The following is a 267,716-nucleotide window of genomic DNA, read 5'->3' as shown; positions in this document are numbered from 1 at the left end:
ATCGCCATCCATGTATGTCGATAGACCTTTTCAATACTAACTATATTAAACCTCTAATACACAAATTATCAAAGGAGAAAAAACAAATTCTCCTCCTTGGCGACTTTAACATTAATCTTTTGAAATGTGATGAAGAACCAGTCAACTCCTTCCTGGACATTCTAGGTTCAAACCTCCTACTTCCTCATATTCTTGTGCCGACCAGGGTTACTGATCACTCTAAAACTCTGATTGACAATATTTTTTCTGGACCTGCTACCTCCATGACAATCTCAGAAAATCTTTGCTATACAATTTCTGATCATCTGCCTCAGTTTTGTCTCTTTCCTGAACTTAATTACAACAAAATTAAGGATTTTGGTCCATATCTAAAACAAAATTGGTCCAAATTTGATAAGGACAACTTTATCAAAGACTACACTGCAATCGACTGGAATGCTCTATTTGACAGGTTTGACCTAGATCCTGACAAATGCTTTAATGTGTTCAATGATAAAATGAAAGTGCTTGTAGATCGGCATGTGCCCACTGTTAGGCTCACCAAACGTGAGATAAAATCTAAGCTCAAACCCTGGATTACACCCGGAATAATTAAATCAATGTCTAAGAGAGACTTCTACCAGCGAAAATCTCTCAAATCAAAATCCCAAACCGTTGCTGACCACTTTGGCAACCTTTATGCGACCTATCGAAACCAAATTGTAAATCTCTGTAAGCAAAGCAAAACCAATTATTACACAAGATACTTTCAAAGATATTCAAAAAACATGAAAAAAGTTTGGTCTGGGGTACGTGATATCATTTCAACGAAGGACCAAAAAAATTCTAAAATCTCTATTTCAATTGATGGTCAGGTCCACTCTAGCCCTGACAAAGTTGCTAATCACTTCAACAATTTCTTTACGTCCATTGCTGATAATATCAGAGAAAAAATTCCTCCATCTTTTCAAAACTTTTCCAATTTCCTTAAACACAGAAACCAAAACTCCATATTTCTTAGGCCTACATCTTCTGACGAGGTTGCTAAGATAATTGGGTCCTTTTCTTCCTCTAAGTCATCTGGACCAAACAGTATTCCAATAAAAATCCTAAAATTACTTCAAGATAAAATCTCTAAACCTCTCTCTGTTTAATAAATCAATCCTACACAACTGGAATTTTTCCCAATGTACTAAAAATTTCTAAAGTAATTCCAGTCTTCAAAAATAAAGGATCTCCACTAGAAGTATCAAATTATCGCCCTATTTCTCTCTTGTCCAATATCGAAAAATAAAAAAAATATATGAGAAAATTATCTATTCTCGAGTTATTGAATTTTTCAACCAATTTAACCAAATTTATGCACGACAATTTGGCTTTCGAAAAGGTCACTCAACCTCCCACACCCTGATGAACATTCTAGAGCGAGTTCGAAATCATCTTGACTCTGGTGGGTTTGCATGTGGTGTATTTGTCGATCTACAAAAAGCTTTCGATACCGTTGATCACGAAATTCTTCTCTCAAAATTAGATCACTATGGAATCAGAGGATCTACTAAAGTCTGGTTTAGTTCATACCTGTCCGATAGATCCCAGTTTGTTTCAATTTCAGGAATAAAATCAAACTTAAAACCTATTAAACATGGTGTCCCCCAGGGTTCTGTTCTCGGACCCCTGCTTTTTCTTATATATATCAATGATCTCCATCATTGCATTAGAACTTCTGAGACCTATCATTTTGCTGATGACACACACCTCCTTAATCTTTCCCAAACCGTTTGGTCTCTCTGTGGTAGAGTAAACTCTGACCTCAGAGTTCTCGTCAGCTGGCTCAATGCAAACAAAATATCTCTAAATGCCAGCAAGACAGAATATATTATCTTCAGGTCGAACAGGCGTCCCCTTGACACTATTCCAAGGATTGAAATCTCAGGTCAACGCCTCACTCCAAGCAAAACCATAAAATACCTAGGTGTCCATCTGGACGAACATCTCTCTTGGAAACAACATGTTGCCGTTGTTGCCACTAAACTACGTCGAGCTAATGGAGCTATCTCCAAACTTCGCTACTACCTTCCTCTTCCAAATCTTATCAATGTATACCATGCTATCTTCTCTTCTCACATTTGCTATGCTTGTCAAACATGGGGTCTTTGTGATAATACTGTGACACATAGAATCCAGGTCCTGCAAAATACAGCAATCAGGCTTATGACTTTCCAAGAACCCAGAGCATTGGTTACCGTAACTTACTCTGAACTCAAAATCCTAAAATTCTTCGATCTTGTTGAAACTCTTAACATCATGTTTATATATCGCTATCTCAACAGATATCTGCCTTCCGATTGCCTTTCCACTTTCTTCATTTCCTTAATCCCTCATGACATTGAGACTAGAGCTAACCATATCAGCCTTCTCTTCATCAAAAACGTTAACACAACAACCTTTGGCCTTCACTCGCTTACACGGCTAGCTTCACGACAGTGGAATAAATTACAAGAGCATCACGATGACAAAAATCTCCAAATCCTTGAACCACTAGACTTAGTATCACATGTCCGAAAATTCTACCTTAATAAATACGCCCCTCAACCACCCCCTCATCAGGAACAGTAATTGCACACAGAATGCTTCTTAGATGTATATATTTTTCACTAAAAAAACTAAAAATGTAAATATTTAACATAAGTATATTTAAAAAACATACGACTAACATTAGATTTTATTTAGATTAGATTTTACAAAACTTTTATTTTATTTTAATAGTTTTCATTTCTTTATTAGGTTTCTATATCTATATATTTATTTGCATAAATTCATTAGAATTACTTTCGCAAATAGGTTGCACCATTTGTAATTAGGTTTCTAAACTTGGTGTCCCTTCCTTCGGGTAAATATATGGGGGACCAATATATGTTTTAAATTGAAATTGAATTGAATAAAGTGTATTAGAATCGAATAAAAATGGGCCCCATTCGAAATGGGCCATTCCAGAAAAAAAAAATTACCCCCTAATGGATGACATCAATTTTTGAAATAAATTTTGGCACGGAATTCCAGGCAAACTTTAAAGAGAAAGTATCGGAATTCCATGAATTTTACTTAAAATTTTGCATTAAAGTATTGGAATTTCATGATTTTTTTAGGTTACAGTAACGGAATTCCACTGTTTTGATAGGTATTTTGTAAATTTGTTACGGAAATTCCGGACTTTCTTGAAAGCAATTTGCTACGGAAATTCCATGTCGTCCATTGGGGGGTAACAAATAAAAACTGGAATGGCCCAATGGGGGATGAATAGAGTACAAAAATCCTTAGTCTAAAAAGTTGAATCACACTCGAGACTCAAGTTAACTTAATCAGCATCAAGACTAGCTATCTAACGAAATAAAAAGAAGGAAGAAAAATATGATAAAAACATAAAAAAGAACCGAAAATACCGAAAAACTCTGGTCCATGTATATTCGCCATGCGTTTGTCGCTTCTACGTCTACCATATTTATTTTATTTTGATGACGCAATATATGAGAATCTCGATTGCGCCACAACATAGTGTACCACAAATTTCACGCGCGAAAAAAATAGTAGCATGTGCTATGTTTTTTTTGTGACATGACAGGTGGGCAGAATGCGTGAAAGTGTCAGATTTAACCAATTTCGCCAGTTACCGCGATTCAGATTTTTTTTAATGAAATCGAAAATCAAATAGGGTCCCTATCTGTTCACAAAAAAAAAAACAATCATTAGTCAAGATAATAAACAAGAAGCGTTTTATAACAAATTCCTTGAGGTAAAGCTAGTCTTCAATTGTATTATCCGATCCATACACTGATTGTATTTGGTCGAATCAACGCTAGAAAACTACTCTCTATAATGTTATTTTTTCTCACAAACACTACATATACATTCGATCAAAAAATTCCGAGTAAAAAAAGAATAATTTGACAAAGATGTAATACGGTCGTCTAAATATCGGGGTAAGTTATTGCTGAATTTCTGAATATGCACAATCAAAATCTTCTCGCACAGCATTCTATGCACACAAACAGTGTCTTCTTTGTTTCGTATTTCTGACAGTTTGATGTAACGATGGCAACGAAAAGTCAATAGGAAGAAAACGCCTCTCTACCGTTACCTGTATATTATTTCGTTTTAATGTATCTTTTTGAAAAGGAATTTAATTAAAACCAACAGTCTCCTTTGGATTATAAATCACATTTCATTTCTTAAAAAAGGGAAGTCATGTAGAGATTTTGGTTGCACACTTTTCCCTTACTTTACTACTTTTTCTTTCTTAAGCTATGTATTTGAATATTTACCAGCTGACACACAACGTTGTTTCAACGTTCATCTAGCATTATATGGACGTTGTGAACGTTAAATAAACGTTAAAAGAACGTTGTGTGTCAGCTGGGTTACCACTCACAGAGTTGTTTAAAAATTCATGTAGACGATAGCTCGCCTTGTCTTGATACGAAAACGATTATTAAAGAATTCTGATTTTGTTTTAGATTTGATCGCACTAAATATTGCCACAACATCATCGATCTCGAATTTTTAAATGCATATGACGCACACGGTGATGTTTTACTATACTTTTATACTTTTATGCAGACATTACTATTTAGAGTTGGACAGGCTAGAGTAGAGAATTGTGAACATCGAGAGAGAATCTCCTAACTAAATTTGAAGAGAAATTTCTAAAGAATTTTCGAATTAGAAAGGTTCAGATATGGGTAGTTTGACTGTACAAAAAGAATTTCACAAAGTAGAATGGTGGTAATATAGTCGCTTTATGCAGTTTTTTCATCTTTTTTTTATTTCCGTGAAGATTTTTACGATTTTTGGCCTAATTTCAATTTCTCTATCGAAAGATTTCTTTCATATGAACCTAAAAAATGTTTTTACTTTGCTTTTTTTAACAGGATAACAAATATAATCAAAATATTTTTGAATGAAATAATCATATTTAAACACAACAACATATACAAATAAACGTCGAACGATGAGCATTCGGATCATAATGATGAAAAAAGTAAGCGAAGCTTCTCGTCTATATCATGGTGGATTACATTACTAGTCTAACAGGCTTCCTTGTCTTAGCTTGTCACTTACCAATTATCATCTTTATCGTAATGTCCGAAATACTTCGAGCCCGTAGATCTCATCAGTTGTTGATAAACTTGAGCGTGGGTCACGTTCTTACGGGGCTTAGTAACGCCGTTGGTCCATGGACAAACCTTCCGTGGGGAACTTTTTCATTTGCTGGTTACACATACGCAAATATATCTTTAGTGATGTTGACCATTGATCGTTGTATATTAATTAGTTGGCCATTTCGTTACCAAACTTTAAAACTTTGGGTTCATGTCACGTTCATGGGACTAAGTCCGATTGTGTACATTACCATAGTGTCATTTCGGTTATCACAGCTATCGAAGGGAAATGCGGGAGCTGTCGTAAACGATCCGGTCGCAATGTTATCGTTTATTATCGGGATTGGTTTCTTTATGGTCTTTTTGTTATTACCAAATGTGGTAATCTTTAGGACGCTTCAAAAACAAAAACGCGCCATTCATCGGACAACCAGAACTGTACTGAATACGCATGCGCAAGATAATAACAATAACCAATCAGATCGTTTATCGTATAACCAAACACACAAGAAAAACTTATTTGCGTTCTACATGTGTTTTGGGTGTGTCATAACGTATATTCTTCTATGGACGCCTGCATTGACGATCAAAGTCATCGAATTCATAATAAGAACACCTGTCGACAGACTTTATTTTGATGGTGCAATGGCGTTCGCTTGTTTGAACCCTGTACTGGACGCTTTTATTTTGATTCGTTTTAACCGAGAACTTCGTAGAGTATTTGTAAAGAAGTTTCCTTGTCTACGTCCAAAAGTGAAGAGTAGTGGTGTTAGCGAAGCACCCACTTCGAGACATGTACCCACATTGAACCAATCTATGTTTTCAGTCACAGGTTTATGATTTTTACATTACCTAAAATTTGTAAAAAAATATTTTCATAGTGTAAATTAATACAATACATAGTGTAAATCGTGCAATACATTTTGGTGATACTTCTACATATATCGAAGATATCTCGAAAACGTGATCGAAATACAGTTTACTTGTTTGAGCTTTATAATTAATGCAAATACAAACTAAACGTCAGAAATAGTTTTTAATGAAGCCAATATTCTTTAAGGTAAAAAGAAAAACTACTTGGAACACGTGAATAATTTAACTTAGTAATCATTTCAATTTTAGTTTAATATTAATCCGAAGAGTCTCTTTTCCTGATCAAATTGATAATATCATACATTTCTAATCTAGACTAAATTAATAATAATTTTCTCAGAAAACTACCCTCTAAGGTCCCCTGGACACTGAAATTTCTGTTTTGACCTCTTATGCAAATAATTGTTCAAAGATGTTCCTTTTTAGAATATACGTTTATGTTATAGGAACATCCAAAATCTTTGAAGCCTTCGAATGTTCTTAACTTTTTGAGTTTAAAGCCTAAAAATGTTCTTAACATGTTCTTATTTTCACCATTTTTGAGTGTTTATGTCCATTTTCCAAAGAAATTGGGTGTTTTCTAGTCTGCAAAGCCTTGAAATGTTATTAACATTTTTGCCATCAAAGCTTTGTGTTCTTATATAGTTTATTCTTATAAAAAACGTGTATATATAACGGAGGTGAGCCTCTTATGCTGGCAAAGCAGAATTAACAAAAGATCTTCTTCAAATTTTGTGGTTATTCAGCGCACGACTTGGGGAAAGTCGTTCTTTCTTTTAGGTAGGAGATACGTTAAAAATGTCCTTTAAGCAACAAAACAATATTGTGATAAGTATTATAAAACATTCGAAGGCTACGCTTCAATCATAATGCTATATGGACCGGATCTTATGCAGCTTGGAGAAACTAAAGGATCATCTTATCACAAACAGATAAAGAGGCCCTTCTTACAAAAAGCTTTTTTGGTTGGAAACATCTCTGAAAAAAGCTACTAAAAAGGCTTTACAAAAGAATGTCTTAGGTTTCATAAATGTTCATAAAAGAGAATAAATTACAACACTGAACTACAATTACGAATAACAAAATAAAATATCTTAGGCAGTGTGGTATGTGATATGTGATAAATAATAAAATCTCGTATATAGGTAAATTCATTAATCTTTGAAATTCAAAATTGCAACTAAATTCATAATCGGTAAGACGCCAAGACAAAGTCACGTATGTTCCAAATAATTGATTTTTATCATCCTGTCAACTAGAATTAATAATATAATTAAGACAGCTCATAGAAAAACTTTGTCGTGACGGCTCAAATCATCTAAAATTAAATACTAAAAAAAATCTGAAAACCAAATATCTGGCAACTACACTAGAAATACTGAGTCGCTTCAATTTTCCTTTCCCAGGTAAAACAACATAAGTCCAGAAGCCTACCATTATAATTTCTCCATGAGTTTATGATCCACAACCCAAGCATAGAAAGTCATATGACTTATGCATATACCTTATTATGACGTAACGATGTCAAAAGCCAGTAATGTAAGCCAGAACGTGAGCTATATTCAAAATTTGAATGCTGAAATGTCGTCAATTTTGAAATTTCATCCTTTTACTCTGCCTTCTGTCTTGCTTCGACGTCGAGTTCAGCAAGAGCATCAAATCCACCAACTAGCTGAATGATATTGATGGCATTCTTAGTGAAAGAGATTGGGAAGCAGGCCATGGCTATCACGTGCACAACACCATATGTTCCAAATACTGAAAAAAAGGAAATTAGGATCGAGGTTAATAGTTTTTTATAAGAATAAATTATATAAGAGTATGAGGCTTTAATGATGGCCATAATAACATAAAACACCCAATTTCTTAGGAAGTTGCACAAAAATCAAAAACACTTGTAGGATCAAGAGGCTTCGAAAGTTTTGGAGTTTCTTACAAAAAAGGCATGCATGTAATTAATTCATTTATTGTCTTAATTCATTATAGTCTTTCGAACGTTAAGAGTCTTTGATCTTGCCGTAAATGTTGGCTCAAAAGTTTGATGGCAAAAAAAACTACATCCAACACGTGTTTTTCTTCTTTTTTGAAATTTTTTTTTGAAAATATTACGTTGACACAAACCGGTCCAACATTTCATTTAACAGTTGAAAAATGGTATGTTGGATGAAAGAAAGGTAGTGCCTCAGTCATGCAAACCCTTCCAATTCTCTTAGAAAACCTACCGTAACCTTTTGTAGTGCTGACATGCCTTGTCTAATTCCGTCATAGTAACTATCTGGTCTGCAAAGTAGTTAGAGTAATTTTTAAACAGCTTACTCAGAAGGTTTTATCTATAAACATTAAAAGACCACATAGTTGCTATGACAAATTAGAAAAGGTATGTCGGCATTACAAGAGGTTGTGGTAGTCGTCAGAAAAGAGAAAAACAATAAAACGTCACATACCTATAGGGCCAGTGGTGAAATGCATGACGTATAGCATGGCAAAGAAAAGTTCGTTACCAGCACACATTGTGAATAGCACCGGCTGAACGAAAAATAACGAAAAACACAAGTTATTTATAAGAAAAGTGCAGTAGTGGTGAGTTTGACATTAGGATGTTAAGTGTGGTAGCCTTTTATATCACAATCAAGAGATGTTGAAAAAAAACTTTAAATTACCAGCACTCACTTTTACTTCAAATAACCTAGCTAAAGGTATTGAGCTATCGAAGTCGAATTTAAACTTACTCTTGAAGTATAATAAAGTCGAAGAAACCAGTTTCCACTTTCTTTGACTGCCTTATGTGATTGACCGAGTGATAAGTTGCTAAAAAACGGTAAGTAAAAAGAAAAAAAGCTAGAACAGTTAATTTAAAATAATGTCAACTTAAACCTTGAAATAAAAGTTTTTCAATATACCACAGGGTATATTCATTTAATGTAATGTCATGAAGACTGGTCTAGGGAAGAAATTTTTGCGGAGCAATTTCCGCAGAATTTAATTTTGTTGTTTTTTGACAAATCTGCGAAATTGAATTCCGCGAAACACAAATTATTCTCAGGATTTAAAAAATCACCTATAAAATTGGTCTTTTTTGGGCAATATCTAAGGCCCTTTTGTAAACAAAAAATTCCTAAAATTTTTTTTTGCGAAAATTTCTTCCTCAAGATAATTCTTTTAAAAAGATTGTTGTTAGAACTGTGATGTAAACGACTAGTAACCTATTATAATAGATCTTATCAAAGAAAATATGCTTTTTACTCTTTTACCTGTACACTTGGACCCAATGGCTTGCAATATCAAGCACAGTGACAAAAATGAAGAAAAATTGATATTTTGGATAAAATGATGCCAACACAATCAGCAAGCCCATGGTTGAGCATCTAAAAATACATATAAAGGCAATATAAAAAATGCACTTCATTCGTCTCATTTAGTAGGTCTTGATATATTTTTCAATTTAAAGTAAGAATAAAATTAGTAGAAATTATTTATTTACGTTTTATCTTTAAAAGGTTACATATTCGACCAAGCTACAAGAGAAACAACAAGAGTAACAAGTCATTAAGAAACAAATCATTAATGGGAAGATACCTGTCAGTGACCATGTCTAAAACAGCCCCGAACTTTGTACCTGTTGATAAAAATAAAGTTAATAAAGATTAAATTTTTGAAAAGTGCAAAATTTTCTCAAATAATTTCCAATGGAAAGTAAATCGTTTGGATCAAGAATTAGAACAGTGAGTCTTGACAAGCATTTATTTAATATCTTTCAAAATTTATCTTTAAAAGGGTAGAGAGTTTGACACATACATTGATTCAAAGCTCTTGCAGCATGTCCATCAAAAGCATCAAGAAATTGACTCAAAAGATACGTTATTGTAGCAGTCCACACATCTGTTGCCATGTAATAGAATGACACAAACATCAAAATGATTCTGGCGTAACCTGTGAAAAAAAGACAAATTAGGTAATTTTTTTTCTCATTATTTTTAAAAATTTAGCAAATTCTCTCTAGTTCCAAGGCTCGAAATAACGATTTCAAGTGGGTCGGACAACATGTCCGATCAGGGTTGCTTTAGCTTGAAAATTATGATTTTTTGGTCGGCCAAGGACCTATTTGGGTCGGACAATTTTCGATATTGGACCGCTATTTCAAGCGCTGTAGGGACCAATCATCCATTCAGGACATACATGCGAACTCTGCCAATTTTTACCCCTCTCACTAATTTCCACACAAACTGAAAGAGACCCAACACCCATGCAAATAGATAAGTTTTTTTAAAGCACTGTTCAGTCATTTTTCTTCACTCCAGTATACAACATTTGAAGACTATTCATTCTCTATAGAGTAGAGGAAAGTAAAGGATGTTTGTATAGGAGTGTTTACAGAAAAGGTATTGCAGCACATCAAAAACTAAATACCATCCCTAGCCTAGGAAATTGGTCCGCTCCTTTAAAGGGTTTACTAGCGGGGCTGCTGATCCACTATATAAATATCAGATAAGCACCACTTATAATTTTGTGTACATATTCTAATAAAACTTACCAATGAGATTGGGGACAAATAAATATACATTCTCTGTCATCTTTGCTGATCAACTTCTTCAAATACAGGAAGGTTTGAATTTAATTATGTTTTTATAAAATCTCTTTTTTCTAGTTACTGTTTCTGAGGGAAATAAGGAGTTTATGAATACCATTATTATATTGATGCCATTATAAACAGTTAAGAAAGAATTGTGTTTCGTTTTGATATGAATAAGTTCTTAAATATGTTCTCTTAACACCCCTTGATAGCTGGCAATTAGGCTAGGCTAGACAAATCTATATTTTTCTTTCACACTCCAACAATACAATGCTTACTTAGTTGACACATAAACACATTGACATAAATATTCCCTATGTAAGGTTTATATGGAAATCTGCAACAAAAATGAAAGTGGTTTTTTTACTGAGTGCTTTCTGTAATTTGCTCAATGTAAAAGTCTTTTTTAAATTTTAACCAATAATGAGGTTGACATATTATGATAAAGGTAACCACTAGCCCTAATTTTTGGCGCCAATAGTTTTTCAGCCTCTTGTATGATACCATATATGTTTCACTACTACTGTAGCTTCATATCAACATGGGATGTGGAAAATTTGAAAAATGCTAAAATGTCAATTTACTGTTGAAACACACTAACATTATTATAAATTAAAAAAAAAATTCTTACCATGAAGTAGCCAACTATTCCAGATTGGGACCCTTCTGAGTGGGACTAAAGTAAAACTATCCCTCAAAAGTCAAAATATTCTAAAGTTGCCTTCTCCTAAGTGCTTCAGTAAATCACTCCATCAGAAAGTCTTTCTTAAATTTCATCCAATGAGATTGCGGTAAATGATAAATTTTAACAACTTTTGGTGGTGATGGCTTTTCATTACTTTGGATGAGCGGTCTAAATTGTCACCCTCAGTTGAGTACACAGTGGCATTTTTGATTCCAGCTACTCAGCATATAAAAACACAAATGAGCCAACATCACTGCAACGGGGAAATAACTAATGAACTTTCACTGTTAGTGTGCCCTTTTTAATTTTTTTGTTTAACTCCAAAATTGCTGCCGATTGGAGAAGAAGAGAGCACCTTGTAGGAAAGTTGAAAATGGTACCAAAATTTATATAAAAAATAGATTGCTCAGTACTGATCTGACCATATAGACCTTTTGCTAGTGAGGATACCATAACAAGTTATAATTAGTGGCAAAAACATTAATTTTAACATAATGACAATAGCCTGATAGTGATCAACTTCTCATTAGCGCTTAATGTTTTATCTATATTTACCCTATTTTATTGTACACTCATAATTTTTTTAATATATTGGGACAGCGGGTCGCTCTCTAATTCTCCAATCTCGTTCGGCCATTTTGAAAGATAACAAAAAAATCAAAAAAGGTGCGCTAACAGTGAAATTTCATTCTCATGGTCTTTTGCAGAAATCTTGGCTCATTTGTGTTGTTAAAATTCTAAGTTCATGGAAACAAAAATGTAGCTGTATACTATTCAACTGGTTTTTTAAGGCTTTTCTCCTTGATCTTTGTCATAGGTTTCTTTTGATTGCTTGGGCAACCGTCAAAAAATTGTTCTGTTTCAGTAGCAACAGGTGTTAAAATGCATATGGGCGTGCAAAAAGATTCAGCAGTTAATATCGCACCAGGAAGTCAATTTATTTTTGCAGGGGCAGGTGACATGAACAGATCAATTTTTTGATGATCCCCAGAGTGAATGAGAAAAAAGCTATTTGTTAAAAGAATGTGTCAATCGAACGAGTTTGAACGAAAATCCTGATTGAACTATTCAAATGTAATAGAACGCTATCAAATAATTGCGATTTGATTGTTGAACACAATCTAATCTCAATCGAACAGCTGATTTCTGGGTAATATTCGATTATGTTTGGAATTGCGTTCAAATTATGTTCCATTGAGATTCGATTATGTTCGATTACAGTAATTCATTCAATCGAAATTGACACCGTCTGGAATTTACCGTGAAGTCGGTTAACTAGCATCAAATGCCTGACCAACCAAAGCAGCAAAATTTCAAAACAAAATTTTCCAGGGGGATCAGCAGGGCCTTGAATTTCCAAGTGGTTTTAGTTCATTTTTCAGATTGTCCAAGGGGGTTATAAAAGGTTTCCAGGGGGTTCTATCCTCCTAAACTGACATCAATAGTCATTTTCCTGGCCCTTTTTCACAAAATTTCACTTTCCAGGGCTGTTGACCCCTAATTTCCAGGGGATAGCTTATTACCCAAAATTTCCATGTGGGTTAGCCAGGCTGGAAATGGTGCACAGTATGTCGATTATATTCGGGGTGATGCAGTAATTATTTTTGGCGTATTGGCGTAAGATATCTGGCGTAAGTCAAAGCTTTTCAAGACGAGAGGAGCACCGCAAATCTAAGTGCCCTAATTTCTTTATGCCAGATTATTAAGCTCCAACTCTCCCTCGACCGCCATATACCGTGAGTGGTCCTAAATCTGACAGCCCTGCCTAAATCCGACGTGGTCTTTCAAAGATACTAACTAAAAAAAACCTTTTACTGTGACGCAACAAAAATACCAAACTAAACTGAGAAATTTGATACAGTAAACCAGTTGAACCAAATAATTAACAATAATTGCTTCTTATACAAAACATAATTTTTTATTGCAATATGCATAAATGACTATATAAGGTAATTGTTTAATTTCATTATTGACATTTTGACATTGTTAGATGTTTTGAATTTGTTTTGAGAATTCTTGAAATAGTTTATCGTTCAACTTGTAGGGAGTGTTTGTAAACATAGAATTTTTTTTCATAACCGTTATTTGGGGGGTTGAAATTAGGCAGGGCTGTCGGATTTAGGACCACTCACGGTAATGACGTGGAGTGTATATAGAATATAAAGCTTATTTAGAGCAATTTTTAGGCATGAGAAAATCAAATATTCCAGGGTTTTCGGTTTTTGGCATAGATACCAATTTAAAATAGCAAACAATTCAGCATGGACTTTGCATCGTTTCCACACTGGGAGGTTAGTGAAAAATTTTTTTTTTGGAATAGCCCATTTTACCACCCACAGATTTTGTAAATCAGGTTTGTATAGCCATGTCTTTATTTGAGGGCTATGCATGTCAGCCTCCACTGGATGCAAGTTACCTGGCTTTGTTCACATTACATCCTACTGTAAACCTTTTCTATGTTTAGCTGTCTCTGGTCTGTCTTCTATCTGTCTATCTAGGCGCAGAGCAACACAGAATATTTCTCTTTCTTTACTTATTGAATCATTCCAATAGTCTTCACACAGAACACATAACCAGTACCAGTCAGGGCCTTTCCGGATAATTAAAAATTCGAACTTTCCCGTGGGTGCGATTGGGCGTTGTTCGTATTTCTGAATTTCACGATAAAAAGAACTATTTACAAATTATTTTCTTTAACAGGCGTTGAATTGACATTGACATATTTAATGATGTCATAATCAATGTTGTGCATATTTTGTCAGCGCTGTGCATATTTTGTGAACATCCTTTTCATTGGATAAATACCACGAAAATATACAAGAGAAGTAAACATAAATTTATCGCCCGCGAGTACGGTTTAGCTAAGCGCACCTCTCTTATTCATTATCTAAGAATCGGAACGGCAAAGATTACCGCGCGGGCTGATAGCAGACAAAGGTTATTTGAAGATATTTTCAGTTATAAGGCAAGACCAATTTAATTTGTTGTTCTACGGGCAGATCATTAGAAAAATATGGGTCAGTCGGTTGGTGGGTAAAATAAGAATAAGTTTTTCATTTATCAGGGTTTGTAAGGTACCGAAAATATTTTCCATAAAATATCTGGATCAAAAATTCACTTTTTTTATCTTCGATCCAGATCAAAATAAAATTTTAGTGTATAAAATGCTTGATTTTCTAAATTTTTCTTGTTCAATTAACTTTCAGCTTTATTCGAATTTAATTCTTACAAATAACTGGAAATACAATATTATTATTTTTTGATTTTAGCAAAAATAGGGTCGGCCGGGCCTGTAGAACAACATATAAATTGGTCTCGCCTAATCCAAGGTAGAACAAACTAAACATAGAAAGGGGGGATTTTTTAGTGCTCTATGCGATGATCGGTATTTTTTTTGAATTCTATGTTTAGATTTTTCTACCCAGCCCCGTTGCTAAGACCTTTGCTTGAAGTCGAAAGTGAAACCAAAATAATTTGGCGCACACTGCCGTTTGCGTAATATCAATAAAGTGAAAGGAGGTCCTGACTAACCAGTACTGGCATAGCACAGATTGAAAAATACTCTGAGTCCAGGTAGGGAGTGAAGAACTGCAATATTGGATTGCCCACTCTTGATCGATACCGTGAGATTGGGTAACTTGCATCAGTGGAGGCTAACATACATAGCCCTCAAATGAAAGACTTGGCTGGTCATTACCAGACTATCTCAATCAAACGGAATTGACGATTGAACCAGTCAATCCAAATCGAACGCAATCGACTGATTGGAATTCGATTGTTGAACGCAATCGAATCTCAATCGAACGTCAAAATTCTGGGTAATATTCGATTGGTTCGATTGTTGTTCAACTGCATTTTTTTTTTAGTTTTAGTTTTTATTGAATATTTATACAGGATTACGCAAACAGTTACAAGTATCTGATATTACCTTTGGTCCTGTTATAAATCTAAAATAATAAATAAATTATAAGTTAAATAAAAGGCATGCTGGCATAGTTTACGAACGTATTGAATTTGGCTATGAAAAAGCACTTGAAAATTAATTATTTGAATGAGGAGTTAAATTCGCTATGAAAGTAGAAATTACGATGTTAGATCTCGTTTTGATTGAGAGGTGTACGTACTTTCCAATGTTGGAAAGGCATGAGTAAATGATAGTAAGGAAAAACACGAGGCATAACACAGTATGAAAAATAACTGAGGCAAACATAAAATAGAACTAATAGAGAATATATTAAACTAAATATGAAAGGTTATACCCGCAGAAAAACCACGCTGTGATCGATAGATACTTCAAAAGGTTATCTTAAAATTAATGTAAACAAGACTAAGACGTAGTGTTGTGGTGTCGTAAACAAATTGATACAGAATATTAGGGATATAGTTAAATGTAACAACGAGAGTGAAAACCAAAGCCTCACTAGATCCAAAAATAAATTATCCAGAAAAGAGATAGTGTAGTGGCAAGTTAAAGGCTAAGCAGAGGCACTATACTTAAATAAAATTGAAAGTATGAGACTTTATTTTGTTTTTAAAAATATTAAAGTCATTTACGGTTCTCAATTCCACTGGTAGCGTATTGTACAACATTCCTCCCATAAAGAAGAATCCACGTCGGGCAACTTCTTAACGAATTTTGGGCAGACGAATAAAAGCATTTTGGTTTTGTGTATTGACACCGTGGTTATTTTGTTCGAAATGATTAGCCAGCAACACACTTGCTTTACCCAGCATACATTTCTTCACAAGGCAACATGCTTGACGCTTCATGACATTCGATGTCAGCTCGATAATATGGCGATCTATTTGCCGTTTGTTAATGATCCTTCTAGCCCTGCGATCGATACTGTCAAGGCGGTCGATGCTAGATCTGTTGAGGTTTAGGTTGGTGGATGACCCGTAAAGGATGATAGTTTGTACCATAGCGCGAAATATTTGGTAGGCTGCGAATGAAGTTACGTTCGATCGAATTAAAGTCAGTAGCTTTAAACGTGAAGTTGATATCTTAATTGTTTTTTCAAAATGTTCGGATAGTCGAAGCTCTGGGTCGATCAAAATTCCCAGATATTTGTAGCTGGTAGCGTTGTTAATGGGTGTTTCACCGTAGAGTAAATTCAGTTTGGGAGAATCGTGCAATTTCTTAGCGGTGGAAAACAACATCCCCTCAGTCTTTCCTTTTTTCAGGTTAACGATAAGTTCGTTCTCGGTCATGAAGCGTTGGACGTTGTTGAGTTCGGCGTTTAGGATGTCGTTGACTTCTTTGGAGCTTTTCGATGCAGTGTAGATGACTGTGTCGTCTGCAAACATGATCGTTTTGCAATTCTCAAGACAGTCAGGAAAGTCATTGAAAAATATAAGAAATAAAAGTGGGCCAAGAATGCTTCCCTGGGGGACGCCACAGGTGACCGGTTGCGGTTGGGACATGGCTTTATCATTTATCTATTTATTTATTTATTTTATTTATTTATTAAAGGATTTACAGTCCAGGCACACTAGGGCCTCTAAACCGGTCTATCTACATAATGATTACAAAAGTGATCTTGAATCGTAACGTAACGGGTGCTTTATCCATGCCTGAGTCAGTTCTTCTTTAAATGCTTTGATTGACTTAGCATTAACAACATTTTTTGGGAGCTGGTTCCACGCCGATATGCATCTATAATAAAATGATTTTGTTTGCACACCCCTTAATCCATCATCTGAGAAATTAGGGATCAATTCGTAATCATGTTTACGATGGGGACGAGTTCGGCGAGAAAACTTTTTGACGATGGTATTTTTGTCATAGAAGTGAAGGTGTTTGTATATTTGAACCATGTCGCCAAATTGTCTCCTAAATTCAAGAGATGGTAAGTCCAGTTTTCGCAGGCGCTGCTCGTATGTTAAATTTCGTAGACGACGTACCATTCTTGTTGCACGCCTTTGAACCCCTTCAAGTAGGTTGACGTGCTTACGCAATCTAGGTGACCATACAGATTGAGCATATTCCAAGTGAGGTCGAACAAAGGTGGTATACAGTGTGTAAAGTGTCCTGGGACATAATTCCTCAAAGCCTCTTCTGATCACACCGAGAATTGAGTTTGCTTTCTTGACCTGTTTCGATATGTGCTCTTCAAAGGTAATATCGGAGTCGATCAGCACACCTAGATCCTTTTCAAGGGAAACGTGTTCAAGTTGGTTTCCATCTAACGAGTATGGGTGTGCATGGATGATGTTCTCGAATTTCCCGAGAGTTAGTACATGGCATTTATCTGGATGGAATTTTAAAAGCCATTTTCTCGACCAATTTTCCAGTTCATTGATGTCCTGTTGGATTGTCAAAGAATCCTCGATTGAGTTGATCTCTTTGACTATCTTCGTATCATCGGCAAATAGGAAAATAGATGAGATGACGTTGTCCGGGAGGTCATTGATATAGATAACAAAGAGAAGTAGTCCAAGGACACTTCCTTGAGGAATACCACTTACAACGGAGTTTGTACTTGATCGAGCTTGATCGACCTTTACGAGTTGCTTTCTGTCTGTCAAGAAAGACTCTATCCATCGTAGACAGTTACTTGATATTCCATATCCTTCAAGTTTCTTCAGCAAGCGACGGTAGGGAACAGTATCGAAGGCTTTAGCAAAATCGAAATATATCGTATCAACTACTTTACCATTAGCAATGCTTTCGCAGCACTTATCCAAGTAGTTCAGGAGTTGAGTAACTGTTGATCGGTGACTGATGAAGCCGTATTGTTTATTTGACAATAGTTTTTGATCTTGTAGATGATTCATGATATGCCTCCTTAGAAATGATTCCATCAATTTACAAACAACTGATGTCAGGCTGACTGGTCTATAGTTTATTGCTAGATTTTGAGCACCCTTGTTCTTGTAAATTGGCGAAACGTAAGCCATCTTCCATTCTTTCGGTATGATTCCACACGACAAGGTTTTATTCATTATGATCGCCAAAGGCTCGGCTACGTGGTCGACCAATTCTACCAACATTTTGGGATGAATTTCATCTGGACCAAAGGATTTGTTGGTGTCAATCAGTTTTATCTGTTTCTTCATCATCTCCTCGGTGACGAATAGATCACTAATCTTCTTATCTGTTCGTGCAGGGAAGTCTGGTAATTCACCCTCTGGCTCATCAATAAAGACACTACAAAACTGCTTTTGCAAGATGTTTGCCTTCTCGTGGTCGTCATGTTTAAGAGACGATTTATCGTCAGGGTTCTGAAGAAGTGGCGAAACTCCACTTGTTGATTTGAGTTTACTTCTTACGTGAGACCAAAAGATCTTTTCTCTTTGGATTTGTCACAGATACTCTTCTCATATGCCCGATGTGCCTTCACCAGCATTCGATTTACTCTATTCCTTGCAAGTACATAGTTGGCGCGGTGACGATCTCGGTAGAGAGGAGAAGATCTTAACCACCTTCTATTCAGCAATTTCTTTCTCTTGATTTCATCTCGCAGGTCCTTTTTTATAGGGATTTTGCCTTTATTCTTCCAAAAGCTGTTACCTACTTCTTTCAGTGGTACAAACCTATTTCTGAGGTCGAGTATAGCTTCTTTGAAAGTTTTCCAAAGATCATCCACTGATGTTTCCACAGATGCTTTCTTGAAACTTTGTTTCCAGTCTCTTAAGCTAAGATCGTTATTCATCGATTGGAAATTGGCCGACGCAAAGATATATCTTGTCTGTACACTTTTGGGGTGAGCGTAACAAGCAAATTTGAACGCTAACGAACTATGATCACTTTTACCAAGTGGACTTAAGTAATCTAGATTCACTATTTGATTTTCTTCCCCTGTCAATATCAGGTCGATTAGAGATGGGTCATCTGTTCTACGACATCGAGTTGGCTCGTCAACGTGTTGATGAAGATATGCATCTCTCAAAGCATCTAGAAACTTTTCTTCTTTACTATCTTCTATGTGTGGGGTTGTCCAATTTTCCCAATTTATCGTTGGGAAGTTGAAGTCTCCTAGCAAACATTTGTGGGAATACTTGTTGTTCAGTGCAATAGATTTGATCAGACAATTCAGGTTGCTGTTATTTTCGTTTGATGATGTAGAACTGCTTGGACTTCGGTAGATGCACGCGACAACAAGCAAATCTTTTCCAGATAATTGTACTTCAATCATGCATACTTCGTTGAAAGTGATTGGAGGTTTGACATCGGCTACTAAATGTTTTATCGAGGTGTGAACAAGTATGACAACGCCACGCCCTTGATCTGTGTCTAAGTTAACTTGACTAGCAATTTTATAATCATCGAATTCGTATTCATGTAATTCCCTCAACGTACCTACTTTTGTCTTCGCTTCGCAGATAGCGACAATGTGAGGCTTTTCCTCATTGGCCATGGACTGTAATTCCTTAATTTTAAATGAAGTCAACTGATCGGGATTTGTATACAGAACTTTCATATCTTTGATTAATTTTTCTTTTTGAGCAAAGTTGGCTCCTGTTGGTCGATGATATTTGTCTCCGTTAGGTTGTTCGAGAAGGAGACATTCTTCATTGTTGGTGACTGGTTGGGGGTTCACGGTTTTCTGAGTGGTATCTTCTTGACAGTGAAGCCATTTTTTGAATCACCCCGGACGCGATATATTTCTGTTGCTGGTTTTTCGGTTTCATTAAGTTCTTTAGCTTCAATAGACAGTAGGCGCAATTTCTTACGCATTTCAGGTGTAAGATCTTCAGTAACGCTCACTCCAGAAAACTTTTCATTCCCTTTCAGAGCTGGTAAATTACCAATCAGATTGAATTTCTCGTCTTCGTTCAAGAGGCAGATCAGAATGGGACGCTTCTTATCGTTCGAGGTCTTACCCAAACGGGCAATACGCTTAATGGTAACGTTTGAATGGGTTGTTTTAATGAGATCCTCAACCCAGCTCCTGTCCGTGTTGGCATCTTGTTCTGGTACTCCATGAACAATAATGTTTGAAGCACGCTTCTGTTTGTTCGTTTCCTCGGCTTCTTCTTCCCGCAGAGCTTCTTTAATCACCTCTTTGATCGAAGTATTGGGCTCATCCTGTGAAGGGTCTTTCACCACATCAGCATACGACTGCTTTACCTCAGCCATCTGGTTTTCAACACTCAAGAGTGTCGCTTTGATTTCATCAATAATTGACGCCTTCATGGTTGCACCAAGTTCGGTGATTTTCTCATGGATTTTATCGTTCATTTCTTCGACAGTACATCTCTCGATTGACTTGTCTTTGAGTTTTGCATTACGGGACTTTAGTGTCATACGAAATCATACGAAACAAATTGTTGGCGATTGAAAAGGTAGTCTTGAAACCAGTTCAGCTCAGTCGTCCTGATCCCGTAGGCCGGTAGTTTTTTCAGTAGCGAACCGTGGCTGATTGTGTCGAACGCCTTGGATAAATCGAGGAACAGGGCGCCAGCAACATTTCCTTTGTCTACTTGCTTTCGAATATCGTCGATGAAGAGGTTAGCAGCCATTTCCGTGGAGGAGTGCTTTCTATAACCGAATTGGAAATCAGTGAGTAGATTATTCTCTTCCAGGTATTCAGTAAGCTGCATCTGGACAATTTTCTCTGCTATTTTCGAAATGACTGGTAGTATCGAGATTGGACGATAATTTTTGACAGACGATATTTTTCCGGATTTGAATAAGGGTGTCACTTTGGCTTCCTTCCACTCGGTCGGAAATGCTGAGGTGGATAACGAAAGATTGATTATATGTGCGAGTGGTTTGGAGATGGATGGAGCTGCATCTTTCAGCAGGTTAGATGGAAGTTGGTCGATGCTGGTAGCCTTCTTTCGTTTGAGTCCTTGAAGAAGTTTACATATCAGGTCTTCTCCAACCATTTATTCTCCAATTCGATTGTTGTTCGACTGCGTTCGATTGCCGTTTAATTGTCTTTCGACTGCGTTTGATTGCTCTATGCAGTATAGGCCTAACTCTTCATACTAAAATTACGGGAAACCCATGTCTGGACTTTGTACCCTATGCTGCACGCAAGCACTTAAACCAAAGGCCCGCAAAGGGGGGACAAAAATCAGTTTTTTGAAATTTGCAAAAAAATGCCACATAGAAGATCTTTCAAATTCAGTATGTGAATAGAGCAGTAAAAAATACAACTTTTCTATTTTTCCTTTTTTTTGCAAAAGTTCTAGGAATGAAAATAAAGGGATTAGAATAATTGAATTTTTTTTATAAGAACAAACTATATAAGAACATAAGGCTTCGAGGCCCAAAAATTTAAGAACATTCTAAGAACATACTAAGGCTTTGGATACTTAAAAACATGCAATTTCTTAAGAAATTACATCAAAATGCTCAAAAAATGCTGAAAATAAGAACATTTTAAGAACATTTTTAGGCTTCAAATCCAAAAAACTAAGAACATCCGAAGGCTTTGAAAATTTTTGACGTTCTTATAAAAAAAAAACGTGTACTATCCATTGATGATCCACGGCACTATTGTAAAGCTAGAATCGCTTCGCGTACTCTTCGCTTGAGAAAATGATTGACAGATTAAAGTTTTTCACCTGCGGGGGAGCTCGCAAGCGTTCTGTGAGCATTTCTCGGCTCAATCCTTGGACCGCGCTAGAAATGGTAGACTGAGCTGTAATAGATCATTTCGATGGAAGTTTTTGGAATGTTTACAAGGCTCTTGACAGAAAATTGTTTGTTTTATTGTCAATGATGACAGTGCCGTTATTAATTTTGTTAGATCTGACAAATTGATGTTTGTAAGTGCACTTTACAGTATAGACCTAACTCTTCACACAAAAATTACGGGAAACGCATGTTTGGACTTTGTACCCTATGCTGCACTCAAGCACTTAAGCCAAAGTCCCGCAAAGGCAGGACAAAAATCAGTTTTTTGAAGTTTGCAAAAAACGCCACATAGAAGTTCTTTCAAATTCAGTATGTGAATAGAGCAGTAAAAAATACAACTTTTCTATTTTTCCTTTTTTTTGCAAAAGTTCTAGATATGAAAATAAAGGGATAATGATAATTGAATACTATCCATTGATGACCCGCGGCACTATCGTTAAAGCTAGAATCGCTTCGCGTACTCTTCGCTTGAGAAAATGATTGACAGATTGAAGTTTTTCATCCGGTTGTGCGCGCGCCGCGCGGGAGCTCGGACGCTCTGCAAGAGTTTTCGGTTCAATCCTCGGACCGCGCTAAAAATGGTAGACTGAGCTGTGATAGATCATTTCGATGGAAGTTGTTGGAATGTTTACAAGGCTCTTGATAGAAAATGGTTTGTTTTATTATCAATGATGACAGTGCGGTTATTAATTTTGTTAGATCTGACAAATTGATGTTTGTAAGTGCACTTTATAGTTTTGATTCCCATTGAAGAATCATATTCTGGTTTTTATGTTATTAGATGCTGTTTTGGAGCTTTAGGTCTACACTGCTTTATAGTTATGATTCCCATTGAAGAATCATATTCTGGTTTTCATGTTATTAGATGCTGTTTTAGAGCTTTAGAGCTAGCCTGCTATGCTCTAAAGAAGGCCGATTTTCCATCGTAAATCAACAAAGAAGAGTGTTTGATGCCCTCTGATGTCCCTAAAACACACTTTCGTCATACGTTCTCAACGGTATGGAAAGCATACGATTCGCCACGTGACGCAATTTGTCCTTCCGTCCTCATGATAACACTTGCTTTTCTTATCCCGCCCTTACTCGCTTCAGGCCGAATCCTTAGGTCACGGTTCCAGACCTGCCAACTTGAGATGTTCATTTTGCGTGAGATAAAAATTTCCAAGCAAAATCCAAAATCTTAGCCCGATTTTTCCGATTTTCTGACATCGGATAACGGGAAATTTTTTCCAAAAAATTGGAAATCTGGGAGAAATTTTCCGAAAATCCGAAAAACGGGGAAATTTTTTCCGAAAATCAGAAAATCTGGGAAATTTTTTTCTGAAAATAAGAAAAATCTGGGAAACTTTTTTCAAAAAATCGGAAAAAGGAGGAAATTTCTTTCAAATATCAAAAATGCGTGAGAAATCAAACTTTTGAAAAATTGAGTGAGACAGTGTTGGAATTCGTGAGTCTCACGTCCAATGCGTGAGAGTTGGCACCTCTGCTGGTCTGCGGTTCAAAACCACATGTTTTCCTGTGCAAAAAAAAGAAGTCCTTCGATGTTAGCGAAGCAAAAGAACGGGAACCATGAGCCAGCAACCACCAGCACCGCGCAATATCGAATATCAAATATCAATCGAATCTGAAAATTGCGGTAACACCAGACGGTGTCAATCGAACGAATCGAACGCTGAATCAATTGAACGCAATTGAACGCAATCGAATAATTGCAATTCGATTGTCGAACGCAATCGAATCGCAATCGAATATTACCCAGGATTTACTGTTCGATTGCTTCGATTACCTTCGATTGTATTCAATTACATTCGATTGATTCAATTGTATTAGATTTTATTCGCTTTAGCCTTTAGTATGGTACTTAAGCGCTCGGCCGCCCACGCTAAAAAGCTCTAACAGAGTGATCCAATTTAATTTAATCGCAATCAAACGAAATCGAAGATTAATCCAATGTAATTAACAATCAATCGAACCAATCTAACCTTACTCGAACGCAATCGAACACAATTGAATATTACCCAGGAATCGGCAGTTCGATTGACATTCGATTACGTTCGACAATCGAATCGCAATTATTCGATCGCGTTGCCGTTGGACGACAATCGAATCGCAATTATTCGATCGCGTTCGATTATGTTCGATTGGTTCGATTGCAATTTTTGTTCGAAGTTGTTCGATTTCATTTGAGGGCTATGCATGTTTAACCTCCACTTATGCAAGTTACCCAATCTCACGGTCACGGTGTATGATAAAAAACGATGTCTGTCATGTCTCACTTTTGATCAATAGACCTTTTTTTAAAGAGGCAACCCTGTTGAATAATTATGTAGTCCAGCATAAAAACAATGATACAGCCATGCATAATTACTGTTTCATGCATATTATAATAATTATGCTTGGCTATATCATTGTTTTTTTTGCTGGACTACATAATTATTCAACAGGGTGGCCTCATTAAAAAAAGGTCTATATCTGTCTCTGCAAACTAAAACAACAGGCCACAAAGACAAATGTATAAGTAAACTGTCAAATGCATACCCTTTTAAGAAAAAAATTGTCGAAGAAGCTTGTCGTATTCTGACCTGCTTAAAACAGGATAGTGTTGAGTGGGCCCACTGACAGACTGACTGGGTTTAATGACGACTCCCCATTTTTTCTTTTCAGTCGTTCTTTTACACCTTCAATGAGCTATTTAGAACCATGATTTCTACCAATCGAGGTCAAAAGTTGTTCAGTCGTTTTTAGTTTCCCTCTCCGAAATACCGCGGGATGAATGAACCCTTTGATTGGCTCATGATTTTAAATAGCGCATTTAAAGACCGTCCATAATACGTTTTTTATAAGAACAAACTCATTTCCAGTCCCTTACCTTGTTTATTTTCAATTCTTGTGGATAAAAAGGAGATTTTGACCCAGGCGATCATAGGAAAATATCATCAAATCACACGCGTGTGAAATTCAATAATAATCACAAATTGTGAAATTGTTATTTCTATTTGTATTTCCCAAGCGAATCATACACGCGTGTGATTTTGCAAACTTTCACACAAGTGGGAAATACCCGGGGGGGGGGTACTAGGGTTGGTGAATGAGGGGTATGTGCGGACGGGACCTCCGAAAACCGACCCTTAGAGAGACCAAATTTTAGTGAAAAAGTGACCCTTAGAGAGACTTTTTCGAAAAATTTTCTCTTATTTTCAAAAATTTCCTACCCTTGTGAGACTTTTTTGTAATTTTTTCTCTCAAAATCAAAATGTTTTTCTAAAATTCGTGATTTTTCCCACCCTTAGAGAGACTACTTTGAAATTTCCTGATTTTTGTAACCCTTAGAGAGACTTTGAAAGGTGAAAAACCCGACCCTTACCGTCCGCACATACCCAGCACCTATTTTTGCCTAAGTACCCCCCCCCCCCCCGGGGGGGGGATACTAAAAAGTCAAACGTATTTTTTGAACTGTGAAATTGGATATCACATGTGTGAAATCAAGTATCCAAAAAAATTTAGATTAACCACACACACGTGTGTTTTGCTATTTGGTATTTCACAAATGTGAAATCGAGTATCTTAAAAGGTTTTGGTCGAAGTCGAAAGCACACGCGTGTGTTTTGCTATTTCCCAAATGTGAAATCAAATATCCCAAAAGATTTTGGTCAAACGTACACGCGTGTGTTATGCTATTTCCAAAATGTGAAATTAAGCATCTCAAAAAATTAGGTCAAACGTACACGCGTGTGTTTTTCTATTTACCAAAAAGATTCTTCTTTTCCCCTGGTAGTTTCCATATTTTGAAAATTGTAAACTTAATGTTAATAAAATTCGTGCAACCACGGACGACACGAGCCACGGAAATCTTTTGACTTTTCCCAATCGGGATCGGGTACCAAGTACCCCTTTAGCTTTAGGCTTTATAAATACAATTTCTTTCGTGGTTAGTAAGTCTGCGACCGCAGTCGGAGGCGACCCGAAGGATCCTCTTTCGATAGCTATCTACCCGAAGGTAGGGGATGGCCACTCTTTCTCCCTGGATTTCTACACTTACCCTTGATCCTTCTCTTAGTTGCTGAGCATCAAGCAGAGAGGCATGAAGTACAATTTTGGGAATCTTTGGTATGACCCGGCTGGGGGTTGAACCCACAACCTTGCGAACCGTAGCCGGATGCTCTACCACTGTACTACGGTCGCTTTCGTGGTTAAATAGTCCGGAGTATACTCCTGCCCTACAATCAAGATCTAAATTGTTTTCAGGAATAAAAGTCGATTGTGTTACAGTATATTTGAATAAAGTTCATAAAAAGTAAATGGTGTCGTTTTTTTTAATTTCGTCAAAAAGACCCCCTAAAATAGTCAAAAAATAGCTCATCGTTCCAGGGTTCCAGTTCCAGTCATTCCCATCTCTTGTTGAGATTATCACTATCAGCTACTTAGTCAATAAATTTTACAATCTCAAACCAAGCTAAAAAGAAGGGCCTTGCAACTTACGTAACAGTACACGCTTTTTATAAGAACAAACTATAAGAACTTCTGTTTCTTTTGGCCGAACTATTAATTAGAAACAAGTTAATCACATTTTAAGGCTTTCGGCTCTAAAACACCCAATTTCTTAGGAAAATGCACTCCGTGGAGAGATACTTGGGTTTAAAGTTTCGCTGACTCAGCTAAAAAATGTCATTTCATTGATCTGAACGCCCACACGAGAAAAAAAGAAATATGCAGACCTGAAAACAACAACCATAATAATTACGATATTAAATTTTAATTGACTGATGTAGTCGATCGAAAGAAATATTGTCGAATCACTGTGAGAGGGCATTCATTTCTTTGCAAAAACATGCACGCGTAAGCAAAAAGAGACAATAATGCTTTATCATGCTATGCAATAAGCGTGTATTTTTAATCTCGAGATGGAATTTATTAATTATTCAGCTATATCGAAACGTCACAGCAGGAAAGAGACGAGTTATAAAAGGCGAAAAAGGGTTCTCTTTCATCAATCAGATTCAAATTACAATTAAGTATAGAAGTGTATAGAATTCATCGCATAGCATTATATTTTGTTATAGAGGGTAGAGAAACTGTTTCTTACTTAGTGTGGAGGCGAAACGTTTATTTAGAAGAGAGAGAAAGAGAAAAAAGAGGTGTGTTGTGTTTTGCTCTTTCTATATCAAATCTATCTTGGAAAGATAGTTTTGAAAAAGTGACGAGTTCAATATTACTTACAGTAACAGCAACAACATTTTTTCATTAGATAAATATTTAGCTTTGAGGAAAGGGTTATGGAAACGTGAAAAGTTTGAAATTCCGAAATTGATATTTAGAGAATTTGCAGTACTAAACAGAGAGGAAAGAACCTTCAAAAACACAACAGAAAGGATAAAATAGATATTTTTATGATATTTCATCTTATCTTTTAGAATTTCAGTAAACTAGAAAACAAACTTCATCAAAATGGTTCAAGAAGTCAAGACAATGGCTGAATACCAGCAAATCCTTGCTGACAACAAATATGTTTGTGTGGATTACTTTGCAACTTGGTGCGGACCATGTCGTATGATCGCCCCTAAGATCCAGGTTAGCGAGTATACCCTATCGGTGTTTGTTAACTTTCAATAGAGACTTTCCGCAGTCACAACGAGAACGGCAACGGCAACGGCAAAACTTGTGAAATAACATATAGGTTAGACTAGCAAACTAGTCTGTAAATTAATCATGTCAGAGGGCGGGAATATAAAGGCGGCGGGCGTTTGCTAGAATAGGAGCTGCGTAGGAGAGCGAGCAAAAGTTGGTGAGAGGCTGCTGATTTACAGACTAGAACATTCTGCCACGGCTTCATTTTTGAGGTTTTGAGAACGGAGGAGTGCTTTCCTAAATTTTGGAGGGAGAAAAGCCGACAGACCACTTTGTTTTGAATTTTGGGTGGTAAAAGGATGAGCCACTTTTCAAGTTTTGAAACTTTTACATCTTAGTTGTTTTTGTTATTCATACATTCTTAGAAAGGTTTGAAAGGTAAGTATTTGCAATTTAGCTTCAGTTTTCTACAATCATCAAAAGTGTACAAGGATTATTCAGTTTTCCCTATGCAGGTTGGTGGCTTTTTGCTAGCCTCTTTCATTCAAGGTAAGAAATATTTTTTCTATTTTGGTTCCACCTAAATACTTTTTGCTTTTTTATTTTAGTACTTACAGACTACTTGTTAAGGAACTTGATTACTCTAGCAGTCTAGTCTCATTGTGGCTAAGTGAACCTCTCCAACACCCTTTTTTATGAATACAACAGTAACACTAACCAGGCAAGAACTCTTCTCAAAAGTACCCAGCAATATAACCTTTTTGAAAAAATTTTGACACTATTTTTAGAATAATAACATATCATAATAATCAATAATTCTGACACTTTTAATATCTCACGATAACCTAAAACAGGTTTTCAAGCCGTACCAAAAATTTTAGTCAACATAATATGCAGTTGACTAAAGTTTTTGGTACGGTTTGAAAACCATTTTTAGGTTATCGTGAGAATAAACAGCGTTTCCTGGTTAGTTTAAAGAAACTCTCAATGTCATTTTGTCATTACTCCCAGGCTGCTGTCTGACAGCCCAACCCTCATCGACAGACTCACTGGCTACAAAAAACAACCTGTCCTGACTGTCAGCATGTAACGTACCAGCCAAGCACAGGAAAATTACACGTACGCATAGAAAATTAAATAGATAGACCTTTTGCTAGTTTAAAATGTCATGTTGAAATAATTAAGTATTTATTCAGTCTGTCATGAAAAATGTAACATCGACATGCACAAATTTAATTTGTGAAAAATTGAAATTTGCAGAATTTAGTGCTGTGATAAGATAGCTCTGATGGAAAATCCAGAATTTATATGGTGACAGAAAAGTTTTTGGGTACATCTATTCATAATTTTAGAAAAATGCAGAATTTATATTGTGAGAAGAGAATTATGTATGAACAAGTGGATTGTCAATCAACTGGGTTGTCGATCATTTTGGTACCCATTTGTTTAACAACCCACTTGTTCGACATCCAATTTGACAAGAAATAGTTGAACAAGTGAGCTGTGGAAATAAAATTAACTACACACTTGAAGATTTATGACTAAATTTTTTTAGAGTTTTCTTGCCACACTAATCTGGCAATTTAAAAATATGTAAATGTTTTTTTTAAGTGATAGTACAGCAGTACATTTGAAAATTTTTGTTGCCAAACTGAGAACTCTTAATTTTCTCCATAAATTCTGCTAAATTTCCCTCTACGTAAGTTATAAGTTTTGGAAAAATTACTAGAATTGAGTAAAACATAAGCATGGTGAAAAAATTTAATCATTTTCAAATCTTGTAAGAAGACTTTTAATATTTCATTATTTGAAAGAAAATGTTTTTTTGGAGAAATTTGTTGTTTGTCAGTGCTGCTTTACCATAACTTTATTTCTACTCAAAACTGTAATTTTATCATAGGGATAACAAAGGGATAACCAGGTAGATATTCACAAAAGTTTGTTGAACGTTTTGTTGCACTTCCAATATGTACGACATTGTGTCAGTGTCGTGTAGTAGTCTCTGGTAGTCCAACAACCATATATTTCTGATAAAGAACCTTTGACTTGTGAGTCCTGGGAAATTAAAAAAGTCTTATGTTTGAATGTCAGTAAATTAAATTGTTAGGGTACTGTACCTGGGTTATTCCTTTGATTACCACATGTAAACCTAGGAAAAAGAAAGCTAAAATGAAAAAAAACCTCACAGTTTGCAATCTGAATACTCCATTCCTAAAATGAATGAGTTATGAATAGGAAAAGATAACAAATCAACAAGTTCTGATAACTGATGTTACAAGATTTTCCTCTTGCCTCTCAAATCAAAACAAAAAACAACAAAAAATGAGCCAACGAATTTTGCATATGCAGAGAACCATGAAGAAAAGCCACATATATATACACAAAGAAGAGACTCATCAAATAAGAAACACGAAACAAAACATCTATTTTTAAATAAAAATTTCCACTAGAAGTCACCCATTTTTCTTCCAATCACTCACTCCTCAAAAATCAAAACAACACGATCTGCGACTTTGACGGAAGTTTTCATTTCTCATTTCACGAATTTCTCAAAGTTCATTCATTTCTACAACGCCGAAATCTGGCGTTGTAAGATTGGGGCTTCAGCTTAGCCGTTTTTTCCTTCCTGGGGTTTCGCTCCAGTCGGGCTTTCAGCCCTTGCCGCCGAAAGAATTTCTTCCTACGCTTACCTAACTCCTACGCTCACTTTTCCCGCATGATACCGTTCCAGCCCGACTGGCGTGCCAGTCTACATATAGGTGTGAAAAAATAGAGAAGTTGCCGTTGTGGCTCATTTTTGATTCCGCAATTATTTTTCACAACGACAACGTCTATCATTTTTTTAAAGTAACAAAAAACGCAAAATCCTGCAGAAAATCGCTTTTCTATTTCAATCCAAACTAAAAATACTGTAATGATCAGAATTATTTTGTAATGTTATTAGTAACGAAATTAACAAACTGAACAAATTTAAAACCAGGATTTCAAAAATTCATTACTTGAAACTTACACATCTAGCACAAGAAAAAAGCTAAAAAATGATAAAAAGTTTAAAGATTCTGAAAAATAATTTTCAAAATTGTCTTACTTTTTGCTTGATATTGATTTTTATGTTAGAAATTTCACGTTGTCTGACAACGCCAAAATGAGTGATTTGCCGTCGGGCACGAGAAGAGACAGGGTCTGAAGAGACAACGAGAAATTGGGGTTTACTCAGAGTTTTGACAAGTTTTGACAGCTCAAAGGTGTGAATTTGATGTTTTCACGTTCTCGTTGTCGTACTCGTTGTGATTGCGGAAAGTGCCTAATATGCACAACACAGTAACACCCCCTTCTCATAGACCCGGTAGGATTTTTTTCTGCCAGTGGGCAGAAATAACAAAAAATAACAGACTGAAACTCAGTGGGATTGATATTTTTTTATGGTTGGGGATTTAGTTCTTTTGTTTTCAAGAAAATCCAGTAGGGATGGGAAAGATTGCACAACATTTTGCAGGGAGGATTTGATTATTTGCAATGGGGACAAAAATTGGAGTACAATTTTCCACCAGAGACGATATTTTGGCCAATTTTTCCAGTGGGTCTGTGAGAAGGGGGTGTGCAGTAGATTGTGGCGTATTGACGAAAGTTTTCTTTTATCAATCAAAGCAACATTTCACTTCAACGAGCTTTTAATCAGACCCGATCGTGGGATTTTGAGGCTAGTCTTTGATTGAAAATTCACAAAACTCTAATCTGTTTTATTTAAATCTGATTTTTCAATATCGATGTATAATCGAGATTAATCAAAAATATGATTACTCATCCAGACTCCAATTTGTCCATTGAAGAACATTTAGGGGGCTATGAAAAAGTACAAAAATAACAAAACTGAGAATAAATTTCCATTTTTATAGGAATTCGAGGGAAAGTATGGCAACGTGAAATTCATTAAAGTTGATGTAGACCAAGCAACTGACATTGCAGAAAAGGAAGGAATCAGCGCTATGCCAACATTCAAATTTTTCACCAATGGAGAAAGAAGTGGCGAAGTTATTGGAGCTTCAGAAGCCAAAATCAAGGAAGAATTAGAAAAATGTAAATAGGTTTCATTGTAAATCGTACGGTATTTTTATGATAAGCGTTAGTCAAGATTTCGTTTTTCCCATCTATCACAAACATTTAAACAAATTTGCAAATGCTCCTTCTCTTTTGAAAATAAAATCCTTTAATCTTTTAAATATTATGGAAAGAGTTGTATATTGATAGACAATAATTAAGTCTTTGTTGTCCCCAGTGAGCTGTAGCTAATACTATTTCAACAAATATTATATGCAACAATTTGTGGCTAAGCTAGTTATATAAATTATAATTATCTTGTAAATCTTATTTATTATCTGTTTAGGAAATTAAATTTCAAAAAATAATAAAAACTTTGTCTTTGTAACTTTCAAAAATTTAATTCGTCAATGAGAAAACAGTGATAAAAAAAGCGATATTTTAAACAAGAGCTTAATTTTATGAGACATTAGGGAAGCATGGTATTACATACAAATCAACATTCTTAACTACTCACACTTGCTAGCTAATTTATGTAATTTTCGGACTTATTGACCAAAATAATAGGGTAAACATTACCATTCTCTCAGCCATATCAGAAATTAAAATATAGGAAATCTGCCTTGTTCTAAAATAAAGTTTTTCATAAAAAAGCTTCTTAAAATATATACCTCTTAATAGCAATCACAAAAAAAAGGAATTCCATACGTCTATCAACCCTTGGCGGCGCGGCTGACTTTTAATGGGTTTGGTAGAAGTGTTTAATAAGGATTTCATTACAACGACATTAGGTGTAAATGGGTTGAGAGTTTTTAATAATGCGAAAGTCAAATTACTTTGCTAACGTCACTTTGGAACAAACAGCCACGTTAACAAAATTTGTTGTTCCAAAAATCCTTCTCAGAACTTTGTACCTGAACTTTCTTAAACAGTTTCGATAATTTGGTATTTAGTGAACATTTTGAAAGAAAAATCGCATCTACTTTATCAAAATTAATTATTCTTATAATACCTAAAATATCAGTGCTCCCAAAATAAATATTATACTGTTGAATTTAAAAAAAGTTATTGAATAAATTGACAAACACGACAATATGATAGATCCCTCATTGACGCATATCTGGGCAAATTTAACCGAAAAAAAGTATAACAGAAAACCTACTTTCAGAAAAAAGATTTTAGGATGCAGTGCAATTCATTTTTATATCTCAAAATTCTGACAAAAGGGTACTTTGTAAAATATGTCAAAAACATCTTATTGCTTTATTTTAAAAAACCTTATTAAGTTAATTAAATCAATTATTGAAAATAGAGACGTTGCAGCATGCTTTATGCATTGCAAACATTCTAACTAACCATAAAAACTAAAACATGAAAAACTAATCAATAGACCAGTTCCCAGTATCTAGTCTCTTATGAACTTCCTTCAAATAGTCATCACGTATAGCATTGAAAGACATAATATTTGGTGGTTCTCTCATCACCCAGTATTCAGCAAACTCCAAAAACATTTCACAGAAAAACTCTTGAAAGTCCTCCAGTGTGTATTCCTCGGCAGCTAAATTGTAAGCATAACCCTTAAGCTTGCCATTCTTCATGAAATCATATGCGGTACCAGTAAAATTGATAGCAACAATGGCAAAGAAGAATCCATAATTAGGGTGATTTGAAAGTCCATAAATCTTCATGCCAACGTCCTTTTTATTTTCCAACAAATACAACATATTTTTCAAAGATAATATACCCATACCACGAAAATCAGTCGCAGGATTTTTGCCCTGGAATCCAATCTCAGTCCAACGTTTAGTATAGCGCTCCTTGAGGTCGTCACCCTCCTTTAAGAGGGTCCACAAACGATACAACATCTCTTCGTGTGATGTGTTTTCTTCATCATATTTCGTTAATTTCAACTCCTCAACATCACCAAATAATTTATTGTAGCTAACTATTTTTCGCAAAAATTTGGGCATAGTGTTCAAGAAAGCAATACCTTCTTCGGGAATGATTCGCTTGATACGTAAAATAGTCTGCATTGCCTCCTTAACTTTCATTGCATCAGAAACTAAGATTTTACGGATATTTTCATTCTTTGAATGGTATAAAGCATACTCAATCTCCTGACATTGTCTAAAATCATACTTTCCAGTGTCACAGATTCTCTCTAGTTCACATTTGCCAGTGATACTATGTAGTAGGAATTTAGATAAACTTCGAGTGGCTGGTCCAAACTTTGTGAATAGGTTGAGAAATGAAACAAACCAATCCATCAACATTGCTTTTGATTTTGACTGCCACCAAGAAATTCAAGGTTCTAGAAAAAAAAACAGTTAAAGAAATCTTTTCAGAAAACCTGAGTTTCCACCCCTTTCGCTGGATTTCAATGGGTCCCCTAAGGGGAGGGATTCAGTTTTTCATTCCTTCCAAAGTACACAAGGGTTGATAAGAGAGATTTTCCACAGTAAGGATGAAAAAGTAAAATAACAAAGTTTTTTGAGCAAAATTCAGGAAAAATCTTATAATTGCAGAGCGTAGTTTGATTTAAATTGTGAAAGTTGAGGTTTGGTCACAGCATGGAGGTATAAAATGTATCAAAAGAAATTCTAAGCTCGCCCGATGAAATAAGACTTTTTAGTAGAACTCAAGTTTGCTTTGAACATTCTAATAACCAGTATTAGTCCGGCGGCGATCCAGGATTACCCTTACAATTAGTAAATATGGGTTTTTATTTTATTTTTCAATCATATGGTCCCTTGGGACCCCAAAACCAGTTTTTGCCAAGCTGGCAAAGTCGGGGAAAATTTTTTATGGGGGCTTGAAGGGGGTAGGGTCATTTTAGCCTGGGGGTCCTTAGAAAGTCGATTTTTGAAGTTCTCATTTAGCTAAAACTGATTGTGCCATCAGATAGAGCTTGAAGAGCAGATCTCCAAAATGGGGTTATTTGTCTCATTTGGCGGACTTAGTCCCCCGGAATTGGCTGATACGTCTTCAGAAATGCAATATTTTATGCTGACGTCAGCATTTTTGAGAGAATTTCCAGCGAAAGATACCCCTTTTAACAGATGCGTCTTGAAGAGTACTATCGATTAGAGGGGTCATTTATAGGGTTTCCTAGGCTAGATCATGAGATATTTGAGTTTGAAATTTTGCTGACTCAGCGTTTTTCAACGTTTTTGGCCCTTTTCTGCTGAGTCAGCAAAATTTCAAACTCTAATATCTCATTACCTAGCCTAGGAAACCCTATAAATGACCCCTTTAATCGATAGTACTCTTCGAGACGCATCTTTTAAAAGTGGTATCTTTCGCTGGAAATTCTCTCAAAAATGCTGACGTCAGCATAAAATATTGCATTTTTGAAGACGTATCAGCCAATTCCGGGGGACTAAGTCCGCCAAATGAGACAAATGACCCCATTTTGGAGATCTACTCTTCAAGCTCTATCTGATGGTACAATCAGTTTTAGCTAAATGAGAACTTCAAAAATCGACTTTCTAAGGACCCCCAGGCTAAAATGACCCTACCCCCTTCAAGCCCCCATAAAAAAATTTCCCCACCTTTGCCAGCTTGGCAAAAACCGGTTTTGGGGTCCCAAGGGACCATATAATGAGAAAATAAAATAAAAACCCATATTTACTACTTGTAAGGGTTGATGCAAAAAAGCCCTTTTCACCGCCTGACTATATTGAAGATTCTAGCCTTTTAATATACGAAAATTAGATAAAACTTCGTCCACGAAATAAGTTTATGTTCCATTTCGTTATCCGTTCAATTTTGTTTTGAAAAGATATTTCCTCAAGCCAGAAAATGAAATGTTCTTTATAAGGACACACAATTTCAGACTCAATTTGTAGACATAAAGTCGCTGGAGAATTTTGGAGGAAAGTATCAAGCAATAGAGTTCACCTTAAAGAAAACATTGATCGAAAAATCTTATTATTTGACGAGGGATTGCCAAGTTTACAGGCCTTTTTTAGTCCAAATATTTTCTTGGTTGCCAAAACAGTCTATGCGATTGGCTTTGGTAAAAGCTGGTGTAAATAAGGTTTATTTTTGACAAAAATCAAAAGAATTACATTGATCCATAAAGTGTGAGATCTGTAGATTCAATATTGAAAAGTTAAATAACAACTTTTGAATAGCAGTTTCTTAAAACTAAACTAACAAAATTAGTATCGTGTTAAAATGCTGTTTTGCTTTGGCAAAATTGATAAAGAGCATTTTGCAGTGGCAAAAGAATGCTGAGGCAAAATAATTGAATTGCCGGGACTGCAAGAATAGCAAGAATTTTTGTTAAGTCTAAAACTGCCTGAATTAGCCTTTATGAGTCTAAAATTCTTCAACAACCCCCTCTAGAAAAAACTTATAAGAAAATAAAATCCTAGAAAATATTTTTAAAACCCCTAGACCCTTTTACTACTGTAGCCCCTTTCACTATTGTACCCCCTCAACCTTGAAAAATCAGTGTCCAGTTTAACTGTAGCATTCTAGGACAACGAATTACACTCCGATTGCTTGTCTTATATTGACCTCACATTGACAAGTAATCCCTGTGAGAAAATGTATACTCTTAGGTTCCAAATAAACGCCCCCCCTGCTTGTTAATTCATCAAAAAAATTTCCAACCCCACCCGGACCTTATTAGTTTTTAAGAATTTTTTCAGCTTTCAAAGAGGTCCCTCATTCTGCTCTAAATAGCTTGATTTCAGCCTATATTTACCTTATATTTGGGTTTTCGTAATTACAATTTCCAACCCCCCAGCAATTACCCCTCCCCATGTTTATTAAAATGGAAAATGCAACAAAAACGATAGTGTCTCTTCTAATGATAACTTTGCAGTACTCCTACAACCTTGTCGATGCCTCGGATAATACGGGGCAAATGAATGTCTGGGTAACAAAACATATTTTTCTATCCCTGGACAAACAACCACCGGATGAAGGGCACAGCGTGGCCGGATAAGTGATAAGTGGTCATGACTTAACGGGCGGACAATGTCCAGTTGCCTAATTGTGAGTATTCAATCACTTTCTTAACAACCCTTCAAAGACTTGATAACCGTTCGATAACTTTGATTGTTATTGATTACTTTCGATAACTTTGACAACTTTGATAACCAATTGATTACTTCGATAACCAATTACTATATTATATTATTAAGAAAGACCAAAGAAATTGAACTAAAACCTAAGCACAAAAAAAAGCCCCGCCATAAAGATTGACCTTCTTATTTCCCAGCCATTTTCCCTGCCATTTTGTGTGCCTTCGCCCAAGTTTTCCTCAAGTAACTCTAATTGTGTATTCTGATTGGTTGGTCGGAGAAAACGAAAGTGGTTTTTGTGCGTGAATCAATTTTGAAAATGTTGCAGAAATGTTCGGCACTTTACCAATTTGCCGTCTAGCCCAAGTCCACAGTGTTATATACCGCTGGAAAGCTAAGATCACGGGTAAAAACCGGAACGCTTTAGCATACATAGAAAAAAGTTTGAAGGGTTCAAAGTTCACGGAAAAATGAAACATTTGGTTTGACGTCAACAAAATGTGCGTGACTTCTGGAGTCGCTACCGGAGCGCCGGGAGGGTCCTTATTTTGATGCGCTGCTACTACTGGAAACATATTTGATAAAATTGAAGGCTGGAAAGTACTCAATACAATCAAAGGTATTCAATAAGATCGAAGGTAATCAAAATAATTGAACAAATCGAAAAATGCCATAATCTGGATGGAGTCAAGTGAGTATTTGATCACTGATAAAATCAATAGGCATAGTGCGGAAAGGGGTCTGGTCCCCCCTTCTTAAATGATCCCCCTTCTTGGCATCCCCCCAACCTTTAAAAATACCTATCTCCCAAGGATTTCGGGCTAAATTTTTTATGGTAAAAAGGGAAGGGAAACAGTAAAGAAAAATTAAGTCTGGCAAATATATACTACTTTTTAGATTTTTCGAAAACTTTATTTTCGATGTCTCAGTCCTCTAATTCACTTTAAAAGTCATCTAAGAAATCTCTTATGTACCTCCTTATTTTACCTTGAATATTAACCAGTCTCATAAATCCTTGCAATCATTAGCACGAGGTTTCGGCGCCCGCGATTCGTTGCAATTGCACAGGGTGTTGAAAACGAAAGTGACGTAAGATTTTACTGAAAACAACCGATATTCAAGTGTATTTACAAGACCATGAAAGTATTTAAAGATTACCATCCATATCAATTATTTACCTAAAATACATTTAATTAATTACACACTGAAATTACTAAAAACATGTTGAATTTTACCTAAATAAAATGCAGTTTTATTAGTAAAACGGGGTGAATGGGATATATACCCCGGGTAAATCGTATAATTTGTTTAATCGCCTCTTATTCTGTCCATTCTGTTTTCAGATCCCGTTCGCCGATTGATCAAGCTATCGGAAAAATATGCATAGCGTCAGCCTGGGTTTAGGTCCCAGGTAAAAATTAGGTCCCCCCCTGGGTTTTAGTTCCCCCCCAAACATTTTCGAATTTTTTGTTAGCCCCCAGGACATTCGACTCTAGACACTTTCAAAAAATTTATCCAGTAAAAAAATGTTTTCCAATAGACCTTTTCGCCTTTCCGTCCGCCATGTTGAATTGTATGCAAAATTACAGGAACGAAAATGCCGTGGTTGGATTTAGTTGGAATGTATGCAAAACATATGCAAGTTTACACAAAGATTAAAAAGGCAACAAAAGCATCTTATAAATAAATATTATAATTATTAGAACAATAAAAGATGGAATTTCTTAATCCAAAAGGAAATATTTACAGAACAACAAAAGCCTTTTAGGAATTTGTTCTTAAAGACATTGCATATTCTGTTTTCATGCTATTAAAAAATTCCAAGAAGACTGAGTACACACATCAAACTTTCAAAACAAGCAAACTGAAAGCAGTAATTATGACGTCACACTTTATCAATGTTTTGATTTGATCATTTGGCGGCTCTATTCCCAGGAGAGTAATTTGCCGTCAGCCGAATAAGGATTGTTTTTTACCTTCGCGGGTGATTTTTCAGTTTGAGTTTCTGTCTAATGTTATGGTCTTTTGAAGTGCTTGTTCTAAGAGATGAGTGAATATAATTGTTTTTAGTTTCCAAGAGAAGCAAATTTAATCTTTCTTCTACAGGATTACACTTTAATATAATGCCAATTATGCATGCAAGTTTTTATTTAATACTTTCTTTTTGCATATGTTTTGCATACTTTCTAAGGGAATTTCACCACGGCAATTCGGCCACCATAATTTTTGCATACAATTCAATATGGCGGAAGGAAAGGCGAAAAGGTCTATGTAAATTGCGTTAAGTTCTATGTTTAAGATAAAATATTTTGCACACTTTCTATAAAAATATTGCGGCGCAGGCGAAAATTTTTCAGATTCATGAGCTTCAACTTGAGTAATTGAAGCCAACTGTTAAGCTGAATCACTTTAGCCCCCGTGTTAAGTGATGAGATTTTAGCTCTCCCCAAGTACATAAGTCCCCCCCAAAAAAGTGGTGTACTTCCAGCCCCCTCCTTTTTTGGGAAAAATTTAGGGTGTAACCCCCCCCAACCAACCAGCAGGGGGGGCTGACGCTATGATATGGCTTCGAAGATTTGGAACATGTTCTTCGGAAATTGAAGAAAAAAACCTTCTGATTTTCGATTTTTGAAATGCCGAATAAGAATTAATGAAGTGCGTGATTGAAAATTCCTTTGGCATTGTGTTCTACGAAAGCAAGTTGTATACAAACTTTGATTCACTGAACGAAAAACAATGTCTATTCTTCGTATTTCCATTCTAAAGTTGGGGCGGAAATTTGTTTTCGGATTCAGAATATAGAATAGAGGTAATTATTATTACAACTCACGCGTATATACACGTTTTTGATCTAATTGACATCTTGAATTTGAAATTATAGTCATATTGTTAGACGTTTTGTTTCAAGAGTTCTTGCATTACCAATAGTTTATTGTTTAACTTGGAGAGGGAATGTTTGTAGACATAGAGTTTTTTTTTCATCACAGTACAGATTTGGGGTGTCGGAATTAGGCAGGGTTGTCGGATTTAGGACCATTCACGGTACTGATATTGAATGATAAAAAGTAAAAGACATTTTGGCGACAAGCTTGTTCTGTTCGCGTCATAAAACATCTTCAAATCCAGTCGGTCGGTCGGTCGGTAGTAAATTTTGTCGGGTTTTTTAAATCTAGGAAATCCCGAAGAATCAAGTCAGCAATCAACGAAATCTCTTGCCGCCATCTTTGATTTGCCAAATTAAATGTGCGCGCATGTGTGAACCTTAAAAGCGGACCTTATTTTCGGCTCTCGGGGGTATTGGCCCTACCAGGGGGGGGGTCAGGGTCCAGGATACCAACCCAGGGCCCAAAAACCTGACTTTTCGAGATTTGAAAGTAGTAGACACCACCACCCCCTAAATTGGTATCAATACCAACTTGAAAATCCCGATTTTCTAAAAAAGGGGGGACCCACCCCCCTAAATTGGTATCGATACGAGCTTGAAAGTCCCGGTTTTTCTGAAAAAGGGGGACCCCCCCTAAATTTACAATCAGTAAAAATGCAAGAAGTTATATGCATAAGATACTGCATACAAGGGACGCTAAACAGAATCTGTGGATGTTTTATTCAAAGAACATTCCTCTTATTAATCACTTATATTATGTCAGGGGCCGCGGCACTGGGGGGCCACCCGGCCTTGTCCCGACCACATTATTTCAAAGTAAAAAGAAAATTTACTAATCAAGCCAAATTTTGTTTAATAACGTTAAAACAGACCTGTTTTAGGCGATCTAGAAGGGCTAAAACTCAAAAATGGTGGGGCTTCCTTCATCAGTATATCATGGCCCTATCACTTTCAAAGTGGAGCCGCGGTCCCTGTATGTACCACACTTTAGACGCCTGAAGATGAAAAGAAGTTTTTCTCATTCTAACACAACGTAAATTAAGTTTCGTGAACTAAATTGGCAAAATGTATCAAATTCATAAAACAAGACTAGATAAAAATTTCATTGTATTAGGCACGCCTAGCCCTTTGAGTGCCAGGGTCCTTTTTTCTAAGTTTTTTTTAAAAAATCGCTAGTTCAAACTTTAAGGGCTTATATCTCCTGATCTAGAAGGAATTAGAAGCTCGTATATAGCTCGTTGGATAGCTTAGAGTCTCTTCTTTGTTTTGGGCGCCTTCGGCGCCGCCCGATTTAGGAAGGGCGTGGTGGGCGGCGGCCAAGGGGGGGGTAGGTTAGGGAATTAAAGCAGTCAGGCCCGCTGCGCGGACCTGACTGAACTGATGAAAAGGTGCCCAGTGGTAAAATTTCAAATCAATTCACTAGAAGACAGAATAAAGTAAAACAGGGCCAAATTTGGAGGTTCTTGGATCACTCGTTGACCAAAAATAGTCAAAAAACGGTCAGAATCTCAAAAAAGTGAATTTTTGTCAATTTTTTGCATTTTTTTGACTTTTTTGCTTAAAATTTCGCTGGAAAGACTCACTTTTGAATTTTTTTTTGCTTGACCATAAAGGACAATCTAATTCCTACGAGTTCGACCAAAAATAACGATTTCTAACTCAAACTGGGCATTACAGGAGGGCTTCGCCCTCCTATATAGCCCATGTCGTATATATACGACATCGGCACTTAAAGGGCTAGAGTCTTTGTAACATGAACGCCCAGGGGGGGGGGTACTTAGGCAAAAATGGATGATGGGTATGTGCGGACGGTAAGGGTCGGTTTTTACACTTTTCAAAGTCTCTCTAAGGGTAAGAAAAATCAAAAAGTTTTAAATTAGTCTCTCTAAGGGTTGGTTTTCGGAGCTCCCGTCCGCACATACCCCTCATTCGTCAACCCTAGTACCCCCCCCCGGATGAACGTTATGTACAGAAAAGTTCTAAGATCTGCTAAGACTTGATTCAGTTTGTTCAACTCTAGTTTTGAATGAATTTTGGTTTATTGAAAGGATTGAGAGCAGCAAAAGTTGAATAAATTTAAAAAAATTAATAAAAGGGGGACCCACCCCTTCATTTTGGTATCGATACCAACTTAAAGATTCCCTAATTTTCAAAAAAAGGGGGACCCACCCCCTCATTTTGGTATCGATACCAACTTGACTTTTTGAAATTTGAAAAAAAAATTTGACACCACCCCCCGGCCCTGGGTTTGGTATCTGGATCCTGACCCCCCCCCCTGGCCCTACCGCGTTGCCGAATTTCGACTTGAAAATTTCAATAAGGGTACATGAAAAAACTCAAACGGGACTCAATGTGGGTTAAGTAAATAAAAACTTGTAGCGAATGATGATTCAAAGAAGTGCTTAGCTATCAAAAACTTTTTCCGACATTTTTCCGACTTGTCCAACTCGGGATTTATGTTTTGAAGGTGAGTCGGTCGGGCGACGCGAACGGAACATATTTTAGATAGCCGCCTCTGATCTGATGAAGAAACTTGTCAATATCACTATCCTTTATATATCCCTGGAACAAGCTATATCCACCATCTTTGATCGTAGTTTTTTGAGAGTTGGTACCCGAGAAAAAGCCATTTGTAGTGTTTGTTGAAACTTTTTGCCTAACGTCAAACCGCGCTGCTACATCATACCAGCCATTAGTGTACAGCGAAATTAGATCTAGCGATCTCTCCGCGGGTACCAATTTAAAAAAAGCTCTGATCATAACATTTTGCTTGGCCGGCTTTGAGTAGCTTGGTCCAGGGCGGGATATATAAAATAAAGGTCAGTGCCCCCAGAGTAACCTGAGATCAGATTGTGAATGTTTTCTGCACACCACGCTGAAGCTCTAAAGGGATGTGTGAAAACAAACAATCTGACGAATATGCAATCTCGAAATCGTAAGGACCGCGTTCGTCTAAAAGGACTGGGAATGACAACAAAGTTGCGCGATCGTGTTTATGAATAGGGCGCCGTATCAGTTTTTATTTTTCCGGCGCACAACAAGATTCTTGTTGTAGAATTTTCCACGGGAGGACTATTTTCCTCAGATGTATAATTTTCAAGCGCCTTTAGAGGTTTACCGTGCGCGTAAGAAAATTATGAACATCTGTTATCAGGTTACCCCAGAGTGGTCAATATACTAACATATACTACTCCTGATTCAGTGTTTGTTTTGATAAAATGGAATAAATCTCACTTACGTAGCAAGCTTGAGCTGGAGGTGAAGGTTAATCGGATTCTTTGGAAATATAATTGACGACAGTCAACACTCAACAGAGGTTTCAACAGTCATTAACAGACATTCGTCAGTTTGTCATTGGTCATACTAGCCGTATTGTATAAGGGTTGCGAAGCGATTCAGACTCCACCTCAATTCGCAAGTTGCTAGCAAAATACGAGACACTCTAAAAATCCCCCTAATTAATAAAGCCGCATAGAGACAGGGTCGTAAGGGCCTTAATGCCCCAAACACACCACATAATCCACGGCGGCACAACACCCGCCGCCGCCCGCCGCGCATCGCTCTTTTTTTCCTTCTAGTTATTATAGTGTAAATGGTGCCTTACTTAAATCGAACGGTATTCGTCGAACGATCGAACATTTTTATTCGAATCACGAATCGTCTGTCGAAATCATCAAAACATAAAAATAAAACAACAACAAAAATGTACAAAGATGGCTTGTTGATTCTTGGGCAGTTTTGATTTATTTCTTGACAAATTCGACAAATTTGATTACCTCCGTATTTCTTTATCATAGAATATCCACTTGGTTTTGCAAGGTAAGTTTCGTTTACTAAAAGAGCACTCCAAACGCCCGCGCGACTTGCAAAAACCTCTCATTGATTGACCTTATTTGATACTTGATACTTGCTTGCTGTAAAAGTCAAGGGATGATGAAGATCCTTTCTGTCACCGTTCAAACTAATTTTGTTTCCATTTAACAGCAAAATAAACATTTAAAACCGAAGAACCACTGCTTAGATTGCTTAGATGCGTGCCGCCCGCGCGTCAATTTGATCAACTTCAGATTCTAAGTCCGTGTTTCGGCTTCCGGTAATTTTGTTACTGTTCACTGCTAGGGTACACCATTTTAAAACGTTATTTTTCGCAGTCTTAGCTACCAAACCGAGAAAGTTTTCGTGGCTTCAACCCAAACCATTCAAGGTCATTTTGATAAAATCATCGGTTTGAAGATGTGATTTATATAACAAATTTTACAGCAAATTTTCGCTTGGGATAGAAGTTAAAGGTACGTGCACAATGTAGCAAAACTGCTTCGCTCATAAATTCGCTTCGCAAAAAGGGAAAATTGCCAACAATCACTACTTACGCTACCATTTTGTTGTTGTCATTTCCAATATTTTCCGGAATCGAAATTTATCCGGAAAGAACCCGGTTTTTTAATTGGCGTTTGTCTTTCCGCCCACCTAAAGTTTACGCGCGAAAAACTTTTAAACATGGCTGCAAGTTTTTAAAAGTTTCAGAGAAGTTTATAACAGTTTAAATTGGATTAACTTTTTATTTGAAGGGTAAGATTTTGAAATGTTAACTGGAGTAAATCTCAATCAAATATGGTAGTGTAATCTCCTTGCCTAAGCTGGACATTGTATTTATTAAGGAAGATCGAAATTAGAGTTTTTCAGCGAAAAAAATGCATAGTCCCAGGCGGTGTCAACCGAACCCTATCGAACCGATTTTCGTTATCGAACCATCGAACAAAATCGAACGATAGCTGTTCGATTACCAAACCCGATCGAACAGCTATCGAACTTTACGAAAATTTCTTGATAAGTTCGATTTAGTTCGATGAGTTTTCTTTGTTCGATGAAGTTCGATTGATGTTTGATGAGTTTGATTTAAGTTCGATGTGGTTTGATGGTTGTGTCGGATTGATTCTACTTTTCTTTACCTTTCAGAAAATTACGAGGTTGTTTAATCAAGACACAATGCTTCTTTCTTTAAAGAAAGTAATAAAGATTAAAATGTTTTCTTTTTACAAATTAGACGACCAAAGAGCTTGTAAAAGCTCCAGCTTGTCCCATCCGATGGGATAGATATAAGGATGGCCTGCAAGAATGGCCCGTGGGCGGCCGCCAATACGCCTTTGGAATATAAATAAAAAATTGGGTGGCAAGGTATACTGTAAATCGATTTTATCGAACCAAACGAACTTCACTGATCTTAATCAAACTGATCGAACCTCAATCGTATTCATCGAACTGCGATCGAACTATAATCGTATAATCGAACAGTCATCGAACTTTACGAAAGTTTTCCCGGTTCGATAGGTGTTCGATTGGGTTCGGTAATCGAACAGCTATCGTTCGATAGGGTTCGATTAAGTTCGATTAGTTCGATAATCGAACAGTTCGATTGACACCGCCTGGATAGTCAGAAAGTTTTTCATCTTCACATGCAGGCTAGCTCTAAAGCTCTAAAACAGCTAATTTTTAAAGACAGGTAAGAAGGCATATTGATGTAACTGAATAGGCTCTGCGATGGAGTGCAAGGCTGAAAGCCACATGAATATGGTTCATCCATAAAAGGAAGTTCATTCTATGGTGGCCTATCTTGAAGTAAGGTGGTTGAACAAAATGTTTTTGGCATATTGATGTAACTGCCTGTTTTGCGCCCACGATAGAATGGTTTAAATACGGGGGGTATTCCGAATGATAAACTATGTCGTTCTGTAAGTGTTTATTTTCTGAGAGATACAAATAGTGTATTGAATATTATTAACTTATTGTTTTATTTAAGTAATTTTGAGTTCAAATTTAAATATAAAGTTAAATAAAAAACAAATGATAGCAGTTCTGTTTTTTCCTCAAACCCCCAGGAAACATTTTTTTTTGCCGACTTAGCTATTTTTTTACAAATCTCAGAAAAGAACTCCCATAGAAATTCCGATACCTAACCAGATTGGTTAATTTCAGAGCAGCTAGTACAAAACGCAGGGTCAGGTTACATGGTTCAGGGCCAGGGTTCAGGTTTCAGGACCGGGGTTCAGGTTTCAGGGTCAGGGTTCAGGTTTCAGGGCCAGGGTTCAAGTTTCAGGGTTTACGTTAAAACTGTCTACAATGAAGACTGGCTTTTTCAAATTACTGACCTTGCTCTTTACTCCTCTTTTTCGTGTGCAGAGCAGAGATGTGGAGATCAAGCAAAAAAGAGAGGGATGAATGTAACGCATTCACACCTGACTTTTTCTATCTTAACAAGGAACTTCTATTAAAAGATAGAAGTTATAGAAGTTTCTTGATCTTAATAAAAGTGTTTAAAATAAGTGTTTCGCTTGAATAATAAAATCAACGTTGTTGCGAACGACGGACGATAAATTCTTTATAAGAAGAACACAAATTCGACGAATATTTTATCAACGGAGAGAAATTTAATTTAGAAAAAATTATCGTTGTCTATCCCAGCCAATTTCATTATACCAATATCTTAAACCACGGATAAGGGTCTATTTTATGTGTGATTCTTTTCTTGCTATGAAAGAAAAGTTACTGAAGTTACTTTTGAAATCTCGGAGAATTCTTGTTGGTTCTGGTTCTGGTCTTACTCTTACAAAAAATGATAAAACTATTATAATTTTCTTTTTCGTCATTATTCTGTCCGCAAATACATTCTTAAATAATAGTAATTGTTTTTAGTCAATGTTTTAATCTATACCCTTAATTGTTTATTCAACAAATTTTATAATATTTTCTACGTCATTCTTATAAAAAAGCGTGCATTATACCAAACTGGTGGTTGGGATAACTGTTCTATTTCCCATTCAAAAGAATTGCACAAAAAAGTATTGTTCACCTCAAAAGCGTTTGAAAAGCAAATCAATATAAATTATGATACGAACTCACACTTAGCATGCGATGGTCTACAGAATATATCCCACAGAGAATTCTGGTCTGTATTGTAGACAATTTTAACCTGAACCCTGAACCCTGAACCCTGGCCCTGAAACCTGAACCCTGACCCTGAAACCTGAACCCTGGCCCTGAACCCTGTAACCTGACCCTGCGTTTCGTACTAGCGGATTTCAGAGCGGCTTCAAGAAAGTCATAATGGCAGATAATTTTAAAAGTTTCTGAGGAAATGTGTGTAATTTATCGATGCTGATGGCTTGTTGATTCTTTAAAGAAAAAAGATAACAGGTATAGCTTTTTCTAATCCTGGAATATTGAGATTCCAGCTACACTGATGATAATTAACTTAAACATTTAAAAGGCCACAATCAGAAATAACTTGTGTTTGCATGGCTTTTAGGCAAAAAGAGTCGGCCGTTTGGTAGGTCGGCAAAAACAACGTCAGAAAAATGTCATTTTCAAACAATGAGTCAGGCAGAAATCAAATCTATCGGGTCAGTCGATGGCCTACCTCTTATCTTACTGTAGCCTACCTTATGGCCCACCTTAAAACTCTAAAAAATGATTCAATTGTGTTATCATTCTGAAAATATGAAAACAAAATATAAGGCTGGACTAAAATAAACAAACAAAATAAAGTTTGGAGTCTTTATACACCTGACAACTAGATTTTGCGTGCTTTGATTGCAAGCATAAATTAATCGACATTAGGAAAAGAGGACCATACTATGATGAAAGCACCCAACCTTGTCAGGTCATGGATATTAAAGCATCGACTGGCAGCCAGGATAGTGCTTGGATGGGGGCCACCTAGGTGGTTTCGCCAAGCACAGTGAGAATTTTTTCTCAGTCAAGAACCACTGCAACCCTCTGTTAGGGCACACCTTTGGCTACAACCCCCAGAATACTCTACAGGGTCCAATTGAGCTCGTCGGCAAGCCATTAACACCCAAGAGAAATTTTCCAGCCGGTTGCCTAAAGCTCCACGCACTATGAGTATGTAGTCCAGAGTTCGAATATGGTCCGGGTCAAAACCTTTTCACCAAGTTTTGATATTTTATGTTTTTCAGGGTGTAGAATCCAAAAAAAGTGGTCTGAGGAAGGTCTAAGCAGTCGTCTAAATTGATTTTTTTTGGTGGGCTATAAAGTAGGCCATATGGTTGGGCCACAGAGGTAGGCCAGGTTTTCAACTGACCTACAAATACTTGTCCACAGGGTAACTTTTAAAATATGATTCTCAGGTTGAAAACATAGTATTTTGAGTCATGATTATTTATTAAATCATTGTTTATTTAAAGGTTTTGGTGTTTTGCAAGTATTTCTTTTTTAATCATGAAGTTTCATCTTTGGCTTGGTATTTTTTCGTATGTTTTATTTTGAATTTGGTCATTGTTATTGCCATTTTTTCATCTTTCATTGTTCTATTGAGTGTAATAATTCTTTATAAGATGGCTTTATAGTGTGTAAAGTTGCCTATTTTTTTTAAGTAAGTGAAATATATAATTTTGGAACAAACTATTGTTTTAAAAATGTTGTCCATAGCTTTCAAATTTCAATACTAATTCTCACAGTTTCTCACCAAAATAAATGTTAAATTGAATTCACTTTTAGGACAATAAAATAATAATATATTTGATAACACAAAAGACAATGCCTGTAAAAGAAGAACCAAAGAATCTGCCATGGTAACTTTTGGACCTACCCCGGTGGGGTGAAGGTCCTATAAATTCACCTCTGTCCGTTCGTCCGTTCGTCTGTCCGTTCGTTACCAGCTTTTCTCGAGATTGAATCATAGGAATCATTTGATTTTTGGTACAAAGGTGCAAAACAGTGGTGGCCAAAATGTGACGGAGCCCGATTTTCGAAAAAAAAATTTTTGGGCAAATTTGGGCCAAAAAACGGCTAAAAAACGGGTTTTTTGGACTTTGTGAAAAATTGGATCATTAAATTTTTTTGATTTTTTGCATGAAAGAAGGGTACCATCATAGGTAAAAGATGGCTCAAGCAGATTTTTGCAAAAAATTTATTTGGCTTAAAAAACGCATGTTTATCTATAAGAATCACTATTAATAAGCATACATCAATGTTCTTAGTCAAATTACTCAATTTCTTTATGAGATAGAAGTTTTTTTTGCTCATGAGGGCTTACTTTTGAAGAATATGTGTGTTTAGACATGAAAATTTGGATTGCTTGTCGTGTTTTTATAGGAAAACTGGCCAAATTTGATATTTTTTTATAAGCACATTATATTAGGTATTAGCTTTTCTCGAGATTGGCTCTTTCATTCTTAATGATTTTTTGCACAAAGATGCATAACTATAAACCCTTGAATGTGACTGAGCCCGATTTTCGAAAAAAAATGTTTTTGGGCAAATTTGGGCCAAAAAACGGCTAAAAAAAGGGGTTTTTGGACTTTGTGAAATATTGGATCGTTGTTTTTTTTCTGATTTTTTGCATGAAAGTAGGTAAAAGATGGGTCAAGCAGATTTTTGTAAAAAAACCTTTCAGCTCAAAAAACGCATCTTTATCTATAAGAATCACTATTAATAAGCATACATCAATGTTCTTAGCCAAATTACTCAATTTTTTGATGAGATAGATGTCTTTTTATGCTCACGAAGTCTTGAATATGAAAGAATATTTCAAGAGCATGAAATTTTGGTTTCTAAACGTTTTTTTATAAGAAACAAAGGACTAATTTTAATAAATCGTCACTATTTTTGTTCTGAATGATTGTTTAACGTTCATGCTCACGTAGATAACAATTATATATGTGTTAAATGCATAACCAGGTAGGTCCATAAAAGTATCACTTGTTTATATTATAATTATAAATTTTTGTATTTCCTTGTATTTCTCTAACTCTGTGGTTAGACAGGGGCGCTGTAAATATACATAAGACTATCTTGCTCAAATAATCGCCCTATTTGATAAAACACATCCCCTCTTGAAGTAGCTGTAAGGACGTATAATATGAAGGGAAACTTACAGATACAATAACTGATTTTGACCCGTTTCTACATATCACTTTTTACTGCATACATCTTGATAGCGTGTCATATGGAAAAATTAATTATGTATCGCTCTTTATTTAGGGTTGAAAAGTATCGTCCAAAATCTTTGGAGGATTTGATCTCACACAAAGACATTATCTCTACAAGTAAGTTCCATTAAAGTCCTACTCGAGGGGAGGAGCCAAAATCTATATATTAATACGCTTAAACGTGTGTGTTTACAACGTTTTGTAAAAAGTTTTCGAAAATCAAACAGTACTCTACAAAGACTCCTCTTCATGGCGTTCAACCATCATCTTTTTACACCTTAAGCAGATTTCCTACCACTAGACTAACTTTGAGACCCCAAGATACTCTTTTCTATTCACCAAGTTTGGAGTTTGATGGGTTAAAATCAACCTTCTTCCCAATTTTTTTTTGTCATTTTAGAGAATGCTTTTATTCAGATACTCTTTAAAACTTTCTGTTTATAATAGCGGCTCCCTATCACTTTCAAAACTTTTCAAAGTCTTTCAAAGTCACCCTCGAATGTTCAACCACGATGGCCAGCCACGATGGCTAAGAAGATCTAAAATATACTTTTGCTAAGCCATTTATTTAATTGTGGTTAAAAATTGCAATGCAATGTTATCTTTTTTCTCCTTTATTTCCTAATATCAAAATTAAATCATCAATCGGCGGTTATCTTTCTTCCGTTAGAATTTTATAGATGTGTAGTGATTCACTGGATTGGGACACGCAGCGTGCGACGCTGCGCCTACGGCTAGTTTCACTTTAATGAAAAAATTTTCAATGTCATTTTTCATAAAATTATTAAAAGCGATAAATGATCAATTTCAACCTTCATTTTGCAAGACTTTAAAATAATCATGAAAAACTAAAAAACTATTTACACTTGTTTTGTTTTCAGTATTGATTTAGTCATGTTTCATTTTATGTTTTCATCTCAGTTCAACGTTTTGTAAAGGAGGACAAACTACCTCACCTCTTGTTTTATGGGCCACCTGGAACTGGTAAAACTTCCACCATATTGGCTGTTGCTAGGCAACTATATAAACCAAGTGAATTCAATTCGATGGTCTTGGAGGTAAGAACAAGCTTGAGAGTTAGACAATTATTTTGATGACATTTAAAAGCTATTCTTATGCTCTATCTAAAAGTATCCATTATGTTATGTTCTTTTATTTTTTCTGTTCAGTTAAATGCTTCAGACGACCGTGGTATTGGCATTGTCCGAGAACAAATATTGGGATTTTCCAGCACTAGAACTATCTTCAAGTAAATGCTTTATTTTTGCCTTTCACTTTAAAATGATCTCTTGCGATTATCGAAAGTAGATGCGTCAATATGTTGGTTTGTCTCATGTGTAAAAGATCATTCCCTAGTAGGCGTATTAATTTTCATTCTTCAACATATTAAAGTATAAAAGTTTTCATTTTGTCAGTTACTCATACCCAATTTTTCATATCGACACTGACTGATTGTTTGAACTCAGAAATATTTTTATTTTTTTATCACTGACGATATAAATGGTTCCCATTTTTTAGGTCGAAATTTAAATTAGTGATCTTAGATGAAGCCGATGCAATGACAAATGATGCTCAAAATGCACTTCGTAGAAGTTAGTCATTTTTCTTCCTATTGAAATCTATCAACATTTTAAATATTACAAGGCTTTCTATGCAGATGTTAATATTTCTTTATGACAATTTCAGTAATCATTTCCCAGTTTAAATCGTGCCATCCCTCTGCGTAAAGCTTCTCTTTCCTGTTATAATCTTTTTTTTTGGAAGAATGATGTTTGTCTTCATATTTCAGTGTTAAAAATTCTTCTGTCTCAGCGAAGTATATAAAGAGCCTTTTCTACATAATTCACTAAATTCAAGAATGTATGCCAATTTATTTTATAAAATTTATTTTCGTCTCAAACCAATAACAGTGCTTTGACCACTGAGATTTTCAAAAGGTATTTTCAACTTCATACAACCATTAATTTTATATACTAATTAATAAAATCTTTGCATCTTTCTAGTTATGGAAAAGTACACAGAGAATACAAGGTTTTGTTTGATTTGTAATTATCTGACGGGCATCATCCCTGCTATCCAATCACGTTGCACGCGCTTCCGATTCGGCCCGCTCGATATGGAACAGATGTCTTCACGGTTGAAACATGTCATCCAAGAAGAAAAGTATGTTAATAAAAGATTCAATATTTTACCATTTCTACCAAAAATTCTTCCGTTTTAGACAGGTTTTTGTCTCAGCGACAAATATATAAAGAAGCTTTTATTTTATGTAATTTTATTGAGAAGAAATACATCGTTTCTTTTATCTTTATATAAGGGGGCTTTTCTGTGTCGAAATTCTGCATGATTCTACAAAGTTTCAAGAATTGTGTGCTATTTTTTGTTGTGTAGAGGCATCAGACAAAAAAGCCTTGCTTGTACCACTCTTTTACACGGATGACCAAATAATTCAGGACTTTCGATTGTTTTCTTTGCGTCCACAGCCAGCCGACTCGGTTATCTATTAACTGAGCAGAGGGGATGGAGATTCGTGGCGCTGGTGAACCTTGTTCGACATCTTACTATACTAAATGAGTTTATGAAAAATGTCTGTAACGCTAGCCCAGTAACATATGTTAAGGTTTCTAAAATTTGAACGCCGCGGCTGGAAAACCTATCCACCTTCGATACAAAAAGTCTCGCGCTGAGTTTGACAAGCGTAGAAAACTCGGATTAGAGAAGACTCTACACTGCTAATTGTAAACGAAAAAAGTTCTGACGTCAATTTCATGAAAAAGTACCTCGACGTCACAAAGTTTCAAATAAAAAGGTGTGGCATTTTTGTTGCACGATTTCGAATTATTTTATATCAACACACGCAACAAAATCCAACATTGTTGTTTGATGATTAAACTTCGTCTAACATTATTTAAAAGGTTTCAATGTTGGTTGCATTGCATATGCGCCGGTCTTAAGCTGTCCGCATGTGAAGCTAACAAACGGGTAAACCTTCAGTGCTCAATCGCAAAGCGCGAGCCTCTCCTTCACAACTAAGGCTTTTTCTTTCCTAGAAGCAACCCTCTCACCACCTCAGACACCTTTGGGGGTCTGCAACGACGGGTACCCTCGATAATTTTGACAGGGTCACTATGGCATTTCATTGAACACAAACTTCCGTTATCTTAAAAAGACATATCATCGATTCTTACAGACACAAAATTTTGACTAATGTAGAAAGTTTAGAAGTATAGTTTTTATTATTGTATTCGGCATTTTAAGCAGGAATTAACCCAAATTATAGTATTTTAAAGGCTTTTGATGTGCAAGCAAAACCGTTAACCGGCGTTTGCGACGACGGGAACCGTCTAGTTACTCCTAAATTATTTCATTAGTCCAGAAAAGTTACAGAACATCCTACAAGATTTACATTTTTATCTATATATTTTAATAATCTAATAGCTTATAATTTATTCAAAAGTCCTAGGTTTTTAATGAGTACAATATCGTTGTTCACATGACTAAAGGTTCAACCTCAAAATTAGTACCTTACAAAATTAAGTTTTACTATGGTGGTCGTTTTTTAGATTGAGATTGCCTCTTTTTCATGTAGAGGAATAGTCTATGTTTTCATTATGACAAAAAGGCCAATCTCAAAGGCAGAACAGAATTGCAAGATTTTTGACAGAATTTTCCAAGACACTTATTTTGAGATTGAGCCTTTAGTCATGTGGACGACAATATATGTATTTTGAAACAACCAACAAAATATCAAGAAATGTAAAGAAAATTGTTTCATGAGATGTGAATTTTATTTCAATTTTCATACACCGAGTTCTTCTTTCATTTCTACAGTGTTGAATGTACAGAAGATGGTATGAAAGCAGTTGTTCGATTGGCCAAAGGCGACATGAGAAGGTCTCTCAACGTTTTACAGGTATCAGTACGAAAATCCACTTGCATTGAGATTTTCTAAATCGTTTATTCCTAGGGTTAGTATTTGAAAAGTGAAAAACACTCCTTTAAACCCCATGGAAGTTTTTATCCAATTACCCCCTGAAAATGTCCGTGTCCCCCCGGTTGAGGATATCGGATATCTAGGGGGTTAACTATTTTTGTTGAAAAGTGGATATCCAGGGGGTTAAATACTTCCAAAAATCAATATCCTCAACAGTGGGGTTAAAGTTTTTTCTGGAAAAGCCGAATGTTAATCAACCCCCTGTATGGATATAAAATGGAATGGCCCAATTGTAACAGTATCATAATTCTACAAAAAAATTTGTATGGTGTGTTTCGTGTTTACGTGTTTCAAATTTGAATTTTTGTCACTTTCAATTTCAAACAGTCTGATCTGATTTTTAGAGTACACATGTTGGTTACAAGTTGGTCAATGAAGATAATGTCTACACGTGCACTGGCAATCCTTTGCGATCAGAAATTCAATCCATCATCGATTGGACATTAAATGAATCGTATACAGATGCTTACAAAAGTAAGGACGATCGGAGAGACCAATTGAGGCCCCCTCTGCCTTGCTCTCTCTGAAAGCCAGCAACCTCCATCAGTCCTCCGAAGCCTAGCCTGTTAAAGTCTGTCTCAATATTTTGCTAGAAATTGAATGAAATGGTGGTTTTGCGCTTGCTGAAAAGTTAATAAGAAGTGAAAAATTATAAAATAGAAGAGATTCAAGAAAATTTGAAAATGAAGAAGAAAAAAAATTGTAGAATTCTCCCGAATATATTTTCAACAAACACAAAATCGCTATTTAATTCAAATTCTATCAAAAGGTATAGCCATTTTTGTCTCCGCTGCAGATTACATTGAGATAGACCATCGTCTGGATATTGCCTTTTGAAACCCTTACTTTCATTTTTTATATAATGGAAGGAATAATTGAATAGTTGTAAAGGATTACCTACATGGTTCATGAATACCAAATCCTAATTTTTTAATCTGTAAGGGTTTCCTGATGGATGTCAGAGAATATTATCTGACACTATCAGTAAGCATAAAAAAGTTGATGATGCGCAGGGAATAAGAATTGCGTAATTTCCAGACGTTTTTTGTCTTCAATTTATGTTTCTAATAGTTTTTTTTCCTTAATAAATTTATGCTAAAAGTGTGACCTTATTTCTCTTGTTTCTTCACCTTCAGAAATTTCGGAGTTAAAAATCAGAAAAGGTTTGGCACTTCAGGACATTCTCACCGAAGTTCATTTGTTGGTTCATAGAGGTAATATTACATGTTGTCTCCCCCGTACGCCCCTACTCTCAGGTGCTTAATAAACGCCCCCCCTGCTTGGTAATTTTTTTCGATTTTTATTAGACACCTGAGAGTAAGTAACATATATCATATTCCTTTATATACTAGATAGGCTAACCACTTTACTCACAGATTTCCCGTGAAAATATGTACTGTAAAATTTAAGTTGACTAGACCGCCACGTTGTTTTCCAATTTACCTGAGATTTTCGAAAACTTTTTAATCACGCTGTTGACGACCAGAATTGAAAAAAAGACACGCTTCATTATATAAAGGAAGCCCTGTCAAGTCAAGTAGTTAGAGATCAATGAACTAAGTCATGATTGGAGTCAACCCTTGATGTGGAATCCAGAGATATTCCAGCAATCTAGGACTTTCAGACCATGTTTCGATAAATTATGCTGAATTATTTTATTATGATGTAAATTAGTTATCATATGGTGAAGGGATAACTGTTACGGGGTGATAATTGGTTTGTGCGAACGAACGTAATACGGAAGAAACAAACGTGACGTCTGGTGCCTCCGATGGCTCGACCAACACGCCCTAAGTATTGCGACTACACAAAGGAAAAAATCAACCTTTCATGCAGCTAAACGTTGCAAGCCATTACGTCAAAACTTGATTGATGATCCGGGTACAATCACAGATTCCTTACTCGAAACTAAAGTGGAGTTTCTACGTTCTCTGGTGAAGTAAACTAGCGTTCCAGCTAGCTGTTCGTCTTAATTGAAAAAATTGGCCATAAAGAACTATGATTTACTTTGGTCTACTTTTAGCAAAGATGACGTGGTTGTATCGAAAGTTGATACAAGATATTTGTAGAAATGTTCACTTTTCTAGTTTGAAGCGTATGATAATATAATACTTACTGAAACTATCTTCCATTTCAGTTGATTTCCCTTCCAATGTGCGAATGATGATCGTCGACAAACTCGCAGAAATCGAGTAAGTGTACTGTTATTTTTTTACAGTTGACGCTCTCTTATTCGACTTTGAAGGGGAATTGGGTTTTTGTCGAAAAATGGAGCATGATGTGAAATAGAATATCGGCGTTTATGAGAGTCTCTTTTTGACGGTGACCTTCAAAATTGTATAATGGAGCGTGTTGAATAAGAGAGCGTCGATTTAGAGAGCGTCGATTTAGAGAGCGTCAACTGTTTATTTAATAAGTCTCTTTTTCCAAAGGATACTCCTTGCTTCGAATTTTCAGTTTTTTCTGAATACCTTACCCTAAAATATATTAATTTTGGTCTTTCAATTTAACAAATGAGCTCATCCCGCAAATAGCAGGAAATTAGCCTGGTGAAGATGCTTTTGAATATATATGAAACATCGAATTACGGACGCTTCTAAGAAAAAGTTTCACTGTTTTTTAATGACTACCATTCTCCTCTCCTTCTTTCTTAGGTTCCGTTTAGCTGCTGGCACATCGGAAAAGATTCAACTGGGAGCTTTTGTATCGGCTTTCCAATGCGCTCGTGACCCTATCGTGGCAGAGGCAGAGTAACAATGGATCATACTGGTATCGAATTTCAGTTTTGTTTGTCGCTTTTGCTACGAAACTTGCAACCAGGGGGCTTTCTTGCTTGTATAAAAGACTAATAGTAGAATCGAGGCTACTACAATATTGGTTATCCGTATGACCTTTTTACCCCATATTACGTATTAAAAATGAGAGACATTTTTTAAAGGTTCACAATTCGCAGAATTCGTACATTTACGGTATAAGGATTGAAACATCGGTGTTATTTTCTAAAATGGATATTTGAGCTCAGCTGAATCTATTATTTTCACATGGACGGTAAAAAACAACCTTGCTTTTGGATTGGACTGGATTCGATCTAAATACATAAAATGATACAACTATGCCATTTTTTCTTGATTTGTCGAATTCTCTTTGTATATACATCATGCTATAAAGTCATATTAAGTCAGTCAAAAGATATGTAATTAAAACAAATATAAAAAACTTTAAACATAAATAAAAAGAACCGTTTTAAATATCAATTTACAAATTTTCAATTTTCTCGTCATATTAAATAGTGTCTTCCTCCGCCTTTAGTAATTCTTCCATATAAGGGTATTTGGTTCAAATTTAAAAGAACGTCGCATGCTTTAAGAATGTTTTGAATCATGTCTGTGATCCCAGGGCGTTCATACCATGACTTCTCATATGATTTTGAAGTCATTTGTCAAAAAGGTTGAACTATGATAATAGTGCCTTCTAAACAAAGTCATTCGAAATCTCCACTTGGAACGGAGAGAATTATGTATAAATTTTCTGCATCTCGCGGGATCCATTGTATTAACTGAGTGTTATTTTATCTGTTCAAGCGTTGTCATCTCTCTTTCGGTTCATCGTCAATTTTACGTCACCAATGTCACGTTAGCGTCAAGATTTTTTGCTGTGCCACCATTTGTACTAAACATTTAAAAGCTTCCTGAAGTCCGTCATTTTCCAATGCGGACACGTTGAAATGCGGAAAGCTTCCTAAAACATGATGTTCTGAATCGTGTATACCTAACGTATTACTGAAATCCAAATCGTCTTTATTACCAACCACAACAATAGGCGGAATACAACATTTCCGTAGTTTTTGTATATCGGACACAAGTTCTACTAATTTCATATAACTCTGTCTATTCTCTTTAGAATACACTAACAAATATCCATCAGATTCTAATAAAAGTTCTTTATATCCATTCACCGTACCGTCCCACCGTGTCCCTTTTGGAACTGATATTTCAATATTGTATTGTTTAACATGGTTTGCCGTCTCGCTTTGTATAAATACACCGCTGTTGTAAATCTCATTCTTCTTGCTGTATCGTAAAGCACTTAAATCATAATCTACACCGGCGTATGTTGCACAAATGGTTGATTTTCCAACACTGCTCGGTCCTAAAACCACAATTCTTTGATGTCCTTGAGGTTCGATTATTGATGGCCCTGCACTGCTACCACGCTTTCGACTTAACCGGGGACTGGGACTGAGAAATAATGAATCGCTTCTTTCACGGATTTTGTCGATAAGTCTTTCAGAGAAGACATGCCTAAAAATAAATGAAAAGAAAAAGGGTTAAAATCTTCATAGACTAAGAACTTCAGATACAATTTTCTTGTTGTCTGGTTTTTACGCCCACTAACATATAACGGCTAAATGATCTTCCCCTTTGGAACCTTGAAATTTAGAACTCGAACAACTATCCTTATGATTGCTTCAATTTCTTGTTTTCATCTTTCATCTTACCTTAATAGTTTCTTTGTAAATCCCATTTCTCTTTGCCCTCGTCTTTATAATGTTCACATGTATTCGTTTATTAACTTTCATCAGAATTTGTTTCCCTTTTTATACTGACATGTGGAAAGGTATCAATCTTATACATGAGTAGGGGATTAAGTAAAACAATGTGATTTCAAAAAACTTTTTCTCCTTGGTCTTGCAACAATAAATCCTTATGCAAATATACTTTAAGTTGAATTTTTCCAATTTTTGATGAAAGGTCTTTTATAAGAAACCATGTACGTGATGTGAAATATATGGTCGATTGGTTCTCACAGAATAGTCTTGAAAGTCCAAATTTTGAGTAGCTGCCTACTTGGAGAGTTGAATTCGTGTTTTTGGAACGGTTTATTTATTTTTCATTTAGAGGAAGCAACTAAGCTGCAATGTTTTTATTTCAATGAAGATTTTTCCTAACAAAAAGAGACGTGTCAGGCATATTCATTGTATTGTCCTTTTTTGGCATATGAAGTGATATCTAAGGGTGATTTAAATTGAAGAAATAACTTTCTGAACTTAATTTGTTATTGTTAGGGATTAATTTTGAAAAGGCACTTTGTACTTAAATCAATTTATTTTCGCGTACTGTGCATGAAATTGATCGCCATCATTGACCTGGTATGCCTTTTTTGCATCATTTAAATTTGACAGAGTTTTTGCTATGCTATGCATTTGAGTTGCCAAATATCGCTAAGTCTCGTGGTGCACGAACGAGTTTTTCTAGTTTTCAGTGATGATAAAAGAATGTGGATTTTCGTTCTAGAATGGTAGTTTGAATAGAGATATAGTAAGAGCAATGAGTAAGACACTGCCACCGCAAGTACAGTCATTTCTGGCTATTTTGGTATCGTTATTGATCAAGCCGTTCTTTATTTAGAGTGAAGCTGGTGGTCCCTTCAATTTAGAAATTCTTAAAAATTAATGTCCCTGTTATTCTCATCTTTCAACTAATTAAAATCTTTCCTCTTAATCGAAGAATATATTTTGGTCCCTTTGAAGTTTGTTTGAATGAGATTCAACTGAGTAACATCTAGAACGTACACTCGTTTAAATCTCTGAACTTTTCTGATTACTAGCCTTCGAATTTTCGTGATCAGGGCCTTGATACGTGCTCATGGTTCAACAATGAACTTAGCGATGATTCAACAAGCTTATTCAACTTTGAAAACATCATGAGCTGACCAACAATTAAAATTGTGTAACACATCATTCATGTTTCATTTTCGTGTTAAAAATAGTTTAAAGATTAAAATTCATTTCCGCTTTTAAGTAGTTTTTTCTGTTCACGAAGAAGGTCAGAACAGTATGTTCTGTATATAGGTGTGTGTTTAAAACCTAAACCATGGAAACAGAAAAAACAGATCCCATAAACAAATTTATTAAGGCTTAATTTTTCTGAGCCGACCTTACATTGTTTATGTTTTTTTCCATCCAGGGCTGAGTATTAACTTCACCTATTGTCGGTAAAAATGATACCAGATACAGTGGTATGAGACTATACTTAATGTGCTCTAAAAGATCTATTACTTTCATTCTTACTGAGAAACCTTAGGTATTCTGTGTATCCAGTCAAAAATGACAGTGAATGACATTAATGAAGTTATTGGACCAAAGTGGTTTTTACACCATTATGTATTCAGACATCTGTTGTAAAGCATAGTGGTTTGATTAAATGAAAAAAGTTAATTTGTCTTACTTTTTGTTTGACGGGGGTGAATCTTTGGTTTTTACCATCTCCATTCAATTTGTTTCAACCAACTCAAATTGACGTAGACCAGAACATAAACAAACAAACAGATTTTCTTTATTATCTTTGCTGACTGAAAGAAAAGCAAACAATTAAAAATTCAGTTTGTGACCTCAGTTGAAAATTTAATTTGTCCAATGGTTGGAATGTACTTTGACCCCTTCGACCTTGTCCTTATTATCACTGGTTTTTTTTTGCTTGCTATTTCTCACTGATATATAATCTTATGAATTGGGCTAAGAACACAGTAAAATCCTGGCTCTTACAATCAGTCACACACTAGTATTAATTTGTACTATTATTGGACAACTTCCAACCCAAGATTGTTGTAGCGTCTGTCTGTCCGTCTGTCTGTCTTTCTTTGCACTGGTCTGTCTTTCGGAGCACCGCATTTTCAATATAATAAACGTCTATCTGTTAAACCTTAAACTTTTCAATACATTAGCTATCAAAGGCTGCTGACCTAAAAGTATGTGAACCATTTTGTAACCAAAGCACTATTATACTAGATCGTTTTATTAGACGAACATCTATATCACTTTTCCCACACAAAATGACCTCGCATGTCAAGGTCTTCGTTTCAATAAGTCAATAATTATTATAATCATGGTAATTTCATATCTTCCCAGCTGGCACACAACGTCGTTTCAACGTTTTTTTTTAATATTCACAACTTCCATATAACATTAGGTCAACATTGAAACAACGTTGTGTGTCAGCTGGGTTGGTACCTCGCCATACTTCTGTAAATGATCTGTAAATCATCGAGTCTATCATTATCAGTTGCTAATGAGCCAGATTGAAATGCAAGATTATTCGTTCACACTAACTCTTTTATGGTGATTTCAGTAATTTAGTTAATTCATGATGGTGATTTAAGCATGACGGAAGTGGATTGGTTCTGTTCTTTATAAGAAATCTACAGATAGGCCGTTTTCAATAATCTGAAATTGTTCTTTATTAATTTGTTTGATGTGCTTTAGATTCTAATCGAGACATTTGAGAAAAGCTACATTCTTAAGAAGATAAGATTGTGCTTCAGGAAGTACTGAGCCTTCACTATTTCTTTGATTGTCTTCGTTTTTCTTTACTTTCGTTTTTATTCAATTCAGTTCTTACTATTTAAATGCTTTGCCACAAACATTACGGTATTGGTCAGAATTGCTTCATATCGACATTTTTAAGAGGTGAGTTACACACTTTGCTTTTGACCATACATCTTGTTACCATGGTGACACGCATACCAATGAGGTCATACATAGTTGAACCAATGTAGATTGAAGATGATAGACTGAGAAAAGATTACTTTCGACTTAGAACACCATGCCTATAAACTGAAATTTTGTAAATTTTGTTAAAAGTTGCTAGTGATTAGTACATCAAAGTGAAAGTTCCTTTTCCAATTATGATTTAACAAAATTTTAAAAACAACTCTGTTTTTGATAGTAACAATTTCCTTCCTGTTGGAATCGCCATAAAATATTGTGCACTTCCGAAGTACAATTTCCACATTCTGGTTATTAACAACCTGTTCATACTTTTGTTCTCGAGAATATTCTCTCGAAATATATTTTCTATCTATTTCTCTAACTCTAGTATCTAAAATGAATTCTAGATCATACCGAAGTCCTAACTACATGTTTTTTTTATAAGCATAACGCTTATAAGCATATGAAGGCTCAGATTGGCAGAATTTCTAAACATAACATAAGCATAATATATGTCAGCCCGAAATATTTTTCCAGTTGTCATTTTTATCTGTTTAAAAAGGTTTGGTAGAGGTCAAGGAAAAAAAATCTTTCCATGGTTTCCTACATTCCACTGCTCACAAAATCGGAACAAATTTCTACAAAATTTCTAAAATTTCACTAAAAGCTTGGCTCGAGGTAAATCATAAGCATGATTCATAAGCATATAATAAGCATAATCTATGCCTAGATGCTTTGAGAACTTAAGCATACACGAGCCTGACCAAGGGGCATACACTTGCTTATAAAAAAAAAACATGTAGTAGCGTTGACTTTTATTAGTCTTGTTGTTACCTTTTTGTCACCATGAAATAAACTATTACATACAGTAGACTTTCGCTTATTCGAACTTCTATTATGCGAATCTTTCTATGATTTGAACTTATTCCTAGTCCCCTTCAAGGAGAAACGCCTAAATGGTCAAATTGCTTTCTTTAATTCGAATCTCTTTGTAATTCGAACAAATAAGTTTTCCTTTTCGAGTTCGAGTTAGCAAGAGTCAACTTTAAAGTAAATACAATTCTGAAAATCACCAATGATGTTAAGGGTTACCATCACCTTTGAAGACTGAGTATAGAGGGTAATGAAAATCTGTGTCCACAAAAGAAAAACCAATTAGAATCTCGCACTAAGATGATTAGAGTGGAAATAATGGACATTTTTAATCTAACAAGATGTAGGCTTAATTTAAGCATTCATCTTCGTCGAGATTCATCAGAGATTTTTTCCTGTTTGCATTTAAGAACGAAACCTTGTTAAGGCCACAATATTTCAATTATGGTATTCTTAAAACTTGTTATTTTGTCAACCTTGTTAATGTAAATGGTTTCCAATTTTTTAAATCGAAATTCTTTATACCACTATATCCCTTCTCTAATACATCATGCTAAGTTCCATAAATCGAAAACCAAACGCAAATCTACTCACGCCTATACTTTAAGTATCGTTGCTGACCAAAATAATTCAAAACATACAACACAGTGAGGCAGATTAGCATTGCAAACATATACCATAGATCTTTAGAGGCATGTTTATGCACAACCTGACCACTTTTCATGGCCCCCGGCGTGCAAATCGAATCGAGGGGGCCAAAAAAATATGTCGCCCACCATGGTTGGGCGAAGAAGAAAATTTTCGACTTTTTACCCTTATTTCACCCCTCTAAACGGTATATATAAGATTTTTTAAAGAAAAAAAAAAAATACTTTGCAAAATATTGGGGGGGGCCATGGCCCCGGGGGCCATGCTTTTATGTACCATGTGATAGATTCTACTTGTTTTGGCATGTTAGATGCTTCTAACTGTGCTATTCTAGATCTTTGCAAATTTGTTTTGGCAAAGCTTCCAACCACATCAAGCTGTGCAATATTCCCTTTATACCTACTTTAAGGCATGACGTCATCAATAAGCGAAAACGAAAGTCTTAATTAACATCACCCCTGTGATAAAAACACCGAAAGGATGAATTTGCGTCTTTCTTAACTAATTGATCTCGAAAAGCTGATTAGGATTGAAATTGATCTTACATCTTTGCAAATCAATGCTGTTTTCTAAATCGAAATTTTAGACTTTTATTGAGATACAGTATGGTTGAAATCACAAAAATCTTCACTGTCTAGAAGTGTTTAGGATCTCGGTATCTGTACGATTAGCTAAATCTTTAATTTTTACGTAACTTTATTTTTCGAGATTCTCCAAAATTTCAATTTTGTAAAATAAGATCCCCTTTTCTAACTAAACCTCACAGGTAACTAATCATCGCAGGTATCTACCCTATACTGCCCCTCCCCCTGGTAAGCAATTTTTGCAGTATTTCAAATACATCGATCGTAAAACATTACAACAGATTTCAACACAAACCATTCAATCGCACTCTTTCAAGATCTCGTTCATACAAAACACATTTTGAACCGCCTAAATACTAAACTTCTGTTTTTGAAGCTCTCTCGTATCAATAACAACATCGAATTGACATATTAAACAAATAAATCCACGTGACGTTGCTTATAGCGGTTTCAAATGGCTGTCACACACTCACTCGATCCAGATTTCTCAGCTCTGGGTAAACAAAACGACGCTGAAATAACAAATGTTTAGCTTCCAACAGACTGAATTCGTAGCTTTGTTTGCTTCTATCAATTCTTGGGCTCTAATCTAACCTCTTGCTTTGAACAAAGACAAATATAAATTCCATGATGGTGATATTCTTAGCATATTGTTATTTTTATTTGGCTATTTTTATGATAGATTCTTATTATTAAGTGTATTCTTATAAAAAAAGCGTGTATATACAGTATAAAATACTAGTGGAATCCCTTGTATCCGTTACAGCACTTGTGCGAAAAGTTTACTTTTGGATTTGATTTTCCTCTCTCACCTTTTGTTACTAGAACCGACGACTTGTTTTTAGATGATCCAATTTGCTATTTAAAGTAAAGTACGATGGATTTTGAGTCACTAATCAACTCGTGTTTGACGTCACTGGTAGAATCTTGTGTCTCGTAGTGTAAACACGTAAAGTCAATAGATTAGGCCCATGAATAGAAAAATCCATATTTGTCAATGTTAAGTTCGATGCTAGTTTTAATAGATTGTATAGTCCTTCTTAAATTCTTTTTAAGTGCATTCAAAAAGTTTTGATGTGCCATTGTTATCATGGTCGGGGAACGCGGGGAATTTAGTGAAATATGGCGAAAGCAAAGTTTCACTCTTTGCCTCCATGTCATTATTGTTCTCCTCTTTTCCTCATTTGCCACTACTATCATATTCACACCTTTAATATCCAGCTGCTTCGGATTCTTTCCTTGTATCAGAGGCTGCATTCAATATACCGTCAGACCCACGATATATAGCCTGCACAACACTTCTCCCAACAGCTTTTTCATATAAATGTCCCATACTTTGAAGTGCTTCTATGAGGTCTAGAGGCACTGGTCTTTTTTTGTATTGATAGAATCTATTGACATTTAAATCCTTATGGAAGAGACGGTAGCCATCCACAGCTTCACCAAGTTCAACACCGAAGAAGATGCTTTTCCATATCACCTGAAACATAGATAGTATAAGAAAATATATCTATGTCACACTAGTTACTTTTCGCCTCAAGCCCGAAAATAATGCAAGTGATGACTTAGACGACGCTATCGTCCGTTTAAAGGTCAGTAAACATGGGAATGAGTTCGGGCGTCAGGGCGGTTTACGGGAAAAAAGTGGCGGTAGAGTTTTGGACCAAAACACAAAACACTGTAAACATCTCCGCCACTGCTTACTCCACCCGAATTTATCACGCCTCTCCTAAACTATTCCCTTTTTTAGTGATCTTGAGTAGACGATAGGATCGTCTAGTGATGACTTAACTAAAAAGACAGTTTGATTCTAGACTATTGAAATATAGCCGCCTATGATGCTGCAGCTATCTCTCGCCTTACGCTTTCTATGTTTTCCTAGCATAGTGATTTTTTATCACGGCTTTTTCTTATCTAGTACCAGATGTGGAAATTTGCTACAACACGCTTTGCTCTGAAGGTCAGACAAATTTTAAGTTAAATCCTTAATCCGCTCCTCTAGAGCTTTAGCGTGGGCGGCCGCCAATACGCCGTAGGAATATCAGATTAGGCTACACGTTTTTTTTAAGAAACACACTTTTAAGAAACATGAGGCTCAGAATGCCTAAAAACTAAGAAACATCTGAGAAACATGCTGAGGCTGAGAATGAGCAAACAACATTTTTCAATTTGTTTTTTTATCATATATAGCTCAAAAGAATCATATCAACGAGCGGATTTCGAAAAGTGCTTGGTCAAAAATTTGCATTGAGCCAATCTCAAGATATCGGTCAAAAATTGATTTTGACGTTATAAAATACATCGAAAAACACGTCATTATTGAAAAACAGCGATAACTTCAATTTTATTATTGCAATCAACACCAAATTTTGACTTGAGTTGTAAATTAATGATTCTGAAATATTTGTTCAAAAATTTTCAGAAAATTTGAATGACGTCATTTGGTGTCGGGAAAAATAAAAACACGGCAAAAAATGCTGACGTCATCATAAATTTTCAAATTTTTTTTCATGAAATATTTTAGAATCGTTAATTTACATCTCCAGTCAAAATTTTGCTTTGATTGTAGTAAGTTAATCGGAATTATCGCCTTTTTTCAATAATGACGTCATTTAAATTGTATTTTTGACGTGTTTTTTTCGATGTATTTTATAACGTCAAAATCAGTTTTGGCCGATATCTTGAGATTGGCTTGATGTAAATGTAAATTTTGACCCAGCACTTTTCGAAATCCTCTCGTTGATACGATTCTTTTGAGCTATATATGAAAGTTAATGAATAATGGGAAGCTGTGTGCGTCATGCAAAATATATTTGGGACATGCCTTGTTTCACCTGAGCGGTTTATTAAGAAACATTGAGGCTGCTTGGTTTAACAAGTTTCTAATAAAAAAAACGCGTAGTTCTAGTCTGACTCTTGAATACCAACTTGGTCAGAATTATGGCATCGTACCTGAGCTATAGCCATTGGTATCCTAGGTCCTCCTGATGCTCCGATCACCAAGGCAATATCACCATTTTTGCGCGTTATTATCACTGGTGACATAGAGGACGCTGGTCTTTTATGGGGCGCCATTTTGTTCCATTTTGAAGGCGGTTTCCTGTAAATATTTGAAGCATCGGAAAAATCGTTCATCCCGTTGTTCCAAATGATTCCGGTTGATTTTGATCGTATGAGTGATCCGAAGCTTAAAAACAAAAAGTATATTTGGTGTCGAGTGAAAACTCTTCCTATGAATCGAGGAAACAAAAACTCTATGTAACTCTAATATGCATAATTTGGCTGCCTCTGTAATCTGGAAAAGTTTTTGTGGTTCCCTTGAAGTAACCTTAAGAAACTTGTCCCCTGTAACTCTAACATACTTGTTACGTCTCCATAATTTGAAAATTTTCTGTCCCCCCTCCATCAAGAAATACATTTTCTGCCTCTGTAGCAGAATCTCTTCAAAACTGGAGTTTGTCTTACTAGAAGTTGATGGAGTTCGTTCCAGACACTGCTTCGCCATCCTCTGCCATAACGCACGTATGTGATGTACTTCCCTCTTTATCTTTATATGAATCATCTCCATAATATTCCGGAGGGTGTGTTTGTTGCATACTGATCCACCTGGCTCTGAACTCTTCACTTATAGTTTTGTTGGTCACGTAGTCTGAAAACTGGAGAAAAATGGACAGTTGAGTAGGAATTAAACTATTTCAGTTGAGTAGGAATTAAACTTTTTCTTGTCCTCACTTTTTTGGAGCAGATTCATCTCGTTAGGCTGATGAAAAGTTCTTGACGATTTATTCTTGTTTTTGGTCAGTATTGTCGTTGTAAAAACTTGAAGAATTAAGAACTTCTTTTTTACCTTTTCAAGCCAGGATGGATCACTCGAGAAATCGGCGTCAAAATTGTAAGCGCGATTCCCAAGTGCAAATTTGAATGCTTCCAGTAAGATGTGATAAAATTGTGTTGCATTTTGGGTGTTACTCAGACTCATTCCAGTGAAGTTATATCCTGAAGTCAAAATATGCAAACGTGTTAAAAGTATAAGGTTAAGTAAAGTTCTACCCAGCATTAAATCCGTCCCCGTTATTAAAAGTTTTTCCACGAAACTCATTAACATTGGAATGGAAGTACTAATTAGAAGTGTAGAAACCTTCCTCCATCGAATTTCTATACCATCAGTAAAAGTTTTTCAAAAGAATCCAATATAAATTGAATGTTAATAACCTGATAAAATATTTGCAACATGTGATAAAAATCCGCCCTCAAAGGGTGGACCGATGGTGGACAATGTCAAATCACTTGTTATCTCAGTCTGCAAAATCTTCCTTTTCTTGACTGTATAATTCGTCAGGTCTTTTTTTGTTATGATTCCTGTGCGCAAAAATGAATTGTAAATCGATTGAAATGGCTTCGAAAAGCTGACTGTTTTTTAATTATGTCATATGAATCTAAGGGTTGAGTCGGAGAGGGTGTCCTATCCTAGCTGGCACACAACATTGTTTCAACGTCCATATAAAGTTCATAACGTCCATATAACGTTATATGAACGTTAGAACAACGTTGCGTGCCAGCTGGGACTCCTGATGGATTTTGTAAAGCCTTATCAAGTTCTTTAAAAGCAATATTGGTGAAAGTTTTCAGAATCTATTCATAGGATCATTATATAGAAGATTCCTGTAACTAATATCAGATGGGGCCAAAATGAACGATGGGGGTTTCGGGTCTTCTCCAAACCCCCATCGTTCATTTTGGCCCCATCTGATATTAGTTACAGGAATCTTCTATATAATGATCCTATGAATAGATTCTGAAAACTTTCACCAATATAATTTCATTTTCACAAACTTTACCTCCTTTTTCTTGGATCTCTTTTGCAATTTTTTGAGCACCTTCTTCGCCATACAAAAGACTAATGTTTGTTCTTTGTATTTCTTTCAATGTTTGGACAATCAAGGTTGTATTTATAATCGACCCTTTGTCTAACCACCTGTGATTCTCATCTTGTAAGAAAGACCTGCGTGTGAAAATCAAAGTTGATATTAGAGGGTGTCGGCAGAGAAAAACGGTATTTGGTATCAATAAAAGTTATTTATATCTACCGAGATCTATCAATAGTAAGTAGTTAAGCCTGGCGAATCTGACAAAATAACTTCTAATGGTGAATTTTTAGCACAATGAAAATATGTCCATTTTGACTAGATTGACTGAATGAAATATTGTAAAGCCATTTAAGAGGGGTTCATTGTTATTGGAGAAGCGGAATCGGCCCTTTTTTCGAATGAAGTGGCGGAATTTGAGGAAATTTAGACGAAATTTCGGAATTGGCAAAAAATATTCAAAATTCTCGGAATTTTCGACTGAAATCTTTAATTTCAAAACAAAGGCATTTTCGTTGGCGGAATTTCGGTTCTTTTTTGGACGGTTCGACGTAAATTGGGGAAAAATTGTTGGAATTGCGGAAGCCCCATTTAAGAGGCTTTTGTAAGAGTTTTACTTACACTAAATTATCATCGTTATAAGACGTTCTTGATTGATACTTAACCACTTTTACAGAATTTATCATTTGCTCATCGATCTGTATTTCGTTTCGCTCTGCAAAGTCTATGATTGGTTGAATTAGTCGTTGCCATGGTAACCGACCATGATCCTTCCACATTTCCCACAATCCTTTGAGTTGGCTTGGTACAAGTATTACCAAAGGTCCTAATGAACAAAAATCAGAGGCGAAAACCCACAAATTAATCGTACAAGTTTAGGTTACCTCATACAAAATTTGCTGATGTGTGCAATGTTCAGCCAATCAGAACTTCACATGGCGTTTTTTCGCGACTTTTTTACATGAATCTGCTAATAGAAAATCGGATTGCCAAAAATCCAATCCAATGTCTTACCGTATCTTGAAGACTTATTGATATTCTCTTTAAAAATCTCTGGTAGTTTAGCATCAAACACTCCAGCAGGTGCACTGCCCGTATAATCATATGAATAATACGCCCTCTTCTGGCGGGAGTAAACAAGAGCAACGCCACCACCGCCCAAGCCAGAATACATAGGATGATATACACCTAAACAGAACACTGTTGCAATATAGCTGTCTACAGCACTTCCGTTTTCTTGAAGGATTTTTGAACCAATTGTAGAGCAAGTAGTTACATCAGCAGCGACGGCGCCATGTTGAAATATCTTCGCCGGTCTCTGAGCATCGACATTCGCAATAAGCACAACCATTAAGTAAAACACACACATTTCAACTTTAAATTTTGGTGTGTTTTTCTTTAAGCATAATCATTATTACCCTGATCACTGATCCAGTTTATTCTCAAAAAGTCTTACGAACCTTAATTATCTTAAATGCTAGAATATTCAGAGGAAATCTAATTTGAAACGAGCTATAATATTTCAAGCAATATGTAATATCGTAAATATAATACAGAAAATAACTGCAATTCATTCTCAATGTGAGCTTGCATTACCATAACAACCATTGAGTAAGAATAGGAATCATGCTATTATATCAGAGATAATCATCAGCCACACCATAGTGTCTTGCGTTTCAGTTATCTTTATATTATATGATTGCCACTGGCCACAGCTGCCACGCTTTCCACAAGAAATTTAGCCATGTGCATTCGTAGTGATATCTATAAAGTGATTGCCACAGCTGCCACGCCTGCTACAAGAAAATCAGCAATACCATGACCATAGTGTTTCCCTGTGATCTTTATATTACACGTCAGCCAAATTTTAGGTGTTCTGATAAAAAAAACGTGTATATGATTGCCACAGCTGGCATGCCTACCACAAGAAAATCAGCCATTTCAAAGTATCAAATATACAACAATGATTACCACGCTTGCTACGAGACATTTAGTCGTGTGCAATCACTGTGAAATCTATTCAGCGCTCGCCACAGTTGCCATGCTTAACAAGAGAAATTTATACCTCTGTAGGGGCTGTCCACATAGTACGTACGGGGTCTTGTCAAGTGTACGTACGCAGAGAAAAATCTTTCATAGTCCTTTTTTCCTTGTTTTTTTTGTCGAATTTTACGCTTGTTATTTACCGTGAAATGCACAGGTCGAAATCATATATCGACGCTGTGCCGACCAATCCAGATTCTATTCAGGGCGCAATCAACGCAGAGAAAATTAACCATGACGACCATCCAAGATCTTGGATGAAGTTCAAAGTTGATATTTTTATTCCCGTCGTTCGGAACAAGAACGACAGTTTCAGAACACACATACATCGCGACTTAGCCCATATTTGTCATCAGCCACAGAATAGCTCGAGGGGTAGTGCTTACTTACTTACCTAAAACAATTCCAAAGTTCCCTTAACAATCAAACGAAAATATCTCCTCTGAAAATAATAGACGAGGGGAGACGAGCCAAGCTGGCTAAAAAAGATTTTGCAAGGAGTCTTTCGTTGATAAAGCGCCAGCTTGGTTTTGTCTGTTTTTTAAAGTGGCTGTACTGCAGTACTATCCAAATTTTTGTCATCTTGACACGTTTGATTGTTTAAATGCCACCTGCATTATGGTGATATTTAAGTTGCATATTAGGTTTGTTTACACCTGTAAAAAAGTTTCTACTGCACTTGCTCCAAAACATTCCAAAAGTTTCCTAAACAATTCAAAGAAAACATTTCCGCTGAAAATTAAAATTTCCGAATAATTTTAGAGACGAACCAAGCTGTCGGGCAATAAAAAGACTTTGCAAAAACTATTTTGTTGATAAAACGCCAGTTTCGTCTTTATCAAAGTGGCTGTACCGCAACAATAATATGTTAAAGGAACTTTTGGATTGTTTTAGGTACATAAATAGTTTAGTCTGTTAGACCAAAATATCATAACAATACTTCAGTTTGTGAAAAAAGCATGAAACTTGGCACAGACATGCACAATTGTATTCTGAACAAAAAAGACAGAGACACGTCTGAAAACCACGTGACTGCTGACGTCAGCACTTTTTTGCTGACGTCATTAAAATTTTTTTGAAGGTATCCAAACCATCAAGTATTATATACCAGCGGAAAGGAAATTAAATTCTGAAAAACTTTTTTGCTTACAGTTTTTGCTGAAAAGGAAGTCAATAAAAGTTAGAAGCCTTCGAAGTTGACTTGTGACGTCATCAAAAATTTTCAAAAAATTTATAGTTACTAACTACAAAGTATTATATACGGTTGGAAAGGAAATTTCATCCTGAACAACTTTTTTCCTTATAGTTTTTTATGAAAATAAAGCCAATAAAAGCTATTCAGTGTGTTTTGTAACATGGTTACAATCGCAAAAATTTAGGGTACAAAACTGACGTCTAAAGGCGAAAGAGGATGCTTTTAAATGCATCTTTACTTGCTTTATTGTTGCTAAAATGTTAGAAAAACATTGCATTGCTGTAGAACAGAACAGATTAAAAGACATTGCATTGCCTCAAAAAGTGTTTGTTGTTGTTTGGAAGGAACCAATTTGCACACGTGAAGTATTATAGTATTGGAATGTAATCTTGCTAGCAGCTACGTATTAATTATTTAGCGTTAACTTTTAAATTTCTGCTATTCATTTAGCTTTTTGAAATGGTAGAAAATAATGCAGAAGGTATGAAATATCAAAATGAGCCAATTTGAGCTAGTGGAGCCAAAAGTCGATTTGGATGTTCCTGAAATAGCGCACCGCGCTGAATCTAAAAATAGATTTTATTTTTGATATAATCATCACTCTAGATGTGTTTGTACGAGTTCCAATCCCATCAACCTTTGCGTTAATCTCTTTTGCACGTTAATTGCATCATTTGACAAAAAAATATATAACAACTTGCACGTATCTTTAATTGAGACGCATTGAATTGTGGGATTACAACTTGTACAAACGTCAAAAATAAGTTAGAAGTAGTAATTATGACGTATGCGTTGCGGAACGTTATTGATTGGAAGCTTTGTGTGATTTGTCAAAAAGTTCAAAAGGAAGAAGTGGTTAACCCAGTAAAAAAAAGAGGTTTGTTTTTTTGCTGTTTAGGCACCAGTAAACTCTATTTACTTTGTCAGTAGATTTTCAACAGATTTTGATGTTTAGCAATAACGAGTGCAAGTTTTGATCCCACATTGATTTGTTTTTATAATAGGGTTGAGCACTGCAAGCCAAATAACGTTAAGAGTAACTTCTTAAATGCTAGGATTAACCGTGGGAGAACAGTAGTTTGAATGTTTTTGAATTGCATTCCTATAGCTATTTATACATTCTGCTTTGATAGGGTTCTACAGAAAGAAAAAATTACTTTTACTTTATCACTTAGTTTGAAAGAGAACAATAGTTTGCCTCGTAATATCGAAATAATTGATCTCAAAAGAAGCAGTCATACAATAGTCTCTACAATAAACAGAAGGAACGTAAAAGAAAAAAACACGATTATCACGACGGATCAACCAGTTTACGCATTGTGGAAGCAGGTGCAGTGAATGTACAACGACAGATACAGTGATGTCATCTGGATGATGGGTCCTCTGCATATCGAAATGATCTACACAGTACAACTGGATTGAGAGCTCAGGGTGGGTAGAAGCACTGAAAAAGGCAAACGTGTCCACACCACAATCAGTGCCATAATATATTGGCACTTTTGGCTAACCCTTTAACCGCCGTTCGTATTTTTTAAGGTTCGACCTATTTGCCACGGGAAAGAAAGAAGGTTCGACGTATTTGCCAGATGTCGGCATATGCCGACATGGGCAAAAAGTAGCAATTTTGACTTCATTTTCTGAATAATATATGAAGTATCAGCCAAGGACTATAATTTTGAGTTGAACATTGTTGAATACAGTTGACGCTCTCTTATTCGATTTTCAAGGGGAATCGAGTTTCCATCGAATAAAGGAGTGTATCGAAAAGTAGAGCGTCGTTTATGAGTGTTTCTTGTTGACGGTGGGTGACTATCAATTTTATCGAATAATGGAGCGTATCGAATAATAGAACGTTGAATAAGAGAGCGTCAACTGTAGTTATTTTTCAACATAAAAAAGCTTTTAACTATTATCTTTTTTCATTTCAAACCATCTAATACAAAATCTTTGTAGAAGTGTTAAATTTTGCGGCAAAGGAATGGAAAGTGCCCATGTCGGCAAATCCCGACATCGGCATATCCCGACATCGGCAAAGAAATCGAAAATACTCATGTATCGGCAGTTAAAGGGCTAATTTACCATTTTTTGAAAATTGAAGTTCGAGCGAGAATGTCAATTTTTATGCCTTCAACTTTATTTCATCGATTATTCGATCTGGGAGGGATTTATTGGTTTCTAGGCTATATTTCAAGCCCTACTGGATCATTTTTGAACTTTTGGATCCTCAGATCCTAAGTTCCTAAGTGTTAAGTCTAGTGTTAAAACTCTACCCTTCGAACCTACTTTAGAGCACTTACAAATCGATTGTGGTTTCAAAACACCCCAGTGAATTTCCCTTTTGTGCCAAGTATTTTGTCACTGATTGCAGATCGTATCGAAAGTTTCCTATCCGGATCTAAAGTGAAAAGAACTCGGTACGCACATCAAGTATCACATGCTGCCTGCTTGGGTGAGACTTGCAAGAAAGGCATTTGATCAACAAACTACAACTTCTGATTTTGAAAGTTGGAAAGCATCTTGCTTGTCAGAAAATGCTAACGCCCGTTTTTGGTTTGGCCTGATCGATATGCAAGCTCTGTTATTCGATTAGCCTACGCGATGCGGACTTCACTTCATTCCTAAACAGTCTGAAACGTATATGTCAATGGATGTTTTTGATGGGTCATACGCATTATTCCCGTCGGCTTCCAGTCTTCATCAATAATTTGAAAAAACTTGACACCTCGACGCGAAGCAAATTCGAAAAGGGATTTCAAAATATTTTCATGACGTCAGCAAAAAAGTGCTGACGTCAGCAGTCACGTGGTTTTCAGACGTGTCTCTGTCAATTTTTTTGTTCAGAATACAATTGTGCATGTCTGTGCCAAGTTTCATGCTTTTTTCACAAACTGAAGTATTATTATGATACGCCACTGGACTAAAATCAAGTCAGAGAAATAATTTTGATTTATTTATTTCTCTAATCTTTATTTGAAAAACACAGTTACAGCGGTTTGGTTTGTATTCAAAGCCCACGCCATCAACATACATTAACACGTACTGACTCCAAAAGTGTGCTCATTTCAACTCTTTGACTTCGCAACAAAATGTTACTGGGCTTTCTGCCCTTAGCGATAATTAAGCTCTTGTTGGATTGTCGTACCAACATCTATTATTCTTGATAAGGATGTGTCTGATCACTCTGTTGCTAACGTTGATTGTGAACCCGGCTTAGCTGACATTCAAAAGTACAGCCAGAAGTAAACTGTTACGGTGACAAAATTTGTCTGAATTACAGAATATCCTTGGTTTTTCGGCTCTTGTTCCCAAATTTGCATAATTTATGTTCGCCAATAGAAGTGCTGAAGTCACGCGCGAAAAATCAGCTGATAAAAATGGCAGCCCTTATTGCAGCCCTTACGTTACATAAAAATCACACGAGTTTTAAAAAGGAGAGACAAGTTATGATGTTATTTGGACAGGAATTAGACCAGAAGGAACAACTCAGCAAAGTTTTTACCCTTCTGTTTTCTCCAATTGTCAGTTGAATTGCTTGATAAAGCCTATATCAAAACAACGAGAAGTATTACACAATTTAACGTTAAAAAAGAAAACAAGAAGTGGGTGTTCTATTGCACAACTTAAAAGTGTCTTACAAAATCTACTCACGAAACAAAGAACTGTCATGCTTACACTTTCTTATGTATACTTTTGCACCAAAATGTTTAGAGCAGTATTGTCTGTCATTTAGCTGATTTGTTGTTTGAATACTTACTTGTTGTTACTTGTGTTACTTAATGTTTTTGTACTGCCAAAGTATAGAGTATACAAAAAGGTAGGGTGGAACTGGAAGGGATGCCAATCTGGAAAGTAAGGCATATACACCGGATATCTCCGGCGCAGACTTTGGATTTCATAGGCTTACACAAAGGCTTCGCCAAGAAATCTCTGGCGTAAATATTCTCTTCTTTCCAGACTGGAAGGCAGTCAGGCACATCCTGGCAAATGAACGGGGTGAGCATTTGCATGGGGTATTCGTCACCCAGTGTAAATGAGATAGGACGTCTCAGGCTAAAAGCGTGAAAATGAATAAAAATGAACTTCAAACTGAAAAAGGGAAAAAAGGAAGAAAACTGGGAACTTTATTTTTTCGTTAAAAGTTTCTTCAATCTTCGAAGACAAAATTGACCCATGGAAAAAAAAATTCATCTATGCAGTTCTTTGAAATGAAGTAAAATATTTCCAACCCGGTTCAATTAAACATTAAACTGGGTATTCGGCGCTATTACATCACTTTCATTTTCAACCCCGTTCATTTGCCAATGGTCGCAAGTGAAAAATACCCCGTTCATTTGCCAGGATGTGCCTGACTGGAAGGGATGCCTTTTTCTTTATTTACACACAGGGGCAGGGGGGGGGGTGGTTCTAGGGAAATATGGGTTACAGGAATGCTCCGCTGGTCAGGGTACCTTTTTTAACCTCCACGAGTCCCAGAGGTAGGGTCGCAAAAACACCAAAATAGAAAAATCAGTCCCTCGTAGGGTGCCTATTTTTGGAAAATTTGGGGAAAAAGTAGAAATTTTTGGAATTTCAGTCCCATTCAGGGTCACTTTTTTCGCAAATTTCGAGTCCCACGCAGGGTCCATTTTTCGAACCTCAGCGGAGCACCCCTGTCGGTTGACAAGGGTGTAGTACCCCCGGGCAATGAAAGCAACTAGAATTTAGATCTACTAACGTGAGACTAGACCAGATCGTGATTGTTTTCTACCCACCACGCTAAAGCTCTAGGGTGAAAACAAAATAATCTGACGATTATGCTATATCTCAAAATTATAAGGACTGCACACGCTCATATAAAAGGACTGGGATGACAAAATATTTTCGTAATTGTGCTTATGCTAAAGTGCAAATAATTTAGCACATGTAAATGGGTATGGTGTTTGAAGTTCAGCAAAATTTATGGGAAATTTGTCTATCCTACGGTGTGCAGATATAGGTTAGTGTCTTCTCCCCCGTAGATCTTTTTCTTGGGAAGTTGTTCTTCAAACAGTATAGACTTAACCCGTATATATCAAAATTACTGGATTTGGAGTGTGGGCTGATTTTGCTTTGTTTTCAGTGGTTTCAGTTTCGATTTCAAGCCAATATCTTACCGTGAAATCAGGTAACTTGCATTAGCGGAGGCTAACATGCATAGCCCTCGAATAAATGACCTGTCTAGTCATTAAAATACAAACTTAAATCAAAACAAAGGCCTAATTTAACTTGAGTCCCGCTCGGGACTGTCCCGATCTAGAACGACGTGGTAAAGAAGTCGAAATCGATGAAAAAAAAATTTGATCGATGGTTTGATTTATACTATATACTTTTACTTGAGTCCCGATTTTGCGTACGAACATATTGTATTCGGGACTCAAGTAAAAGTATATATAATACGTATTTAATATCTGAGTCACTGAAAAGATGGATATGGCGGCTTGAATTTGAAAATCAGGGAAGTGTGGGGCAGATCTTTATTTATACGGGCTAATTATAGCTTGTCTTGAAAATGTCCGTTTCGGGACGGTCCCGAATCCGTCTATATAAAGGTTTGATTCGGGATGGTCCCGAATTGGTTTACGAAAAGGTTGAATTCGGGACTCAAGTAAAAGTATATATAGTAACGAGAAACGTTTAGTCCCGATTTACCTTACGAACATATTGTATTCGGGACTCAAGTAAAAGTATAATTAATACGTATTTAATATCTGAGTCACTGAAAAGATGGATATGGCGGCTTGAATTTGAAAATCAGGGAAGTGTGGGGCAGATCTTTATTTATACGGGCTAATTATAGCTTGTCTTGAAAATGTAAATTTCGGGACGGTCCCGTAAATTTCGGGGCGGTCCCGAATTGGTCTACGAAAAGGTTGGATTCGGGACGGTCCCGAATTGGTCTACGAAAAGGTTGAATTCGGGACTCAAGTAAAAGTATATATAGCAACGAGAAACTTTTAGTCCCGATTTACTTTACGAACATATTGGATTCGGGACTAAATTAAAACTATATATGGCAACGAGAAATTTTTAGTCCCGATTTTCCTTATTTCAAAATTTCTAAAGAAGGCGAAATACTATATTAGAACAAAAAATCCAAACAGTGTATTCCGCCTTCTTTAAAATACACTTTCGAATGTTTCTAAAGAAGGCGGAATACACTACTTTGAACTTTCTGCCATAACATAGTATTCCGCCTTCTTTAAAAAAATACTCCTTCGAATGTTTCTAAAGAAGGCAGAATACACTACTTTGGACTTACTGCCCTAACATAGTATTCCGCCTTCTTTAAAAAAATACGTTTACGAAAGTTTCTAAAGAAGGCGGAATACACTACTATACTATGAACTTACTGCTCTAACATAGCATTCCGCCTTCTTTAAAAAAACCCTTTCGAATGTTTCTAAAGAAGGCGGAATACACTACTATGGACTTTCTGCCATAACATAGTATTCCGCCTTCTTTAAAAAAATACTCCTTCGAATGTTTCTAAAGAAGGCAGAATACACTACTTTGGACTTACTGCCCTAACATAGTATTCCGCCTTCTTTAAAAAAATACGTTTTCGAATGTTTCTAAAGAAGGCGGAATACACTACTATGGACTTACTGCCCTAACATAGTATTCCGCCTTCTTTAAAAAAATACGTTTTCGAATATTTCTGAGGAAGGCGGAATACACTATGTATTTACTCTCCCATCTAGTACTCTGTCTTCCTTGAAAAATACGTTAATCAGCGGGGGGACGGCTATTAGGTACCCGAGAGTATTACAAACACGGACAATCATTTCCAAAAATTTAAATCGGTATAGTACTTTTCCGGGGATCAGTGTACCTTTACGGCCAAATGACCTTTTAGAGTTTCACCCCTGCATCTCAGCTTTTGAGATTTGCTTCTCACATTCTCAGATCTAAAACTCTGCTTCACAAATATGAATCTTACTGCCTCAAAGACTTGAAACTCCGCATCTCAGATCTGTATATCTGCTTCTTACCTTAGCTTTATTGATAATATCCTTCTCAGAGCTCAAATTTTAAATTCGGAGATATGTTAATAGGGCTTAAAACTAGCAAAATTGTATCAAAGCGGCTATGATTAAAAAAAAATCATGCCTGAAAATGTCTAAAAATGAAGATAATTGTGCAAAATTAAAAATTGCCAAAGTATCTACGAAGGAGAGTGTCTGAGATTTTGAGAAGCAGAGAAGAGAAGTTGAGAATTTGATTTGGCCGCAAAAGCACACTGATTTCCGGGCGTGTTACAATGACGTTGAAATCGGGTTCCGGCAAATTAGATTGGACTTATTTTAAACGCATAATAACGGAGAGAAGAGGAAGAGAATCGATTCCAAAGAAAACCAAAAAAGGTAGACATGAATGATTTATGGTTAAGTACAAATTCGACGAAAATCCCTTGTCTGAAAAGTCGAATCCCACTCGGGACTCAAGTCCAATTAGGCCAAAACAAATATGGTAGAGTAGAGCTGCGAGTGGAGCTGCGTAGTTTATTTGTTTTGAAATTTTGCTGCTTTGATTGGTCAGTTATTTGATGGCTACCGCCAACTGGTCTAACTTGGGACTATCTGACAAATCATGGGATGGCAATTCGGCCAACATTTCACCAAACCTCCAAAGTCATTGATTTGAGTCAATGCGAACGGGAAATTATAAAATATACAAATTCGCTTTTGCATCGAGTAAGCTTTTTAATCGATTAAACTTTTAAGATTAAACCAATAAAAAATGAAACTTTTCCATGTTTCACCTTTTTGCACCAACTCTTCAAAGTGAAAATATTCAAGATTTGAAGTTCTTCTTAAATTATTCAATGATTTTTTATGGCACTTTGTTGACAATCTAACTCTCGTATTGAGTATTGAATTCTCACTTTCTTCAGAAAATTGAAGATGAGAAAAAAACCTAAGCCTTAGAAGGGTGAGATCTTATAGTCGTCCGTTAAATGCAAGGCACTGAGAGGCCACAGGTGTCAAAAAAGGGCTGTGTGAATGAGGCAATCTCATATATCGATATTTGATAAACAGTTTGCGAAAGAGCGCAAGAAAGCAATCAGTAGAAGAGACCACTTTCGATTTTGTTGCAGATTTATAAACTTCTCACAGGACAGGGATTACATCAACATACATGTTAATATGTTGTGTCAACTTGTCAGCTTTGTATTTTTGCAAAGGAAAAGATAAACTGGTAAGAGTAGACTGTCAAATTAGTTTTCAGGGTTGTCTTGCTTCAAAAATTTTCATCTTTGGCTCAAAATTTAGGTAATTTTTTCCTAGTTTTTGAAAATGCTGATCTCATTCAAAAGCGCAGTTTATTTTTTCATGAATCCTTTTAAAAGTTTTGCGGCACATTTTTTTGCTTGTGAGTCAAGGAAACAATATAGCGCTTTTGCAGCATTTATCTTTAATACTCATTTCAGCACCGCAGAGGGGGGGGCTAGTGTGACTATCTTTTTTTAATTAAATATCCTCTTGTATATAATAAAATTCCCCTCATAAATTTTAATGTTTTATTATATTAAAGGAAGAAATTTTGGCGGAAAGAAAATTTGGCGGATTTGGCAGATTTGGCCAGAATCCGCCAAATTAAGTTCCCCCCAAAATTTCTTTTTTCCGCCATCCGCCAAATTAAATTCCCGCCAAATTAAACATTTTGAAAATATGATCTCGTTTAAGGTGGTTTCGCATTTTTTTTGCTGTTTTTACGCCATTTTAAGGATAAATTTTTCAGCAAACGCCAAATTCCCGCCAAATTTAGTATTTTCGTGCATCCGCCAAATTAAATTCCCTCTAAAAAACTTTTTTGGCCATCCGCCAAATTAAATTCCCGCCAAAATTTCTTCCTTTAAGGTATCTATTGTAATTACAGAATCCTTATTTAGTTATGTTTCTTATTCCATATTCGCGACAATAGGCTTTGTAAACCTTCTATGAATTATCAAATAGAAATAGAAATAGCTAACTGTAATGGCTTTTAGTTGCAAAGTTTCAAAATTCCAAATATGGGATGTAAGCAAAAAATGGAGTTGGGATTTTAGGTTGCCTAACTTTCAACATTAATTTGTTGGGAAATTGCAAAAAACATATCCAATAATTTTACTTTTTTTTAATCGGTTATCAATTATTTTCCACATGTTATTGCTTGTATTTTGTGCATTTGTGACTTGAGCATAATTCTAATGAATTTTTGAAAATGCGGGGCACACAGAGGATGCAGGCATACAACAGCGAGACAGAAGGTTGATTGCATATATGTGACATGTGTCCTTTAATATGCGGGACATCTGGTAACTATGTAATGGGGTAGAATAGACCTTTACTAGTCACAATGTCATGTTCGATAATCTAAAACTTTAGTATAACTCATGATGACTCGTCTTTTGAAGAACTAATTATTCCAGTATAAATTCTTTTTATGATAACGTATAATTTGATTTGTCTTTTACAACAAAGCTGTTACCTAGGTACAAGATAATTTATCCCGTTTGTACTGGCTGAGGGAAAGTAATGTATGCTGAAGTAATTTGTTATTCAATAGACTGTCACATTCTTCCAAATAACTATGGATGTAAGGGAACTTTGGTATTGCTAATGTTTCCTTAGTATTCATTGATACATGGTGTTATTGCGACTTATGCTGGAGCTTTTAATTATCCAACATGACATCGCATGGTGCTAAAGGTCGATAGAACTTTCGCTAATCATGATGTTATCTGTCACATGATTTTAATTAATTGATTATTTCTTTTTACCATTCAAAAAAATGGTTCTAATGTAATCAGCTCTCTTTTAAGGTCATGCACATTAACAAATTCTGTATTCTTTTCATAGAAGCTACTGAGTGGTTTAACTCAAAGACACTATAGAAATTTGAAATACAATTTTTCGAAAAAAAAACTAAAGTTAAACACAATGTCAACTGATACCAATGGACATGCTACAATAAGTAAGACTGCTTTTTCAAATTGAATAGGTTTCTAAGATTGAAATTTATTCAAACCGTTTTGGCATAGATTATGAGGATTTAACTTTATGAGAAAATTTGTTTGCTTTTTTTCGGACACCCTGTTTACATAAAGTGATTGTGTCTAGTTGGCTCAACGTCTCAACACCAGATTGATTGAGTTTGTTTTTGAGTTCATTAAAAATCGAATTTCATTTTAAATTTTTAGATGAGGTTTCCAACCTATCCATCAAAGGACTGGGTGATATTCAACTCAAAACACCTCACATGACATCATCAACAGCTTCCAAGACAGGTACCAATTCAGACCTCTACATTCTTAATCATAATAAAAGCAAAACAAGATTGATTGTGGCATGAAGTGAAAATCAAAACGGACCTTTTTTTATAAGCAAGTGTCTACCTCTTATTATGCTTAGTATTCTATCGTTCTTGAAAAATAGAGCCATTGTTTGGGTACCAAAAGCTGAGTTATTCTACTAATTTCGCTTATTTGAAATTTAAAAAATGAGAAAGTTTAAGCTCAACACTACAAAATAGGCAAGTTGTACCATCATCATTATGAAATGTTCAAAGTAAATTTCTCGCTCACTTCAGAAGCATTCATAAACTTTTCAGTTTGATATCTAATAAAGGATGGCTACAATAATTATTTATTATTTTTTTAACTTTTACTCCAGGATCATTCAAGGTGAAAGCCGGTATGGCACAGATGGCGAAAGGAGGGATTGTCATGGATGTCACCAATGCTGCTGAAGCTAGAGTTGCTGAAGAAGCTGGTGTAAGTATCTAATATGAAAATAGTAAAATAGTGAAAGATAGGTGGTGTATTCTGAAGGTGATCAGTGTTTTTAAATGGTTGTCACTAAAATTACTGTCGAGCCCGCAACTTTTCCTTGTCTCAACAAAAATTATTCTTTGGGGGATTTTATTAAACTTGCTTTGGAATCTTTTCTACTACAGGCCTACTGCAGACTACTGAGATTGAATGCTGGGGTGGATTTTATGAATTTTAGCATGTCTGAAGGAGAAATTTTCTAATAATGAACTTGCAACAAATTTCTGCACACCACGGGCTTATGATTTAATTGACTTTAGTTTTGATTTCTATAGGCATGCGCAGTAATGGCATTGGAAAGAGTGCCAGCGGATATCCGACGTGACGGTGGAGTGGCAAGGATGTCAGATCCAAAGGTTTGACGCTTTGTTATGATTACCGTGATTCCTGGAAATGTAAATCAATGACTCTCTAATTCTTTCTTGATCTTCAAGGGACCGAAATTTTCTTTGATTTTGAGAACGATTCAAATTATGGAAGTTCGAATTAGCAAGAGTTCACAATATAGCCATCGTTCAATCTTTTCCATTTCTAACCTTTCAGCAATTTGAACTCTCAACAAGAAAGTCGTATAAAATACTATCCTTGATTCAGATTTGGATCTTTCTCTAATGTGAAGATAGATTTTTGGACCTACCCCGGTGGGGTGGAGGTCCTTTAAATTAACCCGTGTTCGTTAGTTAGTTAGTTAGTTAGTTCGTTCGTTAGTTACCAACTTTTCTCGAGATTGGCTCATTCAATTTTTCTGATTTTTTGCACAAAGGTGCATTACTATGAACCCTCAAATGTGACGGAGCCCGATTTTCGAAAAAAAAATTTTTCCGGCCGGTAGAACCGGAAATGTCCCGAAAAAAGCGGTTTTTTGAGATTTTCTCGAGATTTTATCATTAGTTTTTTGCGATTTTTTGCACATAGATGCACATTAGTACTGCCGAACAGGTGTCGAAAACCGTTTGCCGAAAAAAAATTTTTTCGTTCTGTAGAACCGGAAATAATGTGCCGGAAATCGTCGTTTTTTCCACATTTCCGTCACATTTTTTCAACTTATTTAATTGTTTCTTTACAGAAAAATGTTCTTTATGATGATGCCCAAAACTTAGCATTGTTTGATTTCCAAAAAAATCATCCTTTGAATCCTGAACTCCTTAAAAATCGCCGGAACAGGCGAAAACCGGCGTAAAACGGTTTTCCTTCATTTTTTCAACTTATACTCGACAGATTTTCATGATTTTTTGCACAATGATGTAAAATGGCAATGCCCAAAATGTGACAGAGCCCAATTTTCGAAAAAGAAATTTTTCCGGCCGCTAGAACCGGAAATGTCCCGAAAAAAGCGGTTTTTTGAGATTTTCTCGAGATTTTCTCGAGATTTTCTCATTAGTTTTTTGCGATTCTTTGCACATAGATGCACATTAGTACTTCCGAAAAGGTGTCGAAAATCGTTTGCCGAAAAAATTTTTTTCCCGGTCTGTAGAACCGGAAATGTGCCGGAAATCGTCGTTTTTTCACATTTCCGTCACATTTTTTCAACTTATTTAATTGTTTCTTTACAGAAAAATGTTTTTTATGATGATGCCCAAAACTTAGCATTGTTTGATTTCCAAAAAAATCATCCTTTGAATCCGGAACTCCTTAAAAATCGCCGGAACAGGCGAAAACCGGCGTAAAACGGTTTTCCTTCATTTTTTCAACTTATACTCGACAGATTTTCATGATTTTTTGCACAATGATGTAAAATGGCAATGCCCAAAATGTGACAGAGCCCAATTTTCGAAAAAGAAATTTTTCCGGCCGCTAGAACCGGAAATGTCCCGAAAAAAGCGGTTTTTTGAGATTTTCTCGAGATTTTCTCATTAGTTTTTTGCGATTCTTTGCACATAGATGCAAATTAGTACTTCCGAAAAGGTGTCGAAAATCGTTTGCCGAAAAAATTTTTTTTCCGGTCTGTAGAACCGGAAATGTGCCGGAAATCGTCGTTTTTTCACATTTCCGTCACATTTTTTCAACTTATTTAATTGTTTCTTTACAGAAAAATGTTTTTTATGATGATGCCCAAAACTTAGCATTGTTTGATTTCCAAAAAAATCATCCTTTGAATCCGGAACTCCTTAAAAATCGCCGGAACAGGCGAAAACCGGCGTAAAACGGTTTTCCTTCATTTTTTCAACTTATACTCGACAGATTTTCATGATTTTTTGCACAATGATGTAAAATGGCAATGCCCAAAATGTGACAGAGCCCAATTTTCGAAAAAGAAATTTTTCCGGCCGCTAGAACCGGAAATGTCCCGAAAAAAGCGGTTTTTTGAGATTTTCTCGAGATTTTCTCATTAGTTTTTTGCGATTTTTTGCACATAGATGCACATTAGTACTTCCGAAAAGGTGTCGAAAACCGTTTGCCGAAAAAAAATTTTTTCCGGTCTGTAGAACCGGAAATAATGTGCCGGAAATCGTCGTTTTTTCACATTTCCGTCACATTTTTTCAACTTATTTAATTGTTTCTTTACAGAAAAATGTTTTTTATGATGATGCCCAAAACTTAGCATCGTTTGATTTCCAAATCATCCTTTGAATCCGGAACTCCTTAAAAATCGCCGGAACAGCCGAAAACCGGCGTAAAACGGTTTTCCTTCATTTTTTCAACTTATACTCGACAGATTTTCATGATTTTTTGCACAATGAATAATGATGTAAAATGGCAATGCCCAAAATGTGACAGAGCCCAATTTTCGAAAAAGAAATTTTTCCGGCCGCTAGAACCGGAAATGTCCCGAAAAAAGCGGTTTTTTGAGATTTTCTCGAGATGAATGATTGATTAAAGTGTCGATATTATTTTTCTTTCGCCGTTAAACATCGATGCGTTTCTTAATTGCTTTCTCCGTTCCAATAGATATATAAATCGAAATTTAAAATTATACATTACTTCCATTAAATTCTAATTATTCGTTTTATAAATAGGTAGGTCCATTAAAGTATTACTTGTTGTAATTCATTTTATTGACGATCGAATAAGAAAGTAACAGTGGTAATGAATTTCTTTGTTTAAAAACAAGCATTTTTGAACGTACCCTATCTTCACCTTCCCAAAAAAGCTAGATGTTAATGACATATCATTCTTTTTCCAGATGATAAAAGAGATCATTGAAGCAGTCACCATTCCAGTTATGGCCAAATGTCGAATCGGTCACTTCGCCGAAGCACAAATCTTGGAAACACTCGGCGTTGATATGATCGATGAATCTGAAGGTAGCTTTAATAATTTAAGGAAAAAGATTAGTTGATACTCATTTTTAAAATTGTCATTTTTAAATCAGTATCAAGGCAAAGACCAATTTAAGTCAAAGTTGGCAACGAACATCATTTTCGTTCATAAGTTCTAAATTCAGAATGATGTACTTATGTTACAAAACCTGGTTATTTTGCTGGCTGCATGCAAAATTGCTTAAGAAATCTTCCCAAATTAGGAGAAGTGGAGCCAAAATTTAATATTTCTTTTAAAAAAGCGTGTATTACATAAGGTAAGCTGAATGCTTTTTTGTTTTATTTGTCGTCTAGTTTATACTTAAACAAATTGTACTAAATATTATATTTTCCCAGTATTAACGCCAGCTGACGAAACGCATCACGTGGACAAAGAACCCTTCAAAATTCCTTTCGTATGTGGTGCACGTGATTTAAGTGAAGCCTTGAGGAGAATCAGTGAAGGTGCTGCCATGATCAGAACTAAAGGAGAAGCTGGCACTGGTATGAACCTTTTTCGGGACAGTTTTTTTTAGGATACTCGAAATTTATTGATATTCATAGCTAATAATCGTTTTCCAATTTCCTCGTATTCGATGTCTGTTCATATAAACTCTGTACTGGAAGACAAGCACTGATCAATTTCTGTTGGGCATCGGTTTGTCTCAAGAAATGTCAGTGAAAAAATCATGGTCATTATAAAAAACCCCGGTCTAGCAATGTATTGTTTTAGCTTTTTGTTCAATGTTCTTTTGTTACAAACAAAAGACAAGTTGCGATTTGCATACTTTTATCACGTTACCAAAATCTCCTCTTGGGATTGGTCTATTTTCTAATCACATGATCAAAAAGTTAGCAAAATAAATCGATTTTGGTACGTAAGAGACAAAAGCCTTTCAGACCAGTGTTTTTATAATGACTATGAAAAAAATCAACATATCAAGTTGGGGGGTTACACCCTCCAAAAAGCCCAAAAAGATGGGGGCTAAAGATGTTTCAATAGACGATATCGCGTTTAGATAAATGCAATGCTTTCTGCTTTCTCGGGGACTCTCAAAGGAATTATAATGTCGATTATATAATGATCTGGAATAGATTATAATTCCCATGAGGGTCCCCGAGAAACCAGAATGCATTGCATTTATCTAAACGCGATATCGTCTATTATTTGGGAGCCCTAATGTACTGGGGCGAGCTAAAATCTCATCACTTAACATGGGGGCTGAATAATTCATCTTAATGGTTGGCTTCAATTACTCGAATTAAAACTCTTGAAGCTGAAAGCTGAAAGATTTTCGCCTGCGGCCCAAATTTTTTTTTATAAAATGAGCAAAATATTTTTATCTTAGCCTTTAAACTGCAACATAATTTACATTGAATAACCCTTTTTTGTGGAAGAAACCCTAGCCCCAGGCTGACGCTATGATCAAGCTTTGACAATCTAAATTTAGGTGACGTAGCTGAAGCAGTCCGCCACGCTCGAACCATTCGTTCGCAGATCCGAAGAGCACAAGGGATGGATAAATGCGAACTGCACACCTATGCTAAAGAACTCCGTGTACCTTTCGACTTACTCCAGAAAACTGTAGAGATGGGACGGTTACCTGTCGTCAACTTTGCTGCTGGAGGACTTGGTAAGATAACCACAAAAGGTTTACGTTTTTTAGTAAGCTTCAAAGCCTTTGAATTGTAGAATGATAAATTTCAATACTTGTATATTTAAGTAGAAAGTGTTTTTGGACATCGCAGTACTTTGGAAGGCAAGTTATAGCAATACGCTAATAAGTATTTCGCTTCATCAAAGCTTTTATCTACCGGGAGCGCCACAAAAAAGTTTCTCTCTTTGAAACTGATTTTCTCGAAATCGATTTTAAAAGGATCATTCCTATTTCAGTGGAAAGAAGAAAGATAAAATTAAATTTTGATGGGTCATTTATTAAATTTGGTTCATTAGATCAAAAGTTATGCTCAGTTGAATAAAAAAGTTACTTTCAGAAAGTGCCCAAAAACGTTAAAAATCGACCTTGAATTCCTAGCCTATTACAAACTTTTTTCTACGCAATGACAGAAAATGGAAGAAAAATCCCGGTTTTTGGCGAGGTACTCGCTATTGAATTCCTTGAGTTTTTGATTGATAAAAACTCTAAGACGTCTGTCATCTTTTAACCTTCAAAATGTTCGACTTGGCTGTTGAATGAGCTAATAAATTAAATCTGTTGATCTGCTTCGAGACTTATTGGGCCTACTTAGCCCTCACCAAAAGCTTGCTCAACCTTGTAACTATATGTAATATTTTATTCTCCCAGCCACACCAGCGGATGTTTCACTTCTCATGCAATTGGGTGTCGATGGTGTTTTCGTTGGGTCCGGAATCTTCAAGAGTGCTGAACCAGAGAAGCGTGCTAAAGCAATGGCCGCTGCAGTAACCTACTACAACCAACCGGCTAAAATAGCAGAACTGAGTGAAGACCTGGGACCAGCCATGTCTGGGCCCACACATAGAGAATTGAAACACCATAAGACGGACACTAACCCTGGATTCAAAGCTGTATCGGTGGTCGAATAAACTTATTTAATATTAAATTTCAATTTATTTTTTAGGAAGGAAGGATATAATCCTTGGATTAATATTGTGTGGATTTTTTTTTATGAATACTTAATTGATTTTTTTGTTAATAATACTGTACTTTTTTTAAATACTTCAATATGAGCGAACTTGAAAATATGATACTGTAATGGAAATGATATAATACATAAAAAAGATAATAGAAGATATAGCATTGAATTTACAAAAGTCTCGATTTTTTCGTAGTTTAACCGGTCAAGGAATCAAAAGATATTAACGAAAAGAATCTTCGAAGATATTAAAAAATGGATATTAGTAGAAAAAATAGAAGAAAAATATTTACAATTTTTAGTCAGCACACTGCATTTTCTATTCGGAAAGTATGATAATTTTCTGTTTTGTTTAGATCTGATAAACAATTGTGAAAATGTGATAGCCAAGGTTTGATCTTGTCTAGCTTCCAACCCACTTTGTTGAACTTGAAAAGTCCTTTAAAACCGTTTTGGTTTGATATTTCGACCCGTTTAACATCTTGTATGGCTCCTTATGCGGCGGAAACAGTTTTGAGTTTGATGTCTTTGGTTTCTTGACTTGGTGGTTCGACAGATAACACGAATCTGTAGAAAAGGCCGGAGAAAACACCTCCAACTAACGGTCCAATCCAATACAGCTGAGATTGAAAGGAAACAATAATGACATTTTGAACTCTAAATTTTGTTGCTACCTTAAAGGAACTAATTTTGGCGAATTTCGCGAATGTAGACAAATTTCGCCAAAATTAGTTCCCACCAAAATTAAAAATTAAAAACTTTTAGGATTTTTGCTGCTCGTCAAAATTAGTTCCCTTACAGTAGGTAATTTAATTCTATCGAAGTTAAGTTCGAATGGTTTCTGAGAACAGACAAATGAAATTTGATCAATAAACAATTCCTTTACAACAATAACTTACCCAGTGCGATTCATGGAAAGTAGCAGTGATAACTGAAGGTCCAAGAGCACGTGCTGGATTGATGCCTGATCCTGTCATTGGTACCTGTCGGAAAAGAAACAAACCAAATTTGAGAATATTTTGCTCTATTAAGAATAAAGCACGAAAGAATCGACTATACATCTTTTCGACTGTATTCGCGTAGTTGGTCAGGCGCGTGCCACTTTATTATTAAATTATCGCGCCCTAAATTCGATCAAATCCTTTTTTACACTTTTTTCTATTGTCTATAGGTGCGAAAAAAAGACTGGGACAGCTTAAGGGTGGTAAAATGGACAAGAAAAATGCCCGCACGGTAATTGGCGGCTACGGTCGAAAAGGTGTAATAGATTAGCCCGGGGGGGGGTTACTAGGGCAAAATGGGTTACGGGGATGCTCCGCTGGTCAGGGTAACTTTTCTAACCTCCATGAGTCCCAGGTAGGGTCGCAAAAACACCAAAATAGAAAAATCAGTCCCTCGTAGGGTGCCTATTGTTGGAAAATTTGGGGAAAAAGTAGAACATTTGAGAAAATTTTGGAATTTTAGTCCCATTCAGGGTCACTTTTTCGCAAATTTCGAGTCCCACGTAGGGTCCATTTTTCGAACCTCAGCGGAGCACCCCAGTCGGTCGATAAGGGTAGTACCCCCCCCCCCCCCGGGTAGATTAGGTAGTATCGTTTCTTTGTTCTCTATACACGTTGGTTAGAAGGCTTACTTTTTGATAAAAAAATAAGTAACTGTTATATTTTCAACGTAGGGTGGGATGTGCTGGAAGCAAAAATATTTAATCGATGACACAAGAAATCCAATTCATAGCAATTATATCATTATTTATGCAAAACTCATCATGTTAAAACTTTGAAAAACTCATCATGTTAAAACTTTGAAATATATTCAGTAGCATGCTCCACCATAAGATGTTTTCCTCTAATTTTGTATCGATTGGAAGACTCCTTGGAGTTTAACCCTGCCAAAGTCTTGTCGGATTCGTTTTTTATCAGGTGGTCGAGTCCAAAAAGCGCTGTTGCTGTTGTTTTGTTTTTACAAAACACTTTCAATTAGCAGTTCGCATCATGGTGTTATTGAGATCAAGATACATTGAACCAATTATAGACCAGGAAGCTATCCCATCACTTCACAAATTAGCTGAATCATCACGGAGTAATTAGAAGCGGTATGTACTCATTAAGTCGTTAATTACTCTTTCGAAAAATCATTATTTTTATCCTCATTTTCAGAGAAGTTGTTACAATTTCTTTTCAGGAACCTTCATTTAGGAAGGAAGATTGAGTTTTTCAGGAAAGAATCTTTGCAGTTTTTTTCTTCCGCTGTTAAAACTTTATTAGCAGTAATCAAAAACTCATTTAGTATAGTAAGATATATTTTTAATTATAAAATTTTCAATTTGACTCAAGCTTTATTGAAATATTTGCCGGGTGTATCTAAGCAAAAAAACGGTGGTTGGGTGCTGGCTGTGCTGACGCATGGATCAGTTTTTCACCTTCCAAAGTGTCTTGAAGGTTTCAAACAAAAATCTTCAAAATAACCCTCTAAAAGACTTTAGAAAAAAGCTGCTTTAGGCTAAAATTTCGTCTTATCCCCTAATAAAGCTTAAAATAGCCCTATTTCAGATTAATTTTGCTCAGAAATGAAGCTATTGAAAGTATGAATCGTGATATTTTGAAATGACTTTTTATTTGAAAATTAGAGCCCTGCACCCCTCCAACCCATGGCGTGGGCCCTACAAATTATGTACTTAAAAACAATTGAGTACAATTTAATTATACAGTCACCGGTCACCCTTTCTTCAAAAAATACAGGTCCAACATATTTAACTTTAACTTTTTTTTAACGAGCCTCTTAAACTTTAAGCTAGGCATTCGTAAGCATAAAGTTGAATATTAAAATGGTTCACTAAGTAGGACTAATCGTTCAATGTTAATTATTTTCGTGATCTAAAACAACTCCTATCCGAGATTCTCATCCCCTGCTCCTATTCACTCGACACAATTTTCCGTTTGAATTCTCTAGGCTTAAAGATTTGGCACTTTTATGAAAGCTTTCAGAGTTACTGATGGGTGAAGAATCAGCATTCTTAGGTTCAGTTGCTAAATCCCATGATGGTGTTACTCTTAGCATTAGGATTAAATTTTTTTTGAAATCAGAATATCATATCCTAGGATCACAACTAGATGGATTGGCGTGGATCGCGCCAGTGAAAGATATCTATCTAATTGAGCAAGCAAAGTTTGTACTTTATGTTTTTTAGTCTATGTGAGCTTGGAAAATGTTCACATCCTTGTTGGTTACGAAGTATTTTGAGGATATATTTTATATCTCAATTCAGGTATTGCACCAGTCAACAGGGTTTTTCAACTGAATGCTGAGTATTTTCCCTAAGTCAGTCGCCTTCATTGAACTGTAAAAATGCACGATCCCTTGGCATCAAAAGGTCCTCAAAATAAAACTTACCCCAAGCAAATGAGAGACAGTCACTGACATTCCAATAGCGAATGCATTTGAGAATCCAAAATCTTTTCGTCCATGATCGGTTGAGGTGGAAGAGAAGACGGTCAAACACAACAAAACAGTCAGTAACATCTCAACGAAGAACGCCTGTGCTTGAGTGACACCTGGTGAAGGTTGGAGGGCACCCAATGCACCATGCTGCTCTTCAGGGATGAGCCCGTATGTGATAGCTGAACCAACGATAGCTAAGAAATCAAAGGAGAAACTTTGTTTATCAAATGGTATGAAAAATTGAAATAAAAATTTCCCAGTTTGTGTAAAAAAAAGGACATTATCGTCATCTGGGAAAACTTTCGGCAGCGTTGAAGATATTGCGTCATCGTTGAGTTTTAAGTTGAAGGCTAGAGGGTCAACCTTTTCCAAGCATGAAAAAGTAGAATTCAATCCGCTTTTCATAGAAAATCTAGGAGATTTACGCCGCCTTTTGGATTACGGATTGAATCTAGCATACTTTCTTTTTGTATGAAAACCATGTGGTCTGAGCACAGTTACGTAGGAAATAAGTGCCTTCAAATCCTACACATGAAATTCGACTCTAGCATTCAGCTATACGTTATTAGGTCACAACATTGTTTTCAATTTTCTACTATTTTGCTTATAAATCACGTGATACCTCTATAGAAGACCTTTTTTGAAGGGACTTACCCTTAAAGGAACAAATTTTGGCGGAAAGAAAATTTGGCGGATTTGGCGGATTTGACTGAAATCCGCCAAATTAAGTTCCCGCCAAAATTTCTTTTTTCCACCATCCATCAAATCAAATTCCCGCCAAATTAAACATTTTGAAAATATGATCTCTTTTAAGGCGTTTTTGCTATTTTTTCGCTGTTTTGACGCCATCTTAAGGTAAAAATTTTAAGCGACCGCCAAATTAAATTCCCGCCAAATTTAGTTTTTTCGTCCATCCGCCAAATTAAATTCCCTCTGAAAAAACTTTTTTGGCCATCCGCCAAATTAAATTCTCGCCAAAATTTCTTCCTTTAAGGTAGTATTTTTCTTACATCATTCAAACTTTGGTATTTTACAGACCGGTTCAATCTCAAAGTTTTAATAATTTAATCAATCTCACCTCCTATCAGTTGGATTATGAAATAAAAGCAAGTTCTTGCGAAGGTAATTGCTCCTTTAGCAAACAGTGCAACAGTAACAGCTGGATTTAAATGGGCGCCACAGACAGGTCCGAAAATCTGCGCCAGAATCGACACTGACATACCGATAGCGAGGGAAATAACGATAATTTTCTCGGTTTGGAATCCCGCCGACAATGTTGCAACGGTCGTAACATTCATAACGAAAAGTGCAGTTGCGAAAAACTCGGCGAATACGGCTTTCCAGAAAAATGGATCTCGAATTTCTTCCATTGATGAAGGCATGGTTGTGTCTTTGTCTTTGTTGCTCTCTTGGTGTTGCCTGTAAATATAGATTGAAGCGATTTGGTTTGAATTCTAACGTTGAAATCTTCAAAGTATTCCCAAAAAACGTCGCGTTGTAGCCTCCTTGCAAAATCTTGAGATTCTTTATGGTTAATGCTATACTGCTTACAAACGCCCAACTGAAGAACTAAGACTTTTTCACCTCAATTTATAATGCGAAGGGAAAACACACTTAAAGAATTTATTTAGCCTGGATCTCTTTTTAATCGGTTAGGAAACTCATTAAATGTGTAAAACAATTAAAGGCTAGCGACAGGTATAAAGCATAGTCATTTGCTGATACAAGTTCCTTAACAATTTCCTTTTTTTTTAGAATCAAGATTTTTGATTGGCTGACTGGATAGATTGATCGACTCTGATTGGCTGAAAAGACAGCATGGCATCATGACCTTACTCTTTTGTAACTGTAGGAAAGACAAAGGAATTATGATGAATATTGAAAACGAAAAATTTGGAAATCACATGACTTTAAACATTTTTTTCTTATAAGAAAAAAAGTTTACTTAAGAAAAGATTGAAGTGGAAAATTTCAACACCCAAAGATTGAAGATTGGAAAATGATAATCACCTCAGAATATAAAAAGCGCTACTATATTTTATTTGGAATATTTGTGAAAATTTTAGGTTTTGATGTTTAACTATGTATGGTGTATTCAAGTCAATATTCTTATAAACTTATATTGTACTATGTATTTTGTCCTATGTCATAATCTAGATTTCCACATAGTTGTGTTGTATCGGATTTCAAAATCTGATGGCAACAACGAGTAATCTTCGTTTATGACGTCATACTCGTTGCTGAACGAATATTTGTCGCCAGTCGTCGGCAAATGCGGATGTCGTTTTGCGTAGTTGAAAACTCGTTGATGAGATAAACAAAATAATTTAGAGTCATTGGGCAGGATTCACTTAAGGGTGTTACGGATTAGAAATAGTGCTTCAAATGTTGTTTCTGGACAAATAAGCAATTATAATCATTCGATATTAAATCGGTAAAACCTGTATAAAACTATGAAGGGACTATGAGATTTGAGTTCTTTAATTCTTGGTTCCTATCAAATTCATTGATGATCCAAAGGTTTCATTGTTTCGAGATAAATAGTTTAAAAAATGCAATCTAGCTTACAATTTTGGCCTCGATTGTAAGTGCTCAATCGAGGATCATAACGGGATAATTAAATACAGTAAAAAGCACTTCACATTCAAAACCTGTTATATATTCCTTGCACATACATGTCAAGTCTTTTGGCACAGAAGGTTGCAATTTCAACCCAATTTAGACGAATAAATCGAGAGTGATTTACGTGGTTTGAATTTAGCATGGCCTTGATCGGAAACTTCCTCTTTATGTTTCATATCAAGGAAAAAGGTAATTCTACTATTTTTAAACGGAAAGATCTCCAACAACTAGTTGAAAAGAAAACCTCATTCGGTTAACTGCGTGTCATAAGTTCAATACAAAAATGTATACTACATTGGAAGTGATATTAACGCGTACATAAAATTTGTAAGCTTGAAATTGAAAAATTACAAATTAAAATTGTCGTTGACGAATTTTATATCTTTTGATACGCCCATAATAGCTTATAAAGAGCTCTATAATAATGATTTATTGCTTGCGTAGGTTAATTGGTTAATTATTTTTGCTTACGGTGCTTGATGGGTGCACGATATCATCAACGCCATCTCTACATTGCGATTATTCGTCCTTGCAGCTGGGAATCCTCAATTCTTTCAGAATGATGAGGTTCCATTAGTTTTCTTATATTTCGTTACTGGGAATACGTCAAACCACTTTAACTTTAAGCCATTCTGTAGGAGAGCATTGATGCATATCGGTAATCCATTGTACATCGATTCTTGTTTGGTTCGCGATTCGCAACCGATTTCAACATATAATATGCCGATGAAAATTCAAGGCCCCGTTTTACTGTTTTTCACTTAGACGAACGACCTTTTAAACCAGAGGACGTAGTTTTCGATATGACATAAAATGATACAGTCAAGCTCTGAATTATCTTTTCAACGATACATTATTTGTTAGGACTGAAGCATTGGTTGAATATGGCACGAGCCATACATTAAAAAATATTAAGAAAAATTATTCAGCTGAAACTCCTTGCCAGATAATGTTTTCAATCAAAGGTAGAACAGATAACCATAAATTTATTTCGAAGAAAATTCTTTTCAATGAGAAGTTTAAAGTATTTGATCGCTTTTATAAGTTTCATAATTTTTCAGTACGTAGCAGTTTTTTCAAATGAAAAATATGAAAAAGAAGGCTAAAGTGAATTCAATTGAATCAGTACTTGATAAAATATTTTCAAATATTTCAATTCAGTTTGGTTGGATTATATAATTGCCAAGTGTCATTTTCATGAAAATTTAAACTTATTACAAAGATTATTTTTTATCCTGGGGAAAGGGTATGTAGGAATTCCCTCGAAAGGCTCTAAATATCATAGTCTGAGGTCCCATATGTTCTGTCCATCCCAAGGAAAAATATCTATATTTTACATTTCTGTCGTTTTTGGTAAGATACGATTCCACTACCTACACTAGCACTCCGGTTATTTGAAAAATGAGCTTCAGAAGTTAACACAATATTTTGCGTCCCTTAAGAAAAAAACCCGTCCTAATCTAATACCGGTCTCGAGACATATTGCGGAAATTTTCCGGAAAAGTCAATGGAATCTTAGTCCGGAAAGTGGGATCTTACCCATAGCGACGGTATCATAAAGAAAGTTCACGAAAGAAAGTATAGGGCTCTACTGTACTCTAGTGATGCAATTTTGTACTATATTTATAAAATTTCAAAATTTCAAAAATAATTGTAAAGTATGACTTAACATCACTTAGATATATTTTAGCATGGTCACCTTTCAAAAATTTCACAATACTTTTTGTGATATTTATAACCAGTAGCAGATCTAAGGAAGTTTTAAAAATCGCGATGGAGAGTATTTGTTTCCATAGATGGAATATTCCTAAAATATTATCCTCTCCGCACCGGTGTATTGTTTTAATGATAACAATTAAAGCAAATTAGAATTACTTTTTAATTGACAAAACCCGCTAAATACTACTAAACTGGGGTGTTGTCTTTCGCAAAATAATGCAAATTCATTTTGTAATGGGTTACACGTTTTTTTATAAGAACATCCAAAATTTTTGAAGAGATGTTCTTAACTTTTTGAGTTTTAAGCCTAAAAATGTTCTTGATGTTCTTATTTTCGCCATTTTTGAGTATTTTTGTCCATTTTCCTAAGAAATTCAGTGTTTCAGAGTCAACAAAGCCTTTAAATGTTCTTAACCATGTTCTTAACATTTTGGCCATCGAAGCCTTATGTTCTTATATAGTTTATTCTTATAAAACACGTGTATCACTTAAGATACGGTAAGTGAACATTTCACAAAGGCCGAATTTTGGCAAACGGAAACTAATAAACTCGCAGCCCTCATGTGGTGTTTTTCGATTGATCACATTACATTCTTCATAAGGACAATTTTTTAAAAATAAGAATACATCGAGGTTCAAAATTGCTTGAAAATGGTTGAGGTTAAGTTTTGAGCGAGTTAAGGGCTAAATTAATGAAAACCTAAAATAAATTACGCTACTCTAAGAAAAGTCTCAGAATAGTCTTGTCAACATTACAGATTCTTATAAAAAGCGAATGTATTTTGCTGCTGACTTTTGATTTATTGTTTTGGAAAATTTGCGAGGAATAACAATTACGCCCTTGATTTGTTTCATTGCTTTGTCATGCATTCTTACAATGCATCTTTTAGAAACGAATTCCAGGCTCGGATACAGAGGGAGGCTATAACCAATGGAGGAGAGTGCACTTTATTATCGTATTACCTTATATGGAAACTAACTACTCTCCATGAATAATATAGCCTACCTCCTGTATTCGACCCTGAATTCACTTGATCGTGCATTGCGTGAATTAACAACACGAATTGTCGGGAAAAATATCGATCCAACCAAAACCTGCAGATTATTTCAGAACAATCTCGAAAAATTGACAAATAAAGTAATATAGTACTAATTTTTTTTGATCAAGCCGATAACGGAATAAATGGGGTCATGCCGAGAAAATGTCTACCACGATTGGAGATTGAAGGAAACTATTCCTCTGGAATAACCGAATGACATTTTCAAAACTAAATCTGAAATCTGAGTTAATCTCCCTCCATTTCAATCTTCTATTTTTCAAGGAGGTCAAGCACAGTGGAGGATCTTTAGCCCAAATTTGCACTAACTCTACGAAAGTTTCTTTGTATACTGTAAGTGCTCAATCTTGAGACTCTAATTTTTGAACACACTCAAGGTTGTTTTAAACCGAGCACACCCCCTGAAACGGTCGCAACTGGACCATCCAGTATTAAAGCACTAAGAACTTTTACTTACAGTACTCTAACAGAAGATATTTTCTGTTTTCTAACAAGCATGTCTGTATTTCGATATTCAACTTTTCAAGTTTCTTCAATCCTCTTCATTTTAAGTCTTAGCAGATTAAGCATTTCGTAGAAGAGTAATTTGAAGAAAATATTTTTAAAACTGTAAAAAATAGTACGAATAAAAAATTTTCTGATTGTTAAAAATCAATTTTCGAAAGAAAAAAACCAGCTTGAAGCCTACGAGAAATGACTTTATCCTTGACTTTACTTATTACTCTTATTGTGATAATTTCTATTGGTTGTTCTAGAGTAGAATTTAAAATTTACAAAGCTTTCCATTAAAATTTCATGACGAAGACCGCATTTTTTTCCAATGTATAGACGGTTAGAGACCGGGGGGGGGGGGGTACTGGGGTTGGTGAATGAGGGGTATGTGCGGACGGGATCTCCGAAAACCGACCCTTACCGTCCGCACATACCCAGCACCTATTTTTGCCTAAGTACCCCCCCCCCCCGGGGGTTAGAGACATAACAACAGAGCGAAACAAAATATCTTGTCACTCAGGTAACATTAGAGAAATTTAAAATTTGAGAAAATTACATTTGCTGATGATGCTTCGTCATGTTTAAAAGTCACTGACTGAGTAATTACATAGTAAAATTACAAGCAACTTTCCTGTTCAATTAAAGGTTTTGTTTTCAAATAAGAGTGATATCGTTTGCTTACTCATCAATTTTAATTCACAAGCTTTTTCACAGAGGATTAACACGTATGTGGAGCAAGATTGGTCAGAAAGAGGAAAAGAAAAACATTTTTTCGCTTATATCGGCGTAATATCACCATTTTTTGAGTATTTTTGTCCATTTTCCTAAGAAATTGAGTGTTCTAGGGTCTACAAAGCCTTAAAATGTTCTTAACTTGTTCTAATAATTTGGCGATCGAAGCCTTATGTTCTTATATACAGTAGTTTGGTGTTATAAAAAAAACGCGTATAGCCAAAGTTGATATATCACTGATTGAGTTGTTTTCCTGGGCCATCTATTGTATGAAGGCTTAGTTAAGAAAAAGTGAGAATAAAACTTACAAATTTTCAGTGGTCGAGACCTTCCGATTCTTATTAGCCATTTCTGTCCACGACTTCTTGGTTTTGAGATTGAAGAGAAAAATGAATCCTTGCAAAACCTCAACGTGAATGTTTGCTTCTCTTGAATCCTTTAATGTTACTTTTATAAGGATTCTAACTTTGTAACTTTCCCTCTAAAGATTATTGAGATTCTGGATATTTAATATCAAGAAGTACGGAAGACAGATAAAGAAGAAAAAGGGAAAGTTATTATTTTCTCACACTTCGGGCCCTGGATATTCGATACAGAATAGGTGATTGTTTTTTCACTTGTCTTACTTGGGTCAAAGTAGAAAAAATGATACGGTCCACTCACTTTGGATTCCATTTCCCGAACGAACCAAGATGTCACTCGACACTTACCGACAGAAAAAGACAAGAACTCCAGGTAGTTGTGGGAAAATCACTTAATCAACCCCGACACTTAAGTCATAAAATTTTAGCTTTTAAAATACACATTGTGGGCAATGGACTTGAAATACATTTTTCGTTATGTTTTTCGTTTGATATAAAAACATTGACAATTTCTGGGTATTTTTTTCAAGGAAACTTACACTCCTGCTCTCCCGAAGTTTATTTCAATCACTCACAAGTGAAGCTTCTATATCTCTCAGTCAGTTCCTTGGTCATCAAAGGCTAAACTTGTCCAGCCCAACACCCGTACAAGATCTATTTGATATTCATAGCATCTATATAACATTAAATAGACGTGAAAACAACTCAATGTGCTTGCTGGATAAGCCATAGTCCTAGTTCTAAAAACTCCCTTGTTAATTACTACTAAACCCTAATCCCAGTCAGCGACTTGTGCATCCTTGATACCTTGATACGCCCGCGATACCCACCAATTTTGTTTGTTAACTTGATACCATTACCATATAACCATAAGCTGGAATTATCTAAAACAGTGAACTAAGCCTTATTCGTGATCTTTTATCGATGTTTTTTAGAGTTAAAAGATTTATATTATTAAGGCCACAAAACCTACAATAAAAGTAAAAATTTCATTGGAAATAACTGATGGGGTTAAGATGTACATATGATGGTGAGAAACTAAAACTAAACTCGATCGCACGATTCAAGTATCGACATGTTATAAGGGCCTATCAGATTTTGGGTCTTTGAAATTTGATATGCAGAGTGATATTTATGAAAGGTTTCAAATATTGTATTACACATCACGAAAAGAGTAGATGGAATTATTTAAATTCATGCCGATCATCCCGTCTATTTTTAGGATAAAGTTCAGTTTACTCTAATATTAGCCCGGGGCCACTTATAGCTTTTTGATAGACTTGATAGACTAGATGGCGCCTGATGTTACTTGGGCGATCCATTTTTTGGCTATGGAAAAAACAAACAGAAAACCATGACTAATAGACCATTTTTTTTTTCAAATCTTGGAGATATTGTCATGTTTTCATTTTAGTTTAACTTTGATGGGTTTTTGAATATATTTTATTTATATTTCATTGCCCAGATGAAAGTTAAATTAACGATGATTTTGGAAGTATAATATGCTTTTGTAAAATTGAGAAAGTCCAATATATCTTTTGAACTAAAAGAGATTAGAAGCTAACCCAAAGCACATTTCTTACAAGGGAGCTTTTCTTGCAGCCTTTGCCGTGTTACACCGACCCGGGGGACCTCCTCTCTCTTAGAAAAGGCGACCCAAAAACTACCCAATGGGAAAAGTACCTTGAAATTTCATCCCGATCTCCTAACCCAAACGTACTCTTATACCCATATCCCCTCTGAGAAGAACAGGGGTGTTATGTATGGTAGTAACAAGCTAACGGGAAAATTACCAGGATTTCAAAATCAATATCTGTTTGTTGGCTCGCATGACATGACATTAGGTCATTACAAGTTTTAATCCTATTTGTATATTGAAGAGATACCACACATTACGAGAAAAACAAACAAGTTTGAACTTGTAACATGAATCAAATCAAAATATACATTTGGTTTTTTTTTACTATAGCCAGTAGACAGTTTTGACTCTGTCATATGTAATTTTTTTGTTTGTGTCATATGACAGCATGTATAGAAAATTTAGCTTTTTACATTTTGTTGGTAGTAAAAGGGGTAGTAATTTCATATAAGTTGTTTTGATGAAGATAAACTGGAGCCTATTTTTTATATAGAGAAAGTTCCCATTTTTTTAAGACTTTTAAGACAGCAGTATAAACCGTGATTCCATTACTGGCAGATAGATGTTATATCTTTTTCTTTCTCTTAGATGCCATATAAAAAGTTTTTCCTTGTTTGTTATTTGGTCCAATCGTTCACGCTGATAGGTAGTGAGCCGAGAAAGCGTTTCTTTCATCATCACCACGTAAAGTCAACTGACGGCTATGAAAATGAACTAGAACGACTTTACAATGCAAATGATAAGTTACATACTGAAGACCAAGATGATAACATTTTGAGAGAACTTGAGCACGAAATACGCGTTGAAGAGCGCGAGTTACGCCACAACAAACTATATTTACGGTATCGCTTTAACCATTTAAGAGATTCTAGCCATCATTTACGACAGCACAGAATAAAAGAACGACGAAGAGATCCAGTTGTAGATGGAGGAGGCACTCCAACCGATTGCAGATACGAAATTGAAACTTACTACAAAGTTTTCGTGTATCTTGGGCAAGAGTACAAACAAAAAATGACGCGATTGGTACAGACGTGCACTATTGTGTAGTAACGTACAAAATGGATTTTATTTCACATCCTTCTTGGAGGGAAGCAAAATTAGATTGTTTGGAGTGTTGGTAGAAAAGCGCCATTCAGCTTGTCCATTATATGAGCTGTTTTACCATGGTACTTTTTACAGAAAAAATAGACATTCAATTGTACTGGATATATCACACGGCTTTTATTCAAGGGCAGGTCACTTTAAAATTTCACCTTTGCCGGTTATTATTGTGTTGGCAAGATTCAAGAAGTAGAGCTGGTGGATTTCGATTCACAAATTTCAAATCTGATAAGAATTTAACGATGAATGAAACTGAAATTATAACTTTTTTTATTCTTTTTCTTTATATAAGATTTCAATATAGTCTATCTACGAGGTGATCTTCCAACCTTAATATTTATTATGACCCTTAGTGTCAAATGGCCCACCAACCCTTTTTTTGCTAAGTACTTCTACTACAATCGATTTTTTGGCCATGTCTGCTTCTGGCTGACACTTTGTATTCTAATGATTACTGGTACATTTTTCTTTATAAGAGCATCCACAGTTTTCGAAACCTTCGAATGTTTTTAACTTTTTGAGTTTCAAACCTAGAAATGATCTCAAATGTTCTTAAATTGACCATATTATGGGGTAATTTCCTAAGAAATTGGGTGTTTTAGAGTCCAAAAATTCCTTAAAATGTTCTGTTCTTGATATTTTGGCCTTCAAAGCCAAATGTTCTAACAGAGTTTGTTCTTATAAAAAACGGGTACAATATCGTCGAGTTCAGTGAAGTTGAAAAATTGCTTTGATTTTTACGTCAGAAAGTCGAAATGTTTTAGAAGTTGAAGGCTCCCAGGGAGGTATAAAAATGACATAATGTATTAGGTTCCGAAATGTGTGTATTTGTCGTTGAAATGAGTAAAATATAGTAAACTTGAAATGTTATGAAATTTGCTGAAATCTGTGAAATGAAGTAAACGTGAAAAGTTGTTTGTTTTGGCTGCGATGTTGGGGATGTACCGTGCAATAAAAGGTCTAACTTAAGCGTCTAAGACCACGAGGATGACGGCCTGTCGAAGGACTGTGATGACAGCCTTTACTCCTAACCTTATACCACCAGGGACGGTAGTCTGACCTTAGCCCTGTCCTTGGAGAACAGGGGTTCGCATTGTGTAAAAAGTGTTGTATATATATGTATGTATGTAGATACTATGTGATACATCCCAAAAAAGCGGGTCAAGCTGGAGTTTTTACAAGGTTTTCGATGATTCGGTTGATGGTTGAATCTTGAGACAAAGGATTTTATTGCTTTTTCTAAAGAACGCGTCATCTCTATTATTTCAAATGACCAATTAGTGAAGTATTTTATAAAAACTCCAGCTCATCCCAAAAAAGCTGGTCCTGGACTAAAATGACTTTTTTTGGGAAAAAACTAGCTGGGACAAGCTGCGTCGCCACCAATCATCCTGAAATGAGAGAGACAAAAAGGCAAGCAGAAACTGGTACCCTGAGTATCAGAGGTTGAGAATATTTCAACCTCTGAAGACCAATAATAGAAATTTTATCGCACATGTGTCAATCTAATCACTGTAGAAAAAATCAAAGATGAAGAGCAAATATTACCATATTAATGTCTAGCAGACTGTATCAGTATGCAGTTTACTATTTACGAATTCCCCAGAAACCTCCAAGTGTAATTGAAATGAGTTTCTTTCAAAAGAATTTTTTTACATGATCCCCAAATGTATAACAGTAATTACTAAACTTTTTTAAAATGGGGAAATGTCACTTTAATTGAATCGAAATAATAGACAGACTTTATGTTATGATTCTCTATCACTGACTCTTTTTAAAAAGTATTGATGACATTTTTGAGTTGTGTTTTCAACAACGGGAATAAAAATATCAACTTTGAACTTCATCCAAGATCTTGGATGGTCGTCATGGTTACTTTTCTCTGCGTTGATTGCGCGCCGAATAGAATCTGGATTGGTCGGTACAGCGTCGATATATGATTTCGACCTGTGCTTTTCACGGTAGAAACTGGCGCATGCTAAGTACCATATCCTTCCCTAATTCCATGTGTGGAAGGGAAATTGAGAAAGACGAGAAACACAATGCTAACAGGCTAGATGCTGAATGGACCTACCTGATGATGAAAGTAAGATAGCAATGCGAGAGGAGAAAAATGAAAAAAATCAGTCAGAAAATATAGCGTTTAGCGAAAATGCATAACGCAATAAATTCATCATTGATTGATGATGGGGGAGAGGGAAGGGTTGTAGGGAAAAAATAAATAGAAAGTTCTGGTCCCAAAAATCAGTTTTATTGACAATTGAATCATTCTTGATGGTGATCATCGTTATCAATAATGTTTTTGTGTGAAAAACATAGAAATATAAGGAAAGAATCCAATGAAAATCAGCAAAAACGGCAATTTCTGGCATTTCAACCGGAAAAAAATTTTTTCTCAAAAATCGAACTCGCCCATGTTTTGAGCATTGCGAATACGCATCTTTCTGCAAAAAATCAGAAAAAAATAAGGATAAAATCTCGACAAAATGCCAAAAAAAACAGTTTTCCGGCAATTTCCGGCATTTCTGGCCGGAAAATTTTTTTTTTCGAAAATCGGACTCCGTCACATTTTAGGTATTGTCATTTTGCATCATTGTGCCAAAAAAACAGAAAAAAGTAATGAGCCAATCCCGAGAGTAGCTGGTAAAAGATGAACGAACGAACGAACGGACGAACATGGGTTAATTTAAACGACTTTCACCGGGGTACCCGGAGGTAGGTTCAAAAAAGACTGAACGTGGTTTCGGTCCCGTATAAATAGTGATACTGGGATTTGAGCAATGGCTTCTAGAGAACGTAGCATCAGGGTGGAATTATAGTATTGTGGGCGTTATTTTGTCTTCCTTAAAATCAAGGAACTTCAGTAAAACATAACTGTTAAATAAAATGTTTAATAAAACTGTTTTATTAAAGTTCCTTGTTAAAATTAACCTGATCTAAACAAGTTAGCTCCAATTTATCCAGTCTATCAAAAAGACTGAAGTGGTCTACAGGCTACTATATCCGACAAAAGTGATTACGAAACAATTAAGGTTTTATGTCATTATGGAAATTAACAAAAACAAAAGAACATTGAATGATGATTGATTTTGACAACAGTTTGTGAGTGTTTAGTATGAGATTCTTTTGAACTGGATATCTGTTTTGTTTTGTTTTAAAATCAAGGCAAAATCTTGCTGCTTTTCTCGGCTTCGTGTATACGATGCATGATATTCATTACGTTATGTTTTCTATGAAACACTCCCGTATAGCCAATTCGAAACAATTCAAATTTTTCTCTTAAATTTGCCCGAGCTGGCGAAACCGAGGTATTTTGGTAGAAAACATTACGTCATGAATGTCATGAATAGGTTGAAGGTTCGTTACTCGAATCTTCAGCATTGTATCATCATTATGATCGTAAAATCATATCGGGTCAGTAAATTGTCGGGTTAGTAGTAGTTAGTAGTTAGCTCCTTTGGTGTGTTGAGTTTTGGAAAGTCATCTATCATAAAAGTGCAGTACACGATTTGTAACTTTGAATGTTTGATTAATTTATCATATACTTTAAATTGAGTATAAGCCTTAAATAAATCTGAAACTGAAAAACAGAAGAAAATGTTCAAGGTTTGCAAGCCCAGGGAAAAGATATGGGCCCTTTAGAATGAAAAGCTCAGCCCATTAGTAGAATTTCGAGTTACAGGGAAACGAGCTATAGAGAGGTTCAAGATACGGAAAGTCTATTGTGTTTGCCAGTTGATTCTGCTGATTCAAGCAATCATTGTAATCTCTCCTAAAATAAAGTTATCTCCGTCTTTTCAGCTCTTGTTTCTCATTACATACCCGTTTATTAAGTCAGGGATATGTTATCTTTAAAGCCATAATGTCAGAAAGCTTTTTAATCTGTAATATTAAATAGATTAAAGAGCATTATGTAAAAAATGGCATACAGGATAGTTATTATAAAAGCTCTCTCTCTTTTCTACATTTTTCTACATTCTCTACTCTCTGTATTGGTATAAATCAGGAAAATGCAATCGAAGGCAGCGTGGTTGAGAAAAATGAGCATGTTTTTTTTCCTTGAATGATTGATTTGATCTTTTTAACTTTTTTGATATTATTTTCTACATACCTCAGCTCTATCACCTCCATAACTCAAACATTGTCATTGTATTACGGAAAAGCTTTTGTACAGTGGAAGTCTCTATAACTCGAACCCACACGGGAACACGAATTGGTTCGAGTAAACTTCGAGATATGGCATTTTTAACTAAAGGTGTACTTTTTCGAGTAAAGGAGGTTTTCGAGTTATGGAGATTCGAGTTAAAGATACTTCACTGTATATAGACAAGAGTGATATCACTTGGCATTTGCGTAGCCATTAAAACCTGTCTTGTGTGTATAACCAACAGTTTCGATAATTTTATTTCGAAGGTATCGTTTAAGACTTCCCCTTCTCACAGACCTGGTATGGTTTTTCAGCCAGTGGGGATGAAAATAACGGACTGACACTTGATGTGGATTGATATTCCCATAATTTTTTATGGCTGGGGATTTCAATTCTTTTGTTTTCAAGTCAGAAGATTCAGTTGGGATGGAAAAATAGTAAATATTTTGCAGTTAGGATTGATTTATTTCATTATTTCTAGTGGGGACAAAGTGGGCGGATAATTTTCTACTGGAGAAAATAATTTGGCTAGTTTTCCAGTGAGAAGGGGTCCCAGTGGGTCTGTGAGAAAGGGGGTGTTTTAAGGCTCAAGCTGGATAATAAGCCTGGCAATGAGGCAAGTGTTGCTTATGATTTGATAATATAAAGTGGCGTATTAACAGTAAGTAAATAGTAATTCACCCTGAGTGATAGCCGAAGACATATATACATAATACATCTATCAATACAACACTTCCCTTACCAAAAACAATAGTTCACGTTTACTAGGGTTGAGGTCATTACATTTCCGGGGGGGGGGGCAGCTGGGCAAAAGGACCGACGGGTATGTTCAGGTCCTAAGGGTACCTTTTCCAATATGTTTAAAATGCACTGTAAGGGTCGGAAAAACTAGACATGCACTGTAAGGGTAAAAATTTCAGAAATTTTTTGAAAAATCTAGATATTTTGACCAAAAATGCTAGAATTTGACCATTTTTTGCACGAAAGGTATAAAAAATTTGGGGGAAGATGCACTCTAAGGGTATGATTTTCACTGATTTTTGCTACACTGTAAGGGTGCAATTTTAAAAGCCAATTTTTGGCCCGCATATACCGTCAGTCCGCAAACCCAGTGCCCCCCAGGTTACATTGGCAGATTCAGATGTTTACACCCCCTTCTCATAGACCCGGTGGAATCTTTTTAAGCCAGTGGGGGTAAAAAGAACGGACCAAATTAGATGGGGATTGATATTCCCATGTTTTTATGGCTGGGGATTTAAATTCCATTCTTATCTAGCCAGAAAATTCAGTGGGGGTTGAAAAAATGGCACAATATTTTGCTATGAGGATTTGTTTATCTGGTTATTTTCAACGGGAAATTAGAGTATAATTTTCCACCAGGGACGATATTTTTCAATTCTTCCAGTGGAATGGGTTCCCAGTGAGTCTGTGAGGAGGGAGTGTATGTTTGAGGACATTCACATTCCTTGGTAGAGTCAAGAGCGATTCGCCTAAAAATTTTAAAATCGATAGATACTAATAAATAAATAATTATTTCATTTTTTTTCAGGATGTTTAGTTACCTGTTCATAGAATACTGTTTATTGCACTTTTTCTGTTTTGCTGAGTCAGCATTTCAAAATTTGGATGAGCTACTCGAGAGGAGAGAAAGACGATATCGTGCTGAGGAAGCACTCTTAGACCATAATCTGGAAGAAGGTTTACTAGATGCAAATGAATATTTTCGACAGCTCAAAAACGGATTACAAGACGAAAACACCAGTTTACGAGAAAAAAAGATTGATTTACGAGACCCAAAGAATAATATACAAGATTCGAAGATTAAGTTTCAAGAAACAAAGTCATATTTACGAGATTTTATCCCATTTTTACGTGACCCAAGAAGCAACTTACGAGACACGAATAAAGCTTATATACACGATTCAACAGAAAATGAAAGTGAGACCGTTACGAATTGCCATTATGTAGTTGAACCTTATTACGAGAGACACCGATATCGTGGTTATGGATGGGTAGTCAAACGAACAAGAAATATTCGCCATTGTACAGTGAATGAATGAATGAATGAATGAATACATAATGGTTTTTTCTCTGAAACATAAACGCCTAACAGGATAGGATTGAGATAAGAACACTACCTCTAAAAAACAGGCTGGTTGCGTGTGGCAACGAGGGTTTGCACAAAGGATGTGACTATAAGGGTTTAGAAAAGTTGGTGAAAATATATAGGGTTAATGGTTTGGGACGCAAAAAACGTTTATCCACTAATCCTGATACATCTTCGCTAAAAAAGTGCTTTTTACTTTGTTGTTTGTAATCTGCGTTGCTATTAGCTACGGCTCCTGCGCTTTCATTAGTCGTATCATTTTCATATTATTTTACTATATATTTATATCAATTTTAATACTAATTTTCAATTTTTATAGAAAATTTCAATTTCCTGTAGGAAAGTATAGATGTTGAGATAATTTGCTATAAATTAGGAACTTCACATTAGTTTAGTGTCCAAATTTCACCATGTTAAACTGAGCACCCAGCTGGCACACAACGTTGTTCTAACGTTTATCTAACGTTCACAACGTCCATATAACGTTAGATGAACGTTGAAACAACGTTGTGTGTCAGCTGGAAAGAGATTGGAAACAATACTAATTGAGTCAAGAACAAATGGAATTAAAAAGAAAATCGAAAATACGGATTTTCAAGATGAAAGTTACATTGTTATTAACAATGCTGGATAAAAATTGTTTTTGGGAAAAACTCTCGATTATAGACCATAAGACCATTAGAACTACTTCAAAAAGAGGGTTCAAATTTTGTAGAAATTCACCCTTAAATTTTCATAAATGAGTATTATGAGTTACATATGGGTTACTCAAGAAGTACGCCATAAATAAAAGTTTAGTTTAAATTTTTGCATTTCCACGAGATTATCGTGTTTTTTTTACAATTACCAAAATTTTCTTACAGTTAAATGAAGAAGAAACTCTTCCAAACCGAAGATTTTAGTGCTTTTCACAACAAAAAACTGAGCTGAAACTTGAAAAAGAAAACAAGAAACTAAAAAAAAGCAAGAGAGAAAATTAAAGAACACAAAATCCCGCGGAAATAAAATCATTTAATCGCACGGTAAGGGGTAATGCAATGAGAGGGTTCAAACAAAAAAGTAAATACAAAAGGATACGTTATTTCTATAAGAACATTCAAGATTTATGCCTAAAAATGTTCTTAACGTGTTCTTATTTTCGCCATTTTGTGAGCAACTTTTCCATTTTTCTAAGAAATCGGATGTTTTAGAGTTAACAAAGCTTTAAAATGTTCTTTAAAGTTGTTCTTAGCATTTTGGCAATCGACGCCTTATTTTCTTATATAGTTTGTTCTTATAAAAAATGTGTAAGAAAAATCCGGGTAAATCATACTATGTTTTTTTTCAAGGAGAATTCAATCGAATTTTTTTGTGTTGTGTGTACGTATAACTGAGCTATTCCGTTATTTTGAAAAAAAGAACGGGATAAGGTTTGATTTAAGTGTAGAGAAAACCTTTTAATGTCTCCCAGCGCTCCGATATTTTTTGGATCAATATGTATTATAGTTTTTTTGATTTTTTCTTCTTTTCGAATATTGAAATTTGCAGATTTGAAATCAGCGAGGGTTCAAATTAGACTTGATTTGATTTAGACGTAAACTGCTACTGATTTTCAAGACATCTCAAGAGCTTTCAAAAGTGAGTTTGTTTTCTGTTATCAAATTATGATTTTCCTAACGACCCCTAGAGACTACTCATCAGAATTTTATGCTCTTTTTAACGTTATTTGCAAGAACTCCAGAAACCATTGGCCAGATGGTTGAGAAACATTAGGAAAATTTGTTCTCGACACACTGCATTTTTAGACTGCCTCTAAAAGAAACCAAGCGAATAGCGCTCCTGCATACTTTATAATTATTTTAACTAAAATTTGGGAGTCTCGATCAATGAAGTATAAGCCCGAAGGGCTAGAAGTCAATCTCCTTGGTAGGATTTGAAGCCAACAAATCCTACCAAAGTTGCGCGGCCTTGAGCGGCTCGCCTGGTTTTTACACAAATGACAGATTGAAACTAAAATTTACCGCTAAATTTCGAAAAAAATATCAATTGTAAACAAAGGAATTGCAAGATTCAATCTGTCGTCAAAAATGCGGCGCATTTTTTAAGGCTTCACTTTTTCTTGCCTGAACTCTAGCCCTTTGGGCTTTAAACTCAATGGTCTCAATCCTATAGTTCATTTCAAAATGATTGGAAAAACGTGAAAGCTATTACATACCTTTTCTTTTGATATTGTAAGTCCCGGGGGGGGGGGGGGGGGGGGGGGGGGGGGGGGGGGGGGGGGGGGGGGGGGGGGGGGGGGGGGGGGCAGTGGGTTTACCAACTGACGATATGTGCGGCGAAAAAATTGGCTTTTAGAATCGCACCCTTACAGTGCAGAAAAAAATCGGTGAAATTCATACCCTTACAGTGCATTTTTTCAAATTTTAAACTCTTTTAGAGCAAAAAAAATCAACATTTTGGAGCAAAAATTTGCAATTTTTCCCAGATTTGCTGAAATTTCCACCCTTACAGTGCATTTATCAAAAGTCCACCCTTACAGTGCATTTCTGATATTTTGAAAAACATACCCTTAACCGCCGCACATACCCGTCGGTCAATTTGCCTGACTGCCCCCCGGGTTATAAGTTCAATTAACTCAAAGGAGGATGGGATTGCAAGTCGTACAAAGGAATGAATTTGTGCAAATTCGTTACATACTATTTTCAGATTCCCAACAAAACTTCATGTCATTTGAGGGACATTTCATTCTGCACTTCAATAGATTTTTTATAAGGCTATCTGACGGAAGTTTGATTGATTGCATGATTGGGGCTTTTTTCTAGCGTGATGGCGTAGTTGCAAATCTTTTTAACGTGATGGCGTTATCAAGACTTTGGCGTGGAAAACATTACGCGTTATGGCGTGATTTGGGTAGACTAGTAAACCACGTCATTGTATTTCGCTGCATTTAAAGGTTGAAAAGCGCTCACTACGTTCGCTGAATACAAACCCCTCTCCCGCTGCAATTTATTTTTTATAAGAACTCTTTATAAGCCCTATTCCTGCGTTCCAGTGTCCAAGGAAAGGCAGACGTTTACTACTCTATATGGGCTCTTTTTCACTTTTTTTTTGTGACGAACAGGTTTCAGCGATTTTCTTTTTCTTGACGAGAGAAAAGAATTGGGGTGATGACGTGACGAGGGGTGTGCCGCTGAGAGGGAGGTATTTCACAAACATTGTCAGTTTGTATAAGCGAGTGTACCCTTTTCGCACATTTCAGACCCGCTTTTCCTTTTACTTGAATCGTGAAATTAGTTCCACGGTTTGCGGCGTATTTGAATCGATCACTTGTATACGAAGAAGACTTACTTTAATAATCAATCACTAAAACGGCTCTTTCTTGCTAGGTTAGGGTTTTTTAGAGTTAATTCTAGCCGATGAGATCAGATGTTAGAATGTTGGTATAAAACTCTCATTAAACTCGGTTAGTTTATTCTCCATCAATAAACGTCCTGCAGATTAATGAAAAAAATATTTATAGAAAAAGAAGAAAAAATTTATGTTGATTTAGTTTAATAGCCTCTCCTTCTCATTAGGACCCTCTTGGTGGTATAAACGATTTTTAAGGATAAGAAATTTTTATTTGACCCCTTACCAGTATGAATTGATGTAAATATATAAAAATATTAAGTGTTTTCAGAGATTATTAAAAAGTAACTTAAAACTGATCCCCTTTTTCAATGAATGAATGAAGGAAGGTTTTGAAGGGAGTTTAAATGAAGCAACAAATGCAATGAAGAATATGGAGAGTCAATATTTTGATGACAATTTTCTTTCACCGAAGTTATACACACATCTTGGTACTCTTTTTTTTTGTAAATCCGATCAATCGCGATAGTCGGCTTCGATTTCCCGATCTTTCTGGTTTGATTTCCCGATTTCTTTTGCGTTTGCACTCGCACTCGCACTCGCACTCGCACTTACTACTCTTCTAAGCTTTATGTTAGATATATTAAGAAAGACTGACCCATGACAATTACCGGAGTTTGCAGCAGTCATGCATTACGGCTGTTTTATTTCATTTATTCGGTATTTTTTGTTTATGAGGGGAGAGGGGACTCTTCAAAAAAAAACATTCAATTTGACCGGTTGGAACCAAATATAAATTGACATTTTTAATGAAAATATCTATGGCCTCGTTGACAACTGATGAAATAATTGTTTTTTGATAATACCGACGCCAGCATGACAGGACAAAGTTGCACTCTGGGATAATTATCACTCGGAAAGTTGCCCCTCCCCCGAGACGATTGCCCCGCGGACAGTTATCCCGGGACAATTACCCCCTAGGATAACTGTCCCCGAAACTCAGCTCACCGACACCGTTATATTTTCCGTTCACCGATAAACGCACGAATTTAAATTTTTTACTGATAAGACGAGAAAAACAATTCCTAAACCGACAATAAGGCCGAAACCGACTACCACTTTTCCATACGCCCATTTCACCAAGTGTTGGAGGGCGGACAACTTTAAGTGTCAAAGGTCTATAGGGGAACATATTGGTACCAGAAAATTTCTCGATTTTCACAAATTTCAGCCCTTTTCGCGAAAGTAAATGTCTTTGAAAAGGGAAATCCGTGAAAGATTATTGTTAGCGAAAATTTCTTGACAAAATAGAAAATCTGTAAAACTTCTAATTTAAATCAAAATGAACAAAACCAATTCAATTTTCAAAAATTTTTATAAATAATTTAAAGTCGAATCTCGCTAATTCAAACTAGAGCGGGGGAATCTTACTTGTTCGGATAACAGAGAGATTCGGATTATAGAAAGTATTTTAAGAGGGTTTCTCCTTGACAGGAACTGAAAACAAGTTCGAACTATAGAAAGATTAGAATAAGCGAGAGTTCACTGTATTCTGCAAAGCCCCATTTATTGTAAAGACTCAAAATAAGCCGAGAAAGATCTTCAAGTGACACAGTACCAAACAGGGCCACTACCAACTAGAAAGGCGCCTCAAAATCGTCATCATTTCCATCCTAAATTTTGAAAATACTTAAGACTATTCAGCCTCAAAACCATGTTTTAGGCTGTTAACAACAGTTTCATTACCAGATCACTGATACAGGGGTGGCAAGGAAGTTCTGACATAATCCTGTCTTGTGACTGTTCTATGATACTTTGAGGTATGGCGGATTGACAAGTTTTTTCTCCATTTACATTTGATATCCTCCCGACACGCTGAAGCTCTGAAAATTTTCAATAATTTGATGACGAAATTTCACCTGACAGCGTCAGATAATACCCCACGGGGAATGCTGATACACCAATGGACAAATCCCAGTTGGCACACAACGTTGTTTCAACGTTCATCTAACGTTGTGAATATTAGATGGCCGTTGAAACAACGTTGTGTGCCACCATTGGACAACTATTATCCTTCTCTCCGTTTAACACAAATACTCAGAGCTTTAGCGTGAGCCGGATCGCCTTCGGATAATATATTCGACGATGTTCAAGCGCTTATAAATCGGCGTTTAATATCGCACTTTTTCAAATCTCTAGTCATTGAAGATTAAAAGTTAGGTCATTTTACATAGAGTCATTCCAGAGCTGATATTTAGTCTAGGATTATAATTGACTATTCTTCTATTGTGCAATTTGGGCTCAAAAATATCCCTTAATTTATTATTTTACTAAGAAAACCATGGAGTATTATTTTATAAAAATTGAAATTGAAATAATATGAAAGAAAAAGATTTCTAATATTTTATATGTGATGTTTTAAACGGAATATTTCATTCAAAATATTTTTAAAGCAAAGAAAGTGTGGTTTTATTTCTTGATATTTCTCCTTCTCCTTTCGAATGGTGTACACGCTTTTTTATAAGAACAATTTAGAAAAAACACGACTCTCAATTTTCGCTAAAACTTAAAAACAATCGTAGTCTTTGATTTGAGAAACGACTATAAAAATGCTGAAATCATGCCCCTTTTACGCTAATAGGGACTAATACTAATACTAGGCATACGAAAAAAGAGAGCATTTAGGTCTGAGAATCACGAGAGAAAAAGAAAAGATCAGCAGAGCCTCCAAAATTTACTAGTTCTTATAAAAAATTGTAAACCCTGAAGGAAACTCTGGTACAGACTCCCTTCCCAATCTTCTATAAGAATAAACAAGAAACTCCCGTTCAGAATTTAGATTGAAAATACGTTGGAAGTCTAATTCAAAGTGGTTCAAATTTATGTTCCCTTAATTCTGAAGGATATAAAAGAGAGAAAAAATATCCCTTCACTTTCAGAATTTTTTGTTGATAATTAAACCTAGTCCCCTCATAGTACCTTCATTTAAGGATTTTATACTCCATTCTAAACATAAAGGAAAATTATCCCTTCTAATTCAATATTTTACAAATACATATTATTATTCGCAATAAAAGGGGTTTACAATCGTCCATAGTTTGGAAGAAATGATTTTGCTTTTATTTTATGGAAGAACATTTTTTTCAGTTCTTCTTTTTTGTCAGGGGCACAGTAGTAGAAAGAGAAAGTTTGATTTTTAATCCCTTAAATCTGTTTGGGACCCTCAAACTGTGTGTGTACAGTACGTTAATTCTTTTTTGATTCAAGCTCAATGAAAAGAAAATAATGAAAAATCATATTTTTTGAATCAAATTTTTTCTCCCTATATTATGTAAATGATATTTTCCTCCATTGTTCTTTATTTTGAAAATAATTTTTTTTTTGTTTTTTAGGGGAAGAGGCGAAAATGTCAATCTCAATTGGGGGAGCAGTTTCTAGTTTCAATAAAAGGAACATGTCGGCTCCGTCTCTCTTCCCACAAGATCCGCGGAGCGCGTTATCGCGAGAATGCTTGGAGCGCATTGCTCGTGTCAACAACGCAACGGCAGCTTCGTCAAATACGTCACCAAGTCATCGTGTCAAGTTCGCCGCGCAAGCACAAAATGATAACAGTAACATCATTACTATAAATGTATCAGGTAGACGTTACCAAACTTACCTAACAACATTGCAACGTTTCCCGTCCAGCTTACTGGGTGATCCGATGAAGAGGAAAAACTTTTACAACCAAGAAAACAAAGAATACTTCTTCGATCGAAACCGCAAAGCATTCAGTGGTGTCTTACACTATTATCAAACACACGGAGACGAGATTGAATGCCCGACTGGAGTGTCAGAAAAAACCTTCGCACAAGAACTCTTATTTTTCGAACTTTTTGATCAAAAGACGAATGATGTTGATAGTATTATGAGCAGTACTGAATTTCTTGTACCAAAGAATGTAACATTAGCAAAAATCTGGATCTTATTCGAAAAACCGAATTCATCACCGAGTGCAAGAATTTTAGCTGTTTTTTCAATATCAATCATTCTACTCTCAATAACGGTCTTTTGTTTAGAAACTGTACCCGCATTGAATCCAGACCATCAAGAAGGAAAACACATGTCATCGACCTGGTATTTACTAAATGTCGTTTGTAACGCCTGGTTTACACTTGAATTTGTGATTCGTTTCGTAGCAGCCCCAAACAAATTAGACTTCATGAAATCAGCTGTTAATCTCATAGACTTGATTTCCATCCTACCTTTCTATATAAGCGAACTTATTGGTCATGCATCAGATAACTCACTCGCCGTTCTGCGAGTTATTCGAGTTATTCGAGTTATACGAATCTTCAAATTAACTCGCCATTCACGAGGACTTCATATATTAGCAAACACCATCAAAGCTAGTTTTCAAGAACTGATTATGTTGGTGTTGTTTCTTGCCATAGCTATTATCCTTTTTGCTAGTGCAGTATACTTTGCTGAGTCTGCAGGTGGTCACCCTGACAACAAGTTTCGAAGTATACCTCACAGTTTTTGGTGGGCTGTTATTACCATGACTACCGTTGGTAAGTAGCCTATTTTCAAACATATTGAATGCTACAGGAGGCCGACAAAAGAATCTCTAGAGCTTAAGTTTTCCGTAAATTTAATACACTTTTTGTCGATTAGGCTCGTCATCACTTTATTAGCAACTTCCTATAGCCTTTATCTCAACTCTCCATAAAACGAACGAGTTCGCGTATTCTCTGAGCAGTCGAGTTAAGGGGAGGTTGTAAAATGGAGCTTGCATCGAATGATTTAATTTGAAACTCTGATTTGAAGCTCATCTTTCATATTTGAATCTGACATCCAAGCGATGTATTTCATCCCAAGGGCTGGTACAAGGTACAAGCAACATAATGTTTTAGACCTCGATAAATTTCCTGAAGTGACTAAAAGGAAGTTTGAATTTTTGAGAATAAGTATTTCGGTATCAGATAGGGAAAGTTTCAATATTTTGAAAGGATAAAACATTCTGAAAATGCACTAATACGGGATTTTACCGGGGGATTCTTTACCTATCTCGTTTTGCTTTTTGCTGTCAGTGAAGTGAATAAATTCTGATAAAATCAACGCTTCTTTCAGGTTATGGTGATTTAACGCCGAAGACATTGATTGGACAAATGGTTGGTACATTATGTGCGATATCCGGTGTCTTGGTTATTGCGTTGCCTGTACCAGTTATCGTTGGTAACTTCGAAAGATATTATAAACAGGTAAGTCACCCTGGTTTACACGACCATGAATAGAGTATCACATTTTGACAGATCCAACTTGATACTTTCTCCACTGAAAATCACCCGGTGGGTACAATTTATCCAAACACTCGCCCACGTTGGTAACTTCGAGAGATATTATACTCTGATACTCTAGTAAGTTACCCTGTTTTACACGAAGACCAAGAGGAAAAATCTAAGGCTCGATTTGGCATAAGAAACATTATAGTCCGTATATAGAACCCCGGTCTGGAAGCCTTTTGTTTCTTTCCATTGTTTGCTACTTGAACTTGCGTTGAGGAATTAGTTTGTTTTGCTCACTTTTTGATCAATCTTAAACAGGTTCCAAAAGGAGTACTTGGTAACGTGATTAAAAACTGAGCAAATCGATTTTTATCGTTTGATATTAACAAAGGAAAAATCTAACAAAAAATTAAAACAATAAACTTCCAGACCAGGGTATTTTATACGTACTATGGAGACGTATCACATGTTTGACAGATCCAACTTGATTCTCTCTCTACTGGAAATCACCCGGTGGAAAAGATACCTACACTCTCTTCCCCTTCAGTAAACTCCATGGTAATCACATCCCAATAGAAAAGTATTGAGGACAAAATCATCCCAAGTAATAACAAATTTTATATCCCTAACTGGCATTTGATAGCCATTATAATCCCGGTGTGAAAAAAGTTCCCATGTAAAAAAGAGACAGGGGTATTCCATAGAAAGCAAAGCGGTCTGAGTATTTAAACTGTAATGGTGATAAGACAATCTGCGAGCGATTTTCGGGCCCGGGGCACTCGTTTTCAAAAACGACCATACTTGCGGCCCAAAATTAGGCCTTTAAAATCGGAACCTTATAGTGCAGAGAAAGTTTAGGCAAAAAATCGGCCCTGACAGTGCATTTTCTTGAAAATTTTTTAACATTTTCAGACAAAATATAGGGTCAAATTCTCCAAATTTTACACCCTTAGTATGCAGTTTTCTCATTTTAGCTGATTTCGGCCCTTACAGTGCACTTTGGGAACCTTGGAAAATATACCCTATGGCAGGTCATTTACCTTGAGTGTCCCCTCTCCCGGGTTTTCGTGATCTATTTAGCGGACAACCCCATCAGTGTTTCGATAAGGAGTATAATAAGTGCTGGAAGTTTCCTCAAATATGGAAGAATGTTTTTCTAAGTGCAAAGGCAAATCGCAGCATAAAATCTTCAAGTTTTTGATCTTGTGGTAATCTACTTAACAGATTGTGAATTTTTGTATAGGTTCATGTTTTTCAACTTTTTCTGATTCATCAATTTGATGAATTTCGCTTTCTAATAATGAGGAATCTTGTTCAATCCATTTAGTGAGAATATACTAAATGAATATAAAAGGAAGAAAATAGCATAACCCCCGTCGCGGATATCTAGATTCATAAGGTTTGCTTGGATTTTCATAGCTCAGACAGGGGGTTATTTATAAAAGTTAATGTGGGTTAATAATTTATAAAGCCTTTTTTGAGCTTGTGTACTTTTATTAATTTTCGCAGTTTTACTGAAAAATTGAAAAAAATAGAGAATGAAATAAAATATTCTATCAAAACTGAGGTATTGCAAATTTAAAAACCACAATTTTCTAAAAACAAAAACATTTAAGAATATCTTTCAATCACACTCTCCAATTTCCAATGAACTTCCCATATTTCGGATTTCGTGATTAATTTATTTTTTTGTGCGGTTTTCCTTTGCTTCTTTAAAAATATTTATTTTTAAATTATTGGTTCCAAAACTCTCACTCTGATATTCTTCTATTTTGAAGTCTAAAACTTTGAATGACTTTAAATCTTTTGAGAAAAATAATATTTATCGCTGTATGAATTTCCGATAAGATTCAAATATAAGAAATAATCCTAAAAAGAGTAAAAACCTCTCACTAAGAAAATAAATCAACATTTGACATTATCCCCATATCGCTCCAGTTAAGAGAGGGAGAAAGTATTAACTTTGTTTGTTATTGATAAATTTGAAACAATGCGCCTCCCCCGAGGAAAAATTATTCAAAAGTTCCGTTAGGAATGAATGGCCCATGTTGAGGATACGATGCGATATTTTTTTTCTCGAAGGAGCCGAGTGATTAGTTTGATTCCTTCCGTTACTTTCCCCGAACTTTGATGAAATTTCTCATCTTGAATATAACACTATAGCAATTGACAAAAGTAAAGAATTCAATCCAACCGAAATTCAGCTTTCTTTGAGCTAAGTAGGTCCCTTATCCTTTGAAATCATTTTCCCTTCCCTACCAATATTTTATTTTGTAATAATCTTAAAATTATAAACATTCCGATTGTCCGCTAATCTCCGAGTTTGGAGCTCCCCTACGGTCTATTCCCTTTGCGGGGCATCGTATATCCCGATTTGTATTTTTCTGGAACGTTTTATAATTTTATTGTCTAAATCTATTGTTTTCACTCTTAAGGAGCGAAGTCGTCATGCACGTGAAACAGAAGTTATCAGGAAAGAAAAAGAAGAAGAGACATTTGCGGACATGCGCAGATCCATCCAAATGATGACTCATACGTCAATCATCCTTGCAGGGGGCGTCAAAAGACATTGTCCGAATGGTACTGAACAACAACAAAACAATACACCGAATAATGACAATAACAATAACGATAGAAAATCCAATCTAATTTATCCGCACAGTCCTAACAAACGAAAAACATTCAAAGAAAGAATTCAAGACAAGTTAGCGTTCACATTTCAACGCCCATACAGTGATATTGAACAATATTCAGACGGGTGTGTGACAACGCCCGATGATGAATACCGCCACAGTTTAGTTGGGGTGGTCGATGATTCTGGTGATATGAACAGATTAAAATCAAACGGAAACGTATCAATGCGGACTTTACCTGATATCAACATAGACTCACCGCCCTCAAGTACACACCCTTCAGAGTATACGCCCGGTACTTTAGAAAGCCGCCCATCATCAGCTTTAGGTTATAGTGAGGGTTTTTCAACCGGAAATCGGATAACTAAAGCGAACAAGGGAGAAGCAATTTGGTTTGGAGCTGGAGGGCAAAATGAAGGACCTAATAAAGAATCTTCAATTTGATGACCATCAGAAGAATATTACTTTTTCCGTGGTGAAAACAAAATCGATCGTAGATTGAGAAAGAAAGCGTTTGGTTCAAATGAAGTACTATTTCACTAAATGGCCCTTTTTCAAAGATGTATAATTTCTAGTCTGCGTCTTATAGTGGAGTTGGCAAAATTTGAGATTGAGTTGCACGTTGGAATGAGCTTTGAAACGAAGAGTAGAACTTCTTAACGGACAGCATGGTGAAACGATGCAATCGAATAAAAACTCTGTGTCGGAATTTCGAATTATTCCCTCATCGGTTATTGTTTTGCGTTAAAGTCAAAGTCTGCTGAATTCGATTATAACACAACATTTTGGAATAGATTCGCAACATATATTTTGCAAAAGCACCTGCACTGTATAATGAAAGTGTCTATTCTGTGTGAATCCTAATTATACATCCTCCTTTAAGGAGGTCATCGACCCATATAATATCAGTCTGTCTTTTTTCTGGTCAAATTTTCATTGTTTGGTTAAAACTCAAATATAACCTATTCACAACAACTTCCCAAAGTTTCAGGTCATTAAAAGAAGAAGAAGGTTAAAAATTTTAGTTATAAAGATGCTTACCTAGACAGAAATTGGTCTCCGCCCGTTTGCGCCCGTATTTCCGCCCAGAGATAAAACAGCTATAATTCTGCTTCTAGCGCTTCAAGCTGCTTGAAATTTTTTACGGGACGTCTTAAAGTCGCAAAGATTCTTTATGCTAAGGTCAAAAGTCGCTTACGCGTACCGCGATCGAGTTATAAACATTGTAAATATTCACCGCCCTTGAAATCATTTGAGAGGTGGGTTGACTGAGAGTAACCTCTATGCTTTATGTGTTTCTATGTGTTTATTTCCTGTTTTGAGTGGCATTTTAAAGCTCATTTTTACTTAAAAGAGGTCTTTAATACTCCAAGGAACCATGCTTCTCAATATTATATGAGATTTATTCTGAATTGAGTTCATAATAACCTCCAAAGATAAGCACAAGGTACGTAAATAATTTTCTTTGTTTTTTGTATTTTCATCACCATCATTCTTATGAGATTCTTTTAAACACCCATTTATAGTGAGTAAGCATGTATGAGATATGTTTGCATATGTATTTGAAGTTTGATGAGGATGATTTGCTACGATTTTGGATCATTTTGGTTCATTTCGGTTCATTTCGGTTCATTTCGAAAAACTGTTTAAAAGTGAAAGTGAAAGTACAAAATTATATGTGGACGTAGCTTACACAAAACACTGGGAATTTCAAGGCATCATTTGGACAAATACAGTTGACTTTTTGGTCTTTTTCTCTTGGATAGATTCAAATCATTATTGAAGTGAAGAAAGCAAAAATTTTTGCTCCTTGTACCCTTTTTAAACTGTTTTGCGGCAATTTCTTGCGCAACTGCAGGCTATTTGAGGATGCACCTCAGATTGCTTAAATCGGCGGCCAAAATGTCCCAGTTGAGTCAGTTTAACCAATTATTCTATTGAAATGATTTAAAGTATTTGTAAATCAACTAAATTAGCAAAAGAAAACTACGTATAAAGCTATTTTCCTTATTGGAACAGTGATTTCTAACTTTACCGCATGTTTTCTCAAAATGTCGAATTTGGTGAAAATTGGCGGTTGCGACATTTTTTCTCAAGATAGGTTTGGAGTTAAAAGTTGAAACTTGGCAGGATTGCTCCTTGGATGAAAGTCTATGAAATGGATGAAAATTGTTTTTCCCTTAGCAACCGTTGCCATGGTAACTAGGGAAAACATGATTTTCTAGTTTCCATAGCAACCGTTGCTATGCAGAAAAAATGTTTTCATTCATTTCATAGAGTTTCATCCAAGTAACAATCCTGCCAAGTTTCAACTTCTAATTCTAAAGCTAACTTGAGAAAAAATGTCGCAAAGTTTCTATTTTTCCGGGTTGCCGGGGCCGTAGCCCCTAGCAACAGGGTGCCATTTTGAAAAAAATTGTCGGAATTTTTTATTTACAGTATATACTATCAATTTGTACCAAAAAAACTTTAAATAACTTTGCAGAACAGTGTTTTTCAAAAAAGGGTCTCTAAGGGTCGATGACCTCCTTAAAAAGATATCGATTCTATTTGATATTTCCTACTTCCACTTAGCTCTGTCTAGCAAGAGGAAGTATTTAACCCAGGTGGCACACAACGTTGTTTTAACGTTCAAGTAACATTATTTGGACGTTATGAATGTCGTATGGACGTTGTTTTGACGTTGTGTGCCGGCGGGGAAAAGGTTTTTCTTTTGTTGAAACGTTACAATCCAGGCTCTTAGTTTGCTCACAAAAGCTCGTACCTCACACGTACACAGATATCTTTTATAAAACACTAGATAGAGAAACTTCATCCCTTGCTGAAGCAAAATAATGCACTTTATCAGTAGTAGACCGTAGTTCGGTGCCGGCAATTTTATCACCTGGTGTGCTTTTTCATAAAGATGATATATTTTTTTACTTCAACTGCCGTTGCTTGGATCATGAAGGTATAAAGAAACAGGGTTGGGTTTACATCTGTAGGGGAGAATCGATTAACACTCCTTTTGTCGATAACAATTCAGAGCGTAAACAAAACAAAATCTCAAAGTCACTTTTACAAATTCTTTTATAAACCCTATAAACATAATCGATCTTCCCCCTCGTTATTGCCATTGTTACACGAGGTAGGTTTGGGGTACCTCTTAAGACAAAAGACGCAACGAGGAGAAAATCCATTACGTTTTGAAAAGAAATCGTGTAAACGATTTTTCCAATTAATTACAAATGAGTAAAAAATTGATTTCGATGACGATGATGACAACTACGCAAATGACTTTTTTGATCAAGCTTTACTATGCAGCATGAACTTGTATGGTGGCCTAACCTGCCTAACCACTCTTGGTTAAGGAGAAAACTCTCAAGTTAGTTGAGAACTGCCCCACCTATGGGAAAATGGGTATGTAGTCGTTGCGCAACACATACTATATTAGCAATTTGAAAAGACAATGGATTTCTCATACAGCTCCAGGGTCCGGGATCAATTGGTAGTCCCTAACAGGGATAAGCCTTTGATTACCGGTCAAGCCCCTGCTTTTCTCGATCATTCTTCTCTCTCAGTAGTGTGTGCCTATAGCCCCCACAACAGTGCTCCCGAGGAAGATGTCGAGGAGTTTTATTCGTCACTTAAAAACTTGCTTAGCCATATTCCAAGGCATAATTTTCTCTCCATAGCCGGTGATTTTAATGCCAAACTTGCCTACCCTGATGTTCCTTTTTCATTTGACAAGGCTACAAATCGTAACGGTGAACACCTTTTAGATCTTCTACAAGAATTTGACCTTTTTTCCTCAAATAACTCCTTCATGAAATGTGCTAATCATCTCTGGACCTTCAAATATCCAAACGGCGATAAAGCACAGATCGACTATATCATTTTCCGGAAAAAATGGCGTAATAGCATACAGGACTCAAGAGCATATTCTTCCTTTGCTACTGTGAGTACTGATCATCGCATCGTATCTTCTAAGGTCAAACTTAGTCTTCGCTCTTCCAAACCTTCGAAACCTAATCCTTTAAAACAAATAGATTGGAAAAGAGCCTCTACAAATCCTGAAGTCTGTAGCATGTTTGGAATTGAGGTCTTTAACCGTTTCTCTACTCTTTTCAACGAAGAATTTACCAAAGATAATTTTGAGCTAGCGTATTCTTGTCTTAAAGATTCCACAGAAAAAGTTGCCCTAGAGCAACTTCCAAGAAAACAAAAACGAGCTAAATCAGACCCAAAAGAATGTCCCTTAGTCAAGAAAGCAAGAGAAAATCTAACAAAAGCTTCCTCTTTGTATAATGCAGCACCAACGCGGAGACGCAAGGAGCAACTTACCTCTGCCAAGATTAAACTTGACGAGGCCTACCTAGAGGCTCAAGTTTCTTTTATTGATACTCAGCTGAATGACATGTCTGAGCAATTTTCCAAAAATTCTCATCGCGATGCTTGGAAAGTAGTACACAAACTAAGTGGCAAGAACTCAAAACCGTCCATCCAGCTGAAAGGTGGCTCGGATAAAAAACGCTTAGATAATTGGTTACAGCATTTTAAAAATCTTTTAGGTAAAAAACCGGTGTTAGCAACAAATAACTTTCTTCCACGAGAGCAAATTTCTCCCCCTCTAGATATATCTACTTTTTCTTTTTCCATGGAAGAGTTGACAAAGGTCCTTTCCACAACAAAATCATGCAAGGCCCTCGGTCCAGATAACATACCACCTATTATCTGGAAGGACAGAAATTTTCATGATATCCTTTTAAAGCTTTGCAACCTCGCGTTTGAAGACAAAGTTTGTACAACACACTGGTTAAAACCGACCATCGTTCCAGTACCAAAAAAGGGAGACTTTAGTCTTGCCACAAACTATCGTGGTATCTCTCTTCTCCCAATCGCAGCAAAAATCTATAATAAGCTTCTTCTTAATAGAATACGGCTTCATGTTGAACCCATTCTTCGTAAAAATCAAAACGGTTTTCGAAGTGGTCGTTCTACTTTAAGCCAAGTTCTTGCTCTTCGACGAATCTTAGAGGAAGCTAGAAACTTCAATCTTGAAGCAATTTTGATTTTTGTTGATTTCAAGAAAGCCTTTGATTCGGTTGATCGCGACTTAATGTTTGATATTCTCTCTCTTTACGGCATCCCTCAAAAGATCATGATGCCATAAAACTTTCTGTACACTAATACAAAATCTTCAGTACAAACACCTGATGGTGAGACTTCAACTTTTTCTATTTTAGCTGGTATTCTCCAGGGTGATACCCTTGCACCATTTCTCTTTATTCTAGTTGTCGATTACCTTATGCGCGTTTCTGTTGATAAAATATCTAGCTGCGGTTTTCTTCTTCAACGTAGGCTTGGTCCACGTAATCCTGCCGTTCATTTAACAGATACAGACTTTGCTGACGACATAGCACTTATCAGCTCTACCCTAGAGGATGCACAAAATCTTCTAATTGCTCTTGAATCTGCTGCAAACTGTACAGGCCTATACCTCAATGAGTCCAAAACCGAATATTTGACTCTTAATGTTAACGAATCATCAGACAATATTAAAACAATATCTGGTACAAACCTACGAAAGGTAGAAGACTACAAATATCTTGGTTCTTACATCTCTTCTTCTGAAAAAGACTTTAAAATTCGTAAAGGTTTAGCTTGGAGTGCATGCAATAAGCTGCATAGTATTTGGTCATCTTCCTTCATCGACCCTAGTCTCAAAGTTAAAATTTTCAAGTCAACTATTGAGCCAATTCTTATGTATGGTTCAGAAACCTGGTCCCTTACCAAAAAAGTTTGAAAAGCACTAGACGGTACCTATACCAGACTTCTGAGAAGGGTTAAAAATCTCTCTTGGCGTGACCATCCAACAAAACGTACCATATACGGTTCCTTGAAACCAATCTCTATCCTCCTTAAAGCCAAGCGCGTTCAATTTGCTGGTCATTGTTTCCGTGCCTCATCTGAGGTTATTTCCTCCCTATTGCTTTGGAAACCTAAACGTGTGGCTCAGAGATCGAGAAAACTTACCTTTCCGGATGTGGTGAGCAGGGATACAGGCCTTGATCTTAGCGACCTGGGCACTGCTATGCGCAACCGCGACTCCTGGCGCCAGCGAGTGGAATCCATTGTCTCGACTGCGGTCGAGCAATGATGATGATGATGTATGGTGGCCAGTTGAAATGTATAGATGGTTGAATATCTCATATATCGTGCATCAGTGTAAGAAAATATTTGGACTAAAAAAAGGCCTGTAAGCTTGGCAATCCTTCATCATATGATAAGATTTTTCGATCAATGTTTTCTTTAAGGTGAACTCTATTGCTTGATACTTTCCTCCAAAATTCTCCAGCAACTTTATGTCTGCAAATTGAATCTGAAATCGTGTGAGCTTATAAAGAGCTTTTCATTTTCTGGCTTGAGAAAATATCTTTTCAAAACTAAATTCAACGGGTAACGAAATTGAACATACACCTGTTTCGTGGACGAAGTTTTATTTAATTTTCGTATATTAGAAGGCTAGAAATCTTAAATATTGATAGTAAGAATGTTCAGAGAAATCTCGAGTTCTACTATAAAAAAGTCGTATTTTGTCGGGCGAGCTTAGTATTTTCTTTTCATATACACTTTTTTTCTTTATAAGAATGGTGTTTTTTCATTTCATCATGGATATTCTTAACTTTTTGGCGAAAATCATCGAAAAATATTCTTACGGTATTCTTAGGTTAAGATCGAAATTGGCAATCCACAGGTTAAAATGCATTAAAAATGGCATTCTTAGGTTTAGTTGCTAAATTCCATGATGGCAATATTCTTACCATATTCTTAATTTTTTGGCCATTTTCATCATGGACATTCTTATAAAGTGTATTCTTATAAAAAAAAAAGCGTGTATTTCGTAAAAGAAATCAAAAGACTTTAACGACCATTTACCGACACATTCAACTCCTGTTTTTCTTTATATCTCTATGGTTTAAGATTGCACTTCAAAAACATCCAAAAGAAACAGCATCTCATTATTTTTTGATGAATTTTGATGACGTTGAGTCCAGTGAAGTAGTCGACTAGGAGCCCCGGGGGGCACTGGGTTTGCGGACTGACGGTATGTGCGGGCCAAAAATTGGCTTTTAAAATTGCACCCTTACAGTGCAGCAAAAATCAGTGAAAATCATACCCTTAGAGTGCATTTTCCCCAAATTTTCGATCCCTTTCGTGCAAAAAATGGTCAAAATTCTAGCATTTTTGGTCAAAATATTTAGATTTTTCAAAAAATTTCTGAAATTTCTACCCTTACAGTGCATTTTAAACATATTGGAAAAGGTACCCTTAGGACCCGCACATACCCGTCGGTCCTTTTCCCAGCTGCCCCCCCCCCGGGCCAGGAGCATTTAGCGATTTCACCATTTTGAGAGAAAATGTTAAAAATCCAAATAACAATAAATCTACTTGGCGTTGAAAGATATAATCAAAAATGAGAAACAAACATCAATAACAGATTTGCAATCCCTTATTCTCAAATAAAAACATTTCTTCATACTGTTTTATCTTCCAAAAACAATTAAAATCCGGCGGACTGTTTTACAGCATATTACCATATACTACCAGGCCTCTTAATCGCGTCATCCAGTCTATCAAAAAGCTTTAAGTGGACCCCGGGCTACATAATGACGTGCATGCATACTTAAAATTGTCGATAACCTGTTTTCCAGCTTTTTTCAATTGCTGGAAACCTCATATATCTTGTTTTATCTGACTATACTGTCTAATTGGATCAATTAATTTTCAGCCATAGTCAATTATCATTGGCTTTATTTGGACAATGCTTTACAAACAAGTTTGCAGCTTGCAGACATAAATCACTTTCAGAATCAGATGAGATGGAGTTTTTATAAGATACTTTAATGATTGGTCATTTGAAGTAATAAAAATGACGCGTTCTTTAGAAAAAATAACAAAATTATTTTATTACAGGTTAACGACCAACCAAATCAAATAAGAGCTTGCAAAAACTCCATCTCGCCCCTTCAGAATGTTCTAAACATCCGTGCAATCTTCATTAAGTGAGTGTATACGTGGCAGTGTTAGACCTTGGTATGGTTAATGTATAGACGTATCGGCGAGTAACTAAACTAAATTTTTGAAAAGGAGACTAATACAGCAGAATTAGGACAAAGAGGGAACTTTCAAAAACATTTTAACATTCTCCCAAAAATTAATAAGTGGGGAGGGGGCGCGAAGGGTTGGAATAAGAATGGCATGGGTGGAAAATTTTCGAAAAACTAACTATTGGGGGGACGCTTATTAGGTACCCGAAAGTAAGTATAAGAACCAATAAAATCTGACTGATCCTGAGATTGCTCTTAAATTTCTATTGTTCCAAACAATAGAGCTATTGTTCTGAGGGCCTAAATCTAAGGCTGGTGTTCTTATAAAATTGACTTATGAATAAAAAAAGCGCATTTTTCATTCGCATTTCTAAGGTTCTCAGGACAACAAGGTTCTATTTTTAAGACGCACTCCTGGATGTTTTCACTTTTAAACTTTTGTCTGATTATATTCATTGTGAGTATATTTGACTTTGAAGATAATAAATGTAAAGAAATTACCTTAGGAGCAAGATTATTAATACCACAAACTTTGTAAATTGGCAAACACAATATTGAAAGACTGGTTGGTGATGATGAATAAACCAGCTGCGCTGGAAGCTCCGGCTTAAGAGATTAAAAGATGTGAAAGATGAGCTTGTTGAGTTAGTTGTGTTAGAACGTTGCCCACAAACTGCTAATCAGAACAGATCAGATAGCCCAGTAATATTTCTATTGCAGAGCGAGTATTAGAAGCGAGTATGAGAAATAATCTTAACAAATAAAAAAACCAGCTGGAAGTTTAGCTCTTCTAAGTGATTACACATTCACTTTCTTGCCTAAAGAACCAACCCCCCCCCCGCCCACTCATCCTCAACTAAAAAGTTCAAAATTGGAGCTAAAGGAGATAAACATTAGAAGTCAATATCTCCAAGTTCTTGATTTGATTGTCCAGATAAAATTTTGGGGAGAAAAATAGCCTAAATTAGAGGTCACAGGCTTTTAGCTAAGCATTATTTTTTCTGTTGGGATAATACTTGAAGGAGAGTAGGATAAACCAAATAAAATGGTACAATATTGTGTATGTAATAAATAGTGTTATATTTGGAAAAAACCTGTTTCGGGTTTGAAAAATCTTCAAAAGCAAATGAAATTACGACAAAGTCCAAAAAATATCATTTTCAGTTATAACACTGTGAAAATTTCTCCGATCTTGTTCAAATTTAAAAAGGAATTGTGTTTTAGTATCCTTTACTGAATTCTCATAGTGATATGTTTGTAAAAAATCTGTGTTGGGTTTGAAAAATCAAAGGAACGGTCGCCAGCCGCGATGAAATTACGACAAAGTCCAAAAACCATCATTTTCAGCCATAACACTGTGAAAATTACTCCAATCTTGTTCAAATTTACACAGGAATTGTGTTTTAATATCCTTTTACTGAATTCTCATAGTCATATGTTTGTAAAAAATCTGTGTCGGGTTTGAAAAATCAAAAGGAACGGTCGCCAGCCATGATGAAATTACGACAAAGTCCAAAAACGATCATTTTAAGCCATAATACTGTGAAAATTTCTCCAATCTTGTTCAAATTTACACAGGAATTGTGTTTTAATATCCTTTATTGAATTCTCATAGTGATATGTTTGTAAAAAATCTGTGTCGGGTTTGAAAAATCAAAAGGAACGGTCGTCATCCATGATGAAATTACGACAAAGTCCAAAAACGATCATTTTAAGCCATAATACTGTGAAAATTTCTCCAATCTTGTTCAAATTTAGACAGGAATTGTGTTTTAATATCCTTTATTGAATTCTCATAGTGATAATGTTTGTAAAATATCTGTGTCGGGTTTGAAAAATCAAAAGGAACGGTCGTCATCCATGATGAAATTACGACAAAGTCCAAAAACGATCATTTTAAGCCATAATACTGTGAAAATTTCTCCAATCTTGTTCAAATTTAGACAGGAATTGTGTTTTAATATCCTTTATTGAATTCTCATAGTGATAATGTTTGTAAAATATCTGTGTCGGGTTTGAAAAATCAAAAGGAACGGTCGCCCATTCAGGATCATTTTCAGCCATACACATAACACCACAAAAGCTGCTCAGATCGTTTTCAAATTTGCACTGTAATGTTGTAATTTTAGTATTCTCTTTCGAATTCCAATGGATGTGTGTTTGAAAGTTTCATTCCATTGTCAAGTTACAGAGTTTTATGCTTATGGTTTTTTTTGTGCGTCCATAAAACTAGAGAAGTTAGCCATATGGCCATATGCAAGATTTAAGCACTCGAGCAGCTGACGATTCATGGTCAAAATTTCTCCAAAGTCTTTCCACATTGTTAGACCAGTATGCATCAAACTTCTCATAAATCATGTCCAAAACATCATGAATAATGATGAAAATGATCACTATCTTTCACTGAGATTTGCAGCTAAGCCCACTTTCGGCAGCCATCTTTTTCTAAATACTCTCGCAATATTATCGAAATCCAGATAATCCGTTTTTATTAAATCGGAATAGATCATCGGATTAGATAAACAAATAAAAATGTCTTGACCGTCGTCGTTGTCGTCGTCTTCGGACGAGAGAGAATTTAAGGCTCCTAGGCCGGAGCAATAACCCGGTGTAATTTGGCAGACTTCATATTTGGCTTTGCTTGAGCATGCAACAAATGCATACGATTAGATTCCAGTTTCTTTTTTGAAAGAAAAAGAGAGAAAAGCATAACCAATTTACCAATTTTGTTTCAAATTTGGGAGGAATTTTTTTATGTTTTTATTATTGTTTCGAAAACTTTAATGGGCTTTTGGAATATATTCCATTTTTGGCGTTTTTATGTTAGTTTTGAAAACAAGGAGTTGAATATTTCAAGATGGTGGGATCCTCTAGTCTACTTCACTGGACTCAGCGTAATCAAAATCATTAGAAAGCAAAGTTCAGCCAGCAGTAGACTAGTTTAGGTTTTTTTGGGCTTCGAATGAATCAAAGAGATTTTCAGGAATTGAGAGCAGCTGTTTAAAAGGGTTCGTGAACGGAGGGCGAGAACGGTTAAGGGTTAAATAGAGCAACGCATTCTTTATTTTGCGTAGTTTCTGTTGATGTTAATTGCTTCTGATTTTAATAGGGCTCTGACCATAATGAATTTTTCATATTTGGCATGTACAAATTATAAATTCCTGCTTAAAGTAGCCAACATAACTATGACATATTATACATATTCTATTGGGAGCAATTATTCCTGAATCCGAAAATTAAAAAGCCAAGAAGGAAAAATTCATTCTTTGCAAAGAGTATTTCGACGTTTGAGGACCTTATTTTCGGCGAAGAAAAAACATTTTGAAATTTTTTTTTGCAGTAGATTGTGTATTATTAGGGGGGGTTGTACTTTTACGGTGTGACGGGATTGGCCCTTTTTTAGTACGGTATTACGAGATTTGACGAAAAAAAAGACGGGAAAACGGTATTTTAAAATCAGACGGTGACGGTATTTGGCCTTATTTTTTTGTCATTATGCCGGTATTTGAACGTGTACAAACCGGTGTGACGGTGTTATTATTTTTTTCAATTTTCGGGATTCCGGGATTCCGGGATTCAGCAAAAATTTTGACGGGCAAACGGTATTTCGAACCCTCCCTTATTAGGCCTCTTTACCCAAACTAAGAATAAATTTTCGAATAAATATTCATAAATACACGTTTTTTTTTATAAGAGCAAACTATATAAGAACATAAGGCTTCGAGGCTCAAAAATCTAAGAACATTCTAAGAACATACTAAAGCTTTGGAGACTTAAAAACATGCAATTTCTTAAGAAATTACATCAAAATGCTCAAAAAATGCTGAAAATAAGAACATTTTAAGAACATTTTAGGCATCAAATCCAAAAAACTAAGAACATCCGAAGGCTTCGAAAATTTTTGACGTTCTTATAAAAAAAAACGTGTAATAATTTTTTTTTATATGAAGACGCTGTATTGAATTTTAAAAATAAACGTAGAATTTTGTTTTGATAGTTATTTCTAATCAACTGATGAAAGCGTAAGCAAGAAGCTTTAAGTATTGAGAAGAAATACAACGTTTCTTAATCTTTATGTATAAATAATAAATATTTTAGAATAAATACAAACAACAAGCAAAGCATTTTTTTGTTAAAATGTCAAGCAACCTAAAACAAAACCTTTATCTTCAAATCAATTAAACAATTTTCTGACTATGGTCAGAGCACTTAAGCCTTTTTGCGCTAATTCCCTTACGTCCTCTGATAATAATGTTTAAAAAAACATTTAGAACAACCCAACTACACGTTTTTTTTATATAAGGAACACGTTTATAAGGAACTTGAGGCTGAAAAAGGTCCAAAAAATAGGGAATTGTTTAGGAACTGCTCAGGCTGAGAATAAGAAAACAAGTTTTAAGGAACAGCAAGAGATGGTTATCCAAACTTAGCAGCTATGTAAATAAGGAACTCGATAAGGAACTTTGAGGCTGAAATTCTCTGGCAAAATAAGGAACTCCAGGATCAGAGCAAAGTTAAGGTTCCTTATAATAAAAAAAACGTGTAATTGGTTGGAAGATTAAATAAAAAAGCCCGTCCCCCAAAAGGATGCCGCTTCTAATGAGAGAATATATTTTGATGGAAATCTAGTCTGATAATAATATATACGTTTTCTTTTCACTTTAATAAAAAAGACAATTCAACATGGCGAAGATACTTTTCATGACTTTGGCATTTTTGATGTTGATAGTGGACTACACACAAGGTACGATAGTTCCACAAGATTATTCTTCCACCCAGCGGAGATCAGGCCTGTATTCTTTTGTTATCTAGATGTATACAGGTTTGACCTTTGAATCAAATTTTTGAAAAACAGTTAGAAATTTGGATTTTTAGCGCTGTCCAAAATTACTTGAATAAAAACATTAAGATAGGAACAACTTTTCTATGAAAGTGCGTGACCTGTGAGAGAATAACAGATTTTGACTGGCTGTATTATCAACTGTCGATTTGAAGAACTAAAAATCAAACTCATAGTCCGATAGCTATTTTACCATCAGAAAATATCAAGGAGGAATCAAGGCATGGGTATATCTTAAAAAAAGAAATTTTGGTGGAAAGAAGTTTCGGCGAATTTGGCGAATTGCGTAAAAAATTCACCAAATTCGCCAAAAGTTCCCGCCAAATTTAGAAATTTTATTAAATCACCAAAATAAATTCCGCCAAATTGCACCAAAATTAGCGAATGGGCTCGCCAAAATTTCTTTCCGCCAAAAATTCTTCTCTTAAGGTTATAAGCGTGAACCCTTACATTTGTATTCAGGATGCATGGTATATTTCAACTTCGTGAGATTGCCAAAGACGTCTTAGGGGTCGACCCTATTGGCCAACTAATTGTAAAAGTTTTTTAGAAAAGCTCAGCTAAAAAACAGGATTTCTTTATAAAATTTTGCCGAGAAACTCTTGAATTCTTATTTTTCAGCGAATGCATGCTGTTCGTATCCGTGTAAAAACCGTGGCGTTTGCGTGACAACTAAAGATGGTGGATATAGCTGTGATTGCACTGGTCTCGATTACTATGGCAACAATTGTGAAACACGTGAGTTAACTAAACAAGAGCAGCCGCCGGCAGATTTTTTTGAAATATATGTTTTTTTTTCCAGGAGAGTAAATTTCATGGATAAATCTAGGTGAGACTTTCCTCGAAACACCCAGGTAAAATCCAGGGGTCATCTTGAAGACATCTGTTCTTAAAATCCAGGAGCACATTTTAAGGAAAAACACATACAACTTTCGAGTGGACATTTGTTCAAAAAATCCAGGAGCTCAGTAAAACAAGGCATATTTACAAACGCTCTTTCAGCAGACCAAATCTCAGAAACTCATCATTCACCCAATTTCTTCAAAAATTGCAAAAAATACTCACAAGGTGGAGAAATTAAGAACATTTTAAGAACATTTTAAGAACGTTTTTATTTTATGCTTAAAACTGAAAAAACTTTTCCGAAGTTTTCAAAAATTTTGGATGCTCTTATTAAGAAGAAATGTGTACGACTTCAAGTTTTTTTCTTCTTCAACTTCAGCATACTTCGGGAAGCGAATCCGATTGATGATGAAACCATCCAGCGATACAGTGCACTATCTGTTGACACATTTCGGATGGTTCTGGTCCCTCATCAATCGATTCCAATCAGTGCGAGGATACATAATGGGTGCCGTGGTTTTAAGTAAGTGTTTTGGACATTGCAACCAATGATGTATAAGTCTAAAGTGCTAGAAGCGAATCTTTAACTCTTCTCAGGCAAGAAGTATCGAATCCTTAGAATATACGCCGTATTTTTCACAACGGATTGAATTTGGCGGTTTCTTTGTTTTCGAATGGTAAATTTTTGAGATCTAGCAGATAATTCTACTTTCAGTCCGGAATTTGTATAAAGGCCGCACAACTTAGGTAGGATTTAGCAGCTTCAAATCCTACCTATAAGATTCACTTCTAGCCCTTTGGGCTTATACTTCATTGATTACAACCTCGTACGTTCTAAGCTTTGTTCGATCTGTATTTCATTCGTGACTTAACTAAGGTGTATTCGGTCAGGGGGGGGGTCAAGCAGTTAGTACAAGACATCATGCCTACTAAGTGATTCTTTGGAGGAAAGAGGCCACACCACCACCCTTTGACAGTTAGTATGAAATATACTAAGTGATTTCAAAGGAAATTCACTAAGGACCACCCCTTAAAACCTATCAAACGAGAGTGTGATATTTACTTTTTGTCAAACCATGTTCCCAAAATTGTTTTGAAACAGTTATTGATTTGGTATGATGAATTAAAATGAATCAAAAATTTTATTTTAACACAACGCTGTACAGCAATATATGTACAAGAGTTTCAAATAACGAAGTACTTCTCAATTGATACAATAATGAAACACCGTTAACCAAAAACATAAACATAATATGTAGCGTTCAATCAAGGCAGAAAAAAATACTTTTTCATGATTTATAAAGAACAAGATTACAAACTTTTACAATTTCAAAATCGATCTAAGTCAAGAAAATAGTAGCTTCAATGTTCTACAGATTTAACTTAGCTTATCAAATCTAAACAGATAAAAAGGACAATTTCAGCGTCATTACTTTTTGTAAGTTTCATATAAATTGTTTTATAAACTACATTATACGATTTCAAAATATATGAACTCCCATACACGCCGTAAAACTAAAAGAAAAAAGTAAAACCAAAATAATTGTGTCTTGGATTTTAAAATTGTAGGCATCCTTAGGATTATGCAATCAACTTCTTAGTTTTTGGAAAACCATCCATGGATTGAAAGTTCTAAACTTAATAAAAACGGGTTTTTATAAAATAAAAAAAGAACTTCTCAAAGAGATAACAAGTTGAAGAGCCAGGAAGAGTAACAAAAATATAAACTATGAATATGAACTGAAGTAAGTAAAATGAAACGTTTACTCTTTGATTGTTTTCATCTTTTTAATTTCTTCTTCTGAAACTAAGAGAGGGATAAGTGTGACATCATTTAAACACAAAACTTTTCTTAAGTACAGGGAATTACCCTACGAACATTAGGGGAAAATCAACTGACTTTTTTCTTTTATTTATCAATCTATAGTTAGGGTATTCCCCTGATATAGTGTTTAACTAAAGGGTAATACCAAACAAACTCCAAAGGGGAAGACTTAAATGTCTTAGGTTCTTTGATTTCTCTTATGGAGGGGGATTTCCCTGATTGCTTTTAGTATTTATTTTTAATATTTTTCTAGAAAAGGTAAAAAAGTAGCACTTAGTATTCATTTGTACTAACTGTTTTCCTAGATTTTTTACTTGACACCACCCTAGCAGTCACTTAGTACCATCAAGTACTAACTGATTTTTGAAAATTTTGTTGGTATACCACCACGGTACTAACCGGCATGATGTCTTGTACTAACTGCTTGATCCCCCCCTGATTCGGTCGAAATAGTGACAAAACTGTACACAAATTTTTACTGTGACTAAAAAATAATAAGGTCTTTGAATTCATAATATGCACCATTGCAATGTCTTCTAACATTACATCACGGACTCAATAGCTGATTGGTTGTAAGTGACATAAAATCAGTCAATACGTCACTTTCAACCAATCAACTGTTGGGTCCGTAGAAGACATTGTAATGGTGCATATCATGAATTGCAAACTTTAATTTTTAAAGTCCTCTGCTCAATTTTATTTACACAAACAGAGAGGGCAGGCTTCATCGATATCCCTACCACATACAACTCAGAATACGAGTACGTCACGGCAGAAGCCTACTTCAACCAATCACAATTTGCACGCACTCTACCACCCGTTCCCAAGGAATGTCCAACGCCCATGGGCGTGGCTGGTAAGACAGAATTTTCGTTTTCAGATAATATTTAGTGTGTTAAATATGATTATAGTATACAGTATAGCAGGATTTGACTATACTTCTAATTTATTATTCCAACAACCCTGAACATAGCCCGTAAAACAGTCCTCCAGATTTTAGTCATTTTTGGAGGGTAAAAAAGGATAAAACAATGTTTTTTTATTTGATCATAAGGATTTTTAATTACATTTTTCAACTTCAAATAGCTTCTTATTTATTTGACCTTGTCAAATTGTCCTTGCTTCAAGTTTTCTTCACTGGACTCGGTTTCATTAAAAATGAACAAAATTAAATTTTAGCCAGAAGTGGTCTTTAGTTGACCCTGAACATAACTTTCCCCTATCGATATTAAGGTTGATGGTGGAGTCAGTGTGAGAAACGTTAAAGAACCTGAATGGTTTTTTATAGGGGATAGGTAGGTTATTGTGTTATCGGGCATTAGTTCGGGCCACGATATTGTAAATTTTTTAACAAATTTTTCTCTTTAGGGAAGAAAGAACTACCAGATATTGACATGTTGATCGAAAGGTTTTTCACTCGCAAAGAATTCAAACCAGAACCTTCTGGCACGAATGTTCTTTTTGCGTTCTTTGCCCAATTCTTCACTCATCAATTCTTCAAAACTGATTTCAAACGTGGACCGAATTACCAATGGGGAAATCATGGGGTAAGTTATAACTTTATAACTCGAACATGCATGGGCAACGCGAGTTTTTGATCGAAATATGGAAGTTTCGAGTTATGGAGTAACGTTTATAAGGCATTGTTATTAACTGAAGGAACTAGAAAACTTGTTCGATTTAAAGAGACATTCGAGTTAAAGAAGTTCGAGTTAAAGAGACTCCACTGTATTTATAAAGTTATATAGTTATCAATGTACGGCCTATTTCTATCTGTGGATTTACTGTTAAGGAATGTTTCGATTTTGATTTCAATTTCTAAATTTTTCAGGTTGACTGTTCGAATATTTACGGTGCAGATAAATCGGAAGAATTGAAATTACGATCAATGAAAGGTGGGAAACTCAAAACACAGGTATAGAAATTCATTCTTACTTTCTTTTGTTGCCTTTGGAGATTTTCTGATGTGATACTTTCAATGTAGTGTTTGTTCACATGACCAGCAGCTTAAAATCGAAAGGTCCAGTGAGAGTCGACGTCATAACCATCGAGCTACGAAAGCAGAGAAAAAAACTTTTGCTTCAAGTAAAGTCTCGTAAAACACTATCAAACGGACAGTTTTTTTTCTATTCTGAAAACAACAAAACTTGTAATATTCATTTCCACTTTTAGGTAATCGATGGTGAAATTTGGCCACCAAATGTTAAAGATGCTGATGTTGAGATGATCTATCAACCAGACACACCCGAGGATAATCGATTCGCCCTTGGTCATCGGTTTTTCGGTATCCTACCCGGACTTGTTATTTGGAGTACCGTATTTGTTCGGGAACACAACAAGATTTGTGACATGTTGGCCGAACATCATCCTGATTGGTCAGATGAACAACTTTTCCAGACCACCAGAAACGCAATCATTGGTAAGACAAGCAAAACATGAATAATAGTCCTTTTTATAAATTACATCACGAACATCACTTCCCTCGTTTTGAAACTATTGCCAGGGTGAATAACTCCAAACGGATTTTATTAAAACTACTTTCTATTCATAAAAAAAGTCATTAATGTCTCAAGGGACATAATCACCATAGTTTAATTGTTTGAATACGAGGCAAGTGATGTCCGTGACGTAATTTATGAAAAGGTCCGATAAGGGGTTTTACTTTTCCGCATTTCACTTATCCATAGTACTACTTAACTGGATTTAACTGTAGTCCATACTTTTTGCTAAAAACAAGCTTTGAGCGTTAAATAGATGTTGAAACAAGCTTTGAGCGTTAAATAGATGTTGAAACAACATTGTGATCATCTGTTATACAATAAGTTACACTTCACCTCTCTCTTAGCCTCTACCTCATAACTCACCATAACTGTCTGAGACACTTTTTCAACATTATATTTGAAAAAACGACAACCTTTATACTAAACAACAGTGATATATCAGTGTATCACCTGATACTAGTCTACGATCCGTAGTGCAGAGCATTCGGATGTTTAATCCGTGGGTTTAATCTCTGACCAGGTCATACCAACTACTAGCAGTAACGCATTTGTAAATAATATTCACTTATTATAAAGGTATAACCATCAAAATTGTTGTCGAAGATTACGTGCAGCACATCAGTGGGTATCATTTTAAACTAGTCTACGATCCTGAGGTTGCATTTGGTAAAAACTTGCAATATCAAAACCGTATCTCAATGGAGTTCAACCACGCTTACCACTGGCATCCCTTGGTACCTTCTGTTCTGACTGTCGAAGATTCGGAATACACCGTCAAAGATATTCTGTTTAAACCAGGCATGGTTTTGAAACATGGTTTTAAGAATATGCTTGAGGGTATGACAACATTACCAGCTGGCAGAGTAAGTTAGTTCGGAGTTATCTTTTCTTTCTCGCATTTATATTCCAGTCAGACTCATGTTGGTGGCTGAAGAATCAGAGCTAAAAATTTTTCTGAGGCTCGGCTGTTCTTATTTTTTTGTCACTTTGAGCCTCAAATTTTTCTTAGCCTGTTCTTAATTATAGGGTGTAATTGAGGTATTTTAGGCATCATACCCAATTTTTACTACTTTAACCCCTAAATAGCTTGAAGTTAAGCATAGGTCTATGAGTGAAGTAATTTCAGGCTCAGCTTTGTTCTTAAGTTGTTCTTATATTTTGGCGATTTTGTTCGTGTAAAATTGTTCTCATAAAGAAAAGTGAACATGCATGTCCTTTAACAAAAAGAGAAGCTATAACTGAAAGAACACACACACTATTACTCTTCCTTAGGTTGGTCCACGAAATCATGATGTATCCACCCTACACGTGGTCAAACAAATCATCGAACATGGCCGCCAACTTCGTCTCCAGTCCTTTAACAATTATCGTGAACGCTTCGGTGAAACTGCTTACAATTCCTTCGAAGAATTAGTGGGATCAGGTTGGTCATCGATTCTCGAAATCAGATATAATTTATCATAGGTCATACATGTAAACCTAAACATTTCCGAAACTCTCGTTATAACCGTTAGAAAAGTTTATCTGCAGAGAGTAAGTAAGTTTATCTGAGAGAGTAGAGAGACTAGTTGGTTGAGTTTATCAATCAAAACATTTCAGCTCTCTTTGGAAACAAGTTAGGATTACGATTGGCATATGTTTAGCTTTCAAATGAAAGATATTTCACGTAATAAAGCATATTTTGTTAGGTGGTTGAGTGGTAGTACCCTGAACAAATATTAGGGTGTTAATCCCTACAAAATTGACCATCGTAATAAGGTCATTAGCGAGTTTATGTAATTGTGTTTTTGTGCGTCAGAACTTGTGGGTTGAAAAATTGAAAATTGAAAACAAAAACTATCTCATTTAAACATGAAATATCCACGTACACGTTTTTTATAAACATAACGTTTACAGGCTCAGTCAGTATTTGGTACCTAAACAATGGTTCTATTGTTTAAGAATAGAACAGAATGCTAAGACTAATGCAAACCTGATATAGGGACAGGACACTTGCTTGTAAAAAAGAAAACGTGTATTTTTCATTATTAAATTGATTGATCCTCCTGAATATTTTCAGCGTGAATTTTAAGCACAGAAGCGTTTTCATTTTATTGGAATAAAATACTGTGTATTTTTTCTCTTTCAGACATCAAGGTGTTAGCCCAGCGACGTCTACGGTGGAAATATAAATGCTGTATTTTTTCTCTTTCAGACAACAAGGAGTTAGCCAAGGAGTTGAGTGACGTCTACGGTGGAGATATCAATGCTGTTGAATTCTTCGTCGGCATGATGATGGAGAAACACCGAAGTGGTGTCATGTTCGGAGAATCAATGACCAGTATTGCTGCTCCTTCCTCTGTCTTCGGATTGTTCGCCAATCCTATCTCATCACCACAATTCTGGAAACCATCCACTTTTGGTGGAGAGGAGGTTTTTAAGAGGGTCAAAACGATGAATATTAAAACATTGTTTTGTGAGAATTTGAAGGATGGTGAGGAATGCCCGCATGTTGATTTCCGTGTTCCGGATAACGTACATGAGACGTACAAAGATTTGAAAGTAGAACTGTAATTCTATTAGATATCTTTTGAAATTTTGTAATTTTTTAAATATCATACTTTGATATTATGATCATTTTCATTGATAAACAGTAAAAATAGTAATTTCTTACAAATTCAATTAGCCTGTACTCTTAAAGTACCGCAGAAAACCATGAAGGACTATGATGCAAGCAGTCTACAATTCAAATAATCTTTGACTCATTTGTATTAAGCATATTGTACATAACTGGCTCCTTTGGAGAGAAAAGATCGTTCAAAAACTTTAGTAATATTTTCTTGTCTTGTGTTTTTTTCAACTAGTCTTATCAGACCTCCGGGATATCTAGGCAAGCGAAGGATACAGGTACTCAACCCCTTCTCACAGACCCACTGGGATCCCTTCTCACTGGAAAAATTGGCCAAAATATTGTCCGCAGTGGAAAACTATACTCTAATTTTTGTCCCCCGCTGAAAATAATCAGATGAGCAAGTCCTCACTGCAAAATATTGTGCTATTTTTTCAATCCATCCTCACCGAATTTTCTGACTTAAAATCTCTATCCATGAAATACATAAAAAACATAGCAATATCAATTATCATCAAGGAACAGTCTATATACAATCAGTGCCATAATATATTGGCACTTTTGGCTAATTAACCATTTTCGAAAATTGAAGTGCGAGAATGTCAATTTCTAGGCCTTCAACTTGATTTCATCGATTATTTCGATCTGGGAGGGATTTATTGGTTTCTAGGCTATATTTCAAGCCCTACTGGACCATTTTTGAACTTTTGGATCCTCAGATCCTAAGGTCCTAAGTCTTAAGTCTAGCGTTAAAACTCAGCGTTAAAACTCTACCCTTCCACTACTTTAGAGCACTTGCAAATCGATTGTGGTTTCAAAACACCCCGGTGAATTTCCCTTTTGTGCCAAGTATTTTGTCACTGACAGTGTGTTAATCTGTTCTAAATCATGGAAATGAACAGTTTCAAAACTTTGTTTAAAAAAGTTTCCCATTGCAAGAATATTTCATTTATTGGTTCATGGCGTTTTAAATCTACAGGCCTAGCAAGCGTGTAGCGACTTCGATTTTGTTGGGGCTCAATATTTTGAAGTAGTTGTATTGACGCTGGTGCAAAATGTACCATAGCAGAAATTTCAGTAGGAAAATGGACTTTAGATGTTTCTTTGACCTTCAGTGTCAACCTGGGTTTAATTACCAGACACAAATACAAATAAGATCCCCCTCCTAAAATTTTTATAACCCTCCCGGGTTCAATTTATGAATGCTTGAGAAATTAAGTGCAATCATTTTAAAACCGAAAGTTTTAGATTTACACCATGGTTTGAACCAACCTCGTACCCAGGGTCACTTACACCATCTTTTGATTTTGCTGGCGCGAATGATATAATCGTGAGTGCTATCAGAGTCTTTAGAAAGGGAACAATGGGACTGAGTTCGAGTTTAGGTATGAACAACACAACAAGGTATAAATACAAATTGAAGTATTATTATGAATTCACACTTAAAATATATCAAAATACATGTTTTTTTTATAAGCAAGTGTATGCCCCTTGGTCAGGCTCGTGTATGCTTAAGTTCTCAAAGCATCCAGGCATAGTTTATGCTTATTATATGCTTAAGAATCATGCTTATGATTCACCCCCGAGCCAAGTTTTTAATGAAATTTCAGAAATTTTGTAAAAATTTGTTCCGATTTTGGGAGCAGTGGAATGTAGCTAGCCGTGGAATGTCTTATTTTTTACTTGACCTCTACCAAACCTTTTTAAAACAGATAAAAATGACCACTTGAAAAATATTTTAGGCTGACATATATGCTCATGTTATACTTAGGAATTCTGCAAATCTGAGCCTTCGTATGCTTATAAGCGTTATGCTTATAAAAAAAAACATGTATTAAAATACCGTTACTGAATTATTAACAAATTTGAAAAAAGTATAAAAAAAATCAATTTTCATCCATCATAAAAAAATGTCTTCAAAAAATACAATAAAATAAAATTAATCGCGAATATATCTATATGTACAAATTATAAACCTTAAAAGTATAAAATAGAGTAGTAAAAAATAGTACCAAAATTCTTGAGCCCTAGAACCGCCTTTATCAAAATATATTACCATTAAAGATTTTATAAAAGAATATTGCTTAAAAATTCCACAGCAAATTGTACCATTAAATTAATTATAAATTACTGATACAAAATTAGGCAAGTTTTCTCATCAGTTTTCGAATTGCATCAATCCCCTTTGATAAAGAGAGATATAACCATAACCTGCAATTCTAAAATTGTATAAAAAACCGCCTGGCTGACAAGAAATCATTTCTCAAATTTCTTGAGCTGGTGATTTTCGCCCGGGAGTGGTAGAGGGTGGAATCAAAAGTTCATTTGACTTTTGATCTTTCGGCGTGTCGTCGTAACCAGGCGTAAAAGTGCGTGATCGACGTCTTTGAAGGACCGGGGACATAACTCGAGGCGAAACCGGCGACGTGGGACGCGAATGAGCCGGTGACCGGAGAGGAGAAAAGCGTGGATTTGGAGAAGATTTGCGTATACGAACTCCCGTTGAAGGTGTTGAAGGTTTAAGACCTTGAGCTAATGTTTTCTTGCGTTTTCGGTCTGCTTTATCGCGTATTATTTCTTCCCGTTCTTCTTTTTGCATCTCTTGTTGTCCAATCACCATCTCCCTGTAAAATTCAAAAAAAAGATAGGTGTCCAATCAACTCTTGATGATATCAAATCTTTTCTCTTGACTATCAGTATCATAATCACACCCCTATGTCACAGACCCGGTGGCACCCCCACCCCACTGTATCATAGTGTTTGCAGTAATGGTGTAAGATAACTTCCCCTCGATAAGAAGCTGATGTCTTAAAAAGGTTTGATAGAACAGGGTGCAAGTATCTGCAACAATGTTAAGAGAATTCCTGTGGTCTACATAAAGAAAATGCTGCTGACGCTCTCCAATTCGACGTTCTAATATTCAACACGCTCCCTTATTCGATGAAAATCCAACCCCCTTGAAAATCGAATTGGAAAGCATCAGCATCAACCATGTTACCTGTAATCAATTTCGCCATCTCCATCAAGATCCAGAGATTTTACCAATGTTAAGAGTTCATCTATCCTCAAAGGTACGCCCGTTTCTTTCAACCCCGCCACAAACTCCGGCACTGAAATACTCATACTTTTATCTTTATCCAAGCTTTTGAAGAGATCAAAAACACGCATTTGGTTGTTCTTGATATAGTCACGCAACACCCTCATTGGTTTAGGGCGTTCGGCAGCTTTTTGGGGCGCACCACCCAATCCACCATGGTAAACTTGAAGTTCTGTACGCTCAGTTTTGAGTTGGTTTAATATGGTGATGAATTCATCGTTCACTTGAACGTCCTGGTGAAAGAGAAATGTAACGGTGTAACGTTCGTTCTTGCATAATTCAAATTCTTTCTTCGACTTCGTTTAAACGACTTCCATTCTTTTCATCATCTTTCTCGATTACAACTTTCTTGCTCCTAGGCTGATGCAAATCTCAGCTTCGATTTCTAGGTTAGATTTACACTAACACTTTTATTTCCAATCTCAAACTTTTTTAACATGAACGGATTATGTGAATTAATAGTAGTATGAGGTGATTCAAGCAGTTCTATGAGATGAGGTTTCTGAATACAAAAAGAAGACTTGTTCTCTAGTTCATAGCGAATTCTAACTTCGTAATCTTCTGATTTTGAGATTTTTCCGCCGTTCCTCTGCGTAGATTTTTAAAACAAGATTTCAGAGAGAAATTGTCACGACCGTGAATTAAAGAGGAAAATTGCAAAAATATCAATCCAAAGGAAAGGATAATACGGACCGTATATCAGATCGTAAAACTGTTTACCAAAAAGATTAAGTGCTGCCATATAAATACAAGTACATGCAATCATTAATCATACATAAGAAACGTTTGAACACTTGTCTCAGGCAGAGATTTTTATGCTGATAGGGAATAAAATGATTCGAAGGAGTCGATTCGTAATATTATGTGGCTTGGTGTCAATTGTCTTTGCAAATGTGATTTTTAAAGGTGATGTTCAATGTTGTGCCGGTGGTACTAGATACGGTGGATAGAGATGATAGAAGATTTATTGTAAAATTTATCTTCTTGTGCCTCTCTACATAATTAAGGGTGCTCGATACTTGAGTAGAGCTTGTTACATAAAGATTAAAGAAATGGTTTATTTCTTTTCAATACTTGAAGTTTCCTGCTATTGTATTGCTTTTGTTTTTTATCGTAAAATTTATATGTATAGTTGTTAGTACTACTTGATTTAAAATTTGGTGCATTAACCAGTGATTCCCAATTTGGGTCAAACTGTCGCAGTTTTGCCCTAGAAAGAAGAACAGGATGACAACAAATTAAGGCTCAAAATAATTATAAGAGCATTACACTTTTTTTTATAGGAACCAGTAAAATTTTCTCAGTCTCAGTTGTTCTTATTTTTTTTGGGACTTTGAGACTCAAATTATTCTTATCCTGTTCTTATTTATTTATAAGGTGTAACTGAGGTATTTTAGGCGTTATATCCAATTTTTACTATTTTAACCCTTAAATTTTGCTTGACATGGCGTCCTCCAGCTTTTTGGTCCCCCCTAATATGAGCTAAAATCCCCCATCTGGCCTTTCCCCCCCACCTGTCTTTAAAATTCGTTCTCCCCCCTAATTGGGAAATCCCCCTAGCCGTATTGTATAAGGGTTGCGAAGTGATGATCCAGACTCGCCTCAATTCGCAAGCTACTAAAGCAAAAAAAAGACTCTCAAAATCCCAAGAAAGACAGGCTCATAAGCCTGAATGCCCAAACACACCAGGCAGGTCTGTATTTATCCTATTACTCCCCCCACTAGGTAGAGGACTGAATATACCCCCTATTCGCCTTTCTCCCCCCATCAAGCTTGAAATTTTCACTTCCCCCCTGGCACCAAAATCTGATTCCCCCCCCATCTTCCTGGGGGGGGATGATCCCATGCTTGAATTTGATTTTGAGCCTCATTGTTATATAAAAAATAAGTGCAGTGCCTCAACCAAAGTTTACTGGTTCTTCATTGAATCATTCTATTCGAATCACATTACCTTCTTACTTCCAGCCAAAACAGATTAATTACGCCTTCAAAGTCTTCGAAGAATAGACACACGATTAAAATGGTTTAGTGTTTGCTAAAAGATTGAAAACGTGACAAAAACAATCTAGTTGCAAACGGCTTTTTCCTACTTCCAGATCATATGTTTGCACAAATTGTGGGCCAAAAATATGGATCGGCGTAACCTCAGAAATATACAGTGGGAGATTAAAGGCCGGCTTAAAATGGATCGGCGATTCAAGGATTCATTTAGGACCAGGAAAAGATGTCGGGAGAAAGTGACCAAAATCGAAATTACTCTTGTGGGTAGAAAAGCTTCTTTCTAAAATCATTGGTCTGATCCGAAAGTCTACTGTATATTCCAATTCTTTCAATTCTCTTCAGTTTTATTACCATACACCACATTGTCCTTACAATTAAAGTTGGGTGTTTTAAGGAAAAATCTGGATCAAATTGAAATATAATTAGATTTAGCAGGTATTTTGATTTTCGCGAATTGGACCAAATTGACTATAATTACTCCTCGCAAAATTTCTCTCTGCAGGGTAGGCTTTTCTTTGACATTACGAGCCTTCAATCTATCAAGATCGTGTTTTACTTGATTAAAAAATGGTTAATTTCCCTGCTTTGGCACCAAAAACAAACCATTGATCATAAAATCTTTACAGCCTTGTTCTCGTGTGAATGTAGCATTAACAACTTTTCTTTTTCGCTGAAAGTGTAAGGGGAGTTTTAGCAAGGTAGAAATGTTGCTGTCGCATTACACAGACTATAGAGAACATCGATTAGTACTTTTTGAAATGATTACTTTAATTGGTGATTGATCACTTTGTTGATGGTCTAATCACATTGTGGTTCTTTAAACGTACCCTGCACCAAACGTTTCTTTCTCCTTGAAATAAGAACTTGAAATATTAGGATAATTGCAACTGAACTTGTACAGGCTAACATGTGGGCTGGTAAAAACTTTTGAAAAAACTAGAGATAATTACACGTTATTTTTATAAGAACGTCCAAAACTTTTGAAGCCTTCGGATGTTCTAAACTTTTTCAGTTTGAAACCTAAAAATGTTCTTAACATGTTCTTATTTTGCCCATTGTGTAAATATTTTTGACAATTTTCCTAAGAAAAAGAATCTGCAAAGCCTTAAAATGATAATAACTTGTTCTTTAAACATTTTGGCCAGCGAAGCCTTATGTTCTTATATAGTTTGTTCTTCTTTTTTGATTGGTGACCAATTTAAAACTACTAGAGCAGAACACTGCTGTAAACAAATTAATTAATACAAAATAAGTGTGGAAAAGAATACTCATGCAATGATTCAATTAATTAAAATCCAAGGGTAAAGCGGTTTGTAGATTTCAAAACAAGATGGTGTCATTTCAAAGAATATTCTGGTTGATAACAATCTTTGCGTTTGACATAGGTGCAAATGTGCTTTATAGAGGTAAGAAAGCTAGAAAACTCGAAGTGCCTTAATTTTTAATGTTCACAATTTAAGAAAAACTCGAATATCTCCACAAATAATTAGGAGAACAAAAATTGGAAGTTCTACTTAGTGCCATAAAACGGTTTTACTGGCAAAATATCTTAAACCATCTGATTTTGTAAATCTTATTTTTGTTTCAGATCAGTACGGCAACTTAGTGAGATACCAAGGACGCAATGATCAATTAGATGTCTACCAAAAGACTAAACAATTTGATAACCGGAAACCACAGAATGTTTCACCCCTAAAGAAGGATGCTAGCGACAGAAAGGAGAGATTTGCTCTTTCAAAATGTCCACCAGGCTTTTGGTGTGATACATTCGTTAAGAAAGACTCTATCAGTCAACTCGAAGAGAACGTTAAGGACGTAAGGAACCAGCAAGGTCTACCAGGCTCACCAGGAGATTCACCAAGGAAATCTTTTGTTCCACTAGCAACAAAATTGGATTCATTCAAAAGAAAAGCGCAAGAAGATACAGTCAGAAACATGGGTCGGAATTACGCAGGTCCCCATGGTGAAGACAATCTACTAAACGCAAATGTTCTTGGAGATTCATTGAAACAGGCAGCAAGAAGAAACCAGGAAGATGAAAAAGCAATGGATCAACAGAGGCTTTATAATCATTACCGGCAAATGCTTGACCAGAAGTTTTTGTCGAGTCTCAGAGATACCCAATCACATGATAACACAAGATCACAAAGGCCATACGATGACGATGCAAGATTTGAATCGTCCATTTGTTGTGGCCTTCGTTTAGCTTGCTGCAATGGATAAAAACTTTTAATATAAACGGTGATTTTAACTTTTAGCTATATAGCAGAGAGTTTTGCAGGTGCTGGTGGATTTTTGATTAGTAACATATTTCAAATCATTTTTATTGAATATATAAAGTGATTGTTCTTCATTAGGGATTCTTGTGATAAATTTCAAATATTGATACATTTTTGAATTATTTTTAGTGTTAATGTCATTTGAAAAAAGTTCGTTTCATTGCATTTTGTTTATTTGTTTTCAATAGGAGGGAAAATTATTTTCAATACTCGAGTATTATTTAACAAATTTGATCCAATACCAAAATATTGATATTCAATCAGTTATTCTTGGACGTGTCCTGCTATCGAGAGAACCCTTATACTAGAGTAAACTAAACCAGCTTCACTCCCACTCAGAGTCAGTATCTTCTACATATTATTTTTTCTTTTCTTAATCAATAATCAAATGAGATCGTCAGTTGACTCTTAAAAGTCATTAAAGCCGTGAAAGCATGAATTTTTCTTATTTGATATTCGATTGATTTGAAGGGGGGTTGGCTCTAAATCCCATCAGAGAGGAACGGTGGTCTGTGACCCGACATCCCTTGTCTGGCTAAACTGCCAAACTAGTTAAAGCCGAAATAATGAATTTGGAAATAAATGCTAAAATACTGAACGGATACATGTATTAAATCTGCTGTGACAAAAACATCATCAGACAAGAAAAATCAAACAAAAGGCCTAAAATGACACAGAATTTTAAGTTGGCGATATCTTTCTAACATCTTTCTAAGAAGAGCTATATTGATATATATTAGACTTGAGTGTCTTGGCTTCACCGTGATATGAAAATATTTTGGAGGCTCGTGGTGGATCGGTGGTTTTATTGAGGTTGTGGTTTTATTGAGGTAAAAGTTTGAAGGTTAAATTTCGATTCTTTATACATAGGATGTTTTTCGTATCTTTCTTGCGACTTGAAACGTCATAACGACACATAATTAGCAATTAACTTGATGCGTTCGCCTCTCTAAAGAAAACTTAATTTTCATTTGGGAATTGAAATGACTGTGTTAAGATGAAGAAAATTATTAAAATGTCACGAAAAGTTGTTTAATGAAGAAAGGAGAGTGAACAATAGTGAAATCAATAATGAAATCAATGAAAATATAGCTCGTTGTTTATCCAGTGTCTATAATAAATTCTTGGTGAGATGTATATTCATGTATTATCATCCCTTGAATCCTCTCGGATTCATCAGAGGCATTCAATATTTTTGATGTTCTGTTCCACCGACGCATGCAGAATCGCGGAAGTCCGGTGGATACCCGGCATAGATCGACAGTTCTCATATTCATTCAATTCATCCTTGCAGAGGCGGAAAAGTTATTACGGGTAAATTTGAAAATTCAAGATTATCGTTTGATAAACTCTTCCGCCAGTCCAACAGAAACCCGCTATTCCGCGGGCGGCGAAAAAATTATTCTGAGTAGATTTAAAGTTCAAGAATAAACACCGGAGTTCCACGATTCCACTGGCGGTGGAAATATTATTTTTAGTGCAGGAAAAATTTTATACGATTTGAATAAAATCTAATTTCCGGCGGATCCTGGGAGTATAAAGCAAAATCTGTGCCCTAATGTTACATTGGCAGCCAAAAAGAGTTATATAGCTTGCATCGCGCGCGTATTTGTGAGCGCAATTCCATTTGAAAATTCAAATTTAAAAAAGGAAAGGTCAAAAAATCGAAAGCGGAAATTTTTGAGTACGTCTTCTCAATAAACACAGAAGTAAGTTATTATTGTAAATGGTCTATTCACAAAAAACAGGTGTTTAAATCAACCCACGTAATACGAGTATCATAGATTTGTTCATCTGGGTAACCGGGTAATATGAGCCTGGTAGCATCATGCAAGACTAGACACTCCCCAACTATAAATATCTCCAGCCAATTTTTTGAATTCAATTATAAATTCAAGAATAAAACTGTTTTAAAATGTTTTCATTTCAGGGAGGTTTACTTTTGGTCTTTGTCTTTGGTAGTAGTGTGGTAGCAAATGTTCTATATAGAGGTGAGATTTATTGAAGTATTGTAAGGTACTTGCAGCTCTTAAGGGTAAGATCCATAACTGCAAAAAAAAAAAGGCATCGACAAATGAGAATTTTGATAAAATAAGGACCCAAGGCGAAAACCAGAGTTTACGTTGTAAAAATGCTGTTTTCGGAAAATTTTAACGATTTATACGATATTCTCAATTTTTACTAAATCACAATGTTTGACATTGTTTGACATGCAAAAACTAAAGAACATAGAGCTTTTAGGTCCCTTGAGTATTCAGACACCATTTTTAAGTTAATGATGAGTTAAAGGGTTCTCCCTTTCAGATCAAAATGGTATCAAAGAGGACTCTTTATCATCAGATAATATGCCAGAACTGTGCCCTCTTGGAACTTGGTGCAAGCCAGAATCAAATGATGTTGGAAACCTTTTGAAGCAAGGTGAAGAAAAGGTAAAGCGACAACAGTGCCCTCCTGGAGTTTGGGGATGCAAGCGAGAATCGAACAACCTTGGAAACCTTTTGAAGCAAGATGCAGAAAAGGTGAAACGACAACAGTGCCCTCCTGGAGTTTGGGGATGCAAGCGAGAATCGAACGATGTTGGAAACCTTTTGAAGCAAGGTACAGAAAGACCACCGTGCCCTCCTGGATTATGGTGCTAAATAAAATGCAGTATTAAAAATTTGGTCATTGATGGGTAATTTCTAAAGTATTTTTGTTGGCATCTCTTTATAAATAGAAGCTAAAATATTTTATAAAGATTTATAACTAGCAACGGCATATTATTTTGCTAGAAAGTGTAACTCAAACTTGATATATTATATCTGAGATTATAAACTAGTGTTAGCAATGTGAACAAATGTGTTGTTAATTGTTCGTAAAGTTCATCTTTTTATATGAAATTTCAACTCGAAGATATTCGCTTTAAATTGCGCATTTAAAATCTTAAAAAGTTTGAATGGCCCTCCAAATCAAGATAAGTTTTATTAAAGTTTGTCTCTAACGTATGTGGTCACTCCTTTTTTTGACACTTTCATGATATGCTAGAAAGTTATACACCGTTGGAAGGAAATTTCCAAGAAGAGAAAATTCTACTGATTCAAAAATTATAACATTATCTTTTCATTCGAAACGTGTTTTTTTACACTTTCCAAAAAGTAAATATTGAATTTCAAAGCTCATAAAGCGAAATTTTAAACACCACAAATTATTTCTAAGCGCCTTAAGCTACAGTTGCAAAGTAGTGTTTTAACTCTGAGTTTTAAAATGAGACTTAAGACTTACGGCCTTCGGATCTCAGGATTTAAAAGCTCAAATTTGCTCGAATAAGGCTTGGAATATAGCCTAGAAGCCAACGAACCCCTCTAAACTCGAAATATTCAATGAAAGAAAGTGAAAGTGCTAAAATAGCAATTCTCGCCCGAAATTCTGAAAAACGTTAAAATACACTAAAATCTCAATATATTTCGATCATGATTGTAGCGGGTCAAATTTAAATAGTAGCTCAAATTTCAGGTTACTAAGATCTACTTTTTAATAAATATCAAAACTCCAAGCATTTTGGGACATTTGTTCGGCCTCAAGACACCGAGAAGTGTCTGAACTATTTGGTGGGTCACCTGATATACCTTTTTATTAAAGCATAAATCCGTGCTCAGAAATTGTTTTGGGTGGCTTTGGTCAATTTTTCCTGGTAAGACCTTTTTTGCTAAACTCTGAAGCAATAAATATTTTCACGTGTATCTCCTGAAATTTTCATCAAAACTTTTTTAGCAAAGCCGAATATTGATCGATCCAACGTAATGTGGGAAAGTATTGTATTTGCTGAGAAATCTTCAAAAACACTGCCTCCTGATTCTTACAGATAATGACACTTTGAAAATGAACAATGAATACCAATCGAATAGAATATTACCAAGTAAACTTTGACGGGCGTGGTCGATTGTTTTTTTAACATAGGGAACGCCAATAAGTGAATCGAACCAACCCAGAATTTCTAGCGATCGATCGAGTTTCGCCTGCTTTCGAAGCGTTAACATTCAATAATCGCACGATGATGAGTTATTTATTCTCATTCGGCGCCCCTCCAACGAGAGCAAATTAATCGTTAATTGCATCCTGTAGAGAGCAATTAATCGTTAATCACACTCTTCAATGACGGGCCAATGTTTAAAAAATTTTATTTATGTTTTTATTATTGAACGGTTTAATTGCATTCGAAATTAATTTTATGAGAAAGAAAATCTATATAAGCAACAAAGGAAAAACATAAAGAGAAGAGAAAAATATAAAACTTTCAGTGTAATTTTCTTTCCTGACGGCGAAAAAGCAGTGAAACCGATTGTGCGATTAGCTCGTAATCACATGATAACTCGCACAATTCGAAAATTGCACTCGTGGTTTTTTTGTTTCGAATTTTTCTCGTCCTTTCGGACTTTCGGAAAATTAATAACAAAAAAATCACTCGTGCAATTATTCTCGAATTGCACTCGTTATCATGTGATTACATATACCTATTATATATAATCGATCTATCTGTTTAATTGTTAACACTTAGTAGACGACCGCACTCTACTTTCTATATGACTTTATCTGGTCAATCTTTTTCTCAAAAAATACCTATATTTTCTCATTACTTCTAAACAATCGCACACTTCTAAGCACATAAAAGGTTTTAAAAACAATAAAAAAGACATACCGTTAAATCGAATTCAACCAGTGTGGAATTTAGGTTCGTTTTGATGCCTTGTATCAGGAAAGTCACACCGTGTTGCAGAGGATTGTGTCCAAGCTGTTGAAGAGAAGAAAACATCTGATCATGTATTTATCGCTTCATAAATTTAGTTGGAAAAGACAAATGATTGTTTTACATCTGTGTTCAATTCCCTAGGCAAGGCGAACTTAAGTGCAGTGCTTAAAACCTCCAAAGTCTCTCTTTCAGGGTTGGAACACACGATAAATCTATCTTAAACGAAATTAAGTGAAAAACCTGCAATTGCAGACACTTTGTACAATATTATCAGAATACTTAGCTGGCACATAACGTCGGGTACTAATTCTTTTCTTAGCACTGTTTCAACGTTCGTAGTATCATATCACCTTGAATACTTGCAGTCCTTCATTTTCTTTCAACGCCTTTTGTAAGTGGCCAGCTCCAATGTGTGTTATACGGTTTGAACTGTGCGTGTGCGAATAAGATATAAAAGGAGAAAAGTAGATGAGTTGAAAATACATAGTTTCTACCAAAAGCAAGGGGGGCTGTTAAAAGTATGACTTTCATTTCAGAGGAAACCAAATTGAGACTTGTATCGTGACAACTTAACTTCACTTATTATGACCACTTTTTAGTGATTTTCTTCTGGATTAGAAATTGGGAAGAGATTGTGATTAAATGAGCCTCTTACCTCAGATTGAGTTGTTGTAGAGAGTTATTTTGGATGAGTGAATCTGAAAGAACGTAGATTCCATCATCTCCGAACCCATTCCATGAAAGGTCCAATTTCTTTAAAGTATAATTTTCCTAAAACCAGAACAATACAAGTCATGTACACGGATGTGAGTGTTCTATAAGATACGATGTTATCTAGAATCAATGTTTTCAAAATTACAAGACTTTGGCTCAATCAATATTTCTTTGAAAGTTCATCAGCGAAAAAAGTGAAGAGGAAACTTCGAGTTTGCAAATAATTTGCCATTTACAGCAGTAATTCGAGGTTATATATTCCACGTAATTATCAATACCTTTAAAGACTTGGCAATGGCAAAAGCTCCTTTCTGCCTTAAATGATTCCAACTCAAATTGATTTCTTCAAGGTATTCATTTGTTGCTAAACGAAAAATTCATAATATAGCCACATCAAGCAATATATCATGACAAAAGCATTGAACTGTTTCTGAGTAAATCTTAACACGCTTAACATATTTGAGGGAACTTTTCAACTTTGCAAAAGACAACTTGCTTACTTACATATAACAGGAGCAAAGTGCAATCCAGCTTCTTCACCGAAATTGTTATTTGAAAGATCAATGAATCGTAAGCCAGTATGAGACTGAAACCATGAAATGGGAAAATATAATTCTTTAAAAAGGAAACTTGAATATATTTATATATCAATCAAAAGGCTTTCGTTCAATTTCACAAATAGGTAATTTTAGGTGTAGAGTTTGAAAACGCTAATCTTTTTGTAATGTAAAGTGAACATTTCTCTGCTAAGAAGCTGTCATTTCTACAGTGCTGCAGAAAAGGAACAGGACTCTTCTCCCACCCCCGGTTTCGGTAACAGCCACCAAACATGAAGAAAGCAATACATTGCTGAAAGCCAAAACCTAGCTTTCCAAAAGAAAAAGTTTAAAAACTGAATCCAAAACTAGCAAATCAATCCAAAGAAAAAATATATACGACAAAGTCAATAGTAAAGATTGATTCAAAGCAAATGCTTGAATACCACTATCCAAGTCTAGTGTAAAAACTGCCACTTAGTACACATCCATTGACCCAATGCCACACACCTAAATAACCACAAACATACTTTACTATTATGGTGGTGCAAACTGAGCTGAGATTCGGCTATAGATATTTACCTTTAGTGTGTTGGAGAGTATGACAGCACTTTTTGTTTCAAGTGAATTTTCTAAAAAAGAAAAATTTTAATAAGAATTCAAAAATATGAATGAAACTTCAAAGATATTCTCTTGTATGATATAGAAAGAAGAGGAACCTCTTATATGCTGACGAAGCAGAATTAGCAAAAGAATTTGAAAATTTGTGCGTACGTGGGGACAAAAGAGGAGACAGTTGTTGTATTTTCTTTTGCTTAAAAATGGTTTGTAAGCAAATAGTAGAAGATACGTTAAAATGAATAGAATGTGCTTTAATTTCAACCTCAGTTTCTAAGATTCTTACAGTACAAGTGAAGAAATTAGATAAGTACTTACTCCTCAGTGCCAAGCGTTTAAGGGAGTCGCTCTGCATTAATAAAGCACAAATATGTTTGACACCTTCATAGCCAATGTTGTTTTCGGAAAGATCCTAAAAACAAAAATAAAACAATATTATTAAGATATAGGTGAAGGTGTAGAACATGCAGAACATTGACCATCAATATCTATTAAAAGATTTCTTTTGAAATAATACATATAATACGTATAAAATTATAAAAATCTAATATTTTTATGTTTCATCTTTATTTTATCTAGTATTTTCAACACTTGCTCTCCTTGAGGTCAGACCTCTGATCTTCACCATATATAGTGGGCGCAACAAATGATGACGACGATATATTGTTTATTTGTTAGTTATTAAAAGATGCAATACAATAATAAGCAGATATTCAAGCCAGCCTTTACTTATTTATTAAGGTATTGGAAATTTCCGTTTTGTGTCGTTGAATACCACCTACCCCGAGTTAATAAATCCAATTGCTTACCAGCTCAGAAATAAAGCAATTTTCAATCATCATTTCACAAATACACGATACTCCTTCTGATCCAAGACAATTGTCTGATAAATCCAATGCAGTTAAATGTGTATTGGTCTGAAGAAGAATATTTAAAGTAAATTTTGTTGTTTTCTGTCTGAATCCGCCTCTGTTTATTGATAGTTTCCTTATAATCAGTGGTCAAAGCAGAGATACTCCTGTCAGACGGAAATGGGGTTTGATAACACTCCAACCTTGGCCAGATTCTTCAAATTCGGCTGGTTTTTACATAACTTGAGACAAAATTCGCTTTTTTAAACTTCTGTGACGGAAATCCGTCTGAGACGGAAGAACTTTGAACCCTGTATAATTTCCTTCCTTACTTTCTTTCAAGAATTTGCTTGCTTCCTCACTCCTTCCATCCTTCCTTTAGGATCTTAACTTACCAAACATTTTGAAAAGCTTTGACCAGGCTTCTAATAATTAGTATACACAATAAACAGCTCCAAGTTTTTAGGACTTACTCTCGAAGATAGAAGTACAATTAAAAAAAAGGAGATATGACATAAACCGACTGATAATCAACATTAAGAATTTTTGAAAATACTAACCATCAAACCAATAGCAATGGCTTTTGCACCTTTGTGTCCCAAGCCATGATGTGACATGTTGAGTCTGACATTTGTCATATTACGCAGAAAATATGAAGCAGGAACAACCCCGCATTCTTTGCAGGCTTTGACATATTTTTCTTTATTTACCTGGACAACATCAAATGCGTCTGATGTTGTTTCATCTAAGTAATAAGAAGAAAAATGGTTTTTCGTAAATTGTTCCTCCATTGTCACTTCTATCAAATTCATATTGTATTGTATCATTAGAAACATTATAGATATAAACACTTCAGCTGTTTTCGGCCCATATTAATTTGCTTTAAAATTGTACAGAAAGCTTTAGCTACCAAAAATAAAAAACATACCATTAACTGTTTCAAGTTCATTTATATTTTCCATTCTTTAGTGCTGAAAATGCATTTTATAATATGCACCTAGTTTTTTTGTGTTAACTTTTAATAGAAATTGATAAGGGCTGGACAACAAAATGTTGGTTCGCTTGCTGTCATCTGACCCTGAATTTTGAGATGGGTCAGTTGGTTGGAAAAATAGTTCTGTTTACATTTGTTTATTATTTCGAAATGAGAATGGAAGAACGAAAAGAAAATAATTCATGATTCTTAAGCTTACGATAAAATGAGACAGACACAGTCGGATGACGGCAAACCAACATTTTCAAGTCCAGTCTAAGTATCCATATTCTCTTCAGCATTTAATAAAAAGAGCTCAGTGATATTAAAGGAAAAAGGATAAGGATCACAGACCTTCACATTCCAAATCAGTATCCCATCCACTATCATCATCACTTTGGTTCTTCAAATGACTACTTGCAAGTCCTGTTGAATCCTCTAAATTGCCCAAAATATTTGCTACCCTGGATAAATCATTTTTAACCTCAAATTCCATTATTTAATTTGTTCCTTTCATTTTTTAATAAACAAAGTAATAAGTTTTATATACTATACTAACATTTTACTCACGAAAACGGTCTTCGAAAATTTTTCAATCAAAACAACGTAAAGGTGAGCGCTATAGCTGCACTCAAAACATTGGCTCAATAATCAAATCTCACAACAAAAAACTTTTGTCACGGATTAACAACACAGACGAGCCATGTAATTGTACAATAAAAGATGATTGCCCCCTCGAAGGAAATTGCCAGATCTCATCGGTCATTTACAAATGTGAAGTTACCGGGGAAAAGTACCCAAAAAGGTTTACTTAGGATTAACAGCAAGGACATTCAAAGAACGTTACAATGGACACAAATCATCATTTAATAATGAGCGCTACAAAAATAGCACTACACTCTCGACACACATCTGGGATATGAAATCAAAAGGCATGATTCCCACATTAAAATGGTAAATTGTTTCCCAAGCGAAGACATACAATAACATTTCCAAAACATGCCAATTATGTCTGAATGAAAAACTCGAAATTTTAAGCTATAAAACCAAAAAGAAACTCTTAAACAAAAGATCAGAAATTATTGCGAAGTGCAGCCATATTAATAAATATGTATTGGCAAATTATAAATCAAAAGATTAACTTTTTATTTCCCTATAGAATTTCTTTTTCAAATTTTACGACACGTATGGATTCCCTTGTTAATTACTCTAACTATTGTACGATGTATGAATAGGAAGAGAATTTTGTTCAACATTTAGTTTACAACTGACGATTGGAAACATGAAACTTAAAGTATTGTAAAAAGCAAATTTGGTACTTATTCCAGCAGGGCGCTTATTTGAGCGGGGCGCTTATTCGAGCGGGGCGCTTATTCGAGCAGGGCGCTTATTCGAGCGATGCGCTTATTTTTTTTATTTCAGAATTCGTATGTCAACAAATTTGGAATCTGTTTAAACTTAACTGTTTCAAAGGGTTGATTTTTCAAAAAAGGATGAATAAAAGAAAAATTGGAAAAATCCACTTGACAATTTCTATCATTTTATTCTTAATTGCTTTCTTTCTTTTTAAGACACAAGTATCTACTCAATATCTTATTCAATCAATAACAATATTTGAATAAGCGCCCCTCCCATAAATCATTTTGAATACAAATAAAATGGAGCATTTCAATGAAACAAATGATACCGGGTGTGCCACAAATAAGTTACCCTCTTTGATTTGATATTGCAGGCAGTAGCAGAAAGATATTTCAAAGATTATTTCGGAAACATTCAGAGGAAAGCCTAACTTAAAATTTGGTGTATTAAATTTGGCGGTAGTTTTCATTTGTGGTTAGCCTACAAAGGCTTATAACCGCTACATATAGTGCTGGTCGACAAAGATAAACAAACATCGAGTGTAAAAAATCATACAAGAAGCTAAGGCTTTTCTTTATTAAAAGAATCTGATCTATGGAAAAAAATATTTTGTCTGTGCCTTAAAAAGATATTGATCAATTGTATACAAAAATTGCCTGTTTTCCTTGAATCTTGAATTCTGTTTCTTGAATATACAGCAATTGAGGTATATGAAAAATGTAAAAGTGACGTTTATACCGCAATTGCAGTGAAAAATTACTATCGCAATTAAGCTGAATTGAGGAATTTCTCTAACTGAGGGGGTTCTCTCCTCATAAACTGACATGGCCCTTTTTCACAAAGTTTAACTTTCCAGGGATGTCGACCCCTACTAATTTCCAGGGGATAGTTTTTATCCCAAATTTCCAGGGGTTTAATGAAAGAAGTTCGTCAATACCCCTGTACAATTTCTTTTTGGAATAGCCCATTATATTAAACAGTTCCAGTTCTGACGAAGGCAACATATGGCTGAAACATGTTAACTGCACTATGTGTGTCTGGTTTCATGAAAATGAACCTAACATATCTAAAAGTCTTAAATCAGTTGCCTTTACATCACAACACCTTCCACGTTCATTCTATCATAAAAATATATACCGTGAGTGGTCCTAAATCCGACAGCCTGCCTAAATCTGACCCCCAAATAACTTTTATAAAAAAAATTCCATGTTTACAAACATTCCTTCTCCAAGTTGAACAATAAACTACTATTGCAAGAACTCTCAAAACAAAACATCTAACAAGATGACTATAATGTCAAGATGTCAATTTAATGTGATCAAAAAAGTGTGAGAATTGTAAAAATAATCATATACCTCTATTATTCTAAATCTGCTGCTCGTGCTTAAAACGTTAACAATTTTGTAATAAAGAATTATGTTTTGTTTAAGCAATTATTGTTATTTGGTTCAATTGGTTCAGTATATCAAATCTCTCAGTTTAGTTGACACTTTGGTATCTTCATTGCATCACAGCAAAAGATTTGTTTTTATTTTAGATTGTATCTTTCAAAGACATTGAATTTAGGCAGGGCTGTTGGATTTAAGACCACTCATGGTATCAATATGCTTGATGTTGACTGCGGTCTTGTCTACACAACAGACAGCTCCAGGCATTTAGGCCTTACTCTTACTCTTGATTCCCAGTGGGGGTTATTAGTGGCCACCTATATATAGTAACCCCCACTGGGAACCGCTTATTAATAGGTTTAAAAATAATTGACAACTTTCACAAAAGATATTAATCAATAGAGATTTCAAATAAAAGAATGTTTAAAACACAGCTGATTGGCTTAGAGGTTTCGAAACTCTCTATTGTTAAATTAAAACCTCAGTGCGCATGCGATTTATACTGCCTGATGGCTTTGTAAACCTATTAAAGGTTGTTTCATCAGGTTGATTTTGTAAATTTTTCTAGTTAAAGTTTAGAGAAAAGAAATCTCATTCATTCACGGAGAATTTCAATATTCAAAACAAGAGCAATGCTCATATCCCGAAGAGTAGGAGTTTTAAGCTTGAAACAAAGAAAGATATGACGTAGCCTAACTGCTGTCTTGTTTTTATTCTCATTATATATCTCCTCTCATGCAGTGTTGAGGCTTGCTTTCCTCCCTCTTGAGACAGTAAACCTTCTGTCCACTATTTCTCTCAGTTTGAACCACAAGTGATTTTGTGGTTTAGAGATGCTGGCTAAATAGATCTAGCCAGCCAGGGTGCAGTATGCAGTGCTGACAAGTTCTAATAAGGACGAAATGCATATATGCTGCTCTGCCACCCAAATCTCCTGAGTGAATATAGTTGGACAGAAATTCTTATTTCTTCGCATATATATAAAAATTTTACCAGAGTACTATGACTAGTACTATGATAGGGGTGAGAAGCATCGAGAAATCTGGATCAGCTGATCTGGATTGCAAGATACTTCCTACCGATCATCATATCAGCAAAAAAAAACAGCTAGAAAAAATATATTAGAAAATCATTTTCTCAACATAGCACTGTTGCAGAGATTATCTGTTGTAGGCAAGAACTTTTGTATTGTAGGGTCCCGCCAAAATGCGTATCAAAGATTAATGCTGTGAAAGCACTATATCGTTTACTTGACTCGCAAGCAAACAAGTGCACCGCAAAACTAGGGTGGACAGGCCAAAATTTTCCCCTCAATTTTTGGAAACCAAACTAATTTTATTTGAAAGTCCTTACCTTTGTGAGAAAAATGAGGGGTCATTTATAAGAATTGGTTAAGTATTCCCAAAGTTATTCCATTTTCAAAACACAAAAAAATCACCTTTTCAAAGAATCGCCTCCTTACACCACGCCAGCAAGAAATAATTTTTGGAAGCACCAAAATTGCACTAAAAATGGCGGATGAAATCTAGTCTTCCGTGTGGCGGGATGTGGGGAGTTTTACCGGTGCGGTCTGAAAATCGGCCCAATGACTGATAAACTTTAGCTCATCGCTAATGAGCTGGAAATGATAGCTAAAATCAAACTTTACCACTAGAAAGCTGAAATCCGCTTTCAGATGGTGTATGGTGCTTAAATGAAAAAATCTGCAACCTTGTTAAAAATCGCAATTTCTCCTTATTTTTCGAAATTCCAGACGGCTTGTAGATTTTCAAATAAAGTAGCCTAATCTTACCTGGGTTTACTAAAAAGACCGCAATTGAAAACCAACTCAATAGCGACAGCCATTTGTTTCAATGTGGGTCGAGAATTTTCCGGTGCCGTGGTCAACATGAATATCTTTGGAAAGAAAATAGATACCTGGATGCAGTTTTTTTTACTAGCTTCCCTGATAATTCCTGATTGATTTAAAAAAAGAATGAACAGATTTGGATGATTTAAAGGTAAGTATTAATGCATTGAAGTTCATTTTTGTAAATTCTTCCTTGTTCCGTGCAAAAAGTCCTGACGAGTGCGCACCCTAGCAAAACTTCTAAAGGGATTCATGAAAAAATAACCCGGCGCTGTTTAATGAAATTGACATTTTCAAGAACTATGAGAAATTGCCTAAAATTTGAGCCATAGATGAAAAAATTTGAGCCAAGCTCACCTTGATTTTGAAAAATAATTTGAAGATCAACTTCCCAAGAAAAAGATCTACGGGGGAGATGGAACCCACCTAGATCCGCGAGCGAGCGCACCCCTGCTGGATAGGCTATTTCCCGGAAATTTTGCCAGACCTCAAACACTGACCCATCTACATGTGCGGAATTATTTTTACTTTAGCGTATATAAAGGGGGGGGCGTACGGGTTTGTCGGTGTGTCGGTATTGACTCTTTTTTGCGTCGGTGTTTCGGTGTTTTAAGTAAAAAGTGTCGGTATTTCGGTGTTGGACATGCCTTGTGGTGACGGTAAAATTGATTTTTTGGGTCGGTATTTCGGTGATTCGAGAAATACTGGCGGTGAATCTGCATATTTCAAACGATTTCATAAAGTTTTTGAATCTGCATTTCAGCTATTGAATATCTTATCTATACAAGAATTGTAGCTATGACGAGTAGAATTGTAGCTATAATATAGCTATTTTTGGTAGCTACCCTGTCTCATCCTCTTTTTAAAATTGTGTGCATAATGGTGTTTCTTAACCACTTCTTTACGGGAAATGTGCACTTTATGAAAAAAATCATAATAGTGGGTAACAGGTAAAGAAAGCCAAGTTTGCAGAATTTCTCGAGGTCTCGAATGCAGCACTCATCAAAAATCAACAATCGTTAAATTCTTTCATTTTACGGAATAATCCATTAACCTATGATTTAGATGCGTTTTCAGCATTTCTGGCACCTTAATTTCAAATTTTGCCTCCTCAGGCCAAACCATGGTTGGCCCTCGAATCATATCTCATTTGCCTTTCAATATAAAATACTTCCTGTGGTCCTCCCCTTGCAGAGCTCTCTTTGCAGGCTTTCAATACCAGTATAGTTTCAGCCTAACTCAAACGAACTATTTATCTGGATGGCGTAGTAAAATGACTAGTTTTGTGAAAAAGAGAGCGTTTTTAGCCAAATGAGATTTCCTGAAATATTTTTCTGTCGGTGCAAACCATGCTTGTGCCTTCTTTTACCCGCGTGGCTTTGTTTCAATCGGTTTGCCACCCTGTCTGGTTAAAGCGTTTTAAAGACAATGTAATGAGAAACATGCTAAGGCTTCAGGGGTTTCGACCCGTGAATGATTAGAAAACCCATTTCTTGGGATCGGCAGGGGTTCTCCGTTATAATGTCATGCCGTGAATAAATCACCAAATGAGAGATTACCAAAAAGATCGAAACTTGTTGATGCTCGCTGTGGTTTTGTGGTCTTATGCTGACTAACTTTCTCCTTTTTAGGAGCTCTTTTAAAGCAACTCTATACATACATGAGGCTCTTTGCTTATTCTGCAAAAGCATAACATTATTCACGCTACTGCATTAAAAACACAGACACTTTATTTCAATTCTTATTCATCTCTTAAAAGTCAAAAGGGAAGTACATTAGTGCAGGATCCGTTGATTCATTACCCATAAAGTAATACGCACTTAAATTCACACATAAAAGTCAAAACATTGCAAACTTTCGGGTTGTTAACTCTTTGGCGGTTTTAATAATTTTCCAAATCCGAAAAATATTTTACACACCTTCAGTATAAGGGGGATATCTCTTGAAAGGTTGCTAATATACCCTATAAAGTATATATTTTCTGAAAGCTGGGTAAAAGACCTTTGAGATGAAAGAAAAAAAAAATCCAAATTTTTATTTTGCTGACGTCAGCAGGGATTTCAAGTTTGAAAATAAAAAATAAATTTTTACGTAAAAATATTTTTTTTTCACAAAAATCATCATAAAATCCAAAATAACTGTTAGTTTTCTCTAAAACTTGGTACAAATGTTCTTATATACAATATAATCAAATGCTGAAAATTTTAGACCTAAGGCTTTACAAAAACTGAAAATATTGATATTTCGGTGAACGCGTAAAATGACAGAAAATGGTATAAAATTGTAATAAATCTACTATCAGTTTCATGACATGAAATTCTTCTTATGAGTCTATTTCAAGGGTTCAAAATCATGAAACTAGACATTCTAAGTATATTTAATGATATCTTTCTAGGAATTGGCCAGTTAATATGTCCATTTTCAAATTTTAACCATGTACGGCAATAACGTGAGCTATGCTACGTCCATTCAGGGTGTCATGCGGTAACTTGAAAATCAGAAATATCCATGAGATGAAATTGGTCAAATGACCTTTCTGTTGTAAACAAAGGCCATTGTATGTGATTTGAGCAAGTAAATCAGTGATAAATCCAAGTGCTAGTCATTTATATGGTCATGGAGACGGCTTGTGCAGCCTGGTCTTTGTCGTCACGAAATGTTGAATTATATACGAAAACTTTGAACCACACCACAAGAGCTCGGGTAGTCCAATGAGAGCCACTTTGTATGCAAATTGAGTGTTCTTTCAGAATTATACAAAAAAGATTTAGTTAGCCTTGTTGTGGCTTGAAAACTTGATTATGAGACATGTTACTAATGTCATTTCATCTGACAAAAATGTGGGCGACGTCTGACGTATACCAATTCAACCCCCATGGATATTGTGTGATAGAATGAGTTACTCTTTACAAATAATTTGAAGCCAAAACATTACACAAACTATAAAAGTTCATTCTGCATTGATTTCGACCATAAAAACCAGTTGAATCTGCTCAAATCTTCTTAAAAGTCAACCAGTGTGGCTGCTTGAAACTGAATATTTCAATGTTTTGATTTTGCAGCTTGTCAGCCTACATATTACTATTAGCACACGGGTCTATGATCGTTCAACTGAGACTTTTCTGTCTCTAATAACATAAGTTCACCTGTACATATAAAAATCACGGGTTTTTATAGCCTAGAAACTCTGTTTTTCTCAATAATTTAATGGGGGGTCGTTAACGACCCCCATATCCGCCAAAGAGTTAAAATGTAATTTTAGAAAGACGACATTCTATTGTTCTATTGAACAATAAAATGACGTTGCGCGCGTTCTTTTGTTTTGATGATTGGTTTAAAAAAGTGCTATATGTATAAAATGTCAGCATTTTTTAAAACAGCAATTCAGACCTCGCTAAAAAGCGTCAATGTGGCTTTAAGCTGGTTTGACCTTTCTCACACCAAAGATTTTTGCCTGCGGCGCCAAAATTTCAAAGAACCCGTTTCTTGTTTCCGTGCCCCTTATTCCTGCCTCTTTTTAGCCATTGATCTTTATTAATGGAGAAAAAACTAAGACCAGCGGTGCAAAAGCTTAAAGATTATCAGGTAATTTTTCTGAGAAAATTTTAGAAAACAAAAATGTTGTGTAGAACAAATGGCCTTACAAAATCGCCTTACAAAATCGCCTTAGGTACAAAATTTCAATTTCAATTATCAACAGCTCGTGTATTTTATTTGAGGGGCTTTATTTTTGGTGCTAAATCGGTATAATATGGGGCGTTTTTAGACAGATTGAAAGTTGAAAGTTGAAAAATTTTCTGTCGGCGCAAACCATGGTTGCGCCTCCTTGTCCAGAAGATTTCTAAATTTCAAATTACAAGGAAATAAATATCAAGTTATCATTACCACCATCATCTTCGTATAAATAAAAATTCCAAGTTTCTTAACTCAAAGATTCCGGGCGCTACTTTCAACCATTCACTGCTTTTACAGTTTATGTCACTTAATGATGGAGGGCGCAAATAAGGACAAAAAATACCAGGGGCGCCTATTTCATAGTTTGCCTCATCGAGAAAATTAAGCCAGGTCGCTACTGAACAAGAGCTCTTTTGCGGCGCCCTTTTCTAACGGTGCTTTCGGCTAAGGTAGATTTACTTCTAATAACGTTCAAAAAGATCTCTTTTAGCTAAACAAGAGGACAAAAATGGGAAAATTTTCTCCGTTTGCGCAAACCATGGTTGCGCCTCCTCCTCCATTACTTTATACATTCAGATATCTCTTTTGTTCCCTCGTTTTTTTGCAAAGATCTTTTAAAAACTTTTTAAATGTTTTTCTTCAAATTCAATTAAAGTAAGCACTAAAGTAAGCACTAAAGTAAAAATAGCACTTTAAACCCTTCAAAGTGTTCCCTAAAAATTCTGGATTTGTTTATCCACTAGTCGTTGAAAAACTGAGCTTTAAAGATTTGAAACCCTTGAATCGGCGATAGTTTTCTCCAAGAAAAACTGAACTAGTGCACTACTACGCTCGTGATATTGAGCATTCGTACTAAGAATAAAAATCTTAAGCTTGCTCTAAAAGACGTCGGTGTCGGTGTTTTAGGAAAATTTTGTCGGTATTACGGTGATTTAAGAAAAATCTGTCGGTATTTCGGTGTTGGCAACCCTCGTACGCCCCCCACTATAAACAAGGCTCTAAAAACTGAAGGGTTGTCTTGGGGAACTGAATGACAAAATTTGCTGTATTCTGGCTCTGTTGCACGCACGTTCGCAAAATCGGTCATTTAGTCTCATTTTAAGTTTTCAAGTTTGAATTAATTGTCTTGGGAACTTGAACTTGATTCAGGTAACTCTCATCCTTGTTGTTGCAATTACATCCTGTAGATGACTGCGCTTGATTTCCTTGTAGTGTGACTATTTTAAACTGATTGTTCTTTTTATAATTTTACTTTCACTTTCGTTTTCTATTTCTAAGAAGCAGGCAGTCGACACCGATAATAATATGCAAGTAAAAGTAAGATATGCTAAAAAAAATAGATTCACATACCTCTGGAAAATTCATTAATGATCGCTTTTACACTCTCATTTAGCAGTTTGTCAGCTTTATTTAAAACTGATTGCTCTTTTTCAGTAACTTTTTGTCAATTTGTTATTGTTTGTCATGGCGTTGTTCCATTAAAATTTTAGTATTTTGCCTAACGAAAGATCGGTAAGAAATAGCTCCATTCTGTAAGCATGCGCTATTCTGCAAAATATTACTTTGTTCCATTTGATCTGTGCATTTTGCCGAACGAAATATGGTGAGCAGAAGTTTAGTAATCTTGAGTACTTTTGTATTCTACAGAACAGTGCTTTAGATGCTGTTTGCGCGTGGTCACTTCAAAACAAAATGTCCGACAAACAGGTTCACTATTTTTAAGACATGGAAAATTTTTGGAAACTTGACAATCATATGATGATGATGATGATGATGATGATGATGATGAAACCTCCAGTGCTGCCAACATTATATAAAAAAGGAAAACTTTCAACCAACACCCTCTACGGCTCTACTAGTCTGGAGATCCATACTCTCTATTCAAACTTGAACCACATAAGCAAAAATCTCATCAGAAGCTACTTATTAAGAGTAGGCAATGGCTTTTTGACCCAGTTTGAATTTGTTTACATTTGGTTTGAATTTTGTACCAAAAAAGCCGTTGATAAGGTTAGCCAATTAGATTTGCGCACTTCCAATCAAAACCGGCTAGTTCGAAACACAGGTTCAGGTTTCAGGTTACAGGTTAAATCTTTTTGATGGGAATTTCAAAAATAAAATATCCCAACGTGTAGAGTGGAGCTTTGTAGTTTCAACAATATATATATGAATTATTCTATATATAATTGTTAGTAGTCATTGAATTATCATACAAAGTAAAATGTCTGTTTTTATTTTGAATAAATAAAATATTCATTTTACAGACCGGTGTTTCTAATCCGAAGTTCACGCATTGTGGGTCCCCTGATCAAATTCGATACGGTTGTGGTCAAAGTCCCAATTTTTGACCAGGTTTTAATATTTTATGTTTTTTTGGGTGTATTAGTCATCTGGGGTAATTACGGGACAGTTAAAATTAAGGGGTAAATACGGGACACCCCTAAAAATGGTGCTATTATTATAAATTTGGATTCAGATGGAGAGGATATTGGAGATAGTCATTCTAACTGCTAGAAAAATGTCTAGTTAGATTATTCTAACATATACTTTTGATGATTCAACAAAAGTTTCACATGTCACCATAAAAATCAATTTTCGTAGTTTTAGAAGGAACTTTTCAAGCTTTAGTGTCAGGAAGAACTGCAATCACTTTGATTATGTTTTGACTGAATTCTGACATCAAGATACTATGGTTTGAAATTATAATAGTCACATTATCAAACAAGGCACCTTATCTCTAAAAAGTGTGTCCCATATTTACCCCGTAGTCAAATCTTAATCTTGGGGTAATTATGGGACACTAAAGTTTGAGTTTGAAGTGTTTATTTTTTATAAGAAAACTACAAACTTGATTTTCTAGTTTAATGGAATCATAACTACACTCTAAGTCTTTCAAAACCTGTAAAGGTTTGCATCTAAATATACTTCAGTTGGTCTAGATTGCTCTATAGAAATATTATTGATTGAAGTGTCCCGTTATTACCCCCAAATGGGAAAAAGGCTGGGGTAAAAATGGGACACTGTCACTAATTTTGTTGAAAGTCCTTTAAATGATAGCACTTGGATTTGAAGTCATCGAGTGGATGCAAAACCTCAAATATCACAGCCTTTTGGAAAGATATCTGGATTTTTCAATAACATTTTATACCTGTCCCGTAATTACCCCGAGGGTGTCCCGTAATTACCCCAAAATGCGGGGTATTTATGGGACACCTTTAAAATAATTTTTAGGAGCATCTACTAAATTTCAAGGAAAAGTAATAAATCTTGTGTAAAGGTCATACTCTGATAAATGAAATATCAAAAAATTGGATCTCTAGGATTAATACTTTTAGAGTAATGCTCAAATATGTCAAAATCGTCCCGTAATTACCCCAGATGACTAGATTCCAAAAAAAGTGGTCCGAAGTCCTGGGCCCGGTTGTTCAAAACAAAAGTCGATTAGATTAAGTCCCGATTACCGCTAATCGCGATTAGATTTCGATTATATAGTTAATCCCGGCGATTAACTTCTGTTGTTGGAACGTCAGATTAACTAATCGTGGACTTTTTGCCTGTGTTTTTAAAGATCTTAACCCTGACGTCACAATTTCGAACGTTTCCAAAACATTTGAAAAGCTTTTTTCGTTTGAATTTATCACTTCAAAGCAGCGACTTCACCTTTTTTGCAGAAAAAAGCTTCTTAATCCTCGTTAATCCTGGGTCAGAGCAGAATTAAAATTTGGCCAATTTAATCGGGATTTAATCCAGATTAAAGCCTAATTTTTTTCGAACAACCGACGGTTCTGCATTAATCAGCACTAATCGAGATTTAATAGAAAATTAAGCTAATCGGCCACTAATCCACTTTTAAACAACCGGGCCCTGAAAAGTTCGTGGGAAGGCTCTACAGGGGGGTCAGAACTCTTACCAGGCCAGCTTGGAGTCCCCGGTGGGATGGAAAGCAATGAGACGTTTCTACAACTCCTGAACCACTTGGTACTGACGTACACCTTCAACCAAGTCTAAAAAATACTCTGAGGGGTCCCTATTGAGCTCTGGGCCAAGCCAAGCTAGCGAAGGAATGACAACGCTGTGAAATAACACTTAAGCACGGCTCTAAGTTGGCCCAGTGGTACAAGGTGTTGGGTTCACGCACTAAGGATCCCCGGATGGAACCGGGGTTGGGGTCAACTTTAAAATTTTTATCCAGGTTTTGATGTTTTTTTGGGTGTAGATTCCGAGAAAATAGGTCCCAAGTCCTGAAAAGTTGACGGAAGGGCGCTACGGACCGTAAAGGATCCGTACAGGACAGTAAATTACCCCCTCCCCCAGCGTCGGACTGAGTAAGTCTCACAACTTAAAACTTTCTGGAGACCTGCACCAAGCTCTATAATCTTTTAAGAACTTTGTGAGGTGAGGTATTTTTTGTTTTTTCTAAGATTTTGAGCTTGAATTCCCAGGCTAATACACCTTTCCCATAATTCAAACTTTTCAGAAATCGCCCGGGAAAATGTGCGCTCCACCGTTGTGTATAAAATTGTTTGGGAGGTAAACGAATGGGTTTTTGCCTGTGAGGGGTTAGGGAAAGTTGGTTTTCAGCTTCTAACTTTTGATAATGATAGCGATCTTCTTTTGGCAAGAGATTTTCAAGGTGGTATAATATCATGAATAGATTGAACATACTAAAATTTGAGGGGGTTTTGTTCGACAGAACTTAAGAAAAGCTCAAAAAACCAACTTTCCCCAAGGAAACACAGACAAAAACTGGTTTGTTTACCTCCAGAGACCAAACAGTGGAAAGCATCAAAATAATGCGCGCGAACTAGTTTTATGAACTACGGGAAAGGTGTATTTTGGCATCTACAAAAATAAATGGCTATTCTGTTGTTTCTATATCATTATTCGTTTTAACTAAATGTTATACTTCGAAACCACACGGACAGAGTAGACGGGTCTCCCAGCTACCAACAGCCACGTAGAAGGTCTTTTTAAAAGAAATTGTTAGTCAGGAATTTCTGCCGTATACTATCTTCGCTTTTTTATTTGAATGATGGCGCTGCGATAAAACATAATTAGAATTATTAAAGGCAAAAAGTAGTTGAGCTCCAGCTTTTGGACTAGTCTTTTGTATTTGTGTAAGACATAATAAATGGCTAATCTCACAAATCCCATGCTTTATAAAGTGTTATAAAAAGGAAAAGTTCAAAGGCAGTAGTTTTTTGATTTGATCTGTGGGCCAAAAGTTTCAAAAATCTTATTCCTAGAAATGAAGATCTGTTTCTCCTCAAAACCTAAAACTTTAATCTCAAAAACTTGAAATTAGATATTATTAGTATATTCACTACTCAAGTCTTCAGTCCCGTGTTAAAACTCTACTTTCCAATCTTAAGTTAAAACACTTAAGAGTGAGTGTTAAAATTTTCAGGGATTATCCTTCTGTGCCTGCCATTTTGTAACAGTGATTGTAACAATTTTTATTTAGAAATTAATAATGTTGAAAATAATCATCAAAGCATTGATTGCATTATCTGTGGTAGAAGCTGTTATCTGTAAGTACATTGTATGTAATCATTTTTATAAACACTAGCTCATAAAAAGGAGTAGACGTACTCATCAATTTAAAAAAAAATTTGATAAACATCTCATTTTCAGGGATGATATTAATTTGCTCATGCTTTCTCATTATTTATAAAACATTATTGATGTGTTTTTGCTCATATGAAACTAGTTCATTACAGACAATTAGAAGTTAGCACTTTCCTGTTTGTACTAAGGAGGGCTTTTTTCTGTTCAGTAGTAAAACTAAGGTTATAACTCCCGAAATAATAGAGCCTTTAGCATGAAATTTCTTTACTTTTACGTAGGTTAAAAATGAAATAATTTTTTAAACGTAAAAAGTTTTGGGCATGATGAGTGACGTCATCAAAAAAAATCTTTTGCCGAAGGTTACCTTACATGTCATGCATCTTGTGTGACAGATTTCATCTAGAAAGGCCAACTAGATAGAAAGTTAAGGAGTGGTACAACAGGAAAGACCCCCTCCCAATTCTGAACTGTCCCTAAAAGCCTATTATGAAAAGGGTTAAAGAAAGAGAAAGGGGCAAATGAGCTTTCTGAGAAAAAAACCAACTTGTTCTATAAAGCACCAATCAATGCCAAAATCTTCTTCACTTTTCATGTAAGAATGACTAGAGAATGAATTATCTTCTAGGTCAGTCAACCACTTTGTCACATGACTTTGTCATTTGGTGGAGCTATGCTAGATTTCCAATCACGGGATTCGTGTTTGGCACCATTATCCTTACTTGGGTCTGGATCTATTTGAACAGAGATAGATTTGTGGTATGTAGATTAACAAGATTAATTATAATTATAGTTTCATTTTTGTAGTGCTAATTCTGGATTTGAAAGATTCAATTCATGGATCATTTGGCTTTTTGGCTTATTGAATTACTCTTTCAAGTTCTGGAACATAATTCATTGCCATTTTGATTTTAATGGGTGGATCTGGGAGTCTTTATAACTGCAAGGAAGGTTGAAATAACCTTTCAAACAATCATTGACACTCAAAATTAAACACACACACAAACACGTAAAGAATTTTAAGCTTAGATATTTTATGTATTTCAGGAAAAGAAAAATGAGTCAAAAAATGACCAAAAGGTAAAAATACAACAAGCTAAAACTAAACACAACTAATAACTTATGTAATAAAATTTTGACTCCGACTAATTTTTTGAATCTTTCTTCAAAATTGGAAAAGCAAGGTATTGCTGGTAATTGCTAAAACCCTTCTTACATTATGGTTTGGGGGCCCTGAGTAAAAAAATACTAAAATCAAAATCAAAGGAATCTTTTTATTCATGAATTTAATTAAAAAACAACATTATTTTTTTATTAACACAACAACAGATAACAATGTTTTTCTAAATTATAATTGTGTTTCTTGCAAATCTTCTTTTACTAGCAAATATTATTCTTTTCATTCATTTTTACAAGCATTTTTTACAAATCATTCAGATAGTTTGTTTTAACATAATTTAACACAATTAGCTCATAGATGAATATGAACAACAAAGAAACCAACCAACCCTGAAAATATTTTATGGAACCCAAACTGGTACCTCTGAGGTATGTTCTTATTTTGAAAATGGAAAATTTTGTATCGAAAGGATAGTACTGGGGTCGGGGAAATATTACATATCCTAGACGTCTCTTTTATTAAACTGAGATGCTGTCAGTCAACCCAAGATTTTGGAGGTGGGTGGGTTGGCCAGAAAGATTTTTATTTTTAACAATTTACGAAAGTTCATAGTTCAGAAGGGGGTCACTACCCCCCCCCTACCCTAGAGCTACCCCCCTACCCTAGGTTCTTCCCCCTTTTAAAATTTGATGCTACCCCCCTCAAAATTTTAAAATCCTACAAAAGAAAATAGAACACACTGCATTGCGAAAAAAATAGAATCATTTTGAATCGAATGTTTCAAACATACTAAACAATTAATAAAGAAGACGTTGCATTGTAAATTAAAAATAAAAGGGGGGGGTGCGAACTATGAAAGTTTAGTTCACATTTGGACCTGTTTAGACGATTTTAAATAAAAACTGAAGAGCTAGAAGTGAATTCCCAATAGTCAAGCTTAAGAAAACAGAACAGGACAGATAGAGGTTTTGATTCAAATAAAAAATACTTCATTGAAATAACGTTTGGCAGGTTTCAAAATAGGGTTGATCCAGTTAGTCCAGCAGCCTTATTGTAAGACACTTTATCATCATTACTCTTTATAGGTCATATTATTTTACGCATAAGTTTTAAAAAACTTCTGCATGGTTAAATTGTTGATGATTTTTTATTTTCTTTTTAGAAATTTGCTGGAGATTTGATGAAAGCTGCAGCAGAGCAAGGTTTAAGTGCAACTGTTATAGACATCAAAGAAAAAGACCCTGAACAACTCTTAACGAACCAGGTACAGTACATTTTGAGCCAGAATTCTCTAGTTTTGACCACATTTTTCTCATCATGAAATGTTAATAAAAAAATTATAGTGATCTTCGAGTTTCTAACAGCTGGGATCCCCTGACCTGACAGTGTTTAAATATAAATGTGCTGCATTTTTTAGACTGATGGTAAATCCATTTGTGTGTTTATTGTTTCAACCTTTGTTGATGGAACACCACCAGAAAGCTGCAATAACTTTTGGACATTCATCTCAGACAGTGTTAATGACTTTCGTGTTTCAAAGTTAATGTTAAAAGGAATGAAATATACTGTTTTTGGACTTGGAAACTCCCTTTATAAAGACTCACAAGATGTTGACAATTACAATGTGGTAAGGGCCTACATTACTGTCTCCTCAAAATTCAAAATGAAATCAGTTTGTTACATTTTTTACTCGCAATCTATAAGAGCATAATTTCTTGTCTTTTTTGCTCTTTTTTGTAAATGCATTTTTGTAAAAGCCCTTCATAATCAAACCTTAAAAAAGAAGATAATCATTCAAAGTAAAATTTTGATTGATTTTGATAAAAAATTTTTCTGTATAGTGACATTATTTCCTAGTTTGGTATGAACCTTGACGAAAACTTAGAGAGACTGTCGGCAACTCGTTATTGCAAGCTTGGTTTGGGAGATGACAACATACAAAGAAAAGATCTCGGTATGCTATATTTTTGCTTTACTGTGCACATCAAAGAGGGTAACACAAATTCAAAATTCTAATAGAGTTGTACAAATAAAACATCGTTATTCAGTGGTAAAAACTCAATTTTTAAATTTGAAAGTTACATAATGCAAAGTAGAAAAATGACCGTATGTTGTTTTACATAAATCAAGGTTAGAATTAAGATGTATAGAAAAACCTATTTAGGACGTTTAAAAGGGCAAAAGTTGGGCAACATTAGATGACACTGTATTGAAACTCAATTTATCAGACTACAACTGAGGTAAAGAAAGTGCTTGGAAAACACCTTGTAATTATAGAGTATCCTTCTTGAGAGGTCATAAGGAGACTGTTTGCCTTTCATTTCATAGGAAATATATCAGAGGATTTCAAAGAGTGGTATGGGCAACTCCTGAAGCAAATTGCGAAAGACTCAGTGACTAAAGAGGAGAAAATCAATGGTGTGACCCCTCATGAAGATTCCAACGGGTCTGTAAAAAAAGTTTCTGATGAGAAGCCTGCTACTAATGGAGATGTAAGTTTGCTAATTTCTAAATCAAGCTCTCCAATGCTCAAAATTGTTAAAGACTTAAAAATTTCTTGACCATAGTCAGAAGACAGCATTTGATTGTTCAAAAAAAGCTAGCATCATTATATTGATTACTGATACTTAAGGGGAAGAAACTATACCACTTTTTTAGGTGAATTACGAATCAGAAAGTGATAGTGAAAATACAACAAGTGGTGGTGGTGGGTGCAAATCCGGTGCTGGTGATGATGGAGGCTTGGTTGATGTGGAAGATATTGGTGTAGTGATGGGGAAAGTCAAGCAAACTGAAAGTGTATGATTGTAAACTCAAAAATCGTTATAACTTTTCTCTTTTTTTTAAACAGACCATAATGTGAAAAAAAACTAGCCAACCCTTCATCCTTCCTTTTAAGAAAATGTACATCTAATGGCAGGATCACAAGATCAAGCCTTTACAATAGGGAATTCTTCATAAAGCTTCTTGGAAATGAGATATTTCTTTTTTACATTAATTTTTATTGCTAATTTGAATAGTTAATAACAGTCTCATAATTTTATCTGGATACCTGGACAAATCCTATATTGATTTACATGCTTACATCGGCTTCAACGTAAATAAGATTAGAAAAATAAAGAAGTTGAACTAAACTTTAACTTAGTTTTTGTACCTTCCTTTATAGGAGTTCGATGAGGGCTTCGTTGGTAAGTTTTCTATGGGTGTTCATTCATTCTTTTAACTTTTGATTATAATATTAATAAGTGCTCTTGATTTCAGGTATAGTCTTTAAAAATATGGTATTACTACACATGATTAAATCACATTATAAAAACTGTTTTGTTTTATCACTAGGGGAGAAGAGTGCACCAAATAACCGTGAAATGATCACACCGATGTTAAAAAAATCCCTAGAAAAGCAAGGTAAATCTTTAAAAACTGATGACTTCAGCATGAAAATAACACACACCTCATGACTTCAGACTGTGTGTGTGATTATGCCCTAGTATCTTTTTCAATTTCTATTGTTTTATGCTAACCTATCAATTACCTGTAATCTGCTGTAATTCATATTTCAATTTATTTCAAAGATCCCAAAAACTGTATTATTTCACAATGCAATCTCGTTCTTTAAAGGCTACAAGTTGATTGGGTCTCACTCTGGTGTAAAAATTTGTCGTTGGACAAAGGTATATTTTTTTGGGTGTGAAAGCTTGAAAAACATTTTTTCATTTTAAAACAACCCCTTCTTACAGACCCACTGTAACTCCTTCCCACTGGAAAAATTGGCCAAAATATCGTTCCCGGTGGAAGATTATATCCTGTAATATTTTTTGTCCCCACTGAAAATAATTAAATAAACCATCCTCACTGCAAAATATTATGCTATTTTTCCCATCCCCACTGAATTTTCTGACTTGAAAACAAAAGAATTCTATCCCCGTCCATAGAAAATATGGGAATATCAATCCCCATTGAGTTTCGTCCGTTATTTTATATATCCCCCACTGGCTGAAAAAATCCTACCGGGTCTGTGAGAAGAAGATGTTTTAAAATTGATATTGATGGACGTTTTAATGAAAAGTGAATAAAGAAGATAAAGAGTTAAAATGATATTGTCAAAGATTTTCTTCAGAAGCCTAAAGAACCACTATTTTCCTTATTTCAGTCAATGATGAGAGGTCGTGGTGGATGTTACAAACACACATTTTATGGTATCGAAAGTCATCGATGTATGGAGACCACACCAAGCCTTGCTTGTGCAAATAAATGTGTTTTCTGTTGGAGGTAAGAAGTCTTACTTTTGAAATGTTCTTTTACGATGACTTCAAATAAATTTTTATGTGGTTTTCTCCTATAAGTTAAGGAGAGTGCAGGAATTGTATATATTTTTGAATAAACATCCCTTTTTCTTAAAAAATGAGGGTTGTTTTTTATTATTCCTATACCTTCTGAATGGCCAACACCTTAAAGTTTTAGTTAGCCTTTCTTCTTCAAAATTCTAAGATGTTAGAGATTTACCCCATTTTCATTTTCTTTTTTAATTTTAATCCAAACACGCACTATTTTTGGAAAAACCGAGATTATCCCAAGTAGTAGATCTAGAGTACTGTATCGAAAAACGCTGGTGATCTTCAAGGCCAATAAAGTGACCTCATTATTGTTGTCTAATTTTCCCACACAGACATCACACAAACCCAGTCGGTACTGAGTGGAAATGGAAAATGGATGAACCAAAAAAAATAGTGGACGGTGCTCTTGAAAATCATTACAAAATGGTCAAGCAATTTAGAGGTTTGTAACTGTAATACCTTGCCTATTTGTGTCAACTAAATATTAGCCATTTGCTAAATGTCCGAGCCTAGAGAACAAAGTAAGGTCACTAAACTAAAAAAGAAGAGTGCTTTATGCCTTGGGTGGTTCTATGTGGCATTGTCCACAATTTTAAGTAAAGTTAATGTCTTTTGTTCTTGATGAAAACATTCAACCTCAGCATCATTATTGACATTCTTCGCCTGTTATCTTAAGGAATTTTTTCCATGTCGTTTTTAAATTTAACTCTGTTAGACTTACTTCTTTTGGGTGCTAGAAAAAAAACTTTGTCTCAAAACTCGAGTATCATTTGATTGTTTTCGTGAAGAGTTCGCTACATAACCCTGAAGAAATCACTTAAAGTCAATGAACTTAAAATTCAAATCTGTCACGTAAAGTTCAACTCCTCTAGCGCCAGAATCCTTATTTCAGTGGACTTGGTGGAAACCTGGTCTTGGACTATTTGACACATTGAATTCAAAACTCAGAAAAATCATTCATAATTTATATTTTCGAAGCAAAAAAAAACTGAAATTGTATATAAAATTGTGCACAATATTCTTCCGATCTTGAAAAGTGCTGCAATGCACAGGTTTCAAGGAATCAAAATAAAAAGTGGACGCGTGGCTTGCAACTTCAGCTCATTGTTATATCGTAATCTTCTGTATGTATGGGCCAAAATATTACAACGTTATCAGTAAAGTTTCCATGACTCGAACACGCACGTGGAACACAAATTTGTTCGAGTTATTGGCTAAGGTTTATAAGGCATTGCTAACTGAGGGACCATGAAACTTGTTCAAATTATTTATCACTTTTATTGAATCTAAAAAGGTATTTCAGTATTTTTGAACGCAAAATTAGCTTTTGAAAGAGATAAAAGCAAACTATTTATTTAATTAGATCGATCTCGGTTTAATTACTTGATATTTTTTCGTGTTGTTCACATGTAATTCAAATAGAAACTAATTCGAAACATGTGTATGGAAGCTTGGTCATAGTTCACAAACTGTTCCAGGCTGACCTTTGCGCTCCATGTTTTAAACTTAGTAACCACATGTTGGCCGTGACTGCTATTCAGTGGTGGAGCCCACGTGTGATCTTGGAATTCTACACATTTTGAAATGTTGGTAGGATGTAAGGCGATGAATGTCAGCCTGGGCCAAAATTCTTCATTGATACCATCAAACACTACTTTAGGGATCGGCGGTGCAACATATTCGTTTTTTGACGGTTGAGGAGAAAAGCAGTTTGGTTGTATCGGCTCCATTATTTGATAATGAATAGGCTGCATTCTTTGATGATCAGGCGGATCGATTTCACCAAATTTCTTCGCTATTATTTGAAATTGACACGTTTGATTTTGACTGATCTTTCCAAAAATCTTTCCAAAAATGTATTTCTTTGTTATGTAAGTTCTCGGGAATTTGGTTGAAATATCGTTATACCAGTCTACGTAGGATGCATATAAATTTGTGGACACTTCCTTACCATCAAAAAACCTTTTTGCTCCCCACATAAGTCTAGCTGTATTGGTGACATAGGATTCCTTTGTGTTGGGAACCCAATTAATTTTGGTTGGTGTCTGGTTTGGTGACAAACTGACTTTCCCAATTTTTTGTTGAAGTTCAACTTCTTTTTGTTGTTCCACCATTTTGAGTTTTCCTTCATGCTCCAAATGCATCATTTGGATCTTGTTTTCATGATCAATTCTCATATGTTCCTTCTCCAACTCTAAAACTTTGATGTTGTTTTGAAGTTCTTGGTTTGATTGTCTCAACCTAACATTTTCAACGCGAAGGCCTTGCATTTCTTCATTTCCATTCGAACGTCTGGGACCTTCGATTTGGTTCATACTTCTATGTGCTTGGTTCATGTTTGTTTTCTGCAGTTGTTAATAACGTTTAACATTCTAGTGAATCCCTGTATTTTCTCGAACCATTATTCAGCATTGTCAATCAATCTACACATTTTTTATAAGAAACCAGGTGGTTAAGTCTCGAGAGTTCAAATTAGCCAATTATTTCACTATTTTGTAAAGTAAACGCCCTTTAGATAATCTAACCATGACAGGCGATAGCCCTCAACCTAATGAGCATAAATATGGCAAAAAATCAGGTGTGGTCAAAGCAAATTTTTCAGAAAATGAACTAGAATGCTAAATGCTAAGCAACCCCAGCCCTGACCCGAAAATTGGAGCTGCTTATAAAAAAATGCGTATTTTAATTAAACATAAATCATACCATCCATATTATCTTTAGTTTTGTAGTTGCATCCTTCTTTCTTTATAATATATTAAGATTAAAGCTCCCTACTAGAGATCTAAAGCCGGCATAATCCTGGGTTTTTAATTTTTTGTTTAACGATAGGTTGCTCTTTATTATAAAAACCAATGACAATTTTTTTTTTATTTCCCTTTTAGTTGCTCAGTATAGTTCAGCCTTTTAAAGTCTTATAAAAGAAGTGACTTCTTGATATAATCCATTCTACCCCGAGCAACAGGGATGAACCTTTATGTAGAATTAACCAGAAACTCTAAGCAAGTTACTAATTCTCATTTCTCTTTATTCCATTTATAAATCGATTCGTCCTCTAAAAAGGCTTCTTTATAGCACACAAGATTGAAAACGTGACATATGTCTATTTGTGTAGACATAGCAACCTAACCTAACGACCTTTGACATGATTTTGAATGGATGAATTTTTGAGATTTAGCTAATTTTTCACTTTTGGGGTCTGGGGACGATTTTAGAGCAGAAATGAAGCTGTAATCTCGAGACATTTTGTTTACGTGCTCCAAAATTTAGTGGTGTTTTATTTACACAATTTTTTATAAGCAACTCCAATTTTCGGGTCATAGCATTCAAGCTCATTTTCTGAAAAATTTGCTTTGACCACACCTGATATTATATCGTACTTATGTTTATTGGGTCAAGGCCTCTGACTGTCGTAGTCAGATTATCTAGAAAGCTTTTATTTTGCGAAATAGTGAAAAGAATCTTGCCAAGTTGCCTTGGCAGCTTGGTTGCTTATGAATTAATTTTTTTTTTGGGGGGTGGGGGCGAATTTAAGCGTCAAAGCAAGACTAAAAAGTTGGCTTATATATTGATCTTTCAATTGGACAAGCGAGGAGACTGAAGTTGACTGTCGCGTATGTATGGTTTTAACGTTAAATCTTTTGAAAATGTTTACTACAGGCGTATTTAGAAAATTAGTAATATACAATTTTCATACACTAATAAAATTTCATTTTTTGATTTTCTAGGTGTGCCAGGAGTGAAAGCAGAGAGATACACGGAAGCAATGAATGTTCAACACTGCGCTTTGTCTCTTGTCGGTAAGCTCCAATATTTAACAAAGTACTGTGAGGTGAAGTCGGGATCTCAGCTTATCGATTTTAACGGTAATACTCGAGTCTTTAGTAGTAGTAGTAGTGTAGTGGTCATCGTTCTTGACTTCCGTGCTGGAGGTCAGGGTTCGATTCCCACTCGGTGCTGCGATTCACTTGGCAAGTGTATGTACCTTGGCCCGGGTCAACCCATACCATGTGAGGGGAATAGGGTACCATCACTCTGATACAAGAGTATGGGAAGATATGCTGGGCATTGAATGTGGTGTGGTGATGGTACTCATATGTTCAGTACCTGCGAGAACGCAAAGTTCTCCCGTACTGTTCGAGTATCATCATCGATACAGCACGGCTCTGATGTGTCGCGAGCACAGAGTACAATGTCTGGTAAGCACTGTGATTTCCCTATCTTGGGGAAACTATCCCGGGATAGGGCCCAGTCCGATGATATCGGAGGGTTAGCTTCTCTCTTCTCTCTCATTTTCAATCACCATTTTTCTATTTCTTTTGAATTTTTTCTTTTTGATAATATTCCACTCCTGTTTGTCTTTTCAACAAGCACAAAACCGCTATCTAATTCGAATTTTATAAAAAGTTACAGCCTTTTTTGTCTCCGCTGCAAATTATATTGAGACAGACATTATCATATAACACCTACATTACTGTATAATGCGTATTATAAAACAACAACTCAAGACTATCTATTCGTCTTTTTCATCTATTTGTAGGTGAACCTATCATGTATCCAGAGATCAACGAATTGATCAACTTGTTGCACAGTAAAATGATCTCCACTTTCTTAGTCACCAATGCTCAGTTCCCTGATGCTATAAGGTAAATCATCAGTCACTACACTTGTTCCTTTTTTATGCCCGTGTAGTGGCGAATATCGTATTACTTCGAATAAACACCCCTCTTCTGAGGAAGAAAATTATAATAAACGCCTTTTCGTGGAGGCGCCCGGGCGTTCATTCGAAGTAAAACGGTACTACACAATCATCTTTTTCGTTACAACCCTCGATACAGTTTTCTCCGTATATTGAACACTAGGAGATGTGAATTGCTCAAGTAAAAGTTTAACTGTCACGCATCCGTGATATGTTTTGATGTATAGGGGATGCCCATCTTGTATAAATGTGCCGTCCTTGAATTACCCTAAATTTGTTTCAATTTTCTCAAAAAGGTTTAGAAATCCGAATGATTGTATTAACCTCTAGCTATTCAATTTTTTAATTCAAATTTAATGAAACTTAAAGATCTCTCATATAAATCTTACTAATCAAGCTAATCGAAGTTTCTAAAAATAAAAAACACAAAGACGAGGATAGCTCTCGGACGGGAATTTTATAACCTGCTCCTATATCAAAACATATCAGAGGGGATGCGTGCAGCCTGTAAAAAATTGGGAGCTTATTTCAAACATCTATCCCTGGTACCACGACTCAAATTGTTAGCTCTGTAAAGGGAAATTTTATTTGCATTGTTTACAAGCTTATTTTTACATTTTCTCCCACTGCATTGTAGAAACTTGAAGCCAGTAACTCAACTATATGTCAGTGTGGATGCAAGCACCAAGGAAAGTTTGAAGAAAATCGATCGGCCTTTATTCCGTGACTTCTGGCAACGCTTCTTGGAAAGTCTGACTTCACTCTCTGATAAGGTGAACAGCTTACATTAATTCAAGTTTCTCATGTGAATAGCTTAAATTAATTTATGGAACATATAAACGACTAGACATACATCTCCTTTGTATTTTTGTAGAAAGCACTGCTAGATTCGTTGCCGCTTCTAGCCGCTTCGTTAAAAACATAAAATTAAACAAAACATTTTGCTGCTGATATACCTCTTGGGAAAACCTTGTTAAAATTGGCAAAACTTCGATAAAAGTCTATGTTGTTTACTCTTCTCAAGTCTTTTATGTATATCATAGCTAGGATAGCAGAAGCAAAGAGACAATAGAAGATAGACGTCCAGTCGTTGATAGTTTATGTTAAATTTAAGCCTCTGATTCCAAAGAACTTGGCTAAACAACCAGATTGTTATGTTACATTTGCCATATCCCTTTAGAGCAGGGTGCGATTTGCGCAGAATGAATGATCTGTTATTAACCCTTTAGCAGGCTAATTTTGTTAGCGATTCACACTCAGCGTGGCTTTCATAAGGGCTGATGAGATAGAGACGACTAAATTGCTTTCTCGTTCTAAAGAAGCAAACTGACTGATCACCTTTATGATGACGTCATCAAGTCAAATTTTCTTCTATGAATTCCTTTTATGGTAGGGAACATATCTGCAAAGTCCGTAGCATTTCTAGATCAAAAGTTATAAAAGGGTGGTGGAAAACAACCCCCTTGATAATAGGAAGGCCCCCCAAAAGCTTGATAATAATAGGGTTAACCGAAAAACATATTTTTTACACTCAGGGCCAACGTACAGTCTATCGTTTAACATTGGTAAAAGCGTTCAATACAGAAGAAATAGAAGGTTACGCAAAACTGGTCTCCCTTGGTAAACCTGGCTTCATCGAAGTCAAGGTAAGAAAGTGTATCCCGTCTGCAAGTAATTCATCGAATTGCACTTTTTCTTCTTTATAAGCAACCAGGTTGCTAAGAATCGAGCCCTAATATTAGCCAATTTTTTTGTTTTTTGTTACTATCTCCTAAAAAAGGTAAACGGTAAACGGTAACCCTTGAAATAATAAGCATAAATAAAGTTTAATATGAGGGGTGATCAAAGCAAATTATCCCAGAAAGTGAGCTAGAATGCTAAGCAACTTCAGCCTTGAGCCGAAAATTGGGGTTGCTTATAAAAAAAAGGGTACTTCATGGAAAGCCGTGTGAAAGATCGTTTCGTTTCCTCGTGATTGTTATTTGTCCAGACAAAGATTTTGAATGACTTCTCCCAGTAAAATTACGGTTAAGCCCGTAAGTAATAAAGACTGCTCTGGCTTCAGCTGGCTTTCCTATGATTATTCCCAGAGGTTCCAATCATGAACGTTTCCTATATTTCTGTTTAATGTGTTTTTCCTGTCAAGACCACGAGTTTTTTCAGGATATTGACACTTTTTATTTGTCCATCATACTTTAGGGTGTTACATATTGCGGAGATTCAAAAGCATCAAGTCTTACAATGGAAAACGTTCCTTGGCATCAAGAAGTATAATTTCAAATATTCAAAACAAATTCTTAATGACACTTTTCAAGTTCCATCTGAAGTTTTCTTAGTTGCGATTGAAAATTTAACTAGTTTTAAAAAAGTACCCCCAGAAATGACCAATACCAATTTTTATACCTAAGTACCCCTATGACTGTAGCATAAAGATAGAGCATTCAGCTACGCAAGGTTGTGGGTTCGATCCCCAGCCGGGTCATACCAAAGATTCCCAAAAAGATACTTGATGCCTCTCTGCTTAATGCTCAGCAACTAAAGAGACGGGTCAAGGGTAAATGGAGAAATCAAGGGAAAGGGATGGCGCCCTCCCATTCCTTCGGGTAGATAGCTAGAGAAAAGGGAGCCTTCGCCCTTGACTGCGGTCGCTGCGGTTACTTAATGTAACTCGTCTCTCTCGTCTCAAAATTTCAATAAAAAGAGCTTTTCAAGTAAGATTTCTTTTAATTTCATTAGGTTGTTGGGTTCGTACAGCAATTGGCCGAATCTCTTCCTGATTACGAGATAGCCTCAGAACATGAACATTCTAATTGTGTATTGCTGGCTCACAAAAGGGTTTGTTCAACCATTTGTTTTTTGTGGCTTTGATGGCTTCTATTTTCGCTGTGACTTCAATCTTAAGCACCAGTAAACAGAGCATGGATTTTATCTACCGGATGCGGTACAAAAAAGTTTCATTCTTTAAAGTAAATTTTCTCGAGTTAAAAAAAACCGAACCAATCCTTTTCCATTGGAAAGAAGAAAGATTTAGTTCATTTAGATCAAAAGCTATGCTTAAATGAAGAAAGAAGTAAAAAGTTCCTTCCTGGAAAGGTCCAACAAACGTTGAAAATTTTGTGGTGCAACCGGTAGTTATTCTAACTAATTGTTAACCGGTTACTTTTTCAAAGCAGGCTACACGGCTTTTTGCGCAATGCAATTGGTTCTTTTCGCAATGCAATTGGCTCTTTTCGCATGACGACGGGCTTACACTGCCTAGAGTTGCCCGTCGTTAGGTAAATTCACTGTGACATCACTTTTTCAAAGGAAAATGAACAATGCGTTGACATCATTTCTCTAATTTTTTGTTTCTGACTTCAGAAAATAAAACAATTTTTGATCTCTTTTCCCTTTTTTTTTCTCGCTTTATTTCGCTATTTTTTCCTGGATAAAGCGCTAAAATTCAATCGAAGCTGAAGGAAACAAATACAATAATGACCGGTTTTTTCGGGCTGTACTGAAAATATTGCCCTCGGTCAACGCAACAACCTTGCAAGCTCGGTCGTTACTTGACCTCGGGCTAATCTCTCAGTACAGCCCTCACTAACTGGTTATTATTGTATTAAAGTGATTAGAACTCATTTTAAGATTTTCGCAAATTTTACTGTACGTACAAAATCAACTTATTACATTTGTAATGAGACGTTGTTTTGAAATATGGTTAAACAGGATTTTAATGATGTCTCCTAAAAAGAGCTTAATTGAATATGCGATAAAGGTAGATTCCTTGTTAGCTACAATTTTTCTTTTAAATTCTTTTAGTTCAAGATCAACAACAAATGGCACACGTGGATTGATTACCCCAAGTATCACCAGCTGGTAAGCCCCTATCTATCTATCGTAAAATTCTCTCAATATTGGAATTTATAAAAATGTTAATAGACCGATCTGAAGTTTGATCTTGTGAGAGAAATGATGTTCTGTTCTTTTACGATTCGGTTTAAAGCAGTCGGCAATTCATTTTTTGTTTGGATCGCTAGTGACCAGTCCATGTTCTAGTGTATTTCTCACTCTTTAGATGTTGTGCCTTATTACACGAATATTACTAGGCAAGTATTTAACGGCCTTTAAATTAACACTATAAAAATTAGCACGAATCTTATTGCTTTTTCAAGGACACCATGGCTGGTTTTAATTAAGAGGGTTTTTATTAACACGAAATTTTTCAATTCGTGTTGATAAAATGACTAGTAATATTCGTGTAAATCAATATTTGGATGAACAATTGCAACGTGTTTATGAGCTTCATGGTTCTCAACAGTTTTCAATTGATTTTTGATTGTTGATTTTAAAAGAAGAGCAAGGAAGTTCTTTTGAAATTGATAGTAGTCGAAATATATTTTAACTTCAAGTTTTGTCTCGTAAGTGATTAACTTTGCATTTCAACTTTTTTTGAGACACCGATCTTCAAAAATTCTCAAATATTCTTAGGAAAAATGTGCATTTCATTACAGATGAAAGATTACGAAGAATCGAATGGTACAAAAACATTTAAAGACATCGACTACATGGAAATCACACCGGAGTGGGCCGTGTTTGGCAACCCGCATCGCGGTTTTGATCCGGACGAGACACGATGGCATCGGAAAAAGAAAGCAGACGTCACTGGAGGGTGTTGATGACCCGAAACGCGGCGACATTCGACGTATTGTAAGAAATGGTGCATTTTCTCATTTGAATATTTTGACTTTGTGCTGAAACGACACGAAATAGCACTGTAAACTATTGTCAGTTAACTGGATTGTTGACATTAAGAGCTACTGTAAAGTGAAAGCTTAAAATCAAGCTTTTTTGGATCTAGTACTTTGACTATGAACAATAAATGGAATTTCATTTTAACTGAAAACGGGTGATAAACTGATAGCACTGTAAACTTTGTTTACGACGAAGGTTGTGTATGTATATGAAATGCTTGGTTTTAAAATGTAAATCGTTGTTGTTTTATTTTACTGAATTATTTTTGGATAAAGAATGATTTTGGAAAGTCGTCTATAATCACAAGCTTGTTTCCTCATTTTTCACGGCACATAAGAATACGAACTGTAAGATATTTTCAAATTTGCCGTCTGAAAAATCTGTCAAATGAATGGAAGTTTACTTGTTTTCAAAACTTTCATCAAATGTTTGAAGGTCAAACCTTTTTCTTTTGGTACTTTTTTTGTACTTTTTATGACAGGCTTTGAATATTATTGACTGTGCTTTTAATACCAAAATTATATTATACAACTAGTGCATATTTTTGGAGATTTTGGCAAGGGGAGAAACATCAAAACAACAGCAAGGTTAAATTTAGTTTTTCTTGAAATGTATCAAAAAGATCAATCGTCAAAATAACTTGATGTGTCGAACAAAATTCATCAATCTGTCATAATATGTATTCACAATTGTGTACAAAAATATTCTATACCAAAAATATCTTGATCAATAATTTAATCTGAATTTAAAATGTGACTCTTTCCACCAATAGCGAATGTTGCAAAGAATCGAATTCAAATTATCGATGTTTTTTTCCGGTTAATATTTCTTGCGTCTCAATCTTTGCTTCCGTCTCAATCAAAAATTCTTTTTGACAGTAGAGGCCTTACTCATCTTTTCCACGTAAAAGTATGGTACTTTTTGGTGTCGACTTCTATTGAATTTAAGAACACGGTAGTGAAATGCTTTCATGATATCGTTTCATTCTTAATACCAATTAACATTATCCCTCTGCACGAAGTCTCGCTGTATTGTTTTTCTAATGTGGTATACTTTTATGTCGACTTCTAATGAATATCAAAACCCGTGATTCTTCTAAGAAGTTCATCTTCTTGAGAATCGAAATCTTTCACAACATTTTACCTACACTGTGTTTCCTCCTAGATCTCGCTTTCAAGCTCTTAAGCATCTCTTCTGCTTTTGCGACTTCTTCTTGGTAAGCTTTCTCTCTATTCCGGTCATACTCCTCTAAATCCTCAGCGCGCTCTTCGGCTTGCGATACACAATGTCTTCTGTTTTGTTCCAAGAAATATTTTTCATCTATTCCGCTTGGACAGCTTGGTCTACGGTACTTTGGTTTTGCGGAAGCACCCGTTTCAGTCGTTTTGTCAGTCTCTGGTTTTTTGATTTTTGATTTCCAAGCTTTAAAAGCGTTTTCTAGAAACTTTGGGTTTTGCGCTTTCGCCTTATCTGATGATTGGATTTGTCCCTCCTTTTTGGTGGATTCTTCTTGCGAATTCGATTCTTCTGGCTTTTGCTGCGAACTAGCTTCTTTCGATTTTTCGCTTTCCTTGGCTTTGTTTAAAACCATTTGCAGCATGTCCACTGATCCGCTATCCATAGCGGCATTGATAAGTGAAATCTGCATGTTGTTGTTTGAATCTCCGGTACCGTTGGATTTGCCATTCTTTTTCATTTTAGCTAAAAGCTCAGCCACTTTCTGCAAGTTGAGCGTTTTAATTGCTAGCATCAGTTCTGTTGTGGCCGCCTTGAAAATAGAAAGTTTACCAAATTAAAAGAAATTTAGTGTCAGTTGAATAGAATCAGCTTAAACCACTTCCATTTTCATTTAAAGTAAAATCAAGCAAAATCTATCAGAATGAAGAACAACAACGAAAAATAATCATTTCGACCAATCAAGTACTAAGGTCTACTTCCATGGAAAACTTACCATGTTGGTCATACTGTAGAGTTCCTTCTTGAAAAATCGCGTTAAATACAAAGAAAGAACTTTCCTACACAATATTCACACTATTTATACCCACTTTGAGAGAAAGGAGCATTCTAAAAATAATATCATGTTTTATAATTCATGAGAGGAGGACGAATTCACCCAGGAGAGATTTTTCGTAAACAATAATTGATGTTATGACAATGTATTTCATTGAATGGGTGATTGAAAAGTAAATTGTGCAATATTGAAAGTATATTAGGAAAAAGATTGGGTTTTGATAATCTGAATTAAAAAGGAAAAAGACAAGTCCAAGCTTTATGGTAAAATAGTTATTTGTGTCATCACCTCTCAACCAATAATCATTAACCCTTTAAGTACCAAGGTCATTTTTTTCTGAGCTTTAGAAAAAAAATCGCTAGTTCAAACTTTAAAGGCTTATATCTCCGGATCTAGAAGGAGTTAGAAGCTCGTTTATAGTCCGTTGGATAGCTTAGAGTCTCCCCTTTCTTTTAGGCGCCTTCGGTGCCGCCCGAATAAAGAAGGGCGGTGGCTAAGGGGCTATAGGTAAGGGAAATTAAAGCAGTCATAGAATGATTGAAAGGTGCTGAGTGGTAAAACTTCAAACTAATTCGCTGGAGGACAGAATCAAGTTAATCAGGGCCAAATTTGGAGGTTCTTGGATCACTCGTTGACCAAAAATGATCAAAAAACGGTCAAAATCTTAAAAAAGTGGATTTTTCCATGTTTTTTTTTTTTTACTTTTTAGCTTAAAATCTCGCAAAAAGGACTCACTTTTGATTTTTTTGTGCTTGGCCATGAAGCCCAATCCGATTCCTACAGCTAGACCAAAAATGACGATTTCTAACTCAAACTGGGCATTACAGGAGGGCTTCGCCCTCCTACATAGCCCATGTCTGATATATACAACATTGGCACATAAAGGGTTAAGGTCCACGTTCAAATGTGTGCTTGTTGGATGGCAATTTAAACTTTTTCTCAGGATTAGTTTTAAGTACCGGGTGACCCACGAAAAAGTTCAGAGTTTCTCGACGTCTTGAGGCCGAACAAATGTCCCAAAGTGCTTGCAGTTTCGGTATTTAGAAATCCGGTAGATATCCTAACTTAAAATTTGAGTTATCACTTTTAAATTTGACCAACTAGTTCTCTACTTATGAGCTTTTATAGTTAAAATTCACTTTTCGGAAAATGTAAAAAACAAGTAAAAAAGAGGTATTAAATTTATGCAACCAATTAGAAAATCACTTACAAATTGACTTATCTAACGAGTTTTATGACATTAATCATTATTAAAAACACCTTTGAAAGTAATTTTTGTTTAAACCAAGACTAGTTTTTATAAAAATTGGCACTTTCATGGAATTTCCTCAACAACTCTATATCGAAAACGTCTAAAAATACCTAATTTGATACCCCTTTTTTACTTGGTTTTTACACTTTCCGAAAAGTGAATTTTGAGTTTAAAAGCTCATAAGTAGTGAACTTGTGGGTCAAATTTAAAAAGTAATAGCTCAAATTTTAAGTTAGGATACAAAACTCCAAGCACTTTGGGACATTTGTTCGGCCTCAAGACGTCGAGAAACATCCGAATTTTTTCGTGGGTCACCCAGTATTTGACTAAATAAAATGCTCATAAAATAAATGTAAATCTGATATAATATAAGAAACAAGTGAAGCTAATGTAGAAAAAGCATATATGAAATATTTAACGTACAAAATAAATTAATCAAAAAAATTATACGAACATTATCAAGACAATCTTCAAGGCTGTCTCTCGACGGCCAGTAAGAAATGTTTATACGGTTATAAAAAAATAAATAATTTTTTCAAAAACGTCTTCTCCATTGACCAAAAAGCACAACACCCTTAAACCCAATCATTAGCCTCGTTTTCATGTATAAGGTGTGTACTCTCCACCATAGGGTGATCTCCATTCGTCACTGTAGGCCCTCCTTCGTTGGGTGCAAGAAAAATCATATGATCACTCAAACAGAAAATCTCATGATTATCAACGTAAGAAGTTAACTGATTCGCTCGTTCCTTATCCCCAACTACATTCAATGCATCGCGTAATTCTAAATTAAGTTGATGGATCACTAGCTTGCATTGATCTATTTGCACTAGACTGTGATAGTCAGATAAAATATCATTGATGACTCCGTCTAAAATGATTGACAGGAATAAGGTGAGAACTGTGATGAATTTGGTGTACGTTAAGTATGCGTGTTCTTCAGGGTCTTTCGCCATCAAAATGGTGAAGCCGGTTACTATGGCTCCCACAAATAACAACAAAGTGGTTGTCAAGATAATTTGTACTTTACGACGTTGTGTCAGCGCTTTCTGTTGGTCTTTTTTAGTTTCAGCTGATCGGATTCGTTTTTGGGATACTATAACATCGTTGTGTTTGATGAGATGTTTTGAAAGAGTTGTAGTGACTGAGAGAATGGCTAGGACAAGTTCACCTATACTAAGGTGTAAGATGGTGTCTTCGCCCTTCACGCCTTCAAACAACTCTTTAATGAGAGTAACGGTAATGGCGATAACGGCTAGAATGATACCAAGCCAGAACATCATCTGAAAAAGAACGTAATCTAATTTACTTGGATGTATATTGGTTATAGAAGTTATTCAGATCAAAGGCTTCACTTGGATTCAACAGAACAATTTTTTCTATCAAACTCAGTAAATGAGAATGTATTTCTCAATATGAAGAAATCTTTACTAATCAACTTGATTGATAGTTCAAAGCGTTTATACAATGATGGAGTCGTTCACAGGAAAAGCTGTGCTTTGTGGTTTGAAAGTGCTTTGTTGTGATGTTGCGTTTTACACAGTGAAAGTCTTTGTGGATTCAATAAGTTAAAACCTACCCTGTAAGCCAGCTCACTTTTATTTTGTCCTCGACAGCATAACGTTGTACTACAGAATTCTCCACACAAGTTTTTTCGTTGCTTGTCTTTCCTCAACAAGAATTTCCCTTGGTCATTTGTGTATGGGAAATCCACCAGAAAACCGGCTTCGTGTGACATTGTGGTGGCTGTTGCTTTCAGTACTGGTTGCTTTCCCACTATTACTTCGCCAACATCGATATTCGACTTTTTATTGCTGTATGTATTGATTATAACTTGAGAATAAATACAAAGAGAAAGAATGACATACTTGTTGGTCCTAGTGTCGTGATATGTACACATACTTGGGAAAAAGAATCCTGCACTCTAATTCACAAGGTCTCATTTTTTCGCATCCGTTACTTTTTACTCAAGTTGACGTTGAATCCGGTTATCATTCTCCAATGATGAATGTGCTCTTTGCACATTAAACAGTGGAGCCTTAGTAGAGGGAATTTTGTAAAATCGCTCGACTGTTTTGTTAGAAGCACTTGTTGTACATTTTTGGAAAGCTAAGAGGTAGGGGAATCGAAATTACTATGTTTCCAATTTTTTTTCGGACACTTTGGTGTGATTTTTGGACAAATATGACGGTCTCAGGCAAAAATCATAGGGTTAAAAATTAATTAAAATTTTAGCTCGAGAAAACGGAGACCTGTTGTATATTTTTGGAAAGCTCTCAAAAAATTAGGATTAGAGATATATCGCAAGTATAGGTGATTTCAGTACCTAACTCAAGATATTGAGCTTCAAAAAGCGCAAAAACTGGACAAAATAGCTGTTTCTGGCTGAAAAACACGGTTTTCAAGGGTTAATATCTCGAGTTAGGTACAGAAATCACCTATACTTGCAATATATCTCCAATCTTAATTTTTTGAGAGCTTTCCAAAAATATACAACACGTCTCCGTTTTCTCGAGCTAAAATTTTCATTAATTTTTAGCGTATGATTTTTGCCTGAGACCGTCATATTTGTCCGAAAATCAAACCAAAGTGTCCGAAAAAAAATTTGGAAACATAGAGATTTTGATTCCCCTACCCCTTAGCTTTCCAAAAATGTATAACAAGTGCTTCTAACAAAACAGTCGAGCGATTCCAAAAAATCGAACAAAATTCCCCCTACTACCTCTTTAACTCGAATATCTCCTTAACTTGATCAAGTTTAATGGTCCCTTCAGTTAATAACAATGCCTCATTAACCTTACTCCATAACTCGAACAGGTTTGTGCTCCCCATGCGTGTTCGAATTATGGAGACTCAACTGTACTCACCTTCGACACACTTCGACTAACATGTGTCAATATAAATTTCCAGTCACTGATGAACTGTCTTTCCCTCTTTTTCACATCAAGGACTTTATAAAAACTTTAAATTAAAGGAATTCTGTTCATAGTTAGAACCTTTTTTCATCTAAATTCCATATCCTATTAAAACTGACAAAACTTTTATTCCAACATGTTATAAAAAGAAACTTCTATACTGTACTCCAAACAGCTAAACTTTTATTTTAAATAAGGATTAGATTTCCCTAGATAAAACATATATTCATTACTGCGAACTCAGCAGAGCTCAGTACTACAGAGTTTAATTCTTCACCTTTATCCTCCTCCATGAGAAAAAATAAAAAACATATTTTACGGATTATCAACTAGTCTAGTCAGGCCATGTAATGATATATTCTGAATATAGAAATGTAAATTACGAGACCTTTTTTAAACCATGGGTAGAAGACAAGTAAACTCAACAGATTATTTTCCATCATATAATTTTATACCTAAGTGTTTGATATACCAAGATATGCTAGTATTAGTCCAGTGTAAATTTTAATCAAATTTTTTCTCTGCTTCACTTTATAAACAATGTTAACTTCATTCGTTATCATGTTTTGATTCCTTCGGTAGGCTATTATTGAATTATCGAGGAATCATATTTTATCTGAAGAAAATAATATAAACGGTTTGCCTCCGTAAAGACTTGTCTGCAAAGAGGATGTTTGAGTAAGAAAACGCGAAAAGTAAACCTAATAAATTTCGCTCCTAAGTGTTAACCTCTAATAGTAAATTCATGTTATCTTTGCAAATACTGGCATAGGACATTACTAAGGGAGTTTAAAAAAGCAAAGTCTTTCCAATGAAATCGATCCTTTAAAGAGTTCTATTTGATGAAAATATTGAGGCTAATGTTTTCCACTACAATTTTTTTCTAGAACATTTAAAAGCTTTGGTGGCCAAAATTTTTATTTAACAAGCTAAGAACATTTTAAGGCTTTGACAACTCTAAAATTTCTTAAGAAAATAAAATGGTGTAAATAGGCACATGCTAAAAACATTTTTAGGCTTAAAACTCAAAAAACTTAAGAACATCCCGGGGAACATCCAAAGGTTTCAAAAATTTTGGATGCTCTTACAAACGTGTAAACTTGTTCACTCTAGTTCTTCCTACCAAACTAAACTAAATTCCAGAAAAATATCATCATTCCAATATCGTCAGCTGTTCCTGATGTTATTAGGTTTGCATGTCATGACTATGCTATATAATTAATTAATCTACTAAACTGAATTACATAGCTCATGTCAAGTTTAGCGTAAGTGATATGTAAGAGTTATTTAAATGTCAATGTAAGAAGCTGTGTGTTTAAGTCTTACGAGATACGCTTAATAGAAATTTTGTAGACCATTTGATTACATCCTACTTTTTGAAAAAGTGATGCAGTTTATTTATTTGTAAACAAAACGTTTTATATGACTAAAGGATGCTCGCAAGCAAGTATTTTCCTTCTGTCCAGTTGTATATAGCTCAGATTAGAAGCTAAGATGTTTAGAAGATATTGTTTTTGAGCAATAGATTCAAAGATGTATGGTGTTGGATGAGCGGACTAAATTGTATTTGACCTATTTTATTGATTTATAATGGCTTATTTTGGATCACGCTACAGGGAGTTATAATGGGGTTGTTCTGTTTTCTAATCAACGCAAACACATTCCTATCATAACAAAACTTCGTTGACTTTCGTATTAATGTGAGAAAAACACTCTCTTCTAGGCGAAAATCAGGGTTGACGTATCGTAATGTCCAGTTGACTCCATAAACTGAACTCTCTCTTACTGTCTACCTACACATTTTTCTCCTCTCTCTTACTGTCTACATACCTGTTTGTGTGTCCATATATCCAAATATTAACCGAAGCTGCGATCCATGTTGATGTCATATTTTTCTAAGTATTGCAAGCTAAGCTTTTTTAAGCTTTAGCGAAATAACGAAAAGGAAGTTTAAATCCCTACTATTATTACTATTAATAAGTATATAGAATTGTGTGATTAGCCGACTTGACTATTTTAAGTTTATATCCATCCATCTCTGCGGAAGAACCTTCAATGTTGTAGGTCTCTCTTTCATAAAATCATTTCCTTCTTTTCCCCTTGACTGAGAAATAGTAACTGATGGCTCTCATTTTAGAATGTAATTGCAGTAATCCGAGGAAGTCCTTTCCTTATCGTACATATTCAGCATATTTTTTTTATAAGCAAGTGTATGCCCCTTGTTCAGGCTGTATACTAAAGTTTTCAAAGCATCCAGACATATGCTTATGCTTATATATCATGCTTATGATTCACCCCGAGCCAAGTTTTTAGTGAGATTTCAGAAATTTTGTAAAATTTGTTCAGATTTTAGCAGCAGTGGAATGTAGCTAACCGTGGAATGACTTTTTTAATTTGACCCCTACCATTAAACAGATAAAAATGACAACTTGGAAAATATTTCAGGCTGACATATATGCTTATGTTATGCTTAAGAATTCTGCAAATCTGAGTCTTCGTATGCTTATAAAAAATGTTTATTCCTTTGTTTGTAAATTATTGGGGCTTTGTAGTTTTAATTTAGGCTTAGATTTGCTTTTGTTGTTCTTATTTCTGCATGAAAAGTAGCAGAATATTTTCTAAGCCATTAATGAAATCAAAAGCTGGATTTCTTCTGTGCAAGAAGAAAGCCTTGGGTTCTTATGGAATGTGAGCTCTGTTATTAGGTCTGTTATCGATTCTTTAACCCGGTTGTTCGAGTTTAAAGTGTGTCTTTGTTCCTTTCTTTTCAGTAAGACTAACAAATAAAATATTACAAATAGTCAATCAATGATGTCTTCAGATGGAAAACTGGCAATAATATCATGTGAAGATGCGCCCAAATGGGGTGGCCCTGAAGGGGCGCGACGCCTCTGTAAGATGTTCAAGAATCAACCAGACGAAACATGGGAATATTTCATGGCGACTGAAGGGGAGATCCCAGATTCTTCAAAACTTGAGGAATACAAAGGATTTGTTTTAACTGGTTCCCACTACTCTGCCAATGACCAACATGATTGGATATTAAGACTTGAGAAATTTCTGAAAGACGTTTTTGAATATCAAGAAGCTAAGAAACAATGCTCTCCGAAACTTGTTGGTATTTGTTTTGGTCATCAAATTATGGCAAAATCGCTTGGTGCTAAAGTTGTGAAAAATAATCAAGGGAAGTTTGTTTTCGAGCTAGGTCAGATAGACGTTGATCAGGGTTTCAAGGAGAAGGAATATTATCAAAAAGTTTTCAAGGAAGATCCTTCGTTCTCTATGTTCCAATCGCATTCAGAAGAAGTTAAAGACCTACCTTCAGATGTTATCCAGTCAGTTGCACGCTCCGATAAATGTGAACATGAGATATTAACATACAACAAAGAAGGTGGGTTATCTTTCCAAGGGCACATGGAAATTACAAGTGAGGAGTGCTTGGAAAAGATTTTACCAGCCATCAAAAATGCAGGTGTGTATACTACGGACCAGGAATCGGAAATGAAAGAGACCTTGAAAAAAAGGGAAAATCAAAGAGAACAGGTGGTCACCCTTATAAAAGAGTACCTCGAAGAATAGTTACAGTAATGGTAATCAGATTTTTACATTCTTCAGTAAGGAAATTTGAAAAGATATAACTTTACTTTGAAATAATAGGTTAATAAAAATTTACCTCAAGTAAATTAATTTTCGCGAGATGAGAATACACGTGTTTCCTATTAGCGGATTCATGTAAAAAATTCACGAAAAACGTCGAGAAAGTCTCTGATTGGCTGAAATATTGCATATACAAGCATATTTTTCAAAATGTCCAGAGTATGAGGTAATCTTTGCATGCCTCCGCCAATCAAAAGTTTGTTTACTCGACGTTTTTTCGTGACTTTTGCATGAATCTGCTAATAGGAAATAGGTGTATTTAAAGATTTCGCGTGGATTAAATTTCGCAAAAATTAATCCACTTCACTTAAGGAGAATCCGATGTAATTGTAATTTTTATATTATTTTAAATTTCTTCTTTTTCATTTCCAATAAACCATACAATATCCAGCCAGTACGTTTCAATGTTTTTAAGCTTGGTTTCAAATGTGTATTTTACTAGACAGCTAGTAACGTCACTAGACAATGTGAGTATTGGGGGCCATTTCAGATCATTTTAGAGGGTCTATCTGATTGGCAAAATTTTTAAAACTACCCAATTTTCGTTATCGAAAGTATCTATTTGTACTAGTACTTAAAATTGAAGTCATCGCAAAACACTCCAACAAAAAAGGTACCCTTCTGGGTACCAGAGGTAATTTATTTGAGCTATGATACTCGCGGTTCAAAGCGGATCAAGAACTTTTATCGATTACAGGTTTTTTTAGTGGTGGTAAACATCGAGTTTAAAGCCCCGAAGAGGCTTCAACCTTTCTCAAGCAAACGTGAAACTTCCGCCGTATATAGAATGATGGATTGAATCTAGCTTTTTCTTTGTTTTTTTTGTGGGACATATACAAAATCTGGCGATGGATTTTACTTTCTCTCGTTTTTAAAACCACGTTGGTCACGTTTTGGATAGGAAAATGAGTGACTTCATTTCCCATCCAATGTTCTAGAACCAATTTCTTGCCAGGCTAGATTTGATTGTAATCAATGCACGAAAAAATGGCGAAAGTTATTTTCACACTGAATGCAAAATTTTAGCAAATTTGGTGCTGATTCCACGCTCACCAAATCCTCCAAGTACACTCCAAAATTATTTTGGCCCCTCCTAAGATACTCTCAGGAGGGGGGGGGGGGTTAGAAAAATCTTCTATAGTTAGGTCTGTTAGCACACAATATACATACTTCAGATGATAAGGAAAGGCTGAAATTTGGCACAGACCCTTTCTTAAGGGTTGTGAAATTTAATTTGAGCAGACACACTTGAATACGTCATTTGGTCACCCTGCCAGGTGAAGTATTGAGATTTGAAGTATTTTTGTGCTAACAGACCTAACTATTAAAATCGCACCACCACTAAAATTACCTAATACTACTTTAGGCGTACAAACTTTCGCGAGCAGAAACTTTCGCGAGGACGAAAAATCGCGAAATTCACGACATTTACTTTCGCGAATTTAACGGAAAAATATTTTTCGCCAGCATAAACTTTCGCGATTCAAGACGTAAAATTGAGAATTTTCACATGAAAAAATGGCCTAAGAGACACAAATACTTCTTGGGTTGGCTTGAAACATTTGTCCTTTGACTTATTAGTCTTTTAGCAGGCTAAAAAGTGCCATAAAAGTTACATTTTATTCAAAGTTTGAAGTTTTACAGATTTTCTATTTTGTCAAGAATTTTTTGCGAGCATAAACTTTCGCGAATGGCCCTTCCTAGAATTTTTAAAGACATTTACTTTCGCGAAAAGGGCCAAAATTCGCGAAAGTCGCGAAAGTTTCTGCTCGCGAAAGTTTCTACGCCTAAAGTAACACCTGGCTACTTAGAGCAAATTAAAAGGGCCTGATAAACATGGGGTACTTAATAGTAATTAATAAGGTTCGCGTCGGGGGCTAGGTTGGAAAAAATCAGAAAACTAAATGAATGAGAGGAGGGCCGTTTATAAGGCAACTGAAAGTGCTATCAATCAAAATAATGTCGCTCATTTGAAATGTTCAAAGATGTCCACTTCTTTAGCTGGTTATTCTATTTGTCATTAAGCTGTTAGCCCAACGAAACACATTTCAGCACATAATTTGATTATTTTCAACTGGAAATTTCGGGCACTTCGGTCCCCTCAATGCAAATAAAAATTACATATTTGAAATCAGCTCATTTTATAGATTGACCAGTGTTGAAAACTATTTGAAAACGTGTCAAGTTTTCACCTAAATTAGTTATTCTTTCCGTATAGACTAAAATTAATTTTTTAATTTTAGGAGTTTAAATCGATGGAATCACTAAATTTCAGCTCCTCAAATTCAAGATTCTAAGCTAAAATAGATTTGTAAATGAATCGTTTTCCAAAACTAAAAGTCTCGTAACTGAGAAAAAATACCGTGCAAACATACCCTTATATATAAAGAGATTTCTATCCACGCATCAGATTTTGAGAAACTGTTTTTACGACTAATAATCACTTTTAACAAAGGGAATCTGAATAGATGATGAAGTAGCCAAAGTGAGATATTATTCTATCTGATAACAGTTCACTGGTAAGACCCACGCAAAATTCCTCACACAGACATAATAGCCCCAGTGGCGGCCTGGCAGGGGGTGCAGGGTGTGCAGTGCACCACCCAGAAAGATCTGAGAGGGGCGCCAAAAGAGCTTTTCAAGGGGGCGCTAAAATTTTGTTAATGTTTAATTGGGCAATTTGGCACGTTTATAGCGCCTTCTATGAGTACAATGTTTATTTTTTTTCGCCTGTGGCGCTTTATTTTACCCTCTTCCATCCTTTTTCTTCGATTTTTTCAAAACTTCTATCAATATTGAAACCTAGTGTCCACCAGGGGTTAAAGAGAATCTGTCGCCCTTATGAATTGGGCGTATGAGAGTGCTCTTCCGCGGCCCGCTAGAAATGTTTGTTTGACGGATACGAAAGTCAGTTTAATGGAAATTCAAGATGGCGGCTGTTGTTTCATTCGACATCTAAGTTTTGTTGCAAGAAGAGAAATTTAACATTATTTAGCAAACTCGATTCGACTCAAATTTATTGCTCACTTTCCCCTAGTTACAAATGCTCACCCCCAAAATGAGAGATTGTCAAAATGATCAAAACTTGTTGATTTTCGCTGTGGTTTTTGTGGTCTAATACTGACTAACTTTCCCCGTTTTAGAAGATCTTCTAAGCTGTTTGACCTTTCTTACACTAAAATTTTTTTCCTGCGGCGCCAAAATTTGAACGAACCCTTCTTCCCAACTTCTGAATTTTGGGGGACTCTTTCAGATGATCTTTAATGGAGAGTAAAGTAAGACCAGCAGCACAAAAGTTTAAAGATTATCAGGTAATTCTCCTGATAAGAGTTTTTTAGAAAGCAAAATATAGACTAAATCGACTTACTAGGTATAAAATTTCCATTTCAAAGATTAGGGGCGTTACTTTCAACCAGTCACTGCTCTTACAGTTTAACATTTTCACTTTTAATGATGGAGGGCGCAAATAAGGAAAAAAATACCAGGGGCGCCAATTTCATAGTTTGCACCACCAAGAAAATTAAGCCGGCCGGGCCGCTACTGAATAGCCCTATTCTCTGTTGCGGTTCTTCTGGGATATACTTTAATGGGATAAACTTTCGCGGATTTCGCGGATTTGGGTGTCATATAATCTCCGCGAAAGTTTATCCCATTAAAGTAACTATACAAAAATAATGAGGAGTCGAAGAATCGCGAAAATCCAAACCAAACCAACCAAAACCAAAGCATCATGATTTTCTTTAAGCTAATTTCGGGCGGAAAGGCGGGTATAATTAAAACGCCTCAAAGTTAAAGTCATAGTTCACAACAACTTTCGGTTTCAGTAAAGATAAAATGGCGCCAACGCCAGCAAGGTTTTTTTTAGGAGCAGCATCTCTGGATTGTACTGTAAATATGAATTTTATTTTCGATCTTCTGTTCGTGTCATTATGCTTCAAATGTGGTAAAATTCTTTGATCTTCGATCATACAGTAATTTACCTCTCAGTCCTGTTTATACTCCAGACTAGTCCAGTGTTAGTCACACTTAGGAAATCAAGCTTGCTTTCAGAAAAAACAACATCAGTCATATCATCCCGGGGGGGGGGGGTTACTAGGGCAAGATGGGTTACGGGGATACTCCGCTGGTCAGGGTACCTTTTTTAACCTCCACGAGTCCCAGGTAGGGTCGCAAAAACACCAAAATAGAAAAATCAGTCTCTCGTAACGTACGTAGGGTGCCTATTTTTGGAAAATTTTGGGGAAAAAGTAGAAAATTTAAGTCCCATTCAGGGTCACTTTTTTTGCAAATTTCGAGTCCCACGTAGGGTCCATTTTTCAAACCTCAGCGGAGCACCCCCGTCGGTCGACAAGGCTACCGTAAGTTGGACTAATAATGTCGACATCCGTCTTCTAATTTCGACACCCTTCTTTTATAGAGATAGGAACAATATAGAAACTGAGGAAGGTCAGAATCGCTGATTGACTTTGATTAGCGCAATGAGAGGAAAAATCTTTAGTCTATCAGTGATTTCGACCTTCTTTTTATTCCTATCTATAAAGTAGGATGTCGAAATTAGAAAACAGGTGTCGACATTAGACCAACTTATGGTAGTACCCCCCCCCCGGCATATCATCTACAGGATGTATTTGCAACAACAAGGATGAGAGTTACCTGAATTACCAAGTTCTCAAGACAATTAATTAAAACTTGAAAACTTAGAATGAGACAAAATGACCGATTGCGAACGTGGTGTGCCGCCAGTTTTCAGAGTATAGTATGGCATGCAGGAATCATCGAGATCTCAAGGCAAGGGGGGCGGCAGAGATTGCTCACTTTTCAAGGGTAGGGGCAAAATTTTGATAATATCTACTGTACAGTTCAGGGGCAAAATCAATGAAAACTGGCTATATTTACCTGTTTTTCTAGCTTTTTTTATGGTGGGAAACGGATCTTAGGGGCAGAGTTTTATGTTGGAAATTTTCCTTGGAGGCAACCATGACATGCTCTGAAAACTGGGTGTGCAGCAGCCAGAATATCAACCAATCAAATTTTGTCATTCAATTCCTGACACAGCGCATCGATTTCTAAGGCCTTCTTTATACGCGAAAGTAACAATATTTCCGCACATGTAAATGGGTCAGTGTTTGAGGTACGGCAAAATTTCCGGGAAATAGCCTATCCGGTGGTTCGCGGATTTAGGTGGGTTCCGTCTCTCCTGTAGATCTTTTATTCTTGGGAAGTTGATCTTTAAATTAGTTTTTTAAAGGTTGGCTTGGCCTGGCTTGGGTCAAATTTTTTCATCTATGGCTCAAATTTTAGGCAATTTCTCATAGTTTTTGAAAATGTTAATTTCATTAAAAAGCGCTGGGTTATTTTTTCATGAATCCCTTTACAAGTTTTGCGGCACATTTTTTTGCTTGCGAGTCAAGTAAACGATATAGCGCTTTCACAACATTAATCTTTGATACACATAGGCTGGTTTACTGTTTGTTGGCCTATCAGAAACATGGCTCAACAACCATAAAGATACAGAACTAAAAGTAGAAGGTTATACTTTGTTCAAATGTGATTCATCACGCAAGAAAAAATCAAGAGGGAGAGCAACTGGAGGAGTCTGCTTCTACATAAGAGATGATATAGCTGCTTCATGTGAAATAATCTACTCCCATAAATCACCAAGTGTACAACTCCTTTGTGTTTACTCAAAGACTGAAAACTTGGCTATGCTTGTAATATATAGACAGCATGACGACAAGAGTAATGGAAATCCATCAACAGCTAAAGACCTTCTTACACCGCTCAAAGGTGCGAAACAAGCCCTTTCCGCCTTGGAACCTGTCCCAAACATAATTTTGGTGGCGATTTCAATCTTCCAAAGTCAACATGGCCTGATGGACTACCCAAAACTGGATGCTCTATGGAAGAAAGATCAATGCTGAATGATCTAAATCGATTTTGCAACGAGTTGTTCATGTCCCAATATGTCAATCAACCCACACACAAAGATGGGAACACCCTAGACCTTGTCTTCACAAATAATGAAGATCTTATACATGACTACTCAATTTTACCAGTGTTACAAAGCACTTCACATCACAGTATTGTTATGGTATCAACTAGGCTCAAAGTTCAAAATTTTTCTAGTAATGATGATAAACCAGAACCACGTTCCAAATTCAACGCTTTGAATTTCTTCTCAGATGAAATTGATTGGAATAAGTTAAAGGAAGATTTGAATCAAATTGACTGGGATGTAAAACTTAACAGTGATGATCCACAAGAAATTCTTGAAAGTATCAATCAAATATGTTTGGACGTATGCAGAGGACGAATACCAATCAGAACAACCAAAGATACCAGGAAGAAATCAAAAGTTGAAAGATATCGCCGATCTCTTACGAAAAGAAGAAGAAAAATTGCAAAGCAATTTTTAAAATGCACGTCCCAATCAAAGAAGACTACCGGGTGACCCACGAAAAAGTTCGGACGTTTCTCGGCGTCTTGAGGCCGAACAAATGTCCCAAAGTGCTTGGAGTTTTATTATTTAGAAAGTAGATATCCTAACTTAAAATCAGAGCCATTACTTTTTAAATTTGACGCACAAGTTCCCTAGTTATGAGCTTTTAAACTCAAAATTCACTTTTCGGAAAGTGTAAAAAGGGAAAAAAGGGGTAGCAATTAGGTATTTTTAGAGTGTTTGATATTACAGTTTGAGAAAATTCCTTGAAAGTGCCAATTTTGATAAACTAGTCTTGTGTTGAACAAAAAATACTTTCAAAGGTGTTTTAATAATTATTTTGTCATAAAAACTCGTTAAATAAGTCAATTGAGATTTTTCTAATTGATTGCATTAATTAATACCTCTTTTTCGTGTTTTTTCACTTTCCGAAAAGTGAATTTTGAGTTTAAAGGTCTAAGTAGAGAACTAGTTGGTCAAATTTAAAAAGTGATAGCTCAAATTTTAAGTTAGGATATCTACTTTTTAAATACCAAAATTCTGAGCACTTTGGGACATTTGTTCGGCCTCAAGACGCCGAGAAAGGTCCGAACTTTTTCGTGGGTCACCCGGTATAATAATAAAGGAACTTTTGACAATTGAAAAGGACTTACAAAAATCATTTAGGGATTCCAAGTGTTATGTTGAAAATATAGCAATCAATTCCATAAAGAAAAACTCAAAATATTTCTTTGCTTATGCGAGAAAGAAAGCAAAGATAAAAACGAAAATTGGCCCTCTGCTGAACACAAATGGTGAATTGACGCAACGAAGCAAAGAAATGGCTGAAATTCTGTCAAGACAATATGTTTCCGTCTTCAGTGCACCAAAACCATTCGATGTAATACAGAGTCAAAGATATCATTCAGATACAAGTTACAGAAGATGATTTAATAAACGCACAATGATCTGTCCCAAACTGGCACCAGGTCCCGATGGTTGCAACCTTTCTCAAACAATGCAAAGAAGAACTTTCTTTCCCTTTGATCCTCTGGAGACAAAGTTTTGACAAGGATTGTCCCAGACCGAACTTAACGAGCACAATCACACCAATCCACAAAGGGAGGTAGCAGATCACTGGCATCAAATTATAGACCAGTAGCCCTAACATCCCATGTCATCAAGATATTTGAAAAAGTACTCAGAGCACATGTTGTAAAGCACATGGATGAAAATAATCTGTTCAATCCCAATCAACATGGATTCAGAAGCGGGCGTTCATGTTTGAGTCAGCTTTTGGAACAATATGACCTGATACTAAATATATTGGACGAAGATGCTAATGCGGATGTTGGTACCTAGATTTTTCAAAGGCTTTTGACAAAGTAGACCATTCAATTGTCCTACGAAAAATAAAGAAACTAGGAATAGATGAAAATACTACAGTGGCTAAAGTCCTTCCTAACAGAGAGAAAACAATCAGTGCTAGTGAATGGTGTCACTTCTGAATCACAACAGGTCATTTCAGGAGTCCCTCAAGTAGTGTTTTGGGACCTTTGATTTTCCTCATATTGATTGGGGATATTGACAAGGAAGTGCTGCACAGCTTTCTCAATCCTTCGCTGATGGACACTCGGCCACAAAGAAGTCAAACTCTAGAAGATCTGTCCTACTTCAAAAAGATCTTGATAGAATATATAAAGGACGGATGACAACAACATGAAGCTGAATGATATAAAATTTGACTCTTGCGCTATGGAAAGAACCATGAGATGAAGACTCAAACAAGCTATACATCACCGTCTGGTGTTGAGATTGAAAACAAAGATGGTGTGAAAGACCTTGGATCCTTATGGACAGTAATTGCACATTTCAGAAGCAAATTACTGCAGTAATCGAAAAGGCTAAAAACTTAAACGGCCTGAGAACTTTTTCTTCACGATCTTTAAATTGTGACCGTACTATATAATCATTTGGTGATACCAATATTAGAATATGCTCCTTCGTGGAGCCCAATGCAGTTGCGTCTCTTCAGAGCTTGAAGATATTCAAAAGCTTCTTAGAAAGATAAATGGCACCCCAAACAATTATTGGGAGTGTCTAAAACAGACAAAAATTTACTCACTTCAAAGGCGAAGAGAACGCTACAGAATAATGTACGTCTGGAAGGTGATGGAAAAGATTGTACCTACTGTAAATGGTATTAAAACCACTGAAAACCCCCGGCTGGGCCGGAGTGTACACTGTCATCCAAAGAACCAACATCAATTTAGAGACAGCACACTGCAGTGCAAGGTGCAAAACTTTTTAATGCTATGCCAAAGAGCATCAGAAACCTCAAAAACATTTCTATCGATAAATTCAAAAGAGCCCTGGACACACACCTTAAGTCTATCCCAGATAACCCCAGATCCATTTCTGGGTGCAGGAGAGCTAATTCCAATTATAAACACATGAAAAAGATCTGCGAGATTCTTCTCTCGACAGATTGATCACACAGAGGCGTGGTTCACCAAGAACCTTACCTGAAGCAGGATGCTCGAACAACCACACAAGTAACACAAGTAAGTAACATTTTGGTCAGTCTAAACTTAAACTCCTATATCAGGATTAGAAACTAGGCTAGTCTTACCTCTTTTATCTTTCCCTTTACAACAATACGATGCTCTGCAATGCTGACAAGTTGACACAAGACATATGTACATGTACATTGACAAGTAATCCCTGAGAGAAGTTTATATCGAAATCTGCAACAAAAAACATAAGTGATCTCTTCTGCTGATTGCTTCCCAGCGCTCCTTTGCAGCTGTTTATCAAACTTCCACCAATGAGGTTGCCGCATTTCAAACGGCCCTTCTTTTTGGCACCCGTGGCCTCTCAGTGCCTTGCACAATGGGCGGCTGTAATATCCCACCCCTCATATATTTGTTTCAATCCGTGATCCGTTTTTTCTCATCTTCAATTTACTGAATAAAGCGGGAATTTGATGCAAGAGTTAGATTGTCAACAAAGTGCCGTAAAAAATTGAATAAAAAAAAACTTTAAAAATCTTAAATATTTTTATTTTGAAGAATAGGTGCAAAAAAGTGAAACATAGAAAAGTTTTATTTTTTATTGGTTCAATCAAAATAGGGGATTTGGAAATCTTTCTATGTTTATTTTTTTACACCAACCCCTGTAACTATGGGCGAGCACCCCGTTGCTAAGATATTGACTTGAAATCAAAAATGAAACCACTCAAAACAAAAGTAAAATCGGCCCGTACTCGAAATCCCGTAATCTTGATATACAAGTTTAAGTCTATACTGTTGGTGGGACACTAGTGTGACTAACTGATCTCAATCAAACTGAATCAACGATTGAACAAATTATAGTAATAGAACCGACCAAAATACATCTTACTCTTAGGTTCAAAATAAACGGGGGAGGGAGGGTTTGGAAATTTTTCGAGATTGTAATAAATAGGGGCCTAATTGCCGGGTAGGGGTTGGAAATTGTACTTCTGAAAACCCAAAAATAAGGTAAATATTGGTCCTTACGCCAATGCAATAAGCGAAAAATTATTACTGCCTCACTCTGAATATATTTGGCGTACTGTGGACCATTTCCACGCTGGCTGACAGGGAAGGTACAAGAATAATTCTTATTCTGCTGATGGTGAATTATTCTCCTGGGAATTGCATGATAAAATCAAAGCATTGATCTGAACCCCCTGAATCTCAACTAATGTTGGGTTCGGCCTTGTATATTAAAACAGGGGTTTTAATAGAATGTGTGACGTCATAATTACTGCTTTCAATAGACATTTTCGCCTTTCCATCCGCCATATTGAATTGTATGCAAAAATTATGGTGGCCGAATTGCCGTGGTGAGATGGTATTGAAAATATGCAAAACCTATGCAAAAAGAAATGTATTAATATAAAACTTACATGCATAATTGGCATCATATTAAAGTGTAATCTTGTAGATGAAAGATTAAATTTGCTTCTCTTGAAAACTAAAGATAATTAAATTAGCTCATCTCTTAGAACAAGCACTTCAAAAAAACCATAACGTTAGACCTAAACTCAAGGTAAAAGTTAAAAAAAAATCCTTATTCGGCTGACGGTAAATTATTCTCCTGGGAATAGAACCGCCAAATGATCAAATCACTGAACCCCTGGCTTTTACTAACGTGTTGGGCTTGACCTTGATTAGATATGATAGACACTGCGACTTGACAGACGCAAGCTGCCAAGCCTTGCCTTATACCATGACACTTGAAAGACATTAGAAGAGCGATGCTCACATGTAATCTAATTTAATTAACTTCAAATTATCACGATTTTGCCCTGATTGCCACTTATTTCGCATTTAATTAATTGGCAGAATATTTGCATTGTCAGCATAATTTTTTAATGTCATTTTTGGCACTTTTGGAACTTATCTCCATGCAAAGCACTTTTCCTGCCAGAACAGTGTTCTTTTTGGTTTTCGAACAACAATTTTTGGCAATTTTGGCAAACAAACAACAAATTTGATTGGTTAAAATAATGCTCTGGCATGTAAAGCCTTCGGAACCCATAAATGTTTCTTTCACAAAAACTGCTAACAAAACATCACGAAATGGAAATCAAAATGGCGGTGTATGGAGTGTAGAATTTCACCAAAAAACTAATCTTTTGACATCAAAATTTAAGATTTGGCAAAATTGATGAGTATGGCAAATAAGTTTTTCAATCGAAATGGCTGTTTATAAGATGCTTTGTTTCCTTAATCTTTGTGTAAACTTGCATATGTTTTGCATATTTTCCAACTAAATCCAACCACGGCTTTAATTCGTTTCTTTACTTTTGCATATAATTCATCTATTGTCAAATATAATTGAATTGATTGAATATTACAACAAATTTGAGTCTGATTGTATTTGATTATTGATTCAATCACGTTCAATTTGTTGATCCTATTCGATTAGGTTTGATCTTATTGGGTTAGTTTCAGATGATTCGTCAGTTAATTTTCTTTGGCCGAAAATGGTATACACAATAGCACTAACAACTAAGGAAAAAAAAATAGTTTTGACCTTTCTATCATTTTCAGCTTTTGAAATTTGCAGAGATAAATCCTAAATAATTGTATATATAATTAACAAGAGTTTAAACATATTTAATATGTTTAAAAAGCTAAAACAATTATTTCTACTATGTATCTCATTATTTTCTTTTAGTAAATAAAAACAAACAAAAAATATGGTAAGTCTATATTTATTACACTTTTTACATTTATTGAACGGATATTTTGATTTTAAAATGTATCGCATAGAATTCATTAAAATGATATTGTCATTTGACTTTTTATTTCATAAGTTGAACTTTTTTTTATTTTTAGTCTAAAAAGCGTGGTTTGAGTCTTGATGAAAAACGGCAAAGAATGTTGGAGATATTTCATGAAAGGGTATCAAGGCTTATATTATATCAAGTTTTTTAAAGTAGAATTACTTCAGTTTTTTTACCTCAGACACAATGGTTTAGGCTTACTGATTCAAAATATCTATCTATGTCGTCAAAAGTTGAAAGTAGTCATAGCATTTACTTCAGTAGAAGTACAATGCTGACCCCTATCAGACAAGCTGTGACTAGCATTTGTTTTTACTTTAAAGTTACAAGTATTCCTTTTGGTTATAACCAGGTATTGGGTAAAATAATAATACCTCTTACAAGTTTCCCTTTTTGAAAGCAATTGTCTTGAGAAAAAATGCAAAAATAACGTTAAGTTTATGATTTTTTAGAAAACCTTTTTCCAATTGAAAGAAATTGAGAAGATTGCACCAAAAGAAAAGGGGATAAGTATGTTTATACCATTCAATAATCAGGAATACATTGTCTTTAACAAGAGTTTTAAAGATTCATAAATTTTCAAAAAAGACACAACCAGGCAACTCCTTTCAAGATCTGTTAAAATAGTACTTTTGGTGTATACACATTTTCCAGGGAGTTGGCTGATAGAGACTTCTTTAAATGTTTTTAGCACCCATGTCAGTAAAGATGTTCTTCAAAGTTTGGTGGATGACAATTTAGTTGACCAAGAGCGTATTGGAACTTCAAATTATTTCTGGTCGTACCCAAGTAAAGTAATTAACACAGTAAGTAATAATTAGTTATTGTTATAACAATAAACTCAAATCTATATCAGCCAATTAGATGATTCTTTTTTATTTTCTCCCTTTACTGCCCACAAATATAGATATAAATGTAGATGTTTAATTACTTAATTCATAGCCCCTTTCTCTATGTCAATGTTTAGGATCAGAGCTTCCTACTTTTTTGGAAAGAAAACTATTTTAAAAACTTTCTCAATTATTCAGACAGCCTTTGCAATACTGAAAGCAAATTATAATGAGAAATATCCTCCAAGACACATTATTTCAATATTTTATTATTCAAGAAAAGACAAAGGGTTTCTGCATTTCAAGAACAAGTGGATAATTGTCAAACAAAGATTTGCGAAAATGATAAAAAGTTGAACCAAGTGAAAGTTGGAAAAGAAGAAAGTGTAAGATTATTCATATATTCATCTTTGATAGATTAGAGTCGCCTATTTAATGTTATTTCAACATTCAAATCAAAACTTGCCTTGTAACGGGATCTATTTAGTTTGGATTGTCAATACTAAGCTATTTGATAATAATTCATGATAATCTTAAATTTATGTACCGATTTGAAATAAGACATAACATATTATTATACTGGGTGACCCACGAAAAAGTATAAAAGTTTGGACGGTAACTGTGTCCGAAAAAAATTGAATTTTAACTAAATTCTCTTTTTCTTTTTTGATACTGTCTTTTTGACGTTTTTTAACTGTTTTTTATAATGACTTTTGACTTTATACCTCCATATCTCGATAACTACTTTTCCAAAACTAAAAAATGATACATCAAAATTTAAGTTTGCCTTTCCTCTTTACCATGAAAAAAGAATTTAGTTAAAATTCAATTTTTTTCGGACACAGTTACCCTCCAAACTCTTATACTTTTTCGTGGGTCACCCGGTATACCTGTAGGCAAAAACAGCCATTGAATGATTCCTGATATACCATGGCTTTTATACCACGGTAGATTTTTTTTTTCAAATTTTGCTTTCAAAGTTTGATTTTTTTTGTCGCTATTGTTGTATCAAAGAAATTCATTAAAATAAATCTATTGTCAATTTCATGAACAAATTTTATGACTCAAAGTAATTAAGAAAATCATTAAAAAAGAAAAACATTTGAACGTTCGATTATGGGAGTGTTTTAAGTGAAACGTTCGACTATTGACATAATTGATGTTTTGTTTTTGCCTCTAGGTATATAATAAAACATATATTCAATAGATTTTCGTTGGTTATTAGATTTATTAACCCTCGGTGATGTATATTACATCACCTCGGGTTGATAAATCTCAATAACCAACTTTTACCTATTGAATATCTGGTTATTAACTGCCACTTAAGTATCTAGGTTTTCAGTTTTGAGGAGGGTACCTTTTGAAAACTCCAAGTAAGGCTGGACTTAAAAAATTGTTGATTTGCCGTCACCCGACCGACCCTACCTTAAAACCTGCCGACCCAAAAAAATTTATTGCCATTTTAAAGAAGAAATTTTTTTTTCTTCAAAAACTTCAAACAATCAAATCAAAACTTGTATCTAGTCTGTCTCAAGCATAAGAATCGTGAATTCCCTGCTAGCGCTCTTCTGTTTTCCATTCAAAATTACCTAAATGTAAACAAACTGTTTTAACCCTTCCATGTACGAAAATTTCATAAATCGTCAAAATAAAATAAATTTCCGACCGATCGACCCACCTCCAAAATCTAGGGTCGGGTGACGGCAAACTAACAATTTTTTAAGTCCAGCCTAAGGGGGTAATATTTTTTCTTTAAAGGAAGAGGGTATAAAGAAAGGAATGCCTCTTGATGAAGGAGGAGGTCAACATAAAGCAATACTTTCAAACAGGGAAATCTGCCTAATTTTCAATCTATTTTATTTAAAGTTAAGAGCCTGAAAGCCTGAAAAGAAACTTTTAACTGTTCATGTTGACTCTACTCTTTTGACATATGACAACTATAAGTATTCATTCAATTCACAGATATTTTTGTCGTAATTTTAGGATCAACGTACTGAGCTTTTATCTCAATACGAAAAATTCAAAGAAGAGAATTCCAAGCTCATTTCTGTCTTGGAGCAATATAAAGAATGTGACCCAGAAGTCATTGCAGAGATAAAAGAACAAGGGAAGACTGCACTGGAGGCTGCCAACAGATGGACTGATAATGTTTTTGCAGTAAAGTCATGGTGTACTAAGAAGTTTGGAATCGATGGGAAAGAGATTGATAAGCAGTTTGGAATACCTGAAGATTTTGATTATATTGAGGAATAGGCGTAGACTAGAAGTAGGAAAACAGGGAAATCTGATCAGACTATTTCCTGATGAAGCAACTCGTTTGGAATTAATTTTTTTGTAAATAAAAGACTATTGTTTGGAAATTACTAAACACTAGTCCCCAAATTTGTGTTGATTTCGGAAATTTCTGTCCCTTGAACGTAAGAATTTTACGAGAGGTCTCTTGATTACTCTCGGGTACCTAATAGCCCCCCCCGCTAATTAATTTTTCGAAAATTTTCCACCCAGGACATTCTTATTCCAACCCCCCGCTTATTAATTTTTGGGAAAATGTTTTTGAAAGTTCCCTCTTTTGTCCTAATTCTAATAGCTTTTCTGTATTAGCCTCCTTTTCAAAAATTTTCCACCCAGGACATTTTTATTCCAACCCCCCCGCTTATTAAGTTTTGAGATTTTTTCCAATCCCCCCGCTTATTCCAAACCCCCCGGCTATTAGGTACCCGAGAGTAGGGGAGGTGTAAATAAATGTTTAAAAAGTTTAATTAGAACACATTATTTTATCAAGGCTTTTGTACATAATAGTTGCTTTTGTATTGTATTTAAAATGTAAATTTCAAAAGTGAAAACAAAATTTGAGTTACTACATAGGTGTATTATATATTCTACTCTGTTTGACACCCATTCTGAACGTTCCTATCTCTAATTTGTGTTATGAAAATATTTCTAAAATGTAATGTGAAGATTTTATGCTCAATTTTATTTAATATTCTCATTTTCATTTTTCAGATGATATAATAGTACAAACAAAGAAATAAATTGATAGAAAATAATACAACAAATTACAAAAATGAGTTCAGATCGCCTCAAGCAATTAAAAGAACGCTCTAAATTACGGCGTCAATTATTGGCCCAACAATTTGGAACAACGGATGAGAAAGATTTCAGTTCAGTGCTTGGTAAACAAGAAGGCATTAACAAAGCAGAATCTGCAACAGCGCTCAATCAAAGCGAAGGAAGCGCGTTCGCTAAGACACCATTCGGTAGCAGGACTGATTTGACCTCAGGTAATAGATTTTTTTTGATTTTGTTTACTTTAGTTCCTATTGTTAGAGGTTTTACATTCAAAAGTAAACAAAAAGATTGTATAAACATTTTGGTCCATATATATCGAGCTTATCGTGCTTTACTAAGCTCATTTGACGTCAATCGATACTTCGATTATCAGCCGGATTGAGAGAGAGAGTAATATATGAGTGAAGGTAGAGAGTCTGTCACCATATTTCCCTAACACCCTGCCTGAAAGTGGTTGGGATTCGAACACAGTCCATTACTGTGCAAGTCTGTGATCAAAACCTTCACACTACCAATCGGCTAATTTTGGTCCATAATCGTCACTACTAATAAAAAATGATTACTTTACTAGTTGAGTCCATAAAATAAGATGACAGCCACTTTGACATTTTGTCATCAATAATAAAAAATGATAATAATATACTCATTATTAATCAACTGTTCCGTTCCGTCTTCTGTAAGTGATATGCTCTTAAAACATCGATGAAGTTTCTACTCCGTGAAAGATATTTTGCAATTGGACTATTTTCCCTGTGGTTTTGTCTAAGTTACCTTGTTCTTTGTTGGGAGAATTAGACTGGTAGGTCTGTAATATGTTGCTGCACCATTCCGTTGCTAATATAATGGAATCGATAATGATATAACCGCTATTAATCAACTGTTCCGTACCATCTTCCGTAAGTGGTATTCGCCGGTGCTCCTCTTCCCGGTGCAATAACCAAACATATTTTTCGTGCGTCAAAAACAAGTTAACTTCTAATCCGCCATCTTGATTTAACCTCCATGCCAAGTAATAAGAATTTTGACACCATTTATGTTTACTTTGATGGATCTCTTGATTGTATTGCTGCAAATCGTAAAAGGTTTTCAGTTTGATTGTCTTAGCATGGAACGGACAGCTGATTTTCATGAATTCTCCATCCACTGAAACGTGACCACTTTCAGTATTGAAATATAATTGCCATAGACGCTCGCTGTATGTGGGACAATGTATGGTCTTGCTGTATTGCTCTAAGGCTTGGTAGAGAGTTTTCAGATAGTTGCATTCTTTTGAAGGCTTTGTTGGGGTGGTATTATCTTTGTTCGCTTGTTTCTCAGAAGGTGCGTTCTCTTGTCGTTTTGTGACTTTTTCTTCTACTTGTTCTGTGTCTTCATTTATGTTTCTCGCTTCAAGTTCACTGTTCTTTATACAAACTTCAAGCTTTTCATTCGACATTTCAGGTTCAGATTCTTGGTGACTTTTCTTTGGAGGATGTATAGAGATTTGGTCCATCAGACATCGCCATTTCTGCACATTCTCACTTCGCCAGTAGTTGCGTTGGAAAAGTGTTTCACCGTGGCTGATCTTCATTTGTGACATCGGGTGGCTAAGAACTGAATGCATCATACTGGATATGTTCGCAAAAGATTTCAGATTCTCGACTTCCATATCAATGTTGGTCAATTTGGAAACTGTTTGCGACAACTGCAATTGTACTTCCATCAATTTGTTCTGTGTTTTATTCAATTTTTCGTCTTTCACTACAATCATTTTTTCGAGGTTTTCAATTTTGTTTTGGTATACTTGTTCATTTAGTTTCATTTCTTTGACAGTGCTCAAGAGAAGTAATTCGTGTTTGAATTTTTCCTCTTTCATGTGAATGTGGATGTCTTTCTTTAAAACCTGTAAAAATGAAGAATATTACCTAATTCATTGTTTACTCATCTTCATTATTCTCTCAACTGAATCATCTAGGAAAAACAGATGTTACATTTAATGCAGTACCCAAAGTTGTTTATGACAATCGATTTTGTGATTAAGTTGAAATATAATACTTGACCAATGACTCGTTGACTTATTACTGATTCTAGGAAAACCATTTACGAAGCGAAAAATTAGGGAAGGTTTTTCATGTTACGATGACAGGAAAATTCGTCTTAAGAAAATTGTAGAAACCTTGCTCATTTTACTTTGCACGTATTGACATTTTTGATAGAGCACTCACTTTCAACGAGCAACCAAGGTCTGAATACTGACATTGAACCAATTGAAATTCACATTCTTCCTGGCAATGCTTTGGAACCTAACAATAAAACAGATGTCGCATGGTTTCATAGCTCTTATCCTGGTTTAAGCTTAGTCAGTTGTAGGTCGCCCTCCATTTCGATATGAAATTGAGTTGGTTATCCTTAACATTATGTTCAATCTAAAATCTGACTCATTAAGAACAAAGCCCTTTTCCTTGTACTGCCAGGCCCCGTTATCATAATTATGCGTCGAGCTGAAAATTTCTCTTCTTAATGTCCCTACTCAAAATTCTTCAGCATGTTGTTACCTTTGACCTTTTGACAAATGCCATACAACCTTTATTCGGACAAGGGATTTTGAATCTCGGACACACACCATGATGTCTCTAAGAGAGAAAAACGATTATTTTATTACCACTTGTTTAAAATGTTGAAATGTTTAAGATAAGCTACCATGAAAGTAAAATAATGTAACGCACATGTCGCTAGCTTTCTTTTTCTTGTTTGGGGGCTTATGACGTTTGGGTTTAAACCTCCATGTATGAATATTTAATATTATATTCTGGATTAATGTAACATTGGCAAACAATTTCTTACCCCATATCAAAAATGCCAACAAAGAGTTTCGAAAATGATTCAATCTTACCCATAGTTCATTGAAGCAAATCATTTGCTTACAAAAAGGACATGCCACGTTTCGAAATTGGCAGTTGTTTTTGTGTGTGATCAGATTTAAACGCATGATTTCTTCCACGCATCCTTCATTTGGACATGGTACCAATAGGTAGTCACAATACTTCGTATGGTCCTAATGAAAATTAGATACACAATTTTTTATAACAACAAACTATAAAAACTATATAAGAACATAAAGCTTCGATTGCCGAAATATTATAAGAACAGATTCAATCAACATTCAATCTCTTGGAGAAATTCATGATATTCATGACGTAATGTTTTCTACAAAAAGACCCCGGTTTTTGCCAGTAGTGGCAAATTTTATACAACTTTTGTCTAGTTTAAATTTGCCACTACTGGCTAAAACCGGGCCTTTTCGTAGAAAACATTACGTCATGAATATAATGGATTACTAAAAATACCAACAAAATAGTAAAATTAAGAACATTTAATTAAAAATTAAGAAAAACATTCAAAGACTTAAGATTTTAACATGTAGTTAGTCAATGATACTTCTTCACTGGATCTAAGGGATGGACTAGTTCAAGAGCCAGTCAGCAAAAAATGTAAGGTCTTAAAAAAAACCGGAAATTAAGAACAGTTTATTGAGAACTTTTAAATACCAAGAAGTTTATCCATCCACCTGATAGTCCTTTATACATCCGGTCCATTGGCAACCTTTCGTAGCTTGCTTGCAATAGACTGGTAACGAAGTTTGAATGATTCGGTCGGTTGATTTTACCTCAAATTTCTAAAAAGAAAAACATAATTTAAATAAGTCTTGCATCATTAGGTAAAGGTATTTGTCAGTATTAATCTTTAAGGAAAGAAAGATTTAAACATTGTCTTGTTTAAAGAAGCTTGACGAATTTAGAAATTGTTTTTACCTCTTCCATTCGATATTCTGCTTGACATATGCTGCATATGAATTTGGGTTGACTGAAAAAAAAACGAACGCATTTTGTATATACTTTTAATAGCTTTCCAGTATATCGGTGTATTTTACGCTGACTATGCACAGAAAACAACGATACCCAATGTTAGAATAAGTGAAAAATCTGATTTTCATTGGTTTTCTAAAAGAGTTTCTTAAACCGACCTTTCATCAGCAGATTTTCCCATGACGCCATTTTCATAATGAATCAAGCACTCTCTACACATCAAGTGTTTGCACGGTAATTCGGTTGCATCTCTTATCAGCACCAAACAAATGGGACACTCGTACTCCTTTACAGTATAACTTGCCGTCATTTCGAATGGAAAACCTGACGGTACCGATTCAATGATTTTTAAACATTTCAAACATTTCAAGGACTGTTTTTGTGTGATGCTACTTTCACTTTCGATTTGGTTCAAACATAAAGTACAACGTTCCGAAATGTTGATTCTGTCACCAGATTCCTCTCGGTTGTCGATTTGGTTTTGTACCGTTTCGTTGTCTTGGCAACAATCTGTCGGTTGTTCCTCTGATGAAATTGTGTTTATGTTTTGTTGGGCTTCGTCAAGTCCTGTATTGAATGGTGGTGGTGTCTTTTCCATAATGTCTATGGTTCGAGATGTACTTAGTAATAACAAACAAACCGTAATAGCCAAACGTAAAGCTCGTGATCCAAGCCACGATAAACTTCCAATGTGACAAAATTGATTTAGATTCTTGATTTATTTGACTTCTAGACTAGATTGATTTAACCCTTTGAGTGCCAGGGTCCTTTTTTCTAAGTTTTTTTAAAAAAATCGCTAATTCAAACTTTAAGGGCTTATATCTCCTGATCTAGAAGGAATTAGAAGCTCGTATATAGCTCGTTGGATAGCTTAGAGTCTCTTCTTTCTTTTGGGCGCCTTCGGCGCCGCCCGATTTAGGAAGGGCGTGGTGGGCGGCGGCCAAGGGGGGGGGTAGGTTAGGGAATTAAAGCAGTCAGGCCCGCTGCGCGGACCTGACTGAACTGATGAAAAGGTGCCCAGTGGTAAAATTTCAAATCAATTCACTAGAAGACAGAATAAAGTAAAACAAGGCCAAATTTGGAGGTTCTTGGATCACTCGTTGACCAAAAATAGTCAAAAAACGGTCAGAATCTCAAAAAACTGAATTTTTGTCAATTTTTTGCATTTTTTTGACTTTTTTGCTTAAAATTTCGCTGGAAAGACTCACTTTTGAATTTTTTTTTGCTTGACCATAAAGGACAATCTAATTTCTACGAGTTCGACCAAAAATAACGATTTCTAACTCAAACTGGGCATTACAGGAGGGCTTCGCCCTCCTATATAGCCCATGTCGTATATATACGACATCGGCACTTAAAGGGTTAAATGGAATGAAATCAATTTTCATTTAGATTTATAAATCTTCTTGTATAGATTTATAATTCTGAATGAAAATTGATTTCATTCCATTTTTTAAAAAAGTCTGGTAAAAATGAAACAAATTTTAAATATATTAACTCATTAACTCAGACGTGATATCATTTTAAAGGAAACCACTAATTCTAAATATTTTGGTAATACGCCCCAATCACGAAACTTAAAAAAAAAATCATTACATTAAACCGCCATGTCCTTTCACTTTTGTCAAAAGATGATTTAACAAGACTCTCTTGACAACCCTGAGTTTGTTTGCTTTCATTTGCTTACATTTCCTCATCTCTTGTTTCTCAGTAATTTATGATCAAATTTCAATTTGTCTCTTCGTAATTCGTAAGCATTATATAAATATTCCAAACTTTGAATCTTTCGATTTCATTATGCTACCTAACTTGAGCCGCTTAATAATTGGAACCTTTAAGGAATCTTTTGAAGATTTCCTGTTGAAAAACCTTTGCTTATAAGACGGGTAAAGAGAGAAGGTATCATTGAATGTTTTCATTTGTTTGAATCGTTAATGCTTATAACATAACCAAGAATGACAGTTTTGTTTATGTTTTAATTGCGGCTTGTTTTACTTTATCATGTGACCCATAGCTATCGTGCTATTTACACTGATTGATGGAATTTTTGTTCGTGTAGAAGCAATTTTCTTCCGACTCAATGTACTTGTTTTTCTTTTTTTTTTGATAAGAACAAACTACATAAGAAACCTTATGTTCGATGGCCAAAATGTTAAGAACATTTTAAAGCTTCGCGGACACTAAAACATCCAATTTCATAAGAAAAATGGACAAGAATACTCAAAAAATGGTGAAAATAAGAACACTTTTAGGCTTAAAACTAAAAAAGTTAAGAACATCCAAAGGCTTCGAAAATTTTGGTTGTTCTTATAAAAAAAGCGTGTACCAAAGCTTTGTCATACTGTAACGCAGTTTTAGAAAGCTATTCATGTAACTAATAACTTGTAAAATTATGCAAATCCTGTTTGATTTTTATTTAACATTTTCACTAACAAAAGGGGTCAAAGGAGGGGGGGTCAAAACACCGATCCGTAGGCATTTGAAGACAAATTTAAGGCCACAGAGGCCTCGGAAAGTCAATCTTTCGATTAAATTCCAAGAGGTCAATTTTTCGATTTCTGAAACGGGCAGGTATTGTATTATTGTATTATATCGTGTATTTGTGATACCCTGGTTTACGTATAATTTGATATTGTTTGACTCTTTCAGGTTTGTCAGAGCCGTTCATTTTATCTATACCAACGCTCGATGTCTTAAACATTAAATTTTTTTATATTTTAGGGGGTCAATTTGCTGATGCATCGCCTCACAAGAAATCTGAGACGCCTGGATCCTCATCTGCAAAGAAATCGAAACAAGATGGCGGAGATAAAAGTGAAGAAAAAGGGACTGGTGAAGAAGATGACGAAAATGTGTACACTGATTCCAAAACTTTCTTGAAAGGTATGTTGTTTATGTTTTAAGTCGATTTTTTAAATAGGTAGTCTTTCATGACATAGTTCTTCGGTTATTTTCACAGGGGCTATTTTCGACCCTACTTTGAAACTGAAAACTTAGTCGGGGAAATATTTCGGTCGGGGAAAATTTCGTCACTTCTGAAAATCTTTGTCACGCTTCTCTTGAAGTTGATCAGAAAGTTTTTTTCGCCGGAGAAAATCTTTTTACCTGTCTAGAACCTTCGAGACTTTTTCCCGACTGATTTGGGTTTGTTCTCGACGAGGGAAGATTTAAGATCTAAAGTTAATGAAGGCTTTTTACACCGGTGAATAGTTATTCAAGTTAAAAGCAGAGGAGCATGTAGGATCGATCAAGCTGAACATTTTTTTTCACCAAAGGAACTCACTCTGAAAATCCTCATAACGATTACTGCCAACATTTTGTCGACACCGGCCATCGACCGCATAATTTCATTCGGGACACTGGAATAGCGGATAGGTTCGAAGAATATCCGAAACTGAAAGAATTGATACGTTTGAAGGATGAGATCATTGCTCAACGCGCAACACCACCGATGTAAGTGTTTATATTCCCGCTTCACAAATTTGAGGTGAAAATATCCCAACTAAGTTATGCAATCTTTTTAATATATTTTTAAGTATTTGATTGTGATTACGATTCAGAATTCTGGTAATAAAGGGCTCGAGGAATTGATCGAGTATTCTTTCTGAAAATCTAGTGAAATAAATAGAGTCACAAATGTGAAAAGTTTGAGGGAAATATCAAGAAACAAAGAACTAACTTACAATTGCTACACGGTGTTTCATGTGGCACAATATTCAGGCAATGCAGTGTATTATATTGTAGGTTTTATTTCAATAAATATTCTAGAAAAACTTTGAGAGACTGAGACTTCAAAAATGCTTGGATTTGGCTGAAATTTGGCACACTTTTTCCTTGGGTGAATATCTGGGGGAGTTTCTTTCATTTTTTGAAAATTTTGATTTTTGGGACCTGGGGACGAGTTTTTCGCCAAAACGAGGCTAAAACTTGGGGCAGCCTGGAGACTTCAAAAATTGTCAGATTTGGCTTAAATTTGGCACACTTATTCCTTTGATGAATATGGGGGTCTACAATTGGGCCAATAAATAATTTGAAGCTACTGAAGTTGAGCCCAGTGCGTTGCGCACGTTGGACTATCAGTGGATAATATCTCAAATAACTTTTTTTCTAGGTATCTACAATGTGATTTGGAGACATTCGATCTCACTGAACTTCAATACCAATTTGATGTCTGTATGATCGACCCTCCATTAGAAGAATATCAACGACGCTGCCCTGGGTTAACATTTAACTGGTCGCCATGGAGATGGGATGAGATCGTGCGACTCAATATCGGTCAAGTTGTAGCTCAGCGTGGGTTTTGTTTCTTATGGTGTGGAAGCGCCGAAGGGTTGGATGAAGGAAGAAAATGTTTAAAATCTTGGGGTAAGGAATTTAGTGACTTGATGATTCTTTACCTTAATTTTTTGTCTTCCCAATCAGTATATTTAAACATACCTGACTTCTAGGATAAAGAGTAACCATGCCTTCCCTATTCAAGTTTGTAATAGGGATAATTATTCAGTGCACTCGGTGTACCAGGAATTTTCTTCAAGTTTGAAAAAAATTCGATTTGCCACGGCCAAGTTTATGTAGCTTTCAAATTTTTTGAATTGCAAAGAGATAATGTAAGGATATTTTTTCATATCTATTTTCAGGTTTTCGACGATGCGAAGACATTTGTTGGATCAAAACAAACAAACTGAGTCCTGGCAACACCAAATACATGGAACCTGATTCCGTGATGCAGCACACGAAAGAGCATTGTCTTATGGGTATCAAAGGTACCGTGCGCCGAAGCACCGATGGTGATTTCATTCATGCCAATGTCGATTTAGATATCATTATATCGGAAGAGGAAGAATACGGAAGCATGGATAAACCGGAAGAGATTTTCAAAATTATTGAACATTTCTGTCTCGGGCGGAGGCGGTTACATGTGTTTGGGAATGATCATACTTTACGCCCTGGTTGGGTGACTGTTGGACCGGACTTGACAAGCTCAAACTATTCCGCTGAGCAGTATCACGCTTATTTCAGTCAGAAACCTGAAGACTGTCTAGTTGGTAGTACTGATACGATTGAACAATTACGCCCTAAATCACCACCGGCCAATAAAAAGGGAGGTGGTCGCGGGCGGGGAAGAGGTGATGGTGATAAAGGGCGTGGTGGTTTTGGTGGACGAAATTTTAATCAACGTCCTGGTGGTTATTCTAATTAATTTGTTTTGTATTCAAGTCGTTTTCAATTTTTAAATTTTCAATGATAGATTTTTTAATTTTTTAATAATCAATAGCTGAGAAATAATATCATAGAACAAATAAAGTCTAATAAAGACTGATTCTATTCTATTTCTTTAAACTTCTGCCTAAAACAAGTAAGCAACCGCAGTCGAGGGCGACCCGAAGGCTTCCTTTTCTCTAGATGTCTACTCCATAAAACAGGAGGGCGTAACTCCTTTCCCTGGATCTCTCCACTTATCCTTGATCCGTCTTTTGGTAGCTGAGCATCAAGCAGAGAGGCATGAAGGTCCATTTTGGGAGTCTTTGATACAACACGGCTAGAGATTGAATCCACGACCTTGCGCACCGAAGCTGGATACTCTACCTTCATGCTACGGCCGCTTATAGTAGCCAAAATCCAATTTCGACGTAAAATGAATGGAGGCCTGGAAAACCCAAGTTAGCTATTTGAGACGTTTTGGAAACCTGACGTCATTTTAAAAAATAACTCCATTTTTATGGTGCTCTTACTCTCGGGTACCTTTATAGCCGGGGGGGATTGGAATAAGCAGGGGATTGGAAATAATTTCAAAACTTAATAAGCAGGGGGATTGGAATAAAAATGTCCTGGGTGGAAAATTTTTCGAAAGAAGCCTAATACAGCTGAATTAGGACAAAGAGGGAACTTTCAAAAACATTTTCCCAAAAATTAATAAGCGGGGGGGGGGTTGGAATAAGAATGCCCTGGGTGGAAAATTTTTGAAAAATTAATTAGCGTGGGGGGGGGGGCGGCTATTAGGTACCTGAGAGTAATAATTTTTTCTAACACGGATATTTAAGGTGCACCTGGATTTTTTCGAGTTAGCAAACTCTTATTAAGGCGCGACAAAACTTTCGAGTTATTAAAATGATTTGTTTTGAATATTTTAACTCGTTTTTTTCTAAGCTTTTTTAAGTTGTTCGAGCTAGTTAACTCAGATTTTGAAGCTTTGACCTCTTTGTGTAAACTAGCTAGCTTTAATAAACCACCAGGCTTTCCCATGTCACTTTGAAGATGTACACATATATGAATTTGCAAATGACAGCCCCCTGAAAGTTTTCTTTTCATTTCGATAGTTTTAAATGGGATACCTGAATGAAATCTCCAATACAGTGACATCGCATATATCCTTCACTATTTCCACAGTAGAAACCGCAGCAAAAACCACCAAATTGTCCAAAAGGGACCTAAAATATTATACATTTTTGAAAAGTTCATTGTTTCTACTTTTTGAATGCTTTGAAGAGTGTTTTTTACGAACATATTTTCGCATATTTCAAATTGAATTAATTTCATACGAAAAACGAATTTGCGATTGTCAATCTTGAATAGAATTGCTTGAAGATCTGCAGGGTTGTTAATTTGCGATTTTGCTTCCTTTCGCTTTTCGTTTTTGCTTTGCTAACTTTCAACATAAATATCAAACCACGTCTTTGTGGCTCTTTTTTAGCTCTGAAAATTTAACTTCTGCCTCAAAATTCCAAGTTAACTAATTCGAAAAAATGAGATGCATCAAAACATGAAAACATGAAAAAGAAGAAAACAGAGGCAAGTTCATTTTCCAAGAAAACATGGTCTGATGGTAGGTCATGATAATGCATGCAAACTTGTTCATGGACTCTGGTGTAATCTTTGGATGTTTTAAATGGTTTTAGATCTTGTAAGGCTTCTTTTATTAAGTTCTGTTTTGCTGCCCTGTGTTGGCTAGGAAAGTTTTGGAAAAATGGGTTTGCACTTTCATTCTCTAGACAGACCAAGCTCTATAATTTTAGAACTTTGTATGTTGAGGTAAAGCTTTTTCTAAAATTTCGAGCTTGGATATCCAGGCTAGGATTGTTCTTAAAGTAAAGAAGCATCTTTTCGCATTGACAATCCAATAATATTCAATGGCTAAACGTTGATTGTAAAAAATCTAAATATTATACAGGATTAAATAACTATAAATAAACACTAGTGAAACTTCCTACTTTGTTGAGGAGTTTATGAATGTTGGCTGGGAGCCCTGGTAAAGGACTATCTAATTTCGATGGAAAGTAACGGAAGCTTTTAAACATAGAAATAGATGACCGTGAAAATAGCAATGGTTATGTCTTAAAGTCTAAAAGTTTCTTTTGACCAAAATAGTTTTGGAATAAATAAACTATATACAGTAATAAGATGTTTGAGATATAAGATATATGTCGATTATATGTTAGTTAAAAATAATTGATATACCTTAAAGGAAGAAATTTTGGCGGGAATTTAATTTGGCGGATGTCCAAAAAAGTTTTTTCGGAGGGAATATAATTTGGCGGATGGACGAAAAACCTAAATTTGGCGGGAATTTAATTTGGCGATCGCTTAAAATTTAACCTTAAGATGGCGTCAAAACAGTGAAAAAATAGCAAAAACACCTTAAAAGAGATCATATTTTCAAAATGTTTAATTTGGCGGATGGCGGAAAAAATAAATTTTGGCAGGAACTAAATCCGCCAAATTTTCTTTCCGCCAAAATTTCTTCCTTTAAGGTATTCAATGACTAAAAGTTGACTGTAAAAAATCTAAATATTATACAGGACTAAATAACGATAAATACTTTGTTGCGAGGAACTAGTGAATGTTTTACATTGCGGTCGTAGACCTTATCCCAGCTTCCTCATCTGCCGCCTCTTCGATAAGACCATCAGTCGAGTCGTCGGCGATTGGAGCGTACTCCGTCATGATACGAAACACGGAAGCCACCATACAAACAACGGATGCTAGCAATCCGTACGTCACCATAGGGCCAACTTGCATGGACAGTGAAAACATAGGAGTCTGGAAACCATCCATGAATGAAAACAAACCAACAATGGCAAGTTGCACAAAGAAAGAACCTATCGAAGCTGGTATAATGACTTGTTCGAAAAACGGCATGATTATTTGTCCTAAGATTCGACTTTCCCGAAGGAAACCAATTTGTTGGATAAACGTAAATAAAAAGCAAACAGCCGTCCCGACAACGATGAATATTGAAACACCAAATACGAGGATCATTTGCCATGACGCAAAAGATAACGAGATCGTCGGGAAGTTATTACCATCAAATAAGTTGAACCCGTTGACGTTGAGTGTGACGGCGTCACGAACTTTTTGGATTACGTCAGCGACGTTTTGTCGGATACCGATATTGACGTCAAATAGTCCCTTGATTGAGCCACCGGGTATGGGAAGCTTCATGCTATCAATGATACCCTTGACAGCGCTCGCTACGATGTCACATAAATTTTCGTTAGTTTCATCGTTTAAATCGTCGGCACTACCGAATTCACGTTCCAGTGCGTTCGTATGACCGAACGTTACACGAACTTCTTCGAGACCTGCGGATGGTGTGAGTTGTATGGTTAGAAGAGTGGATTGGTTACTGTTTGCAAGGAAGATGAGATAATAGACAGGGATGGTTAAGATGAAAGCGACCAACCAGCCAGAGAATTTGTTGACGTATTCCTCTTTGCGTTTCTTTTGAGGATGTTTGGCGGCCGCTTTCGCTCTTCTCCTACGTCTCTTTTCTTCCTCAACCATTTCTTGACGTTCGTGTTCATTCAGTTGGTCATTCGATGGCGCATCATATGATTTCCCAAAGATGTAGTAAGCAATGTTGGAATAGACAGCAGCGAGTAAGAACAGTAGAGATGATACAGTACTTAAAGCGTATCCCCATTTAATCATATCCATACCAACAGCAGTTTTGATGGAAACGTTAGCGAAGGCTGAGAATGGTGTGAACATTTCAGTTAAGATGTCGGTGAAGATAAAAGAAAGATATGTGAATGTCCCGCAAACACCGGCTACCAATGCAAAGAATGATAGGAAAACTGTTTTTGATGCACTGCTTGCTTTGCGACGTCGGAAGAATCCTAAACCAAACGCGACGACCATTAACAGCATCGCTGGAGCCAGGAAATAGAAGAATTGATAATTGTTAACAACCTTCAGATTACTATCACCAAGAATTTTTGAGAATGTGCTGTATAAACTCTTGATCTTCGATAGTTTCGATTTCACTTGTGTGGCGACTCTTTTGAATACCTTTCCGAACTGCTTCACACCTTTTGTAATACGCAGGGCAACTTGTAGTCCTTTACCAATTGCAGGTCCACCAAACGGGATGAATGAGGCTGCAAAGGCAGCAACAAGACCACCAATGAAGATGCCACAGGCGGCATTCTCACATTCTTTATTTAACGTTAATTCATACTGATCTTTGATAACTGATTGTGAATTGGCCAAACATGTAGCTTCGTCAGGGCAGCTCGGTGGAGTCTCTGTGTTTGATGCTTCTTTATCCTTCAACTCCTGTATCCCGAAATCATTGTTCGATAGATTCTCAACATTCTTGCAATCTGGATTCTTAGTGTCACCTGAGTATATTAGTTTACCTTTATCAGTTGTGAAACAATCTTTCTTAAAATTAGCATCTGAGCTTTCATCGTGTAGCTGTTGGATGACTGTTTTTGAGGAGTCTGGGTTTGAACCAGCATGACCATCAGTTCCTGCTGTGGTAACTTGTTTTGCTATCAAAGAGCTGATTGATGAACCACCGCTTGATGTTTTCGTGTAATCCATACACGGATTTAGATTCGCTGCAACCACAACAAACCCATTCGAAACATCAACGATTTTGTTATTGATGGACAAAAAGTCGTCATTGATTTTGTTTAGCACGTCTAAACCTTCAAAGAAAAATGTTCACTGAAATGTTATTCAATTAAAATCAACTTGCAACTCTATTAAAGACACTATGGAAATAACTGTATTTCCGAGGAAAAAGCATCCCTACCCATAAAGACAAGTGGTTTTATCCATTGTCATCAAGTATCTTTATGAATAAAAGATTTTTAAAAGGTCATTGCGAGATGTTAACTTTCATATAAAGTTTAAATACCTTGAAAATCGATGTAAAACTTTTCGTAAGTTTGACTCAACGCTGTAGCAACACCGCCTGCAAGTCCAAATAATACAGCCAGTGTATAGATAGCTGTGTACCATTTGATAGGTTTGAAGATATATTTACGAAAAATAGCACTAATGGGTGAGAATATTCTCATGAAAACAGATTTGATGAGTGTCATGGAATCGTTTGTATCACTCCCACTTGCCGATGTCAAATCATCGGTATGATGTTTGCCAAACACAATGAAGATGGTCCAAAACAAGATCGGGAAAGCGATGTAGGTGATCAATAAACCTGAATAAAAAATTAGTTTTAAAAAATTGGATATTTCAAGATTTCACAAAAGCATTTACTCTCAGTGTTAAAAGCTAAATGTTCAAAAATTTCATAAAAACTCTCTAAACTCTTCCATTTGAAACCTCAAATGTTGGCAGGTTTTCCGTCTTAAAATTCTGATGATCTTCAGTTTCACAAGAGATGCTGTGATTACATGAGGGAGGGCCAGTAAAAGAAACCCTTCTAAATACTTTATATATACATACTTGGATCGCTGAAGAATATATCATTAAAAGTGAATTTAAAACACATACCTAAACAAACTTTGCGGAATAAATCTTCAGAAACATTCCAACCATCTTGAACAATGAATGTGCTGTACTTCTTAGCTTGCGCGTGCACACTGAACAACTGGTAAACATACAACAAAATGGTGATACTTTGAGCTGGTTTATAAGGTTTGTACCAGAATTGTTTGGCAAATCTTTGTAAGATGACGAGAGCGAGGACGAGATCTGGTAAACCGTACATCAGTTTTGCGCCAACCACTTCTTCAACGATAGCTGTCACTTCCCCTGCTGTGGTTGCTGTAGCAACAGTGTATCCTTGAAAATCAAAATAAATTTGAATGATCATTTTCGGATAGATATAACGAATATCTGTCTCCTTTCCAGGCAAATTATGAGCAGAAATATGCATAGTATTTCACTCACTATTACTTTTTTAACGATCACAAACTCATAGTTTAAAAGTAAATTATCAAATATCCAGTAAGCAAATTCAAATATAGTTAATTGGAAAAAGATTTTGTTGTCGAAATAAAGCTTCCAACTTGAAAAACAACCATATTTTGACTTGACTTACCTTTAAATTCGAAGTATAGATAAATGATTTGGACGCTGATGACAAAGATTGGGAAAGACATCATAAAGAAGTAGAAGATAAACAATAAAAGTTTGTTAATCTTCGTTGGAACACGTGTCCATTTCTTGGGTTGAACTCGCGCATGCGCATCTTCATCGTCCACATTTCCGAAATCAAAAAAGTGTCCGCAACATGGTAACTTTTGTCCGAATTTCAAAAAGATGCTGAAGGCGATACAAAGAACTCCAGCAACACATAAGATATATCTTGCCCAATATACGAATCGGATTTGCTCTTTTAACGATTCTGTGTCAGTAGCCATGAACTGAACTTGTTCAGTGAGAATGTTCATAGCTTCATCATCAGTGATACTGCAACATATGATGTAAAATGTCCCCATTCCCATCCATACCGATCGAAACCCGATATCATTGAATAGGGAAAATCGGAGTTTAGCCGGTTCACCTAGAAATGTTTTTGTTTTGACAAGGACGGACGTGAGTAAGGCGAATGATATAAAACACTCGATAATCTTGGTAAAGTAGTTCGAAACATTCTCTGTAACGTCGTAAATGTTGCTCCATGAGTTCACATTCCAAATGTTGTAGAATCCCCAGAAAGCAATGAATGTTTGAATGCAGATACAGAAAAACAAGAGAAATCGCAATGCTGGCGTGAGCAGTAAATTTCTAATGATGTAGAATGTTCCAAATACATTCTTTTTTAAAGACATTTTTGTCCAATGAGCTGGTGATGTTCTCCAACTCCTTTCTCTCTAATAATATTGTTTCCTTGGCTGATCGTAGGTTTCAATAAATCGTTGTAGTTAGTTGATAGTATAGCGTAGTAAATATTTCCCTTTTCTTTGCTTCAAGTAATCTAAACAAGCAATGATATGAATATGAATGAAATCTAGCATCGAATTTTATTTATATGACCATACCCCGAATCACAAAACTTGTTTTACCGGTTTTAAATGAGCCCATTAACTAACTACGTCATTATTTCGCGAAGTCAGTGAAAAGTCAATATTTTCTCTACACTTCTAACAAGCAACTATTTCCTTATAATGAATCAGTCATTTGAAAGCTCTCTTTGCAAAGTCGACGTAGGCTTAGTTTGACGTCATTGAAAAGACCATTTTCGAATATGATAATAAAATTCTTTCGTGTGTTTGAGAAATTAGAGATATTTCATTAATCGTTGATAACAACTCAATTAAAAAAAGAGATATGAAAAGATCACGAAGTGCTTTGCATGCAACTTTCGAATACTTAAGATTACCTCATTCTAGTTAATTGATTTTTTATAAGAGTCATCAAATTTTAGCTTAACCTTTTTTTCAATCTTAAAGTGTTCTCAACATGCTTAAGCGATTCTATTCAAAGCACTCGTTGAAGATCTAGATGAAACCCGAGCCAAATAGTGACTTTATCAAAGGTTTAAAATGAGCATTTTTCTAAAGTCTGATGCGCAGTTTGTTTGTTTCTTTTTGAATTTCACCTTGGTATTCTTATAAAAAAGGTTCTTTTCAATGAGAATTTTAACGATCAGGCACTCGTTTACTCTCAAAATAATCAAATATATGGCCCCGGGGGGGGGGTACTAGGATTGATGGGTGTCGGGTATGTGCGTGCCAGACCTCTGGACCCTTACCCTTAGAGAGACTGAATTTTGGTGAAAAGGTGACCCTTAGAGAGACTCAGTGTAGAAAAACCCAACCCTTAGAGAGACTTTTTCACAAAAAATTTCTATAATGGGCCAAAGAAATTCGATTTTTAAAAGAATTTCTCCAATTTTCGAAAAATTTCTCTAATTTTTGAAAAATTTTCTCACTTTTTTTAAAAATGTTCTCACTTTTTTGACTTTTCACTTTTCTTTGACCCGAGTTTGTGAAAAAACCGACCCTTAGAGAGACTGATTTTGACTTTTGTTGTTTTGGTAACCCTTAGAGAGACTTTGGGAGGGTGAAAAACCCTACCCTTAAGGCACACACATACCCAGCACCCATTTTTGCCTAAGTACCCCCCCCCCCCCCCCCCCCGGGTATATGGCACAATCGAAACTTTCCGTTTTCATTAGCGTCAATCTAATGATCTAATGCACTTATCTTACAAATGATATTCAATTAAAAAAATTAATCTGGTTTTCGTTCCGCAATCTCATGTATGGTCCAAAATCTTCCGTTTTGTATATGCTTTCATCAAATCATTCCCTATGTGACCCGGTGAGAATTCTTTCATCCAATAACAGTAGACTCGGACTTTTTCTATTCTTTCTATGATTCGAATTTTCTCCAGTTAGTCACCGTCAAGGAGAAATTCTCTAATATACTTGTATGTATGTATGTATGTATGTAATAGTTTATTTCATGTTGACAAAAAAGGTAGCAACAAAGGCTAATAAAATTCAACACTGCTTCTCGCACTGCTTTACAATTTGAAAAAAAGCTAATGTTTTGTCGTCAGCTCATCGTCGCTGCTACTGAGGCTAGATATTGACAGCTTTTGGTTGGCAAAGTTTTTGTTTGTTTTTATCAAGCGAAGGTTATCTATTCTTCGCTCTTCTTCACAGTGTTCGCAGTTGCTCTAGGCAACATAGTACAACCCTTCAAAAATTACGACAAGGTCGAAAAAATATTTTGATGAGTGTACTAAAATGTACCTGCAAATTTAATTTTAGTAAAAGTGATTCTTGACAATTTGATTTGATGAATTTCAGTAGCGACCTGGCTTAATTTTTTTGGTGGTGCAAACTATGAAATTGGCGCCCCTGGTATTTTTGTCCTTATTTTCGCAAGGTATGCTTTGCATATAAACAAAGTGAATTTTAATCATCTGATTAGTGAGATTAATCATCAATGACCCCGTCAATGACAAAATATAGAGTCTTTGAATACCAATTTTAAATGCTATATGTTAAAAGGGTACTTAAAAAACGGATAAAAACGTATTTTTAAAACGGATGCATGTAAATAAAAGACCAGCATCAGTATTTCTGTTGGAATAGATCTAATTAGATCTCTTTGTTTTCAATTTTTAATTCAACTACAAAAAACCTAATCATATGACATTATTGGTGACTCGTTTGATGTCAGTACTAAGCCTTTTATGTTTATATTATATGTTTAACTATAAATGGCAGACTTTACAATGCTGGACAAAAGGTTTGTAGACTTCTGCAGTATTTGCAAAATACTTCAGTATCGATCAAAAACAAGTTCCCAAGAGGCTCTGGGTGCTTTCCAAACCTATCCAAAGCTGTTCATTCAAAGTCACCCACTGCAGTCTAACCGCAAGGGCAAACCACAAGGGCTTGATTAACTGGCTTACACCAGTATCAAAACGCTGATTTTTTGCTTGTGGTCCCCTCAAAAGCAATTCAAAAGCAATGCAACGACTTCAAAAGTGTTTTTCTTAACTTCCATCCCCTTTCAGACACATTGAAGAGTCATTTTTCTCTATTTCTCATCATTTTTCACTGAAATTTCATTTGTCTACAACCTTTTGTCCGGCATTGTACAGGAAAACAATCAAAGATGTTATAATTTGAAATTTCATAGTTTTCGAAACAAGGAAAAAAATTTAATTTTCAATTTTTAAAATGTCTAAAGATGCCCCAATTTATACCGATTTAGCACCAAAAATAAAGCTCAGCAAATAAAAAACATGAGCTGTTGATACTTGAAATGGAAATTTTATACATAGTAAGTCGATTTGGTCTATACTTTTGTTTTCTAAAAATGTATCAGAAAAATGACATGATAAACTTTTCCGCGGTTGGTCTTACTTTACTCTCTTTAAAAGATCAATGGGTGAAAGGCCTGAAAGAGGCCCAAAATTGGCCGGAATAAGAGTTCGTTGTAAATTTGGCGCCGCAGGCAAAAGATTTTGGTGTAAGAAAGGTCAAACAGCCTAAAAGATCTTATAAAAAGGAGAAAGTTATTCATCATAAGACCACAAAAACCACAGCGAGCATCATCAAGTTTCGATCTTTTTAGCAATCTCTCATTTTGGGGATGAACATCCTCTTTAACCCCTGGTGTATACACAACACTTCTCTTGCTTTGACTTTTCATGATTCAATGTTGATAGTAGTTTGATGAAAAAATTCGAGAGAAAAGATGTAAGAGCGTAAAATAAAAGGAAGCGCAGCAGGCAAAAAAAATTAACTTAGAAGGCGCGCTATAAACGTGTCGAAGGACGCCACATCACCCAATTAAACATCAATAAATTTTGGCGCCCCCTTGAAAAGCTTTTTTGGCGCCCCTCTCAGATCTTTCTGGGTGGTGCACTGCACACCCTGCACCCCCTGCCAGGTCGCCACTAGAATTGATACGTTTTCGTTGCACAATGGTGGTGATCGAGTTTGAAAATAAAATGTTAGATTTTAGCAAACTGAAAAACGGGTTTGTTGTTCTCATAAAGATGGATAACTTTAGATTTTTCAAGATATCGTAATCAATTTCTGCTGCAAAAGCACAAATGAGAAATACATTTTGGTCAAATATTTTGAATCTTTAAAAAAGAAAGCAACTTTATGTTGGTTAAACTTAAACTTGTAGCTACCATTAGAAATATTAGAAATGTTAAAATGATACATGGATGTGAGTTTTTCTAAAATTAATGAGGATTACAAAAAGCACAAATATAAAAAACCCTAAAGTCATAGAATGGAAGATGTGAAAACGGCATTCACTCGTTAACGATATAGCCAATCTCGAATACTTTGGTCTGCCATTTTTACAGCTCGAAAACTGCGATAGCAAGCAACTAGTTTTGGTTGAAATGAGACCTTATAATATTCCTAGCCGTATTCGAATATTCAAAAGTTCAACAGAAGTCTGCTCTCCTCCACACAAGGTCGAGTTGTTCACTCGGTGACAATTTCGCGAATCCCTAATTTGTCAGTCTGCGATTTTTACAGCTCGAACACTGCGATGGAGAGCGACTATTTTTGAAGGAAATGACACCTTATAATATTCCTAACCGTATTCCAATATTTAAAAGTTCAACAGAAGTCTGCTCTCCTCCACACAAGGCAGAGTTGTTCACTCGGTGACGATTACGCGAATCCCTAATTCGTCAGTCTGCCATTTTTACAGCTCGAACACTGCGATGGAGAGCGATTATATTTGGTGGAAATGAAACTTCGGAATGTTTTCTACCATATTACTTTTTATTTGAAAGTCGTAAGTTAATTAGGTCTTTCAAAAATTTCAATCAAAGTTTGAATCCCTAATCCCTAATTCCGAGTACCTAACCGAGGTAATCTTCAAAGTTTCTTATCCAGTTTCCTTATTTACTAAGCTGCTAAGATTGGATTTGCAGTATGTGACTTATGTATAAGTATAACAATGGACTAAAATGCAAAAAGAGACGTTTATTGAACGTTGTTTCGTCAACATTTTGTTATCTTTGTGTTTAGGCTTTGTAAATGTGTGCAAATTCAAGTTCAACTTGACTTGTTTTGTTGTTCTCAGCCTGAGCAGTTCCTTAACAATTCCTAGTTTTTCGGACCATTTTGAGCCTCAAGTACCTTATAAACGTGTTCCTTATAAAAAAAAACAAACGTATATGATTGATGAACTTGATAATACCTCTGCAGCTGGTCCAGATGGCTTCCCGGTAATCTTTCTAAAAAAACTGCAAAGAATCACTGTCCAGACATCTTTTCATCCTTTGGAGAAAATGCTTGGATACTGGACAAAGCCCTTGAACCCTGAAAAAATCCCTTATCCACAAAGGAGGAAATTGAACTCAACCTGAAAGATATCGCCCAGTAGCCCTCACCTCCCACTTAGTGAAAATCTTCGAAAAAATCTTAAGAAAACAATTGACAAAGTTTATTGAGGAGATTGCTATTTTCAATCATCCAGAACAACATGGTTTTCGCTCTGGGAGATCCTGCCTCAGAGGGTGCATCATCACTCCAAAAACACCACGCACGTGATTTTAAACATTTTCCCGCGCAAAATTTTCAGCTCGTACGATGTTTCCGTACACACCTTACACACTTATCTGGCAATTCCGATTAACTGATTGGTAGCCGGCACAACTATGAGTAGAAAGTTTTATGTGCGTGTTCACAAAATTGTATTTTAAGCTCTCCCTCTTTTTTCTTTGTCATTACGATTAATTTATACGTTGTAACTACCTTTTGTAATAAGCCTGTGTGATGGAGAACGTTCTTATATTTTAGCGATAACACACAGAAACTTTTCTACTCAATCGCATGTTCAAACTCGATACTTTAATTAGGGACACCCTGTAGTTTTGATAAAATCCGTTAATCACCATGGCAATAATTTCAAAACGAGGCAAGTGATGTTCGTGACGCAATTTATGAAAAGGTCTATTGGATTTGATCCTTTCTCAAGCCAAGAAAAAGTGAAGGCTTAAGTCAACCTCTTCCTCGTGTATTTCAGGCTTTCATTTAAATTACTGATGGACGCTAGAGAATATTATCTGACACTATCAAGCCAACCTCGTTCCCTGCCCTGTGCATTACCAGCTTCTTTTTGTTTCCTGACATGGTGCTAGATTAGACCCTAACATTGTCTGTTTTTCGAACGCGAAAGATTACGTAATCCAAAAACGAAACGTCAGATTTCATTTGCTCTTCGATTTTGAAGAGGGGTAATCAAAATTTATTGAGAATGAAGCTTATTTCATTGTTTTTCGAAGTTTGGAGTTCGGGCGAGAAAGTCGATTTTGGGCCATCTCTCAAATTTAATCGAATATTTCAATTTGGATCGGGTTTATAGACTTCTCCAGGCTATATTATGAGCCTTATTGGACCATTTTTGAACTTTTGGATCCTCAGATCCAGTCTCATATTAAAACTCAGAGTTAAAACTCTACCCTTCCAACCTAAATTAGAGCGCTACCAAATCGATTGTTTTCGACTCAATCTAAAAGCAATACAATGCAAATTATTCCTTAAACTTAATTGAGACGAAATTTTTAATCGACGAATAAGCAACGAATCATTTTGGCGAAAATTTTTTAACTAAATTTCATCCAACGAAAAAAGACACATTCCTCGATATAAACAGACTTATTATACTTGAACAAAAAGTGCAAAAAATACATACATACAATAAATTTAATGTGATTCAATCGCAAACTTACCGAAAATAGGAAAAAATTGACCCTCAAATCAAATTAATAAAAGTTTGGTATTTCCACAACCCCTGTCAAAAATTTCGTCGGTTAAAAATGACGAATAAACCGACAGAACTAGAACGTCATCCAAAATTTTAGAAATATTTCAGAATTATTAATCTATGTCTCCAATCAAAATTTGATGACTCAGCGCCATCGAAATCATCAGAAAGCAAAGTTCTACCCAGTCGTTTATTTCTGCTTTCTCTATCAAGTCTCGATTGGTAAGTGGATCTGTTTTACTCTTTCGTGTTTGCTGATATTCATGTCTAAAACCTTCCATTATGTCAATCAAATCGTTTTTATCATTAGCTACATGGTAGGTTGAAGGCGTTTTTAAAGATCGATTAATCGCTAGAACGTCAATAAACTCGTCATATTTCACAATACCGACCGGTTTTTCCATCATTTGAAAACTATTGATCCTCAAAAAATCTTTAATGTTAGGTTCAGATGACATTGTTGTTTGTTCGTGGCAGGCCAACACTTCAAGTCTGCTTACTAAATCTTGTGTAAGCTCGTTTGAAAATTTCGTCGCAACGTTCCGATCTTTAACATGGAGATCGGTGTCGGAAACACTCGGAACATGACAAGACATCACAGGAGTTGATTTCAGTGGAAACACATTGAACAGGACATCACAGGAGTTGATTTCAGTAAACATTGTGGACATCATTGATTTCAGTAGTGTGGACATCACAGGAGTTGATTTCAGTAAACATTGTGGACATCACAGGAGTTGATTTCAGTAAACATTGTGGACATCACAGGAGTTGATTTCAGTAAACATTGTGGACATCACAGGAGTTGTTCAGGATTTCAGTAATTTTCATCAAGGAGTTGAACATTGTGGACATCACAGGAGTTGATTTCAGAATTTGGACAGGAGTTGATTTCACATTGTGGACATCACAGGAGTTGATTTCAGAAACATTGTGGACAGGAGATTTCATCATCAGGAGTTGATTTCAGTAACATTGTGGACATCACACAGGACATCACAGGAGTTGATTTCAGTAACATCATTGATTTCAGGACATCACAGGACATCACAGTTGATTTCAGTAACACATTGTGGACATCACAGGAGTTGATTTCAGTAACACAGGAGTTGATTTCACATTGTGGACATCATTGATTTCAGTACATCAGGAGTTGATTTCAGTTGTGGACATTCACAGTGACATCATCATTGATTTCAGGTGGACATCACAGGAGTTGATTTCAGTGGACAATTGTGGACATCACAGGAGTTGATTTCAGTAACATTGTGGACATCACAGGAGTTGATTTCAGTACATCACAGTTCAGTCACAGGAGTTGATTTGGACATCACAGGACATTGTGGACATCACAGGAGTTGATTGTTCAGTCATTTGAACATTGTGGACATCACAGGAGTTCAGATTTTTTCAAATGGAACACAATCTTGATTTATTTGGAATCATATTGCATTTGAACACATCACAGGACAGTAACATTGTGGACATCACAGGAGTATATTACAGTACATCACAGTATATTTTAATATCATACATTATACAGTTGAAAAGTGGAAAGCGATCATTATTTTATCTTTTGAACATCACGCTCATATGATATAAAGTTAAATGATTATGGAACGATCGACCAGTGAAAAATACTGAAGTGGTAACACCATAACAATCTGGTTAACACTAAAACAATGATAATTTTTTCCGCTTTTCAGTTTACAAGAATTCCAAAAATAAAACTCGTAAAAATATAAAAAAATAAAGTTTGTGACGAAGCATGTAGCGTAAAAACCCCCAGTGGCTGTTTATCTGGAGGAAAATTATCTCCGAACCGATGGCATCCGTCACCCCAACCTTCGGAGGTTAAAGGTCTTCCCTCCCTTTACGTACAATTTGTTAAACAAAAATATTCTACATTTGTAAATTTTCGGTTACTAATCGTACATTCACGTTTGTTCGAACCACTTCTTCACAGATTTCGTTGTCTTTGTTTCTTATCGAACGGGCTGTAGAAATTTGATCGTCTCGTCTCGGTTTACACATATAAGAAAAAATTAGGAAAGAAGAGTTGAAAAGGTTAACTTAACTAATCTCAGTTAGCGCTCTTCTGCAAATGCGAGGATTATCAGAATCGAAAGGTACCATTTTAAATATATTTTCAACGCATGCGCGCAGCTTGTCCCAATCTGCGTGCGTAAGATATATAAAGCAGCATAAGGCGCTAGCCTGCGAAACCGTTGAGAAACTCGTTTCTCGTCTTTCTTCGATCGCCGAGAAACACGCTTCTCCACTATTTCTCGTCTTAGCTTGGAGTGGTAAAGATATAAAGAACAAATCTTAATTTAATTTTGGAATCATATTGCATTGAACACGAGGAGAAAAAAGACAAGAAACGCAAATGTTGTAACTACGTAACGTTAAGTGCCAAGGTTACTAGGAAATTGGAATCTTTTAGCATGACGAATAAGAATAAGATCTGAGGTTAAAGGTTCCTTGCTGTTCTTCTTTGAATTTAAGTTTCTGCTAGCATTGACATGTCTATCACCTTCAAGCGCAAGCTTCACTAGAGGGTTGTCTGTAGGAGAATAAAAACCTGAGGAATGATGGCCCCAACGAATGCAACGGTCAAGGCTCCTTCTGCAGCACCAGAACAAGTAAGGTCATAAGGTCAACAATATAGAAAAAATGTAAATGTAACTTTCATACCTTGTAAGGTGGTATGTGCAACGAGGCATTGATACCACGATCAACAACAAGTGATATATGCAACGACGGCAGGGATATCTTTCAAAATAATAGGCGCAACGAGGCAACCATATCTCTAAATAGATGTGTGCAACGAGGCATTGACATCTCCAAGTTGATATGTGCAAACGTGGCAGTGATATCCAAAATTCTTTCAACTCCGTAATTTAATTGTAACGTTTCGTACATGAAAAACAAGAGAAAGCAGAAATTAACACCTGTCTTTGCCACCTTGCAAAGTTCCTTGTAAAAGTTTGAAAACCGCTGATCGTCAACATCTCAAGAATGACATGTAAAGAAAATAAAAATCTGTTCAGAAAAAAATGACAATAAATCCTGTGTAGTTGCCTCTGAATGGTAAAGAAAAAATATAGAAAAAATGTAAATGTAACTCTCATACCTTGTAAGGTGGTATGTGCAACGAGGCATTGACACCACGATCAACAACAAGCGATATATGCAACGACGGCAGGGATATCTTTCAAAATAATAGGCGCAACGAGGCAACCATATCTCTAAATTGATGCGTGCAACGAGGCATTGACATCTCCAAGTTGATATGTGCAAACGTGGCAGTGATATCCAAAATTGTTTCAACTCCGTAATTTAATTGTAACGTTTCGTACATGAAAAACAAGAGAAAGCAGAAAATAACACCTGTCTTTGCCACAGTGCAAAGTTCCTTGTAAAAGTTTGAAAATTGCTGATGGTCAAAATATCAAGAATGACATGTAAAGAAAATAAAATATGTTCAGAAAAAATGACAATAAATCTGGAATAGTTTCATTCATCAAATACGATGTATAAAGCTAGCGAATAAAAACTCGCAAAAACATCAAAAATACAACAACAGTTAGAATTGTTAATAAGGTAAGTACAAGAAATTGTTTAAAAAAAGGCAGGAAAGTTGTGCCATTAGGTGTGAGTAAAGGCCAAAAATAAGCAGATGACCATAAAGCGACAAAAGAATTCCCCCTTGACAATTCTCCCAGTATTCTCAAGTTGATAAAAGGACTTATTAATAACGAAAGCAGTATAGACTTTCCTCAACACTAATAAAAAATTCAATTAAAAAACTTAATAACAAGTAACCATAATAATGACGAAATGTCTTTTTGAAACACTTTCAGTCTTTTAATTTCTTTTCCCACTTTTGGATGTCGATGATTTATGTTTTGATGTAGAACTAGAGGAACTTGATGACGTTTTTGATGATACAGGAACCTGAGGTTGCTCTTTTTGAACTAAAGGACAATAACTGGCATAATGTCCCATGCGTCTGCAGTTAAAGCATTGAATTTCGTCTAAACTTTGAGTGAAAGAGGATTCCTTGTGTGCTTTTTTCTCTGTTTCGATTCTCGATCTGAATTGCTCGAACGATTTTCTTGCTTCTTTCAGATGTTTCTCACTGAGGTCCCCAGTCGAGAGAAGAAGGTTTTGTTTGTAGTGTTTTACGACACCCCATCCTTCCTTGTCTGCTAATTTGATAATGGAAATTCTGTCTTCTAAAAGTTTCTTACCTTGTTTCATAAATCCGGTTGCTGAGTTTTGTCACCCTTTTCAAGTGCATCCAGAGCGTCGTCGACAGTTTCCAAAACATTGATTGTATGTTTGAATTGTTCATCGGGGCCCTTTTTTTCAAATTCAGTTTGGTCGTATGATCTTTTTCTTTCTAATCTTTGTTGTAACTTTGTCACCACGTTTCCTTCCTTGTTTAATTCATCCTCGACAATTTTCTTGATTTGATCTTGAAGCTCTTGATTTGCCATTTTGTTTTGGTTAACTTAACTAATCTCAGTTAGCGCTCTTCTGCAAATGCGAGGATTATCAGAATCGAAAGGTACCATTTTAAATATATTTTCAACGCATGCGCGCAGCTTGTCCCAATCTGCGTGCGTAAGATATATAAAGCAGCATAAGGCGCTAGCCTGCGAAACCGTTGAGAAACTCGTTTCTCGTCTTTCTTCGATCGCCGAGAAACACGCTTGATTTCAGTAACATTGTGGACATCACAGGAGTTGATTTCAGTAACATTGTGGACATCACAGGAGTTGATTTCAGTAACATTGTGGACATCACAGGAGTTGATTTCAGTAACATTGTGGACATCACAGCCGGTAACGCAAGTTTTTTCTTCATCGAAATTGCTCTCGGCATCATGATCCTTTTCGGTAACAAAACCAGCATTGTCAGGGTCGGTAATGTGAGCATCAGCATCCAAATCGGAAAAATTGGAAACGCTCTTCAAAATAAGATCGGCATCCCTAGAATCAGTATCGGTCTTGTCATCAGAACTAGCTCCACAATAGTTCTCTGATATTGGCAACATCAAATTTGGAAAAAGAAAAGATGACACGAGTGAAAAATTTTCTTTTTCCTTCAGCAAACTCAAAAGGGAACTTTGTGCATCTTTTATCACTTCAAGTCGACTAACTTCTTCATAAACACTCTGTAAGAGGGACTTCAAATCCGGCGTAATGACCGAGTTTGTGATTCTTAACAAGACCAACGAACATAGTCGATTATTAACTGATAAATAGTTTGTAATATTTTCAAGGCGAGTCGCGTTGTTGAATAGGTAGTGATTTCTAAAAGAAGCTCATCGGGATGGCCACGAGAGACAAACCGGTATAGGCATTTCGAGAGAACAACAGCATTGACCTGGATGGGTTCGACAGTGTTTTCATGCAGACCAAACAATAATCTTAATGATGATCCCTGGAGAAAAGAAGGCCCTGCATCCGGCCAAACACCAGAAATTTTCTGTGAAAGTAGTACAACAGAATCTGTTTGTGTTAGATTGAAAGCTTCTGGTTGAGAAAATCAGTACTTTCTTAGTAATTTCTGAAATCTGAGGCTCAGATTATTCTTAATTTGTTCTCAGGTTGCGACGGTTGCGACCAATTTTCAGCATCGTGTTCTTATAAAAATAGAGTGTAATCATCATTTTAATCATGGGATTTTATTAAAACTACTTTCTTTTCATAAAAAATCATTTAATGTCAAGGGACATAATCACCATGGTAATTGTTTGAATACGAGGCAAGTGATGTTCGTGACGTAACTTATGAAAAGGTCTATCCGCGGAAAAATTGGTTGCAGAAGGCAAGTTGATTTTATGGACAATTTACAAGCTTCAATGAATTTTGACAAAGGCATGCTATGTCTTGGGAAATCTGGAGGGTGACAGGGGTGGCAATAAAATATTCAACAAAAACTAAAAATAAAAGACAGCGAATAATTCGAAAACGAATAATTTCAAAATCTACCTATGAGATATTTCCCTAAAAATGCCGAAGAAAAAATATATATTAGTACAAAAATAAGACATGCACAACACCGAAAATTTACAATTGGTTTTAGTCTAAATATCGTTAAAATACGCCCTAAAAATATACTAAATTGTCTACTGTATCATCAAAATAAAGGTTAGAAAAATCAGAATGTATAGGGTGGTCCAAAAAGTTGTGATTCGTGACTCCGTAAAAATTTGTAGTTAAAACGAACCAAGTCGAGTGAGAGAAGTGAGAATTTCTTTGACTTTAGCAAAAAAATGGAAATGTCGTCAGGACAAATAACATTCTGGTGACCACATATTTATTATATCAAGTTGATGAATCGCAAATACAGTGTGTCATCTGCTATCAATAATCAGACGAGAAAAACAGGTGACCAAGATCTGTTCGTTGAGGAAGGATGGCTCTTAAAATTCAACATTCTCAACCAGGTGAGCAGAAATTCGCGTGAAACCTTGAAATTAACTGATTCGGTATCCATCAATTATTCCATAAGAGTTTATGAGAAAAGTTAATTAAGAGTTTATTTGTTAAGTTTTGCGAGGACGTCTCGAGTTCGAATAGTCAATCAAGTTAACTTATTCATTGAGTTGGGCAAGGGCGGCTTGGGCGGCAGCACGTGCTTGTTCTTCATCATAATCGTCATCGTGTTCTTCTTGTGCAAGTTTTAAAGCTTCAAGACGAATTCGTTCTTCTTCTTCTTCAAATTCTTTGGCTCGTTCTGCTTCTAATTGTTTCTTCTTAGCGATTTGTTCACGTTCCCATTCCTGTATAATAAATTTAAAAATATCACATAATAAAAATTTAAAAAACACAAGTTCAAACACCTTATTTATAAGAATATTCATGATGAAAATTGCTAAGAAGTAAGAATATGCTAAGAATGTTACCATCAGGAAATTTAGGCAACAGAACCTAAGAATGCCATCTTTAGGGCATTTTTAACTGTTAAGTGCCAATAATCACCCAGTAAGGCCCTAATACTTTCACAAAAATGCCATTTTATGCTACAGGTGTGCATTACATGTTAAATTTAGGTTGAATTTTAGAATGGCTTTTCCCAAAAGGTTGAGGATATCAATGATGAAGAGCTCGCAAAAGTTTGTACGCCTAAAGTAGTAGCCACTCCGAATGGTAAACACTCATAAAATAGCCGCGGTCTCTTTTCCCTTGAGGGGTTTTGACAAAAACTACCAATAATTTAGATGAATTAAATGGGTAAGCGAAGCATTATGTTAGAAATATTTGTTTACCTCATCACTTTCGATTTCACTTTGTGTTCGGTCGTCAACGACAGTCGGCTTCGGTTTTTCTTCGGTTTTCGGTGCTTCCTCGGCTTCTTTGGCTGCTTTACGTTTCTCTTCATGTTTGCTCTCCCACTCCTATGGAAAGATTTACATTAATAAAGGCCGGTCTCCACTACCGTGCGACATGAGCGAAAACTGTTTGACGTAAAATGTTATTGGTTGCTTGAAAAATGAAACAATTTCATTGGTCGAAATTGACGTAACATATGAAAAAAGTAGAACTTCCTTCAACATTTTTTTTGTTCACGCGAAACTTTTTTATGACGTAATCTTTTCTTCAGGCAAAAAAGGTTAAGAAAAAAACTGTCGCCCATTTCGCATAAAATTGGAGACCGGCTTTAAGTCAGATATTCACAGATATTACAGGAACACAATTTGTGCTGACGAAACAGAATCTACAGAATAATTTTTCAAAATTACGCAGAAATTTGTGTTCTCTCTAGTTTTTAAAAATGATGCAAATGGCGGTAAGAGATAACGTTGAATAATGCGCTGAATGATAACGTTTTAATAAATTTGATGAATTTGAAATCATAAAACTCAGATTGCTGTGGAGCAAAAATGACCATTTTAATGACAGAATATTCTCCATTCTTGCCTCGAAGACTAATAATATTTTGTTCATCCGTTATTTTTTCCAATATACAAAATACACTAGTAAGAAGACCCTTTCTCTATCCAGTTATGTGCAGCAAGGTTTTTAGTCTGAGACGGAAAATGGATTTTACACAGCAAGTTAACACATAATCTTGAAATTTTGGTGATTTATGTAGAATTTTGAGACGGGATAGTCTCTTTATATTTTTTACTTAGACGGAAGAACTTTGAACACTGTATGTTAGGTTTATAAAAGAGATAGAATTTTTTTCTTTAATTGATTCCGCTTTTTTCCGGACAAATAGAAGTGAAGAATGAAACGCCATACCTCGTCAGATTCGATTTCACTTTGTGTCCGATTATCGACTGGTTTTGGTGCATCCTCAATTAGTTTTGGTTCATCCTCAACTGGTTTTGGTTCATCCTCTTCAGCAGCAAGTGCAGCTTCTCGTTCCTTCTTCTTTGCTTCTCGTTGTCTTTCAAATTCCTGAGGATGACAGAAATATTGGGTAAATATTCTCTTAAAGATTTTTGATAGTAAAAATGAAAATAAGAATGACTTCTGATGAAATTTGACAAAGATGACCATGGGCCGTGGTCATTTGAGTAAACCCTCTCCTAATGACTATGGTTTTAAGAAAATAATCATCTCAAAGATAAAGGCTGTTAAAAAGACGAAACAATAACTCGAGCGTACCTCATCTGATTCAATTTCGCTTTGAGTTCGATTATCGACAGGTTTGGGCGCATCTTTCTTCTCTTCGACGACGTCGCCATCATCAGTAGCCAGTACCGCGTCCCTTTCTTTTCGTTTTTCTTCTTGTTTGCGTTCCCATTCCTTTCAAAGAAAAACAACGAAATTGAAAAGTGAAGATATTATACACCATAAAGAGAATAAATAGCTCTAGACGATCAACTTTCTTTCTCCATTTAGATGCAAACTTATTCGAACTTCTATTATTCGAATCTTTTTATAATTTCAAACTTGCTTCTAGTCTCCGTCAAGGGAAAAAAACTTTCTGTAATACGATAATTGTTACGGGATAATATACGATTTGTATTAGCAAGCTGGATTATAATATCATTGCAAAGTGTTACCTCGTCCGATTCGATTTCGCTTTGTGTTCTGTTATCAGATTTCGCTTCTTTCTTCGCTGCCACGACTTTTGTTTTCGGCGTCTCGTCCTCATCTGACGAATAATCGTACGTCTTCGTCGGTTTGCTTTTCGTTACGACGGGCTCATCTTCGTCGTCGTCGGAAAAGTCGTACGTTTTCGCTTTTCGTTGAATGGTTGGTTGAGAAGAGGAATAAGTTGATCCACCACCGACTGAAGATGCTAGATGGTCAGAAATGAATCAGAAGAATGCTTTAAAGGATTAATCAGATGGTCCGAGATTTTAACTATACCTATATACGAGTCTGTGTCAGGATATTCCAGTTTGAGATTTCAAAATGTATGCTCTTTCCACCACGAGAAGTCCCACTGTTGTTTTTCTAGATTTCAGGTCCCTGAGAAGCCAGTCGGAAGGAGAATTACTAGTATATTTCAGGGGATATATAGAACTTTCTTTAAGATCAAAAGCAAGTGTCATTGTCTCTGATTTGCATTTTCATCTTTCTTACCGAAAATTTAAATGGCATAAATAAAGAAGATGCCTCAATTAATAAATAGAGTAAATATCTATGATTTCATTAAATTAGAAATGAAGTTTAATCAAGAATGCCAGATACTGGTTTATACCTTATTATGATCTTAAAGTATTGCCAAAAAAATATAGTAAAACAAACAAAAATTACAGACCTCCAGTGCTTGAAGATGCAGTCTTGCTTTCCAATGCTTTATAGTCTTTGGAGATCTTATCTTGTCTCTTAAGCAAGGCTTGTGCTTCCATTCTCATTTCCTTGATCACTTCCAAGAGATGACGAAAATCATTGGTCGTTTTGTTGTGTTTCTTATTGATTCGTTCCACCGTTTCACCCATGGCTTTGGTACGTTGGTTTAATTGGTTAAGGGTTGATTCTACGGCTTCCATCATCTCGAGTTTTTCTTCTTTTTCTAACTCGTCAAGTTGACTTGATATACGTTGACTTGAGGTACTTTTGGTTCGTCTGTAAAATCAAAATACAGGGATAGTTAAGGAACTATTGTAAAAAAGCCTCGGAAAACCTAAACAAAACTTAATAGAATGCCTAAACCAAAATACGTCTTTTATAACCAATCTGTAGAGAAAATCCCAGAATTGGGATATAAAAAAGATTTGCTTGGGATATACGAAAATCAAAAACTTAAAGACAGAAAAATGTCAGATCAATCCAATCCAATTTCTAGTCTTATCGATATCATCACAAAAACACAAAATGATCCATCCATCTCAATTTTCTGTTTGCCTGACATACCCTGCAAACTCTTGTAAATTAGATTTAAGAATGAGAAAGGAGAAACAATTTAAACGTTTTCTGAGTTGTTGTTCGTAGAGTTGAATGAATTGACTGCAGAGCTAACTGAGCAGTATTGTAATCTTGTTAATAAAAAAAAGTTTGTCAAAAAAAATTCATCAAGGACAAGTAAAAGAGAGATGAGATGACAAGCCGATTGTTTATATCATAAGAAAGAATCTGACATACAGTGTTCAATTACAACTGCAAATAAAATATTTAAATCAAACCTCTATAACTCGAATGCCTCCTCAAGTCGAACAAATTTGTGTTCTCTGTAGGGGTTTGAGTTATAGAGACTTCACTGTGATATACTGTAGATAAACATAAGAAAAACAGGATTTGCTAAGACTCAGATTTTCCAATGCGAAAGTTTTAGAACCAAGCCTCGTACTGGATTATATACATACATATATGAAACTACAAATCGTCAAGTCAATAAAGAAAGTTCATATGTATAATTCACTGTTCGATAAACTGATGTGCTGATGAAGAACTTGAAAGACAAAAAAAGATTTTCAAAATTACATCAAAGGTCAAAGATATAATTTCCCATATACAAACCCGAAGAAGATGGCTGTCAATCAACTTTCACTAATTAAAACCATCAATGAAACTTCAACTCAACCCAACATATTGTACTTTACAAATATAATTAGCATTATCACGACAAAATAGTCTTAATAGAACCTTTTCATCCCGAATTAAGACACGCTATAAGCTAATTAAATCCAACTTCGTTTTAATCATAGTAAACAGCAAAATGGTTGTTAATAAAAAGTCTGACAATCTAAACTATGTGAACGACACGTAGAGGGTATCCGAGAAGTTGATGGATTGACAAGGGCGGATAATGGATATACACGATTTTTTTATAAGAACAAACTATATAAGAACATAAGGCTTCGACGGCCAAAATATTAAGAACAAGCAAGAAACATTTAAAGGCTTTGTAGGCTCTAAAACACTTAATTTCTTAGGAAAATGGACAACAATTTTCACAAAATGGTGAAAATAAGAACACGTTAAGAACATTTCTAGGCTTGAAACTCAAAAATTTAAAGAACATCCTAAGGCTTCAAAAAATTTTGGATGTTCTTATAAAAAAACGTGTAGTGGCGGGTGGTGAATATAATAGTGGCGGATGGGAAGCGAGACGCCCTGTTTTAACACATATGACCATGTCACGTGTAGTGAGCTTTAGAGTGTCAAAAGAGCTAGAGTTTGGTAAAGTTGTGTAATGATTGTAGAGAATTTATAATTCCAAATAAATGACTACAATACAAAAGACTGGCGAAGCAAAGCAAGGTTCTAACCCTCAATGATGAAAAATTGGAACAGCTTCGATCGTTATTCTTGCCTTCGTAAGAAGCGTACTTAAGTAATTTTCTGAATCTCTCACCCTTAAATAATATTTCAAACTGTCTTATTAGTCCTAAAACCATACTTTACAAAAATTCGTTCAACTGCGTGAGTACCACCAAAAACAAAGCCCTTATCAAAATTTACAATAATGCTCAGTCCTCCAATTGATTTTCTTTGATTTTTGAAAAAAGTCCTACCCTTAGAGAGACTTTTTTACACCTTTTTCTTTCGAAATCTAAAAATTTTCCGACCCTTAGAGAGACTAATTCTAAAGTTTATGATTTTTCGACCCTTAGAGAGACTTTGAAAGGTAAAAAACCCGACCCCTTACCGTCCGCACATACCAAGAACCTATTTTGCCTAAGTACCACCCACCCCTACCCCCCTACCCCCCCCCCCCCCCCCAGGAGTAAACCACACTTTTAAAAGATTGGTCCAACTGAGAGCCACTAAAGCCCTTATAAAATTTACAACAATACTCAACCATCCAATTGATCTACCAAACTGAAATCAAAATTCGATCTACCTTAATCAAATCAATTCTGATGCCAACCTATCTGCAGAATTTGATTGATAAAAGATGGCCCGATGTAGTTAATCTAATCATAATCATTGAGTAGGTATTTTGAAAATGGAATTGGATAATCTCTCTAGTATACATTTTTTATAAGAACATCCTAAATGTTCGAAGCCTTCAGATATTCTTAACTTTTGGAGTTTTAGAATAATGCTCTTAAACCAGCTTAAACATGTTCTTCTTTTCACCATTTTGCGAGTATTTTTTACAATTTTCCTCTATGAAATCGGGTGTTTCAGAGTTTGCAAAGCCTTAGCCATCGAAGCCTCATGTTCTTATAATATACCTATGTTAGTTTTTATAAAAATACAACGTGCAATTAGAACGAACATTCTGCTCATGAGAAGGACCTTTTGGTTATGGAATATAAACTTTTCGTATAAGAACAGTTTCACAAGAACACGAGGAATCAATTCCAATAAAAACTTAAGAAAGTTAGAACAAACCCAAACTCAAATTTCAGAAATTGATATAAATGAATTTAAGTCAATAAGTCTGGAAAGAAAGTATATTAAGAACAATTTAAGAACATCTAAGCATGAAAACCTTACCACAAAAAATAAGAACCACAGAGTCTCAGCCGAAATTTGCTGATCCTTATAAAAAAGCATGTACATTCTTTGGTGGATCAAGGAAATACATTCTTGAGATTAAATAAAGAACGTCGCATTAAATTAAGACTACAGTATGTTTGTCCGTATCAGGGACTTTAAAATGGATCCGATATCCGATTTGAGAAAGATCTTGCCAATGACGCGCGAAAGTTTGAATCTAACAAAAAAAACCTAGTCTGTTAGGACTTTCAAACGTGCTACTCTCACTGGCTCGACTTCAGTATCTTTTACTCGTAGGCCCAATTGTAAACATCAAAAAAAAAATCTTTTGATATAATGGACCATTTTTGAAGTCTCCATTCCAAACTACTCCAAATTCTTTAGCCTTTAGCCTTTAAACTCGTGACCACGCCCCTTGAAATAAAAATTTCAAAAAATGAAAATAGAAAACCTAAGATATTCACCCAAGGAGAAAGTGTGCAAAATTTCAGCAAATTCAGATTCTGTCAACTGAAGTTGACAACTGATTGAAGTTGTCTTGCAAAAGTATAGATATGCTTAAAAAGTTAACAGGTGTCAAGAGAAATTAATTAGTTGAGATTTAGATGCATTCACGCCAATACATACACTAAGAACATCTGAACGACTGAGCTTTGAGTTGGATTCAAATCAGGGGAGCTCTTAGTATAACAAGTATTCGATCAATTATTGAGCCACTAACAGCAACACGAACTCTTGCTGTGACTTGTTCACGCAATGAGAGCGCAGTACCGAGAGAACAATTCTGTAGAAAAACAATGAAATGCAAAAAAATGAAACATAAAATATGGCCTTATATTATAAAGCAAAACAATATATCCAGGTAAAACTGAGCATGGCAAGGAGCTTTACTGAGATGGGCGGGCTAGACAATGATTTAAAACTTGAACATAACTGTGACATACAGCGCCCATCCATTTAAAATTCCATTCATGGAAAGGAGGGGCATGCTAATAAGTAAACACAGTATTTAAGGAATCAAGACGAATTAAACAAAGAATATACAATGTAATTTTTTTTACTGTGCTATTTACCTAGAATTAGCATTTTGCAGATTTTGTTGTTACAAAAGTGAGATGCAAAAAACCGTACATTAGAACATTTAGTGTAGACATCTACCAAATTTCAAACATAGTGAAAAGTAAAAACCTTAAAAAAAGTAGAGCCATCATATGAAAGAAACAGGAATGATAGATATAGATGTCTCAAGGAGCAGAACAGCCGCCAAAAAGAATGACCTCTTCACTTTAAAGTTAGTCATTCCTGGAAAACATTTGATTACATAAGTGAGACACGTGTAGCTTGAATGAAAAGGATAAAAGATTTAAGACAACCCTAAGAAGATAATATCGTGCTTTAAATTCTGTCTGACTGTATTTTTAACCAACTCCATTTTGACCTAATAGACAAAGTATATAAAATCTAGATAAAAAGAATGGCATCTAGATAGATTATCTGGATAGACTAAACTAAAACATTATGCAAAAATATGTCTCTGTTTCGGTTGACATCCAGAGATCACATTTTTAAGATTGAAAAGAAACGCCCTTCACAAATATGTGCTCCTCACAAAAAATTTCAGTGCTTTTTTTCTAACGGGATGAAAAATGTAACCCAGGCTATTATTTATTTATTTATTTAAAAATGTAACAAAGATACAGCCAGTCTCTATACAACTCGAACACGAGCAAGTATTTATTCGAGTTAAGGAAAATTCGAGTTATGGAGTAAGGTTATAAGGCATTGTTAAGTGAAGAGATAAGAAAACTTGTTAGGAGACATTCGTGTTATATAGGTTCGAGTTAAAGAGACTCTACTAAATGGTTGGTTGAACAGTTTTTATCAGGAGCTCCAGTTGCAAAACACTGGGGCGAATTACAAGTTTTTTATAAGAACAAACTATATAAGAACATAAAGCTTCGATGGCCAAAATGTTAAGAACAAGTTAAGAACATCCGGAGGCTTCAAAAATTTTGGATGCCCTTATAAAAGAACATGTACTTAGTCCAAATACCGATAAAGCAGCCAAAGACATGGTATGGTGTAAAATAAAAATGATCCGCTCAAGATACAACAAAGTTTTTGATCAATCACTGGAAAACACTGACTGAGTGAACCCAGCTGCTGATAAAATAGCTTGCTCTGGATAATTTCTTCAAAAGAACTCTTCTTAAATCGAAATTTTGTGAGTTAGGGCTTGCCCACACAGAGTAGAAAATCTTTTTGAAATAATTTATTTTTCATTTATTTAGCCTCCAAATCTTATGTGACTTTTCTCAAAATTACTTTAATAGAAATTGTTTAAGATGCTTGTTTCTTAGATGTAAAAGGAATATAAAGAACAAAAAAATAAAAAAATAAGAAAAATCAAACTTACTTTTTCTCAGAGTAGATGCTCAGGAATTCTTCTTCACTGTCCGAAAAAGCAGCCAAAAGATCGTTGTCCGCTAATTCTGAATCGCTGGTGAAAACAAGATCACTACCAGAACCACCACGGGTCAGATATTCAAACGATGCTGAACGTTCAGTTAGAGGTGAGACGTCAAAAAGTGAATTCAAAGATTGTGATTCTCTTAAACGATGATGCTTTTGATAACCATGTCCTAGATAATCATTGGTCAGTTCTGAGTCCTCTTTAAAAGGACTTTTTGTTGAAGACTGTGAATAGCGTTGTTTCTTTTGATTGATAATCCCAGTTAAGTTACTGCTTTCGTTATTATTGTTATTTATTGTATCCACATCCATGTTGAGTTTAGTGTATTGTTAAGATGTATTTTTTCTCTCTTTTTGATACAATCTTATAAACTCATCCCTTTTTTGTATTGTTGTATTTTTTTTTGTATAATTTATAATATATTATAAAATCGATCAACAAATCTAGATTGATTTTCTTTTATGATAAATGTTTTAAAAGTTTGATGAGAAAATCTCGATAATCTTTTCTTTCCCTTTTTATATTGTTATTTAAAAGGAATGACTGTAAATTTTCTTGTTTGACGTTTTTTAATGTAATCACAGTATGTCAAACATTTAAATACCAGAACTGCCAAGCTGACATGTACCAAAATTATAACAGATGAAAATATACCACACAAATGTTCCTCTTGTAGAAATAATTAACTGTGTGCATACCTATAATTGGATTTGTCCTTTTGGGCATTCTTCTATAAAAGAAGGAACATGATTATTTGTATAATTATAATCACAATCAAACAAAAAGTAGAAAAATTATTTCGCTCCCAACACTATTTAAGAGGTATGTATATCAAAAGACAAGAAAAAAATACAGTTTTGGTACTTTCGGCTGTAAAACTGAAAAAGCAAAATGGTTTTCAAAGTAAATTTTCAGTTTACATTTTTTGAATACATTTTAATGGATATTCTTTAACTTATGTTTTAAAAATCAATATATACATTGAAACTATACGTGTTTCTCTAAATCTGAGAAAGTCTTTTAAAAAATCCTCCAATAATGGGTTTATTCTTTTGCATAATGTAGTTTTTAGGGAACCATTTTTCTTTTGTTCTTGCTAATCTTGACATCTTGTCGTCAATATCTGTTCAATTTGAGGATGACGTCCACAACATTTTCCTTTGTAAATACGTAAAATGAAAAGTCTCCATTTCAAAAAATAAGGAAATACAGGTTTAAGAAGGTTGTAAAGCGATACTCTCCCGAACAACCCGATGTAATATTTATAAGTTCCATGTTTTTAATTTGTTTGCATTTGTTTGTTATATACGGAATGACAAAATAATGTCCATTTAGATGATATCATGAACACCAACAAGTATTGACTTCAATTCTATGTAAGAGGTTCGATGATGGATGACTCATGTTTGTTTATATTTGCAAGGAATAGGGTGCAGTATTCGCTAAACGTCTCATACGCCTGAAAAAAAAATTTGAAAATCAGACAATCATCAATGAAAGTGAGAAATGGAGAATCCATAGAGAACCCCATTACCCAATCTAAGTTTTCTCTGTAGTACGCAGTAGTAAGTCACAGCTACAAACTAGGGGTTTCCTCGTTTCAAAACAGTTTTTTGTTCAGTAATTTCAGATTGTTCACGTAAAATATTGACGCAGGTATGTGATTAGGGATTATCTTGAGGGAACTAATTCTGGCGAACAGTAAAAATTCTAGAAAAAGGTTAAATTTGGTAAGGAGTTTATTTTGACGAGGCAGCAATACGTTCTAAATTAGGCTAATTTTGGGGAATTGAGACTCTTATTATTAATCAAGCCATTCAATTTTGTTTTCTCGGCTGCAACAGCAAATCAAAAAAAAACCAACTACTTATTATTAAAACTACAGACCTTGTGTTTCTGTCTTGGTCTCTCAGTTTCTTTTCCATTTCTGCGTCTGTCAGTGTTTCGAGATACGGACACCATTTATCAATATCCATTCCAGTGCGAAGGGCAACTTCAACTGTAGGTAAAGGATGTTCACTAAACACGTATGTTTTCTTGTTCCAGTTCAGTTGGCCGCGTATACTGTAAGCAACAGCTGTAACGAATTCACCACCTAGACCGAGTTCTGTACACAAAGAGAGAGCGAATTGTTCTGGGTTGTTTAGAGGATCTGACATGTCCCATTCGAATTGATCTTGTAACGAAACATTACCGACATGAAGATTCAACTAAAACGTAAAAAAAAAGCTGTTTAATTACTTTTGCGAATAAATAATCCAAACTGAAAGCGATACTTCATTTCAGCTATTTCAAAATTTTAAAATCAGGCCAGGAAAATTCTTTAACTTCTACAAAAGAAAATTCAATTTTAAAAGAACATAAGGCTGAAATTTAATTTAGCCGAAGCAAATTCTCAAAAAAAAGAACGAGCTGAGCCTAAAATTTCAGAAATTGCTGAGAAATTAAAGCTATCAAAGTACTCTTTTAGTCTCCATAAGTAATCGAACCAAGCAAACAAAGAACACTTGAAACCTATAAACCTCGAAATATTACCAACAGCCGAGGCTGAGCCGAATTTATTGGTTCCTATAAAAAAAAGTACACACCTTGATTACCACTCTTTGGTCAGTCATTTCAGAGAGCGTGATTTCCGATTCTACACCATGTTGCTTGATTTGCTGCTGCATATTGGTGACGATCAGAGGAACAAAACTCTGCGTTGGTAAATCAAGATCGTCACATAATACTTCTGCAAATGATTCCAATGTGATCAGTTTCTCTGTAAAGGAAACGAAAAGAGAGAGAGAATTAATATTAATATCATACTTTTATATTGGGTTCAGATTTAGTATCTTTCCAACTTTACAAAATTTCTGCAAAATATAACAGATTTGTAAGTCTCAAATCGGTCTAAATGTAAAACACCTTCTAAACAGCACTCTGAAAGGTAACAAAGCCATAAGCAATGCACAGTAGCCTCACTTTAAAGGGGCCAGCTATGTTATATAGTGTAGCTAATTCTAAGAAGAATTATATGGTAATTTTAAAACGTCGCAATTATAGTCAAAATCACCGTGGTTTCGCATGAAAACAAGGCGAATTTACTTGTATTCACCAAGAAGATAATGTCAACAAATTTATTGAAAATGAAAGCAAAACCTCAAAGAAAATGAATCTGAGCTTGTTCTCCTGTGAGAGAAGTTTGTTGTTGGTAACTGCGATTTTTTCAAATATACTCTAAGAGAGTTTTCTTTTCAGAATTACCGATTCTTTAATAATACAATAATAACTGGTTTGGAGGTCAATACGGTAAAATATTGACCGCAGCCGAAGTACAGACCGAGCTTGCGAGGTCTGTGCGCAGGATAAGGTCAATATTTTACGTATTGACCAAGAAAACAGTTATATTATTGTGTTTATTAACTGGTGAACATTCTTTGTGTGTTTCTGGCCAAAAAAATGCATTTTCCATGATTTTTTCGTTTCTTTTTTACCCAATATTTTCTTTGATTCATTCTGACGTCACTTTCTTATGGGAAGTCATTGCAACGAACGTCAGTTTTTTAAATCATGTTCAGACTGACGAAACTTTTCTATAAAACAAATTTCCCTTTTCAAAATCATCGTCAGTATGACCAAAGCACTGAAGTGGTCTTTACCGTATTATATTGACTGCTAGAGAACCAATTAAAATAGCGAATTTTCTTGTATTGACCGACTTTTACTTCAACCAGTTAATAACACATTATAACATTCTATACCGATTCTATAATGTAATCGTCAGCCGTGCAAAATTACTCGAATCTGATTGGTTTAGAGGAGTGCGATTAATCGTTAATTGCACTATTACCACTTTTTGCACTCTTCGGCGGGGGGACACTTTTGTCCCCTTATTCTTTTCTCTCCCAAGTCCTGTGTCAGAGACTTTTTTTACTATATAATAAAAAACAAAGACATTTTTTTTCTTCAATATAAAAAAGAACAAAGAAATTCGCTTTGTGTACATAAGTTGCATTGCAATTCGAATGTCAAAAATGTTCCCTTTTTCTAAAAAAACTATGATTTACTAATGATTATTTACTGACGATTACCTCGGAATCGTATGTTTTGTCGTGCAATTAACGATTAATCACTCGTAACAAAGGAGAAAATTCCGTAATTTGCACTCGTTCTTCGGACTTGTGCAAATTACTATTTTCTCCTTTGTTACTCGTGATTAATCGTTAATTGCACTCCAAACCATACGATTACTAGTACTTAATATAAAAACTAGCTGGTTATTTCTTGTTGCTGTTGTTACAAAATTCAATAGTTTCTTGTTGTTTGTTACCTACCATTTTTGTTCCATGTAAATGTGTCACGAAGTTTCTGCCCATCAACTTCAATATCGAGTCGTATTGGGATGAGTTCTTCATTTTGTTTAGCCGCTTCGTGTATAGCTGCCATGTCATGATCATCGTAACTAAGGGAACAAATTAAGAGGTTTAAAGAGTCAAATGCTTAATAAATATCGATTCAAAATCACTGCTGTTTGGAAGGAAGACTACAAGAGGCACTTCATAAGTTATGTGCAAACATTTCAAAATTATTTCTTTTTAAGGGGTTACCACTTAAGAGCCATTTTTTTTAAGAGTCTTCAGGGTGTGATACCTCATCCTCTTGGATTTTGATGAAATTTTGACCAAATGATCCATCACACAAGAAAATAAGACCCTGAAAATTTCACCTTGATATCTCAAGTAGTTTTGAAGATACAGCGTCTCAAAGATAGGCTACTAAGCGGAAATTGACCCCTAAAAATCATGAACTCTGGTGGGGAGCAGATTTTGAAAGCCAATGAATTTTTATTCAGTACATTAGAAAGCTGATTTACAGTTACAGTGATTTCAAGAACTTTTTGTAGGGAATCAGAAAAAATCAAATTGAGTCTCCCAAAATTTTCCCCAAAAATCTCTAGCACCTCCTGTAGAGGGCTTCAAACGTTTGTGTAATCTGGTTTTGGAAGCACTTTTAGCTGTCTGCTGATGGTCCTTGAGACTTTTTTTGAAGCAAAATTTTGACCTGGAGTGGTTTACTGGTGGGTTTTTGGCCACAAAAATAACATTTTCAGGATTTCTATTTTTGCGTAACCGTCAAAAATGGCCCGAAAAAATTGCTATTTTGGCAGATCTGGAGCAAAATTCAAGATGGCGTATCTTTTTGAACCCCCTACAAATTTTTTTGAAACTTTCAGTAATGCTTTCTTAGTAGGTCTAGTTTATAACCTCAAAAAATCTCAGTGGGGCCTTGAAGTCTCTTAAAGATATGATCGATTGAAAATTTGCTTAACTTCGTTGTTTTTTTCCCTCCTAAAATGCTAAATCAGGCCCACTTAAGGGCTCTAAAGGTAAATTCTTGTCAAAATATTGGTTGATCTTCTCTAGCCACTAATCATTGGCATTAAGGGAACACTGTAAAAAAATTCAGGTCATTTCCATTAACAGATGACATTTTATGACTGTTTCTTTATTTTTAAAAGTATAGAATTATGTAAAAAAATGAGACTGACATCTGGCCTTTCCTACCATTCCAGGGCCTATATTTTTCAGGAAAAGCCTCAACCTTTCACAGTTTGGTGAATATTTTCTTAATATAAGCAGTTACTTCAACTAAATGGGTTTAACAGTACTTAATTCCTATTCAAAAACTTTTTAGAGACTCATTCAGAAATCCTACTTTGACAATAATTTGCGCTTTACCGCAAAATTTCTAAGTCCAAGTGTCGTGATTAACTTAACTTTAGACTGTCCAATATTTCTTGTCCAGAAGATTTAAACATCATTGTTTGCAGTATCTCATAAAATATCACCCTAGTAATGTTGCTTAGTTATTTAAGAATCAACAAGTAAGGCTGTCAGTGTACACAAATATAGAGATATTGGACAGTCTAAAGTTAATCACGACACTTGGACTTAGAAATTTTGCGGTAAAGCGCAAATTATTGTCAAAGTAGATTTCTGAATGATCTAAAAAGTTTTTGAATAGGAATTAAGTACTGTTAAACCCATTTATTGAATAACCTGCTTATATTTTAAGAATAATATTCACCAAACTGTGAAAGGTTGAGGCTTTTTCCTGAAAATATAGGCCCTGGAATGGTAGGAAAGGCCAGATGTCAGTCTCATTTTTTTACATATTCTATACTTAAAAATAAAGAAACAGTCCATAAAATGTCATCGGTTAATGGAAATGACCTGAATTTTTTTTTACAGTTGTTTCCCTTAATGCCAATGATTAGTTGGCTAGAGAAGAGCAACCAATAGTTTTGACAAGAATTTACCTTTAGAGCCCTTAAGTGGGCCTGATTTAGCATTTTTAGGAGGGAAAAAACAACGAAGTTAGCAAATTTTCAATCGTCATATCTTTAAGAGACTTCAAGCCCCACTGAGATGTTTTGAGGGGAAAACTAGACCTACTAAGAAAGCATACTGAGTTTCAAAAAATTTGTAGGGGTCAAAAAGATACGCCATCTTGAATTTTGCTCCAGCTGCAAAAAAGCAATTTGTGCCCCCATTTTTTGACGGTTACGCAAATAGAAATACTGAAAATGTTTATTTTTTGGCCAAAACCGACCAGTAAACCACTCCAGGCAAAAGTTGCTTCAAAAAAGCTCCAAGGACCTCCAGCAGACAGCTAAAAGGCTTCTAAACCCAGATTTACACAAGTTGAAGCCTCTCGGAGAGGAAAGATTTTCGGGGAAAAGTTTTGGAACTCAATTTTTTTTTCTGATTCCTACAAAAAGTTCTTGAAATCCACTGTAAATCAGCTTCTAATTACTTGAATAAAAATTCATTGGCTTCAAAATCGCTCCCCACCAGAGTTCATGATTTTTAGGGGTCAATTTTCGCTAAGTAGCCTATCTTTGAGACGCTGTATCTTCAAAACTACTTGAGATATCAAGGTGAAATTTTCATGGTCTTATTTTCTTGTGTGATGGATCATTTGGTCAAAATTTCATCAAAATCTAAGAGGGTGAGGTATCACACTTTCTTTATTCTGAAGATTTTTAAAAAAAATGGCTCTTAAGGGGGTCTTCCTACTTCTTACTTATACCATGCATGATTCTACCAGGAGTTAAATTTATAAAAAAAGACTTTTTAGCAACTTCCAAAAAACTAATGGCTGATGTATACAAAAAGAAAATATCCACTACCAGCCAATTCCAGATGGCTTTTACTGGAGTTCTAGCCCCCTATAAATTCAGTGCTCCAAAATACTGGTTTCATCCTTTTGATTCTGTTAACCAGAAAAAGAAAGGCAGGATTGTTGATTCCACATAAATTAGCTATTAATCAACGAACTATTTCTAATCTAAATCATTGATCCCCTCCTTACCTCATCATTCCTTTCTCTTAATAAAATAAAGAATGACAAAATACAATGCATAAACAAAAAATCATTTTCATAATTCATTACATGTAAAGCAGTTGAAGCACTCAATTTGAGAGCCCATTGAAAAGAGCTGTATGTCACAGAACTGACTTGCTACTTTTTTGATTTCAAATATAATTCAAACATAAACAAGCTAGATGCTGAATGGACCTACCTGATGATGAAAGTTAGATAGCAATGCGAGGAGAAAAAAATCAGTCAGAAAATATATCGTTTAGCGAAAATGCATAACGCAATAAATTCATCATTGATTGTTGATGGGGGGAGAGGGAAGGGTTGTAGGGAAAAATTAATAGAAAGTTCTGTCGCAAAAATCAGTTTTTTATTGGAATCAGCTTGATGCTTGTTATCAATAATGTTTTTGTGTGAAGAACATAGAAATACAAGGAAACATATAATGAAATCTGCAAAGACGGTTGATCGGATTCAACCGGAAAAAATTTTTTCCTCAAATCGAACTCGGCCATGTTTTGAGCATTGCAAATCGCATCGTTTCTGCAAAAAATCAGAAAAAGCTAAGAGAAAAATTCGAGAAAATGTAAAAAAAAAAACGGTTTTTTTCCGGCATATTTTCTGGCATTTCCGCCGGGAAAAAATATTTTTCGAAAATCGGGCTCCGTCACTTTTAGGTATTGTCATTTGGCATCAGTGTGGCAAATTTCATGAAAAAATATAAAGTACAGCTCGAGAAAATTCAAGAATAACCGTTTTTTCCGGCAAAATAGGCTGTTCCGGCGATTTTTAGAAAGTTCCGGCTTCAAAAATCATTTATGACAATAAACCATGCTTGATGGTGGGCATTGCTATCAATATGTTTTTATGGAAAACAACGAAATATAAGGAAAAGGTCCGATGAAATCTGCAAAACGGCGATTTCCAGGATATTTTCCGGCATTTTCAGCCGGAATAGAATTTTTCTCAAAAATCGGACTAGGCCATGTTTTAACATTGTAATACGCATCTTTGTGCAAAAATCAGAAAAACTAATGATGAACTCGAGAAATGCCAAAAACCAGTTTTTCCGGCATTTTCCGGCATTTTCGGCCGGAAAAGTACGTTAATTGAAAATCAGGCTCTGTATATTTTAGGTATTGCCATTTTGCATCAGTGTCAAAATTTCAATGAAAAAATATAAAGTACAACTCAGAAATTCAAGAAATACCGCCGTTTTTTTTTGTTTCCTTCTTTTCCGGCGAAAAAGGCTGCATTATGCTTGCCTTGGGATTGCTACAAAATAATGTTTTTTTGTGTGAAAAAACAACGAAATATAAGGAAAAAGTCCAATGAAAATCGCAAAAACGGCGATTTCCGGATATTTCCGGCATTTCAGCCGGAATAGAATTTTCCTCAAAAATCGGACTAATCCATGTGTTTTAGGCATTGCTAATACGCATCTTGTGCAAAAATCAGAAAAACTAATGATGAAATCTCGAGAAAATGCCAAAAACCGGTTTTTTCCGCATATTTTTTTCGGCCGGAAATGAATTTTTTTCGAAAATCGGGCTCCGTTTTTGGGCATTTTGCATCTTTGCAAAAAATCAAAAAAACTAATGACAATCCTGAGAAAAGCTGGTAACAGACGGACAGACGAACGGACGAACGGACGGACGAACGAACGGACATCGGTTAATTTATAGGACCTCCGAGGTAGGTCCAAAAATTGATAAAATCAAAAATATAAATACATTGGTAACTCAATTTCATTTCTATTCTAAACAAGATTTAAAATCTGCTGTGACATCGCTGCTATTGAGACCATGAAAAATGCATTTTTCGCTGTTAGCAGCCATAATAAAAAAAATATAGTAAGAAACTGTCACATAAAACATCACTTCATATCACTTAAAGTCCGATTGCTCTACATACAGTTAAGACTAAAACTCCTATATCAACAGACATCAAGATTGTGGGATTTGGAGTGCGGGTCAATTTTACTTTCGTTTTTAGTGGGCTGCTCACCCATAGTTACAGGGATTTGTGCCAAAAACCAAACTTAGAAAATTTTCCAAATCTTCCCCATTTTAATTAAACCATATGCACTTTTTTGCCCCAAATCTTCAAAAAAAAATATTTATGATAGTAAATTCTTCAATTGGAGGATTCTTTGCAGTACTTTCTTAACAATTTAAAGGGACATAACAGTACTTGCGAAATTTGTAAACAAACTGTATACAGTGGATAAAAAATCAAAACAAATGTCACATGTCAAAATAAAAAATGAAACCAAATATGGCTAATTTTGATTGTTGAATTGTTTTACAAGTTTGTTTTGGACACGTGATTTTGATGTTCTCTTTAATGAAACGTGGTTCGCGCAATGTTTACATTTTACTACTTTAATGTCCCTTATAACTCTTGCATCAAATCGCTGCTTGTTTGAGAGAATTGAAGATGAGAAAAAGCCTACACCTACGCTGCTTTAAAAAAGCTGTGTAAACCATAGCACCAACAGTGCTTCAATGAGCACAGAACAAACTGTTTAAAGCTCTGAAGCTCTATAGCTCTAAAAAAGCACGAAGGTTGTAATAAAATCTTACCATGTTGGAAATGTTTTAACTCTTTTTTGGCCAACACGATGCCTACTGATAGGTGTACCAGCTGGAACAGCGTCCAAATGATTAGGACCAAGAGTTGGTAGAAAAGATTCTTGTTTTCCAGCAGTCTGTCTTGTTTTGCGACTACTGGTAGAGGGTGAATCTCTTGCAGCAGCAGCTTGTTGACTTTCAGTCTTAAATTGGGCATCTTTCCCTTCAATTAAATCATCAATTTCTTTAGCTCTTACAATCATTACATGTGCTTGTAGTGGGTGGTTTGCATATTTGTGCATCTTTTTACGTTCTTCTCCACTGGCCATTCGTTTCCATAAATAGGGATATCTTTTGTAAATAGAACCCCTCATCATCCGTAGATAGGTTCCAACTTCACTTCCAATCATGAAAAGTTCATCGCTACCCTCACTCAGTTGAAAAGATTTTGGCTTTTCGCCATATGTTTGAAGTGGTGGCATTTTCAAAGTTTTACTTCAGTAGTTACTCAGTTTCCTCTGACGAATAATGAATCCAGCCAGATTGCTCAAATAGTATAGAACAGTGAATAACAATTCCAAAGGAAAAATGTACAATTTTACCACAGTAAATGTTGTCTTTGAAGCAGAAAAAAGGTAAGATTTACAAACCTCCAAAATGTTGGTCTTTTCACCAACTCACAACTCAGATTTTGCCGCAATATTGGTTTTTGGTTTATTCCGTGCATGGCTGAACCCTACTGCTTGACATTCCATTTTATCCGGAATAGTTTTTCTGTTCCGCTCATCCCCAGACTACGGAATCAGACCGAGTTAGACCGCGATTCCCACTTTTCTAGACCTTTCAGTATTTTCCTTCAAAAACACAAAAACCCGACAAAAACTTACCACAAATGACTCGAACATTTCTTTAAAGGTTTCTGTGGTACGTTATCATCCTCAATATTTTCAACATTTTCATCAATCGAAGATTTGTCTCCTGTGTTCTCAATCGCCTTTTTGTTCGTTCTTTTGCTTTTTCTTTTGTCCTCGGAGAATTTGGAAGATGGTGGTTTGTTGATCAGAGAGACGCTATTCATGACTGTCGATTCAGGACACAAGTCAGCTGCATATTCAACCTGACGAGTCGCAAAATTCAAAAGTTTCGGACAAAATTCATAACAAGTCTCTTGTTTTGCACGTCTCCTGGCCATAGCTTCAAAATTTCTTTCTTTTGCACCTGGCAAAAAATCTAAATTCTCTCGTAGATTAGGTAGGTCTTTACTTTGAGCTCTTGCCCTACAAAAGGCAACGTTAATAGCTTCCTTTGCTTCGTTATTTTCGGCAGCAGCTTTGGTATATTTGTTGCGAAAATGCTCTCCTTGACCAGTCATAATTTTCATGGCTTCGCTAGCTCTCACTACCATAGTCCCCATATTAGTTAAAGACCTGTGTTTTCTCATACTCAATCCACTTAGAATACTTCGTTCATCTGATGTTAAGATTCTTCGATGCATTGAAGGGTATTTCTTGTAAAGAGCACCTTTGTAGTAGTTCATAAATACACCGACATCACTTCCGAGCATGAACTTTTCGCCATGCTCTTCCAAAAGATATATTGTTGGATATTTTCCATTATAGATTTCTCTTGCCATTTTCCAATTCAATGCCAGGCGTCCTGATCCTGTCCTGATTTGATTTTTTTTCTGAATTTCGGAATTTATTTTAGTCATTCCAAAAACATTCGAATTTTGCGGTTCAAAACATTCGAATTCCCCAAAACATTCGAATTCGAATTTCGAACGTTTGAGTGTTCGATTTAGATTTTCCCGCGCGCGCAAGTGGAGACCGGCCTTTAGATTTTCCCGCGCTCTATTCGTAAACAAAACACTTTGATGTCTTCATTTTTTGAAAAAAGGTAGCAATAAAGAAAATATCATATGCAGAAGAATATAAGGAGGAGATTGATACTCGGGAACTTTGCAACTAAGGTTAGTATTTTGTATTACAATCTGTCAGTTCTTCTTATTAAATATTTCCCTACTATAGGGGAATATTTGTTAAAACGGCCTTTTTCCGTCTTTTCTTCGTCCATTTTCGATGTTAATGTTTTCTTCATTCGTGCTGCACATTATGACTAGGCTCTTCAGTCACGTGACTAAAAATCGTCTTGAAGATTTAGCGGGGAAGAAAATAGTATCCTTCTATCAAAATATGGCAGGGGTTTTTACCAGCTAAAAGCAAATAAAACAAATGATTGTGTGTAAAGCTCAGAGGACTGCCTGAGTTTCTCTCGTGTGTGCTGAATTTATTTTTCCCATAAGGAGGTGAGCATAAATTTCTTTCTGATTTCCATCATGTATATATTGTCTAGATATTAATGGTCAAAACTTGGAAAAGCTTGCACTCTTCTCAGTGCCCCATTTTTAGCCTTGATGCCAGATGCTAAAAAGAAAACTAGATCATAATAGATGCTTTTACACCGTCAGGCACATCCTGGCAAATGAACGGGGTGAGCATTTGCATGCGGTTGGCAGACAATATCATCCACCAGGCAGTTAGTCACACTAGGAAATTAAGCTTTCAGAAAAAACAACATCAGTCATCTACAGGATACATTTCAACAACAAGGATGAGAGTTACCTGAATCAAGTTTGCAAGACAATATTAATTAAAACTTGAAAGTTGGAAACAAAATAAACCGTGCAACAGCCAAAATCAACCAACCAAAATTTGTCATTCAATTCCCGAGACAGCGCTTCGATTTTTAAGGCCTTGTTTATACGCTAAAGTAAAAAAAATTCCGCACATGTAAATGGTCATTGCTGAGGTCCGGGCAAAATTTCCGGGAGATAGCCTATCCGGCGGTGCGCGGATCTAGGTGGGTTTCCGCCTCCCCCGTAGATCTTTTTCTTGGGAAGTTGATCTTCAATTAGTTTTTCAAGGTTGGCTTGGCTCAAATTTTTTCATCTATGGCTCAAATTTTAGGCAATTTCTCAAAGTTTTTTGAAAATGTTAATTTCATTAAAAAGCGCCGGGTTATTTTTTCACGAACCCCTTTAGAAGTTTTGCGGCGCATTTTTTTGCTTGAGAGTCAAGTAAACGATATAGCGCTTTCGCAGCATTAATCATTGATACGCATTTTGGCGGGACGCTAGTGTGACTAACTGCCAGGATGCAAGTGAAATTTTTCAATCTGCGGACCTAGACGGGGGTTCGGTTATTATCAGTTAGGGTTAGGGTTGGAGCTCGAGAGTCACAATATAAGGCCGAAGGCCTTCTTAGGGGCATCCGTACCCTGTGACCTAACTTAGGATCCCGTAGGGATCCTTGTAGGGGCACCGGTAGGGTTGGGAGCTTTCTTAATAAAGGTCTGTAAATTACACGCTATAAGTATTTGTGAATGACAACTTTCTGCCGTGTCTCGTTGGCGCAAGCGGTTAGGCGTTGGGTTTGTAAACCAAGGTTGCTTGCATTTGGTGGTTCGAGCCGGGGTCGGAGACCAATTTCACCGGTACGGTCAAATTTCAGAAAAATACTTAGAAAACAGTTAGAAACACTAGAGGAAGTCAGAAAATCAGGATAGAAGATAGGAAAGTAGAAAATAGGGGGAAAATAAGAGAGGATGCATCCTGGTGGATGATATCGTTTGCCAACCTTTGCATGCGGTATTCGTCACCCAGTGTAAATGAGATAGGACGCCTCAGGCTAAAAGCGTGAAAATGAATAAAAATGAACTTCGAACTGAAAAAGGGAAAAAAGTAAGAAAACTGGGAACTTTATTTTTTCGTTAAAAGCCTCTTCAATCTTCGAAGACAAAATTGACCCATGGAATAAAAATTTCATCTATGCAGTTCTTTGAAATGAAGCAAAATATTTCCATATCGGTTCAATTAAACTGGGTATTCGGCGCTATTACGTCACTTTCGTTTTCGACCCCGTTCATTTGCCAATGGTCGCAAGTGAAAAATACCCCGTTCATTTGCCAGGATGTGCCTGGCTGTTTTACTCCCTGTTTACCTTTTTGTATGCTCCCCTCCCTTGTATCTTTTGTGTGCGCTCTCTGGGATCCTTTGGTACGTTAGGACCCTGCTGACGCACCGTACTGTCTGGTGTATTTGTTCGGTGGCAAAAAGTATCCTTTCGCTACACCGGACAAAATAAGTCCGGTGTTCGTTAAGTCCGGTGCGTCGGCATGGTCCTGGTACATTTTGTGTGGTCCTTTTTGTACACTACCCATGTTCCTTTTTGAATGCTTTCAAGGTACCTTTTGTACGCTCTCCGTTGGTCCTTTTTGTGTGTTTTTGGGTACCTTTTTGTACGCTCCCCGTGTACCTTATTGTACGTTGTTCCAGTGTATCTTATTGTGCCGTTCCCCGTATACATTATTGTACGTACCCCATGTACCTTATTGTACGTTCCCCAGTACCTTATTGTATGTTCCCTGTGTATATAACCTTATTTAGGTTCCCTTTCCCTGTAGGTTCCCTTGTACCTTATTGTGCGTTCCCCCGTGAACCTTATTTTTTTATGTTCCCGTCTACCTTATTTGTATGTTACCAGCTAACCTTATTGTAGTTTCCAGTGTACCCTTATTGTATTCCAGTACCTTATTGTAGTTCCTTTATGTACGTTCCCAGTATACTTTTTATTATATGTTCCCCGTGAACCTTATTGTACGTTCCCAGTGTACATTATTGTACGTTCCCCTTGTACCTTATTGTTGTTCCTTGTATTGTACGTTCCCCTTGTACTTATTGTACGTTCCCCTTGTACCTTATTGTACGTTCCCCTTGTACCTTTAATTGTACGTTCCCTGTGAACCTTATTGTATGTTCCCCGTGAACCTTATTGTATGTTCCCCGTGAACCGTGTTGTATGTTCCCCGTGAACCTTATTGTATGTTCCCAGTGTACCTTATTGTACGTACCTTTTTGTACGTTCCCGTAAACTTCTTTAATGGCTCAGTTTATATGCATGGCAAACATAGCTCAAACCATCAAGCAGAGTCTCACCCTTTTAAAACCTTTTTTTTTGGGAGATTTCAGCGAATGACCACACATTTGGCATTGATTACTGTAAAGAGATTATTTTCCCATTATGAAATTTTGAATTTTTCTTTCCTTTCACATTCAGGTGCCAGGATTACAAATTCAACAAAAGTTTGACGACCTCTAAAGCTGACAATACAATGTAAACTTGCTGGCAATGATGTAATGATAATGTTGCACACAATGAAAGAATATGAACAAAAGATAAACATTCATTCTTGCAATAATTGAACCAAGGAACTCTATTGTTCCAAGATGTGATTTAATGATCAATGATACAAATGTCATGGAGTTTTTAGTTTATCAAGACACAAATTTCACAAAAAAGTTTGCTGGAAAGTGTTGTAAATATTCAGCAATACTGTAACTAAATGTGACAATTTCAAGGTTGACAATTTGGTATATTATCACATGAATACTAATGTAACAGATGTTATGCACTGGAAATCTAAATCTGTAAAGAAGGAGATCCATTTTTAAGTAACTTTTTACTTGTGGATGGTATAAATATGGTGGTTTAAAATATTGATGACAAGGAAGTTTTTCATATGAAACTAATGTCTACAACATATTTCGATATCTCCCAAATTCATTCATATTGCCATATTTCCATATTAGTCCCTTAGTAGACAGACTCAAGATATTTTGGCACTTTCTTACTCAGATGAGTCTTAGAATAATATCAACTTGTAAATCTAAGATTTTATTTCCTTAATGAAGGTAAAAAACAATATTAGTTGAATAAAATACATTTTTCTTTGTGTCAAAATGGTTATCATTTGCATGCAATTTTTTAACAAGTTTTTAGACTTATATCATCTGTGAACATGTACATTTTGTTTGCATCGGATATTGCTTAATATAAAGGCTTTAATAAATCTAAGTTACTAAGTTGGGGCTTTAGGATAATCTGTGAGGTTCGACTGCGACTACAATCTATGCTCTGAGCTATTGGAGGAAATATTTAACCACATCTTTGTGGCTCTTGTTTTAAAAAGCATGGTACCCTCTTGGTACACCAATTGGGTGGACCCTGCAAATTTTCATCTTACAGATCCACTGAATGAAATGTTCTTTAAGCTCCATCAATGCACAATGAATACCAGAACGGTGCAAAATGTCATGTGGTTAATGGGCTCAATTACAATATTGCCAATGCAGTAAAAGGTACCATCATGGAAAATTCTGCCAATTCAATAATACTTGTTTATTAGACAATCCTTGTCGGTATGTGAGTAATAGTATTTGTATGGCAATTGAAAACACATTCAAATGTAATTGTCATTCGGGATATTTTGAGAACGCTGTGAAAATAAAGATGTTTGCTATTTTGATAATCCTTGTCAAAATAATGGAGCCTGCAAGAGGAATGGGAACCAATCAATGGAATACACGTGCAAATGTAGTGGATGTTTTACTGGTACACAGAATGTCAGTCGAGCCCAGAGGGCCTGGTATTGGTAGTGGATACAATTTTTTTGATTGCATTAGTAGTGTTAGTGGTGCCTGGGCTGGTTGTATTAATGATCTTTTTCAAACGACGAAGAGGCTATAAGAAAACTGAAAGAGATGATGAACTGGGCGTGTCCTTTAAATAAATTCAAACACTGTTATTCTGTATTTTTGGTCCAGCGCGCAGCAGAATGGACCTTTAAAAAGCAACTGATCGAAAAGATTTTGTCTTTGTCGGGGCCTGTGCGCGCAATAAATTAACAAGTCCAGGCTAAACCAACCGCTGATCTAGAATTTTTGCCCCGCCTACCCGCGCGATGTTTGACCTATGTTTTGGATTGAATTTGGTAGTAGAGTCAAATTCCCGGTTAGATTAAAGGGTTGTTTCAGGTAGGGTTTGGGCTAGGGTTGGGGATGGGAGTTAACCCCTGGTTAGGGTTTTAGCCCCCGGGTAGAGTTTGGAGTAAATACCATGTTTTAACCAACTTTGAACTCCTCATTGCAGTTGTGACTCGATGTCCGAGTGGTTCGAATCATAGGTGCTTTGTATATATAGTGGGTTCGAAACAGTGGCAAAAGTTTCGAAATTTCGGGAAATGCATCAAAAACTTTCAAAACTTAGTAATACAAAGAAAGTGTCAAAGAATAGAAGCTCAGAGTGGAGGATGGGAAGGAAATTAAGGAACCCAGCACGAACGACATTCGGTTATTACCACGTCAGCTGGACCTTCACGCCGCTCCGGCTTCTTGTTGTTTTAAGTCTTATTCTGGTCTTTAAATTTATACTACTTTGATAAATCATAAATCTAACTTTATCAAGTCATCAGTAGAAAGTTTAAGTTTCTTCTAAAAAAATCATCTAATATAGTTTAAATATCGGTTTTAATGAAATTTGTGGCGAAAAGTGGTACACGAATATCTACCGCTATCGGTACACCAATGGAGTACCGCATGTTTTTTTAAATAACCCATAAATTACTTTATTGTAAAGGATTCGTTGGGAAAGAGTGATGAAAAAACCACATGGTGACAAAAAAAATTTTTATGGAAGATTATTTTTTGACCGTCCATTAAGTAGGGGTGCAAAATATTTTTTGTCGTATTTTAGAAATACTTTTTCTCCTGACCCTAGACATGAAATTTGCACCAAAAGTTTTGTCTGCACTGCTATTGTAAGAGTCCAATTTTGAAAACAAATTTTTTCAAGAACGTGACTTTTAACCCCATCCAGTAAATAGGTTTCTTGTAACCCTCAAAGTTTTACAAAATGAACGCGTGTACTAAAAAATAAGTTACAAAATAATTTACAAAACGTATTATAATTATAAAACTTTTTAAAGTGCATAAAAGAAATGTCAATGAGTTTATAGTGAAGTATAAAATAATTTACTTAGTTTGAATGAAATCTCTCAACCACTCGCTCCCTAAACGTCTCTCTTCCGACAAAACGGATATTCTGAATTATATGGAAAAATAAACAGTGGCAATTTGTTCGAGTTAAGGAAATTTTGAGTTATGGAGTTAGTTTTATAAGGCATTGTTATCTGTGGGGACCATAAAACTTGTTCGAGTTAAGGAGACATTCGAGTTAAAGAGACTCCACTTTAGTACTAAATCTTCAGGTGTGGCATTATAAATCAAGCCATTTTGACTACTTTGATAAAATTATTGTTTGTAGGTCTGTTGCCTGTCCAATTTATCATAATTATTTTCTTCATTATCATCTTTAAAAGCATCGTTCTCAAATCCTTTGTTATTGAAATCATGTGGCCCCAAAGACTCATACTGATTGGCGGAATCTTTAGAAACTGAGGAACGACTTTGCATTCGTTTCTTAGAAAGAACTGGCTCGTACGTCGGTAAATCTCTACGTTCGGGAATCGGTGGCCGGTCACCGTTGACCGTGTTCCGTTTTGCCGGTACCGGCTTTTCAAACACATTATCAGTGTTGTCTAAATCAGGTTTTGTTGTATGTCTTCGTGTGGGTAGAGGCGGCGCTTTGCGTCGGCCTGTCGGCTGTAAATCATCCACGTAAACATTAGGTACGGCCCTTTCCCCGGGACCCGGCACCGTATTATCTTTCCCAAGCTCTACTGTTAATTTATCAGGCTTTTCAATATCATCAACAGTCGTATAATTATTTGGTATAGCCCGGTTTTGATTACTTTCAGACGAAGGCTTACTCATATCAATTCGTTGTTTATCTGCCATGACATCCTCAACAGTAGAATAACAAGGATTTGATAGATCTGCATTTTGTCCTGTATTCAGCGGTCGTGTAGGTGCTGTATAAGGGTTTGGTTCTGCTCGTGTAGCAAGCTCTTTCTTTAGGTCACCGTTTGAAGAAGGCTTTTTAGGTCGGCTTGAGCTCGATGGTACGTAAGGGGAATCTGTAGAACTCGAAGTCTGAGGGGGTCCATCAAACTCATATGCGTTATGTATGAGGCGTTTCTGAGATACACTTTTGTTAGCTTTCTTGAAACTTTTCTCAGGTATTGTATAAACGTCTTCATCGTCTTGGAAAGGGATTCGAGCGTAAGGATCTTCACCGTTAACGAAAGACGGATTGATAACAGATGTTGGTTGTATATGATCGTGTGAAAATGTTTTCATTTTACGTTGGCGCTCGCTTCGACGATGACGTATAAAACACACAGCAACTATTAAGGAAAATAAATTTGGTCACTACAGGACAATAATTGTTATTCTTCCTAAAAAGGTCTATCGCATTTAAAACTTCAAATTATTTTCAGCAACTAGTAGCTGACCAAAGTCTCAGAAAGATTTAATTCTCAAAACTTTAAGTTTGTTCCTGTATAGAACAGTCATGATGGAAAGTGTTTATAGTTGACGTGGTGTTCCTTAAGAATCTTGAAGATTGAAGCTTATGATAGGACGCTTGATTAAGCATTTAATATTGAGATTCCTTGATTCCATGACCAACAGGTAAGCTCATGGCTCCCTCTCTTTTGTTTTCAAAAAAAGGTTATTTTTAGAATATCACGATTCACACTTTCAAAGACATTGAAATTTTGACCCGTCGGCGCAAATTAACATGGTCAAAAAAATCTGGCTCTGTCACTTTCCAGATCATGTAATACTAGGTTTTAGATAATAAGTTCATGATATGCATTATTACTGCAATGTCTTCGACATCACACCGTAAACCCAACAGCTGATTGGTTGAAAGTGACGCAAAATCAGTCAATACGTCACTTGCAACAAATCAGCTGTTGGGTCCGTGATGTAATCTAGACATTGCAATGGTGCATTTTATCATGAATACAAGCTTACCGATGATAATGATGAAGATTAAGACTACAGCGATGATTGGTGCAATAATAATGACATTGTCATCTTCATTTTCTTCAACTCCTTGAGTGTCTTTGTCTCCAGTACCTTGAGTAGGTTTGGATGGGTTTATTATTGGTGGAGTTTGCGGTTTTGAAGTTGTTGGTGGAGCTAATGTCGATGCTAAAGCAAAAAAAAGTATTCATGAAACAGTGACATTTTATGGACCAAAAACCCAATTAGCTCAAAATGACAGCAAAGTCTAACCCTCATTAAAAATGGTTATGACAGTTTCGGTATTTACTATGGGTTTATATTTTAAATGGATCGGTCTGTCAGCTATTCCATAACTTTTACTTCATAGCTATACTATCCTTGCTAAAGGTATTTTTCTAAAAATTTCTAAAGATTTACTAATATTTGGAATTGATTTTTCATCTTTACTGAAAAAGGCTAGATATTTTAATAGAGCTTACGTGGTGTTTTGCATTCGTCAGGTGATATTGCACCAGCATCATCAGTCACGTGATCAAATGAACATGGTAGACAAGTTGTTTGACCAGCTTTTGGTTGATAAAAGTTTTTTGTACATGGTACACATCGAGAATCAATGGATCGACTTCCAGCTGGGCACTGACCTAAAAAGAATGAAAGCTGTTGTGAACTTTTTAATGCATGTACACCCTAGAAATAGTAAGGGGAAGTTTTTGACAAAATGATTTTAAAAATTATCTTCTGGAAGGTATATCTTTAGATTATGTCACTTACTCTCGGGTACCTAATAGCCGGGGGGATCGGAAAAACTCTTAAAACTTAATAAGCGGGGGATTGGAATAAAAATGGCCTGGGTGGAAAATTTTTGAAAAGGAGGCTATTACAGCAGAATTAAGACAAAAGAGGGGAACTTTCAAAAACATTTACCCAAATTCAAAATTTAATAAGTGAGTAGGGGGGGTTGGAATAAGAGTGTCCTGGGTGGAAAATTTTAGAAAAATTAATTAGCGGGGGGACGGCTATTAGGTACCCGAGAGTATATAGTTTGTCGAAATCCAATTAATTGAAACATGGGTGTGGTTAGGAAAACGGTACAGGATTGTGGAAAAGAACTTAGTTCCCTGAGTTAAGGTTTTGCAAAAGTTTCGACTTAAAGGATTGATCCCATTGAGTTATATATAACTTTTGAGACAATTCACATGTTTTTTATAAGCATTGCACTTATAAGCATTTCTAGGCGTTTTTTTGCTATTTTTGGCTGGGATTTTACGGATTTTCGGAATTTCCCTAAAAGTTTGCTTGGGATAGAAGCTTCTTTGTAACCATTT

General features: G+C 35.6%; 22 protein-coding genes across 27 annotated transcripts in view; 10 read left to right on the top strand and 12 right to left on the bottom strand.

Annotated features, from left to right (window-relative positions):
- Window positions 1–6,229: 6,229 nt before the first annotated feature.
- LOC136823771 (CDP-diacylglycerol--inositol 3-phosphatidyltransferase-like) lies at window positions 6,230–10,686 on the bottom strand. Its single transcript, XM_067079940.1, has 7 exons — window positions 10,540–10,686; window positions 9,804–9,938; window positions 9,585–9,624; window positions 9,260–9,373; window positions 8,738–8,816; window positions 8,453–8,534; window positions 6,230–7,766 (listed from the first exon to the last, which is right to left on the bottom strand). Exons 1-7 carry the CDS (start codon window positions 10,577–10,579, stop codon window positions 7,618–7,620), a joined length of 639 nt encoding a protein of 212 aa, XP_066936041.1. The 5' UTR covers window positions 10,580–10,686; the 3' UTR covers window positions 6,230–7,617.
- Window positions 10,687–27,236: 16,550 nt separating this feature from the next.
- On the top strand, window positions 27,237–31,845 carry LOC136823955 (uncharacterized). Its single transcript, XM_067080112.1, has 2 exons — window positions 27,237–27,422; window positions 31,316–31,845. The coding sequence occupies exons 1-2, from the start codon at window positions 27,300–27,302 to the stop codon at window positions 31,502–31,504; spliced, it is 312 nt and encodes a 103-aa protein (XP_066936213.1). The 5' UTR covers window positions 27,237–27,299; the 3' UTR covers window positions 31,505–31,845.
- An 814-nt stretch (window positions 31,846–32,659) lies between these two features.
- LOC136823947 (ELMO domain-containing protein 2-like) lies at window positions 32,660–42,734 on the bottom strand. Its single transcript, XM_067080104.1, has 2 exons — window positions 42,616–42,734; window positions 32,660–33,768 (listed from the first exon to the last, which is right to left on the bottom strand). Exon 2 carries the CDS (start codon window positions 33,728–33,730, stop codon window positions 32,837–32,839), a length of 894 nt encoding a protein of 297 aa, XP_066936205.1. The 5' UTR covers window positions 33,731–33,768; window positions 42,616–42,734; the 3' UTR covers window positions 32,660–32,836.
- Window positions 42,735–47,350: 4,616 nt separating this feature from the next.
- On the top strand, window positions 47,351–56,587 carry LOC136823760 (replication factor C subunit 5-like). Its single transcript, XM_067079930.1, has 11 exons — window positions 47,351–47,965; window positions 49,377–49,441; window positions 50,246–50,382; window positions 50,494–50,573; window positions 50,843–50,916; window positions 51,328–51,487; window positions 53,156–53,237; window positions 53,663–53,792; window positions 54,455–54,532; window positions 55,456–55,510; window positions 55,973–56,587. Exons 1-11 carry the CDS (start codon window positions 47,931–47,933, stop codon window positions 56,070–56,072), a joined length of 996 nt encoding a protein of 331 aa, XP_066936031.1. The 5' UTR covers window positions 47,351–47,930; the 3' UTR covers window positions 56,073–56,587.
- Window positions 56,560–59,671, bottom strand: LOC136823761 (GTP-binding protein REM 2-like). Of its 2 annotated transcripts, none has more exons than XM_067079931.1 (2): window positions 59,546–59,671; window positions 56,560–57,619 (listed from the first exon to the last, which is right to left on the bottom strand). In XM_067079931.1, exons 1-2 carry the CDS (start codon window positions 59,587–59,589, stop codon window positions 56,947–56,949), a joined length of 717 nt encoding a protein of 238 aa, XP_066936032.1. In that variant the 5' UTR covers window positions 59,590–59,671; the 3' UTR covers window positions 56,560–56,946. The 2 variants fall into 2 exon arrangements, with proteins under 2 accessions (XP_066936032.1, XP_066936033.1); XM_067079932.1 differs by lacking the exon at window positions 59,546–59,671 and adding an exon at window positions 57,817–57,898 and having other exon boundaries at window positions 56,875–57,619.
- A 2,239-nt stretch (window positions 59,672–61,910) lies between these two features.
- Window positions 61,911–208,227, top strand: LOC136823840 (meiotic nuclear division protein 1 homolog). Its single transcript, XM_067080005.1, has 7 exons — window positions 61,911–61,920; window positions 205,027–205,053; window positions 205,190–205,255; window positions 205,590–205,651; window positions 205,841–205,943; window positions 206,246–206,353; window positions 207,951–208,227. Exons 2-7 carry the CDS (start codon window positions 205,051–205,053, stop codon window positions 208,218–208,220), a joined length of 612 nt encoding a protein of 203 aa, XP_066936106.1. The 5' UTR covers window positions 61,911–61,920; window positions 205,027–205,050; the 3' UTR covers window positions 208,221–208,227.
- Window positions 63,554–69,241, bottom strand: LOC136823833 (scoloptoxin SSD14-like). The gene is made up of 8 exons (XM_067080001.1): window positions 68,789–69,241; window positions 68,396–68,600; window positions 67,748–67,911; window positions 67,122–67,268; window positions 66,757–66,905; window positions 66,375–66,565; window positions 65,862–66,096; window positions 63,554–64,389 (listed from the first exon to the last, which is right to left on the bottom strand). Exons 1-8 carry the CDS (start codon window positions 69,141–69,143, stop codon window positions 64,120–64,122), a joined length of 1,716 nt encoding a protein of 571 aa, XP_066936102.1. The 5' UTR covers window positions 69,144–69,241; the 3' UTR covers window positions 63,554–64,119.
- On the top strand, window positions 80,873–87,867 carry LOC136823807 (pyridoxal 5'-phosphate synthase subunit SNZERR-like). Its single transcript, XM_067079979.1, has 8 exons — window positions 80,873–80,987; window positions 81,214–81,300; window positions 81,686–81,786; window positions 82,119–82,199; window positions 84,968–85,088; window positions 85,440–85,586; window positions 86,534–86,716; window positions 87,389–87,867. Exons 1-8 carry the CDS (start codon window positions 80,954–80,956, stop codon window positions 87,646–87,648), a joined length of 1,014 nt encoding a protein of 337 aa, XP_066936080.1. The 5' UTR covers window positions 80,873–80,953; the 3' UTR covers window positions 87,649–87,867.
- Window positions 87,661–98,219, bottom strand: LOC136823805 (aquaporin-5-like). 2 transcript variants are annotated; one of them, XM_067079978.1, is made up of 5 exons: window positions 98,068–98,219; window positions 92,215–92,555; window positions 91,089–91,330; window positions 88,598–88,681; window positions 87,661–88,318 (listed from the first exon to the last, which is right to left on the bottom strand). In XM_067079978.1, the coding sequence occupies exons 1-5, from the start codon at window positions 98,106–98,108 to the stop codon at window positions 88,193–88,195; spliced, it is 834 nt and encodes a 277-aa protein (XP_066936079.1). In that variant the 5' UTR covers window positions 98,109–98,219; the 3' UTR covers window positions 87,661–88,192. The 2 variants fall into 2 exon arrangements, with proteins under 2 accessions (XP_066936079.1, XP_066936078.1); XM_067079977.1 differs by lacking the exon at window positions 98,068–98,219 and adding an exon at window positions 96,993–97,084.
- LOC136823810 (shaker-related potassium channel tsha2-like) lies at window positions 108,618–119,990 on the top strand. Of its 2 annotated transcripts, none has more exons than XM_067079983.1 (4): window positions 108,618–108,735; window positions 113,838–114,998; window positions 115,558–115,688; window positions 118,148–119,990. In XM_067079983.1, the coding sequence occupies exons 2-4, from the start codon at window positions 113,852–113,854 to the stop codon at window positions 118,787–118,789; spliced, it is 1,920 nt and encodes a 639-aa protein (XP_066936084.1). In that variant the 5' UTR covers window positions 108,618–108,735; window positions 113,838–113,851; the 3' UTR covers window positions 118,790–119,990. The 2 variants fall into 2 exon arrangements, with proteins under 2 accessions (XP_066936084.1, XP_066936083.1); XM_067079982.1 differs by lacking the exon at window positions 108,618–108,735 and adding an exon at window positions 110,868–110,936.
- LOC136823802 (prostaglandin G/H synthase 2-like) lies at window positions 131,071–139,252 on the top strand. The gene is made up of 10 exons (XM_067079974.1): window positions 131,071–131,179; window positions 131,897–132,013; window positions 132,498–132,641; window positions 134,656–134,799; window positions 135,312–135,490; window positions 135,775–135,858; window positions 136,116–136,362; window positions 137,021–137,307; window positions 137,717–137,867; window positions 138,639–139,252. The coding sequence occupies exons 1-10, from the start codon at window positions 131,119–131,121 to the stop codon at window positions 138,995–138,997; spliced, it is 1,773 nt and encodes a 590-aa protein (XP_066936075.1). The 5' UTR covers window positions 131,071–131,118; the 3' UTR covers window positions 138,998–139,252.
- On the bottom strand, window positions 141,111–155,363 carry LOC136823803 (leucine-rich repeat-containing protein 74A-like). The gene is made up of 12 exons (XM_067079975.1): window positions 155,202–155,363; window positions 154,435–154,619; window positions 153,833–153,940; window positions 153,342–153,435; window positions 152,988–153,037; window positions 152,374–152,455; window positions 152,148–152,233; window positions 151,811–151,926; window positions 151,506–151,584; window positions 151,105–151,197; window positions 142,051–142,382; window positions 141,111–141,676 (listed from the first exon to the last, which is right to left on the bottom strand). The coding sequence occupies exons 1-12, from the start codon at window positions 155,341–155,343 to the stop codon at window positions 141,316–141,318; spliced, it is 1,728 nt and encodes a 575-aa protein (XP_066936076.1). The 5' UTR covers window positions 155,344–155,363; the 3' UTR covers window positions 141,111–141,315.
- Window positions 145,426–146,580, top strand: LOC136823804 (uncharacterized). The gene is made up of 2 exons (XM_067079976.1): window positions 145,426–145,556; window positions 145,739–146,580. The coding sequence occupies exons 1-2, from the start codon at window positions 145,481–145,483 to the stop codon at window positions 146,371–146,373; spliced, it is 711 nt and encodes a 236-aa protein (XP_066936077.1). The 5' UTR covers window positions 145,426–145,480; the 3' UTR covers window positions 146,374–146,580.
- Window positions 168,551–183,867, top strand: LOC136824017 (S-adenosyl-L-methionine-dependent tRNA 4-demethylwyosine synthase TYW1-like). 2 transcript variants are annotated; one of them, XM_067080175.1, is made up of 22 exons: window positions 168,551–168,649; window positions 169,312–169,442; window positions 169,731–169,763; window positions 170,154–170,231; window positions 170,966–171,067; window positions 171,221–171,430; window positions 171,661–171,757; window positions 172,132–172,295; window positions 172,462–172,602; window positions 172,970–172,991; window positions 173,140–173,208; window positions 173,422–173,474; window positions 173,954–174,072; window positions 174,470–174,579; window positions 177,863–177,934; window positions 178,675–178,780; window positions 179,471–179,606; window positions 180,369–180,479; window positions 181,033–181,101; window positions 181,570–181,668; window positions 182,635–182,691; window positions 183,327–183,867. In XM_067080175.1, the coding sequence occupies exons 1-22, from the start codon at window positions 168,592–168,594 to the stop codon at window positions 183,489–183,491; spliced, it is 2,202 nt and encodes a 733-aa protein (XP_066936276.1). In that variant the 5' UTR covers window positions 168,551–168,591; the 3' UTR covers window positions 183,492–183,867. The 2 variants fall into 2 exon arrangements, with proteins under 2 accessions (XP_066936276.1, XP_066936277.1); XM_067080176.1 differs by lacking the exon at window positions 169,731–169,763 and having other exon boundaries at window positions 168,559–168,649.
- Window positions 187,178–188,581, bottom strand: LOC136824015 (uncharacterized). The gene is made up of 2 exons (XM_067080174.1): window positions 188,410–188,581; window positions 187,178–188,113 (listed from the first exon to the last, which is right to left on the bottom strand). The coding sequence occupies exons 1-2, from the start codon at window positions 188,566–188,568 to the stop codon at window positions 187,406–187,408; spliced, it is 867 nt and encodes a 288-aa protein (XP_066936275.1). The 5' UTR covers window positions 188,569–188,581; the 3' UTR covers window positions 187,178–187,405.
- LOC136823858 (uncharacterized) lies at window positions 192,521–193,799 on the top strand. The gene has a single exon (XM_067080017.1). It carries the CDS (start codon window positions 192,554–192,556, stop codon window positions 193,322–193,324), a length of 771 nt encoding a protein of 256 aa, XP_066936118.1. The 5' UTR covers window positions 192,521–192,553; the 3' UTR covers window positions 193,325–193,799.
- A 695-nt stretch (window positions 208,228–208,922) lies between the features above and the next one.
- LOC136824009 (TNF receptor-associated factor 5-like) lies at window positions 208,923–213,617 on the bottom strand. Its single transcript, XM_067080166.1, has 7 exons — window positions 213,040–213,617; window positions 212,828–212,879; window positions 212,584–212,691; window positions 211,909–212,070; window positions 211,571–211,648; window positions 211,241–211,318; window positions 208,923–210,918 (listed from the first exon to the last, which is right to left on the bottom strand). Exons 1-7 carry the CDS (start codon window positions 213,477–213,479, stop codon window positions 209,728–209,730), a joined length of 2,109 nt encoding a protein of 702 aa, XP_066936267.1. The 5' UTR covers window positions 213,480–213,617; the 3' UTR covers window positions 208,923–209,727.
- On the top strand, window positions 208,965–218,189 carry LOC136824010 (N6-adenosine-methyltransferase non-catalytic subunit-like). Its single transcript, XM_067080168.1, has 5 exons — window positions 208,965–209,248; window positions 215,603–215,764; window positions 216,157–216,334; window positions 216,993–217,246; window positions 217,519–218,189. Exons 1-5 carry the CDS (start codon window positions 209,032–209,034, stop codon window positions 218,079–218,081), a joined length of 1,374 nt encoding a protein of 457 aa, XP_066936269.1. The 5' UTR covers window positions 208,965–209,031; the 3' UTR covers window positions 218,082–218,189.
- Window positions 218,190–220,537: 2,348 nt separating this feature from the next.
- LOC136824007 (uncharacterized) lies at window positions 220,538–225,081 on the bottom strand. The gene is made up of 4 exons (XM_067080164.1): window positions 224,175–225,081; window positions 223,625–223,915; window positions 223,026–223,328; window positions 220,538–222,813 (listed from the first exon to the last, which is right to left on the bottom strand). The coding sequence occupies exons 1-4, from the start codon at window positions 224,905–224,907 to the stop codon at window positions 220,724–220,726; spliced, it is 3,417 nt and encodes a 1,138-aa protein (XP_066936265.1). The 5' UTR covers window positions 224,908–225,081; the 3' UTR covers window positions 220,538–220,723.
- Window positions 225,082–237,334: 12,253 nt separating this feature from the next.
- Window positions 237,335–247,317, bottom strand: LOC136823766 (caldesmon-like). Its single transcript, XM_067079936.1, has 7 exons — window positions 246,628–247,317; window positions 241,081–241,388; window positions 240,377–240,615; window positions 239,976–240,116; window positions 239,607–239,765; window positions 238,628–238,756; window positions 237,335–238,141 (listed from the first exon to the last, which is right to left on the bottom strand). The coding sequence occupies exons 1-7, from the start codon at window positions 246,993–246,995 to the stop codon at window positions 237,953–237,955; spliced, it is 1,533 nt and encodes a 510-aa protein (XP_066936037.1). The 5' UTR covers window positions 246,996–247,317; the 3' UTR covers window positions 237,335–237,952.
- A 234-nt stretch (window positions 247,318–247,551) lies between these two features.
- On the bottom strand, window positions 247,552–258,318 carry LOC136823759 (SWI/SNF-related matrix-associated actin-dependent regulator of chromatin subfamily B member 1-A-like). Of its 2 annotated transcripts, none has more exons than XM_067079929.1 (5): window positions 256,635–257,326; window positions 251,001–251,128; window positions 249,273–249,445; window positions 248,572–248,894; window positions 247,552–248,143 (listed from the first exon to the last, which is right to left on the bottom strand). In XM_067079929.1, the coding sequence occupies exons 1-5, from the start codon at window positions 257,102–257,104 to the stop codon at window positions 248,095–248,097; spliced, it is 1,143 nt and encodes a 380-aa protein (XP_066936030.1). In that variant the 5' UTR covers window positions 257,105–257,326; the 3' UTR covers window positions 247,552–248,094. The 2 variants fall into 2 exon arrangements, with proteins under 2 accessions (XP_066936030.1, XP_066936029.1); XM_067079928.1 differs by lacking the exon at window positions 256,635–257,326 and adding an exon at window positions 257,510–258,318 and having other exon boundaries at window positions 247,783–248,143.
- Window positions 258,319–264,691: 6,373 nt separating this feature from the next.
- The window catches only part of LOC136823866 (uncharacterized), a 19,208-nt gene continuing 16,183 nt past the window's right edge, over window positions 264,692–267,716 (bottom strand). Inside the window, exons 18-20 of the mRNA XM_067080022.1 lie at window positions 266,871–267,032; window positions 266,398–266,577; window positions 264,692–265,763 (exon numbers count right to left, since the gene is read on the bottom strand). Of these exons, the coding sequence (XP_066936123.1) occupies window positions 264,769–265,763; window positions 266,398–266,577; window positions 266,871–267,032 (1,337 nt within the window). The 3' untranslated portion in view covers window positions 264,692–264,768. The remainder of the gene's footprint in view (window positions 265,764–266,397; window positions 266,578–266,870; window positions 267,033–267,716) is intronic.

The sequence above is a fragment of the Clytia hemisphaerica genome, unplaced genomic scaffold (assembly GCF_902728285.1).
Source record: "Clytia hemisphaerica strain Z4C2 unplaced genomic scaffold, Clytia hemisphaerica genome assembly, whole genome shotgun sequence".
NCBI classification, from domain to species: Eukaryota; Metazoa; Cnidaria; class Hydrozoa; order Leptothecata; family Clytiidae; genus Clytia; species Clytia hemisphaerica.
Note: the sequence above shows the minus strand (reverse complement) of the source record. Positions and strands in the feature narration are given on the sequence as shown.

Excerpts from the sequence above, each read along its gene's own strand:
- LOC136823771 (XM_067079940.1), bottom strand. The coding sequence starts at position 10,579 with ATGACAGAGAATGTATATTTATTTGTCCCCAATCTCATTG. Across the intron at positions 9,939-10,539 it reads ATTTGTCCCCAATCTCATTG|GTTACGCCAGAATCATTTTG; the intron begins GTAAGTTTTATT and ends TTTTTTTCACAG. Across the intron at positions 9,374-9,584 it reads TTAGACATGGTCACTGACAG|ATGCTCAACCATGGGCTTGC; the intron begins GTATCTTCCCAT and ends ATGTATTTTTAG.
- LOC136823955 (XM_067080112.1), top strand. The coding sequence starts at position 27,300 with ATGGTTCAAGAAGTCAAGACAATGGCTGAATACCAGCAAATCCTTGCT. Across the intron at positions 27,423-31,315 it reads TGATCGCCCCTAAGATCCAG|GAATTCGAGGGAAAGTATGG; the intron begins GTTAGCGAGTAT and ends CCATTTTTATAG.
- LOC136823947 (XM_067080104.1), bottom strand. The coding sequence starts at position 33,730 with ATGTTGATGGATTGGTTTGTTTCATTTCTCAACCTATTCACAAAGTTT.
- LOC136823760 (XM_067079930.1), top strand. The coding sequence starts at position 47,931 with ATGCCTGTAAAAGAAGAACCAAAGAATCTGCCATG. Across the intron at positions 50,574-50,842 it reads AGCACTAGAACTATCTTCAA|GTCGAAATTTAAATTAGTGA; the intron begins GTAAATGCTTTA and ends CCCATTTTTTAG. Across the intron at positions 53,793-54,454 it reads GTATACAGATGCTTACAAAA|AAATTTCGGAGTTAAAAATC; the intron begins GTAAGGACGATC and ends CTTCACCTTCAG.
- LOC136823761 (XM_067079931.1), bottom strand. The coding sequence starts at position 59,589 with ATGGAGATGGTAAAAACCAAAGATTCACCCCCGTCAAACAAAAA. Across the intron at positions 57,620-59,545 it reads TCACCCCCGTCAAACAAAAA|GCATGTCTTCTCTGAAAGAC; the intron begins GTAAGACAAATT and ends ATTTATTTTTAG.
- LOC136823833 (XM_067080001.1), bottom strand. The coding sequence starts at position 69,143 with ATGTGTGTGTTTTACTTAATGGTTGTGCTTATTGCGAATGTCGATGCT. Across the intron at positions 66,906-67,121 it reads TGTTGCAAATATTTTATCAG|GATATAACTTCACTGGAATG; the intron begins GTTATTAACATT and ends TTTTGACTTCAG. Across the intron at positions 66,566-66,756 it reads ATCCATCCTGGCTTGAAAAG|TTTTCAGACTACGTGACCAA; the intron begins GTAAAAAAGAAG and ends ATTTTTCTCCAG.
- LOC136823807 (XM_067079979.1), top strand. The coding sequence starts at position 80,954 with ATGTCAACTGATACCAATGGACATGCTACAATAA. Across the intron at positions 85,587-86,533 it reads TAAAGGAGAAGCTGGCACTG|GTGACGTAGCTGAAGCAGTC; the intron begins GTATGAACCTTT and ends ATCTAAATTTAG. Across the intron at positions 86,717-87,388 it reads CTTTGCTGCTGGAGGACTTG|CCACACCAGCGGATGTTTCA; the intron begins GTAAGATAACCA and ends TTATTCTCCCAG.
- LOC136823805 (XM_067079978.1), bottom strand. The coding sequence starts at position 98,108 with ATGGCTAATAAGAATCGGAAGGTCTCGACCACTGAAAATTT. Across the intron at positions 92,556-98,067 it reads GTCTCGACCACTGAAAATTT|GCAACACCAAGAGAGCAACA; the intron begins GTAAGTTTTATT and ends CTATATTTACAG. Across the intron at positions 88,319-88,597 it reads CTTTCCATGAATCGCACTGG|CTGTATTGGATTGGACCGTT; the intron begins GTAAGTTATTGT and ends TTTCAATCTCAG.
- LOC136823810 (XM_067079982.1), top strand. The coding sequence starts at position 110,870 with ATGAAGAATATGGAGAGTCAATATTTTGATGACAATTTTCTTTCACCG. Across the intron at positions 110,937-113,837 it reads GAAGTTATACACACATCTTG|GGGAAGAGGCGAAAATGTCA; the intron begins GTACTCTTTTTT and ends TTTGTTTTTTAG. Across the intron at positions 114,999-115,557 it reads TATTACCATGACTACCGTTG|GTTATGGTGATTTAACGCCG; the intron begins GTAAGTAGCCTA and ends CGCTTCTTTCAG.
- LOC136823802 (XM_067079974.1), top strand. The coding sequence starts at position 131,119 with ATGGCGAAGATACTTTTCATGACTTTGGCATTTTTGATGTTGATAGTG. Across the intron at positions 131,180-131,896 it reads GATAGTGGACTACACACAAG|CGAATGCATGCTGTTCGTAT; the intron begins GTACGATAGTTC and ends CTTATTTTTCAG. Across the intron at positions 135,859-136,115 it reads GTGGGAAACTCAAAACACAG|GTAATCGATGGTGAAATTTG; the intron begins GTATAGAAATTC and ends TTCCACTTTTAG.
- LOC136823804 (XM_067079976.1), top strand. The coding sequence starts at position 145,481 with ATGGTGTCATTTCAAAGAATATTCTGGTTGATAACAATCTTTGCGTTT. Across the intron at positions 145,557-145,738 it reads TGCAAATGTGCTTTATAGAG|ATCAGTACGGCAACTTAGTG; the intron begins GTAAGAAAGCTA and ends TTTTTGTTTCAG.
- LOC136823803 (XM_067079975.1), bottom strand. The coding sequence starts at position 155,343 with ATGGAATTTGAGGTTAAAAATGATTTATCCAGGGTAGCAAATATTTTG. Across the intron at positions 153,436-153,832 it reads ATTGCTTTATTTCTGAGCTG|GATCTTTCCGAAAACAACAT; the intron begins GTAAGCAATTGG and ends TTTTGTTTTTAG. Across the intron at positions 141,677-142,050 it reads GATGGCGAAATTGATTACAG|GGAGATGGTGATTGGACAAC; the intron begins GTAACATGGTTG and ends TGAATTTTACAG.
- LOC136824017 (XM_067080175.1), top strand. The coding sequence starts at position 168,592 with ATGTTGAAAATAATCATCAAAGCATTGATTGCATTATCTGTGGTAGAA. Across the intron at positions 168,650-169,311 it reads TGTGGTAGAAGCTGTTATCT|GTCAGTCAACCACTTTGTCA; the intron begins GTAAGTACATTG and ends ATTATCTTCTAG. Across the intron at positions 169,764-170,153 it reads AGTCAAAAAATGACCAAAAG|CTCATAGATGAATATGAACA; the intron begins GTAAAAATACAA and ends TAACACAATTAG.
- LOC136824015 (XM_067080174.1), bottom strand. The coding sequence starts at position 188,568 with ATGTCACACGAAGCCGGTTTTCTGGTGGATTTCCCATACACAAATGAC. Across the intron at positions 188,114-188,409 it reads AAAGTGAGCTGGCTTACAGG|ATGATGTTCTGGCTTGGTAT; the intron begins GTAGGTTTTAAC and ends GTTCTTTTTCAG.
- LOC136823858 (XM_067080017.1), top strand. The coding sequence starts at position 192,554 with ATGATGTCTTCAGATGGAAAACTGGCAATAATATCATGTGAAGATGCG.
- LOC136823840 (XM_067080005.1), top strand. Across the intron at positions 205,256-205,589 it reads TGGAGATATTTCATGAAAGG|AAAACCTTTTTCCAATTGAA; the intron begins GTATCAAGGCTT and ends ATGATTTTTTAG. Across the intron at positions 206,354-207,950 it reads AAGTTGGAAAAGAAGAAAGT|GATCAACGTACTGAGCTTTT; the intron begins GTAAGATTATTC and ends TCGTAATTTTAG.
- LOC136824010 (XM_067080168.1), top strand. The coding sequence starts at position 209,032 with ATGAGTTCAGATCGCCTCAAGCAATTAAAAGAACGCTCTAAATTACGG. Across the intron at positions 209,249-215,602 it reads CAGGACTGATTTGACCTCAG|GGGGTCAATTTGCTGATGCA; the intron begins GTAATAGATTTT and ends TTTATATTTTAG. Across the intron at positions 217,247-217,518 it reads AAAATGTTTAAAATCTTGGG|GTTTTCGACGATGCGAAGAC; the intron begins GTAAGGAATTTA and ends ATCTATTTTCAG.
- LOC136824009 (XM_067080166.1), bottom strand. The coding sequence starts at position 213,479 with ATGGAAAAGACACCACCACCATTCAATACAGGACTTGACGAAGCCCAA. Across the intron at positions 212,071-212,583 it reads GATGTATAAAGGACTATCAG|GACCATACGAAGTATTGTGA; the intron begins GTGGATGGATAA and ends AATTTTCATTAG. Across the intron at positions 211,649-211,908 it reads TTTGCTTCAATGAACTATGG|AGACATCATGGTGTGTGTCC; the intron begins GTAAGATTGAAT and ends TTTCTCTCTTAG.
- LOC136824007 (XM_067080164.1), bottom strand. The coding sequence starts at position 224,907 with ATGTCTTTAAAAAAGAATGTATTTGGAACATTCTACATCATTAGAAAT. Across the intron at positions 223,916-224,174 it reads TCTATACTTCGAATTTAAAG|GATACACTGTTGCTACAGCA; the intron begins GTAAGTCAAGTC and ends TTGATTTTCAAG. Across the intron at positions 223,329-223,624 it reads ATTCCGCAAAGTTTGTTTAG|GTTTATTGATCACCTACATC; the intron begins GTATGTGTTTTA and ends TTTTTTATTCAG.
- LOC136823766 (XM_067079936.1), bottom strand. The coding sequence starts at position 246,995 with ATGGATGTGGATACAATAAATAACAATAATAACGAAAGCAGTAACTTA. Across the intron at positions 240,616-241,080 it reads TGCATCTTCAAGCACTGGAG|CATCTTCAGTCGGTGGTGGA; the intron begins GTCTGTAATTTT and ends CTGACCATCTAG. Across the intron at positions 239,766-239,975 it reads GCGAAATTGAATCAGATGAG|GAATTTGAAAGACAACGAGA; the intron begins GTACGCTCGAGT and ends TGTCATCCTCAG.
- LOC136823759 (XM_067079928.1), bottom strand. The coding sequence starts at position 258,255 with ATGGCAAGAGAAATCTATAATGGAAAATATCCAACAATATATCTTTTG. Across the intron at positions 251,129-257,509 it reads AAATGTTCGAGTCATTTGTG|TTACGATGATCATGACATGG; the intron begins GTAAGTTTTTGT and ends TTGTTCCCTTAG. Across the intron at positions 248,895-249,272 it reads ACCAAAGAGTGGTAATCAAG|TTGAATCTTCATGTCGGTAA; the intron begins GTGTGTACTTTT and ends TTTACGTTTTAG.